Source organism: Oncorhynchus mykiss, chromosome 6 (genome assembly GCF_057628025.1).
Source record: "Oncorhynchus mykiss isolate SJ-2025 chromosome 6, ASM5762802v1, whole genome shotgun sequence".
In the NCBI taxonomy this organism is placed as follows: Eukaryota; Metazoa; Chordata; class Actinopteri; order Salmoniformes; family Salmonidae; genus Oncorhynchus; species Oncorhynchus mykiss.
This window is the reverse complement of record NC_143027.1, coordinates 41,826,301-42,114,658: the sequence shown is the minus strand read 5'-3', so window position 1 is coordinate 42,114,658 and position 288,358 is coordinate 41,826,301. Positions and strand designations below refer to the sequence as shown.

General features: G+C 42.3%; 8 protein-coding genes and 3 long non-coding RNA genes across 13 annotated transcripts in view; 6 read left to right on the top strand and 5 right to left on the bottom strand.

Moving 5' to 3' along the window:
• The window catches only part of rgs7bpa (regulator of G protein signaling 7 binding protein a), a 17,951-nt gene extending 1,002 nt beyond the window's left edge, over window positions 1-16,949 (top strand). The window contains exons 1-6 of the mRNA XM_021606533.3: window positions 1-554; window positions 3,401-3,567; window positions 13,187-13,317; window positions 14,668-14,812; window positions 14,925-14,995; window positions 15,127-16,949. The exon at window positions 1-554 is cut by the window's left edge and continues 1,002 nt beyond it. Coding sequence (XP_021462208.3) covers window positions 405-554; window positions 3,401-3,567; window positions 13,187-13,317; window positions 14,668-14,812; window positions 14,925-14,995; window positions 15,127-15,218 — 756 coding nt within the window. The 5' untranslated portion in view covers window positions 1-404 and the 3' untranslated portion in view covers window positions 15,219-16,949. The remainder of the gene's footprint in view (window positions 555-3,400; window positions 3,568-13,186; window positions 13,318-14,667; window positions 14,813-14,924; window positions 14,996-15,126) is intronic.
• Window positions 16,950-22,672: 5,723 nt separating this feature from the next.
• c7a (complement C7a) lies at window positions 22,673-28,883 on the bottom strand. Its single transcript, NM_001124407.1, is given in 17 exon segments — window positions 22,673-23,078; window positions 23,288-23,472; window positions 23,742-23,844; window positions 24,004-24,192; window positions 24,459-24,591; window positions 24,882-24,969; window positions 25,228-25,402; window positions 25,640-25,868; window positions 26,111-26,277; window positions 26,425-26,544; window positions 26,883-27,126; window positions 27,426-27,569; window positions 27,713-27,851; window positions 27,990-28,137; window positions 28,286-28,427; window positions 28,562-28,702; window positions 28,870-28,883. Coding segments are annotated over 17 exon segments (2,538 nt in total). The 5' UTR covers window positions 28,876-28,883; the 3' UTR covers window positions 22,673-22,893.
• A 22,001-nt stretch (window positions 28,884-50,884) lies between these two features.
• On the bottom strand, window positions 50,885-73,261 carry plcxd3 (phosphatidylinositol-specific phospholipase C, X domain containing 3). Its single transcript, XM_021606530.3, has 6 exons — window positions 72,734-73,261; window positions 57,778-58,034; window positions 57,396-57,569; window positions 57,072-57,247; window positions 56,597-56,698; window positions 50,885-53,783 (listed from the first exon to the last, which is right to left on the bottom strand). Exons 1-6 carry the CDS (start codon window positions 72,834-72,836, stop codon window positions 53,627-53,629), a joined length of 969 nt encoding a protein of 322 aa, XP_021462205.1. The 5' UTR covers window positions 72,837-73,261; the 3' UTR covers window positions 50,885-53,626.
• Window positions 73,262-74,340: 1,079 nt separating this feature from the next.
• On the bottom strand, window positions 74,341-177,859 carry oxct1a (3-oxoacid CoA transferase 1a). Of its 2 annotated transcripts, none has more exons than XM_021606527.3 (17): window positions 177,284-177,859; window positions 169,580-169,688; window positions 168,890-168,980; window positions 155,844-155,979; window positions 155,531-155,680; window positions 155,190-155,296; window positions 154,203-154,263; window positions 118,951-119,058; window positions 118,390-118,504; window positions 116,327-116,421; window positions 115,817-115,865; window positions 115,653-115,725; window positions 113,043-113,118; window positions 90,075-90,164; window positions 88,669-88,749; window positions 75,507-75,608; window positions 74,341-75,194 (listed from the first exon to the last, which is right to left on the bottom strand). In XM_021606527.3, the coding sequence occupies exons 1-17, from the start codon at window positions 177,386-177,388 to the stop codon at window positions 75,159-75,161; spliced, it is 1,584 nt and encodes a 527-aa protein (XP_021462202.1). In that variant the 5' UTR covers window positions 177,389-177,859; the 3' UTR covers window positions 74,341-75,158. The 2 variants fall into 2 exon arrangements, with proteins under 2 accessions (XP_021462202.1, XP_021462203.1); XM_021606528.3 differs by lacking the exon at window positions 177,284-177,859 and adding an exon at window positions 172,139-172,648.
• rimoc1 (rab7a interacting mon1-ccz1 complex subunit 1) lies at window positions 177,839-182,446 on the top strand. The gene is made up of 6 exons (XM_021606531.3): window positions 177,839-177,989; window positions 179,123-179,232; window positions 180,203-180,349; window positions 180,890-181,021; window positions 181,143-181,257; window positions 181,433-182,446. Exons 1-6 carry the CDS (start codon window positions 177,896-177,898, stop codon window positions 181,666-181,668), a joined length of 834 nt encoding a protein of 277 aa, XP_021462206.1. The 5' UTR covers window positions 177,839-177,895; the 3' UTR covers window positions 181,669-182,446.
• Window positions 182,447-182,486: 40 nt separating this feature from the next.
• On the top strand, window positions 182,487-186,142 carry LOC110525978 (F-box only protein 4). Its single transcript, XM_021606529.3, has 7 exons — window positions 182,487-182,826; window positions 183,725-183,969; window positions 184,314-184,537; window positions 184,902-184,977; window positions 185,110-185,282; window positions 185,546-185,751; window positions 185,861-186,142. The coding sequence occupies exons 1-7, from the start codon at window positions 182,668-182,670 to the stop codon at window positions 185,942-185,944; spliced, it is 1,167 nt and encodes a 388-aa protein (XP_021462204.1). The 5' UTR covers window positions 182,487-182,667; the 3' UTR covers window positions 185,945-186,142.
• Window positions 186,143-191,191: 5,049 nt separating this feature from the next.
• LOC149982858 (F-box only protein 4-like) lies at window positions 191,192-193,628 on the top strand. Its single transcript, XM_090239341.1, has 6 exons — window positions 191,192-191,455; window positions 191,800-192,023; window positions 192,388-192,463; window positions 192,596-192,768; window positions 193,032-193,237; window positions 193,347-193,628. The coding sequence occupies exons 1-6, from the start codon at window positions 191,232-191,234 to the stop codon at window positions 193,428-193,430; spliced, it is 987 nt and encodes a 328-aa protein (XP_090095467.1). The 5' UTR covers window positions 191,192-191,231; the 3' UTR covers window positions 193,431-193,628.
• Window positions 193,629-198,971: 5,343 nt separating this feature from the next.
• LOC149982857 (uncharacterized) lies at window positions 198,972-201,319 on the bottom strand. The gene is made up of 2 exons (XR_016496677.1): window positions 201,046-201,319; window positions 198,972-200,871 (listed from the first exon to the last, which is right to left on the bottom strand). It is a non-coding gene; the product is annotated as an uncharacterized LOC149982857 (long non-coding RNA).
• Window positions 201,320-215,809: 14,490 nt separating this feature from the next.
• ghra (growth hormone receptor a) lies at window positions 215,810-282,465 on the top strand. Of its 2 annotated transcripts, XM_021606524.3 has the most exons (10): window positions 215,810-216,162; window positions 234,091-234,172; window positions 258,961-259,093; window positions 259,347-259,519; window positions 274,313-274,491; window positions 274,810-274,963; window positions 275,154-275,244; window positions 275,320-275,389; window positions 276,653-276,885; window positions 279,140-282,465. In XM_021606524.3, the coding sequence occupies exons 2-10, from the start codon at window positions 234,106-234,108 to the stop codon at window positions 279,954-279,956; spliced, it is 1,917 nt and encodes a 638-aa protein (XP_021462199.2). In that variant the 5' UTR covers window positions 215,810-216,162; window positions 234,091-234,105; the 3' UTR covers window positions 279,957-282,465. The 2 variants fall into 2 exon arrangements, with proteins under 2 accessions (XP_021462199.2, XP_090094078.1); XM_090237952.1 differs by lacking the exon at window positions 234,091-234,172 and having other exon boundaries at window positions 215,843-216,162.
• LOC118964869 (uncharacterized) lies at window positions 233,362-240,490 on the bottom strand. The gene is made up of 3 exons (XR_005052108.2): window positions 240,100-240,490; window positions 236,007-236,089; window positions 233,362-234,228 (listed from the first exon to the last, which is right to left on the bottom strand). It is a non-coding gene; the product is annotated as an uncharacterized LOC118964869 (long non-coding RNA).
• LOC149982856 (uncharacterized) lies at window positions 240,592-248,083 on the top strand. Its single transcript, XR_016496676.1, has 2 exons — window positions 240,592-240,755; window positions 246,497-248,083. It is a non-coding gene; the product is annotated as an uncharacterized LOC149982856 (long non-coding RNA).
• Window positions 282,466-288,358: the final 5,893 nt, after the last annotated feature.

The following is a 288,358-nucleotide window of genomic DNA, read 5'->3' as shown; positions in this document are numbered from 1 at the left end:
ACCAACACAGCGGCGGTGCGCTAGGAAGGACACTTCAGCTAGCTGGATCCCGGGTCGGGTGTGTACATAGGCTTCCGTTACCGTATACTATCAGCTGTAGTGAAGGTGACTCGCGCCCCCTTTGCAGTCGAGGCAATGCGGAGAGGAGTCGCGAGCGCTCATCCGGTACTTCTGCGCTCTGAGGAATGCCTGCAAACATTTCTGCTTTTTCTTAGACTTTCTTAGAGAGAGAAAAATATCAGCTTTTTCTTAGACAGCAGAGAGAGAGCAAGAATAAACCACAGATAAACTGTCTCGTCACCAAAACAGCCTAGCCCACAAACGAAAGAGAGAACGGGATATTGGTGGTGGTGGTGGGGTTTAACGTTCTGTATTAGAGCTGTTTTACTACTGGATGTGTATGCATGAGTTCTGCACCGAATGGGCGCAAGAACCGCCCCAGATCCGCCGGGAACATCTTCCAGATCGGCAAGGCTTCCTACCGAGACCCGGAGAGGAGGGAGAGCACGGAGAGCACACGCAAAGCCCAGCGCGCGGTGACAGACTGTAGAATGGTAGGTATCGAGCTCGCGCCATTTACCTCACAATGTTTATTTCCTCTGCATGTTGCAGCTAAAGTCGCGTGGTCATCCACCCTTTTCTTTATTTCTTTCTTGAAAGTAATTTCATCCGTTTGCACTGATATTGGCTGTTTAAACTGCAACAAACTGCAAATGCACCCCCCCCCCCCCCCCCCTCCATTATATGTAGGCCTATTGTCTGGTGCAAATGAAATCCATTTGCGTTGCTGTTGTTGCAGAGAAGACAAATTGACCTGCTCATGTTTTTTTACACGTTTTTTTGTCATTGATTGCGATGGTGGGATTTGCATTTTGGAGCATCAAGTGTTGAATGCCCGACTGACGAGGATTTGGGGTGATCTCCAATATCGCCTACATTAGTGTTGTCTAACGGCTCTGTTTTGATGGACGCAGATGGCCACTGATTTGACAGGTGTTTGCAGAACCATCCGTATGTATTCTCTCCCCGCTCATACTGTGCACCAGTGAACGTCATTGAGTCTCAGTACCCGGAGAACAGCAGAATGCTCCTGAGTCTCGAGCGCTGGTAGAAATGAAAAGCGTTGTCCCGTCCAAAGGATTCAATGCTCTACTTCGTTCGATACACATAGCCCGAACTTAGCATAATGTGTTGTCATCTATTAATAATTAATTAATTGTACATAATGTACGTTCACTTTGTAATTTCATATCCTATATACCTAATGTTGTTAGGCATCAATATTGTTAGGCATCAATATTGATTAGCCTATCTTTTGTATTGTGGAGGTTAGAATAATACCCCTGTTCAGGGATCAGTGCTTTTTTGGAAATTGCTGTCAATTTATTCAAGATATGCTCTGGTTTAGAGAGGAACAATGGACTGAAAGGCGTGGAGCTGCTGTCCATAGGATGGTGCTGAATAGCTAAGGTAGTTATTGAACCTGCAGTGCGGAAGTCTTCATTGTGTGCCCACTGTAAAAACCTAAAGCTGCTAAATTGACAGCCCACCTGTGAAAAAAGGATGACTATTGCTATGATCTAACCTACAGGTCAATATGTTGTTCTGGCAACTGCTGTCGCAAGTAGGCCTATTGCAACTGTGTCTGCTGGTGAAATGTTTACAATTCCCCATGAGAAAGCCACATATGTTTACAGTAGCCTGCAATATCTAACCTAAAGTGCATTTGTAAAGTATTTAGACCACTTGACTTTTGTGACATTTTGATATGTTACAGCCTTATTCTAAAATGGATTTAAAAAATGTTTCCCTCATCAATCTACCCACATTACCCAATTTTTTAGAAATGTGTTATTTTTTTTTATACAAATAAATAACAGAAATACCTTATTTACATAAGTATTCAGACCCTTTGCTATGATACTCCAAATTGAGCACATGTTCATCCCGTTTCCATTGATCATCTTTGAGATGTTTCTACAACTTGATTGGTGGTAAATTCAGTTGATTGGACATGATTTGGAAAGGCAACTGTCTATATAAGGTCCCAAAGTTGACAGTGCAAAAATGTCAGAGCAAAAATCAGGTCGAAGTAATTGTCCATAGAGCTCCGAGACAGAATCGTGTGGAGGAACAGATCTGGGGAAGGGTACCAACATTTTTTTTGCAGCATTGGAGGTCCCCAAGAACACATCCTCCATTCTTAAATGGAAGAAGTTTGGAACCACCAACACTCTTCCTAGAGCTGTCCGTCCGGCCAAACTGAACAATCGGGGGAGAAGGGCCTTGGTCGGGGAGGAGACCAAGAACCCAATGGTCACTCTGACAGAACTCCAGAATTCCTCTGTGGAGATGACATAAACTTCCAGAAGGACAACCATCTCTGCAGCACTCCACCAATCCAGTCCTTTATGGTAGAGTAGCTAGACGGAAGCCACTCCTCATTAAAAGGCACATGACAGCCTGCTTGGAGTTTGCCAAAAGGCACATAGGGGACTCTCAGACCATGAAAAACAAGATTCTCTGTTCTGATATAACCAAGATTGAACTCTTTGGCCTGAATGCCAAGTGTCACATCTGGAGGAAACCTGGTACCATCCCTAAGGTGAAGTATGGTGGTGGCAGCATCATGCTGTGGGGAGGTTTTTCAGCGGCAGGTACTGGTAGACTAGTCAGGATCAAAGGAAAGATGAAAGGAGCAAAGTACAGAGAGATTCTTGATGAAAACCTGCTCCAGAGCGCTCAGTACCTCAGACTGGGCGAAGGTTAACCTTCCAACAGGACAACGACCCTAAGCACACAGCCAAGACAATGCAGGAGTGGCTTCAGGACAAATCTCTGAGTGTCCTTGAGTGGCTCAGTCAGAGCCCGGACTTGAACCTAATCGAACATCCATGGAGAGATCTGAAAATAGCTGTGCAGCAACGCTCCCCATCCAACCTGACAGAGCTTGACAGGATCTGAGAAGAATGGGAGAAATGGGAGAAACTCTACAAATACAGGTGTGCCAAGCTTATAGCATCATACCCAAGAAGACTCAAGGCTGTAATCAATGCCAAAGGCGCTTCAACAAAGTACTGAGTAAAGGGTCTGAATACTTATGTAAATGTGATATTTCAGTTTATTTTTTATAAATTGGCCCCAAAAAATCTAAAAAACAGTTGTTGCTTTGTCATTATGGGGTATTGTGGGGGGGGGGGGGGGGGGGGGGGGGGTGTTTCATCCATTTTAGCATGAGTCTGTAACGTAAAATTTGTTGGAAAAAGTCAAGATATCTAAATACTTTCCGAATGCACTTTACATGGAAGAACTTTGCAAGGTCTTGCTGTGGCTCGTGACAGAGGAACCTATATCCGAGGTCCAAATAATCTTAAATTATGTTTATTTCATTTCCCCCCAGATCGTCCAGGAGTTTAACACACTTGTGGCTCTGTATCGTGAACTGGTCATCTCCATTGGCGAGATCTCCGTCGACTGCCCCTCAATACGGGCCGAGATGCACAAGACGCGAACTAAAGGCTGTGAGATGGCAAGAGCTGCACACCAGAGCCTGTCAGTCATTTCGGGGTAAGTAGCTGTCGCTGTCCCTGGTGTTGAAAGACTACTATTGTTCTCTCTCACAGACCTGGGCCACAGCCTTCATTTAAAACCTCAGCTTGGAAATGTTATTTCGGTTTCAGACTCTGCTTTCAGTTTAGAGTGGCCTGTGTGAGCTTTGATTTTTGATCTGACTGATCTGTACATTTTTGTGATTGCAGCGTAGAACACACTATGGATATGCATGTTTTTTTAAATGTATTAAATTATTTGCCAACAGAGTTTTAAATGACCCTATCTACCACAGGAATCCAGTTGTAATTAGTTTTGTAAGGTATTCCATAACTATGGTCCATTAAAACAAAAGGTAGGATTTACCAAACTTTGTGGAGACAAGTGGGACCTCAAGAGTAAACCAACCCTGCCCAACGGATTTGGTATCTCAGATTTTTATATTTTAGCAGGGAAGTGAGGTTTAAAAAAAAAAAAAAAAATATATATATATATATATATATATATATATATATATATATATATATATATATATATATATATATATATATCACCTTTATTTAACCAGGTAGGCAAGTTGAGAACAAGTTCTCATTTACAATTGCAACCTGGCCAAGATAAAGCAAAGCAGTTCGACACAGAGTTACACATGGAGTAAAACAAACATACAGTCAATAATACAGTAGTAACAAGTCTATATACGATGTGAGCAAATGAGGTAAGATAAGGGGTACACTATACACAGGTGAAGTCGGAAGTTTACATACACTAGGGTTAGAATCATTAAAACTCATTTTTCAACCACTCCACAAATTCCTTGTTAACAAACTATAGTTTTGGCAAGTCGGTTAGGACATCTACTTTGTGCATGGCACAAGTAATTTTTTCAACAATTGTTTACAGACAGATTATTTCACTTACAATTCACTGTATCACAATTCCAGTGGGTCAGAAGTTTACATACACTAAGTTGACTGTGCATTTAAATAGCTTGGAAAATTCCAGAAAATTATGTCATGGCTTTAGAAGCTTCTGATAGGCTAATTGACATAATTTGAGTCAATTGGAGGTGTACCTGTGGATGTATATCAAGGCCTACCTTCAAACTCAGTGCCTCTTTGCTTGACATCATGGGAAAATCAAAAGAAATCAGCCAAGACCTCAGACAAAAAATTGTAGACCTCCACAAGTTTGGTTCATCCTTGGGAGCAATTTCCAAATGCCTGAAGTTAACATTTTCATCTGTACAAACACTAGTACGCAAGTATAAACACCATGGGACCACGCAGCCGTCATACCACTCAGGAAGGAGAGGCGTTCTGTCTCCTAGAGATGAACGTACTTTGGTGCAGAAAGTGCAAATCAATCCCAGAACAACATCAAAGGATCTTGTGAATATTCTGGAGGAAATGGGAACAAAAATATCTTTTTTTTTAATCTTTTCCACAGTAAAACGAGTCCTATATCGACATAACCTCAGCAAGGAAGAAGCCACTGCTCCAAAACCACCATAAAAAACTGCACATCGGGACAAAGATCATCATTTTTGGAGAAATGTCCTCTGGTCTGATGAAACAAAAATATAACTGTTTGGCCATAATGACCATCGTTATGTTTGGAGGAAAAAGGGGGAGGCTTGCAAGCCGAAGAACACCATCCCAACCGTGAAGCACGGGGGTGGCAGCATCCTGTTGTGGGGGTGCTTTGCTGCAGGAGGGACTGGTGCACTTCACAAAATAGATCATAATGAGGGAGGAAAATGATGTGGATATATTGAAGCAACATCTCAAGACATCAGTCAGGAAGTTAAAGCTTGGTCTCAAATGGGTCTTCCAAATGGACAATGACCCAAAGCAAACTTCCCAAAGATGTGGCAAAATGGATTAAGGACAACGAAGTCAAGGTATTGGAGTGGCCATCACAAAGCCCTGACCTCAATCGTATAGAAAATCTGTGGGCAGAACTGAAAAACCGTGTGCGAGCCAGGAGACCGACAAACCTGACTCAGTAAAATATATCACTAGCCACTTTAAACAATGCTACCTAATATAATGTTTACATACCCTACATTATTCATCTCATATGTATACGTATATACTGTACTCTATATCATCTACTGCATCTTTATGTAATACATGTATCACTAGCCACTTTAACTATGCCACTTTGTTTGCATACTCATCTCATATGTATATACTGCACTCAATACCATCTACTGTATCTTGCCTATGCCGCTCTGTACCATCACTCATTCATATATCTTTATGTACATATTCTTTATCCCCTTACACTTGTGTCTATAAGGTAGTAGTTTTGGAATTGTTAGCTAGATTACTTGTTGGTTATTACGGCATTGTCGGAACTAGAAGCACAAGCATTTCGCTACACTCGCATTAGCATCTGCTAACCATGTGTATGTGCAAATACATTTGATTTGATTTGATTTTGAGATACACCAGCTCTGTCAGGAGGAATGGGCCAAAATTCACCCAACTTATTATAGGAAGCTTGTGGAAGGCTACCTGAAACGTTTGACCCAAGTTAAATAATTTAAAGACAATGCTACCAAATACTAATTGAGTGTATGTAAACTTCTGACCCACTGGGAATGTGATGAAAGAAATAAAAGCTGAAATAAATGATTCTCTCTACTATTATTCTGACATTTCACAGTCTTAAAATAAAGTGGTGATCCTAACTGACCTAAAACAGGGAATTTTTACTAGGATTAAATGTCAGGAATTGTGAAATACTGAGTTTAAAATTCTTTGGCTAAGGTGTATGTAAACCTCCAACTTCAACTGTATACAAAAGTATGCGGTCACCCCTTCAAATTTGTGGATTCTGCTATTTCAACCGTTGCTGACAGGTGTATAAAATCGAACACACAGCCATGCAATCTCCGTAGACAAACATTGGCAGTAGAATGGCCTTACTGAAGAGCTCAGTGACTTTCAACGTGGCCTCATCATAAGATGCCACCTTTCCAACAAGTCAGTACGTCAAATTTCTGACCTGCTAGAGGTGCCCCGGTCAATTGTCGGTGCTGTTATTGTGAAGTGGAAACGTCTAGGAGCAGCAATGGCTCAGCCGCAATGTGATAGGCCACACAAGCTCACAGAATAGGACCGCCAAAATCAGATTGCAGCTTTAACAAAGCTTGGTCAACATTCGGTGTAAAGTTATACATAACCGTATCGTCTGCATACAGATGAATATTACAGGATTTAATAAATAGACCAATGTCATTTGTGTAAATAGTAACGAGAACAGGTAACAAAATCAACACTTCATAATATCAAGGAATCAAAGACTTTACACCATCAGAAGGCACACATTGTGTCATGTCTGTCGAATAGTTCTTAAACCATTTGCAAGACTCCTTATCCAGTTTTTGAATGAGTAGGGAAGGGTCAATGGTGTCAAATGCCTTGGAAATGTCTATAAATAAGGCAGCACAATGTTTTATGTGATCTAGGTAATCTAACACATCTTAAACAAGCATAGTGGCTGAAACAGTGATATGTCCAGATCTAAAAACAGATTAGTACATATTTAAAATAGTGAGAAGTTAAAAAGTTCTTGAAAAACGTACCCAAATGAAACTGCCTATTTCTCAGGCCCAGAATCTAGAATATGCATATAATAATGTCAGATTAGGATAGAAAACACTCTAAAGTTTCCAAAACTGTCAAAATATTGTCTGTGAGTATAACAGAACTGATATTGCAGGCGAAACCCTGAGGAAAATCCAAAGAGGAAGTGCCTTCTATTTTGAAATCTCCCTGTTCCATTGCATGCCTTCCCTCCATTTAAAGGGATATCAACCAGATTCCTTTCCCTATGGCTTCCACATGTTGTAAACAGTCTTTAGACATAGTTTCAGCCTTTTATTCTGAAAAATGAGCAAGAACGATCACATCGCATCAGTGGATGGCTGGGTGCCAGCAGAGTTTTGTATGCGCCAACAGCTTGGAGCAGACATTTTCTCTCCTATTGAAAAAGCTACTGTCCGTTTGAAATATTATCGATTATTTATTGTAAAAACGACCTGAGGATTGATTATAAAAAACGTTTGACATGTTTCTACAAACTTTACGGATACTATTTGGAAATTTCTTCTGCCCCGTCGTGACCACTCGAGCCTGTGGATTACTGAACATAACTCGCCAACCAAATGGAGGTATTTTGGATATAAAATAATCTTTATGGAACAAAAGGAACATTTATTGTGTAACTCGGAGTCTCGTGAGTGCAAACATCTGAAGATCAAAGGTAAGGTGCTTTTCTGACTTTCGTGACCAATCTACTTTGCTGCTAGCTGTTTGTAATGTTTTGTCTGCTGAGAGAGATGTCCTTACATAAACACTTGGATAGCTTTCACTGTAAAGCTTTTTTGAAATCTGACACACCAGGTGGTTTAACAACAAGCTAAGCTGTGTTTTGCTATATTTCACTTGTGATTTCATAAAAATGTCATATTTTTAGTAATTTAATTTGAATTTGGCACTGTGCAATTCAGTGGATGTTGACGAAAATGATCCCGTTAACGGGATGGGTGCATCAAGAAGTTAACTGGATACCTTGTCTAGTCAAGATAACTTGAAGATTGGGCAGTAAGGATTTTTGCCCTTACTGTATGTAGGGGGAGGACATGAATGTGCCTCTTTCCAAATCTTAGGGATAACACCAGTAGCAATTATTAAGTAAAAAATACAGGTTAAAGATTCAACAATGAGTGGGGCAGAGAGCGGTAGTAAGAAGGGGTCAGGTGAATCAACCCTGTGGATGTTTTACATCGATCTTTAGCAAGGCACTTAACATTATAGACATCAAATGGTTGAAATGAAAATAAATGATGTGAGTCTGTTAGAGCATCATTCTTTACAATCTGTTCTGAGGTGACAAAAGGACTGTCTGTTTTAGCCACCGCTCTCCAATACACAATTCAATAAATATGTTGATTTGGCTTTATTAACCAGAGATATACAGTGGGGCAAAAAAGTATTTAGTCAGCCACCAATTGTGCAAGTTCTCCCACTTAAGAGGCCTGTAATTTTCATCATAGGTACACTTCAACTATGACAGACAAAATGAGAAAACAAAATCCAGAAAATCACATTGTAGGATTTTGAATGAATTTATTTGCAAATTCTGGTGGAAAATAAGTATTTGGTCACCTACAAACAAGCAATATTTCTGGCTCTCACAGACCTGTAACTTCTTCTTTAAGAGGCTCCTCTGTCCTCCACTCGTTACCTGTATTAATGGCACCTGTTTGAAGTTATCAGTATAAAAGACACCTGTCCACAACCTCAAACAGTCACACTCCAAACTCCACTATGGCCAAGACCAAAGAGCTGTCAAAGGACACCAGAAACAAAATTGTAGACCTGCACCAGGCTGGGAAGACTGAATCTGCAATAGGTAAGCAGCTTGGTTTGAAGAAATCAACTGTGGGAGCAATTATTAGGAAATGGAAGACATACAAGACCACTGATAATCTCCCTCGATCTGGGGCTCCACGCAAGATCTCACCCCGTGGGGTCAAAATGATCACAAGAACGGTGAACAAAAATCCCAGAACCACACGGGGGGACCTAGTGAATGACCTGCAGAGAGCTGGGACCAAAGTAACAAAGCCTACCATCAGTAACACACTACGCCACCAGGGACACAAATCCTGCAGTGCCAGACGTGTCCCCCTGCTTAAGCCAGTACATGTCCAGGCCCGTCTGAAGTTTGCTAGAGAGCATTTGGATGATCCAGAAGAAGATTGGGAGAATGTCATATGGTCAGATGAAACCAAAATATAACCTTTTGGTTTAAACTCAACTCGTCGTGTTTGGAGGACAAAGAATGCTGAGTTGCATCCAAAGAACACCATACAGTGCCTTGCGAAAGTATTCGGCCCCCTTGAACTTTGCGACCTTTTGCCACATTTCAGGGCTTCAAACATAAAGATATAAAACTGTCTTTTTTTGTTAAGAATCAACAACAAGTGGGACACAATCATGAAGTGGAACGACATTTATTGGATATTTCAAACTTTTTTAACAAATCAAAAACTGAAAAATTGGGCGTGCAAAATTATTCAGCCCCTTTACTTTCAGTGCAGCAAACTCTCTCCAGAAGTTCAGTGAGGATCTCTGAATGATCCAATGTTGACCTAAATGACTAATGATGATAAATACAATCCACCTGTGTGTAATCAAGTCTCCGTATAAATGCACCTGCACTGTGATAGTCTCAGAGGTCCGTTAAAAGCGCAGAGAGCATCATGAAGAACAAGGAACACACCAGGCAGGTCCGAGATACTGTTGTGAAGAAGTTTAAAGCCGGATTTGGAAACAAAAAGATTTCCCAAGCTTTAAACATCCCAAGGAGCACTGTGCAAGCGATAATATTGAAATGGAAGGAGTATCAGACCACTGAAAATCTACCAAGACCTGGCCGTCCCTCTAAACTTTCAACTCATACAAGGAGAAGACTGATCAGAGATGCAGCCAAGAGGCCCATGATCACTCTGGATGAACTGCAGAGATCTACAGCTGAGGTGGGAGACTCTGTCCATAGGACAACAATCAGTCGTGTATTGCACAAATCTGGCCTTTATGGAAGAGTGGCAAGAAGAACGCCATTTCTTAAAGATATCCATAAAAAGTGTCGGTTAAAGTTTGCCACAAGCCACCTGGGAGACACACCAAACATGTGGAAGAAGGTGCTCTGGTCAGATGAAACAAAAATTGAACTTTTTGGCAACAATGCAAAATGTTATGTTTGGCGTAAAAGCAACACACCATCCCCACTGTCAAACATGGTGGTGGCAGCATCATGGTTTGGGCCTGCTTTTCTTCAGCAGGGACAGGGAAGATGGTTAAAATTGATGGGAAGATGGATGGAGCCAAATACAGGACCATTCTGGAAGAATGGAGTCTGCAAAAGACCTGAGACTGGGACGGAGATTTGTCTTCCAACAAGACAATGATCCAAAACATAAAGCAAAATCTACAATGGAATGGTTAAAAAATAAACATATCCAAGTGTTAGAATGGCCAAGTCAAAGTCCAGACCTGAATCCAGGACAACATAATCGAGCTGTTTTGCAAGGAGGAATGGGAAAAAATTTCAGTCTCTCGATGTGCAAAACTGATAGACATACCCCAAGCGACTTACAGCTGTAATCGCAGCAAAAGGTGGCGCTACAAAGTATTAACTTAAGGGGGCTAAATAATTTTGCACGCCCAATTTTTCAGTTTTTGAGTTGTTAAAAAGGTTTGAAATATCCAATAAATGTTGTTCCACTTCATGATTGTGTCCCACTTGTTGTTGATTCTTCACAAAAAAATACAGTTTTATATCTTTATGTTTGAAGCCTGAAATGTGGCAAAAGGTCGCAAAGTTCAAGGGGGCCGAATACTTTCGCAAGGCACTGTACCTACTGTGAAGCATGGGGGTGGAAACATCATGCTTTGGGGCTGTTTTTCTGCAAAGGGACCAGGACGACTGATCCGTGTAAAGGAAAGAATGAATGGGGCCATGTATCGTGAGATTTTGAGTGAAAACCTCCTTCCATTCAGCAAGGGCATTGAAGAAGAAACGTGGCTGGGTCTTTCAACATGACAATGATCCCAAACACATCGCCTGGGCAACGAAGGAGTGGCTTCGTAAGAAGCATTTCAAGGTCCTGGAGTGGCCTAGCCAGTCTCCAGATCTCAACCCCATAGAAAATCTTTGGAGGGAGTTGAAAGTCCGTGTTGCCCAGCAACAGCCCCAAAACATCACTGCTCTAGAGGAGATCTGCATGGAGGAATGGGCCAAAATAACAGCAACAGTGTGTGAAAACCTTGTGAAGACTTACAGAAAACGTTTGACCTCTGTCATTGCCAACAAAGGGTATATAACAAAGTATTGAGAAACTTTCATTGACTAAATACTTATTTTCCACCATAATTTGCAAATAAATTCATTAAAAATCCTACAATGGGATTTTTCTGTATTTTTTTTCTTCTAATCTTGTCTGTCATAGTTGAAGTGCTAGGTAAAGTGTTGAAGTGTAAGTCCATGCTAGGTAAAGCTCCGCCTTATCTCAGTTCACTGGTCACGATGGCAACACCCACCCGTAGCACACGCTTCAGCAGGTGTATCTCACTGACCATCCATAAAGCCAACACCTCATTTGGCCGCCTTTCCTTCCAGTTCTCTGCTGCCTGTGACTGGAACGAATTGCAAAAATCGCTGAAGTTGGAGACTTAGCTTCCTCGCCAACTTTAAACATCTGCTATCTGAGGAGCTAACCGATTGCTGCAGCTGTACATAGTCCATCGGTAAATAGCCCACCCAATTTACCTACCTCATCCCCATACTGTTTTTATTTATTTACTTTTCTGCTCTTTTGCACACCAGTATCTCTACCTGCACATGACCATTTGATAATTTATCACTCCAGTGTTAATCTGCTAAAATGTAATTATTCGCCTACCTCCTCATGCCTTTTGCACACAATGTATATAGACTCTTTTTTTTCTTTTTTCTACTTTGTTATTGACTTGTTTATTGTTTACTCCATGTGTCACTTTGTGTTGTTGTCTCTTCACACTGCTATGCTTTATCTTGGCCAGGTCGCAGTTGTAAATGAGAACTTGTTCTCAACTAGCCTACCTGGTTAAATAAAGGTGAAATAAAAAAAAGTGTACCTATGATGAAAATTACAGGCCTCATCTTTTTAAGTGGGAGAACTTGCACAAATGGTCGCTGACTAAATACTTTTTTGCCCCACTGTCTCTGATAAACAGAGTAGCAGCAGCGTAGAAAGAGGGGCTGGGGGGGCACACAATCCAAATAGTCCGGGTAGCCATTTGATTACCTGTTCAGGAGTCTTATGGCTTGGGGGTAAAAACTGTTGAGAAGCCTTTTTGTCCTAGACTTGGCACTGCGGTACCTCTTGCCATGCGGTAGTAGAGAGAACAGTCTATGACTGGTGTGGCTGGGGTCTTTGACAATTTTCAGGGCCTTCCTCTGACACCGCCTGGTGTAGAGGTCCTGCTTTTTCCTGTAGTCCACAATCATCTCCTTAGTCTTGGTTACGTTAAGGGATAGGTTGTTTTTCTGGCACCACCCGGCCAGGTCTCTGACCTCCTCCCTAAGGCTGTCTCGTCGTTGTCGGTGTTCAGGCCTACCACTGTTGTGTTGTCTGCAAACGGAATGATGGTGTTGGAGTCATACACATAACATGATGTGTAACATGATGCAGCCAACACCATGCTTAAAAATATGAAGTGTAGTACTCAATGATGTGCTGTGTTGGTGCCCTTTTTTGATAGGCATTGGAAAACCTCCCTGCTCTTTGTGGTTGAAATTCACTGCTCGGTTAAGGGACCTTTACAGATAATTGTATGTGTGGGGTACAGAGATGAGGTAGTCATTAGAAAATCATGTTAAATACTATTATTGCACACAGAGTGAATCCATGCAACTTGTTAAGCAAATTTTTACTCCTATGTAGGCTTGCCATAACAAAAGGGTTGAATACTTATTGACTTAAGCCATTTCATTTTTTCATTTTTTATTCATTTGTAAACATCTTATCTCATGGGTAATCTCGATATTGATTGCCATTTGTGTGTTGGTCCCACAGGCCTGAGGACGGAGAGATCCACCCAGAGATCTGCAGGCTCTTCATCCAGCTGCAATGCTGTCTGGAGATGTACATCACGGAGATGCTCAAGTCTGTCTGTCTGCTGGGGTCCCTGCAGCTCCACAGGAAAGGTAGGGAATGCCTCACAAAAAACAACATGAAATTATAACCTGACGTAGAGCCTTTATAGCACTATCATAGCCAGAGACGTGAAGCCTACATAGGTCTGCTTGTCTGATGGGATCCCTGAAGCTGCACAGGACAGCTAGAGAACACTTGATATCTTTACACAGATTCCAATCCAATTCACTGTTTACTAGGGCTGTAAGGCTACACATATTTGTACCGATTGATTCGGCACGAGGAATGAATACATAATTTATTTTGTTTACAAAAAAATAAAAACACTAGGCTTGTAGGCTTTGCCTATGCTGTGCTGCATGCCATTACCTCGTAAGTAAATCTGAGGCTGTAGTTTTAACGTATTCAGCTATGTGCACATAATGAAAAGGAATTAAAAGTTAAATGAGAAGTATATGCTATAACTAACAAGAGACAACAGGTAGGCTGCTATTTAATCTGAATGGAAGTGTAGTTATTTGTAACTGTAGGACAGGAAGAAGGCCCATGCAGACTCAATTAGCCTGCTCTTCCTTGCACTGTATCAGGTCTAGTTAATAAAATAGCTTACAAATGGTCTTTTCTGCTGCTTCCCTCACTCGGATCCGACAACTTCTATTTTGAAAAATGTATTTATGCATATTTGTCCGGGTGGGAAAGCTCCATTTCAGAACTAGTCCAACTTTTTAGACCTCTATTTGAGGCCCAAAATAACGGTCCCTGTCACAATAGACAATGCCAGGAACATTGTGAATGATGTCACATTTCATTTTTCCACTGTATTGCAACTGTGACCCCAAAACCGTTTTGGGGTCACAGTTGCAATACAGTGGAAAAATTAAATTCAACAGTTACTGTAGTTCATTTTTGTTTCTTTGGCATAATACGTTAAATTAAAAAGCACCCTATTTGTGTCCCAAGTCCAGTTTATGTGACATCATTCACAATGTTCCTGGCATTGTCTATTGTGACAGGGACCGTTATTTTGGGCCTCAAATAGAGGTCTAAAAAGTTGGACTAGTTCTGAAATGGAGCTTTCCCACCCATCCTGTAATAGTTCACCAAACCCAAAGTTCGGTGTGTATGTATGTATATATATATATATATATATATATATATATATATATATATATATATATATATATATATATATATATATATATATATATATATATATGTATATGTATATATATATATATATATATATATATATATATATATATATATATATATATATATATATATATACACCGAACTTTGGGTTTGGTGAACTATTACACCCCTACTGTTTACTGTGTAAAACATGTAATTACTGTTACATTGCTATTATTATTATATTTAAGTGTGTGTGTGTATTCCAGGGAAAGATTCCTGTGGGCCTTCCAGGATTGACAGTAAGGTAGATGAGAGCTCAGACATACCCATTCTAGAAGACACCTCCTCCTCCCCAATGGATTGTCATCAGCTCTGCTGGCTAGTCGCCACAGACATAGACAATACTGAGAGGTGGGCCAATTGTGTGTGTGTGTGTGTGTGTGTGCATGCGTTGGTGTTATTACCATAATTCTGAATACATCAGCAAGACACATATTAGCACTATGTAAATATGATTTCATAGGGATATGAGAGAGATGAAGAACCTTCTCAGTAAACTCAGGGAGACGATGCCTTTACCACTGAAGAACCAAGGTAGGGCCTCGACTGGAGCGCACATATGGTTTCTATATGCTTGGATCTTATGTGTGTTAAAAACACTGTTGAAATGACTTTGAGATGAGTTTGAACTTATAATTAATTGTCTTGTCTGTGTTTGTACACAGATGACAGCAGCTTGCTGAACCTGACTCCTTACCCACTGGTCGGACAGAGGAAGAGGCGGTTCTTTGGGCTCTGTTGCCTGGTAACCAGCTAAGGGCCCCGCCTTCCTGGGTTGAAGGAGCAACGGTGACGTTTTACTTCAAGTGTAGTTCATGGCACAACCATAAGTGTCCAAAGAAAATCGTAGTGTCATAAGACATGCCAAAATGTGACAACATTTTTATAAAAACTTATGTTAACTAGAATGAATTATATTTGCCTGTCATGACCAATATATTTATTTGCTTTATGACATAGTGTCATAAGATAGTCAGTCATAACAGTGCCCCATAACGGAAATAGCATAGTATGTAATGTTTTGGAATGTGTTATGACACTTTACGATGCAATTATGACACTGTTATGTATGTGTGATGAACAACACATCACGTGAAGCATTACTTTGGCAACAAAGACACCATTAACCACAATCCTTCACCACTTGTGTCTCCCACCGATCTATTACTGCCATTTCCAATATACGATTACATTTCTCTCTTTTGTTAAAAAGGCTACCTACCCCATTTTTTAATAATTTAATTTTGTAATACAAAGATGAATTGTAATTGCAATGTAATGAAACGAAGAGTCATAAACATATTTTAAATGTATTACAACTGAGTTTTTTTTTTGTTTGTCAGAGGTTTTCAGGAGAGAGGGACCATTTTAAACAGTAGGCAGGTTTCCATTGACCCAGGTTTATTCGACAAAGCCAAAGTCGCAAAATAAAAATATTGCGACGTGTGTAATGAAAATGGCTGATATTGTCCTGACTTTCAAGAATACCTGAATTGTTTCGCCTTGCTTTTCTGGTTGCCAGGAAAGTTTCACAATCCAATTATTTCAGATCTACAGGAGTGAAAGTTTCAAATATGGCTAATATTAGTCAATTTATTGCATTCTTTCCATGCTGGCTTTTGCGGGCTACCTGAGACATGAAACAAATAGCTGGCATACAGGTTGTCGCCAATTTATTCATGTGTCATTTGCCTAAATGGGTAATGGAAACGCTTCAACCACTACATTTTGTTTGACACGTTAGGTTTTAACGGAAAAAAAAATATTTTTTAGGTGTGACGTCATTATGCCCAGCTGTTTTTATCGACACAAGATAGTAAAATTGAAACCAAGTGACAAGTTAATGGAAACACAGCTACTGTCGACATTATTTTCTTCCATACAGCTGAATTGATGAATGAATGGTGTGTGTGGGACACAATATGATCTGCAAGTTGGTGTCAAAAACAATGTTACCAAGTACAACACTTGCAGTATATATGGACACACTGCTAGATAGAAGAAGCAGACCAGAGCACAGAAAGTCTTGTGTTTCGCTCTCTGTTTTCCATTTCTTACCGTCCCTGTACTTTCTGTACTGACCTTTTTATTTAGTCTTCCAGGAACAAAAAACCTGCACCCAACTTTTACTTTCCATCTTCAAGGAGGAATATACTATATACAATACTCAAAAAAGATGAACTCCTTTGCACATGCAATATCTATCTTTAAATTGAGACCTTAGAATTGTGTATATACATACTCTCTAAGCGATGCGCTCGGACTTATTTTCCAGGTTGGGATAGTGTGGTGAAGTCTTGGTTGGCATAAGCAGGTGGCGTCTCCCTCTGTAAGGCACAGTCAGTGCGGGGCAGTGGGGACTGAGCATGGGTCTTGCTTATTAATAATAGTGCTAAATGTGTAGGGCATGGAGAAGGTACTGTAGTCAAAGCTGAAATAAAAAGTTATGTTATTTTACATTGTTAATAAACTTTTTTATTTAAACTGACTGATCTGTTTTTTAGTCTCTTTTAATTCTTTATAAGGCCCTATTCAGACTTGAGATAAGTTGACCTTTACTTAAAGATGCAGTCCAGGATCTTAAGACTTTAAAACCTCTACAGGATCGGTGTAACTAACCCCTGTGGGACGGTTGAGCTAACATAGGCTAATGTGGTTAGCATGAGGTTGTAAGTAACAAAAAAAATCCTTAAGAGGTTTTAATATGACAACAATCAGAATAACATTCATTTTGTCTTCTATGTAAAGACACTATCAAAAAACTAACACTCACCACAACAAAAAATATAGTAAAATGTACCAAGTAAAATACATTATACTTATAAATATTTTTTAAAAATCAAAAATGTGACCAGACAATATTCAGAAAGTATTTCAAAACCCACACAAAGTAGGCTACGTGATTGACAATGATTCTTACTTCTGTAACAATGTAAAAATGCTAACAACTATTCAGAGACTATTTTCAATAAGATTTAGTACAGACCAGGACTGACACAAAATGTTGAAATGGTAGCCTACTTTGACAATTCAGTGAATGCCACAGGTATTAGATAAGGAGAGAAAATACCATACACAACTGTTCTAAGACCATTAAAAAAATTACACAATTTACCTATACGATATGTAGGACAAATGTCACACGGTCACTTGAGTGTTTGCATTAAGTATTAAGTATTAAATAGGGAAATATTCAGAGAAAAACAAAAAAGTATACAAAGATGGACACTGATACAAAGAGAAGATACAAAACACAATTTCCCTATAAGATTTGGAGGACAAATTCATACAGTATTTCACACTGTCACATTAGTGTTTGCATTTTGCCTACATCATGTCATGAAACTTCTGGAAGCACACGGCCCCATCCTGCAAAGTGGCACAGAACACAGAGCACCCAAAGGACGTTTATACACATCTCCCACTCTTTACCCTGCGTCCACTCCAGATGCACACCACACACCCTCTCTTGAGCCCTTCAAACTTCACCAGGGAGTGGCCTGCTTTCAAATGATGAGTTACAACTCAGTCCACACCCCCTGGTGACACACTCTTGGCTCCCCACTTCCGGACACTGTATCCATCACAAAGTGAATGCACAAGCTGCATTTTGAATGCCTTCAGGGACCAGTGCCTGCATTTCTGGGAAGGGGCATTTGCATGGTCCTCACACTGATCGTCTGACACCGTCGTTAGGGTACCATACATAACTAGCAAAATGCCACACAACTGCTTTAAGCAGCTATGTAGGTACATGCACTTTTCGGATCCAAACTCAACAAATGGGACCGACACATTGCATGAAGTAAGCTGTGTGGTACAAGGGTGAATGGTTGGACTTGGGGAAGATGCACTCCATGGACACCTAGGCTCCCATCTCTGGTGTGCTCTCCCTCTTCCTCCTCTTCCTCCTCCTCTTCTCCCTCTCCATGTTCCTCTCCTCTTCACTGTCTTCTTCACTCTCCTCTTCCTCTCACTCTACACTCTCCTCTTCACTCCTCTTCCTCTCACTCTACACTCTCCTCTTCACTCTCCTCTTCCTCTCTTCCTCCATTTGACCCTGCTGGTCATCTATGAACAGCTTGGCCATGTTCTGTTATAATTTCCACCCAGCACAGCCAGAAGAGGACTGGCCACCCCTCATAGCCTGGTTCCTCTCTAGGTTTCTTCCTAGATTCCGGCCTTTCTAGGGAGTTTTTCCTAGCCAACGTGCTTCTACACTTGCATTGCTTGCTTTTTGGTGTTTTAGGCTGGGTTTCTGTACAGCACTTTGTTACATCAGCTAATGGAAGAAGGGCTTTATAAAAACATTTGATTGATTGATTCTCCTCTTCCCTCTCCTCTTCCTCTCTCCCTCCACTATCTTTCTAGCTCCACTTCCTCCTCGCTCCACGTCTTTGTCCCTCCAATCATCTCTAAATTCTCTCCCTCCTTGCCTTCTGCTGCTGAGCCCTGACTCTCACTCTCTCTCTCTCTCTGTCTCTCTTTCACTCACACAAACAATCTCTCTTTCTCTCTCCCTTCCACTCTTTCTTTCTTTCTTTCTTTCTTTCTTTCAGCCATACACATACGCTGCATGTGCAATAGCTAATGGGGATGCTATATATCCATATATACTGCAAGTGTCGTACTAAACTAAATCATAATGCTATACAACACTTTCATTCAGCCAATGAAATCCCATGACACATAAACACACACACACACACACACACAGCTATACAGCACTTGCATTCAATCAATCAATCAAAATCATTTTTATAAAGCCCTTAGTGGTGAATATTGTTTCTCTGTTCATTGTGTGCGTATATGTTTTTTTCAGACTGATGGATAATCAGACAGGATAGAGCACACACAAATAAATAAATATGTTCATAGATGACCAGCAGGGTTAGAGTATAACCGTAAAGGCTATATCTGGTACTCACACTTCAAGACCCATGGTCAGATGACTTAGTTAGCTGGTAGTCTTTGTAGGGGGGATTGAGACGATCAAGTGAAAGCGTTTCGACTCCACTCAACTCTTGCTTTCTTGCCTGACAGACAACTACAGAGTTAGTTGAATAGTTACTTAACTGGGACAGTTTCCAATTGAATAGCACCGGGAGAAACAGGACAAAACAAACAACTTGTTAGCTGGCTATGTTTGTTAGCTGGCTATGTAAATAAATATCACTGAAAATCAATATAATTTGAGCTCCACTGTGTGGGCTTCTTCCATAACACGACAGTTAAGCAAGCTGTCAAATAATAAGAAATATGAATATCTGTAACTAGCAAACATGACAAACCATGACAATCAAGTCCAACAGATAAACACAAATGACTCTAATCTCTATTTTGTGTCTAGTTAGCTGGTTGTCTATATGGCTAATGTTAGGTAATGGAAGTGACAGCTTGACGCTTCGCGAGCAAAGCACACATTTACAGCCACACGGCTTTTCTAGCTAGCGTAGCCTGACAGACAAACCTGACAGTTAGCTAGCTAGCTAGCCAGCTATAGCAAGAAGCTTGGGTCTTTTTCCATGTGAATTACTTCGGTAGAACCAAGACCAACCGGTTAGCTGACTATACAGGGCCTACAGCTAAACACTGCTCCACCGCTGATGTGCCCGCCTGTATCAACCTGTTGACGATGACAGGATTTAATCATCTGTGAGCTATTCCCCAAATTTCACAGCATCAAACATCAACAACATCAAACGTATATCTGCTGTTTACTTACTTCACTCACCTCGACATCATCATCGCTTTCATCACCATCCAACATAGACACAGCTACATGCACAGTGAAAAGTCTTTGCCGCTTCAGTGCTGTCATTTTGAGCATACTCTGTTTCCTGTTTCTGATCGATGGCAGCATACCCTGTTTCCTGTTTCTGATCGATGGCAGCATACCCTGTTTCCTGTTTCTGATCGATGACAGCATACCCAGTTTCCTGTTTCTGATCGATGACAGCATACCCTGTTTCCTGTCTCTGATCGATGACAGCAGCCACGCGAATAAGACAACAGGTTGTTAGCAAGTGCATTTGCAAATATTGACAAAGATATTATTATTAGAAAAACAAGGCCGTTCGCTATAGTAGTTCAAAGGATGGCCGCTGACGGCCGCTATGGGTTCTGAAGGGTCTTTAAGTGTCCATGTTAAGTGACATTTCTTTCAAAGTAGCACATGTTAAGTGACACATGTTGATTTACTTATCCTACGTCTGAATCGGGCCTTATAAGAAGAAACAATGAGGCACCACACATTTCTGGAACTATATTTTCATAGACAGCATTCCTCGGGAAGTATTGGTAATATTTTCAAATGATATTACAATGATCAACTGGCTCAAATCAATTGAACGTACAACTTATTTTCTAGAAGATGTTCGGGCACGTTTGAGCCAAGTTGCAGTCTAGTTCCAGGTCTCAGTGGCATGCTTTAAGATCTTTGTGTTGTTTCCCTGTTGTCTACATCATTGTCCCAATGACAGTGTGCACTGTCCCATGCATCAATTCCCAAATGGCCCAGAAGCCCAGATTCCTGTGAAGGAGTGTTCTATCCGCTGGGTGGAGACAGCTCATCCATATTCAAAGTCATAGGCTCAGTTTAGATTTAGCCAACAGATGTAAAGATACAACGTAATGTCATGTGAACATCTATGTGAACATCAATTTGAATACAAATGTTATAAGAAATCCTCAGAATCATGTGTCAAGTTTAGATTGATACTGGGCTAATCCAAATGATCAGAACCAATGTATTTCCTTCCCTCAATGATACAGGAAGTAATGAGAAGACAATTTGTCTGGGAAAAATCCCACAAGGGCGTCTCAGGACAAGGGTTCGTGCTCTGGTACATTGCTCGCTTGAAACAACATTTTTTGGTATCACTCTCTCACATGGGTCGGACAGATGATTGCAAGCCGCACTCACGCACGCACGCACGCACGCACACACACGTACGCACCCCCCCCCCCCCCACCCTCCACACAGACACACATGTCTGCCTGAGGTCAGCACAGCCAAGCCCACTGAGAAGGTCCAGCTGGCTTGGTGAATTACAGGACAAAAATATGCAGTATTTTGGAAGAAATATTGGACATCCATTGTTCAAATTATACATTGGCTAGCCTATTGGGGGTGAGGGTGAGGTGAGGGGAGTGGCCCTCATTTAGCTACAACATAAGTAAAAACACTACTGTCATTGAGTGTTTTTTCTTCTATTATTCTGCCTCTGTTAGTCAACTCCTCTATTTGCCATGCCAGTCTTACAGTATAGAGATACATTTTTTGTTCATAAGCAAATGTCATGTTCAAGTGATGCAAGCATATGCATGCAACAAAAAGCCCTGTAGTAGCTTATAAACTGTTGACCTTGACAAACTTAGCAGTGAGTGATGACCAATGAGTGATGTAAACACACATGACTGATGGCTATAGCTATGTTTAACAAGTATATTATTCTTCTGGCTTTATTTAGCTCTATTTGTAATATTTTCCCCTGCTTGCTGGCTTGCTAGATTGGCAGCTTGCTAGGTAATCAAGCCTTCGATGACATCTGCGATGGAGTAGATGATAACCAATTGATTATGTGTTTGCTAACTTGTATGAGCTGCATCTAAAGTCGGACGTGATTGTATTTACATACATTTTGATTTGATTTGATGTAAATAAACCGCTTTCTGATTTGGAGCTGTACGTGCAACTTTTCATGACGCAGCCGGGAAAAGGGTGTATTTGAGTCTCCAGCTGCTTTCTGCACCAGTGCACAGAACTGAACATACCACTGGGAGTCACTGTGTGTCTGCATATTAGTACGAATCAGTCAGCCCCCCGCACACACACACACACACACACACATATGCTTTGCCTGCCTTTCACAGGCAGCTAGTCAAGAACAGGGATGGAGTGTCAGTCACAGTGGAATTCTTGGCAGATTAAGGGGTGTCTGGGTAATTTGGAACAGGACAACACGTACAGAACATCCAATACTAAACCAACAGCATGTAGAGAGATGTGGGCAGAATGTGGTGCTATTCTATGATGTAATGATATGTTTACCTAAGATACATTTCTGCCTGCTGTGACTTGTCAATCTTTTGAAAGGTTCAAGCTAACTGTTTATTTATTGTATGGAACTCTAAATTGGATAAGGCAAGAAATAAAAAATCTGACACATGGGTCGAGTAGAATTAGCTCTTAGCTCTTGTTGTGACTTGTTTTTGTTTATTGGCACAAAAATAAGCATTATCAATCCATTCAAAAAGCATACAAAAAGAACAAGTCTAATGGGTGGTTAATATACTTCAATGGCTTTAATGTCTTCAAAGCAATGCTTTTGAAGAGTGATATAAAAAACAGAGATAGGGTAAAACAACTGAAGGAGGGTGTTTTCTGTCATTATCACAGACATGGTGAGTTGGAGGAGAGGACACGATTCTTAGGCGCTACAAGGTAGTATGCTGACAACTGACACCTTTTCTCCTTTACACCTCCTCAGTCCTGCCTCACACTCGCTCAGTGTCTGGGTGGCACTGTTAGCATCATCCCCCATACGGACACAGACACTCAACCCTGGATCTGAGCACTCAGCCCAGTCCTTACAGCGACACTGGTTTGTTTGTCCTGTTAGAAGGAGACAAGGACAATGGCCTTGAGAACTGGTGCAGTTTGCACACATACATGGGAACACACACACACACACACACACACACACACACACACACACACACACACACAGTGCAAGAGCATAGATATTCATATTACAGCCTTTACTTGTCTGTGTAACAAAAATGTTGAATACAATTTAAATTCAAGTTAAACCAGAGTCGTACCGTCACAAGTCTCCCATAACTGGCAGTCGGTGCAGGGTGAAGTTGTGTTGGTTGGCCACTCGCAGGCGCTGTCCTCCGCCAGGTTGTAGCTCCTTCCCAGACAATTTAAGGTGTGCATCTTGCACACGCTCAGTCTATTTGTCCGACCATTCTCAAGATTGTTGGCACACACCTGTAGAGAAGACCTGAACAAAAGAGCAACATAGTTAGCTTGGGGTGAAACCCTGAAACTGCTGATGTGGGGTCAGTTTTGTGTTTCCTCTCCTAATGGTCAAGATTGTAGATCTGTGCCTATGGTGAAATTTGAGAAAGCATAGAGCATATTTAGAGTATGCAGGATATGCAGTCAAAAGGAGCCACTTCTCACATTTATTAAAGGGAGCTTACTTCCTCTATATCTGCAAGTAGTTAGACTAGTTAAAGTTGCATATAGACAAAGGTTGGTAAAACATACGTGCACTCATAAGGCATTTTGCAGATACATTTGTCTTTGGCAAGTTTCTCCCATGGTTTGCATTGCCCTGCTGGGCCGTCAAGGTGATCAAGCGTTTTCGGTGCTGGATTCATAAAGGACAACAAAGACATGTTATTTCATTTGGATTAGCCGAGGGTAGAGAATACCAACATTCAGGTAAACTGACAAATAGTAACACATTTCTACATAGGTTGATATCTGGGTAGGAGTTCAAAGTTGAAACAATTATGCATCAACCTACCCTGGCTACATGTGATGGTGTTGGGGTCCGGTGACCAGTGCAGACTGGAGTCACAGATGATCTCTTTGTCTCCCACTATGTGTCTCCCCTTAGGGCAGGACAGTGGGATACGTTCCCCTATGTCATAGGTGGGCTGCCAGGGAGAGCCTGTGACATCATTTAGAAGGGACGGGACATGGCACCTGGAGCCTGAAAGAAGGTGAGGGAAGTTATCATAATGATGTGTGTGTTTGGTTTTGTGTGTACGTGTGCGTGTGCGTGTGTTCCAGGGAAGGATTCCTGTGTGTGTGCGTGCAATAACAACAACAACACAATAACAAAAGCGCCTGGGGAAACCAGTGGCGCTTCCCCCCCCCCCCCCCCCCCCCCCCCCCAATGCGGATTCCAGCTTCAATCTCTTGACAAATCAAAATGGCGCAAATGCAGAGGGCTGTTGTCACTGAAGCACTACTTACTCTTGCACTCTTTGGAAGGTGTGCTCCATGTCAGAGCAACAGTGCACTCTGCGATCCTTATTCCAATCAGATGGTAGCCCTCTATGCAGGTGTATTCAATCTTACTGCCCACCAGATACACATCTTTTGGATCCTGAGTTTAACAGCACAGATTATGGTCAAACACAGTCCAACCTATCCAGATGACGATATCTACAAAAGGAGGAATGGCGTTATAATAAGGAGGTTGAAACGGCTACAAAACAGCAGGATGATGTTCAGGCTTTGGAGCCAGCCTTGCGCAACGACATTGGGATTAGTTGAATCCCTGAATCAGTCGTGTTAGTGCAAGGTTAGAGCAAAAGCCTGCATGCCCTGTATCTCTCCAGCAGCAGGACTGAAGGAAACAGACAGTTTAGTGGTTATCTGTCCATCAATTCCTACCAGGACATAGCCATTAGGGAGAGGAGGTGGGCTCCTGCAGGTCTCCTTAGGTGGGACGGTCAGGTCAAAGCACTGAGGCTCCATGGTCCTGGAATTAATCACAAACAAACAGGCATTCAGCAAGGTCAGTAACAGTGGGATAATATTTTTTCATTTGTACCTTTATTTAACTATGCAAGTCAGTTAAGAACACAGTGGGTTAACTGCCTTGTTCAGGAGCAGAACGACAGAGTTTTTCCTTGTCAGCTTTGTTATCGTTAAGTATGCCTTGTCATTTATTTGTTGTGCAGTGTTCATGTATAAAGTCTTATCACTAAATAAGTAGAGAAGCAGCAGTAGTTCTGACTGGAGGTATTGCAGGTCTTGGTCGTCATCGCAGCCTGTGGTCTCCCTGACCTCTCCGTTGCAGTGATGGCCGCCTCTCTGAGGGGCGGGGTTACTGCATGCACGTGTTCGTGACCTCTGACCTCCGGAGCAAGAAGTCCAGCCAGACCAGCAAGACCAGCTGCCATGTATCACCCCTTAGGGAGGGAGGGAGGGGGACAGAGAGAGTGATGGAATGTAGAGTTGGGGTGAAAGAAGGACACAGAGTGAAAGGGAAAGGAAGGGAGGAGAGAGAGGGGAATGGGTCCATATGTAATCTGGATGTGAATGTAGAGAATGCCTGCAAGCGCCCAAGCAAACTTCAAGTTTGCGAGAAATGAATACACAAATGCCATCATCTGGAGTATCCACACGACGTGTCAAATGTCACCTACCCTCCTGCCCCTCCACCTCCTTCCCCTTCTCACAGGCCAGTCCGTCTGTCCCAGGTTTACAAATGCAGCTACACTTATCCCCAGCCATCACCACTAGGCCGTTGTTCCTGCAGGGCTGGCAGCGGCATGGGTGCCTCTCATTCAGGTACTGCTCTATGGCACGCTTCAGGTGGAACCTCTTCATCCCAGCACACTGCACCTCCTTCACCAGCTCATACAGAGGCCTCATCTGGAACCATTCACACCAAACACAGGGAGGAACCAATATAGCAAGCCTTTTCCCAAGACAAAAGGATGAACTATCGTTTCAAAAGCTGTAACGTGACTCTGTAGTCCTTTTTAAATGTATAATTTCATTACTTAACCTGTTTTGCTCTACCTTGTGTAATTCATGGCTTTGCCCTCAACCAATGATGCCAGCTCAGATATCGTTTTCATCCACCAATAATCTTTCTCCTGTACCTCTCTCACCTTTCGTTTGATGACTGCAGGGAAGGTCCGCACAGACTCCGCCCAGTTCTTGTACATATCCCAGTTTCTACCTGGAGTGTTGAGGTCCAGAGCCTTGAGGGCTGCGATGTGTGCAGTGGCCCCTCCCTCCACATCCACCTTCTTTACCGTGTCAGACCTACTGATGGCTATTAAAGCAATAAAGGCATCAGTGATTAGAGTGGTCAGGATTTCATTGCAGAAGCATTACATGATTACATTGTAAAATTTCACACATCTTACATTGTACATCGTCAATTCTTTTGGTTTTTACATTGTTGCTTAAATAAACTTACATGGGGGGTTGGGTAGTGTATATTCCTTTTCATCCTTTCTACATTTCTCGGTTGTCCATGAAACAAACAGAATCCGGTGTTTGGTCTTGGTACACTCATTATACTTCCACGTGACCTTGGCTGCAGAAGCAGAAGGGAGAACGGTAACAACAACAAAATCAGCACTTGCCAAGGAAAAGTTGGAACCAAACTATACTATATAAAAGGACATTCAATTCAGCTCTGACGGCTTAATTGAACCGTTCTGATTTACTTTGTTCAAAGTCTTCTTCACCATCTGTTGCGAGCCTCATCTTCCAACCACTTGGGCCATTGGACCAAGCAGTGTAATCAACAGAGTTGATGTGTTCAAGCTATTGCACTGTTACCCCCACTACTGTTGTCACAAGAATGATATGCCTGCAGTGTCAACATTAGGGCAGCCTCAGTCTCAGCTGGAGTTGCCTCAATTGTCTCACCCATCTGTGTGGCTGTTTCCTGGTCGATGCTGAGTAAGGCTTGGAAGTATCCACCCAGGGTCCCCTCAGACAGGTAGTGGGTTCCAAACCTCTCCACCACCATCCTATAGGTAGCGTAGTCGTACACAGTGGGGAGCGTGGACAGAACCTTCCAGAACTCCTCAGACAGAGAGAGGTATCCTGGGGCCTGGTTCTGGAACTGAGCCACCTCCACGTTGTTCTTTACCACCAACAGGTGGTTGTTCTACAGAGCAAAAACAAACCAAAATAGATCATCTCACAATACCTTTATCACAGTTTTGGAAAATATTTGTTTTAAGTAGATTAAATAATGAGTCAATAATTCTAAACTCTGGAAGACAATGAATGAAAACAATGATAACAATGGATATCAGGTACATAGTGGATGTGAAATAAAATGGAGTCCTCCTCACACATGAACTGCTATTGCAAAGGTCAGGGGTCTGTTGAAAGGCATCTCTTAAGCTCAGCATATCTCCTAATTAAAACGAAGATTTATTTCATCATACAGCTCCAACAGACCCTGTTTTTTTCCTCCGTCTGATGTAAGTCATAGTTGTTGAATCCTGTGGTTGTACCCGTCGTTGTCTCTCTCTTGACTATGTCCTTGGCGTAGGACCAGGAGCTGGTGTAGAATTCATCACTGAAATCATTCTGAACTTTGACCTGTACAGATAGGAATCATATACAGATGTATGATCTTAATTTGATCACCCTGTTGCAATTTATATTCTTACATATATTCAGTCCTATGTGCTCTCTTTACAAATGTTTATTTTCACAAGTATGTTAACTGTGGGACTTTTTACCTCAAAGTTGTACCTCAGAGTGCTCTGGGGCAGCCTGTAGATGACCTTGTTGTCCCCACTGAGGACAGTCCTGCACTGGCCTCCATAGCTCTTAGTGTTGATCACACTTCCTCTCTGCTTTCCTGTCACTGCATCAAACCTGGAAATTCAAGGAGAATTTCACCACAGATGCCCAGGATTGTGTGTGTGTGTGAGAGAATGCGCAAGGGAAAGAGAGCGAGCGAGAGAGCGAGCGCGGGGGAGGGGATGAAGGAGAGAAAGATACCCCAGCTCTCACCCCAGTCCTAGTTGCTCAACATTGGGTGGTGGTTTGTCATTGTTACAAACAGGGAATGTCTTGTCTGGGCCACACTTCAGTTCATCCTGGTTGTCTTCCTCACAGTCCTGATCTCCATTACACACCATAGACTGGCTGATACACTTCCCTGTAGCACACAGGAAACACACACATGCACGCATGTTAATATTTCATGTTCTGTGCTCAACATTTTTCTTACTGACTCTATTTTACATTCTGTTGTAAAACTTACTGAGGATTTTAAATGCATTGTTAATAAAGTTTGATTTAATTACCTGAGCGGCAGCGGAACCTCCCTCCACAGCCTTCCTTCAGGGGGCAGCCTCGAGCAGTCACACAGGGCTGGGTCTGAGTGGCCCCTCCACTGCATGGGCTCCCCCCAAACTGGGCATATACCACCATGGCACGAGCCCTAGACTAAAACACATCGATATACCCCAACATTGGTCTAATTTCCATAAAGGGGAATACACTGTATGCTACTTGGTTGCCATTCATGAGTCCAGTGGAGCTCACAGGCATGACTTCGGATGATTGGTTTGATTTCTAACCTGTGTTTTAGTGCAGCCATCACACTCTGACCAGTCTCCATAGGATCCCCACTGGCAATGCACTGGCTCCACACAATTAATGGGTGAGAACATCCCAAAGAAGAGCCATGACAGACAGATCAGAGAGACTGACAGACAGTCCTAAGGAGAGGAGAGGAATGCTGCAATTCAATTCTGTTTGTATTTCACAACTTTCCAACAGGCTGAGCCTAAATTCCTAACGACTATACAGCAACATTGTTTTTACCTGCGAAATCAACTGAGTATATTAAAAGGACTAAATAGTGTATCGATGTGAATCCTCCTACCTTCATGTTGAGAGTTTGCATGAGCTTTCTGTGGCTGTGGACATTCCAGAGTATTATATTTCTCTCTCTCTCGCTCTCTCGCTCGCTCGCAAGCACGCAAACACACGCAAACACACGCAAACACACGCAAACACACACACACACACACACACACACACACACACACACACACGACCCCTTCCCCCAAAGGGGTCAGATACTTGTGGGAAGGGATTCTTGTAAGGAACTTTTTTTTCTCCTTTCCAAGGAACCAGGAGATTTATTTACAATGTGTTGGACAGAAAGAGAGAGAGAGATTCCTGTGGAGAAGGAGAACATACAGTATTGCATCACAGTTTTTCTGCCAAAACATCTCTCTTTGTGACCCTAGGATAATACAACTATAATTCTGAAACAGAAACAGTCTGAAGTGGTTTCCTCGTTTCCTCTGAAAATAGAGAATAAGGTAAAGCAATATGGAGGACGTCAAGCAGGTATTTCACCTTCCCAGTTCTCATAAAATGAAATCAAATGTTGTCAGTGCAGACAAGGGAAAGAACTCACAGAGAGAGGAAGCTGTTTTAGACTATTACTCGACAATAGTCCAATTGTATGTGCCTGCCCCAATGCATTTGCTGCCTGAGATAAGAAACACTGGAGGGCAACAGAGAGCTGTTTCCCCCTCACATGTCTGGCACTGCTGGCATCTCCACTAATTACAGTGTGCGGGGTCAAGTATGTATGTTGACAAAGTTGCCTTTTTTTTGGTTTGAATTGTGTTGTTGTTGTTGACGTCTGTCAGAAGGCAGTTGTCCTGATGTTTATGGTGATGTCATATCATTGAATATACCTTTAAATATATTGTTTCATGTGACAAGGTTTGACCACTGAGGATCTTTAACTCCAAGCTACAGACATAGACGCACACACACACACACACACACACACACACACACACACACACACACACACACACACACACACACACACACACGCACACATGCACACACACACACACACACACACACACACACACACATAACAGTGTTGCCAAGTTCTACACTCTAAACTGATAATTACTCAATGAAATAGCCTTCTCATGAAATAGCCATGAAATAGCCTTCTCATGAAATAGCCATGAAATAGCCTTCTCATGAAATAGCCTTCTAGTATAGTTTTGATAAAAGCCTCCATAAAGAAACCCAGAATGGATCCCCTACTGTGTTATGGAGGGAGCGTACCGGAATGTGCAAGTGTGTGGAAACTACATCCACTTAAAATTGTGGACATAGATCAGCTGTCAGTGTGTCCTTGAAGGAGGAGGCAGCTGGCAAGTTTGTATGCATATCTATCCCCTGCAGGCTGCCAGTATAATGGTTGCTCTGAATAAGCAGGTGGGAACTCTGCTGGAATATGCATCTCATATTTGACTAGGGATGTGAATGTATCCCCTCTCGTCTGGCAGTCTGTCTGTCTGTCCATCTGGCAGTCTGTCTGCCTTCCTGCCTGCATGTCTTTCAGTCTACACTATACACTGTAACTGGTTCAGGGTTATGGCTAGGTTTATGGCTAGGGGTTGAGTTGGGAAGTGGATGTGAAGCTAGGTTTAGGGTTGAGCTGGGGAGTGGACATGAAGTTGTTAGGGTTAGCCATAGAGATAGATAGAGGACTCATCTTCATATCTGTGCCATTATAGCATCTGCGACAGCATGAGCAGCATCATTAAGGCTACAACTCATAGGAATCTCCACCCAGTTAATTACTTTGACTGCTTTAAAATGGCAAAAGCATGTTGGAAGCCCTCAATGCCACTAGAGGCCTCTATCATTCTCTATGGTGTTAGCCTAAAAAACAAATTCTAACCCTCTGAATTCCCAATTTAACCCCTGAATGTAGCCTTATGTGTAGTGTGTGATGTGACTCAGCTACAGTGACTTCAGAAAGTATTCATGCCTCTTTACTTATTCACATTTTGTTGTGGTACACCCTGAATTCACCCACCTGCACACAGTACCCCATAATGACAAAATGAAAACATGTTTTTGGAAATGTTAGCATAAAAAAATGAAATACAGGTTACAGCTACGATGTGGAGAGGAGCAGCAGCTAACTAAAGAGGCTGTGTAGCTTCAACTATATTCAAACTAATTATTCAATGCCTCACTTCAAACATATTTTAACTAATTATTCAAAGCCTAGTTACACATTATGTTAACTAATTGTCCAATATATCAGTCACATGGAAAAACAACTTAGAATCGCAAAAAAAGCAGACACTGCAGGTAGAGACAACACGAAAATGTCTTCTCTACCTGCAGCTAGCAAGGAAAATGGCGGAGAAGAACAGCCGGATGACCCAGTTCGAAATGAGATTCGTAAAATCAACAAAAATCTTGAACGGAGAAAATTGCAAAAGTGGGTGAAGGTGTGGCTGAAATAAAACATGCAGTGGGCTCATTGTAAACAAAAGTCAATATTCTCGACAACATAGAAGAGAGGACATCAACCTTGGAGGGCAAGAACAACCGCCACAACGACACTGTTGAAAAAATGGAGACGGATCGAAAAACTCGAATGACTTTAATTCCGGGAAAATTACAGTCCGGAGAAACACACTTCGGATCAGTGGGGTTTAAAATTCACATAAATACGGTGGGTTGTGTGAAATACATTTTACTCAATCTATTTGATAACACACAGGAGGATGTGAACATGACCATCAAGAGAACCCATCGGCACTGAGCCCAGGACCAGCCCCACGCACCCCCAGCCTATCCTGGTGAAATTCTAACGATACACTGACAGGGAGAAGGTCCGGCTCAGAGCAAAATAACTTAGGACTTTTCACTGGAAAGGGACAAAAGTTTTCCCTGACTCTCCCAAGGAGGTTCAGGACAAGAGAAATGTGTCCATGGAGGTGAGGCATGTGTATGAAACGGGGGCTGAAATACTTGTTGCAATATCCTGCCGTGTTCTGGGTTACAGTGAGAGGATCATTACGTCGTTTCACAGACCCAGAGGAGGCAAAGAAGTGTGTGGCGGACGTCAATGAGACCTAACAAATTGAGTAGCGGGGTAGGCTATGGAAGATCCACATGGTGGCGGTGGTTCATCACGGACAAACTACCATTTTTCTCTAAGGTGATAGGAGAACTTCCTATGTTGTGAGTAACAGTCTCATTGAGTATTTCAAATCAAATCAAATGTATTTATGTAGCCCTTCTTACATCAGCTGATATCTCAAAGTGCTGTACAGAAACCCAGCCTAAAACCCCATACAGCAAGCAATGCAGGTATATAAGCACAGTGGCTAGGAAAAACTCCCTAGAAAGGCCAAAACCTAGGAAGAAACCTAGAGAGAAACCAGGCTATGAGGGGTGGCCAGTCCTCTTCTGGCTGTGCCGGGTGGAGATTATAACAGAACATGGCCAAGATGTTCAAATGTTCATAAATGACCAGCATGGTCAAATAATAATAATCACAGTAGTTGTCGAGGGTGCAGCAAGTCAGCACCTCAGGAGAAAATGCCAGTTGGCTTTTCATAGCGGATCATTAAGAGTATCTCTACCGCTCCTGCTGTTTCTAGAGAGTTGAAAACAGCAGGTCTGGGACAGGTAGCACGTCCAGTGAACACGTCAGGGTTCCATAGCCGCAGGCAGAACAGTTGAAACTGGAGCAGCAGCACGGCCAGGTGGACTGGGGACAGCAAGGAGTTCATCATGCTGTGAGATTGCGGCGCCGACAGAGATGGCCGCCTCGCTAAGCGTTCCTAGGAAACTATGCAGTTTTTTGTTTTTTTACGTGTTATTTCTTACATTAGTACCCCAGGTCATCTTAGGTTTCATTACATACAGTCGATTCGGTCCTTTCTGTTCACCTGATTTAGAATTCCTCACAATCAAATGTAGACCGCATTATCTACCAAGAGACTCCTCTACCAAGAGACTCCCTAAATTTTATCAGCATATCGATTGCGCAACCAGGGGTGGAAAGACCTTGGATCATTGTTACTCTAACTTCCGCAACACATATAAGGACCTGCCCCGCCCCCTTTCAGAAAAGCTGACCACGACTCCATTTTGTTGATCCCTGCCTACAGACAGAAACTAAAACAAGAGGCTCCCACGCTGAGGTCTGTCCAACGCTGGTCCGACCAAGCTGACTCCACACTCCAAGACTGCTTCCATCACGTGGACTGGGACATGTTTCGTATTGCGTCAGACAACAACATTGACGAATACGCTGATAAGGTGTGCGAGTTCATTAGAACGTGCGTTGAAGATGTCATTCCCATAGCAACGATTAAAACATTCCCTAACCAGAAACCGTGGATTGATGGCAGCATTCGCGTGAAACTGAAAGCGCGAACCACTGCTTTTAATCAGGGCAAGGTGTCTGGTAACATGACCGAATACAAACAGTGCAGCTATTCCCTCCGCAAGGCTATCAAACAAGCTAAGCGTCAGTACAGAGACAAAGTAGAATCTCAATTCAACGGCTCAGACACAAGAGGCATGTGGCAGGGTCTACAGTCAATCACGGACTACAGGAAGAAATCCAGCCCAGTCACAGACCAGGATGTCCTGCTCCCAGGCAGACTAAATAACTTTTTTGCCCGCTTTGAGGACAATACAGTGCCACTGACACGGCCTGCAACGAAAACATGCGGTCTCTCCTTCACTGCAGCCGAGGTGAGTAAGACATATAAACGTGTTAACCCTCGCAAGGCTGCAGGCCCAGACGGCATCCCCATCCCCTGTTCCCAAGAAAGCTAAGGTAACTGAGCTAAACGACTACGGGGCGTAGCACTCACTTCCGTCATCATGAAGTGCTTTGAGAGACTAGTCAAGGACCATATCACCTCCACCCTACCTGACACCCTAGACACACTCCAATTTGCTTACCGCCCAAATAGGTCCACATGCAATCTCAACCACACTGCATACTGCCCTAACCCATCTGGACAAGAGGAATACCTATGTGAGAATGCTGTTCATTGACTACAGCTCGGCATTCAACACCATAGTACCCTCCAAGCTCGTCATCAAGCTCGAGACCCTGGGTCTCGACCCCGCCCTGTGCAACTGGGTACTGGACTTCCTGACGGGCCGCCCCCAGGTGGTGAGGGTAGGCAACAACATCTCCTCCCCGCTGATCCTCAACACTGGGGCCCCATAAGGGTGCGTTCTGAGCCCTCTCCTGTACTCCCTGTTCACCCACGACTGCGTGGCCACGCACGCCTCCAACTCAATCATCAAGTTTGCGGACGACACAACAGTGGTAGGCTTGATTACCAACAATGACGAGACGGCCTACAGGGAGGAGGTGAGGGTCCTCGGAGTGTGGTGTCAGGAAAATAACCTCACACTCAACGTCAACAAAACTAAGGAGATGATTGTGGACTTCAGGAAACAGCAGAGGGAACACCCCCCTATCCACATCGATGGAACAGTAGTGGAGAGGGTAGCAAGTTTTAAGTTCCTCGGCATACACATCACAGACAAACTGAATTGGTCCACTCACACAGACAGCATTGTGAAGAAGGCGCAGCAGCGCCTCTTCAACCTCAGGAGGCTGAAGAAATTCGGCTCGTCACCAAAAGCACTCACAAACTTCTACAGATGCACAATCGAGAGCATCCTGGCGGGCTGTATCACCGCCTGGTACGGCAACTGCTCCGCCCTCAACCGTAAGGCTCTCCAGAGGGTAGTGAGGTCTGCACAACGCATCACCGGGGGCAAACTACCTGCCCTCCAGGACACCTACACCACCCGATGTCACAGGAAGGCCATAAAGATCATCAAGGATATCAACCACCCGAGCCACTGCCTGTTCACCCCGCTATCATCCAGAAGGCGAGGTCAGTACAGGTGCATCAAAGCTGGGACCGAGAGACTGAAAAACAGCTTCTATCTCAAGGCCATCAGACTGTTAAACAGCCACCACTAACATTGAGTGGCTGCTGCCAACACACTGACACTGACTCAACTCCAGCCACTTTAATAATGGGAATTGATGGGAAATGATGTAAATATATCACTAGCCACTTTAAACAATGCTACCTTATATAATGTTACTTACCCTACATTATTCATCCCATATGCATACGTATATACTGTACTCTATATCATCGACTGCATCATTATGTAATACATGTATCACTAGCCACTTTAACTATGCCACTTTGTTTACATACTCATCTCATATGTATATACTGTACTCGATACCATCTACTGTATCTTGCCTATGCTGCTCTGTACCATCACTCATTCATATATCCTTATGTACATATTCTTTATCCCCTTACACTGTGTACAAGACAGTAGTTTTGGAATTGTTAGTTAGATTACTTGTTGGTTATTACTGCATTGTCGGAACTAGAAGCACAAGCATTTCGCTACACTCGCATTAACATCTGCTAACCATGTGTATGTGACAAATAAAATTTGATTTGATTTGATTTGATGCCAGGTAGTCCTGAGGCATGGTCCTAGGGCTCAGGTCCTCAGAGAGAGAGAAAGAAAGAGAGAAAAAGATAATTAGAGAGAGCATACTTAAATTCACACAGGACACCGGATAAGACAGGAGAAGTACTCCAGATATAACAGACTGACCCTAGCCCCCCCGACACATAAACTACTGCAGCATAAATACTGGAGGCTGAGACAGGAGGGGTCAGGAGACACTGTGGCTGCCTCCGTTGATACCCCAGGGCCAAACAAGCAGGACATATACACCCCCCCCCCCCCCCACACACACACACTTTGCCCACACCACTAGAGGGATATCTTCAACCACCAACTTACCATCCTGAGACAAGGCCGAGTATAGCCCACAAAGATCTCCGCCACGGCACAACCCAAGGGGTGGCACCAACCCAGACAGGAAGATCACGTCAGTGACTCAACCCACTCAAGTGACACACCTCTCCTAGGGACGACATGGAAGAGCACCAGTAAGCCAGTGATTCAGCCCCTGTGATAGGGTTAGAGGCAGAGAATCCCAGTGGAGAGAGGGGAACCGGCCAGGCAGAGACAGCAAGGGTGGTTCGTTGCTCCAGAGCCTTTCCGTTCACCTTCACACTCCTGGGCCAGACTACACTCAATCATATGACCCACTGAAGAGATGAGTCTTCTGTAAAGACTTAAAGGTTGAGACCGAGTCTGCGTCTCGCACATGGGTAGTCAGACAATTCCAAAAAAAGGGAGCTCTATAGGAGAAAGCCCTGCCTCCAGCTGTTTGCTTAGAAATTCTAGGGACAATTAGGAGGCCTGCGTCTTGTGACCGTAGCGTACGTGTAGGTATGTACTGCAGGACCAAATCAGAAAGATAGGTAGGAGCAAGCCCATGTAATGCTTTGTAGGTTAGCAGTAAAACCTTGATCAGCCCTTGCCTTAACAGGAAGCCAGTGTAGGGAGGCTAGCACTGGAGTAATATGATACATTTTTTGGGTTCTAGTCAGGATTCTAGCAGCCGTATTTAGCACTAACTGAAGTTTATTTAGTGCTTTATCCGGGTAGCCGGAAAGTAGAGCATTGCAGTAGTCTAACCTAGAAGTGACAATTCATTTTTCTGCATCATTTTTGGACAGAAAGTTTCTGATTTTTGCAATGTTACGTAGATGGTACGAATCAGGTGAAAAAGCAGGAAAACTGTTGGCCTGTCAATTGAAATCTAGAGAAACAGATCAGCAAGTAGGTTGCATCAGAAATAAGACAGGCAAGCTGATTACCAATCGTAAAGAAATAAACAATATATTTTGAGATATCTATCAGGAACTTTATACTTCAGACGGTCCTTTAGATATGCAGAAATCAGAGATCTTCTTTCAGAATTTGAACCTTCCTCAACTAACAAAGGAAGACAGGAATTGACCGAATCTATAAGACAAGCACCCAGTCGTAAAACTCCAGGGTTGGATGGGATACCCAGTGATATCTATACATGTGCTTTTCTTATAACTCATTTATATGTTCTATTCATGTGCTGTTCTATAAACCAATTGTTGTGTTCATGCAAGTGGCTGAATGAACAAATCCTCATTATCAGTAGCTGCAATAGGACAGTACGCCCAGACCTTGTTTTGAGAACGAAAGATATATCTCATTTTCAAGGTGTTAGCTTGAAGAGAAGAAGCCTCGTGCGGTATTGGTTTGTTACATGTTATGAACCAGTATTGGTCGGCCACACGAATTAAACAAAATAATAAACAATGATTCATATTAAGATTGACTTTGAGTGTCCCTGTGTAAGAATTTCCACAACAGCAGCTTAGCCCAGAAATATTGAAAACATTGAACACATTGATTGACACAGGTGAGCTCCCACCTTCTATGGGTGATGCAGTAATAACCCTAATCCTCAAAAAGGATCCCCATGAGCGATTACCTGCATTGTACTATACATACATTTGGATTTTGTACAGGGCTTTCAGAATATTTTTTTTATTTATGTACAACGACCCCAAACGATCATCTTCATTTTCAATAGGATGAGGCCCGAAACAAGGTGACTGTCTCTCACTTCTCCTATTTATTATAGTGTTAGAACCATTAGCCCAAGCCATTAGGCTGCATCAGTCAATGAAAGGGGTTAATATGGGAGGTAGGGAGAATAAACTACTGCTTTATGCAGACGACATATTACTATTAATATCAGACCCCTAACTCTCCATATCGCCTTTACTGGACCTTGTAAATGCATTCTCAGAGATATCGGGCTATAAAGTAAAACTGGACCATGTCTGAAGTAATACCCCTATCAAAACATTATTTGAGAAATGACCTCCTCAGCTCCTCAATGAGTCCCTCAAAACTGGAGGTACCTGGGGACCGTGATCTAGAGAACATGATTTCTGAAAACCTTGGGCATGATTACTTATTGTGCAAAGGATATCAAAAACTATTATCTCATTAAAAAACGAAAATCATATTCCTATCTTAAAAAAATACCTTCATCACTTTTCATATTATATGCTCAGCACATCGGATGAAACCTCATACCTGTAATGGCCATACTTTACAAGTTACAGTATTTCCTCCATAAGATTTTTAATGACATCACAAAATAATCAACCATATGACATTGGTTTTCCATATCTCCCCACTGATCATTCCCAAATTCTTTATGTTAGAATTATTGTTCCATTATCCACTTTTTGGAAATTATAATTTTGGACAGGTAAAGGTCTCTGGAGACAAAGGGATATTCCTTTAGCCAACACTGGAGGGTATAGAGAGAGTCCTCTCCTGCTTAATTTACGACCGGATGTGGAGGTGTCAAAACTAGCCCAGTACTGGGACACATAGTGGGACAAAACATTTTCTGGAAAGATTTGGGAAAAAAGGGGATACAGATCATTGGTTGTCTATATCAAGAAAACACTTACCTCTTTTGAAGAACTAAGGTCCAAGAATAATTTACAGAAACAAGACTTTTGTAGATATTTCCAGTTTAGTGAATGTATGTTTAAGGTAGGACAGAATAACAAAAATTCCATATACATTCTGATATAAGTGTTAAGATTGAAATCCTTTGCAAATGTCCACATATAGCAGGGCTTACAGTGGAAGTCAGAAGTTTACATACACTTAGGTTGGAGTCATTAAAACTCATTTTTCAACCACTCCACAAATTTCTTGTTAACAAACTATATTTTTGGCAAGTTGGTTAGGACATCTACTTTGTGTACATCTACAATTGTTTACAGACAGATTATTTCAATTATAATTCACTGTATCACAATTCCAGTGGGTCAGAAGTTTACATACACTAAGTTGACTGTGCCTTTAAACAGCTGGGACAATTCCAGGAAATGATATCATGGATTTAGAAGCTTCTGATAGGATAGGCTTCTGATTGACATCATTTGAGTCAATTGGAGGTGTACCTGTTGATGTCTGGTTGATCCTTGGGAGCAATTTCCAAACGCCTGAAGGTACCACATTAATCTGTACAAACAATTGAACGCAAGTATTAACACCATGGGCCCACGCAGCCGTCATACCGCTCAAGAAGGAGACGCATTCTGTCTCCTAGAGATGAACGTACTTTGGTGCGAAAAGTGCAAATCAATTCCAGAACAACAGCAAATGACCTTGTGTAGATGCTGGATGAAACGGGTACAAAAGTATCTGTATCCACAGTAAAACGAGTCCCATATCGACATAACCTGAAAGGCTGCCCAGCAAAGAAGATGCCACTGCTCCAAAACTGCCATAAAAAGCCAGACTACGGTTTGCAACTGCACATAGGGACAAAGATCATACTTTTTGGAGAAATGTCCTCTGGTCTGATGAAACAAAAATAGAACTGTTTGGCCATAATGACCATTGTTATGTTTGGAGGAAAAGGGGGAGGCTTGCAAGCCAAAGAACACCATGCCAACTGTGAAGCACGGGGCTGACAGCATCCTGTTGTGGGGGTGCTTTGCTGCAGGAGGGACTGGTGCACTTCAGAAAATAGATGGCATCATGAGGGAGGAAAATGATGTGGATATATTGAAGCAACATCTCAAGACATCAGTCAGGAAGTTAAAGCTTGGTCGGAAATGGGTCCTCCAAATGGAACTGAAAAAGCGTGGACGAGCACGGAGGCCTACAAACCTGACTCAGTTACACCAGCCAGTAGGAATGGGCCAAAATTCACCCAACTTATTGTGGGACGCTTGTGGAAAGCTACCCGAAAAGTTTGACCCAAGTTAAACAATTTAAAGGCAATGCTACCAAATACTAATTGAGTGTATGTACACTTCTGACCCACTGGGAATGTGATGAAAGAAATAAAAGCTTACCGTAATTGCTGGACTATTAAGCACATCTGAATATAAACTGCACCCACTGAATTATTAAAAAAATATGTATTTTGTACATAAATAAGCCGCACATGTCTATAAGCCGCAGGTGCCTACCGGTACATTGAAACAAATGAACTTTACACAGCCTTTAAACGAAACACGGCTTGTAACAAAAATTAAACAGTAGCCTACCAAGAAAGTCATTGGTCACTATCTTCCTCCTCCTGTGCACTGAAACCACTGAAGTCATCTCCTTCGGTGTTGGAGTTGAATAGCCTCAGAATTGCTTCACTCGATGTCGGATCGGTTTCATTGTCGCTCTCATCACTTTCATCCGGAGGCAAATACCCCGCCGAGCTCATGCTGCCCCTTCAACACGCAGCAGTCCAGCCTTTCGAAACCCGTTGATGATAGTGGATTTTTTTGACAATGCTCCACGCTGTCAGGACCCACTGGCAGACTTGACCATAAGTTGCTCTTCGCATGTTTTAGTGAAGGATTTCTCCCCACTTGTCATCCAAGCCTCCCACTGAACAAGGAGCGCCACCTTAAATGCACGATTTACACTGTCGAGTGGCTGCAAATACTTTGGGCCATCTGCTTTTCTTCCCTCTGAAAGCTTTTGTTGTATTTTTGCACTGAGTCAGTTCCTCACGCTGCTTTCCAACGTCTTATCATCGACTCATTAAGGCCAAGCTCCCGTGCAGCAGCTCTATTTCCTTTTCCAACAGCCAGATCGATCGCCTTCAACTTGAAAGCTGCATCATATGCATTTCTCCGTGTCTTTGCCATGATGAGGGTGACAAAATTACTACCGTAATCAGAATGATGGGAAGTTTGAGCGCGCTCGATTTACGTCACATTATGTGACGGTGCTCAGTTTTTTGGCGGCATGAATCTTGTGAAAGCGGGAAAAATCCATAAATTAGCCGCGTCATTGTATAAACCGCAAGGTTCAAAGCGTGGGAATAAAGTAGCGGCTTATAGTCTGGAAATTACGGTAATTAAATCATTCTCTCTACTATTATTCTGACATTTCACATTCTTAAAATGAAGTGGTGATCCTAACTGACCTAAGACAGGGAATTTTTACTAGGATTAAATTGTAAAAAACTGTGTATTTGGCTAAGGTGTATGTAAACTTCCGACTTCAGCTGTAACTTCTTCCATTTAAGAATGATGGAGGTCACTGTGATCCTTCAGAAGAGGACTGGCCATCCCACATATGCTCTCTCTAATTCTCTCTTTCTTTCTCTCTCTCGGAGGACCTGAGCCCTAGGACCATGCCCCAGGAATACCTGACATGATGACTCCTTGCTGTCCCCAGTCCACCTGACTGTGCTGCTGCTCCAGTTTCAACTATTCTGCCTTATTATTATTCGACCATGCTGGTCATTTATGAACATTTGAACATCTTGACCATGTTTTGTTATAATCTCCACCCGGCACAGCCAGAAGAGGACTGGCCACCCCACATAGCCTGGTTCCTCTCTAGGTTTCTTCCTAGGTTTTGGCCTTTCTAGGGAGTTTTTCCTAGCCACCGTGCTTCTTCACCTGCATTGCTTGCTGTTTGGGGTTTTAGGCTGGGTTTCTGTACAGCACTTTGAGATATCAGCTGATGTACGAAGGGCTATATAAAATAAATTTGATTGATTGATTGATTGATATATACAGTGCATAAGCAAAGTGTTCAGGCCCCTTGATTCTTTCCACGTTTTGTTACATTACAGCCTTATTCTAAAATGGATTAAAATGGGGGTTTATGGCCTCCCGGGTGGCACAGCGGTCTAAGGCTTGAGGCGTCACTACAGTCCCCGGTTCTCAGGCTGTCACAGCCGGTTGTGACCTGGATACCCATGAGGCAATGCACAGTTGGCCCAGCATCGTCCGGGTTATGGGAGGATTTGGCCGACTGGGATTTCCTTGTCTCATCGCGCTCCCGTGACTCCTTGTGGCGGGCCAGGCGCCTGCAGGCTGACTTCGGTCGCCAGCTAGTCGGTGTTCCCTCCGATACATTGGTGCGGCTGGCTTCCGGGTAAAGCGAGGAGTGTGTCAAGAAGCAGCTTGACAGGGTCGTGTTTCGGAAGACGATTGGCTCTCAACCTTTGCCTCTCCCGAGTCGATAGGGGAGTTGCAGCAATGGGACAAGACTGTAACTACCAATTAAATATCATGAAATTGGGGAGAAAAAGGAGTAAAAGTACAAAAAATACAAACAATAGCCCATAATGACAAAGCAAAAACAGGTTTTTAGAAATTATTGAAAAAACTGAAATATCACATTATTCAGACCGTTTACTCAGTACTTTGTTGATGCACCTTTGGCAGTGATTACAGCCTCGAGTTTTCAGCCTCCAATGGGAGTTTCTCCTGTTCTTCTATGCAGATCCTCTCAAGCTTTGTCAGGTTGGATGGGGAGTAGCTGCACAGCTATTTTCAGGTCTCTCCAGATATGTTCGATCGGGTTCAAGCCTGGGATCAGGCTGGGCCACTCAAGGACATTCAGAGACATGTCTTGAAGCCACTCCTACATTGTCTTGGCTGTGTGCTTAGGGTCATTGTTCTGTTGGAAGGGGAACCTTTGCCCCAGTCTGAGGTCCTGATTGCTCTGGAGCAGATTTTCATCAAGGATCTCTCTGTACTTTTCTCCATAAATTTTTCCCTTGATCCTGACTAGTCTACCAGTCCCTGCCGCTGAAAAACATCCCCACAGCATGATGCTGCCACCACCATGCTTCACCGTAGGGATGGTGCCAAGTTTCCTCCAGACTTGACACTTGGCATTCAGGCCACTCTACCATAAAGGCCTGATTGGTGGAGTGCTGCAGAGATGGTTCTCCTTCTGGAAGATTCTCCCATCTCCACAGATGAACTCTGGAGCTCTGTCAGAGTGACCATCGGGTTCTTTGTCATCTCCCTGACTAAGGCCCTTCTCCCCGATTGCTCAGTTTGGCCTGGCGGCCCGCTCTAGGAAGAATCTGGGTGGTTCCAAACTTCTTCCATTTAAGAATGATGGAGGTCACTGTGATCCTTCAATGCTGCATACATGTTTTAGTACCCTTCCCAAATCTGTGCCTCGACACAATCCTGTCTCTGAGTAAGGTTACAAACTGTGGGAAAAAGGAAGCGGTCTGAATCATTTCCGAATGAACTGTATAGCCACCATATGTGGATTTAATGGAAGTTGTAAGGGCCTAAAGGCCGTATGGTGAAAAAAACTTGGAGGTAACATTTGGAGAGGAGGAATGGTATATAATAGTACAACAGATGCTCCTCCCTATTAGAGATGCCCGGTCCAAGCTGATTCAATTTAAAGTGTTCAATAGGATTTATTGGACACCTGAGGTTGAACAGAATAGGTTTGATAGAATCCAACCTATGCTGGAGATGTCAGTCAAGTACAGGAGGCATGATCCATATGTTCTCTAACTTTCCAAGCTTACATACCTTTAGACAGAAGGTATTGGAAAAGATTGGGGATATTCTGGGTACCACAATACTTGCAAATCCTGCTTTGCTATTACTGAATATCACTAAGGATATTGATGGACTGAGAAGCTCATGTTTAAACTGGCTAAAACTTGCTCTAACCACAGCCAAATGAGTCATATTGAGACACTGGAATTTACAGTATATACATTCATTGTCTGTCAAGATATTGTTTAGTGCCCAATGTAATTCAATTGCATTGTTGTTATATCGTGAAAGGAAACAATACAAACTATAATTACAAAAATAAAATAAAATACAGAAATACCTAATTTCCGTAAGTATTCACACCCCTTTGCTCAGAGACTCCAAATTGCGCTCAGGTGAATCCAATTTCCATTGATCATCCTTGAGATGTTATTACAACTTGAGTCCACTTGTGGCCAATTCAATTGTTTGGACATAATTTACAAAGAAACTATACCACGAAGTCCAAGGAACTGGCCGTAGATTGCAGCGATTGTGATGAGGTACATACAGTATCTAGGGAAGGGTATAAAACTATTTCTAGACTGTTGAACGTTTCCAAGAGCACAAGTGTTACGGTGAGTGAATGAGGACCCAAAAGCGAATTAACTTAAACAGAGCTTCTTTAATAACCAAACATAGGTAGGCTCAGATAGACCGGCAGATTCCGACAGGACAGGACAAGGTTACAGCAAACATGACGATAGTCTGGCTCAGGCATGAAACACAACAAACAAGAATCCGACAAGGACAGGAACAAAAACAGAGAGAGATATAGGGGACTAATCAGAGGGAAAAGGGGAACAGGTGGGAGAAGGGGTGACGAGGTAGTCAAGAGGAGACAAGGAACAGCTGGGGGAAAGCGGGGGAGAAAAGGTAACCTAATACGACCAGCAGAGGGAGACAGGGTGAAGGGAAAGGACAGAGACAAGACACAACATGACAACAAGGGTCTTCATCATATGGAACTACCCGGCCTCTGCCTAGAGCTGGCCGTCAAACCGAATTGAGCAAACGGGGCAAGAAGGACCTTGGTCAGGGAGGTGAACACGAACCCAATGACCACTCTGACAGAACTACAGAGTTCCTTGGCAGACAAAGCAACGCTGGAATGGCTTCAGAACAGGAATGTGAAAGTCCTTGAGTGGCCCAGCCATAGCCCAGACTTGAATCCCATTTGTGGAAAGTAGGGATGCACCGGTATGACATTTTTGGCCGACACCGATATCCAATATTTTCCTTGCCAAAAAATCCGATACCAATAACCAATACTTAACATTTTTGCAACCTTTGAAGCATTCTAGTACAGTTAAATAGTTGACACACACACACACACACACACACTCACACACTCACTCACTCACTCACTCACTCACTCACTCCCACACACACACAGACCAAAAAGTTATTTTGTTGGCATTTACGTACAGTGCCTTGCGAAAGTATTCGGCCCCCTTGAACTTTGCGACCTTTTGCCACATTTCAGGCTTCAAACATAAAGATATAAAACTGTATTTTTTTGTGAAGAATCAACAACAAGTGGGACACAATCATGAAGTGGAACGACATTTATTGGATATTTCAAACTTTTTTAACATATCAAAAACTGAAAAATTGGGCGTGCAAAATTATTCATTATTCATTACCAGTAAAGCATAATGAAAACCTATTTCTTTCAACAAGGAATTCATCATACCTGTCAAGCAATGAAGTTTCAGCTCTGTCTGTCTGCGGCCTCTCTTCCTTCTTGTCCAGCTGTGTCCAGCTGTAACATTTCACATAAACCCTGTTTCTTGTCTGCATCGAAGTAGCGGTCCTTGTACCTAGCATCTTTGCACAGTAATGAGGCTCAGAGAGAGTGCCACCGAATCGCTTGCTCACAGACATACCCAAGACAACTCAAAGCTGTAATAGCCGCCAAATGTGATTTTTCAAATGATTGACTTGGGGGTGTGAATACTCATGTAAATAAGATATTTCTGCACTTCAATGTCATTACATTTGCGAAAATGTCTAAACATGTTTTCACTTAGTCGTTATGTGGTATTGTGCGTAGATGGGTGAAAGAAAAAAATCTGTTTAATCCATTTTTAATTCAGGCTGTAACACAAAATGTGGATTAAGTCACTGTAAATACACCAGTCCCCATGCCTGGGCTAGGTAGAGGGTTTATTAAGCTGTCAGACAGCAGAACATGTCTTCAATTGGAACTTGTCTGAGGGTTTGATTGCCCTTTTTAACGTGTCATATGGCCTGCATAGGCTGGAGGCAATATTTTTCTGCTTTGAGTACGTTATAATTTTTGACATTTTGTTCTAATAATTTAAAAAAAGCTTTAACTAGAAAAGTCAGTTAAGAAAAAATTCTTATTTACAACGACAGCCTACCGGGGAACAGATTTTTACCTTGTTAGCTCAGAGATTTGATCCAGCAACCTTTTGGTTGCTCTGACCACTAGGCTGCCTGCCGCCCCAAATCTAAATACATATTAAAACTGCTTTTCAGGCGGAGTCTTTATTTTTTATCTTTTGCAATCTATCCATCTCTCTCTCTCTCTCTCTCTCTCTCTCTCTCTCTCTCTCTCTCTCTCTCTCTCTCCCTCCCTCCCTCCCTCCCTCCCTCCCTCCCTCTTTCTTTTCTCCTTGGGAGGTTTGTTCCCTATCAAGCCATGTGTCAATATTCTTAAGGAACTGTCATTCACTTTACATGTTAACTTTCCTCACAGCCCCTGAAGTCACACTTGTCTGGTTGGCTTCATAATTAAAACTCCAGAGCTAGTTTTCACTTGACTCTCTGGGGCTAATAGGAATGGCAAGGTTTTATTGACAACCTCGTTATGTTCAGATTAATCTATATTTTTCAACGCAATATTTGGCGGGCCCTTCACTCTTAACATGGAATGCAATATTTACTCCAGTGCTGATTCTGTTAGCACACAGATTGCCAGTCTGAGCAAAGTCAGCCAGATAATGTGACAAGCCTTCTAATCAACTAGCATGAGGAAGTGCCCGATGGAACAATTTATATTACAGACCCTCCTGTTACAAAACACAGTACTTATATCCTCTCACTCACTTCCCTCCTTCTAACCTCCCTCTCTTTCATCATCTACTATGGCCATCTTTCATTCTCTTCCTTTCACTTCCCATTCCTCCTTTTTCCTACCTTTTATGCTCTTTTTCACTTTCCTCCCATCTGTCTGTTCTTCTGTTATTTTCATTCTTAAAAGTATAAGCCATTGGAGGGGGGATCATTTAGTTATGATGTGGAATATTAGGACCCCTTTAGGTATAAAATAATACACAATTATTTGATAAAATATTGAATTTGGCCTTTACTACTATTGTCCAGAGAAACTCGATGAATAACATATTCATAAATGGCAAAAAAGACAGTCACATTTTTTATAATAAAAAACAAGGTTTTGAAGTGTTTGTCATATCTAGGAGATGAACTCAGCAAAAAAAGAAACGCCCCTTTTTCAGGACCCTGTCTTTCAAAGATAATTCATAAAAATCCAAATAACTTCACAGATCTTCATTGTAAAGGGTTTAAACACTGTTTCCCATGCTTGTTCAATGAACCCTAAACAATTCATATACCTGTGGAACTGTCGTTAAGACACTAACAGCTTACAAACAGTAGGCAATTAAGTTCACCGTTATGAAAACGTAGGACATTCAGAGGCCTTTCTACTGACTCTGAAAAACACCAAAAGAAGGATGCCCAGGGTTCCTGCTAATGCTGCAAGGAGGCATGAGGACTGCAGATGTGGCCAGGGCCATAAATTGAAATGTCCGTACTGTGAGATGCCTAAGACAGCGCTACAGACAGACAGGACGGACAGCTGATCGTCCTCGCAGTGGCAGACCACGTGTAACAACACCTGCACAGGATCGATACATCCGAACATCACACCAGTGGGACAGGAACAGGATGGCAACAACAACTGCCCGAGTTACACCAGGAACGCACAATCCCTCCATCAGTGCTCAGACGGTTCACAATAGGCTGAGAGAAGCTGGACTGTTGTAAGGCAGGTCCTCACCAGACACACCAGCAACAACTTCGCCTATGGGCACAAACACACCGTCACTGGACAAGACAGGAATGGTAAAATGTGGTCTTCACGGTTTTGTCTCACCAGAGGTGATGGTTTATCGTCGAAGGAATGAACATTACACCAAAGCCTGTACTCTGGAGCGGGATCAATTTGGAGGTAGAGGGTCCGTCATGGTCTGGGGCGGTGTGTCACAGCATCATCAAACTGAGTTTGTTGTCATTGCAGGCAATCTCGACGCTGTGCGTTACAGGGAAGACATCCTCCTCCCTCATGTGGTACCCTTCCTGCAGACTCATCCTGACATGACCCTCCAGCATGACAATGCCACCAGCCATACTGCTCATTCTGTGCGTGATTTCCTACAAGACAGGAATGTCAGTGTTCTGCCATGGCCAGCGAAGAGCCCAGATCTCAATCCCATTGAGCACGTCTGGGACCTGTTGGATCGAAGGGTGAGGCTAGGGCCATTCTCCCCAGAAAAGTCTGGGAACTTGCAGGTGCCTTGGTGGAAGAGTGGGGGTAACATCTCACAGCAAGAACTGGCAAATCTAGAGCAGTCCATGAGGAGGAGATGCACTGCAGTATGTAATGCAGCTGGTGGCCCCCCCCCCCCCCCCAGATTATTCCATTTCTGTTAGTCACATGTATGTGGAACTTGTTCAGTTTATGTCTCAGATGTTGAATCTTGTTATGTTCATAAAATATTTTCACATGTTAAGTTTGCTGAAAATAAACACAGTTGACAGTGAGAGGACGTTTCTTTTTTTTGCTGAGTTTATAAGAAAGCTCAGGAAATATATATGTGTAATATATATATATATATATATATATATATATATATATATATATATATATATATCAAATATATACAGTTGAAGTCGGAAGTTTACATACACTTAGGTTGGAGTCATTAAAGCTCATTTTTTCAACCACTCCAAACATTTCTTGTTAACAAACTAAAGTTTTGGCAAGTTGGTTAGGACATCTACTTTGTGCATGACACTAGTCATTTTTCCAAAAATTGTTTACAGGCAGATTATTTCACTCATAATTCACTGTATCACAATTCCAGTGGGTCAGAAGTTTACATACACCAAGTTGACTGTGCCTTTAAACAGCTTGAACAATTCCAGAAAATGATGTCATGGCTTTAGAAGCTTCTAATAGGCTAATTGACATCATTTGAGTCAATATGAGGTCTACCTGTGGATGTATTTTGAAGGCCTACCTTCAAACTCAGTGTCTCTTTGCTTGACATCATGGGAAAATCAATAGAAATCAGTCAAGACCTCAGAAAAACAATCGTAGACCTCCACACGCCTGGTTCATCATTGGGAGCAATTTCCAAATGCCACGTTCATCTGTACAAACAATAGTAACCAAGTATAAACACCATGGGCACACGCAGCCGTCATACCGCTCAGGAAGGAGACGCATTCTGTGTCCTAGAGATGAACGTACTTTGGTGAGAAAAGTGCAAATCATTCCCAGAACAGCAGCAAATTACCTTGTGAACAGGCTGGAGGAAACGGGTACAAAAGTATCTATATCCACAGTAAAACGAGTCCTATATCGACATAACCTGAAAGGCCGTTCAGCAAGGAAGAAGCCATTGCTCCAAAACTGCCATAAAAAAAAAAGCCAGACTACGGTTTGCAACTGCACATCGGGACAAAGATCATACTTTTTGGAGAAATGTCCTCTGGTCTGATGAAACAAAATTAGAACTGTTTGGCCATAATGACCATCGTTATGTTTGGAGGAAAAAGGGGGAGGCTTGCAAGCCGAAGAACACCATCCCAACCGTGAAGCACGGGGTGGTAGCAACATGTTGTGGGGGTGGTTTGCTGCAGAACGGACTGGTGCACTTCACAAAAGAGATGGCATCATGAGGAATGAAAATGATGTGAATATATTGAAGCAACATCTCAAGACATCAGTGAGGAAGTTAAAGCTTGGTCGCAAATGAGTCTTCCAAATGGACACTAACCCCAAGCATACTTCCAAAGTTGTGGCAAAATGTCTTAAGGGCATCAAAGTCAGGATATTGGAGTGGCCATTACAAAGCCCTGACCTCAATCCCATAGGAAATTTGTGGACAGAACTGAAAAAGCGTGTGCAAGCAAGGAGGTCTACAAAGACTCAGTTACTCCAGCTCTGTCAGGAGGATATGGGCTAAAATTCACCCAACTTATTGTGGGAAGCTTGTGGAAGGCTACCCGAAACGTTTGACCCAAGTTAAACCTTTTAAAGGCAACTCTACTAAATACTAATTGAGTGTAAGTAAACTTCTGACCCACTGGGAATGTGATGAAAGAAATAAAAGCTGAAATAAATCATTCTCTCTCTATTATTATTCTGACATTTCACATTCTTAAAGTAAAGTGGTGATCCTAACTGACCTAAGACAGGGAATTTTTACTGGGATTAAATGTCAGGAATTGTGAATAACTGAGTTTAAATATATTTGGCTAAAGTGCATGTAAACTTCTGACCTCAACAGTATATATATTTTTTCACAACTATTTAGGCCCTTTTTTGAGTGGACACAAAACTGCTTTCATACTTCCATACATTTTTTAAAACCGGCACTGGTTACCTTCAGATGAGTCCCGTGACACTTGTGGGGGTCGTAGAGCAAAACGGTAGGTCAAATCGCTACAGATTTTCATTACAAGACCAATTTTCGTTATGTCTCATGGTCTGACAAACATCGCTCTCGCTCTGCCACCTTTCACTGCAGATGCGGAAGTGCAAAATCGGACGCATCAGTAGCGTAAACTGATTGATTTTGATGGGTTGTTTTTTGTATTATGTTACTAGGAGGTTAACCTGGTTCTCTCACCCCCCCCCCCCCCCTTCTAACAAAACGCAATCACCCTCTCACTCGCTTTTCTGAAAACGTTGGCTCTTGCATCCACCCCTAAAGCAGAATCTCCTGCCTCCACTCTCACATTAGAGGAAAGAACATGGATTACCTAGAGAGGTTGGATTAATGTAGGTATCTGGCTGAAACCTAACATCCATTTTAATATCACCCCCACATCCTCCAGTGAGGGTTAGATACTGTATGTCTGCACCAAAAGTCACAGATGAACATGTGACATGTCTACCGTTTCGTTGGAATGTTACAGTGCAAGAGAGGTGAATTTACGTTGTGAACTGAAGCACCCTTGTTTCCTTTAACATTATGGTTTCAGACAAGTGAAAGGAGTCCATTGGTCCTCACTGTGTTGCATTCGGCTGTCCTGTCAGTTCCTGGTAGCCTAGCATAACCCAGCACAGCTTAATTACTGAGCACATGCTTTTTACTGAAAGGGCTATATTTAGAAACACACACGTGCATGGACAAACAAGTAGCACACACACAAACAACCAGGGCCAGCGCATCAGTAAACAGACAGGACTCTTTCTTGTCTGCTAGGAGTTAATATTCATCAGTGTTTGATAAATACACCTGGCTGCCCGTACGACCGGGGTGGAGATTAGAGGGAACACACCACAACAAGGTCACAGCATGTGCCTCTCCTGGTCACCCTGGTAACTGGCAAGGATGGTTCCCGGAGGCTCTTTTTGAGTAGGTAGAAAATCAAGGCAAATCTGGAGATATGCTTCTGATGTGAAACATTTAATTGTGAGCAGTCGAAGTCAGTCCCTCAGCTCAGAAGTCTCTTATCTTTTGTTTTTCCCCTCCCATGTGAAATAATGAAAATAGCATCATGGAGAGTCTCATCAACATACTGTACAGGCTTAGAAGCTTTATTTGATTAGTCATCTTCCCTTTAAAACAGAATCAGTTTCATTGCAATACACAAGGTTTGGTCTTTACAACAATTTCACAGCAATGGACTCATCACACCAAAAATGGACAGAAAGGTAAGGACTACAATATGGAGGGTATAATTATGTCAACATTAGATGACTTATAAATAATCATCTTTATAAGTAAATACATGTATGTAGGTGTCTTTTTACACTGTGTATTGCACTAGTTTGTTTGCTAGGTATATTACCGTCTCAGAGTTTAAGCGAAACATTGGACATTACCTATTTGGGACTGATAATAATTGTTGTTGTTGTTATTGAATATCCTAACTTATCATGTTTGCAGTGCAGTGTACACATTTTGGTGATAAATGTTAAAGGGTCTTGAGTATTTTCTTACTTGAGATGAACACAAACAACTCAAGTAGTTATAGTCAGGTTAGGATAGCATCCAAAACGTATTAATCTGCTAAGTGACAAGAAATATATTTACAAATATATTTTGATTCTTGCACATAGTTCATTAATTACAAAAAATATATTTTGGAAGTGTATTTGACTTTCAGAGATATGGACAAAACTCGTATTGGCCATATATTTGTGTGTTATTACAACTGAGATATTTCTGTAGAAGCCTTTCTTATGGATAATTCTTGGCATTCATTTTCATTTACAATTACATGGCAGTAAATCCATTGCACTTTATATACAAACTTTTCACATGATATAAAATATATTTTAAGATTAAGTGATAGGGATGAAGTCATTAACACATACAAATTGTATGAAAATGTTCATACCTCTGAACAATACACACAAAACATACAAACACTCAATTAAATCCTTATTCTCTCTCTGTCTGTCTGTCTGTCTGTCTGTCTGTCTGTCTGTCTGTCTGTCTGTGTCTGTCTGTGTCTGTCTGTGTCTGTCTGTGTCTGTCTGTGTCTGTCTGTGTCTGTCTGTGTCTGTCTGTGTCTGTCTGTCTGTGTCTGTCTGTGTCTGTCTGTGTCTGTCTGTCCCTCTCTTACATAAAAACACACACACTGAAAAAAGTTGGAAATGGCACAATTTCGTACAGGACACACATTCACATATTCAAAATATAACATTTCCTCCTTTTTTTGGTTCACAATAAACATATTAGTTTACATAACAATTTATCAGAATACATTCTCTGTAAAAGATGCACTAATAATCGTAACATTTTTTTGGGGGGGGAGAAGTGAGGCAAAGCTTTTGATATATATGCGAAGTTCTTGCATAATGTGCAAAACAAATTTTAGCAAAGGAAATGTGACACGTATTGTAGTCTTCACTACGCCGCAAGTGCCACTTCAAATAGAACTTTTCTTCCTAGTTTAGCATTTACAGTTTGTCCTGAATAGGTGCAGAGTAAAGCAAGGGAAACATATTTCTACTAGACTGAATGCAATTAAGCAGGCAAACACATGAGTAATAGAGAAGCAACAGATAGCTATTCTATTATATTCTATACAAGTAAATGAACAGAAGAAAAGTTCAATGATTAAAAAAAAAAATTCTAATATTGTGGTGAATATTTCAGTACAACAGACATGAGATTAGAATGATATCAAGCCCATTACGAGAAACATGAAATTAAACCTGTTTCATGGTCATCTACAACAGTGTTTCCCAACCCTGGTCCTCAAGTACCCCCAACAGTTCACAGTTTTGTTGTAGCCCTTGACAAACACACCTCATTCAACTCATTGAGGACTTGATGATTAGTTGACAAGTTGAATCAGGTGTGCTTGTCCAGGGTTACAATACAAATGTGTACTGTTGGGGGAGCTTGAGGACCAGGGTTGGGAAACACTGATCTACAATATGCTACAGAGGGCACTCGGGAGAGGCAATCAATCAAAAGACACACAAATATCAATCGGTCTGGCAATCTGTAACATAGAGAAAGTGCTGTTACAGGTGGTCTAGGAGCTAAATCAATGTACTGCAAGGAGAAGTTATCAATTTACGCATTGTGGTGACAGGACTGATACAGAGACAAAATAATCAATAAATGTAGAAAGAGATCGAAAAACTATAATAACTATTTGGGAAGCTCCATCCATCAATCAACCAATCCATCCATCCATCCATCATAAAGTAAATTCTACAGCCATGTGTGAGTAGTTGACATGCTAATCAGGTTGACGGCAATCAGATGTATTACTGGCACCAATGAAAATGAGTTTTGATGTAGGTTGGCCATCACTGTCACTAAAATACGAACAACATTTATGTCTGTAGAATATGCTAATAAGCTAGCCTAAGCCTCACAAGAGATGGAAATGCCAGAAACACGAGCTTGTGTGATTGGAGGATAGAAGCAGTTATCATTACAGCAGATTTGAAGCGAAGCCAAGCGAAGCGTCGTTAAAAACCAATTGCCCTTTTGACCCCCAAAACAGATAAAACCAAACATTTCCCATTCACTTTCGGCGCTCTAAACGAGCACCAAAGTCCATCCTCCCTATCTCCACCTCCACCTTCCTTTCTCCTCCTATCTTAACGTATCCTTCTCCCTCCTCTCTCTCTCTCTCTCTCGCTCTCTCTTCCTCTGTAAACTCTGATAGCCCTATACAATAAGTCAGAGGAACGCCTCTCCTGAAAATGAACACCAAAGAGAAAGTGAGACTGAGCTGAGGACTTAACTCTTTGGTACCCCCTGTCTTTGAGTCTCAGGTGGCATTTTCCTCCTCATCATCCATATGATAGTTGAGCGTGATGACAGCGCTGATGAAGTCTCCCAGCTCCACAAAGTCAGCTGTGATGATGTTGATGCCGCTCTCTCCGGGCCTCTGGGCCCGAATCCACAGCATCATACTTGGAAGAGCCCTGCAGGGGAGTCCATGTGGAAGTGAAACCATGTACACACACACACACACAGTTGCATCTCTGTATTTTTGTCTTTTGTGCACTCAAGGTGTTATGCATAGTATAGGATGGGGTTAAGGAAAAGGAAAGAGAGTGAGAGAGAGTGACAGAGCGAGATAGAGAGAGGTATGTACTGTTTGATGATTCACAGTTGGTTGGTGTAACAGTGAGCTGGCTGGTGAGCAGCTAGACCGGTTAAGGGCCAGTATGAGTCAGCATGATAAGGGCTGTCTGCGCTGTCTGACAGACTGCTGGGTGCAATCATTTGGGGGGGCGAGATATTATTATATACTCTGTACACATGTAGGATCTTAATTTGAGCCAGTTTGCTGCAGCAGGACAACTATCCTGCAGCAACAGGAAATGTGAATTGTTATGTGGATTACAATTTATGGAAATATTTGTAGGGGTTGATACATTTTTGGTAAGGGAAAAGTGAAAATGACAAACTTCACAAGCCTTTTTAAACCTCAAATACAAATCAAGTTGTACATTTCTGCCATTGCAGGAAAGTTCTCCTGCAACAGGGTGATCAGATTAAGATCATAGCTGGTGTCTGCTGTGACAAAGCTCTGTCTGACTGGTTACAATGCTACAGTCCTGGATTTGAATGCACATTGTTCAATTGACAGTAAACCCAATGTTCTTCTTGAGATCAATTGGAATTAGTCCACAATTTATGAAAATATTATATTAAACAATCAGCACAGTTATTGAATGCAATATTTAATATTTCATCTCCAAGCAATGAAATGGGAAAAATTTGAGAGAAAAAAAGGATATACAGAGAAAAAAAAAGAGACGATAGAAAAAGTCAGTATCCCTACAGTGTTGTCATCACGGAGCAAGTGAGGCCGGTGTCATATTCCTGAAGATACATATATATATATACACCTTTTGCCACAGTGACTCATAGTGTGTGTGTGTGTGTGTGTTGTTTCTCATCTCAATTTCTCTCCCACATTGAACATGAAATAACTCACAAACACACACACACACACACACACACACACACACACACACACACACACACACACACACACACACACACACACACACACACACACACACACACACACACACACACACAGTTGAAGTCGGTAGTTTACATACACCTTAGCCAAATACATTTAAACTCATTTTTTCACCATTCCTGACATTTAATCCCAATAAATATTCCCTGTTTTAGGCCAGTTAGGATCACCACTTTATTTTAAGAATGTGAAATGTCAGAATAATAGTAGAGAGAATTATTTATTTCAGCTTTTATTTCTTTCATCACATTCCCAGTGGGTCAGAAGTGTACATCCACTCAATTACGCAATTAGTATTTGGTGGCATTGCCTTGAAATTGTTTAACTTGGGTCAAACGTTTTGGGTAGCCTTCCACAAGCTTCCCACAATAAATTGGGTGAATTTTGGCCCATTTCTCCTGACAGAGCTGGTGTAACTGAGTCAGGTTTATAGGCCTCCTTGCTCACACACGCTTTTTCAGTTCTGCCTAGAAATTTCATTTGGGATTGAGGTCAGGGCTTTGTGATGGCCACTCCAATACCTTGACTTTGTTGTCCTTAAGACATTTTGCCACAACTTTGGAAGTATGCTTGGGGTCATTTTTCATTTGGAAGACCCATTTGCGACCAAACTTTAACTTCCTGACTGATGAATTGAGATGTTGCTTCAATATATTCACATAATTTTCATTCCTCATGATGCCATCTATTTTGTGAAGTGCACCAGTCCCTCCTGTAGCAAAGCACCCCCACAACCTGATGCTGCCACCCCTGTGCTTCACGGTTGGGATGGTGTTCTTCGGCTTGCAAGCCTCTCCCTTTTTCCTCCAAACATAACGATGGTCATTATGGCCAAACAGTTCTATTTTTGTTTCATCAGACCAGAGGACATTTCTCCAAAAAGTACGATCTTTGTCCCCATGTGCAGTTGCAAACCGTAGGTTGACTTTTTTATGGCGGTTTTGGAGCAGTGGCTTCTTCCTTGCTGAGCGGCCTTTCAGGTTATGTCGATATAGGACTCGTTTTACTGTGGATATAGATGCTTTTGTACCTGTTTCCTCCAGCATCTTCACAAGGTCCTTTGCTGTTGTTCTGGAATTGATCTGCACTTTTCGCACTAAAGTACATTCATCTCTAGGAGACAGAACACGTCTCCTTCCTGAGCGGTATGATGGCTGCGTGGTTCCATGGTGTTTAAACTTGCGTACTATTGTTTGTACAGATGAACGTGGTACCTTCAGGCATTTGGAAATTGCTCCCAAAGATGAACCAGACTTGTGGAGGTCTACAATTGTTTTTCTGAGGCCTTGGCTGATTTCTTTTTATTTTCCCATGATGTCAAGCAAAGAGGCACTGAGTTTGAAGGTAGGCCTTGAAATACATCCACAAGTACACCTCCAATTGACTCAAATGTTGTCAATTAGCCTATTCTAAAGTCATGACATCATTTTCTGGAATTGTCCAAGCTGTTTAAAGGCACAGTCAACTTATCGTATGTAAACTTCTGACCCACTGGAATTGTGATACAGTGAACTATAAGTGAAATAATCTGTCTGTTAACAATTTTTGGAAAAATGACTTGTGTCATGCACAAATTAGCTGTCCTAACCGACTTGCCAAAACTATAGTTTTTTAACAAGAAACGTGTGGAGTGGTTGAAAAACGATTTTTAATGACACCAACCTAAGTGTATGTAAACTTCCAACTTCAACTGTATTCATACATACATACATACATACATACAGAAACAAACCAGCTCACCTCTCTGTAATGGTCTCCCTCAGTCCGCTGGCTACTCCTTTCATGACGGTGCTGGCCTTAGGTGTGAGGACCACTTGGGAGACAAAGAATGTTCCCTTCCTCCTGCCATTACACAAATCACATCAAACTTCACTATACAGGCACAATTAAAGATGAAAGTAGGATCTTAAATGGAGCCAGCTTTCTACATCAGGAACATCATCCTGCAGCAACAGGAAATGTGAATTATAATGTGGACTATAATCATTTTTGTAGGGGTTGATACATTTTTTGTAAGGGCAAAGTCAGACATTTCAAAAGCCTTTTCAAACCTCAAACACACTACAAGTTTAAAATGTCCTGCATTGCAGGAATGTTCTCCTGCAACAGGGCGATCAAATTAAGAGCCTACATCTATCTGGAAGTGCTTTTCCCAAAGGTTTAACACACTGTCCAGGAAAAGACGGATAGGTGAAAGATAGAGGGCCATACAGACCTGCGGTCAGCCACAGAGGCCTGGAGGAACTGGATCAGCTTTTCAGGGTCAGTGGTGTTGGCCCAGGGAGCAGGCATCATCTGACCAGGCCATAGAAATGGCACTTCCAGGGCCATAGGACTGTGGTAGAACACCAATACCTGGTACTCTTTCTCCCACAGGTACTGGAGACTCACCTAGAGGGAGGGAGGAGTGTAGGGAGGGGTTTTGTCTTTAGGAACCTCCAGGGCCATAGGGCTGAGGAGCCAAGGTGATCACCATATGCTCTTGAGGGAGCACGGAGATTGAAGGTGTTTCATTTGTTTGTACAGTAGAGTATCTTACCTCCTGAGCGAAGACGACGGGGGCGAGTTTCTCCCCGAACACGTCTCTCAGCATTGAGACCAACTTCTCATGGTGCAGGTTCTGAACACCGTAGAAGTGGTTAAAGTCCAGGAACACAACCTCTCTGGCATGGGCCGACAGGAAGGAGCTGATCTGCTCCAGACCTTCTCTCACCTGAAAGCACAACAGACACCCCACAAGGGAGCAAATATGGTGTCAGACCAGTACCCACTGAATACGGTCCAGAGTTTTTCCTGACCTCTTGACCTGTATATAAAATAACTATGGTCCAGAGTTTTCTTTCTGGTCAGGTCAGGCAGTCAGGAAAAACACCTGAGGTTCTGTAGGAGGAAATAGAGTCGTAGGGAGTAATTATATTCACCGTGGCGCTGAAGAGGCCATGAGCGAAGAAGAGTTCGTTGTCTGGGTCCCGGGGCTTGGTGGAAATGCGCAGGTCAAAGAAGCGGACGCCGGCCTCCAGCTGGCTGGAGAAGTTCATAGTCTGAGTGGCCAGCCATTTACGCATCAGCTTCTTGGCCACCGTGCCAAAGACCGACACAAAGTTTTGGACAGCGTCAGTCTGCTCAGGACCCACCGGAGAGGACTCGTCTATGTAGAAACTGAAGGAGTCATGGGAACCTGGGGGGAATATAATAATAATAATAATTATTATTATATAACGCTTTTAATTACATAAAGAATCTCAAAACAAACAAGAATCAAATAAAACAGCTATATGACAGCGTAGGCCTGGGCTACGATGTTCAGCCACAGTTGGACATTTTCTTTTTTCAATCCTCCAATAGATGGAGTGGCAGTCAAGAGGGAGCCACATGACTTGAGCAGAGGGAGGAGGTGGTCAACGGGGGAGAGGAGCAGGTCCTCCGGAGGCAGGCAGGCAAGACAATATAGAGTATGGGTTATGGCTGAGCGGAGGAAAACGTGTGTTAGCATTTGTGTGTGTGTGTGTGTGTGTGTGTATAGGGACAGTTGTGACTTGACTTGACAAAGTGAAGAACAGTATCTCAGTGATAATAGAACAATGCCAGTGGGTTGAGAGGAGTGAGTAGTGCCCTCTCCCCTTGTCCTCCTGTCTAAACAGAGAAGTCAACTCTCTAATTATAGTCAGCCCTGAGACGCTCTCCTCTCTGTCTCCCCCTCTTCTCCTCTCCTCTCGCCTGCCTCTCCATCCCCTCTCCCCTCCTCTCCCTCTCCCTCCCTCCCTTTCCCTCTCCTCTCCCTCTCCTCCTCCTTTCCTCTCCCTTTCCCTGTTCTTTCCTCTCCTCTCCTCTCCCTTCCCTCTCCTCTCCTCTCCCACTACAGGGCAAACCCACACTACAGGGCTGACCACACTACACTTCTTCCATACGGTTACAAAGCCCAAAGAGTTTCCATAACCACAACTGAGACGATCACTATAGCTTGAACTTCACTGAGCTTCACTCAGGCAAACAAACTGCATGTGTTATCATCAGCAATGTTATGTAGGAAGAACAAGACATAGTTGTTTCTAAACGGCTCAGGTTTATTAGCTACAACTCTAACATCCTCGCGTTCGTGAGCTAGCATACAGGGCTAGCATGACAACAACTCTTTCGCCAAAGTACGCTGGCCCCTATAGGACATCAGCGGTGAGTCAAAAGGAACACACAACAATAACTCCCAGGGGCTACACAGCAAACATAACAGCACGGTCACGGAACACAGAGAGAAACCTTCACCCTACACCGACCGTCAGACACGGACACTCGCTTGACTGCACATCAACCATACAGTCGGCATCCTTCTAAGACTCACATAAAGCAATGTCCTCTGCTCCAACACAAGGCCTTGGAGTGTAATAGAGACAGCAGTATGCCTTTTTGGCAAAGCGTCCTTTTATGTTTCTGTACAAATACACCTGTAACATCTATAGAAATGTCCTGACAATATTCATCTGTTGGTCCAATGGAGAAATGATTCGGTACAACAATGTGAGCTCAGGTCCAAACATAAAAAGACACTTTGGAAATCATGTGTTTGATGTATTTGACATCATTCCACCCATTCCGTTCCAGCCATTACCACGAGCCGGTCCTCCCCAATTCAGGTGCCACCAACCTCCTGTGTGTCAAATACACCTAGAGCTTTTATAGAGATGTTCTGGCAACATTCCTATTGGCTTATCAAAAGGTATGTTATGGAGTGAGTCAGTGTTCACAGATGGCGCATGTAGTTTAAAAAGGTGTGCAAAACAAAATGGCACCGACACATCGCTTCTGTAACCCCAAGTTACCATTCATCACTCCGATATGAAATGTCAGCTCTACCTTGTATGACCAATGAATTCAGTAACACATCCTGGGGGAGGGAGAAGCTACGTACGAGAGACGATGGCTTTATCAAACACACTGGAAATTACAGCTGCGTTTATCTCTCAACTCTCAGGTACTGTGTGATGATAACGAGAGAGAAAAGCAATCCATCAAAATGAACCCATTAATCAATTTAAGGCTGTGGAAATCAAATGTGTAATGAACAACATGCTTTTCATTAAGCCTAGAAGGTCAGACTAGCTGTATGTCAAATTAGAATTAAATGAATCACATTAATCAAAAAATCAAATGGGGGTGACGAAGACCATTGAGCATTGGTGGAGAGGCGGGCTCTAAATATCACTGCTCTTCATCTCATGAAACAAAATGGCTTCCCTGCCTCTCCACCTGCTCACCACTCTTGTAAGCTGATGGTAAAAATGTCCAGTTCAAATATCAACACTAGTCTCATTAGTTAAACAGAAGACGGAGGTCATCATGCCCTGGCTGGGCTCATCAACTAGATCCGGCTGCGGGACGATTTTTTTTCTTGAGCGGATGGTCAGGGGCCAGAACATAATTACAATGACATTTTTAGACTGCACAGATGTAACAGATGTAATATTTGACCAAAACATAATCATTTCAAACCTTGCTTACATTTGTAAACGATCACATATCTCTCTGTTGTGCATGGGAATACTTTTGAACAGATTTCCAAAATCACTTTTCTGATTTGCTGGTGTTTTTACAGTCTTATGTCCAACAACAAAATATTATTTAAAAATATATTATTTAAAAAAGTGGGCCCACAGGCCGCCATTTGGGTAACCCTGCCCTATGGCCTCTGGTTGTGTCTTATTTAGCTAGTTCATCTGTAACACCAAAAAAAAAGTGTAACCTTGAAGATGACAATAAATGACTTTGACAGTCCTCTGTTTACAGCACTAGAGGGATGCATTAGGGATGAGGCAATTACACAAATAAACAAACAAATCCCTCGCTCTCACTACTTAATGGCTTAATGAAGGAGATTAGTAACAGAGATTTGTTGTTGTTTTTGTTGCATGTCATTGCTCTGTCTTTCCCCCTGATAGGGCCAGATCTACCAAATGTTTGCAACAAGTTTAAAGTTAGTAGTTGTACCTGTTTTAAACAGAGGGAACAATATCAAATAAAGTGCAATTCTAAAATGTAAAGTGTAATTGAAAACGTATATTTCTTATGGTTTACGTTCATGTTTTCGTTAAAGGGTGGTATGATATACTGACATCTGCATCCATCTGATACAGATGTTTACTAGCAGCCTACCTGAGCGCTCGGAGGGATCCACATGGTCCTAAAGTACACCGGTGCTTCTTTTTGTATCACATTCCAATGATAAACCTGGGGGGGGGGGCAAAAATGCCATTTCAGAATGTGGGGGGGCATGTCCCCCCCCTCCCCCATCCCCAGTGAAACTTGCGCCTCTGCGTACTACAACCATAGGAAGTCAAAGACCATTGGGAGCTGGAGGAATGAACACAGAGGACAGGATGATGTCCGTTAGAGAGTAGGGCAGGGAATTGCCAGGGACCTCACAGTATGATATTATCACAATGCTTAGGTGCCGATACGATATGTTTTGCGATTCTATATGTATCACGATTCTATACATTAGGAACACCTGCTCTTTCCATGACATAGACTGACCAGGTGAATCCAGGTGAAAGCTATGATCCCTTATTGATGTTAAATACAATTCAATCAGAGTAGCTCAGGGTTTTCAAAATTCGGTCCTCTGGACTCCAAGGCTGCACATTTTGGTTTTTGCCCTAGCACCTGATTAAAAGAGTCAACTAATCATCACGCTTTAATAATTTGAATCAGCTGTGTAGTGTTCGGGCAAAAAACTAAATGTGCACCTCTTGAGGTCCTGAGGACCGAGTATGGGAAACACCGGTGTAGATGAAGGACTGATTAAAGAAAGATTTTTAAGCCTTCAGACAACTGCGACATGGATTGTGTATATGTGCCATTCAGAGGGTGAATGGGCAAAACAACAGATTTAAGTGCCTTTGAACGGGGAATGGTAGTATGTGCCAGGCGCACCAGTTTGTGTGTCAAGAACTGCAAGGCTGCTAGGTTTTTCACACTCAACAGTTTCCAATGTGTAACAAGAATGATCCACCACTAAAAGGACATCCTGACAACTTGATACAACTGTGAAAAGCGATGGAGTCAACATCAAATCAAACCAAAGTTTATTTGTCACGTGCGCCGAATACAACAGGTGTAGGTAGACCTTACAGTGAAATGCTTACTTATAGGCTCTAACCAATAGTGCAAAAAAGGTATTAGGTGAACAACAGGTAAGTAAAGAAATAAAACAACAGTACAAAGACAGGCTATATACAGTAGGTAGGCTATAAAAGCAGCGAGGCTACATACAGACACTGGTTAGTCAGGCTGATTGAGGTAGTATGTACATGTAGATATGGTTAAAGTGACTATGCATATGTGATGAACAGAGAGAAGCAGTAGCGTAAAAGAGGGGTTGGCGGGTGGTGGGTGGCAGGACACAATGCAGATAGCCCGGTTAGCCAATGGGCGGGAGCACTGGTTGGTCAGCCCAATTGGGGTAGCATGTACATGAATGTACAGTTAAAATGACTATGCATATATGATAAACAGAGAGTAGCAGCAGCGTAGAAAGAGGGGTTGGGGAGGCACACAATGCAAATAGTCCGGGTAGCCATTTGATTACCTGTTCAGGAGTCTTGGGGTTTTTTGTCCGAGACTTGGCACTCCAGTACCGCTTGCCATGCGATAGTAGAGAGAACAGTCTATGACTGTGGTGGCTGGGGTCTTTGACAATTTTTAGGGCCTTCCTCTGACACCGCCTGGTGTAGAGGTCCTGGATGGCAGGCAGCTTAGCCCCAGTGATGTACTGGGCCGTACGCACTACCCTCTGTAGTGCCTTGCGGTCAGAGGCCGAGCAATTGCCGTATCAGGCAGTGATGCTCTCGATGTTGCAGCTGTAGAACCGTTTGAGGATCTCCGGATCCATGCCAAATCTTTTTAGTTTCCTGAGGGGGAATAGGTTTTGTTGTGCCCTCTTCACGACTGTCGTGGTGTGTTTGGACCATTGTAGTTTGTTGTTGATGTGGACACCAAGGAACTTGAAGCTCTCAACCTGCTCCACTACAGCCCCGTCGATGAGAATGGGGGCGTGCTCGGTCCTCCTTTTCCTTTAGTCTTCAATCATCTCCTTAGTCTTGGTTATGTTGAGGGATAGGTTGTTATTCTGGCACCACACGGCCAGGTCTCTGACCTCCTCCCTCTAGGCTGTCTCGTTGTTGCCGGTGATCAGGCCTACCACAGTTGTGTCATCTGCAAACTTAATGATGGTGTTGGAGTCGTGCCTGGCCATGCAGTCGTGGGTGAACAGGGAGTACAGGAGGGGACTGAGCACGCACCCCTGGGGAGTTCAAGTGCTGAGGATGGCAGATGTGGCAGATGTGCTGCAAAGGGCAGTGTGGAGTGCAATAGAGAGTGCATCATCTGTAGATCTGTTTGGGCGGTATGCAAATTGGAGTGGGTCTAGGGTTTCTGGAATAATGGTGTTGATGTGAGCCATAACCAACCTTTCAAAGCACTTCACGGATCTGTAGTCATTTAGGCAGGTTGCCTTTGTGTTCTTGGGCACAGGGACTATGGTGGTCTGCTTGAAACATGTTGGTATTACAGACTCAATCAGAAACATGTTGATAATGTCAGTGAAGACACCTACCAGATGGTCAGCACATGCCCGGAGCACACGTCCTGGTAATCGGTCTGGCCACGCAGCCTTGTATATGTTGACCTGTTTAAAGGTCTTACTCATGCCGGCTACGGAGAGCGTGATCACACAGTCGTCCAGAACAGCTGATGCTCTCATGCATGCCTCAGTGTTGCTTGCCTCGAAGCGAGCATAGAAGTGATTTCGCTCGTCTGGTAGGCTTGTGTCACTGGGCAGCTCGCGGCTGTGCTTCCCTTTGTAGTCTGTAATAGTTTGCAAGCCCTGACACATAAGACGAGTGTTGGAGCCGGTGTAGTATGATTCAAACTTAGCTCTGTATTGACGCTTTGCCAGTTTGATGGTTCGTCTCAGGGCATAGCAGGATATCTTGTAAGCTTCCAGGTTAGAGTCCCGCACCTTGAAAGCGGCAGCTCTACCCTTTTTCTCAGTGTGAATGTTGCCTGTAATCCATGGCTTCTGGTTGGGATATGTACGTACAGTCACTGTGGGGACGACGTCCTAGATGCACTTATTGATAAAGCCAGTGACTGATGTGGTGTATTCCTCAATGCCATCGGAAGAATCCCGGAACATGTTCCAGTCTGTGATAGCAAAACAGTCCTGTAGTTTAGCATCTGCTTCATCAGACCACTTTTTTTTATAGATCGAGTCACTGGTGCTACCTGCTTTAATTTCTGCTTGTAAGCAGGAATCAGGAGAATAGAGTTGGTTTACCAAATGGAGGGCGAGGGAGAGCTTTGTACGCGTCTCTGTGTGTGGAGTACAGGTGATCTAGATTTTTTTTTACCTCTGGTTGCACATTTAACATGTTGATAGAAATTTGATAGAACTGATTTAAGTTTCTCTGTATTAAAGTCTCCGGCCACTAGGAGCGCCGCCTCTGGGTGAGTGGTTTCCTGTTTGCTTATTTCCTTATACATCTGACTGAGTGTGGTCTTAGTGCCAGCATCTGTCTGTGGTGGTAAATAAACAGCCACGAAATACAGTGCCTTGCGAAAGTATTCGGCCCCCTTGAACTTTGCGACCTTTTGCCACATTTCAGGCTTCAAACATAAAGATATAAAACTGTATTTTTTTGTGAAGAATCAACAACAAGTGGGACACAATCATGAAGTGGAACGACATTTATTGGATATTTCAAACTTTTTTAACAAATCAAAAACTGAAAAATTGGGCGTGCAAAATTATTCAGCCCCTTTACTTTCAGTGCAGCAAACTCTCGCCAGAAGTTCAGTGAGGATCTCTGAATGATCCAATGTTGACCTAAATGACTAATGATGATAAATACAATCCACCTGTGTGTAATCAAGTCTCCGTATAAATGCACCTGCACTGTGATAGTCTCAGAGGTCCGTCAAAAGCGCAGAGAGCATCATGAAGAACAAGGAACACACCAGGCAGGTCCGAGATACTGTTGTGAAGAAGTTTAAAGCCGGATTTGGATACAAAAAGATTTCCTAAGCTTTAAACATCCCAAGGAGCACTGTGCAAGCGATAATATTGAAATGGAAGGAGTATCAGACCAATGCAAATCTACCAAGACCTGGCCGTCCCTCTAAACTTTCAGCTCATACAAGGAGAAGACTGATCAGAGATGCAGCCAAGAGGCCCATGATCACTCTGGATGAACTGCAGAGATCTACAGCTGAGGTGGGAGACTCTGTCCATAGGACAACAATCAGTCGTATATTGCACAAATCTGGCCTTTATGGAAGAGTGGCAAGAAGAAAGCCATTTCTTAAAGATATCCATAAAAAGTGTCGTTTAAAGTTTGCCACAAGCCACCTGGGAGACACACCAAACATGTGGAAGAAGGTGCTCTGGTCAGATGAAACCAAAATGTAACTTTTTGGCAACAATGCAAAACGTTATGTTTGGCGTAAAAGCAACACAGCTGAACACACCATCCCCACTGGCAAACATGGTGATGGCAGCATCATGGTTTGGGCCTGCTTTTCTTCAGCAGGGACAGGGAAGATGGTTAAAATTGATGGGAAGATGGATGGAGCCAAATACAGGACCATTCTGGAAGAATGGAGTCTGCAAAAGACCTGAGACTGGGACGGAGATTTGTCTTCCAACAAGACAATGATCCAAAACATAAAGCAAAATCTACAATGGAATGGTTCAAAAATAAACATATCCAGGTGTTAGAATGGCCAAGTCAAAGTCCAGACCTGAATCCAATCGAGAATCTGTGGAAAGAACTGAAAACTGCTGTTCACAAATGCTCTCCATCCAACCTCACTGAGCTCGAGCTGTTTTGCAAGGAGGAATGGGAAAAAAATTCAGTCTCTCGATGTGCAAAACTGATAGAGACATACCCCAAGCGACTTACAGCTGTAATAGCAGCAAAAGGTGGCGCTACAAAGTATTAACTTAAGGGGGCTGAATAATTTTGCACGCCCAATTTTTCAGTTTTTGATTTGTTAAAAAAGTTTGAAATATCCAATAAATGTCGTTCCACTTCATGATTGTGTCCCACTTGTTGTTGATTCTTCACAAAAAAATACAGTTTCATATCTTTATGTTTGAAGCCTGAAATGTGGCAAAAGGTCGCAAAGTTCAAGGGGGCCGAATACTTTCGCAAGGCACTGTATGTTTTAATTTTATTTTTACAAATCCATACTTTGAGTCACAGTGTTGATATAAAATCATGAAAAATAATATTGTGATACTCTACTGCAGGGTTCCCCAATAGGTGACTTGTGTTTTTGTTTTTTATACAATTTTCGTTGTTGGACATTAAAGGCTCTAAAATCACCCAAAATCGGTCCACAAAAATAAGACTACAAAGTGAGGAATTTTTGTGTGGAGGGCAATGAGTGTCGAATTTGGCATACAAAAAATGTAATTGCTAATATTCTACGTGAGGCTTATTTGATCAAATAAAAGGTTTGTATTGTTTAGGTTGTTGTGAATGGACTGATATACACGTGGACTCACGTGGCACTTCGGCAACCTTGGGGAAAAAAACTACTTTACATCAGCGTTGTGCCTGTTGTTCACTATCTGTGTCACGACTTCCTCCGAAGTCGGGCCCTCTCCTTGTTCGGGAGACGTTCGGCGGTCGACGTCACCGGTCTTCTAGCCATCGCCGATCCACCTTTCCATTTGTTTTGTCTTGTCTTCACACCTGGTTTCAATTCCATCAATTACATGTTGTATATTTAACCCTCTGTTCCCCCCCATGTCCTTGTCTGGTATTGTTTGTTGTAAGTGCTTGTGCACGTTATGTCTGGTGTGCGTCGGGTTATGTACCCATTTATTGATTGTTCTGTTTTCCGGTGGGATTTTATTATTAAGCTGTGCCGTTGGAAACAGTTTTTGCTCTCCTGCCTCTGACTTGTCTGCCGCCACCCCTTACAATCTGCCTTCTCATTGGCTGGAATGGTCCCTCCTGATCTAGCCTCCTCCCACCTGCCTTCCATCTATGAGGACATGTATTTCCATTGTTAGAGAGCTCCGTCTACTAACTTGTCAATGTAATAATACAAATATTTGCTAATACTCGTTTCATCATATACAATTACTGCTCGGGCCGCTCACTTTTTCACTAACTCCCCTCAGGGCACAGGAGAGGAGCCTGCTTCCCCTCACTTTCTCTACTCCGTTCTTCATTCTTTTCCTATTCCATCCCTTTGCTTCGGTCTGACCCTCTCTCTCTATCCATCTCTTTCCTACCTCTCCCTCCCTTTTTGCCAGTCTCTCTCAAACCCATTCTTCCTCGCTTCCCACAGTAGGTCCCTCATCAACCTCCCTCTTCTGCCCTCCTATCCATTCCCTCTATCAAATGATCTCTTTCCTCCCATGTTCTTACTCTTATCTCGTCTTTGGTACGAGAGTCATTGTGGACACAGTGTGCAGCTAAAGACTGGTGTGCACATTTTTGTTTTTGCCAACAAGATAAACTTCTTTCCTCTGTAAACTCAATTGACTGCCAGCAGAGTACTAGCACGGCTACCTGATTTGTTCTGCATTCAACAATGAGGTATCAATATAGCCTTGTTCAGTAAAACTATGTTTTGACAGACTGACATTTAACTTCAGTGCAATTTCATGTCCTCAAATCTCCTCAATACCCACTGTCTATGTTCCTCTTAGGCAGTATATCCTCCCTCCCCTGGAGCTCAAGTGGTGGATGAGAGAACGGACAAAGGGCTGGATGAATGGATAGATGGATAAAGCAATGGATGGATAGATGGATTGTCAGATTAACAGATAATCTTGTGCCAAGGCCCATTTCAGAAGCAGAGGATGCTGTTCTTCAATGGTTTTGTTTTTACTGGTCTCAGGGGGCTGGCCGGCTGGTTGCCTGCCGTGACGACTCGTGCTGAATTGAATTCTGCTGCTCCATCGATCGCTCCAAGCTAGCGGGCGTGGCGTTTGGCCGGAGCGATGTGGATGGGTGGTCAGGCTAGCCGGCTGGGGTAAATATATTGCCCATTTGAAAAAATACTTGACATGTTACAACCACCTGTGGATTGAGAATGAATTCCAGGCCTGACCTGCTCGTGTATCAGTGGGTTTCAAGAAACCCCCAGAAGATCTATGGCTTCAGTTCACCCCTGGTCTAGTAAGACTTTCATCCGGCGATACACTTCAGATTCTCCTGAAGTGTGCTACCCATTCCCTCCAAGTCTTTCCTGTTTGACATTAGTCACTGGAAAGCCGATTCACTTCTCCGAGGTGCAGTATTACTAAGTGTGGATTACACTCATTGGCAACACTCAGAAAAAGTAGCCTAGCTGTCTGTGTGGCAGAGCTAATATAATGCATCTTGCATATATGATGAACATACAGTATTGACTTTCTCATTTAGAGAGCTTGGGACTACAAGGTTCTATCTGCAAAAATATGATTCTGATATAATTGGTTTTAAAGTTCCGAGCCCTCATTGGTTTGAATGGTGTTCGCAATTTTATATTGTATGAATTGAGGTATAGTATTATAGTATTATAAAAGTAAAGAACATTGAACATAACAAGGCTATGTCAATAACAACATTTTGAGAAAAATGCAGATAGAGCCTTATAGTCCCAAGATCTCCTGCAGAAGATGTTGGTGTAGAATAATGCAAACAAGGTCATGACTTTAGATAAACTCATAAAAAGCTTGAATACACACACACACACACACACACGCTTATTTTACTATCCTTGTGGGGACAAAACAATTGATTCTCATTCAAAATCCTATTTTTCCTAACCCTAACCATAACCTTAACCCCTAACCTTAGTTCTAACCCTAAAATAGGCTTTTTCCTTTTGGGGACCAGTGAAATGTCCCCATTTGTTTGAATTTTCCTTGTTTTACTATCTATATATAGTTAAATCAAACACACACACACACACACACACTGACTCAGTAGTATACAGAAAGCCTGTTTTATGCTGACATCACAGCCCTGTGTAGTTCATCTGTCTCCTATTTTCTTCTAGAACCTCTCAACCTTGTCCTTCTCTTATCTGTTCTATTTGTTGCTCTAGTTTATGTTCATGACCTCTGTTGGTCAGGGTGGAGGCTGGCGCCGGCTCAGCTGTACGGAGCAGAGCTAGAGTCAGAGCAGGGGGAGGCCAGTGTCACCTGCAGGGCAAACACACAGACGTTCTCATTATGTCAAGCTGCATCCATTTCCTGTACCAGCTGACATGACAAAACAACCACAGTATGGCGTGTGTATCTATGGGGTTCAACCAGGGCAGGGATGATGTCTGCAGTAGCCAACGCGTTGACTCTTGGAACTCCCTAAGAATAATACTGGGCTAGCCAAATGTTGATATCGTTCATCTGGAGCGAAAATGAGTTTCACCACCTCTGGATACACAGATAAACAGTAGCATGAGTTTAGGTTATTTGAGAGCAGCTCTGTCACCTGTAAGAGCCCAATTTAATGCCTGGGTAGCCTAACCTCCTGTAGGTGAGGAGATCAGAGGGCAACACTGGGAATGAGGGATGGAAAGACTAAGGGGGAAAAGTGCACACAGCTTTGTGCATATATGGTCTACATAGGCTGTTCCCGAGAGAGAGAGAGAGAGAGAGTATGTGTGTCTGCATCTGAAGAAGGAGGATGAGGTGGCGACACTGGGAGAGTTAAGATCTGTTCCAGGGACAAATCAACTGTAGCCACAGGTAACCTTTTTCATTAGGGGGAAATACAGAAAAACTGTCCTTAGTTCAGTGTCTACTAGACTAGAGGCAACTTTATACTCCATCTGGCCTACCCAACACTATAAGTGAAAGAACTGTTCAGAATCGCCACCTCACTCTTTGCAGATTGTGTTGACAAGGGAATCAGCTAAGATTCAATGTGGTATCCATTTACAGTAACATACTGTAATACTAATACTGTAGTACCATACGGATAACACATAATACTGTAGCACCATACAGATAACACATAATACTGTAGCACCATACAGATAACACATAATACTGTAGCACCATACGGATAACACATAATACTGTAGCACCATACAGATAACACATAATACTGTAGCATCATACAGATAGCACATAATACTGTAGCACCATACAGATAACACATAATACTGTAGCACCATACAGATAACACATAATACTGTAGCACCATACGGATAACACATAATACTGTAGCACCATACAGATAACACATTATACTGTAGCACCATACAGATAACACATAATACTGTAGCACCATACAGAAATGCAATCGGGCCACTGTCTCACAGTGTTTACAAAATTTGAATTGCAAAGTCTACATCCTAGGCTGGGTGCCAGTCTGATTGTGCTCTAGGCAGTTTTGGGGTTGGGTAACAGCGTAGCGCCTCTGTTAAATGCAGAAACACTTCAATGGATCCCCATCCCCAGGCATTATAAATGTCGAATTAGAAGTATAATCCTCTGGCGAAGAGGACCGTACTTGTGGATGAAATGATCACATTCATCCTCCCATTCGTTCCTCTCAACTGGTTCAGCGCTTCACTCTCTTTCGCTGGGAAGAGAAGCCTGTGCTGTAGTGCTCTAACCCTGCAGCAGTAACACATATAGCTGTTGCCTCCACGAAACATCCTCGACCAAATCAGCAGCCGCCAGGTTTTGCACCAAAAACTGTAGGAGGAAATTGGCTTCTGGCAAGGAACACACACACGTGCACACGCACACACACACACACCAGGAGTAATCAATAAGTGAATGGCTTATGTGGCGGATTCTGGTTTCAGGGACATTGGAGGAGACAGAAGAGTTTTACAGTAGCCTGTGTCCAAATGGAGTGCATAGGCTACACACCAGTTTAAGATGCTTGGAGCAACTGGGCACATTAGGAATAATCATGGTTAATTACAGTGGGTTATAGTGAGCATGCTGCTTCTCCAGGCTGTCCTATGAGAAGGGAAAGGCAGGTGCAAATGCAGGTGTTGTGTGTGACTTAACTGGACCTCTTGGCTCCATGGCGATATCCTGTAGTTTTCATTTCCCAGTCTTTCATATCACGCAGTCGATGCTTAATCGAAAATCACATCCCAAAATACCCTGAAGATGAATGAATTGTGTGTGTTCCCCATTGAGAGCAGTGGAGTATGCCATGCCACACCTCTTGAGTTTCCAACGATAGATCTGAGAAACACAGCTTTGTGCTCCACCTGCCTGCATGTGTGTAGCCAGTGAATGAAGCTAATCACTAGAATTAGCCAGATGTTAATTGGCCATTCCACAAGAGTGAAACCAGCGACCGGGTCTTATTTCAGACTTCCAATCAGAGTTGACGTCTCAGGAGACCTGCCGCATGATTGGCCGAAACCTCCAAACAGCTGGTACCACTTTTAGACGCTGATGCCAAGACAATGGCCCGTTCCAACACTGCCAACATACAACTTTTCTAACCTTCGTTCCTAGAAGGGATCGCAGAGGATCTGATGTGAACTAGGCAGGTTGTATGCACATTTTGCTATTGAGATTTGACCCGTTCCATCATGTCATATCACTGGTTTCTTCAAGGAAGGAAATAAGGTATTTGAATGAGGAATAGATGTCGAGAGTCTGCAAACACAGACCTGAGCGGCCCGTCTAAACTTTTAAACATTTTGAATAGGGATTTAGAGATCATTGTTAAACAATAAACCCATCCAATTCACACTTGTAATACGTGACGGAGGGTTAGGCTCATTAGAGGCACATGGGCTGTCCTGGTTGCAATGCAATGAACCCTGAACTATATGCCCCGTTTAGGCTAATACGCACCGCCAACAATCACATCGATAACACATAGCCTGCCAAAAAAGTGACTAGATTCACTTATATATATATATTACAACATATTTCAAGGAGCACAATGGGCCATCTGTGTAAATGCCATTTTAGTGTATTATTTTGAATTAGCAATTTGCAAGCTTTTTGTAAGATCATTCATGCCCTTCCCTCAAGGAGATTTGAATTAAATCAAGCCGATGGAGACCTAGAGACACGTCTCTGCTTTTGGCATATAGCCTATCGAGCCCTAACCAGCTAAACTGTAGCTTATTTCTTCGATGATGGATCCTTTGTGCTACCGAATAGGGCAATGGACTAGTGTTGCACCTACACATAGGTTTCGCCTTCCCGCAACAGGTGCCATCTCGAGAGACTACTGTAGCCTATAGGCCAGAGAGAGGCAACTAGATCCAGCCAGTGGCCGATTTATGTTGGAGCGAATGGTTGGGTGACAAGAAAATAACTATAATAACGTGTACGCTGCAAATTGATAATAACGTGTACGCTGCAAATTGACCACAACTAAGCCCAAGAAGAGATGATTGTTATTTTAAAATACAATTTCACACCTTGATTACATTGAGACACGAACACATATACAAATATATATGAATACTTGAGAACAGACTTCCTAGATTAAACTACATTTTTTGCTGAATTCCTGGTGATGTTATTTTTTTTTACCCCAAACTTTAAATCCTACATTATTATTATTATTTAATAAAAACTTCAGGACAAAAACATAAATCACTTGTGGACCAGTTTAAGCCCGCGGGCCACCTGTTGATGACCCCTGGTAGGCTATAGCATAAACTTTAGCTGGAATTAACAGTCTTTGCACGGAATATGATAATTCTGTGTCGATAATTCGTCTGAAGACAGTCTGTAGGCTGGCTAGGTCACTCGCCGTCAGTTCTACAACATACACATCTGGATTTCTATCTTCTATCGAAGCAAATTATTTCACTGCATGATCAACAAAAGGTTTCCAACATTTCCACACGCAACAGTGCAAACTACGATGTGACTCTTACCTGGAATGGCCAGGTTGGTAAGCGGGATGCTGTGCATGCTCTCCGGTAAATTCGCCATCCAGTCGGCGAACCGGTGTTCGTTTTTCCCGTGAGACGAAGCCATGCCGCCGCGCACTATATCCCCACTTTCCGGTGCCTGCGCGAGCTTTGAGTGCGCTTTCTCTGTGCTGCGTTCGCTCCACTCACCACACACACACCAGCGTGACCGGGAGCGAGTGAGTTCACACCACACCCCCTGAATGGCGTGCAGACATAGATAGGGAACCCATTTTTTATAGGATATGTCGATAGAGTTGTGTTTTCGATAAAGTTGTGCTTTTAGGATGGTCTCAGAGCAGGCGAGTGATGTATTCAGCCATTAGTTCTTGAAGTCATTAAAATAAGGGTGCGCCCAGCTAGCCACAACTTAATTCAATAATCAGTCCCATGTACCATTCTACAACAATGTCTGTCTGGCTCTCCACTACTGCATCCACACGCCTTGCGTTTGCCTGTCCGTGTATAGGCTAGTGGCACTGTCCACACCTGTGGTGCTGAATTGATCAACTCCGCTTTCCCGACAATAGCGCTTCTGGAGGAGAGCATTTGGAAAGGACACGTTGTTAACCGATTGATTTTCACTTCTCGCTTGTCTGGATTAGTTATTTTAATGCATAACAGTGGACATATTTGACACTTTGCCAGGGTTGACAAATAAACTTTACTGAATATAATAGGGTTTGTCTAAATAGTCTGGCAGAAACATTTATTTATTATTTAGAAATGTCTACCCTTGATGAACAAGTCTATTTCACAACATATTCGCAAGAACAATTTGACATGTATGGGTTTCCCCATTTATGATACATCCTCTATATTCTCTTTGAACCCAAGCGTGAAGAAGCCCTCCAGTTTCTGCTACATAGAGCCCAGGGTAACCGCACCCTGCGCTCTTCTCAAGTGGACAAATCGAATCAAGAATGTCATTGCACGCCCCTCATCTGCATGGCAGCCCGAACCTGCTGTGTGTCGACTTAATTTGCTTTAGTTGCTCAGAGGTACATAATGTCAAACCTGGCTAATGGGAACGTTGGGGCAGAACATCATGAGCAATATGATGGGTTTGAGTCAGAGAAGCTTTGCGTCTCTGAGGGTAGATGGAGCCTTCATTCAGTGTGTGCCATAATACAGAGCTCAACTCGTGAAGAGATCTCCTTGTTCCAATACTCTCATAATGCTTAATTCCTTCCTTCACAGTCACACAGAAATGATGAAGAAAGATTTGAGGTGTCATAAAATCTCAGAATTCCTTAGGAAGTAGTGCAGATTATTTCTGAAGAATTTGGAAAAGTGAGCGTATTCCTAATCATACATTTGACATAATTTAGCTGAAAGCGGACCTGAATTAAACTACTGTATTGGAATGTATGGTTGAATTTTATGCATACTGTACTGGTCTCTTACAACCATATATACTACATGTTCAACCCACTGTCTCCAGACAACCTTGAAGTAACCACTGATATGTGACAAGATGGGATAGGGAAAAGCAAGAACACATTCCACATATTACTACTACTACATACTTCTGAGTGTCAATACCAGTGCAGAAAATGGACACCAATATATTTTTTCTCCTCAAGGTAACACACAGTTTAATTTAATATATAAATACATGGCACAGAAGAAGTCCAGGTAGAAAATGGAAGGCCTCATATTTTGTAGTAGCTAAAATATCTGGAACCATATATTTTTTATGAAGAGTGTGTTTCCATGAGGGTAACCTTTTAACTAAAGCACCAAACTAGGATGAAATGTAGAGGCTCAAATGCAATTCAAAACAACATCATATCAGTTTTCACAGCAGGGCTGCGTTTCATACCATCAAGTTGCCTCCACCCTTCTTCTCCTATTCACTCCCATTTCACTAAATCAGAGAAAGCAGTGTGTCTGAAAGTAGATGGAGTTATTGCTTATAAGGTATACATATCTACCAAAAAGAAACCAGCTGATCCACATCCAAGGAAGGGCTTGAACAAGTGCAGAAGGGAGGACACAACTTTCTGGGATGAAAAGCAGTCCATAATTGTTTGTGTTATAAGTCTGGGAGAAACTTTGACATAGCATTAAAACACATGATTAAAACATAACATTATTACTAAATACATGTTTAGACAGTTCCTCTTGAGTTATGCCAGGGATACCAGTCCTTCAAGTCAATTGTTACAATATGTTCAACATCATAACTCAACCCGAGTATTCGTTATGAATCTCACATGTTACATTCATTGACGTTACAGTAATGTTATGATTCAGTGTACAGACGTGGTGTTCAGTAACATTAGGATGAGTTCATAGTTTGTGTTCCTTCCAGCGTACATACGGAGAGATTAAAACAGCCTTCAAGTCATAGCTCCTCTCCTCGGACACTTCCTCCCCCCAGCTTCTAGACCTGCTGCATGGACCTCACGTTTGGAGAAACCTGTCGGACATCAGAGAGAGTTTTGAAAGGAGAGAAACCATCTGTGTTACTATTGATGGTATTCCCACCGAGCATGCTCAATAGCTTAGTCAACTGCTTTTGATAAACGCTCTTGGTTTTCTGTTTTTTACGAAGACGGTTCAAGTTAAATATGGATTTACTGAGAGTATCGTGTAATTCCATGCCTGTTTCAAGATTATATTTTTGAACGAGTAGATATGGAAAAGTTGGCTGGGGGTTGAACAACACAACCCTGAAGTGGCCAGTCAGTATATTCCCCGTGGCCAGACTGGCTGTCCCTGTATGACTCACCGCAAAGTGTGCTCCAGTGCATGCCTTAATGTCCTCTAGAGTGAGTCCCTCCCACACCTCGATCAGTGTCAGACCTTTAGTCTTGTCCACATCAAACACAGCCTGGGAGCGAGTGAGAGTGAGAGTGAGAGTGAGACAGAGACAGAGAGAGAGACAGAGAGAGAGATGGATTTAATAAAACAACATCTGAAATGTTGGGTGGAGGCCTAGAGGGTTAGACCCTGTACCTGTTGAGTTCTGACAGATGCAGTTTACTTCAAACAAAACTCAAAGTCTGGCAATGCACCCTGGAGATTCCTGCATTTCAGCTCAGAGTCTGTACTTGTTCTAATCGTCAGAAAATGATTGAAATGAAATGTTACTATTCTCACATCAACAAAAACATGGTAAGAAAGCACTAGCTGTATGAGCGACGAAACAATAGGAATACCTTCATCTCCCAGCCGGACCACAGACACTAAAATCTACACGGGTCCCACTGTCTGACTTTTCTCTGTGTTCACAAGGCCAGACTGACAGTTTGGTCTGAACCGAGACTCACCCTAGCCACATTCTGTCAGGACACCAGAGGTGTTGTGCAGGTCTCTCCTGCCCTTTTGGACTGGCCTCCACAATGACTCTGGCTGCGTCTCAAATCACACCCTATTTGTGACAGCACTTCTTTGGACCAAAAGCTCCATTTGGGATAAATCTGGTTGTTGTAAGATTTGGGCTTTGTCTCAACAACACTCTTAAAAGATTCCTATCCTCTTCTCGTTTCTTTCTTTCAACACCACTGACTGATATAATTTTACTGTATCGCTGCCACCTGGCATGTCCTACTACGTCAGCGATGGAGAAAAGGACACAGTTGGTTAAAAATGATTGAGACACTGCCGGAGACACTGCCATGGGCCCGTTAAGATATATATTTTTTAAATGATTTTTGTGCAATTTCTCTGTTGCCATAGTAATCTACAATGAGCATTTGGCTGCTCAGTGGGCAATCGGCCGGCACCCCTACCAACATGGGCCGGCCCGGCTTTCTGATTGGCTGAGCGGAGGTCGCTCAAATTCACATTGAAAGTAAAATGCTCAGAGAGACCCGCCCCGACTCTCTATCGTTAAATCAGCCAAGAGAGCACTTTCTAAATTGTCACCTCACTCAAAACATCCTATTCGTTGGATGGCTAAATTGAATTGGTCAAACAGTAAAGTGCAATGTCCTCATGATTCCTGTAATGAAAGTGTCTGTTTTGCTCCTGTATCTGTTTGGTTGGGGCCTGCTGCTGTGACGAGTGAGCCACTCTCCCCTCCCCCCCATGCGCTCCAGAGGTCAATGCAGTCTGATCACACACACCATTTCAAAATTACAATTGTAGGGGAAAACATCGTTCTGGAAGCTTCGTCCCAGTGTCTCTGTTGAAGATGAGTGTCTTAGCTTTCTGTAGGTGGCATTTATATTTCTCAACTCTCAATACTCAGCTCAACAACAACTATTTTACAACCAAGATATTTGAGATGGCTTTGAAATAGGGAGAGGCACGACCATTGCGAGGGCATAGGCCAATAGGTAGCCTACAACTGCAAAACATTTTTATGACATCACATTTACTGTTGGATGAATACATGGCTACAAGCAGTGAGCATTATATTAATAGTTAGCGATCTAGTCCATGTGTTTTGAGTTTCCACTTCCTCAGGTGTTAATCCACAAATTAATTAGCCTATGAAATTAGTGGACATAAATATATGTAATTCATCTCTATTTTTACAGTAAAAAAATAGCAATTATGGTCTTATTGTCAACCCAAACACATATGACAGGCACTGATTTGCATTATAAACTGGGTGGTTTGAGCCCTGAATTCGGATTGGCTGAAAGCCATCTTATATCAGAAAATAGTTTTACTGGTCTAATTACGTTGGTAACCAGTTTATAATAGCAATAAGGCTCCTCAGGGGTTTGTGATATATGGTCAATATACCACAGCCAAGGGCTGTGTCCAGGCACTCCGCTTTGCGTCGTGCATGGGAACAACCCTTAGCCGTGGTATACTGGCCATATACCACACCTCCTCAGGCCTTTTTGCTTAAATATAGCTTTTATAAACGTGGCTTAAAAGACGCACTCTGGGATCTTAAACACAACAAATTTGTAACATATTGCACAAATTGAATTTGTAACATCACACGAATTGTGAAATTCGTATCGTATCACAAAATGGATGACGTAGCGCACAAAAAATGTAAGAGTTGACGGTGTGCACAGTGATGTGGGCTGGTGTGAATAAAATGCCAAGGCCGAATTCTTGTCCCAGTCTGTCCCTGGTATGTAGGGCCGGCCCAGCCCCTGACATGACTCTTAAGACACTGTATGCAAGGATTATTTTGTTTTTAGGAATGCTGAATTATCTGTGTTGCTCTCAACAACCCCCCATTCTGTCCCACCTCTGCGAAGCATTGGCGCTGTTGTGATTTGATTGGAAGTTCACTTTTAGTGTCTCTGCCATTGATCAACAACTCATATTTTGAATACAAACAGGTCATAGGGTTAAAAGAGGGTCTTAGATTCATTGTTTCTTTTTGTTCCTGTCCTGCTTTGGCGAGGCACCTACATGGACTTCTTGGGGCATGGTCTTCTAGGCCACGACTTCACCCTCTCTCCCTCCCTCTCTGATCATGACTAGATTGTGAATACTGCCGTTTAGCTCATGGAGTCAGATAATATGCATTCTAATAGACTTTGTTTGGCATACTCTTATTATGTGTCGCAGGTCTAAGAATATATCACAAAAACATTACCCAGCAACACTCTCGGGAAAGCTGTCAGAACCTACAGCTCATTAGTAGGATGGGAGTGACAGGGAGATGCAGGAGGATGAGAGAGAGAGAGAGAGAGAGAGAGAGAGAGAGAGAGAGAGAGAGATAGAGAGAGAGAAATAATGTGGGAAAGGAAGAGTGTGGGAAAGGAAGGGGAAAACTTGGAAAGAAAATTAGAGTAAGGGTGGAGAGCAAAGGAAGGGAGGCAGAGACTTGTCTTGGACTGTCTGTGACGTTAGTGACTGGACCACAGCACTGGGCAACAGCATAAAGCCATCATCACACTGTACTATGGATTAGCGTCTTCTAAACTGAGGCAAGTTCTGTTATTCACTAAGCCTGTGAAATTAGCTGGTCTTCTCGTCATAATTATCCCTAGTCTGATCTTATCAGTCTGATGACTCCTTCTGTACAGACTCTCCCATTCCTCCATCTCCCTCGCTCTCCTACTCCCTCTTGCCATCCCTTCCCTCTCTCCCACAATCTTTCTTTTCACTTTTTCATTTCCTAATGTTTCCTCTTTAACCTACACTCTCTTTTCCCTCTCCGCCTTTTTCCGATAACTGCAGGCTTTTGCACCATCCCACCTATAATGCAACTGATTCAGCTCATCAAGAAAACCTTGTTGTGTTGCATAATGTGTGTTAGAGCTAGGCTTGAACAAAAGCCTTTCCACAATTGCGTTCTCCTGGAACAGGGTTAAATAACAGTTTTAACAGAAGTAGACATAGAAAGTGGGGAATAACCAGAGAACATTAAGTACAACTCTGGGAATAGACTGCCAGAGGTAGCAGTTTGCTGCTGCAATTACTCTGAACCAGGGGAATGTCTGTTTCCACTGTGAATAAATAGGTAATTATTTTGGGCTGATTTCCATTTCAGAGGGGAACGCTGTTTCATGATTTACTGTTTACCAAACCAGGCACGTTCCGCAGGGTTACTGTGCGGAGCGCTGCCATCTAGCTAACACACATTGGCAGGCTGCTGTGAAGAGTCCTCATATGAGAGGGGCACAGAGGATCATGTGGCTGGCTACCTGATCCACCCAGAGGACAGAGAGGGGGAAGGAAGGAAATAGGGAATAGTAACAGGAGAGGATACCAGGAAGAGAGGGAAAGGTAGAGAAGAGAGTGGTGGGGGTGAGGAGAGAGAGAGAGAAAAGAGAGGGAAGAGGAGCGAGGTAATGAGAAGAGACAGATGGGAGGAAAGAAAACAAGGATAAAACAGAGAAGGGCACAAAGGAACGGGAGGAAAGGATGGGGATAGAAGAGGGGGTAGAGCAGAAAAAGAGGGATAAAAAAGGGGGAGAGGGAGGTGGTGATGACAGTGGTGGGTAGGGGACGCTTTAACCTTTATAAATGTTGGGAAGCATCTTGCGCAATCACTCTAAAACGAACCCAGGCAAAAATGTACGGGTGGAAAAAAAGAGAAGCACACACTGTTTCTCCAACCCTGACTGGTCATAATTCTACAGCCGCCTTTAGAGAAAGCGAGAGAGCGAGAGAAAGAGAGCGAGCGGGAGAGGCACAGACAGACAGAAAGGAAGAGATTGAGAAAAGGAAAGACACTGGCGCGATAGGACGCCGAGAGAAACACGGCTACATGGCACACCAGGCTCCGGCATCGATCTGCCTCTCTACACCTGGCACAAACCCAAACTATCCCCTATAATACTGAATAGACACACACACACACACACACACACACACACACACACACACACACAATCAATGATCCTGTGCAGGCCTCCATTACACCTCTGTGCCCCCTGTGTAGAAGCCAGCTGAGCTGCTAATGGAGCCAGCGATGACTGCTGAAGCCTTTTGTCCTGCTGAGCACAGTAGACAGCAACAAGCATTACCCAGGGTCACAGGATGTCTGCTCTGGTGTGCTCAGATAGGTTAGAGTACAGATTATAGGGCACATTAAGCCATAGATCCCATCAGATTAAACTAAATACGGCACAAAAAGCATTGTCAATATTTTAACACTTACAGTACCTTCAGAGAGTATTCCCAACCCTTTGCTTTTTCCACATTTTGATGTGTTATGCAGTAGGATTCAAATGGATTTATTTAGCTTTTTTTTTTGTCAACGATCTACACAAAATACTCCTAATGTCAAAATGGAAAACTAACATTTGTAAAAATATATATAAAAAAAAAACGATATGAAAAATAAAACACTAATATATCTTGATTGGATGAGTAATCAACACCCTGAGTCAGAATTAGAATCACCTTTGGCAGTGATTACAGCTGAGTCTTTCTGGGTAAGTCTCTAAGAGTTTTGCACACCTGGAGTGTACAATATTTGCACATTATTCTTTTTTAAATTCTTCAAGCTCTGTCAAGTTGGTTGTTGATCATTGCTAAACAGCCATTTTTAAGTCTTGCCATAGATTTTCAAGCCAATTTAAGTCAAAACTGTAACTAGGCCACTCAGGAACATTCAATGTGGTCTTGGTAAGCATATTTGGCCTTGTGTTTTAGGTTATTGTCCTGCTGAAATGTGAATTTGTCTCCCAGTGTCTAGTGGAAAGCAGACGGAACAAGGTTTTCCTCTAGGATTTTGCCTGTGCTTAGATCTATTCCGTTTCTTTTTATCATAAAAAACTTCCTAGTCCTTGACGATGACAAGTATAATGCATAACATGATGTAGCCACCACCATGCTTAAAAATATGAAGAGTGGTACACTCAGTGATGTGTTGTGTTTGCCCCAAACATAACACTTTGTATTCAGTTAATTTCTTTGCCACATCTTTGCCATTTTACTTTAGTGCCTTATTGGAAACAGGATGCATGTTTTGGAACATTTCTATTCTGTACAGGCATCCTTCCATTCACTCTGTCATTTAGGTTAGTATTGTGGAGTCATTACAATGTTGTTGATCCATCCTCAGTCTTCTCCAAGCACAGCCAATACACTGTAACTGTTTTAAAGTCACCATTGGCCGCATGCTGAAATCCCTAAGCGGTTTCCTTCCTCTCTGGCAACTGAGTTAGGAAGGACGCCTGTATCTTTGTAGTGACTGGGTGTATTCATACACCATCCAAAGTGTAACTAATAACTTCACAATACTACCAATAGCTTCCCTTCTTTGTGAGGCATTGGAAAACCTCCCTGGTCTTTGTGGTTGAATCTGTGTTTGAAATTCACTGATCGACTGAGGGACCTTACAGGAAATTGTATGTGTGGGGTAGAAAGATGAGGTAGTCATTAAAAAAAAATCATGGTAAACACTATTATTGCACACAGAGTGAGTCCATATGACTTGTTAAGCAAATGTATACTTCTCAATGTATTTAGGCTTGCCATAACAAAGGGGTTAAATAAAATGGGACTAATACAAAAATGTGCCTGCTTGCTACAGTATGCGATATTCAGATCGAAACATCTACCAGTAAGGCTCTGGGCGAAATTCTGACTGATACGCTTACCTGCTGCTAAACTGTGAAATTGTATTATAGGAATTGTGCTATGTAACCCTGTAGGGGATGAATAGACATGCAGAACAGGCGCAGAACAGCTGGTAAACATGAGCAGGAACAGCAAATGTATTGAGCCATCTGTCAGAACACTGGAATCACAACACATGTACAGCATACAGCCCCATGCTGCACACATACAACACTACAGTAATAATGGCCCAGGCTTTGGAAAACATTGTAAGAATGTTAGGCATCCTCCATGTATCTCATTTAGAACAATCATGGTAAGATAGCCTCAGAGTTGAACATTTTATAATCCTACCATAAAAAAATAACTGTGGCTTCTCAAACAGTATATCCTTTGAGTTACTTTTTTACTAAAGTAAAATGTACAGAGAACAAAAATATAAATGCGATAGGCAACAATTTCAAAGATTTTACTGAGTTCCAGTTCATATACGGAAATCATTTTTAATTTTGTTTGTTGTTTTTTTACCCCGCTTTCTCCCGAATTTCGTGGTGTCCAATTTGTAGTTATAGTCGTCTCATCGCTGCAACTCCCATACGGACTCGGGAGAGGCGAAGGTGGAGAGCCATGTGGCCTCCGAAACACAACCCAACCAAGCCGCACTGCTTCTTGACACAATGCCCACTTAACCCGGAAGCCAGCCGCACAAATGTGTCGGAGGAAACACTGTGCAACTGGGCGACCGCGTCAGCGTGCAATGCGCCCAGCTCGCCACAGGAGTCGCTAGTGCGCGATGGGACAAGGACATCCCTGCCGGCCAAACCCTCCCCTAACCTGGACGACGGTAATTGACCATTAATTCAAATAAACACTTCTACGCATAGCCGTCAAGCCACTGATGTAGACCTTTGGAACATCTACATTTTAAAAAGTTTAATAAATCCATTTAATATAGCCTACACCATCACAGTAAATCCATTATTTATTTTAGACAGGTCTAAAGAAACATGATATGAATAAAATGTAGTCTATTTAAGAAGAACAGAATAGCATACTCTGAGTTGTCCTTATGTTAGGCCCTGATATGGCTATGCCATAGGGCTGTGGGCTACACTAGTTCATTGAGCAGACAAGATTTACTAAGAATTACGTGACATTATTTTATAGTGTGAAGAATACAATTGAATATAGCTGAATAAAATAGAAAAGGATGTTTTCTCAAAACAATTTCTGAGGTAGTGCGCACATGCGGTTATTCTGTGTTGAGCAGTTAACAAAGAAACAGGTCCTCCTATATGCTTAATTTAGAGTTATTTATGCAACTTTAGATGTGATACAAACATTGGGCTATTTGTTTTGATTCGTAATACATTCTAAGGCTGCATGATGCGTCTACGATTGATTTGAAAAGTTGCATGAAAGGCATGAGCTCGGCGTTGTTTCTTGCACAGGCTGCACACACTTCATCAATCTCTCATTCACAATTTGACAAGCACTTGATAATGCCTCAAATTTCAAGACAGCATTCCCCTAACGTGGCTGTAATGACCCCCCAAAAAAATCCCTCCTGCGTATTCTGAAGCACCTCTCACTCACATGGCTCTCTCAGATATCTCAATTCTTATTAGCAAATTTCCATCACGTGATCGTGTTCTCGTCACAGGCATCTATCTCTGCTCCAAAGTAGGCTACAAGTGAAGACCGACACATCCGAGACACAACTGCAGGGCGTCCTTCTTATCGAATTCTGAGGTGCATATTAAAGATGTTAGAAGAACTGTCGACATTTACTTTTCATCAGCCAACAAGATGAGTAGTCCTAATGAACCGCAGAAGCACTAGTCTATGTCATTCTACTCTCCCCCTTAGTACAAATGTTTACCTATTCTATTGATCAATTTGTCCTTCTGTCCGAGAAATAAATATTCCAAACATAGTCTGGGACAGTTGTGGGATGCGATAGATCCCAAACTGATACAACCACTCACATCAAAAAATATTTTAAAAGCAATGAGGATGATGCAACAGATCAAAACATTTAGCTTAAAATGTTGATAAACTATTAGGCTATATCTCACATTATAAGCCCAGCAATGCGCACACGGCAGTAGGCTATCAGCGCGAATGTTCCAAAATGCAATCAATTAGTGCGAAAACACCATTCTCAAAAGTGACCCCAAATGCGATTATGCATGTAATGCCTTATTATAAAGGTGCCTTTTTATGGTGAAAATGACCTTCCCCAAACTTGAAACTCATGTGCCTCCTATTTATACCTGTTAGGCTCTACACCGGTTGCAAAGCGGATTCATGTGCTTAATTTTAAGAAGTTATTTGGCCGCTAAGTTGTTTTCATGCAGGCCAGGTAGGCTACACTCCTGTAATGTGAAGCAATGTGCTTAATATTCGTAAAGTTGATAAATAAATATTGTAGGCCAAGCCAATATAAAGCTGACGGGATCCTCCTCTTTTTAAAAACTCCGTTCTCAGGCAATTGCATAGCCTATAGAAATGTGGCGCATCATGCGCTCATGGGCTCTCATGAAGTGTTTGATTTGAATTTTTGACTACATTTGCATAGCTTGGAGAAGCCTAGTTACCGTGACTAAACGGTCACATGGAATCTGACTGTGGTCATAACTTGTGGCTGCCGGTGTTGTGGTGATATGGTCACTGTAACAGCCCTCGGCCGGCGTGGTAATACGTGGTCTGCGGTTGTCAGGCCGGTTGGACGTACTGCCAAATTCTCTAAAACGACATTGGAGGCGGCTTATGGTAAATAAATTAACATTAAATTCTCTGGAAACAAATCAAATTTTATTTGTCACATGCGCCGAATACAACACGTGTAGACCTTACAGTGAAATGCTTACTTACGAGCCCCTAACCAACAGTGCAGTTTCCAAATATACGGATAAGAATGAGATAAAAGTAACAAGTACTTAAAGAGCAGCAGTAAAACAATAACAATCTATACAATCTATGCCGGTACAGAGTCAATGTGTGGGGGCACTGGTTAGTTGAGGTAGTATGTACATGTAGGTAGAGTTAATTAAAGTGACTATGCATAGATGACAACATAGAGTGGCAGTGATATGGAGAGGGGGCAATGCAAATAGTTTGGGTAGCCATTTGACTAGATGTTCAGAAGTCTTATGGTTTGGGGGTAGAAGCTGTTAAGAAGCCACTTGGACCTAGACTTGGCGTTCCGGTACCACTTGCTGTGTGGTAGCAGAGAGAACAGTCTATGACTAGGGTGGTTGGAGTCTTTGACAATTTGTAGGGCCTTCCTCTGACACCGCCTGGTATAGAGGTTCTGGATGGCAGGAAGCTTGGCCCCAGTGATGTACTGGGCCGTTTGCACTTCCCTCTGTCGTGCCTTGCGGTCGGAGGCTGAGCAGTTGCCATACCAGGCAGTGATGCAACCAGTCAGGATGCTCTCGATGGTGCAGCTGTAGAACCTTTTGAGGATCATGCCAAATCTTTTCAGTTTCCTGAAGGGGAATAGGTTCTGTCATGCCCTCTTCACAACTGCCATGGTGTGCTTGGACCATGGTAGTTTGTTGGTGATGTGGACACCAAGGAACTTGAAGCGCTCAACCTACTCCACTGCAGCCCCATCGAGGGGGTGTGCTTGGTCCTCTTTTTCCTGTAGTCCACAATCATCTCTTTTGTCTTGATCACGTTGAGGGAGTGGTTGTTGTCCTGGAACCACACGGCCAGGTCTCTGACCTCCTCCCTCAAGGCTGTCTCGTTGTTGTCGGTGATCAGGCCTACCACTGTTGTGTCATCTGCAAATTTAATGATGGTGTTGGAGTCATGCCTGACTGTTCAGTCATGAGTGAACAGGGAGTACAGGAGGGGGCTGAGCACGCAACCCTGAGGGGCCCCTGTGTTGAGGATCAGCGTGGTGGATGGGTTGTTACCTACCCTTACCACCTGGGGGCGGCCCGTCAGGAAGTCCAGGATCCAGTTGCAGAGGGAGGTGTTTAGTCCCTGGGTCCTTAGCTTATTGATGAGCTTTGAGGGCACTATGGTGTTGAACGCTGAGCTGTAGTCAATAAATAGCATTCTCACATAGGTGTTTATTTTGTACTTGTGGGAAAGGGTGGATTGCAATAGAGACCGCATCATCTGTGGATCTGTTTTGGTGGTATGCAAATTGGAGTGGGTATAGGGTTTCTGGGACGATGGTGTTGATGTGAGTTATGACCAGCCTTTCAAAGCACTTCATGGCTACACACATGAGTTCCGGGTTAGAGTCCCACTCCTTGAAAGTGGTAGCTCTACCCTTTAGCTCAGTGCGGATGCTGCCTGTAATCCATGGCTTCTGGTTGGATTTGGACGATGTTATCGATGCACTTATTGATGAAGTCAATGACAGATGTGGTGTACTCCTCAATGCCATTGGAGGAATCCCGGAACATATTCCAGTCTGTGCTAGCAAAACAGTCCTGTAGTTTATCATCTGCTTCATCTGACCACTTTTTTATTGATCTAGTTACTGGTGCTTCCTGCTTTAATTTTAGCTTGTAAGCAGGAATCAGTAGGTTGGAATTATGGGCAGATTTGCCAAATGGAGGGCGAGGGAGAGCTTTGTATGCATCTCTGTGTGTGGAGTATAGGTGGTCCAGAGTTATTTTCCCTCTGGTTGCACATTTAACATGCTGATAGAAATTTGGTAAAACTGATTTAAGTTTCCCTGCATTAAAGTCCCCGGCTTCTAGGAGCGCCTCCCCTGGGTGAGTGTTTTCTTGTTTGCATTGGGCGGAATACAGCTCATTCAATGCTATCTTAGTGCCAGCCTCTGACTGTGGTGGTATGTAAACTGCTAAAAAGAATACAGATGAAAACTCTTGGTAGGTAGTGTGGTGTACAGATTATCATGAGAAACTCTACCTCAGGCGAGGAATAGCTCGAGACTTCCTTAGATATCGTGCACCAGCTGTTGTTTACAAAAATACATAGACCGCCGCCCCTTGTCTTACCAGACGCTGCTTTTTTATCCTGCCGGTACATCGTATAATCAGCCAGCTGTATGTTGATATTGTCGTCATTCAGCCACTACTCCGTGAGGCATATGATTTTACCGTTTTTAATCTCCCGTTGGTAGTTTCATCTTCCCAGTAACTCGCCCATTTTATTGTCCAAAGGTAGCATGTTTGCTAGCAGAATTGAAGGTAGTGAGGGTTTATTCGATCGCCTCCGACTTCTCAGAAGGCAGCCCGCTCTCCGGCCTCTCTTCCTCCTCTTCACATAGATCACTGGGGTCGGGGCCTGTTCCCGAGGGAGCCGTAAATCCTCCACCTCGTGAAAGAAGAAAAAGGATTCTGATAGTCCGTGGTGAGTAATCGCAGTCCTGATGTCTAGAAGTTATTTCCGGTCATAAGAGACGGTAGCGGCAACATTATGTACAAAAAGAGTAAAAAAAATAAGTTACAAACAACGCAGATAAACGAACAAAAAAACACAACCAGTTTGGGGCACGTAAAACGTCTGCCTTCTGCTCCGGCGCCATCTTAAAGCTCTGGTGGACATTCCTCCAGTCAGTATGCCAATTGCACATTTGAGACATCCTAATAGTTTATAGGTCAAACCGTTCAGACGCTACAGACATTTTTGTTAGAATAATGTTTTTGGGGGATGTCTCATGGTCTGACAAACAGAAGGCAGACATTAGCGGATGCGGTGGATTGAGACGAAGCCCATGCAATATATCTCTAGCTTAAACTGATGGATTTGGATGGGGATTCTTGTTATTATGTTACTTTGAACGACGCGCATTTTTTTTATTTCAAGAAATTATCAAAAGTTTGACAACTCTGTTTGTAAGCTTTTAAATCATGTAAATCTCAACTGTTTATCTTTTCCAGTGAAGACATGGATGTCTCATGGTATGGCGAGGTATGCAAAATAGGTCAACTTTGAGCACCTTTAGCTCTTGAATAATTTGTAATTCAGGTCCAAAAAGTAACTTTCTGACCACTTCTACAATGGGCAAATATGTATGGAAGGTTTCGTTCCAATCAAAAGGAGTGTTGTCAAAGTGATTGAACAAAAACATTGTAAGAACATTAGACATCCTAGGGGTAACTTGTTTATACTGAAACAGTAATAATATATGTGCAGCTTTGCAAACGTTGTAAGAACGCTAGAGCTCATTGGGGGTTAGTGGTTTCCAGATGAAGCATTATTAGCGCTTAGGTGGGCCATGTGGTGGAGCTAGTAACATCATTAAAATACATCTCCATAAAAGACAGCCCTACGTTCTGGGATATCAAATCAATATTGAGCAATCTGCTGATTGGATTACGGTTAACCAAATAAATGTAATTTCCATCTCCCCAGGTCCCTCTGCAGCATCAAATATATATATCAGTCCCTGGTGTGTGTGTGTGTGTGTGTGTGTGTTTTTCTCACCTTTCTTTCTGTGTTCCAATGTCTATAATAAACTTACCAGGGAAATAGATTTGGTCTATTGTTCAGAATACTGAAACACAAGCCCAGTGGCTGCTAAAGCCAAGCAATTCTGTTTGTACTCTTTCAACCTTTTCCAATGCTGTAAACGTTCATGATTCTGTGAGCTGGAGAGGAGAGTGTCAGCTCTAGGCCTACAGAGGCAGTAATGTATTGTCACTGGAGCAAAGTGTTTCACATAAAGCCTGACATTATGACTCACATTCAGCTTAGGTATGATATAACCCAGGCGTCTGAATAGGCCGAGTTGGGCTCCAAAATATACAGATTCGTTTTGAAGAGTCACTTCAATCTTTCTGTGTGGGAGAGATTCAAATGAGGCATGTGTCGTGAGGAGCTTGATTTGTAAGCCAGTGAATTGAATCTAGACAACACAGATATGTGGGACACATTGGCAAACTGAAAAGAGGGAACAGAGACACACAGGGAAACACACAGAACTCAAACAGCCCTACAGTATGCACTTTCACACAAACACACACCTTTTCAGTGATGATCCGATCCACACACTGTTTTCCTGTCAGTGGCAGGTTGCACGTGTCCAGAATCTTGTGTTTTCCTCCCTGACAAAGATAAAGGGAAAGAGAAAAGTGGAGAGAGAACGAGACAGAACAGTTTATGTCAAACAACCACCCAGTTTAACTGGTCACTACGGCTACACCCCTGCGTCTGTCCAACAAGAACTGTTTCTACTGTACCATACTATTCACTATGACAGTTATCAGGGCTTTCGATATAATGTGTGGTAAGCGTCTTCACTGTCCACAGAAAAGCACCTGTGTGTGTGTGTGTGTGTGTGGAGGAAGGGCAGCTGGGCTCTCGTTATTCTCTGCCCTAGGGGTGTGTGATCCTGCTGACCCTCCCTTTCACCCCCTACACAAACATATGTTTGTTTTACTATCCTTGTGGGGACCAAACAATTGATTCCCATTCAAAATCCTTTGTAACCCTAATTGTAACCCTAACCCTTAACCTAACCGCTAAGCCTAAAATAGCCTTTTTTTTTCTTCTTGTGGGGGCCGATGTCACGTCCCCACTTTTCTGAATTTTCCTTGTTTTACTATCCTTGTGAGGAGACACACACACAGGTTGCTCATGATGAGCAGAGTGGGGGACCATGATAAATAAATAAGACCTTTGCAGCGGTCAACAGGTATCAGTAAACATCTCCATGTCCCTATTCACATCCACCTGCTCCGCCATCTGGACTGGGCTACAAGTACTCCCATTACAGTTGATAGGTCTGGAAAGCCACGGCCATAAATACTTCCATTACAGATCATCTATCAATTGTGACAGGTGGCCTAGCGGTTAAGAGAGTTGGTTCAGTAACCGAAAGGTCGTCGATTCAAATCCCGAGCCGACTAGGTGAAAAAAAATAGTGTCTGCTAAATGACTCAAATGTAAATCATAAGCCTGGACAAGTAGGGCTACAAATATTCCCATTACAGAGGCTTTTTTTTTGTGCATTTTACTGCCATGATCAGGTGGGTACTACAGTATGTATTGGTAATGGATGGGAGTATTAGTCCATATAAGCACCAAGCAGCCTATGAGGAGCTCTGGGACTATTAGAGGCATCACTGAATCATTAGTTCATCCATTACTGGAATCAGAAGCGCATCAACGGGACTGACTCATCACCCTCAGAGAGTGGAACAAGACATTAGAGATGGAAGCTGCTGGAGGAATCCCCTTCATTAAACTCTGCTCTCTAAACCACTTTAGGAGGTTACATCACAGAATATATTTAGTAAAAAGGCAGCCAAGGAGAGCAGTATATGCATTAGCACATATCTGATGTGTAAAATATAGCTGATCTGGAGTCACACAGACACATCTGGAACTGGGTGGCCTTGGATTGGCATGCACACACACACACTCTAACCTTAGCTGAGTGCTCCATGGTGACGACCACCTTGGTTCCAGCGCTGGCCACCAGATCCATGGCTCCACCCATTCCCTTCACCATCTTACCCTGAAGGAAAAAAAACAAAACAATACAGTAAACAGTACAGCTCAGGGGAACGTAAGTAGCGTATCTTCCACGCAGGCTACCAGTAACAGCCGACACAGAGTATGTTGCCAGTTGTTTGCTTTTCGCATAAGTGGGCCTAAGCATAGTACAGCAGTTCTAACTTTCCAATCCAGAGGCTAAACCAAACTGGCACCATATCTTTAGCATACAGTAATCCACTAAATAGTGTGCCCAGTGGGTAATACAACGATATAAACACTGTATTACTGCAGAGTCCAGCCCTGCCTGGGTCAGCTTATTTCTTGTTAATGGACACAGTCAACACACACATCCCTCGCAGAGTATTGAGGTCTACATTCAATAGAGAGCAGAAAAAAACAGTGAAGAATTTCTTATTAGATTAGAGAACATACATTTTTTTTTGAAAAATCATACACAGGCCTCTCGTTTCTCTGGGTCCAATTAGCTTTACTGGCATGCACACACCCAGGGGGTCAGATTGCTGAATAACATAATTAAAAATCTGTTTTGCTCATCAATCGCAATAGTGCATTCGGAAAGGATTCAGAACTCTTGACTTTTTCCACATTACAGCCTTATTCTAAAATGAATACAATTGTTTTTTCCCCTCATCAATCTACACACAACCCATAATGACAAAGCAAAAACAGAATTTTTTTAAAGAAGGGAAAAATCACATTTACATAAGTATTCAGACCCTTTACACAGTATCTTTGTTGAAGCACCTTTGGCAGCGATTACAGCCCGAGTCTTCTTGAGTATGACGCTACAAGCTTGGCACACCTGTATTTGGAGAGTTTCTCCCATTCTTCTCTGCAGACCCTCTCAAGTTCTGTCAGGTTGGATGGGGAGAGTCGCAGCACAGCTATTTTCAGGTCTCTCCAGAGATGTTTGATAGGGTTTAAGTCCTGGCTCTGGCTGGGCCACTCAAGGACATTCAGGAACTTGTCCCGAAGCCACTCTTGCATTGTCTTGGCTGTGTACTTAGGGTCGTTGTCCTGTTGGAAGGTGAACCTTCGCCTTGAGTGCTCTGGAGCAGGTTTTATTCAAGGATCTCTGTATTTTGCTCCGTTAATCTTTCCCTAAATCCTGACTAGTATCCCAGTCCCTGCTAATGAAAAAACTCCCCACAGCATGATGCTGCCACCACCATGCTTCACAGTAGGGATGGTGCCAGGTTTCCTCCAGACGTGACACTTGGCATTCAGTCTAAAGATAGTTCAATATTGGTTTCATCATACCAGATAATCTGGTTACTCATGGCCTGAGGGTCCTTGAGGTGTCTTTTGGCAAACTCAATGCGGGCTGTCGTGACTTTTACTGAGGAGTGGTTGCCGCCTGGCCACTTTACCATAAAGGCCTGATTGGTGGAGTGCTGCAAAGATGGTTGTCCTTCTGGAAGGACCGATTGCTCAGTTTGGCCAGGAAGCCAGCTCTAGCAAGAGTCTTGGTGGTTCCAAACATCTTCTATTTAAGAAAGATTGAGGCCACTGAGTTCTTCAATGCTGCAGACATTTTTTGGTATCCACAATCCTGTCTCGGAGCGCTACGGACAATTCTTTCGACGTCATGGCTTGTTTTTTTCTCTGACATGCACTGTCAACTGTGGGACTTCATATAGACAGGCGTGTGCCTTTCCAAATCATGTCCAATCAATTGAATTTACCACACGTGGACTCCAATCAAGTTGTAGAAACATCTCAGGGATGATCAATGGAAACAGGATGCACTGGAGCTCAATTTCGAGTCTCATAGCAAAGGGTCTGAATACTTATGTAAATAAGGTATCTGTTTTTTATTTTCAATAAATGTGCAAACATTTCTAAAAACCTGTTTTCGCTTTGTCATTATGGGTATTGTGTGTAGGTTGATGATATTTTTATTTATTTAATCCATTTTAGAATAAGGCTGTCATTTAACAAAATGTGGACAAAGCGAAGGGGTCTGTATACTTTCTGAATGCACTGTAGTCTATACGTTACAGTATATAAATAGAGTATGCTTTAGCGTTTGGCATCTCTGGCTGAGGTGGACATGGGGAGAGGAAGAAAGAGGGAGGGAGGGAAAGAGACACCCAATAAAGTTATTTCCTCTCTCTCCACCTTTGTTCATTCCTGTTCATTCCAATTCATTCTGAATCAGGGTCCGGTTTCCCGATAGTGACGGAATTTAGGCTTACGAGTGTTTTAACGATGCATATATCCTACAAGAAACAAAGATGTAACAAAATACCACACAGAGAGAATGGATTATGTGTCGATGCTGACAGAATCGAAAGAAAGGGAGTGCTGCTCTCAGATCAGCTTTCTCCAATTCAAATATTTCCTTAACATTAGAAATATTCCATAATACTGATGAGGGATCAGTTCCTAGTGCGATATTGCCACCTACGGCTACAAATATTGACGTGGTTTATTCTTACATGCTGACCAGAATGTACACGTCGCGTGCGCGAGCGACGCAAAATACATTTAGAAATCGATGTTATTCAATTATTGCACCCACACTGCTTGCACGGGTCAACGAGCGTCTGCTTTGCCAAGGGCTAAAATAGAGGTCATTCCTATTTCTGACGCAGATCGCGCTGCAAGTCCTGCCTCTCCCATCTCCTCATTAGTTTATAGAAGCAGGTACCCACGTGCCATCTTCTCATTGGTTATACCCACGTGGGTGATTGAAAGACTAAATGTTTTGCAGGTTGTCGTGGTAATACTATGAAAGTGTAGATGCCAATTACCATATAAGTTCAAAGATGAAAAGGCCTTGAAGGAGGAGAGATGACTAGAAACGATTCGGTTGGCCGTTTTATGTGTGGATTAATTGTCGGAGTAGAGGACCTTGTGCATTTCAGGTAAAAAAACAACTCAATGTTTATATCCCAGGTCAAATTAGCTAGCAAGTGCAAGCTAACTAGCTAAATTGCCATACATGTTTAATGCTTTTCGACCTGTCCCCAAATGAATGTCATTGGTTCAGAGTTTGTTTTGATATTTTAACCTGCGTGTCGTGATCCCGTTTGGCGTAGGGGGACAAAAGAAATGTATGTACGGTAGCGCTCGATGGTGCACTCGCGCAGCCGGTTTGGGTTCCGTGTTACCCAATAAAAATGCCCTACAACACCAATTTGGCACATCATTGCGCACATGTTAGGCTACATACACATAATTCAAAAATATATTAAGCCAAATTACAGACAGCAGCAAATTATAACTCAATTGATTGAATAGGAAATGTATTTCAACATGATTGAAATAGGCCTATAGCATACTGTTTACATTTTACTGCAGTCATCTCAATTTGAATTTGAAGCATATTTTTATACATCACTTATTTGTATTCAACTGCAAAGACATTGGTAACTTTGTATTTGTAGTCAACTTTATTCTGGAGTTATCGGCGGTCAAAAAGAGGAATAAACCATGTGATTCTATATTTAGCGGAGATCTGTGTATAAAATGACACGGGAGGGCAAAAAATAATTTGCTGTTCTACAAGGGGTCTGATGCAGGCGTTAGATTACATGCGTTTTCAAGTGCAACGTTAACAAATATGGTTTTGGGAAACCGCTCGGAGTTCTGACAATGCTCCTCACGAAGGTTCTAACAATGAATTTAGCCTAACAAACACTGCAGTCTTTCAGGACTACCGCTATGGTAGAACACCTCTTTAATGGCCATACTCCCGTTTCTCCCAACCTTCTCTCTTTCTCTCTCACTGGTACAAAGCACCAGGATAAAACAGAGGAGACAGAGAATAAATCTCAGAGGGCAAAAAGATAAGTCGGCAAATGCACAAAATGGGATCGTCAGTTTTGTGAGGTTGGCACTGGGAAGTCACTCTGAAAGGACACCGTGCACTTTCTCCTATCGCCACAAGTGATTAATTATCTGCCCCTCAAAGAGCCTAGATCGCGCGCTCGCGCGCGTGTGTGTGGGGGTACGTATCACCAGCCCTGGGAGATAACGGGCTGTGACCTGAGAGAGGCAGGGACAGATTTACAGCAGAGTTAGCTGGAGTAGACACCTGATAATGGACCATCTCCCCCTTCGGTCTGCAGTTAGTGAAAGGGAGGGGTCCTAGTGGCACGACGATTGGCCACGTTGTTCCTTTACTAGGCTGCCTCATAAAGTGCCTGAGTGCAAAGGCGAAACATACTGAAAGTAAAAATGACAGCCTGATTTTCAGCAACATGTAATACTACATGAGACTAGAAGACAGCTGAGTTATTGATGGTAGCACATGGCCCAAAATATTAATTTACAAGTTTTAATATTAACATGGGCGACAACAGCACCATAACAACACAAGAACGGTTGATTGAGGAGAATAGGCCGCTTTGCCCTATATCTACACTATGGGATAGACTGCAGTTTCTCTACCTCAGAACATGTGTTAAACGCTCTACAACAAAGCTTTGAGTGTCCAACAAGCTTTCTCTGCCCTTAACCTTGTTCTGAACACCTCCAAAAACAAAGTTCATATGGTTTGGTAAGAAGAATGGCCCTCTCCCCACCAGTGTGATTACTACCTCTGAGGGTTTAGAGCTTGAGGTAGTCACTTAATACAAGTACTTCGGAGTATGAATAGATGGCACACTGTCCTTCTCTCAGCACATATCAAAGCTGCGGGCTAAGGTTAAATCTAGACTTGGTTTCCTCTATTATAGTCGCTCCTCTTTCACCCCAGCTGCCAAACTAACCCTGATTCTGATGACCATCCTACCCGTGCTAGATTACGGAGACATAATGTATAGATCGGCAGGTAAGGGAGCTCTCGAGTGGCATGTTGTTCTTTACCATTCGGCCATCAGATTTGCCACCAATGCTCCTTATAGGACACATTACTGCACTCCTCTGTAAACTGGTCATCTCTGTACACCGTGCAATACCCACTGGTTGATGCTTATTTATCAAATCCAATCCAATCAAATGTATTTATATAGCCCTTCTTACATCAGCTGATATCTCAAAGTGCTGTACAGAAACCCAGCCTAAAACCCCAAACAGCAAGCAATGCAGGTGTAGAAGCACAGTGGCTAGGAAGAACTCCCTAGGAAGAAACCTAGAGAGGAACCAGGCTATGAGAGGTGGCCAGTCCTCTTCTGGCTGTGCCGGGTGGAGATTGTAACAGAACATGGCCAAGATGTTCACATTTATAAAACCCTCTTAGGCCTCACTCCCTCCTATCTGAGATACCTACTGCAGCCCTCATCCTCCACATACAAGACCAGTTCTGCCAGTCACATTCTGTTAAAGGTTCCCAAAGAACATACATCCCTGGGTCGCTCCTTTTTTCAGTTCGCTGCAGCTAGCGACTGGAACGAGCGCAAAAAAAACTCAAACTGGACAGTTTTATCTCCATCTCTTCATTCAAAAACTCCATCATGGACACTCTTACTGACAGCTGTGGTGGTTTCGCATGATGTGTTGTTGTCTCTACTTTCTTGCCCTTTGTGATGTCTGTGCCCAATAATGTTTGTACCATGTTTTGTGCTGCTACCATGTTGTGCTGCTGCCATGTTGTGTTGCTACCGTGTTGTTGTCATGTTGTGTTGCTACCATGCTATATTGTCTTCTTAGGTCTCTCTTTATGTAATTTTGTGGTGTCTCTTGTCGTGATGTGTGTTTTGTCCTATATTTACATTTTTATTTTTAATCCCAGCCCCCGTCCCCGCAGGCCTTTTTCTAGGCCGTCATTGTAAATAAGAATTTGTTCTTAACTGACTTGCCTAGTTAAATAAAGGTTCAATAAAACATTTTTAAAAAATAGATCAATGAACTTTGGATTTGATTGTCTGAAAACACTTTGATCCCTGTGCAGGTCAATCCGAAGGTAAAAACAGAACCTTATCTAATGTGTGTGTCTCCTGTTTGGCCCTGTCCGGGGGTGTCCTCGGATGGGGCCACAGTGTCTCCTGACCCCTCCTGTCTCAGCCTCCAGTATTTATGCTGCAGTAGTTTATGTGACGGGGGGCTAGGGTCAGTTTGTTATATCTGGAGTACTTCTCGTCTTATCCGGTGTCCTGTGTGAATTTAAGTATGCTCTCTCTAAATCTCTCTTTCTTTCTCTCTCTCGGAGGACCTGAGCCCTAGGACCATGCCTCAGGACTACCTGGCATGATGACTCCTTGCTGTCCCCGTCCACCTGGCCATGCTGCTGCTCCAGTTTCAACTGTTCTGCCTGCGGCTATGGAATCCTGACCTGTTCACCGGAGGTGCTACCTGTTCCAGACCTATTATTTGACCATGCTGGTAATTTATGAACATTTGAACATCTTGGCCCTGTTCTGTTATAATCTCCACCCGGCACAGCCAGAAGAGGAATAGCCACCCCTCATAGCCTGGTTCCTCTCTAGGTTTCTTCCTAGGTTTTGGCCTTTCTATTGAGTTTTCCCTAGCCACCGTGCTTCTACACCTCATTGCTTGCTGTTTGGGGTTTTAGGCTGGGTTTCTGTACAGCACTTTGAGATATCAGCTGATGTTCGAAGAGCTATATAAATACATTTGATTTGATTTGAAAGAACGAGAGAGGGGGAGAGAGAGAAAAAGATAAAAAGAGTAACAGATAGCTTTCAACCTTAATTGTAATGTAATATCACATATTTAATAACAATTTGGACGCCCACCAATTAGGTTGATTTGGTTTTGTTTCTAGCCCGAGAGAGTGCCATTGCTAGGCAACAGTAAACCTGACCACCTCAGGCCGATCGAGGTAAGTAGTCCAGTCTTCTCACGTGAATTACTCCATTGTTGTTCTATCGACATTTATTCAACAACAATTGGAAACAGCACGTAGAGCTTTTCTTCACCCCTCTCCACCAGAATGGTGTTATTTCACCCAAACAGTTGCTAAATACAATACAGCTGTCTTAAACAATGTGACTTACTGCAGACTATTTGAGGTAAGAGGGGAACATTAAATGAATCGATATCATCACTAATTTCCTTGTGTTTATGGTAATATTTGGTGTAATTGTTTATCTTCAGCACAGTAAGCGGTTTAGATTTTGTTCTAGTTCAAAAGTCGAGCTTGCGTATTAATGTGGCTGGTACACAAACTCAAACTGTGACTGGATAACTTGTAAGTGTAATGGGAAAGGGGATATCGGTTGAATGCATATACTGAAATTTGTCTTCCGCATTTAACCCCTCAATTAGAGAGGTGCGGGAGGGGGGGTGGGGGGGGGGCTGCCTTAATCGACGTCCACGTCATCAGCACCGGGGAGAAGTTGTTGTGAAGGTTAACTGCATTGCTCAAAGGCAGTACGGGCAGATTTCTCCACCTTGTCGGCTCAGTGATTCAACAAGCAACTTTTCGGTTACTGTCCCAACACTAACCGCTAGGCTACCTGCCGCCCAAGCCTCTGGTGTTTTCATCATGTCTGCTTGTCTAATCAGCCAATGTTATTGTGCAACATTAACAAAATATAATTAATCCACTGCCAAACATCGCCCAAGAGCAGGAGTAATTTAATTAACACGGCTTAGAGGACATTAACCCTGCGGCTCAGACCCAACTCTCAGGTTATTAATTTCCTCCTTGCTCTGATTGGTTCCTTTCACGTGCTGGAAGCCTGACTTACTGAACCCGCAATATAGGTGCTTGGTTATGGGAAAGTGTACATGTACATTTAACCCCCATGGTGCTTCTACAGTCAGGGCTGCAACATGGCCCTCAGAGTGCCACACTATCAGAACCTACAGACTAACTTTTTGACAGGAATTAGCATTCGCCCAGTTCGTTATTTTATTCGTTCGTTCAGGTATTAGAGGCAAATCTACATGAAGATGTAAGGGAATGCATAATTCTATAGAGATTGTAATCTAGGACTAATATGACAGTTGCACCGTAAACCAACGTTTGAAGTCATTATAATCACACTCTTTTAATATCACATATTTTAATGAGAAAATGATCTTTATCCTTTTCTGACAGAAACATCCGTTTTGGGCCCTGCCTTCCTCATTCTACACTTTCATATGAAGCCTTGCTGGAGGCAGATCATACACTTTTTGGCTAACAAATAAATCAAATAAGCATAGTCCATCAAATTGCCTGAAAGATGTGTTTGATGTTATTTCCACCTGTCATACAAATAGGGATACTCTTCAATGGGGAGAGGCAGCCTTAAAGTTCCATTGGTTCAGTCTTGTGTGGCCAGGTCAGGGCTATTTTACTTCTGGTTTAACAGAGTAAGCCTTGTCCAGACAATGCTTACTTGTCCAATGTTTACTTAAGTGAGGTAGTAGTAAAGGACAAAATACATATCGGAAGCCATTTACTGTTAATTCCCCGACAATTCTACGTTGTACCGCCATCCTTCGTCAATGCCCAGCAGGTGACCTCTAACACACCGCGGCAACGTCCTGCTTTTAGCTGTTCATGAACAGATTGTACATGACATTAAGGAAAATTCCACCCAAAAATCTTTTGGTATTTGTTTTATTATTTAAAAAAATATTTTGCATGTCAGCAATCACGTTTTCAAGATATATAACTTTCCCAAAAAACGTTTAGCCGGAACTCTAAAATTTCTAACACGTATTAACACAGAAATTAATCAGGCAGCTGACCAAATTATGCAAGATTTTGCCTCTGGGTTAACAGAGATTAATTTGAGTGCAATACAGTTTTGCAGATTTATGACAATTATTGTTAACCTCTTAAAACTCTGACACCCTCTGGTGGCATTATCTAAACAAGGCATAATATTGTATACTACCCTCAAAGTACATTTCGCCTGCAGACTGACATTGGTCGTCAGTTGAATGGTGTTTCCTCTGACACATTGGTCCAACTGGCTTCCGGGTTAAGCGAGCGGGTGTTAAGAAGTGCGGCTTGGAGGGTCATGTTTCGGAGGACGCATGACTCGACCTTTGCCTGTCCCGAGCCCGTTGGGGAATTGCAGCAATGAGACAAGATCGTAATCACGAAATTGGGGAGGAAAAGGGGGTAAGAATGACAAAAAAAAAAAAAAAAAGGTAAGAACTGTGGAATTCTGATAAAGGTGTCGGAAACATCTACAGAGCCCGGGATACATCAGGCCAAAAATGTTCTGTTTGTTTCCTCTTTGTGGGGTGGGGGGGGTGGGGGGGGGATTAGAGATTTGAAAGTCTAGGTTTGAAATAGAATGTCACCAATTAATGTTCCAAAAGCATTGTACATTTTTCCCCCAGATCTCTTACCTAAAGGTGGCGCTCTAAACATGCACAAATTCCCGTAGGAGATCACATGGCGTCTCTTGGCCACTTGCATCTGGTTTGGGTAGTGAGTCACTGTGCCAAAATGGCTGAATGGATTTTCAAGCCTGACATCTTAAAATTAACTTAGCAATCAGGACATTCAAGTATATATATATATATATATATATATATATATATATAAAAACAGTGGTGAGGGAACTTCAAACATCTTTTCCCATTCACGTTTCCTATTGTAAACGATGAGCTAGATCAACAGCTCATGTGGAGGATGCATACAAGGAGTACCCCCCCAAACTCAACAGACCCAGTCCAAAACAACCACTCAGAGTTTCGTCTTGGTAGCTACATGCTCCAGTTTAAACTGTTGCATTTATCAGGACTAGACTGTAAGAGGGCGCTTGTAAGTGTACGGGTCTCCATAACATCAAGTTGAAGTGGAGCAAAGGCAATGCTATTGTCTCTACTTACTCAGACACTTACAGTAGACAATGCCCCTTCTGGTTGAATGAAAACAGTTCTAAATGGTCTACTTCAGCTGTAGTGTGGCCAATGAATGGAGGAATGTACAACGCCCCACCCAGCAGAATGTTAACCAATCACATTCACGTTGTCATGCTGCGTCACACGGTTGCTAAGCTAATAGTCACACAATCCTTTCTAAAAGGCAGAGTATGAGTCAAGAAACCTGCCTATTTCCCTCAAAAGTACGTAATGTCACGATTCCAAAGCTATACGATATCACAGCTAACACCCAATTGACTCTCATATACTTCTTGAAGGAGTCTCCTTGTCCGGGGGAAGCTCTCAATTGCATACTCCTCACGCACTCTCTCCTCACCTCCTTCTCAAAACCCATTGGATGAGAAAGCCAGAGGTCCCTATGACCTTCTCCTCCAATGGGTTTTGAGAAGGAGGCGAGGAGAGAGAGGATGCAAGCAGTATGCAATTGAGATTCTCCTATAGTCTCCTTGTCTCAGAATCGCCCAGAATGCACTGTAAAATACATTGACTACGCATGGGCAACGTACACAATGGGTGTTAAAGAGCGACTGCCACTAAATAGCAACTAATCCCTTTGAAAACGTGGCATCGATATGAGTCAGAAACATGTATTCTAGTGTCAACATTGACTGCAAAGTGTAAATAGGATAATTTTGGTCATCAAGTCAGTTTTGTCTAAAATAGAGTTTGGAACCTCAGTGCGTCACAACGAGTAAATTAAGGTTGGGTTTGGATTACAACTATGTCAACAAATCACACCCCCTTTTGCCAAGCTCCATTTTCTGACATGTTTGCCAATAGTAGCCCGATTACCACCAGATAAAATGCGGATTGGCACAGTATCTATATCAGCTGGCAATGACAATGAAAGGTAAATTGTACACATTGTTATATTAGCAGAGCACTGATTTTATGGTATCATATAAAAGGTTGTTTATTCTACACAGACCTGTTATTACATTTGAAAGTTATTAAAACAATTTGTTTAGAATATCTACATAAATTCAGCAATTGCATTATTCTCATATTACTCTGTAGGCTACTGACATATTCAAAGCTTCCACCTGTAGTTATTGAACTCAACCTGCAGGAGGTTTGTTTGTTGTGATTGAGCGGCGGAAAACAGCTGTGGGCAAGGTTCTGACAGATGGGTGTCCTGTTGGTGGCAAGGCCACTCCCAAGAAACACCAACATCAACCCACACCCCCAACCCAACTCGCGTTGGGCTTCTGTCATGGACGTCAGCATTTTTTGAGGAGCAAGACAAAAAAAACGAGGCCAAATCAGCAGGTGCAGTTCCCCTTTAATACGATTCCAATGGAGTTTCCAATCTCCTCAAAAGTATCTCTGGTGTAGCTCAACCTGTGGCGTCACCATGACAACCCGTCAAATATGTTTCCCCTTGTTCGGTTTATTGTGTTGCACTCACTTTTCCTGCCAGCCACCAAACACTAAAGGAATTACGCCTTCACTTCCACCGGTTTCTACTTAACAATTGTCTCGCTTTCTTGCTCCCATTCTCCCTTCTTTCCATGCTCTCTACTTCGTTCACACGGCGCCAATATTTTTTAGTCTACTCGAAATGCCACTCTCTGTTTAATAACATAGCGACAGAAAGGCGAAGGCCTCGGTTTCCTAGACAACCAATGACAAGCATACAGAGTATTGGACAGGTAGACATGAAGACAAAGCCTTGTGTGTCCCAAAAGCCAGCCTTGTGCAACTGGATTGGACAATAAGCTCGTTTAGAGTGTTCTGTGAAACACCGCAAACACATACTGACTGAAAAAAAAGCAGTGATTGCTTTGACATTGATTGACTGATGATTGCTCATAGCAGTCCTGCAACTCCTCCTACATTTGAGTTTATGTTCAACTCTTTGAAAAGTCAATGTGCAGAGAAAAATACTATACAGTACAAATCACTGCCATTGTAAAGTGTTTTTCATGAGATTGCAAAATGGTAAATTAGGGCGTAAATGCCCTGAGATTGGAAGATTAGAGTACCGAAGTTTTTAAAAAAATGGGACATGCCTCGCTGCTTGGCACGCAGCATTAAGGAGATGAATTAGAGGTCTGGCCCTGCGACAGGGGGGCTGTACTAGTAAATCAAGGACATCACGCTACAGAAGCTGGAAATAGACTTCTGCCCATATGAACCATTTGGTCCAGACAAGGCTTACTTGTCCAATGTTTACTTAAGTGAAATACACGTTGACGACAAACGGCTAAAAAAACAGCAGGTGGCTGCCCTATCGCCTCCGACCAGAACATCAGAAGCCATTTTCTGTTCATTTCCCGTCGATTCTACATGTTGTAATCGCCACCCGTCGTCAAGCCCCAGCAGGTGACCTCTAACACATCGCGGCCACCTTCTGTGCGTACCGATAGGACGCATGGGGGAGTAGCTCCGTTTTGTACCATCAAAACTGGGATTATATGTAGAAGCCAAACAACATAGTTTAAAATAAGCCTTTAAAATCGATAGTCCAATATATCTCCAAGGAACAGGGAGAGAGTGAGAGGTCAGTTATACAGTACCTTCAGAAAGTGTTTAGACCCTTCGACTTTTACCACATTTTGATACAGCCTTATTCTAAAATGGTTTAAATAAATAAAAATGCTCAGCAATCTACACACAATATCCCATAAATAACAAAGCGAAAACTGGTTTTGAGAAAATGTTGCAAATGTATAAAATAAAAATAAAAAAAACAGAAATACCTTATTTACATAAGAATTCAGACCCTTCGCTATGAGACTCAAAATTGAGCTCAGGTGCATCCTGTTTCCATTGATCATCCTTGAGATGTTTCTACAACTTGATTGGAGTCCACCTGTGGTAAATTCAATTGACATAACATGATTTGGAAAGGCACACACCTGTCTATATAAAGTCCCACAGTTGACAGTGCATGTCAGAGCAAAAACCAAGCCATGACGTCGAAGGAATTGTCCGTGGATCTCCGAGATAGGATTGTGTCGAGGCACAGTTCTAGAGAAGGGTACCAACAAATGTCTGCAGCATTGAAGGTCCCCAATAACACAGTGGCCTCCATCATTCTTAAATGGAAGAAGTTTGGAATTACCAAGACTCATGCTAGAGCTGGCCGCCCGGCCAATCTGTGCAATCGGGGGGGGGGGAAGGGCCTTGGTCAGGGCGGTGACCAGGAACCCGATGGTCACTCTGACAGTGCTCTAGAGTTCCTCTGTGGAGATGGGAGAATCTTGCAGAAGGACAACCATCGCTGCAGCACTCCACCAATTAGGCCTTTATGGTAGAATAGCCAGGCAGAAGCCACTCCTCAGTAAAAGGCACGTGACAGCCCGCTTGGAGTTTGCCAAAAGGCACCTAAAGACCCTCAGACCATGAGAAACACAATTGTTTGGTCTGATGAAACCAAGACTGAACTCTTTAGCCTGGATGCCAAGTGTCACGTCTGGAAGAAACCAGAAACCAAACCTTCCCTATGGTGAAGAATGGTGGTGGCAGCATCATGATGTGGGGATGTTTTTCAGAGGCAGGGACTGGGAGACTAGTCAGGATCGAGGGAAAGATGAACAGAGCAAAGTACAGAGAGATTATTGATGAAAACCTACTCCAGAGTGCTCAGGTCCTCAGACTGGGGTGAACGTTCACCTTCCAACAGGACAACAACCCTAAACACACAGCCAAGATAACACAGGAGTGGCTTCGGGACAAGTCTCTGAATGTCCTTAAGTGGCTCAGTAAGAGCCTGTAAATGAACCCGAACGAACATCTCTGGAGAAAACTGAAAATACCTGTGAAGCGACGCTCCCCATTCAACCTGATAGAGCTTGAGAGGATCTGCAGAGAAGAATGGGAGAAACTCTCCAAATACATGTGTGCCAAGCTTGTAGCGTCATACCCAAGAAGACCTAAGGCTGTAATCGCTGCCAAAGGTCCTTCAACAAAGTACTGCGTAAAGGGTCTGAATATTTATGTAAAAATAATATTTTTGGAAGAAATTTTTTATTTACAAACATTTCTAAAAAACTGCTTTTGCTTCGTCATTATGGGTTATTGTGTGTAGATTGATGAGGGAAAAAAACTATTGAATCGATTTTAGAATAAGGCTGTAACATAATAAAATGTGGAAAAAGTAAAGTGGTCTGAATACTTCCCGAATGCACTGTATAAAGGGGTGTTAATGTGTCTATTAAGAAGGGAGGGGGGAAAGACAGAAGTTGGGATAAACTTGGCAAGGGTGGGTAAGAGAGGGTAAGGATGGGAGGTAGTGATAAGCTTGGCTTAGGGGGACAAGGGTGAGTAAAGATGGGAAGGTGAGAACTGGGAGGGGTTGGTGGAGATGGATATATTTGGTTCAAGAGAGAGAAGGTAGGAGGACTTAATTATACTACAACGTAATTATTTATATTTTTTTGCGATTTGTAAACCCGTTGTAAAATGAATAAGAGTTCTGGACAGATTAGGAAAGGTTGTCGAGGGCCTCCCGAGTAGTGTAGCGGTATAAGGCACTGCATATCAGTGCTTGAGGCGTCACTACAGACCTGGGTTCGATCCCAGGCTGTGTCGCATGCCGGCCGTGACCTGGAGACGCATGAAGCGGCGCATAATTGGCCCAGCGTCGTCCGGGTTAGGGGAGGGTTTGGCCGGCCGGGATGTCCTTGTCCCATTGCACTTTAGCGACTCCTTGCGACGGGCTGGGCGCCTGCACGCTGACTTCGGTCGCCAGTTGTACGGTGTTTCCTCCGACACGTTGGTGTGGCTGGCATCCGGGTTAAGCGAGGAGTGTGTCAAGAAGCAGTGCGGCTTGGCAGGGTTGTGTTTCGGAGGACGCATGGCTCTTGACCTTCGCCTCTCCCGAGTCTATACGGGAGTTGCAGTGATGGGACAAGACTAACTACCAATTAAATGTCACAAAACTGTGGGGGGGGGGGGGGGATATATAAATAAGGAAAGGATGTCAAATCATTATTATTCCTTGTTTGTCATTGCAACTAAGATGTAGTGGTGGTTATTGGTGAGAATGGAAAGGTGCTATATCTCGGGGATTAGGTCACTGGAAGGGCATTAGACACATCTCTGACATGTACGTGGTGCCTCCACTCATCCCATTTCAGTCTCTCGGAGGACCCATTCACCCCCAAGTAGACCCCCACTTTCAAAATACCGAAATACAGCTGGTATCACGCATGTCAGTATGTTAAAAGTTATATATTGCATCTTAAACCCTTTTTGAGGACCATATCAACAATGCACTAATGAAACAAATACCAAAATATAGTTTTTGGGTGAAGTTTTCTTTTAAGCTTTCCATAAAAAGTACACTGAAGAAGTTCTCTTCAGAGGTAGGCAGACGAGACATTTGAAGAGGTTTGTGATTGGATAGCAACTTGTTGAAGTGGTCCGTGATTGGAGGTCTGTTAAAGCCAAAAGGCTACTGGGATAACTGGGAGTTGAATGGTGAGGGTCAACAACCCTATGTGCAGAGTGGAGTGTCAGACAATTGACTATATTTACCCCATCGTTTCAAGAGGCAAGGGTGTGTGTGCGAATAACAAGTAGCGCTCATCGCTCCCAATCGGAGTCACCCCTGAAGAATAGCATCAGAAGTGCACAGCACACACCACCTGTAGTTCCCTGTAGGCTACCTGCTTTAGTATTTGTCAGGAATCAAAGTGAAAGAGTAAAGAGTCAACCAAAAATAATGGAGGAAAACATAACTACCCTTCAGAGTTATGTCTGACACAGCTATAAAGCATCAAATGTATTTCCTGTTGTGAGACAATAGCTCTGTTATGAACGAGGCACATAAAAGATTGAATGTGTTGTCATCTTTTTCATAGTGAGAGCTGGGAGAGGAGGGTTTCCGTTGATCAAAAAGCACAAAAGTGACTGCACTTTAGTCCTCGCCTAACTCTTCTCCTCTCCATCCCCCGCCATCAGATAACGCTCTCCCCATGCATTCTGTACCTACATAATGACAAAAAAACAGCAGCCTTTGAAACTGAAACGCTGTCATCTGACATCTCTCCCCACTGTGCTTTTTGAGCTTTGTATTTTTTAGAGGTATTTTGAATGTTAAAATACTAATGCATATATGCATATGCACCCATTTCAGATTGGTTCTCTCTCACAGCTCTCTCAACAACTGCATGGAACAAACGGAAGATTACTGACTAGAACCTCTTTTGGTGTGTGTGTGTGTGTGTGGTCTACTCTATACAAAGACCCTCTTTCTCTGCACATCCTGATGCTCTTGCTCCTACAGTCAAATATGAAAAACTTGAAAGAGCAAAACATGACAATTGAGACCTACGGTGTAGGTACACACAGAGACACACACACACACACCATGTTTTAGAGGAATAACCTTGAGCTGACTGAGGGAGCAGAAGACAGAAGGCACACACTTGCAGGCAAGAGGCAGCAGGAGGCACACAGAGACACACACACACACACACACAACACTGAGCTTGAAAAAGGGGAGTAACCTTGAGCAGCATGATTGATCACCAGGCAGAGTAGACGAACACACACACACACACACGCGCGCACAGCATGAGTGAGCGTGAGGCGGATGGTAGGAGGCACAGAGGCGTCTGTCAGCACCACAGGGACCCTGGAGGACAAGAAATATCCCAGAATGCCGTCTGTCTGAGCCACAGTGGCCACAGGCTCAGCGTCTCAAAGGCTGACTTCCAGTCAGAATACTCCTGTCCTTACAGATCTCAAATGATGGATTCGTGAAGGGTAATAAGGCATATGGTGTTAACTACTTGTACACAGGGCACCAGTTCAGGTCCTGGAAAGATACGTTGTGTGAAGGCTTTTGTTACTATCCCAGAACCAATAACCTACACCTGATTGTACTACACGAATGAGCAACACCGGTCTTTGCCTTATATTTTGGAGCTGACAGTGCAGGGTGAGCTATATCCAGGCCTCTCAGATCTGAGGGAGTCAGTAAGTGACTAGGAAAGGGTTTCAAAGTGACCTGATTGCCAATTTCTGATCTACATGAAGTGCCCTCGTGTAGGGTCTAGAGGTGGATTTGGAGCGCAGCCTTAGAGATGGATGTCCCTGGGAGTTGACAGAGGGAGCAGGCTAGGAGCAGCCTTGGCGCCACAGGGAGTTAAACAGTACCTTGGGACTGACTCGCAATCAGTAGAGCAGAGCCTGGCTGTAGACACACACGTGCACTACTCCCCCAGCCTCATTCCACACATTAAGGCCCATCAGATGAACACTTACAGAGAGAGAGGGACAACAGATTCATCATAAACTACATACACACAATATTGTCCAACTTCACATTGTTTTTTTTCACTTGGTATCCCAATGTACTATTGATTTCTCAGCTCAGATAGGCAAATGCATGATGCAACATTCAAGCATCTCCCAATCCCAATCTAATAGTCAAGCGAGGAACACACGAGTCTAATCAAAATATGCGCAAAAACATGTCTAGCTACAAACTGAAAAACAATAAGGTTCAGAATGTGATGATCTGTTGTCGCTCTGCATGGGTTGCTGTTCCGCCAGCCTCTGACTGAGCAGGAGATTGACAGTCATCACTTGTAAGAGCATTTGAAAGCCCTGGACCGTAAAATGTTCATCTACATTTCGCTTATTAAAAGCATCCATAATCGACATAATCGCTGCAGAGGCGCGCTGCATTTGCGACTCCTACGTAAATCGTTTCCAATTTCACGCTTTACACCCATCTTTAGATATTGAATAATTTTCAGAATCGCAGCGGGGACATTTAATTCTCCTCTCCTTCCTCTCATAGTTCCACATAATGAAGATTGAAACGAGATGGGGGTGAGGTAGATGGATGTATGTAGCTCCTTTGTGTAACTGTCAGACAGACAGAAAGACAGACGAATGAACGGTCACTGCCCTTACAGAAGAAGCTCATCCAGTGCCTTGTGTGTCCTCAGAATTAAGACATTAGTTGAATAACACAGTGAATCAAGTAGGCCGCCAGCTAATTATCAATTACCAAAGACAAAAAGGGCTAATGGAAAGCTAAGAGATCAATGGGCTTCATAAGCAGCTCTATGGTGATAAACATCTCGTTTCCCAAGGCAAAAACCCTGTGCTACCCAGGAGCACGAGTACAGGTCATCACAAGGCTGCTTCTGACTGTTTTATGACAGATGCCGGGAGCTGACACTGTCGTAGTCCATGTTGGGTCAAATGGCATCAGGAGGGCTAGCTCTGAACATCTGAAAATGTATTTTAAAAGAACTGATTTTAGCATTAAAAGACTACAAAAAAACTGCCAATCATTTCAGGTCCAGTACCATCGTTGGGCAGCGAGTGTGAAAGATTCAGCAGGCTGCTGGTATTACACATCTGGCTAAAAGATTACTGTAGCTCTGCTGGAGTCACTTTTATAGCTAACTTTGACACCTTCTGGAAACAGAAGATACTCTACAGGAATGAGTCCATCCAAATCATCTTGACTCTTGGACTCTGTCCACGCATTTCAAGTCTACGTTGAAACAATGACTTATCAATGACCCAACACCAGCTCAGTTGATACCTACCATTGTGACAATGAGTTGTCATAATGCTGCATCAAATGTACATAATCCTAGGGGCGTTGGCAAACACAATGTAAGTAACTTAATTTATTGCCCTGAATACCTGTTGATCCTACAGCTATTGTATGCAGTAATCAGTTAGCACTGAGGCGGTGTGTCCTAGTAGGAAGACCCCTTTGTACAGCTCACCCTGCACTGTCAGCTCCAATATAAATAACACAAGCAAGTCTAGCATTAAAAACAATCAAGAAACCCAGAAAAGTGCTAAAAATATCCCATATTAATATTTCCAGCCTGAGAAGCAAGGTCCATGAAGTCAATAACTTGCTTGTAACAGATGACATTCATATTCTGTCAAATCTCCTTGGATTGATGAGGTATTGAAAAATGGTATGGTTGAGCGGGACTAGGCAAAAGGTATGGCAAATAAGTCTGGCAGCCCAACTGATTGGCAAACGTATTGCAAATTAAGAAACCATGTGAGTAAATAAATAAAAATAAACTATACTATGAAACAAAGATAAATGATATAAAGATATGACATAAAATGATGTAAAATTCCGTAAAGTCAGTGTGAAAGAGGTGAAAAAATTAATGTTGTCAATCAACAATGACAAGCCACCGGGGTCTGACAATATGGATGGAAAAACGGAAAATGACTGAGGATAATAGAGGATGATATTGACACATCTTCAATTTAAGCCTGCTAGAAAGTGTGTTCCCTTAGGCCTGGAGGGAAGCTAAAGTCAATTCAATACCCAAGAATAGTAAAGCCCCCTTTACTGGCTCAAATAGCCTGTTACCAACCCTTAGTAAACTTCTGGAAAAAATGGTGTTTTACCAGACACAATGTTATTTCACAATAAACAAATTGACAACATACTTTCAGCACGCTTATAGGGAAGGACACTCAACAAGCACAGTACTTACACAAGTGACTGATGATTGGCTGAGAGAGATGTATGATAAAATGATTGTTGGGGCTGTCTTGCTAAACTTCAGTGCAGCTTTTGACATTATCGATCATAGTCTGCTGCTGGAAAAACGTATATGTTATGGCTTTACACCCCCTGGAATAATGTGGATAAAGAGTTACCTGTCTAACAGAACACAGAGGATGTTCTTTAATGGAAGCCTTTCAAACATAATCCCGGTAGAATCAGGAATTACCCAGGGTAGCTGTTAAGGCCTTTTGCTTTTTTCAAATTTTTACTAATGACATGCCACTGGCTTATGTAAGGCCAGTGTGTCTATGTATGCGGATGACTCAACACTATACACATCAGCTACTACAGCAACTGAAATTACTGCTACACTTAACAAAGAGCTGCAGTTTTAGAATGGGTAGCAAGGAATAAGCTAGTCCTAAATATTTCCAAAACTAAAAGCATTGTATTTGGGACAAATCATTCACTAAACCCTAAACCCCAACTACGTCTCGTAATGAATAATGTGGAAATTGAGCAATTTGAGGTGACTAAACTGCTTGGAGTAACCCTGGATTGTAAACTGTCATGGTCAAAACATATTGATACAACAGTAGCTAAGAAGGGGAGAAGTCTGTCCATAATAAAGCGCTGCTCTGCCTTCTTAACAACACTATCAACAAGGCAGGTCCTACAGACCCTAGTTTTGTCACACCTAGACTACTGTTCAGTAGTGTGGTCAGGTACCACAAAGAGGGACTTGGGAAAATTGCAGTTGGCTCAGAACAGGGCAGCACGGCTGGCCCTTAAAGTACACGGAGAGCTAATATTAATGACATGCATTTCAATCTCTCATGGCTCAAAGTGGAAGAGAGATTGACTTCATCATTACTTTACGTTTTTGTAAGAGGTGTTGACAAGCTGAATGTACCGAGCTGTCTGTTTAAAATACCAGCACACAGCTCGGACACTCATGCATACACCACAAGACTTGCCACCAGAGGTCTCTTCACAGTCCCCAAGTCCAGAACAGACTATGAGAGGCACACAGTACTACATAGAGACATGACTACATGGAACTCTATTCCACATCAGGTATCTGATGCAAGCAGTAAAATCAGATTTAAAAAGCTGGGAAAATACACCTTATGGAACAACGGGGATTGTGAAGAGGCCCACACAAAAAGCTCCAGACACATGCATACGCACACATTGTGATATTGTTGTATGGTAGTAGTGAACATTTTGTGTTGTGGATATGTGGTGGTGTAAAGATGTTATATGATCTACTGTTTTATCTTTAGCTCATTCAGTACAAACATAGTTCACTGTTTTATATTTTGTTTCACTGTAGACGTTGGATTTTCACATACACCTTAGACAAATACATTTAAACTCAGTTTTTCACAATTCCTGACATTTAATCCTAGTGAAAATTCCCTGTCTTAGGTCAGTTAGGGTCACCACCTTATTTTAAGAATGTGAAATGTCAGAATAATAGTAGAAAGAATGATTTTCATCATCTTTTATTTCTTTCATCACATTCCCAGTGGGTCAGAAGTTTACATACACTCAATTAGTATTTGGTAGCATTGCCTTTAAATTGGTTAATTTGGGTCAAACGTTTTAGGTAGCCTTCCACAAGCTTCCCACAATAAATTGGGTGAATTTTGGCCCATTCCTCATGACAGAGCTGGTGTAACTGAGTCATGTTTGTAGGCCTCTTTGCTCGCACATGCTTTTTCAGTTCTGTCCACAAATGTTCTTTAGGATTGAGGTCAGGGCTTTGTGATGGCCACTCCAATACCTTGACTTTGTTGTACTTAAGCCATTTGCCACAACTTTAGAATAATGCTTGGGGTCATTGTCCATTTGGAAGACCCATTTGCAACCAAGCTTTAACTTCCTGACTTATGTCTTGAGATGTTGCTTCAATATATGCACGTAATTTTCCTCCCTCATGATGCCATCTATTTTGTGAAGTGCACCAGTCCCTCCTGCAGCAAAACACCCCCACAACATGATGCTGCCACCCCCCGTGCTTCCCGGTTGGGATGGTGTTCTTCGGCTTGCAAGCCTCCCCCTTTTTCCTCCAAACATAACGATGGTCATTATGGCCAAACAGTTCTATTTTTGTTTCATCAGACCAGAGGACATTTCTCCAAAAGGTACGATCTTTGTCCCCATGTGCAATTGCAAACCGTAGTCTGGCTTTTTTTATGGCGGTTTTGGAGCAGTGGCTTCTTCCTTGCTGAGCGGCCTTTCAGGTTATGTCAATATAGGACTTGTTTTACTGTGGATATAGATACTTTTGTACCTGTTTCCTCCAGCATCTTCACAAGGTCCTTTGCTGTTGTTCTGGGATTGATTTGCACTTTTCGCAACAAAGTACGTTCATCTCTATGAGACAGAACGTGTCTCCTTCCTGAGCGGTATGACGGCTGCGTGGTCCCATGGTGTTTATACTTCCGTACTATTGTTTGTACAGATGAACGTGGTACCTTCAGGCGTTCGCAAATTGCTCCCAAGGATGAACCAGACTTGTGGGCGTCTACAATTGTTTTTCTGAGGTCTTGGCTGATTTCTTTTGATTTTCCCATGATGTTAAGCAAGGAGCCACTGAGTTTGAATGTAGGCCTTGAAATAGATGTATTTTTTTTATTTCACCTTTATTTAACCAGGTAGGCCAGTTGAGAACAAGTTCTCATTTACAACTGCGACCTGGCCAAGATAATCCACAGGTACACCTCCAATTTACTCAAATGATGTCAATAAGCCAAATAACAAATAAATATACAATATACAATATACAAATAAATACTAGACGTACAGTATTTGCGTTGAGCGTAATACAAATAAATACTAGACGTACAGTATTTGCGTTGAGCGTAATACAAATAAATACTAGACGTACAGTATTTGCGTTGAGCGTAATACAAATAAATACTAGATGTACAGTATTTGCGTTGAGCATGTTCCTGCTGTCAGCCTCTCCAGCTTTCAGTAGCTCTGTGGGTGGTGTTGCTAGGCTGCCCTGTATTAGGAGCAGTGATTCTAGTGGCTAACCTCCATTAAGCCTCTGTAGTCTCTGCCCTCACGCCGCTGCTTGATCTGGTTGGCTGAGGGGCTGGAAGTGGCTACAGCCTCAGGTAATAACTGACCTACCACACATTCACTCCATTACCGCTCCCCATAGGTCAGAAATTATAATACAGGTCATAATGGCAGACCAATGAGCAGGGGCAGAGCCAGAGGCACGCTGGTTTGGTAAACTGTACATGTTTGTCTACAACGTAACGACACACAGAGGGGTGCAGTGGAGAGAGGGAGTGTGCAGTCCATGTCAGAAAGACAAAAAAAACGAAAATGCAGTGAAGAAATACAATCTTTTGTTGTGTTGTGTTAGTCAAGTCTCTCCCTGTGCTGTAGCTCTGTGCAGCAATAGAAGATGAACCATGACCGTGTACCACACAGTAAAGTATGCCAGCTTCTTCTTAAGTGGGGTGGATATGCCTCTGGAGCCACATTCAGGGTAGTAAACAACCATAAGTTCAATAATAATAATAATAATTGACAAGGATAGAGAATAACCATTTGTAGACAGGATAACAGAGAGAGGCAGGGGGGCCCATCCTGCTAAAGCCATGCTAGGGGAAACACTGATTGTAACTATGGTGATGTTCTTACCGGGATCATCCAGTTGGCCAGGTCTCCCATCTTAGAAACCTGCATGGCTCCCAGCATCGTCAAGTTGATGTGACCACTGCAGAGTAGACAAACAATCACCGTATCAATCAATCTATACATCAATTAACTAACCCAATCAGTCCATCAATCACCAACAAGGTAAACGTGGCAAATAGAGACAGAAGGAGGGTTTGATACCTCGTCGAAGGCATAAGAAACATCAACTGTGTTCTGAGTTATAGAGAGAATGATGTTGGGTTGTTCCACATGATTAAACATGTGCTATTAAACTATGAAGACATTCTAATTAACTCTGTGTGGGAGGGTGAGGAGGAGGATGGTTTCAATTTGTAACTCTGGTAATAGGACAGCTGGTGTAATCAGACAGGTGGCAGCCAATTAGAATAGCCATGTTCCCTCGCCTTCACCTCACCTCTGAGACAAGACAAGGATACATTGTGCCACAGGGAGAGAGAGACCTGAGCTACACACACAACGACAGGCCAATGTCATGCGTTTCAGAAATCTCTGCCGAAACCCACCCAAAACTGTTTACGTCACCTTCACCGGATCAACTTTTGACACCAGTGGCACCATGCTCAGATCTAAGAGGGACAGTGCGTATGCGTCTCTCTCTCTCTGTTTGTGTGTGTGCGTTAGTGAGTCAGTGGGAGGGAAGGGCACACACAGCCAGATACCCTGTAAAATCAGAGCATAGACACTGCAGTGATATGACTCACTATAACCAGCATGTGTGTGTCTGTGTGTGTGTATGAGCCATGTCTTTGTGCGGTCTCTGGCACATTGGCCATTAGCCCTCTGTATTTATGAGTCTTATTGGATTTCCACGGGTGGACAAACAGATCTACTTCTATAGGGTGGGTGGGCCGAGTCTCAGCTGATCCAGAAATCAATATCAACCCGGGAATTATCGCCATCGCTTTTGCCGAGGTGCATGGTCAACAATAGCTAACAGCTAATATACAAGGCTTACAAATCAGGGCTTGGCCATGGTGGTTAAGCAGCATTTCATGGTTTCATGGCAGTTTTGTTGAGCTCAGCCGACATCTATTTATCTAATATACACTATATGACCAAAGGTATGTGGACACCTGCTCGTCGAACATCTCATTCCAAAATCATGGGCATTAATATGGAGTTGGTCCCCCTTTGCTGCTAGAACAGCCTCCACTCATCTGGCAAGGCCTTCCACTAGATGTTGGAACATTGCTGTGGGGACTTGCTTCCATTCAGCCATTCAGAGCATTAGTGAGGTTGGGCACTGATGTTGGGCGATTAGGCCTGGCTCGCAGTCAGCTTTCCAATTCATCCCAAAGGTGTTTGATGGGGTTAAGGTCAGGGATCTGTGCAGGCCAGTCAAGTTCTTCCACACCGATCTCGACAAACCATTTCTGTATGGATCTCACTTCGTGCACGGGGGCGTTGTCATGCTGAAACAGGAAAGGGCCTTCTTATCTAGAATGGCATTGTATTAAGACTTCCCTTCACTGGAACAAGGGGCCTAGCTCGAACCACAAAAAACAGTCCCGGACCATTATTTCTCCTCCACCAAACTTTACAATTGGCACTATGCATTGGGGCAGGTAACATTCTCCCGCCAAACCCAGATTTGTCTGTTGGAATGGAAGATGGTGAAGCGTGATTCATTACTCCAGAGAACACATTTCCACTCCTCCACTCCAGCCAACGCTTGGCATTGCGCATGATGATCTTAGGCTTGTGTGTGGCTGCTCAGCCATCAGAAACCCCTTTCATGAAGCTCCCGACGTCAGCTCCAACTGTTCGTTGCTGACGTTGCTTCCAAAGGCAGGTTGGAACTCGGTAGTGAGTGTTGCTACCGAAGAAAGATGTTTACGCACTACACGCTTCAGCACGCGGTCCCGTTCTGTGAGCTTGTGTGGCCTACCACTTTGCGGCTGAGCCGTTGTTGCTCCTAGACATTTCTACTTCACAATAACAGCACTTACAGTTGACCGGGGCAACTCTAGCAGGGCATACATTTGTAAAGGTGGCATCCTATGACGGTGCCAGCGTTTGTCTATGGAGATTGCATGGCTGTGTGGTCAATTTTATATACCTGTCAACAATGGGTGTGGCTGAAATAGCCAAATCCACTAATTTGAAGGCGTGTCCACCTACTTTTGGCCATGTTGTGTATATCATCCCAAGGTCTCGACAAAAAACAGGATGTTTTTGAAGCTGCACTGTCCAAGCTAATCCTAGTGTCTTTCTCAGTGTCAATATCCTGATCAGTGAGTCTCCGATTCCATATTCAATAGGACTTCATGTGTCTCACAAAGGGTCATTATGCTTCATGGCATCCACATCTTGTCAATAATGGTCAGACAACCACTACTTTTAGAGACAACCCCAACATGCGCCCGCTCACCCACCCACCCACACAACACAAACTTCCTGCCCCCTCATCCCTACACTTTCCCTCTCCTGATCACCCTTAGCCTAAACAGTTACCCGATCATTCAGCCCTAACCTAGCCCCCTAGAGTTTGACTACAACGCACAAACAAAAACACAGAGCCCTCTGTCTCGATGACTTCAAACAGCAATAAATCAGTTATACTGCCATTACCCTCTGATCATGGCAAACGATTCGTCACTGGAGAAGTAGGAAGCTCCTGGAAGCACAGTCACCGTTTCTTTACCTGCACAAACACAGGGGGAAATGTCAACATCTCTCATAAACGAGATAGTTTGTTTCGGTTCGTGTGTGTGTGTGAGGCAAAAATCACTTACCAGCGTTAATGAGGTCAGCATCCACTTCGTCTTCTGTGGGGTAGGGGCCCTACACAGAACACACACATTCATCACACAATGACACACATCCGGTCTCTAAGCACCATAACCACACACACATATTTTCTCTCCCTTCAACAAAGGAACAGTCCTTGTTTCTTTACAGCACTATAAAAGGAGGAGGAGGAAGAGAGCTTCTGACATCATATCTCTTTACCTGACATTCATAATTGGGGAAACATTCTCACAAATGAGGCCTTGGCATATTTCTGCGGAAATTTCTCTGACAACAGAATTGATGTGAAAGGCTTGGTGGAGCTACAGTCTTTGTTAACACAGCCCACAGCTGTGTGTACAAATAATGGATGGAGGAAAAAGAAGGCAGATGGTCGCAATCACCACAATGTTGGGTTAAGAATCCGGCACGTTTCAGAACGTCAGTCCCAACACCTGTTGTCAAACCATGTTAGTATGGTTTTACAGTGAGGGGGGTTTATATGAGCGTTTTACCAATCCCAGGATGCCGTTCTCGCTTTGCAGGTGGACAGTTATGTCAGGTTGGATGAAGTTGCTGGCCAGCATGGGGATGCCAATGCCCAGGTTAGCTGACAGGGGTTAACGTTAAAGAACACACACTGAATAAATGAAAGACATACTAGTACCCTGATCTCATCTGATTCTGCACTACCGATGCCAAAAACTGATGGGATAGGTTTGTCAAGGATAATGAACTTTCCCAATTTCAAATCAAATTGTATTGGTCACATACACATATTTAGCAGATGTTATTGCGGGTGTAGCGAAATGCTTGTGTTCCTAGCTCCAACAGTTGAGTAGTGTTTAACAATTCACACAAATCTAAAAGATAAAGAATGGAATTAAGAAATATATAAATATTAGGATGAGCAATGTAGGAGTGGCATTGACTAAAATACAGTAGAATACATATGAAATGAGTAAAGCAGCATTTAAACACTATTAAAGTGACTAGTGTTCCATTATTAAAATGATCAGTGATTCCATGTCTATGCACAGTTGAAGTCGGAAGTTTACATACACTTAGGTTGGAGTCATTAAAACTTGTTTTTCAACCACTCCACAAATTTCTTGTTAAAACTATAGTTTGGCAAGTCGGTTAGGACATCTACTTTGTGCATGACACAAGTCATTTTCCCAACAATTGTTTACAGAGATTATTTCACTTATAATTCACTGTATCACAATTCCAGTGGGTCAGAAGTTTACATACACTAAGTTGACTGTGCCTTTAAACAGCTTGGAAATTCCAGAAAATGATGTCATGGCTTTAGAAGCTTCTGATAGGCTTAATTGACATACTTTGAGTCAATTGGAGGTGTACCTGTGGATGTATTTCAAGGCCTACATTCAAACTCAGTGCCTCTTTGCTTGATATCAAGGGAAAATCTAAAGAAATCTGCCAAGACTTCAGAAAAAAATTGTAGACATCCACACATCTGGTTCATCATTGGGAGCAATTTCCAAACGCCTGAAGGTACCACGATCATCTGTACAAACAATAGTACGCAAGTATAAACACCATGGGACCACGCAGCCGTCAAACCGCTCAGGAAGGAGACACATTCTGTCTCCTAGAGATGAACATACTTTGGTGCGGTAAGTACAAATCAATCCCAAAACAACAGCAAAGGACCTTGTGAAGATGCTGGAGGAAACAGGTACAAAAGTATCTATATCCACAGTAAAACGAGTCCTATATCTTCAAAACCTGAAAGGCCGCTCAGCAAGGAAGAAGCCACTGCTCCAAAACCGCCATAAAAAAAGCCAGACTACGGTTTGCAATTGCACATGGGGAAAAAGATCATACTTTTTGGAGAAATGTCCTCTGGTCTGATGAAACAAAAATAGAACTGTTTGGCCATAATGACCATCGTTATGTTTGGAGGGAAAATGGGGGAGGCTTGCAAGCCGAAAAACACCATCCCAACTATGAAGCACGGGGGTGGCAGCATCATGTTGTGGGGGTGCTTTGCTGCGGGAGGGACTGGTGCACTTCACAAAATAGATGGCATCAAGCCCTGACCTCAATCCTATAGAAAATTTGTGGGCAGAACTGAAAAATCATGTGCGAGCAAAGAGGCCTTACAAACCTGACTCAGTTATACAGCTCTGTCAGGAGGAATGGGTCAAAATTCACCCAACTTATAGTGGGAAGCTTGTGGAAGGCTACCCAAAACGTTTGACCCAAGTTAAACAATTTAAAGGCAATACACTCAATTAGTATTTGGTAGCATGTAAACTCCTGACACACTGGGAATGTGATGAAAAAAATAAAAGCTGAAGAAAATCATTCTGTCTACTAATATTCTGACATTTCACATTCTTAAAATAAAGTGGTGATCCTAACTGACCTAAGATAGGGAATTTTTACTAGGATTAAATGTCAGTAATTTGTCAGTAACTTCCGACTTCAACTGTACATTGAGCAGCACCAATATAGTAGTACATTTAAACACTTTTACTATTAATCCACCTTTTGGTGAGAGGTCAATGATGATTTGTTCAGTCAACTCCCATTTCATGTTCAAGGATACCATACATCCCATCCTCAAACTCCAGAGCTGCCCGGCGAATGATCCTCTCTCGTACGATGTCAGAGTCCTTCTTTGGTTTTGGCTTCTCTGCTTGGGCCTTCTGCACTGTACGCCTCTGAAGAGTGGAGAGAGAGACAATTCAGTCATTTCGGCTTAGTACCAATTGATTACCCACACTTCCATATTGGACTATGAAAGGTTTAGGAGTGATGAATTATAGATCACTGTGGGTGGAAACAAATTTTCCCCCAAATTCCCAGGTTTTCCAGAAATCCTGGTTGGAGGTTTTCAGATTTCCTGCTTATTCCCTCCTAGTTTCGGGAATCTTCCAACAGAGATTTCTGGAAAACCTGGGAATTTTGGGAAAGTTACTGGAACTTTTGCAACTCTTTTTAAACAGTAATACTGCCACTCATTTGATTCCTCATGGTACTAGAACAGGGTAGAGGACTTGATTGCACATCAACTTAGTCCAAAAGATAACAGGAAGTCTGTAATTCATAGAAAATAATGAGAATTTTGCAACCCCGTATGAATCCACTGAGATGTCTGGAGGCCCACCTCTATCCTCTTCTCGTAGCTGCCTCCCTTGATGATCCTGTGGATGTAGATGCTAGGGATGTGGATGTCCTCTTCAGCAAACGTCCCCACATCCACCACCTCCTCTACCTACACACAGATAGAGTTGGATGAAGCATTTTATATAACCTTTATTTAACCAGGTAGGCTAGTTGAGACCAAGTTCTCATTTACAACTGCGACATGGCCAAGATGAAGCAAAGCAGTGTGATCAAGCATGAATCAACAGAGTGTCGTTGGTCACTCCAAACACTGATCCTAGGGGGTTAACTAAAGCCACACTCCTCGATCTCTGTTTCCAACCGCTGTGATGGATTCACATTTGTAAAATACAACGTTCAATGTTTTCATTCTGGTCTTTGTTTACGGCTGATAGAGGGTGGAAACAGTTTTAGAGAAGTGTGTTTTTAAACCTCTCTTTTTCTATCTGCTAACAGGGAGCAGGAACCACACTGTATTCATTTCTCCAGCTTTGACAACCACCAAGCCTGGAGTAAGCTGCTTTCATGCGACAGCTTGGCAGTGGGGCCTTTAGAGGTCGAGCCCAGGGGAAAGGGCCTGATCCTGGGATCAGAGGTGATGGAAGGTGGGTGCAGGTTCTGTCCATCACAAGAAGAAACCCGGTGTTACATTACAAGCTCTGTCCCAATGTTATTAGATTTAGAAGGACTTGGAATGGTCCAAGTATGGCCTGAAGAAGGGGTGTTGGCAAGGGTTTCAAGAAGCTTCACAATCATCATCTCAATTGCCTTCATCGCTATCATGATCATGATCATCAGTAATCCATTAGTGTCAACCATAAGGGAATTACACAATGTGGAGGTGAAGACACCATTACTGACTGTGTCACTTAGCAAGGAATCTAAACCCCAATCATACCAGCCACATAACAGAAGCTATGACGACTAGCAAAGATGATAGCTAACGTTCATTAAAAAGCTTTAAAATGAACCAGTCTCAGTTGGCTGGTTACTAAGCAACATTTTCAGAAAGCTTCCTGCTAAATGAATTACTTCCAGAGTGTGTCCTGGGTTCTGCCTGAGATATGTTCCCCGTGTTATTTAATGAGACATTCATTGTAATAGGTATTGATCCCAGGAAGAAAGAGGTCAACGTGACTCGGTAAAAAAGGGCAGAAGGTAAACACTATCTTCCTTTATAGAACCCGGTGACTAGAGATATTTTGGACGGCACACTTCTATTTACCAGAAGTACGTTCAGCAAGGGAAATGGCTAGTTTGTGAACGTTAACACAAGCTGACACATTCCGCTTGTTTTGTGTTAAATCGCAAACGTTAGCTAGCTGTCGTAGAAGGTTGTGTGCTGCAAAAGTAAGTGTCTGTTTTGGGTCTAAACCCCTTTGCAAGAATATCAACGTCTTTGGAGTGAGCCCATTGTTTTCCGACCCCTTCATCCCATCGTCGTGTGCTGTTTGTTATGGTACCCCAGTAGCCTATGAAGAGCAGCATGAGATAACAACAACACTTTCTGCTGAAGTAGACCCTCGCTAAGCTTTAGAGATACAGAGAGAGGGGGTGAGAGAGTGAGAGGAAGAGAGAGTGAGAGGAAGAGAGAGTGAGAGGAAGAGAGAGTGAGAGGAAGAGAGAGTAAGAGGAAGAGAGAGTGAGAGGAAGAGCGAGAGAGAGAGAGAGAGGGGGAGGGAGAGGGGGAAGAGACAGAGAGAGAGGGGGGAGAGAGAGACGGGGGGAGACAGAGAGCGAGAGAGAGAGAGAGAGAGCAGGGGAAGAAAGGAGACAGAAAATGCTAGAGAGAGGAAGAGGGGCTCAGGGACTCTTTCAGGAGCAATAATCTTATAATACGATGCTGAAATCATCCCTCTTCATAAAGACTCAGAGGGGAGACACTTCAGAGAGGGAGAGGTAGGCCAAATCGACTTGCAGAAACGAGGAAAAAAAGAGATCTCTACAGAAAGGGGGACAACATAAATTGCAGCCCTCTACTTTCCCCCTACATTCTCCACTCCAATGTAACAGAGGATATTATATATTTATTGCATTCACACATGGGGGCAGCAGGTAGCCTAGTGGTTAGAGCGTTGGGCCAGTAACCGAAAGGTTGCTGGCTCGAATCCCCGAGCTGACAAGGTAAAAATCTGTCGTTCTGCCCCTGAACAAGGGCAGTCAACCCACTGTTCCCAGGTAGGCCGTCATTGTAAATAAGAATTTGTTCCTAACTGACTTCCCTAGTTAAATTTTTTTTTTTTAAAGGGAGACGACAGGTGGGCATTTACAGACACATATAATTGAGTCCTTCCTTATCTCAGCTTCCTCTCCCTCCACACTCTACAATGACTGACTGAGACAAGCCAATGAGTAAAAGCCAAAAGGATTCCATCTAAGCGTTGTCATGGCTACAGGGGCTTTGGTGGTTAGCCGGGCGGTTCAGGGCAGTAAAGTGATTGAGGCGAGTTCTCTCTCTGGGTTAAATCTCTGATAGTGCGAAAGAGGAGCCAAGGGCGGGGATGAGAGACTGGACACTTTGCTAGGGGCTGATGCAGCATCTGACACAAGCAGATGCACACACACGGAATGCAAGCACAGACACACACACACCAAAGTTTCCCTTAGCAGGTAATTGCAGGCTTTTGGACGATAAAATGAATTAGAAGCCGATAAAATTGCAAGTGGGCAAATTGTCTGGGGTAATTCTACATTTGTTGTAAGCCCAGCTAGTATGGACACTGACAGTTGTGAATCTGATGCATCCGAAGAGCTACTGCCCCCTTACCCGGGAAAGCACCGAACAGACAGGGACGTTGAACCATCGAAAAGATGCGCAAATATGATGAGAACTACATTGATTTGGGGTTCACTTATATTGGGAGTAGTGCCTTTCCTCAGCCACAGTGTGTTATATGTACAAAAGTACTATCTCACAACTCGATGAAAACGTCACTCCTGGGCAGACATTTAGAAACAAAACATGACAATTTGAAAAATAAGCCACGGGAGTTTTTTGAGCGAGAATAAAGACGACTTTCGAGTAGTAAGACAAGTATAAAAGCAACAGATAACATTAATAAGAAGGGGCTAGAAGCGTCTTATATGGTGAGCTACCGAGTGGCTAGGACAGGCAAGCCCCATACTATTGTGGAGGGCTTAATACTTCCTGCTGCGGCGGATATGGCTGGGACAATGCTGGGGGAAAAGGCCCCAAAAAACTATACAGACAATGACCTCATCAAACAACGCTGTTTCACAACGCATCAGTGACATGGCAGGAGATGTTTTGAAGCAATTACTGCTTCGCATACAAGCCAGTGAATTCTATGCGTTACAGCTGGAGGAGTCAACAGACGTGGCGGGCCTGGCACAGCTCCTGGTATATGTCCGATACGTTTTTGGGGGATCAATTAAGGAAGACATCCTCTTCTGCAAACCACTGGAAACCAGGACAACAGGAGAGGATATTTTTAAAGTTCTGGGCAGCTTCGTGACATCAAATGGACTTTGTTGGTCAAGATGTGTTGGTATCTGTACTGATGGCGCAAAAGCCATGTCAGGAAGACATAGTGGAGTAGTAACGCGAGTGCAAGCAGTTGCTCCCGACGTCACTTGGGTACACTGCAGCATCCACCGAGAGGCTCTTGCTGCCAAGGGAATGCATGACAGCTTGAAATATGTTTTGGACACCACAGTGAAAATGGTTAACTTTGTTAAAGGAAGGCTCCTGAACTCCCGTGTATTTTCTGAACTATGCAATGATATGGGCAGCAACCATGTAACGCTTTTACAACATACAGAAGTGCGCTGGTTGTCAAGGGGCAAAGTATTGATGCGTGCGTAAAGTTTTCTTTACTGACCATAATTTTCACTTGTCTGACCGCTTGCATGATAAAGAGTTTCTCACACGACTGGCCTATCAGGGTGATGTTTTTTCTCGCCTGAATGTCTGAACCCAGGATTACAGGGTCTCTCCGCAACTATATTCAATGTGCGGGACAGAATTGAGGCTATGATTACGAAATTGGAGCTCTTCTCTGTCTACATTAACAAGGACAACACAGGTCTTTCCATCATTGTATGATTTTGTGTGTGCAAATGAACTCAATGTCAAATGTGATATAGCGAAGCACCTGAGTGAGTCGGGTGCGCAATTACGCAGGTACTTTCCCAAAACGGATGACACAAACAACTGGATTCGTTATCCCTTTCATGCCCTGCCTCCAGTCCACTTACCAATATCTGAACAGGAGAGCCTCATTGAAATTGCAACAAGCGATTCTGTGAAAATATAATTTAATCAAACACGTACCTTGCAACCACGTACCTATGTGAGAGTGGATTATCAGCCCTCACTAGCATGAAAACTAAATACAGGCACAGACTGTGTGTGGAAAATTATTTAAGACTGAGACTCTCTCCAATACAACCCAACATTGCAGAGTTATGTGCATCTGTTCAAGCACATCCTTCTCATTAACCTGTGGTGAGTTATTCACAATTTTTGATGAACAAATAAGGTATTATATTTAAGATGGTTAAATAGCAAAGTTATTGATTATTATTATATTATTATTTGTGCCCTGGTCCTATAAGAGCTCTGTCACTTCCCACGAGCCGGGTTGTGACAAAAACTCACACTCATTCTTTGTTTAATAAATGTATTCTATAGTGTGTGTGTGTGGCAGGCTTACAATGATGGGAAAAAAACAACATTTGAGAGAGTGCGCTGGCCCTGGTGCTAGAGGGGGTATGCAGCTGGAGGTTGAATGTTTGAAGGAGTACGGAACTATAAAAAGTTTGGGACCACTAGTTTAGAGCAATCAGGCAAGGTTTTCCAGATTAGTGGAGAACTAGGCTTTTTTTTAAATAAACTGCTTCAGACAGGTTGCAGCTGTGCCAGTGAGTGATTGACAAGGCATGCTAGAGGTTCATATTCCCTTTCTCTAGTTGTCAATAGCGCTCCGGTGTGACCTTAGTGGTTGAACGTATGGAGGGGGGATGATTGTAGACTAGTTTCTATAAGTCTTCTGTATGTGCTTCAATAGCCTACATTCTAGATACCCGATTCAATCACCAGCCCTGCTGCCTTAGAGGATGATGGTGATGATGAAGACGACATTGTAAGGGGGGGGTGTGTGTTACACCACCCACCCATGTCGCTCTACCCTGCCTCACTCGAAACACAGTCTGTCCTCAGCTCAGTGAGCTGTTGCCTAAGCTAAGCCAAGCCCAGCCAGCACAATAAACAAGCTCGGCCAATTTAAATATTATATGTGTATAAAGGGCCCAGTGTGGCTTTGATCTGCGCAGTGGGGGTGTGAGTGGGGCTGCAGCAGGGCTCAGCAGGACAGAACAGAACTGGAATGAATCAAAAGACAATGAAACGCACAGGAACGCAAACGCACACACAAACCACCTAGCGACACACGTACATATGTTAATTGATATTCCTGTGTCTGTAGTAGCATTTTCACATCAATGAGAGCGGGGAGAGGCTTGAAGTGACCTGGGAGGGAGACACAGGGAATGAAAGGTCCACTGGGAAACACACACACACCTTTTTTTGGTCCGTGTGTTCTTTTTGAGAACTCTGAGCGCTGTCAGGGCATATTAATCTCAAACTGATGGGCATACAGTGTGTATATGTGTGTGTGCCTTTGTCCTAGTGTGTTGTGGTTAGCTGTGCCCAGCATATTCACCTCCTTCAGCCCCAGTCATATTATTAGATCAAAACGTCAAGTCAAGGCACAGCTCGCTGATGCGATCAATGGTAATGAATAAGACAGGAGTTACACACACACACACACACACAAGGCTGTTGATAATACCTTTTTACAAATCCACGGATGTGAATGAACTGCTGTGACCCAGCCCTCAGCTGTGTGTGTGTGTGTTTGTGTGTTGACATTAAGGGACGTTCAGACAAACTGCTCTGATCAGTACACGTATGAAGGGCATCCATTTCTCTTTGAGTGGAGGCTCAGCCTTTTCTAAACCTTCATTGTATACCAAGGAGCCAATCAAAAGCGATGAGTACTTCGCTACTTCAGTCATCTCTCTCCGCACTCTCTCTCTCTCACTCACTCTCCCTATCTCCCCCCATGCCGCTTTCCACACAGACCTAGCCACACCCTCTGTCACTCAAGGAGCACATTTGTTGTTCCTCCTCGACAAGGACTGCGGTTCAAACTCATAAAAGACACACCCTCGTCCACTTACCCTCATCTTATGCCCTTGGGGGAATCCCCATCACCATTTTTGAGGGAGGTCCAAATGATTAGCCAAGCAAGGGTAGTTTGCAACGTAAGCCCCTCAGCCCTCGTTTTTAGTCGAGTTGGCGAGTGTACAATTATGTTCACTCCGGGGCCTGAAACTCCCCATAATGCAATTCGTGATGATTGTACATCCGCTAAGAAAAGTCAGCCAAAAATTATAACCTCAACGTCAATATGGAGTGAACATACAAGTGTAAGTAAAAATAAATGTAAATAAGTTAGAAATTGTGCTACTAATACACGACGGCACAAACACATCTCGTAAAAGTAATGACATTTTTGTTTGGTTAGCTTTTGGAAATTGTAGAAATAAAACATTTTCGCAGGATTTTGAATGTTATTTAGCTCATTGATTTGCTAGCTATCGTACAGTAGGCATATATTAATAATTATATATTTAATGTAAGTAGACATGCAATCATAATTGACTGTAGCGCATATAAACCACCCACAAGCTACCGGCAGCTGAAAACACAATCATCTTGGGATGAAATAGTGACAAATTTCCGGTCATGGGCGATCCATTTAAAAATCGTTCCTTCCTCCCTCCCTCGACCCTTGCCATGCAAGTGTATTTTTTATTTATTTATTTTTATTAACAACAAATCAATACAGGAAGTACATGTGGGAACACAAGTATATAGAAATAATATACAAAAGGACAATTGGGCAAGGGGGTACAATATCACAATACACAAGGACCATACACTTATTAATCTAACAGCTTTTTTGTTAGTAGAGTATTTAGTTGTCTTAAAATACAGTTCAATTTATTTTTGTAAGATAAGAAAATGTGGTGTTTTGTTTGTAAATTTACATTTGTGAATATGAAATTTGGCCAAAAGAATAATGAAATGAATTACATAAAAATGTTTCAGCTTATTTCTATCGTAGGTAAAGAATCCAAGCAGCACATCTCTCCACAATAGTGTAAGATCTTCATAAATGTGTTCAATTATAAATCTACTTGTCTTGCAACAGTTTTCTTACATGAATACAATGCCAAACAAGATGCAACACTGTTTCTTAGTGGTCATTAGAAAAGGAACAATTTTAGTTAATGTTTTCCTTAAACTTCTTCATATAATGGTTGGCAGGATAATATTTATGAATACTTTTAAAGGAAACTTCCTTAATTTTGTTAACAAGTAGGTACAGTGGGACAAAAAATTATTTAGTCAGCCACCAATTGTGCAAGTTCTCCCACTTAAAAAGATGAGAGAGGCCTGTAATTTTCATCATAGGTACACTTCAACTATGACAGACAAAATGAGAATAAAATCCAGAAAATCACATTGTAGGATTTTTAATGAATTTATTTGCAAATTAAGTATTTGGTCAATAACAAAAGTTTATCTCAATACTTTGTTATTTACCCTTTGTTGGCAATGACAGAGGTCAAACGTTTTCTGTAAGTCTTCACAAGGTTTTCACACACTGTTGCTGGTATTTTGGCCCATTCCTCCATGCAGATCTCCTCTAGAGCAGTGATGTTTTGGCTCTGTTGCTGGGCAACACGGACTTTCAACTCCCTCCAAAGATTTTCTATGGGGTTGAGATCTGGAGACTGGCTAGGCCACTCCAGGACCTTGAAATGCTTCTTACGAAGCCACTCCTTCGTTGCCCGGGCGGTGTGTTTGGGATCATTGTCATGCTGAAAGACTCAGCCGCATTTCATCTTCAATGCCCTTGCTGATGGAAGGAGGTTTTCACTCAAAATCTCACGATACATGGTCCCATTCATTCTTTACTTTACACGGATCAGTCGTCTTGGTCCTTTTGCAAAAAAACAGCCCCAAAGCATGATGTTTCCACCCCCATGCTTCACAGTAGGTATGGTGTTCTTTGGATGCAACTCAGCATTCTTTGTCCTCCAAACACGACGAGTTGAGTTTTTACCAAAAAGTAATATTTTGGTTTCATCTGACCATATGACATTCTCCCAATCTTCTTCTGGATCATCCAAATGCTCTCTAGCAAACTTCAGACGGGCCTGGACATGTACTGGCTTAAGCAGGGGGACACGTCTGGCACTGCAGGATTTGAGTCCCTGGCGGCGTAGTGTGTTACTGATGGTAGGCTTTGTTACTTTGGTCCCAGCTCTCTGCAGGTCATTCACTATGACCTCACTAGGATTTTTGCTCACCGTTCTTGTGATGATTTTGACCCCACGGGGTGAGATCTTGCGTGGAGCCCCAGATCGAGGGAGATTATCAGTGGTCTTGTATGTCTTCCATTTCCTAATAATTGCTCCCACAGTTGATTTCTTCAAACCAAGCTGCATACCTATTGCAGATTCAGTCTTCCCAGCCTGGTGCAGGTCTACAATTGTGTTTCTGGTGTCCTTTGACAGCTCTTTGGTCTTGGCCATAGTGGAGTTTGGAGTGTGACTGTTTGAGGTTGTGGACAGGTGTCTTTATACTGATAACAAGTTCAAACAGGTGCCATTAATACAGGTAACGAGTGGAGGACAGAGGAGCCTCTTAAAGAAGAAGTTACAGCTCTGTGAGAGCCAGAAATCTTGCATGTTTGTAGGTGACTAAATACTTATTTTCCACCATAATTTGCAAATAAATTCATTAAAAATCCTACAATATGATTTTCTGGATTTGTTTCCCTCATTTTGTCTGTCATAGTTGAAGTGTACATATGATGAAAATTACAGGCCTCTCTCATCTTTTTAAGTGGGAGAACTTGCACAATTGGTGACTGACTAAATACTTTTTTTGCCCCACTGTATGTGTGTGGCAACATCCAAACTTTTTCCCAACAGATATTATCAATAAATTCATTCCAATAAGGCATAAGGTACAACATCCTGCTGGTATAGATACAACATCCTGCTGAAACAAGGTTCGTATCGCTCTGTTATTGAATGGACCAAAAGAGAAACAAATCTTTCCTACTGATGAGTCAACAGGGTTAATGGAAGGTAGGCTCTGAGGGTCAAGTCTTGACACGTTCCTGAATAATAAAGCAACACCTGAGGGAATGGCATCTAAAACAATTGCAAAATCTTTAGGTGTTACAGGGACCTTGTAAAGTGATAAGAATTCCTTATAACTAAGTAAAAGACACTCTTGCATTTACCAGTTGGCTCACCAATAGGATATTATTTCCAAACCAATATTCTAAAAACAAATACGTTTTTTTATACAATATATCCTGCTTATTCCATATATAATATCTGTGTGGAGAAAAATAATGCTTATAAATTAAGGACCATGACAAGAAAACCTGCCTATGAAAAGCAGATAGTTTCACTGGAACTTTGTCAATATTATAATTGCAAACCAACATGAAGTTAACGTCACCAAAAGTTGAGAAGACAAGATGAGGAATAAAATTCCACATAGAAGTGGGTCTTCTTAGGAATTGTTTTATCCAATTGATCTTAAAAGTATTATTTAAGGTAGTAAAGTCCAGAAAATTCAGCCCACCATTCTCATAAGTGTTCATTACAACAGTTTTCCTAATGTAACGGGTACGGTTTCTCCACAGAAAGTTGAAAAGCATCTGGTCTATCTCCTTGCTTATTTTACCGTCAAGATATAAAGATAGAGCACCATATGTTAGTCTAGAGATATCTGCAGCCTTGGTTATTAGGACTCTTCCTTTTAAAGATAAGTCCCTCTGTAGCCATTGATTTAGCTTCTTCTGGGTTTTTTTAATAAGAGGGTTAAAATTTAGTAAGCCTCTCGACTTCTGATCCTTTGTAATGGTTATGCCTAAAAATGTAAGTTCTTCTTTTACTGGAATACCATAATATGAAGGTGTCACACAATCTTTGACAGCCATGAGTTCAGATTTATTAATGTTAAGATATAGACCAGACGTTTGGAAAAAGATTGTATCACATTGATCGATATGGGAATTTGGTTAGTGTCTTTCAGAGAAAGTGTAGTATCGTCAACCAGCTGGCTTATAATAATTTCTTTACCAGCTATGGAAATACCTTGTACAGGACTATTATTTAAAGAATTTGTAAGAAGTTCGTTGATTAATAAAAACAGGTATGCAGAGATAGGACAACCTTGCCTAATTCCCCTCTTTAACTCAAATCTAGGTGAGGTGCCGCATTTCAATTTGATAGAGCTGTTACCATTTGTATAGAGAGTCTTAATAGACTTACAGAAAAAAATCCCCAAAGCCAAGTCTCTCAAGGGACTGGAAGAGGAACTGATGTTCTACTGTGTCAAATGCATTATAAAAATCAAACAAATAATATCAATCAATCAATCAAATGTATTTATATAGCCCTTCGTACATCAGCTGATATCTCAAAGTGCTGTACAGAAACCCAGCCTAAAACCCCAAACAGCAAGCAATGCAGGTGTAGAAGCACGGTGGCTAGGAAAAACTCCATAGAAAGGCCAAAACCTAGGAAGAAACCTAGAGAGGAACCAGGCTATGTGGGGTGGCCAGTCCTCTTCTGGCTGTGCCGGAAGCTATCCTCGGTTGTTATGCCTGAGCAGTCAAGTATGTCTAATACTAGTCTGATATTATTAGAAATATGTCTGTTCCTCATAAATCCAGACTGTGTTTCCATCAATGATTGCATCCAGGACTTCTTTAATTATTTTTGCACCTCTGAGACTATCACAGTGCAGGTGCATTTATACGGAGACTTGATTACACACAGGTGGATTGTATTTATCATCATTAGTCATTTAGGTCAACATTGGATCATTCAGAGATCCTCACTGAACTTCTGGAGAGAGTTTGCTGCACTGAAAGTAAAGGGGCTGAATAATTTTGCACGCCCAATTTTTCAGTTTTTGATTTGTTAAAAAGGTTTGAAATATCCAATAAATGTCGTTCCACTTCATGATTGTGTCCCACTTGTTGTTGATTCTTCACAAAAAAATACAGTTTTATATCTTTATGTTTGAAGCCTGAAATGTGGCAAAAGGTCGCAAAGTTCAAGGGGGCCGAATACTTTCGCAGGGCACTGTATATCTGTGGATTCCTGACAGTACGTAGAGCTATACAATTTTCTGTAAACATTTCTACAGTATTTAGCAAATAATTTTTGGTCATCTGTAATAACACCATCAATGTTTAACTTATGGATAGTGTTATTTGTAGAGTTATTTGTAAATTTCTCAAGTCTAAAGAAATAGGATGAATTCTGTTCTCCCTCCTCAATCCATTTTTTCCTAGATCTAATAAAGGCTCCTTCTGCTTTTAATCTATATATATATTATCCAGTTTATTTTGTAACTCAATCAGTTCCATCTTCTCCTCCCCCGAGAGGGCGGCTGGGGACCTCTGAGAAAGGGAAGTTATCTTAATGATCACCTTTTCCTCCTCAGCAAGATTACTACCATATTTTCCAAGGTATTTGGACACCTCAAATTTAAAGAGCTCCCAGTTCTTGCAATAAGATTTTTCTTCACAAGCCCTTTCCCAAAAGTGTGAAAGCAGATCTTTAACCTCAAATGTAACGATATAATGATTTAATACCAAGCTATTTAGCTTCCAGTAGGATGCTCTACCAAGGTTAGTATCAGGGGTAAATATTTTGATATCAATGTAAATGGCCCTGTGGTCTGTGAGGGGAGTAGTACAAATATTTGTAGTAACACACTCTCTATCAATACATTTGGATATAAGCCAAAAATCTATTCTGGATTGTCTGGAACCTGTTTTGTTACTCCAAGTGAATGATCTGTCGGCCGGAAACGTCTCTCTCCATATATCAGTAAGATCAAACTTTTCCATAAAAAGTATTAAACCCAAATTCTGATTGGTTGGGCCTATCTGGGGGCCATCTATCAGTTGAATTATCTATAGTAATGTTAAAGTCCCCTCCTATCAATAATAACACATTTGGAAATTTAGATAACCAATGATGTATATGTTTCTCTATAGATTCAAGAAACTCATCATTCTCATGTTTGGTGTTGTACCCATATAAGTTTACAGTAATGAGTGTAATGTCATTGTAACTGATCACAAGACAAATAAAGGTACCAAAGGGGTCACATTACGAGTGTAGAATATTACCACCAAAGGTATTTTTCATTGTAGTGACACCAGTGGAGCGTTCAGATCCATGGGAGAGCCAAATATCGTTGCCCCACTGTGACCTCCAGAAGTTGGCATCAGCCGAAACTGAGTGAGACTCTTGAAAAAAGCAGAAATCTGTTTGAAATTGTTTAGCAAATAAACATAAGGCCTTGTTCTTCACATTGTTTCGTAACCCCCTAGCATTAAGAGAAACTATAGACAAAGACAAAACAACAAAGATTATATAAAAGTATAACCTCTAGTAGGATGAGTCAAACGTAGGAGCGAGCAGTGAACGTAAGCGATAATGAACCGAGATCTGCACCATTTAAGTCAATTTAAAGTGAAAATAGCTTATTCCATAAACTCTGAGCTAGATGTTATCCAGCTTATGAAATTCACCTCAACAGAAAATGATGTTCAAGAGAGACTAAAAACCCTCTTTAGTGTAATCAGGAACTATTCTGAGAAATAAAATACAAAATAATATGTTAAGGGCATATGAAAACTGATCATAAAAAAATAGAATATATATATATTTTTTACATATACAGTGGGGAGAACAAGTATTTGATACACTGCCAATTTTGCAGGTTTTCCTACTTACAAAGCATGTAGAGGTCTGTAATTTTCATCATAGGTACACTTCAACTGTGAGAGACAAAAATCCAGAAAATCACATTGTATGATTTTTAAGTAATTCATTTGCATTTTATTGCATGACATAAGTATTTGATACATCAGAAAAGCAGAACTTAATATTTGGTTGCTGTCGCTGGGCAATATGGACTTTCAGCTCCCTCCAAAGATTTTCTATTGGGTTCAGGTCTGGAGACTGGCTAGGCCACTCCAAGACCTTGAGATGCTTCTTACGGAGCCACTCCTTAGTTGCCCAGGCTGTGTGTTTCGGGTCATGGTCATGCTGGAAGACCCAGCCACGACCCATCTTCAATGCTCTTACTGAGGGACGGGGTTGTTGGCCAAGATCTCGCGATACATGGCACCTTTACAGAAAAGTATCCCAAAGAATGATGTTTCCACCTCCATGATTCACGGTTGGGATGGTGTTCTTGGGGTTGTACTCATCCTTCTTCTTCCTCCAAACACGGCGAGTGGAGTTTAGACCAAAAAGCTCTATTTTTGTCTCATCAGACCACATGACCTTCTCCCATTCCTCCTCTGGATCATCCAGATGGTCACTGGCAAACTTCAGACAGGCCTGGACATGCGCTGGCTTGAGCAGGGGGACCTTGCGTGCGCTGCAGGATTTTAATCCATGACAGAGTAGTGTGTTACTAATGGTTTTCTTTGAGACTGTGGTCCCAGCTCTCTTCAGGTCATTGACCAGGTCCTGCTGTGTAGTTCTGGGCTGATCCCTCACCTTCCTCATGATCATTGATGCCCCACGAGGTGAGATCTTGCATGGAGCCCCAGACCGAGGGTGATTGACCGTCATCTTGAACTTCTTCCATTTTCAAATAATTGCGCCAACAGTTGTTGCCTTCTCACCAAGCTGCTTGCCTATTGTCCTGTAGCCCATCCCAGCCTTGTGCAGGTCTACAATTTTAACCCTGATGTCCTTACACAGCTCTCTGGTCTTGGCCATTGTGGAGAGGTTGGAGTCTGTTTGATTGAATGTGTGGACAGGTGTCTTTTATACAGGTAACGAGTTCAAACAGGTGCAGTTAATACAGCTAATGAATGGAGAACAGGAGGGCTTATTAAAGAAAAAATAACAGGTCTGTGAGAGCCGGAATTCTTACTGGTCGGTAGGTGATCAAATACTTATGTCATGCAATAAAATGCAAATTAATTACTTAAAAATCATACAATGTGATTTTCTGGATTTTTGTTTTATATTCCGTCTCTCACAGTTGAAGTGTACCTATGATAAAAATGACAGACCTCTACATGCGTAGAGTTCCTCCTTCCTCTCACTGTTCCAGATCAGTGAGACGTCTATGGTAGACATTGTTATTCTTTTCCACACTTTTTTCAACTTTTGCCACTCTCGTTTTCACATCTTTGATTTCACCATATGCAAACTCCACAGTCTTTTTCAAGCCTTCGATAACCATGGTGTTCACGCCTACCATTTTCTCAATGGCGTCATACCTGGAGTTGATGAGTAAATAGAGGGTAGCCACAATGTCAGAGTTCATGTTGGGTTTTTTGGAGGGTGGAGGTTTGCACGGAGTAACCGGTAAAGAGGGGAATTCGTCATCTTTAACAGCATTCGAAAGCATGATATTATCTATAGGGCAAGCGTAGTTATGGCAGTTGTCTATAAGCACGATTCTCTCTTGTTGATTAGCAATAGAACAGCTAGCTTCTTCCTTTCTATTTTTGTCACGACTTCGCATGGACATGCAGAAATAAATTATCCAATTCTTATTCCAGTCACAGGAATGTTTTTATATCTTGAACAAATAAAAACAGTAATAGTAATGACCGTAAACTTGTTTTTTTTCACAATATTTCTGAAGTTTGGTGCGGAGCTCTGTAAAAAAAGTGTCTGTTCAAGCTGCCATCTTGGCCTTCCCTTGCCATACAAGTGTATACTCGTCAGATGTCATGATACGTCATCAGAAGTGTCCACTTAATTATGCGGGCTGATGGGATAGGCTGTCTTTTAAATGTTTGGACTGTAGCCCAGAATAAACGGATGTTCAGTCTCTGCATAGTCAATACAGCATTTGCAACAATGTTGATGACAATGATGCTGTTTTCACATTTTTCTTGATATAAATCCACTAGCGTTCTATAATTACACTATTTGTTTTCGTTTTGCTTACATCTGCAAACATCTAACCACTAATGCTAATTGCTAGCTAGCTTATAAATGTACTGAGTCAGAGAACGTAACTAGCTTTCCAGCCTGATAATACCAGTGATGGTATGTAGACCTAAATCTGCATGATTTTTGCAGCGGTATCTTCTAAATCGAAGATTTATGCGTCATGAATGTAGCCAAAGATTATAGGGTCCTATAGGAAACACTTGGGTTCCTATGTGTCACAATAACTTCTCCTTGGCATTTTCATTTGTTGTCATGTCAAACACTGTATGCCCACTACTATATTCTAACTATAGAATTAGAATAATCATTCTATTTCCATGATTCCAACAGTTCACCAAAGTGTTTTGCTCTAAATCACAAGTCAAATTGCAATTGCAACATTTTGGTTTTGGGGCGGCAGGTAGAGGGTTGGGCCAGTAACCCAACGGTTGCTGGATCAAATCCCAGAGCTGACAAGGTAAAAATCTGTCGTTCTGCCCCTGGACAAGGCAGTTAACCCACTGTTCCCAGGTAGGCCATCATTGTCAATAGGAATAGGAATTTGTTCTTAATAACTGGCTTGCCTAGTTAAATAAAGGTTCAATAAAAAAATAAGGCCTAGATTGTTGTGCAGCCCTACATGGCAGCGTGGAAATAACCTCAAATCAGGGAAGGAAATGCAGAAACATAAAATAGTGTCATACCATCAGAAAATTATAATAATACTGTGATATTATGTTTTTGCTATATCGCCCAGCCCTAGACAAAACACATCATGACAAAAGAGACACCACAACATTACATAGACTAAGACAACAACACAACAACTACACAACATGGCAGCAGCACAACATGGAAGCACACACATTTTTAGGCAAAGACAACAGCACAAAGGACAAAATTGTACAAAAAACACATCACATGAAGCAGTCACAAGTGTCAGTAAGAGTGTGTATGATTGAGTCTTTGAATTTAGAGATAAAACTGTCCAGTTTTAGTGTTTTCTGCAGCTCGTTCTAGCCGCTAGCTGCAGCGAACTGAAAAGAGGAGTGACCCAGGGATGTGTGTGCTTTGGGGACCTTTAACAAAATATGACTGGCAGAACGGGTGTTGTATGTGGAGGATGAGGGTTGCAGTAGATATCTCAGATAGGGGGGAGTGAGGCCTAAGAGGGTTTTTATAAATAATCATCAACCAGTCTTGCGACGGGTATACAGAGATGACCAGTTTACAGAGGAGTAAAGAGTGAAGTGGTGCATCTTATAAGGAGCTTTGGTGGCAAATCTGATGGCCGAATGGTAAAGAACCTCTAGCTGCTCAAGAGCCCCTTTACCTGCCTATCTATAAATTACGTCGCCGTAATCTAGCATGGGTAGGATGGTCATTTGAATCAGGGTTAGTTTGGCAGCTGTGGTGAAAGAGGAGCGATTACGATAGAGGAAACCAAGTCTAGATTTAACCTTTGCCTGCAGCTTGGATATGTGTTGAGAGAAGGACAGAGAGAGAGAGAGAGAGAGTGAGTGAGTGAGAATATGTGTGAGTGAGTGTGTTGAGGCGTGTCGGCGAGGGGAAGTAGGGGTCAGTCTGGCGGCGATGGAGCATGAGGATGACAGCGACCCTTAGCATCCAACTTATTCATAGCCACTCCATCTCCCTCTGTGTCTGTGTGTATGCATGCATGTGTAGACTCTTTGCCACAGTCAGGTCTCAGGCTTAATTCCACTAACCTGGGAAACAGACGAATATTGACATCACAAGCAATCTGTTTCCAACAAGCTCTCTTAGTTGAAGGCCTGTTACTTCAGAATGTGTGTGTGTACTTTGTTTGAGAACAATATGACACAGTTTCCTGGTGTGTTATGTTCTGTATATTACCAGTAGATTTGAACATGCAAGCAGGGAGTCCCACCTGCCTGTCTGAGATCACTAGCTCCATTAGGACGATATGCTATAGCTATGCTATAGCCATTACTGTGTGTAGGCAAGCAGGTGAGCTGTGCCACGGATTCTGGTGAGTAGTAGTTCAGAGGTGAGCACGTTCACACAGAGAGAGACAAAAAAAAAACAATAGTCTCCCACAGTGAATATCGGAAAGCTTTTATGCAAATGTGACCACTGTTATTACCTGCAATTTTCTGTGATTCCTGCAATTACCTCAGATTGCTCCGGAGAAAATGTACCACGGGAGGTTTTGGCTAACTTTGCTACAAGGAGTAGGATTGAACGAGCAGTGCACTGGTGTTCAATATGTACGCTAGCTCAGCTACCTGTGGTCAACGGGAACTTTGCATGGTCCAGACAATGTCAATGATACACGATTGGTAGCACTGAACATTTTGTTAACCTTTATTTTAGCAGGGAAACCCCATTGAGACCAAGTCCTCTTTTCCAAGGGAGCCCTGCGTGAACACAAATCATACAAATGTACAACATTTACAAATACAACACAATAAAAAACAATATTTGCAGACAATTTAAAGGGATACTTTGGCACTTTATATACTTCCCCAGAGTCAGATGAACTCGGGAAATATCCTATTTATACCTCTGTTATAACCTATACTGTATATAGTTCCTCCAATAGGGCATTAAAGAGGACTGATGTTATAAAGTGCTGAATATGTTCTTGAAGTGGAACAGCTCTCCATCATGCACACTACCCACAACATTCAATGAAGGCACTGAAGTCTTACAATCACAGACACACTATTCACCCATACACAGAATTTTACTTCTTTCTCCTGCAGTTTTAGAGGAGTCACCAACTATTTTCTCTGAAAGCATACATTTCCTGCACATACAGTGCCTTCAGAAAGTATTTATGCCCCCTGACTTATTGTTGTTGTGTTACAGACTGAATTAAAAAAGGATTTAAAAAAGACATCTCAACCATCTACACACAATATCACCATAATAATAAAGTGAAATACATAAATATCGAATTTACATAGTATTGACTCAGGGGTGTGAATACTTATGTAGAAACATCTTTGGCAACGATTACAGCTGTGGGTATGTATGGGTAAGTCTGTAAGAGCTTTGCACACCTGGATTGTACAATATTTGCACATTATTCCTTTTATAATTCTTCAAGCTCTGTCGAGTTGGTTGTTGATCATTGGTAGACAGCCATTTTCAAGTGTTGCCATAGATTTTCAAGCCAATTTAAGTCAAAACCTTAACTAGGCCACTAACTATGTTGTCTTGGTAGGCAACTCCAGTGTATATTTGGACTTGTGTTTTAGGTTATTGTCCTGCTGAAAGGTGAATTTGTCTACATGTGTCTGTTGGAAAGGAGACTGAACCAGGTTTTCTAGGAATTTGCCTGTGCTTAGCTTAATTCCATTTCTTGTTATCCTAAAAAAAAACTCCCTTGTCCTTGCCGATGACAAGCATACCCATAACATGATGCAGTCACCACCATGCTATAAAATATGAAGAGTGGTACTCAGTGATTTTTTTGTGTTGGATTTGCCCCAAGCATAACAATTTGTATTCAGGACATAATGTTAATTTCTTTAACACATTTTCTTCAGTTTTACTTTAGTGTCCTACCGCAAACAGGATGCATGAGCTCGAAGGAATTGCCCGTAGAGCACCGAGACCGGATTGTGTCGAGGCACAGATCTGGGGAAGGGTACAAAAACATTTCTGCAGCATTGAAGGTCCCCAAGAACACAGTGGCCTCCATCATTCTTAAATGGAAGAAGTTTGGAACCACCAAGACTCTTCCTAGAACTGGCTGCACGACCAAACTGAGAAATCGGGGGGGGGTAGGGCCTAGGTTAGGGGGGTGACCAAGAACCCGATGGTCACTCTGACAGAGCTCCAGAGTTCCTCTGTGGAGATGGGAGAAACTTTCAGAAGGACAACCATCTCTGCAGCACTCCACCAATCAGGTCTTTATGGTAGAGTGGCCAGACAGAAGCCACTCCTCAGTAAAAGGCACATGACAGCCCGCTTGGAGTTTGCCAAAAGGCATCTAAAGGACTCTCAGACAATGAGGAACAAGATTCTCTGGTCTGATGAAACCAAGACTGAAGTCTTTGGCCTGAATGCCAAGCGTCACGTCTGGAGGAACCTGGCTCCATCCCTACGGTGAAGCAAGGTGGTGGCAGCATCATGCTGTGGGGATGTTTTCAGCGGCAGGAACTTGGAGACTAGTCAGGATCGAGGGAAAGATGACTGGAGCAAAGTACAGAGAGATCCTTGATGAAAACCTGCTCCAGTGCTCAGGACCTCAGACTGGGGCGAAGGTTCACCTTTCAACAGGACAACAACCATAAGCACACAGCCAAGACAATGCTCTGAATGTCCTTGAGTGGCCCAGCCAGAACCCAGACTTGAACCTGATCTATCATCTCTGAAGAGACCTAAAAATAGCTGCTCCCCATCCAACCTGACAGAGCTTGAGAGGATCTGCAGAGAAGAATGGGAGAAACTCCCCAACATCATACCCGAGAAGACCCGAGGCTGTAATCACTGCCTGAATACTAATGTAAAAGTGACATTTCAGTTGTTTTTTAAATTTATAAATGTGCAAAAATGTCTAAAAACCATTTTATTCATTGTCATTATGGCGTATTGTGTGTAGATTGATGGGGGGGGGGGGGGGGGGGGGGACTATTTAATCCATTTTAGAATAAGGCTGTAACATAACACAATGTGGGAAATGTCAAGGGGTCTGAATACTTTCCAAATCATTGTATATAAGAAAGCTCAGGAAATATGTGTATATACATGCATATTTTCTTTACACATATTTAAACCTATTTTTTGGTAGGCACAAAACTACCTCCATACAAATTTTTATACCGTTTCCTTCAGACAAGTTCAGTGACACTTGTGGGTGTTGTAGAGCAAAACGGAGAATCTCCCCTTTCCACAGTGGAGTCACATTAGTTTGTAGCCCAAACAGTTTGGACGCTACAGACATTTTTGTGAGAAGAAGACCAGTCTCATCGTCTGACAAACACAACTGCAACTCGGCCACCTTCCACCTTGGTTGATTGAGACGCAGCCCACGCAACAACAACAAAAAATATATCTCTAGCTTAAACAGACAGATTTTGATGGGGATTTTTTCAATTATGTTACTTAGATTGACGCAGCGGTGCGTCAATTGACTCTAGGTTAATTGAACAACCTTTGCATTACAGCCCACAATCCATTGGACATGGTGATTGTACCTGTGATAAGGGGACAAGAGACAGAGAGATGTGTGCTGCGGAACGTTCCACAATGGAGCCCAGCATAGACTCGTTGCCTAGCAACCAGGGTGGCCTGCAATTATTCCGTCATTTTCAAAGCATTCTATCCATCTCCTAAGAGAATGAGAAAGTTGCCTACTTTTTAAATTATTTTACCAGTAAAACCTTTAGCTAGTTCCACCACCTTTGGAAGACTGAGGGATAAGTCAAGCTAATGTGTAGTGTCGTAGCCTATATCTGAGGTTGAGTTGAGGATGAGTGTCATTCAATACTGTTTTCATTGAAGTGTGACATAAGTCGGGAGCACAGTGATAAGATCCATCTTCAACAACACGGTCACAAATAGATTAGCCATGTAGGAAAATGACTCATTTTATTTTCTGCACACCACAACCACCAGTATGCCACTTTATGCTAGTATGCCACCTTTCCTACAAGTCAGTTAGTCAAATTTCTGCCCTGCTAGAGATGCCCCGGTCAACTGCAAGATCTGTTATTGTGAAGTGGAAACGTCTTTTTGAGCAGCAACGGCTCAGCGGCGAAGTGGTAGGCCACACAAGCTCACAGAACGGGACTGCCAAGTGCTGAAGCACGTAGCGCGTAAAAATAGTCTGCCCTCCGTTGCCACACTCCCTACCGAATTCCAAACTTCCTCTGGAAGCAACGTCAGCACAATAACTGTTCGTCGGGAGCTTAATGAAATGGACTTTCCATGGCCGAGCAGCTGCACACAAGCCTAAGATCACCATAAGTAATACCAAGTGTCGGCTGGAATGGTGTAAAGCTCTGCCATTGGACTCTGGAACAGTGGAAACGTATTCTCTGAAGTGATAAATCATGCTCAGTCCAACAGACGAATCTAGGCTTGGCGGATGCCAGACGAACGCCACCTGCCCCAATGCATAGGGCCAACTATAAAGTCTGGTGGAGGAAAAATGGTCTGGCACTGTTTTTCATGGTTCAGGCCTCTTCGTTCCAGTGAAGGGAAATCTTAACGCTACAGCATACAATGCAATTCTATATGATTCTGTGCTTCCAACTTTGTGGCAACAGTTTTGGGAAGGCCCTTTCCTGTTTCAGCATGACAATGCCCCCGTGCACAAAGTGAGGTCCATACAGAAATGGTTTGTCGAGATTGGTGTGGAAGAACTTGACTGGTCTGCACAGATCCCTGACCTCAACCCCATCAAACTCCTTTGGGATGAATTGAAAAGCCGACTGCGAGCCAGGTCCTCCACTGAGGCCCACTGGTCGGTCTGTCTATCTGCCTGCTGTACGCTCTGTCCCTGGGGGTCAGAGCCATACATACATTATTACCGGGGCCACTCCAACACATTACCTATTCCAACACACTGCTCAACCCAGGAAGCATTTAGTAGAATGCCACCAGATCAATACCCACAACACCCCAGACTGAAGGCAGAACATGTTCCGAATTTCAAAGATGAACTTATCTTCAGTGAGGCCATAATTATTTCCCTAACAGAGATAAAAGGGTTCTTAGTGGCTATGGCAATATAAGGCGATTGCTATATTGCCTCAATTTCATAGATAATTGTCATGTGCATTGGCACCATGAAAAGTCGCCATAAAAAGTGGTTAATGAGGACATGGTCATTTTCCGGTCACAAAGTTAACACAGGTGGAAAGCGTTAAGACTTGTGCCTCATATTGAACGTGTTGCTTTATGCAAACAAATTGACAGAGTAGAAGTGTTATATTCTAAATAGACAAGAGAGGCTAAATTCCAGACATATTCTCATTACCATTTTTATCCTAAATCATTATTGGGTGCACCTATGGCAGCACTTGCTTTGAATGTTCTGCTCATGCACGCGAAAGTATTTTAGTGTGTTTAAGAACTCTGGTGGTACATTTACATGAGTCATCAGTAGTAAGAGCATAGATTTTTGTACTGGTCCCCCCCATTTCTTTAGTCTAACTAAGATATCATATCCCCTTTTCAAAATAATTTAACTCCTTTCTCACCTTGCTTTAAATGCAATTCCCTTCCCTCTTTTTCCTCTCTAGGGTGTTCCTCCCTGCCACAGTCATTCTGTGTCAAATTAGTTCGTAAAAAGCATGACATAAATACCATTTAGGTGTCATGAATTTAGAGCATTTGACCTGCACTCCATAAAATGTGGCATGTGCAATAACGTTTTACAACCAAGCTTGATGACCAAGTCCCCTGAACAACAGTTGCCGTCAAGCTTGATTCATTAGACTGAGAAAAAAATATTGCACAAGCCACACTTTACTATCGGTTTGCATTCCAGATCAACCATTCATCCCTCAACCTGTAGGCCCAGTGTTTCAGTTGCCCGCCGCTGCTAATTGAATATAGGGGAAACACTGAGGCCTATTTGTTTAGCACTTTCTAAGTGAGTGAGTGAGTGAGTGAGTGAGTGAGTGAGTGAGTGAGTGAGTGAGTGAGTAAATTGGTACTACAAACATTGTCATCCTGCAAGAAACCTGGTATAGAGGAGATGGACCCACTGGTTGCCGTCTAGGTTACAGAGAGCTGGTAGTCCCATCCACCAAACTACCAGGTATGAAACAGGGAAGGGACTCAGGGGGTATGCTAATTTGGTATAGAGCAGACCTAACTCACTCAAAACAAGAACATTTTACATTTGGCTAGAAATTCAAAAGGAAATTATCTTAACAGAGAAAAATGTCTTCCTGTGTGCTACCTATATCCCCCATACTTTAATGAAGACAGCTTCTCCATCCTGGGGGGGGGGGGGGGGGATCAATCATTTCCAGGCCCAGGGACATGTACTAGTCTGTGGCGACCTAAATGCCAGAACCGGACAAGAACCTGACACCCTCAGAACACAGGGGGACAAACACCTGCCTGCAGGTGACAGCATTCCCTCCCCCATATGCCCCCCTAGGCAAAACTATGACAACATAACCAACAAAAACGGGACACAACTCCTGCAGCTCTGTCGCACGCTGGGTATGTACATAGTCAATGGTAGGCTTCGAGGGAACTCCTATGGTAGGTACACCTATACCTCATCTCTTGGCAGTAGTACTATAGACTACTTTATCACTGACCTCAACCCAGAGTCTCTCAGAGCGTTCACAGTCAGCCAACTGACACCCCTATCAGACCACAGCAAAATCACAGTCTACTTGAACAGAGCAATACTCAATCATGAGGCATCAAAGCGAAAGGAACTGAGTAACATTAAGAAATGCTATAAATGGAAGGAATGCAGTTTGGAAACCTACCAAAAAACAATTAGGCAACAACATATTCAATCCCTTTTAGACAACTTCCTGGGTAAAACGTTCTACTGTAATAGTGAAGGTGTAAACTAGGCAGTAGAAAATCTTAACAGGATATTTGACCTCTCAGCTTCCCTATCAAATCTAAAAAATCTCAAATAGAAAACTGAAGAAAATTAACAACAATGACAAATGATTTGATGAAGAATGCAAAGATTTAAGAAAGAAATTGAGAAACCTATACAACCAAAAACATAGAGACCCGGAAAACCTGAGTCTACGCCTTTACTATGGTGAATCACTAAAACAATACAGAAATACAAAACGGAAAAGAAGGAACAGCACGTCAAAAATCAGCTCAATGTGATTGAAGAATCCATAGACTCTAACCACTTCTGGGAAAATTGGGAAAAAACACAAACAACAACACGAAGAATTATCTATCAAAAATGGAGATGTACGGGTAAACCACTTCTCCAATATTTTTGGCTCTATAACAAAGAACAAACAGCAAAAACATATGCATGATCAAATACAAATCTTAGAATGAACTATTAAAGACTACCAGAACCCACTGGATTCTTCAAATACCTTGAATGAGCTACAGGACAAAATAAAAACCCTCCAACCCAAAAAGGCATGTGGTGTTGATGGTATCCTTAATGAAATTATCAAATATACAGACAACAAATTCCAATTGGCTATACTAAAACTCTTTAACATCATTCTTAGCTCTGGCATCTTATCCAATATTTGGAAAAAAGGACTGATCACTCCAATCCCCAAAATTGGAGACAAATTTGACCCCAATAACTACAGAGGGATATGCGTCAACAGCAACCTTGGGAGAATCCTCTGCATTATCATTAACAGCAGAATCGTACATTTCCTCAGTGAAAACAATGTACTGAGCAAATGTCAAATTGGCTTTTTACCAAATTACTGTACAACAGACCACGTATTCACCCTGCACAGCCTAATTGACAAACAAAAAAACAAAGGCAAAGTCTTCTCATGCTTTGTTGGTTTCAAAAAAGCCTTCGACTAAATTTGGCATGAGGGTCTGCTCTACAAATTGATGGAAAGTGGTGTTGGGGGAAAACCATACAACATTATAAAATCTACATACACAAACAACAAGTGTACGGTTAAAATAGGCAAAAACCACACAAATTTCTTCCCACAGAGCCGTGGTGTGAGACAGGGATGCAGCTTAAGCCCACCCTCTTCAACATATACACTGCTCAAAAAATAAAGGGAACACTAAAATAATACATCCTAGATCTGAATGAAAGAAATAATGTTATTAAATACTTTTTTCTTTACATAGTTGAATGTGCTGACAAAAAAATCACACAATTATCAATGGAAATCAAATTTATCAACCCATGGAGGGGCAAACCACACTACAGGCTGATCCAACTTTGATGTAATGTCCTTAAAACAAGTCAAAATGAGGCTCAGTAGTGTGTGTGGCCTCCACGTGCCTGTATGACCTCCCTACAATGCCTGGGCATGCTCCTGATGAGGTGGCGGATGGTCTCCTGAGGGAGCTCCTCCCAGACCTGGACTAAAACATCCGCCAACTCCTGGACAGTCTGTGGTGCAACGAGGCGTTGGTGGATGGAGCGAGACATGATGTCCCAGATGTGCTCAATTGGATTCAGGTCTGGGGAACGGGCGGGCCAGTCCATAGCATCAATGCCTTCCTCTTGCAGGAACTGCTGACACACTCCAGCCACATGAGGTCTAGCATGGTCTTGCATTAGGAGGAACCCAGGGCCAACCGTACCAGCATATGCTCTCACAAGGGGTCTGAGGATCTCATCTCGGTACCTAATGGCAGTCAGGCTACCTCTGGCGAGCACATGGAGGGCTGTGCGGCCCCCCAAAGAAATGCCACCCCACACCATGACTGACCCACCGCCAAACCGGTCATGCTGGAGGATGTTGCTGGAGAACGTTCTCCACGGCGTCTCCAGGCTGTCACATGTGCTCAGTGTGAACCTGCTTTCATCTGTGAAGAGCACAGGGCGCCAGGGGCGAATTTGCCAATGTTGGTGTTCTCTGGCAAATGCCAAACGTCCTGCACGGTGTTGGGCTGTAAGCACAACCCCCACCTGTGGACATCGGGCCCTCATACCACCCTCATGGAGTCTGTTTCTGACCGTTTGAGCAGACACATGCACACTTGTGGCCTGCTGGAGGTCATTTTGCAGGGCTCTGGCAGTGCTCCTCCTGCTCCTCCTTGCACAAAGGCGGAGGTAGCGGTCCTGCTGCTGGGTTGTTGCCCTCATCCGGCCTCCTCCACGTCTCCTGATGTACTGGCCTGTCTCCTGGTAGCGCTTCCATGCTCTGGACACTACGCTGAAAGACACAGCAAACCTTCTTGCCACAGCTCGCATTGATGTGCCATCCTGGATGAGCTGCACTACCTGAGCCACTTGTGTGGGTTGTAGACTCCGTCTCATGCTACCACTAGAGTGAAAGCACCGCCAGCATTCAAAAGTGACCAAAACATCAGCCAGGAAGCATAGGAACTGAGAAGTGGTCTGTAGTCACCACCTGCAGAATCACTCCTTTATTGGGGTGTCTTGCTAATTGCCTATAATTTCCACCTGTTGTCTATTCCATTTGCACAACAGCATGTGAAATTTATTGTCAATCAGTGTTGCTTCCTAAGTGGACAGTTTGATTTCACAGAAGTGTGATTAACTTGGAGTTACATTGTGTTGTTTAAGTGTTCCCTTTATTTTTTTTTTGAGCAGTGTATATCAACGAATTGGCGCGGGCACTAGAAAATTCTGCAGCACCCGGCCTCACCCTACTAGAATCTGAAGTCAAATGTCTACTGTTTGCTGATGATCTGGTGCTTCTGTCACCAACCAAGGAGGGCCTACAGCAGCACCTAGATATTCTGCACAGATTCTGCCAGATCTGGGCACTGACAGTAAATCTCAGTAACACCAAAATAATGGTGTTCCAAAAAAGGTCCAGTCGCCAGGACCACAAATACAAATTCTATCTAGACATCGTTGCCCTAGAGCACACAAAAAACAACACATTCCTTTGCCTAAACATCAGCGCCATAGGTAACTTCCACAAAACTGTGAACGATCTGAGAGATAAGGCAAGAAGGGTAAGGCATAACATTCAACATACCAATTAGGATCTGGCTAAAATTACTTGAATCAGTTATAGAACCCATTGCCCTTTATGGTTGTGAGGTCTGGGGTCCGCTCACCAACCAAGAATTCACAAAATGGGACAAACACCAAATTGAGACTCTGCATTCAGAATTCTGCAAAAATATCCTCAGTGTACAACGTAGAACACCAAATAATGCATACAGAGCAGAATTAGGCCGATACCCGCTAATTATCAAAATCCAGAAAAGAGCCGTTAAATTCTACAACCACCTAAAAGGAAGCGATTCCCAAACCTTCCATAACAAAGCCATCACCTACAGAGAGATGAACCTGGAGAAGAGTCCCCTAAGCAAGCTGGTCCTGGGGCTCTGTTCACAAACACACCCCACAGAGCCCCAGGACAGCAACACAATTAGACCCAACCAAATCATGAGAAAACAAAAAGATAATTCTTTCCAATGTGTTAAGTAATTAACAAAAAAACAGAGCAAACTAGAATGCTATTTGGCCCTAAACAGAGAGTACATCGTGTCATAATGCCTGACCACTGTGACTGACCCAAACTTAAGGAATGCTTTGACTATGTACAGACTCAGTGAGCATATCCTTGCTATCGCGAAAGGCTGCCGCAGGCAGACCTGGTTCTCAAGAAAAGACAGGCTGTGCACACTGCCCACAAAATGAGGTGGAAACTGAGCTGCACTTCCTAACCTCCTGCCCAATGTAAGACCATATTAAAGACACATATTTCCCTCAGATTACACAGATCCACAAAGAATTCGAAAACAAACCCGATTTTGATAAACTCCCATATCTACTGGGTGAAATACCACAGTGAGCCATCACTGCAGCAAGATTTGTGACCTGTTGCCACAAGAAAAGGTCAACCAGTGAAGAACAAACACCATTGTAATACAACCCATAGTTATGCTTATTTATTTTCCCTTTTGTACTTTAACCATTTGTACATCGTTACAACACTGTATATATACATAATATGACATTTGTAATGTCTTTATTTTTTGAAGCTTCTGTGAGTGTAATGTTTACTGTAAACTTGTATTGTTTATTTCACTTCTGTATATTATCTACCTCACTTGCTTTGGCAATGTTAACATATGTTACCCATGCCAATAAAGCCCATTGAATAGAATTGAGAGAGAGATGTGTGTGTGTGTGAGAGAGAGAGAGAGAGAGAGAGAGAGAGAGAGAGAGAGAGAGAGAGAGAAATAATGTGTGAGAGAGACATTTCCTACACCAATTCGATAAAAAGTCCATAATAATAAAATCATAATAATCTGACTGAGTGTGCCACATCAGCCACAGCATGGGGGTCAATAATGGTATGGTATGGTATGGTAGATAGTAGTAAAGGTAGTGCTGGATCAGATGTTGTCCAGGTCCGTCAGCTCAGACAGACACTTTGGACAGATGGTTGAGATGCCTAAAGGTTGAAGCTGACAGTGTTTAAACATGCAATTACGTCCCCAGCAGCCTGAATCTCTCCTCTTCTCCCGCTCACCTCAACGGGTGTATTATTCAGGGGACTCAGGAGAACACACATGCACGTGCGTGCGCACACCCACATAACAAACACACATCGACAAAGCATCAACATGCATCAACATCAACATACACACATATACATATATATATACATATACATATATATATACATATACATATATATACATACATATATACATATACACACACATATATATATATGTGTATATGTATATATATATATATATAAGCCAGGTGAGTGCTATACTTGTGTAGTGAATGAAGAGAGTTTCCCTCCATTACAATGTAGCCTAAAGCACTGAGTACCTTGTGGAATAAACCATTGTAAAATGTACTTGTATACAGACAGTAGTTTCAGCATTTCACTGGACTGGCCTCAATGACCTTGCTAATACCTCTTTTACCTCCTTAACTTAGAAAATATGCTTCTTGCATTGAATAGAGACACCTCTCCAGCTCACTACACTCTATAGGATGATAAATCTCCTTTATGTCTGCCTTGGCTTAATTGAAAAAGAGAAGTACATTAAAAGTGTCTAATGGAATATAGGAAAGCGCTTCTCTCTCCCAGCTCATAAATCCAGCCCAGAGCACCCAGCTATTCCGGCAGACTTTCTTCTCAATTTTATGACTAAGAAGGTTTATTTCACCAGAGAGCCCAAGGTGGGGGGCAGGGGATTCATGTCAGCCATCGTAAGTTTGGAGACAGGGGTGACAGCGAGTTTATAGCCCGTCTGGGGCTGGGGGTTGATCAATGTTGGGGCGGCAGGGTAGCCTAGAGTGTTGGACTAGTAACCGGAAGGTTGCAAGTTCAAACCCCCGAGCTGACAAGGTACAAATCTGTCGTTCTGCCCCTGAACAGGCAGTTAACCCACTGTTCCCAGGCCGTCATTGAAAATAAGAATTTGTTCTTAACTGACTTGTCTCGTTAAATAAAAAATGTATCAGAGCTTACTGCTTACTGCTTACTGCATGACCCAGAGACAGGACCGGCGTTATGGGCGGGCATATTGGCGGGCATATTGAGGCCTGCCCCACCGTACTGCACATCCCCAAAAAATATTGATAATTTATTTGACCGGGACACACACCAACAGAAAGACCCATCAATCTCAGATGAAGCATCAGAGTGAGCGAAACAGTGCCCCTCTGTCTCACTATATGTAGCCCATGAATCTGATGCTGTCTGGACAAAAATAGTATAGCATGTCATACTTTTCTTAGCCAGACAGCATTTGATACATGGGCTACATATAGTGAGACAGAGGGGCACATCACTCGGATGCTTCCTACAGTGAGATTGTTTCAGCAGAGAGGAAGAGGCGACACGAGAGGGCTCACTCTCACCTAAATCTGTCCAGAATAAGCCCAATGCGTTTTTATGGGCTTAACTTCTTTGGGATAGCATTTTCACTTTTGGATGAATAGCGTGCCCAGAGTGAATTGCCTCCTACTCAGTCCCAGATGCTAATATATGCATACTATTATTAGTATTGGATAGAAAACACTCTGAAATTTCTAAAACTGTTTGAATGATGTCTGTGAGTATAACAGAACTCATATGGCAGGCAAAACCCTGAGAAGAAATCCAAACAGGAAGTGAGAAATCTGAGGTTGGTCAATTTTCAACTCAGGCCCTATTTAATTCACATTGGGATATGAATGAAGTTGCACTTCCTAGGCCTTCCACCGGATGTCAACTGTCTTTAGAAACTTGAATGAGGCTTCTACTGTGTTGTGGGACTGAATAAGAGCTGAATGAGTCAGGTTACTGGCAGAGAGCCATTTCCTGGTCACGCACATTCCACATGATATCGCCCTGCGTTCCGTTGCTCCTGTAGACACAAAGGATTTCTCCGGTTGGAACTTTATTGAAGATTTAAGATAAAAACATCCTAATGATTGATTCTATACTTAGTTTGAAATGTTTCTTCGACCTGTAATATAACTTTTTGAAGTTTTTGTCCGAAGTAATGCATGAGTGTTTGGATATGTGTACCTAACGCTAAAAAAGAAGCTACTTGGACATAAATAACAGACATTATCAAACAAATCAAGCATTTATTGTGGAACTGAGATTCATGGGAGTGCATTCTGATGAAGATCATCAAAGGTAATGGAATATTTATAATGTGATTTCTGGTTTCTGTTGACTCCAACATGGCGGTTAATTTGATACATTTTCTGAGCGCCGTCTCAGATTATTGCATGGTTTGCTTTTTCCGTAAAGTTTTTTAAAAATCTGACACAGCGGTTGCATTAAGGAGAGGTATATCTATAATTCCACGTGTATAACTTGTATTATCATCTCCATTTATGATGAGTATTTCTGTTGAATCGATGTGGCTATGCAAAATCACTGGATGTTTTTGGAACTAGTGAACGTAACACGCCAATGTAAACTCAGATTTTTTTATATACATATGAACTTTATCAAACAAAACATACATGTATTGTGTAACATGAAGTCCTATGAGTGTCATCTGATGAAGATCATCAAAGGTTAGTGATTCATTTTATCTCTATTTGTGCTTTTTGTGACTCCTGTCTTTGGCTGGAAAATGTTTTTCTGTGACTTGGTGGTGACCTAACATAATCGTTTGTGGTGCCTTTGCTGTAAAGCCTATTTGAAATCGGACACTGTGGTGGGATTAACAACAAGATTCCCTTTAAAACGGTATGTTTGAGGAATTTTAATGATGAGATTTCTGTTGTTTTGAATTTGGTGCCCTGCACCTTCACTGGCTGTTGTCATATCATCCTGTTAACGAAGGAAATAAATTCCACAAATGAACTTTTAACAAGGCCCACCTGTTAATTGAAATGCATTCCAGGTGACTACCTCATGAAGCTGGTTGAGAGAATGTGTGCAAAGCTGTCATCAAGGCAAAGGGAGGCTACTTTGAAGAATCTGAAATATATAAAATATTTGTTGTTTTAACACTTTTTTGGTTACTACATGATTCCATATGTGTTATTTCATAGTTTTGATGTCTTCACTATTACTCTACAATGTAGATAATAGTAAAAATAAAGAAAAACCTTGGAATGAGTAGGTGTGTCCAAACTTTTGACCGGTAATGTATATAGATCTCTGGTTTTAGGCAGTCATTTGCAAATTGGAAAGTAAAGTTGGTGGGTGCACAGTGCACTGTTCAGCTGCTGGCTTCCACAAAAGTAAGTTGAGGTTTTTCCTAAAATTATATAATTATACCTGTCGAAATAAAATAATAAAAAATACTTCACTAGAGAGCATGACTTAGGCCTAATAAACACGTAGGCCTATGCCTATTTGGGAAGCCCATTTGGCAACTGGCCTAGCTCATAAATGAGTTGCGGCCGTCAGTGAAAAGCATCTAAAAGATGTGTAAAGATAATGTGCCTTGAGTATATTTTCAAATGTTGAGACAAGAAGAAGGGGAGGGGGGTGTAGCTAAGATATGGCTCGTCTCTCTACAGAACGCATGCACTCAGCTCTCCAGAATGCACTCAGCTGTCTCCAGCCAATTCTTGCAAATTCATTGTTTCATTATGAGAATTGTTTTGCCTTTGGACTGTTTATTTTTATCAATTCCCCATTATATATGTCACCAGTAGGCCTAGTAGATGTACCGTTAAACCCCGTCATTTGGTTACATTCATTTTTGTTAATGCATGTATTAATTAGGCTATAGTAATTTACTGTCCTCAATCTCGGAGAGGAACATTTTTAGTTCACAACCTGCTACACTTGTGAGAAACAAGACTTGGTTTATTTCATAACCATCATTTCCGAGTAGAGGTCGACCGATTAATCGGAATGGCCGATGAATTAGGGCCGATTTCAAGTTTTCATAACAATCGGAAATCGGTAATTTTGGACGCCGAGTAGACGCCGATTTTTATTTAGTCTTTATTTAATTAGGCATGTCAGTTAAGAACACAGAGCACAGTTAAGAACACATTCTTATTTTCAATGACGGCCTAGGAACGGTGGGTTAACTGCCTTGTTCAGGGGCAGAACGACAGATTTTTACCTTGTCAGCTCAGGGATTCAATCTTGCAACCTTACGGTTAACTAGTCCAACGCTCTAACCACCTGCCTCACAAGGAGCCCGCCTGTTACGCGAATGCAGTAAGAAGCCAAGGTAAGTTGCTAGCTAGCATTAAACTTAATCAATAATAATCACTAGTTATAACTACACATGGTTGATGATATTACTAGTTTATCTAGCGTGTCCTGCATTGCATATAATCGATGCAGTGCGCATTCGCGAAAAAGGACTGTCGTTGCTCCAACGTGTACCTAACCATAAACACCAATGCCTTTCTTAAAATCAGTACACAGAAGTATATATTTTTAAACCTGCATATTTAGCTAAAAGAAATCCAGGTTAGCAGGCAATATTAACCAGGTGAAATTGTGTTACTTCTCTTGCGTTCATTGCACGCAGAGTCAGGGTATATGCAACAGTTTGGGCCGCCTGGCTCATTGTGAACTAATTTGCCAGAATTTTACGGAATTATGACATAACATTGAAGGTTGTGCAATTTAACAGCAATATTTAGACTGATGGATGCCACCCGCTAGATAAAATACGGAGAGGTTCCGTATTTCACTGAAAGAATAAACGTCTTGTTTTCGAGATGATAGTTTCCGGATTTGACCATATTAATGACCTAAGGCTCGCATTTCTGTGTGTTATTAAGTTATAATTAAGTCTATGATTTGATAGAGCAGTCTGACTGAGCGATGGTAGGCAACAGCAGGCTCATAAGCATTCATTCAAACAGCACTTTTGTGCGTTTTGCCAGCAGCTCTGCTGTTTATGACTTCAAGCCTATCAACTCCCGAGATTAGGCTGGTGTAACGATGTGAAATGGCTAGTTAGTTAGCGGGGTGCGTGCTAATAGCGTTTCAAACATCACTCGCTTTGAGATTTGGAGTAGTTGTTCCCCTTGTTCTGCATGGGTAACGTTGCTTCGAGGGTGGCTGTTGTCGTTGTGTTCCTGGTTCGAGGCCAGGTAGGAGCGAGAAGAGGTACGGAAGGTATACTGTTACACTGGCAATACTAAAGTGCCTATAAGAACATCCAATAGTCAAAGGTATATGAAATACAAATGGTATAGAGAGAAATAGTCCTATAATTCCTATAATAACTACAACCTAAAACTTCTTACCTGGGAATATTGAAGACTCGTGTTAAAAGGAACCACCAGCTTTGATATGTTCTCATGTTCTGAGCAAAGAACTTAAACGTTAGCTTTCTTACATGGCACATATTGCACTTTTACTTTCTTCTCCAACACTTTGTTTTTGCATTATTTAAACCAAATTGAATGAAACAAATGTTTCATTATTTATTTGAGGCTAAATAGATTTTATTGATGTATTATATGAAGTTAAAATAAGTGTTCATTCAGTATTGTTGTAATTGTCATTATTACAAATACATTTTAAAAAATCGTCCGATTAATCGTTATCGGCTTTTTTTTGTCCTCCAATAATCAGTATCGGTATCGGCGTTGAAAAATCAGAATCGTTCGACCTCTATTTCCGAGTTGTCAATTATTTGATTGTCTTTTGTTTGGAGGGTTCCACGTGAGCAATAAGCATGTGTCTGGTTTCTCTGTGCTAATAATGTTGAGAGAGCATGCATATAAGTACCTGACCTGCTGAACTGTCTTAACTCATGGTGAGTTAGACCTCCAACACACATTGTTTCTTCACCTCAGACAGTAAGTCAACAAAGTCTGTTTTTAACATCCATTTCAATGATAATAGTTCCTCACATAGAAAAATCTTTCCAACACTATCCAGGCCTCAATAATCCCCAAGCCTCAGCGTGAAATAGCAAAATATCATGATCTGATGATCCCATATATCCAGTGGAAATGTCATAAAATACCTGAACATTTTCCCCTTAGGCATAAACAGCTGTCTGTCCCTGAGCTCACTGTTGCTGGAAACTCTGAGGTTCCAATGTTGCAAGTTGATTCAATGTTGCAAGTTAACTAGGAACAGCTTCAGGCCAGATCCAGTTGATTGATTTAATACAATGTTGCACTTCGCTAGCGATGGTTCAAGTCAAGACAGATAGAAAGGGAGGCAGACAGGTGGAGTAGAGAGGTGAATGACATTGAAAGAACCTGATTTTTCATCCGGATATTTTCTACTGTTTTTAATTTTGTTGGCTTTTGGCCTATTCATTTTACTTCGTTGATGATGGACGTTATAGGCCTACTGCTATATTGGCCTATGCTATCCCTGAGTTCCATGCACTCATTTCTTTAGCCTCCAATGGATCACAGTGTATCAATGTGTCCATATGGCAGAGGCTGGTGCTTTGGCATTAGTGGAATTTAAACTTTCAGATTTGTATCATTTTAATACAAATTTTTAGGATTAACCATGTGACATTGATTTTGAGAAACGAAAGAGCAGTAACATCACCACACAAAGCCCCAGCCCAGTCTGTATGACACTAATGGAGAGAGAGGCCAGACTACTAGAGGAGTATTACTAAACGCTTTTGCACTGTGCCCCACCTAAAGGTTTTTGACCAACAAAATGTTTCTCAGGACAACCCAGTTTTTACCCGTGACCGCAGAAGGACTGGCTGAAAGAAGAACTGGCTGAAAGCCACCATGTGGGAATCACTGGACCACACGATATTCTGTGACCCCCAACTCATGTACTCAGACTCTTTATGTCGAGTACCTTGCTGTTGACATAATACCAGAAGACTGAGCCAACTAGTAGAATCTAGACTTTCAATCAGGCCATCCTACTGAAAGGGACAGATATATTTTTTATTTATTTAACCTTTATATAACTAGGCAAGTCAGTTAAGAACAAATTATTATTTGATATAAAACAGGAATTACATTAATAAAACACAGCTATTAAACAACCATTACTCATGCTCTAGGCAGACACAGCTGAAATCATATGACTGATTTCTTCATGTCTGTGTCACAAATCCAAAAATGTTGAGGTGAAGGTGATGTTGAGGTGAACAGGTGAAGACAGCAGAACAGTGCTATAGACATGTAAGGGGGTACATGGGGCTGGGGTGCAGGGACATGGCTCATACCTCTACAATGGTGACTTTGGCTGCCTTGCACATGGGCTGGTTGAAGTTCCTGGCTGTTTTCCTACATGGAGAGAGAACGAAAGAGAGAGAGAGAGAAAGAGATGGCATTAGCTAACAAGCATTCACGAGGGAGGCAACAAGGGAGCAATACAAGAAAGCAGGCACAGAGAAGTAATGGAATGGAAGTACAATAAGTCAATTAAGCATAAAGGCATAACAGGCAGTGCAGTATCATGAACACAGTCACAGGTAAATGGCGTTGTTCGGCCCGGTGCGATAGGGAAGGTTTTATAACATGAGTTACATAAAAACATGATTTTTTATTGCAAAGTAGATACTGCACTCTTGTGGTGACCAATTTAATTGTATTTACTATCACTTATTTTCAGTGTACAGGAGAGTAAATATTCAGGGGCAAAAAAACAATACGGGCCCTGTTTTTATGTGGACCGAGAGAATGTTCTTCTCACATACTGACAGACAAGGGAACTAAGAAGAAAAGTCAGATGTAATTTCAATTTTCTACAGCTTTTCTGGAGAACGTTCAGTCTCGTTAAGCTGTCTAGTGTCAACATCTTAATTCAGTCAGAGCCTAAAAGTGAATATCCTACCAGTAATCCATATGGCACAGAGCGACCTGCAGGCCCGCATTTTTGCTTATTTTGGAAACATTACTAGGTGATTAGAAAGGGTGTAACCTGTCCTGGGACAAGCAGTGGCCTAAATCACAGTGCCTTGGGTAAATATTTATTGTCAAATGGATATGTATTACATAATGTAATGTGATGGCTTTTTTGAAATAATGATGCACCTCGTCTCTTCAACAGCATTACAGGTCTTGGTGACAGCAGGGGTAAATATGCACCTATGCTTTGTGCAAGGATTCAAGGGTAGGAGGAAGTAGCTTGCCCTGATATCAGGTAACCTTTATCCCCAGAATAAGTGATTGACAGACAGGTTAGAGTGAGTGAATGTATTGGTAGCTACCTGAAGATTACGTTCCCGGCCTTGTCGGCCTTCCAGGCCTTGACCAGAGCAAAGTCTCCGGTGATGGCCTTCTCCATGATGTAGTGCCTTCCATTAAACTCCCGCACCTGCCAAACAACAACACAGCGAGTGGCTCAAGAGACAGACTAGAAGACTGCTGGAGATGACAGCATTTTGAGTGTTGTTACAGAGGCTCGTGCTCCATGTCAGTATAGGCAGATTGTGTGATGAAAACAGACAGTGGTGAGAAAAACAATTTGATAAAATAACATTAGGTGATGTGTCACGATGTGGTGAATGTGGTGCTAGAAACCACATGTTGGTAGAGGCTGGGGTCTGACCTCTCTCTGTTCACTGGCGATGGCGATAGTTCCGTCCTTGTTGTATTTGATGGGGGAGCCGCCCTCCTGGACGAGGGTACCATAGCCTGTAGCCGTGAAGAAGGCAGGAACACCCGCACCGCCAGCTCTGATCCTCTCTGCTAGGGTACCCTGGGGGAGAGAGGTCATGGTCATCAATTGGATCATTACTCAAAATCACTGAACCTGGACATTCCAAACCTCCACAACAAATGTATAGGACCTCGAATAACTCAAATGGATAACCTAGTAAAGCAAGGTGGTATGTGTGTGTGTGTGCGTGCGTGCGTGTCACCTGTGGCGTTAGCTCCACCTCCAGCTCCCCAGACAGGTATTGTCTCTCAAACTCGATGTTCTCTCCCACATAGGAGGAGATCATCCTCTTGATCTGTTTGGTCTGTAGGAGCAGACCCAACCCAAAGTTATCCACCCTGCAGGGAGAGAAGACACACAGGTTACCACACACACACACACACACACACACACACACACACACATACACTTCAGCCTACAGAGAAAGCAAACAGATCATCAGCTCCTCAGAGTATGCTGCCTCATGATGCACCACATACTCACACCCTACCCAGGTAGGTTCATGTTATTCTCAAACTTGTACAAAAAATGCTTGTTGGATTTTATTTCTAATACTCATTTCGATGTGTCACTTACGGGATACACCTTAGGGTGGGTCAAAAGCTTGAAGTACGCAATCACACAGTGTCTGTTGGAGACATAGGTCGAGTGGCAAATGAGGTGAGCACTTGCCCACCAACTGGTCATTCTGGCCTCTCTTCCTTGCAGAAGTGACTGTGTTCACAAGAAGCTCTCCTCAGCACGACTAGATTCCTCTTCCTATTGGACTTTTCTCAGGAGAGTCGTGAGGTTAACGCTGACGAATGTAGGACCTCAGCTCCTGTCAATAGTGTTGAGTACTGATTGAAAGGAAAATTTTGCTTTGAGTAGAATAAATGTTCTACTCGTCAGTCCCTGTTGTAGATAACGTCACATGGCTAGCTATCGAGACTGGGTTAGCCCTCACTGCAATGCTTTAGCTTACCTGGCTAGCTAGCTGCAAGGCCAGCTAACCACGCTAACAAAGGACTAGCTTTCACCGCAGGGCTTAAGCTAACCTGGCTAGCTCACTGTAAGGCAAGCTAACCACACCAGCATTACTAGCTGCAACATGGTAATATTGCTAGCTCCCATCTCGCATCTAGCTAACTGGAAAACTAGCTAACGACACTACAAAGGGCTAGCTCTCGCCGTAAGGCTTAGCTACCCCGGATAGGTTTCAGCAAGACTAGCTTTTCCACCTGCAAGGGTAGAATTGATAGCTATACTCTCGCATTTAGCTCAACCCACATTCACCCGTGCCGTGTTAACTAGACTGACAGCCCTTACTTCACAGCCCGACGGGAGCTTGAACTTTGCTCAAGGATTAAGATTTATCTGAGCCATGGAGCCTGCTACCCCCTCAAAGGGCGCCTGCCACTGCCCCATTACCGGTGCACCCTTGTCCGTGTGGAGCTAAACAATCGGGCAAGGACACACACTGTTTGTGTACCGTCTGCCTGGGGGCATAGCAGGCTAAAGCAGCACTCACTAACCCGGAGTTCAACGGGAGGACACTCCCCTCTCGCACCATCCCGGGAAAGCAACTTTTCCCAGCGGCCCCAGCATGCGTGCCAGAGGGAAAACACAACTGGGACAAGCCTTTGTCCAGCAATGGCCAAACCAGGCACTTTCTTGGCATGGACATTCAGGGCATAGAGGAGAAAGGCTTCGACAAGCCTTGGGGTGGTTATCCACCCCAACCCCAGTGCCGTCTATGACCGGCATTGCCCTCCCTGGAAAGGCGGAGCGCTTCACTGCCTCCATATTCCATAAGGTCTATATGTCTGCGGCACATTCAGTACAACTGAATGTCCCTATTGTTGGCTTACCAGGCCGATTTGCTACTAGAGATGGGCATTGTCTCAGGCAAAGGTCAACCAGTACCTATGGAACGAGATGTGCGTCGCTGCAGATCTCAACCGACGGGCCTCTAGAGGCGCCATCCAAGAGCCTTGAGCATTGCGGTGGTGGGGGAGAGAGCCTTGTGGCTTGACTTGAGAGCCTTGTGTCTAGCCTCTCAGAAAAGGAAAAGGCAGATTTCCTCGACGCTCCTACCACGCCAAAGGAACTGTTTGGGCCTTCTGTCGCCGACATGCGACCGAAGTGCGAACTTCGTAAGAAGGAAGGCGAAGCCATTAACTTCTGCTTGCCCCGCAGATCTGGGGAACGTGGAAACCCGGTCTCACCTTCCACAAGCAAAGCCTCGGCAGGAGGGAGTGGGTAAAAAGCTGGTACCAGGTTTTTCGGTAATGCAAAACCCCAATCGATGTAGCAGGCTGTGAATCCACAATTCAGCTCTCCTATCAGAGGCCGACAGAGGGGGAAGCTCTCTGCTGCTTCCACAGATGTCCCACCCATCTACTTCTCCCACGGGGAAAGATGGGATGTCCGCACTAGGAGTACGTCCCCAGCGGCAGAGAGGGTCAATCAGTGTCCTGAACTGCCTCCTCTCAGGTGGAACCGACCACCCCCCCCCCCCCCCCATTCCCACAATGTGGGAGGCACATCTGTGCTCCTTAAACCCTCCCCCTCATGCAGCAGCTCATCTTTATGCATCTGCTTACAGGACAGACTGGGGGGGGGGGGGGGGGGGGGGGGGGTCTCACGGTACCTCTCCCTGCCCAACAGGGGGCATTCTGTCATGCTCCGTACATGTTTCCGAGTGCTGGGGTTGATGGCCTTTACCATCTCAGTTGTACCGCAAGGATCAATGAGAATGAGAGACTTTCGGCGTTGGGTTTAAACCCATCGCTTATATCCACTATGGAACTTCAATCAATAGATAAGTGTCCACAGACTCCGGGTTAAGTGAGAATTGTGTCAAGAAGCAGTGCGGCTTGGCGGGGGTCGTGTTTTAGAGGACGCATGGCTCTCGACCTTCGCCTCTCCCGAGTCCATACGAGAGTTGCAGCGATGGGACAAGACTGTAACTACCATTTGGACATCAAGAAATTGAGGGTGAAAAAGTGGTAAAAAAAACATTTTAAAAAGTGTCCACAGACTGTCTCTCGGCTCTCTGTCACTAGAAGAGCCTCTCGATAACAGACACCTCAAACTGATGATAGTGTTTCATGCATTGACACACTTTCCACCCTGCCGTCGAAATGGTCACATCCTGGTCAAGGCAGACAATATGACTGTGCTGGACAGTGGAGCGGTTGGCACTTGCTCTTTGCATCTACACAGACTAACTGTCAAGAATATTCTGTGGAGCAGGGCACAACTATATTCAATATGCGCGACTCATGTCCCAGGCGTATTGAATGTGGGAGCAGACTTGTTGTCCAGAGGGAATCCCCTATACAAGGATTGGAGACTGCACCCCCAGATGGTGAACCAGATCTTATATCTATTCGCATTGCACAAAGACACACACTGCGCATTGTTCTTTGCTATAACATGATACACACCACTGGGACTTGGATGTGCGGGCGCACCCTTGAAGGGTGGTGCTTTACACTTTTCCTCCTCTATGCTTCATTTCCCCTACTCTGGACAGAGTATGTGAACAAGGATTATACCTCCTTGATAGCCCCTCGATGACCATGAAAGCTCTGGCTAGTGGACATTCTTCTTTCACTTTACGCCGAGCCCTGGAAACTGCCGTTACTACCTTTTAACCCACGTGAACAAGGAGATTTTCCACCTTCACCCGGAATCCATTGCCCTCTGGACCTGGCCTGTGAGGAGGTAAATCTGAATTCGATAGGCTTGCCCTTCTACGTGCTCACTATATACAGTTGAAGTCGGAAGTTTACATACACTTAGGTTGGAGTCATTAAAACTCGTTTTACAAACCACTCCACAAGTTTCTTGTTAACAAACTATAGTTTTAGCTAGTCGGTTAGGACATCTACTTTACAGGCAGAATATTTCACAAGTTTACATACACTAAGTTGAATGTGCCTTTAAACAGCTTGTAAAATTCCAGAAAATTATGCCATGGCGTTAGAAGCTTCTGATAGGCTAATTGACATCATTTGAGTCACTTGGAGGTGTACCTGTGGATGTATTTCAAGGCCTACCTTCAAACTCAGACCTCAGAAAACAAATTGTAGGCCTCCATACGTCTGGTTCATCCTTGGGAGCAATTTCCAAATGCCTGAAGGTACCACGTTCATCTGTACAAACAATAGTATGCAAGTATAAACACCATTGGACCACGCAGCCATCATACCACTCAGGAAGGAGACACGTTCTGTCTCCTAGAGACTTTGGTGGGAAAAGTGCAAATTAATCCCAGAACAGCAGCAAAGGAACTTGTGAAGATGCTGGAGGAAACAGGTACAAAAGTATCTATATCCCAAGTAAAACGAGTCCTATATCGACATAACCTTAAAGGCCGCTCAGCAAGGAAGAAGCCACTGCTCCAAAACCGCCATAAAAAAAACAGACTACGGTTTGCAACTGCACATGTGGACAAAGATTGAACTTTTTGGAAAAATGTCCTCTGATCTTATGGAACAAAAATAGAACTGTTTGGCCATAATGGCCATCATTATGTTTGGAGGGAAAAAGTGGGTGGCTTTCAAGCCGAAGAACACCATCCCAACCGTGAAGCACGGGGGTGGCAGCATCATGTTGTGGGGGTGCTTTGCTGCAGGAGGGTCTGGTGCACTTCACAAAATAGATGGCATCATAAGAAGGACATTTATGTGGATATATTGAAACAACATCTCAAGACATCAGTCAGGAAGTTAAAGCTTGGTCGCAAATGGGTCTTCCAAATGGACAATGACCCCAAGCATACTTCCAAAGTTGTGGCAAACTGGCTTAAGGACAACAAAGTCAAGGTATTGGAGTGACCATCACAAAGCCCTGACCTCAATCCCATAGAACATTTGTGGGCAGAACTGAAAAAGCGTGTGTGAGCAAGGAGGCCTACAAAACTGACTCAGTTACACCAGCTCTGTCAGGAGGAATGGGCCAAAATTCACCCAACTTATTGTGGGAAGCTTGTGGAAGGCTACCTGACACATTTGACCCAAGTTAAACAATTTAAAGGCAATGCTACCGAATCCTAAATGAGTGTATTTAAACTTCTGACCCACTGGGAATGTGATGAAAGAAATAAAAGCTGAAATAAATCATTCTGACAGGTGATCCTACCTGACCTAAAATAGGATATTTTACTAGGATTAAAATGTCAGGAATTGTGAAAAAAAATTTGTTTAAATGTATTTGATGTATGTAAACTTGTATGTAGATGTATGTAAACTTCCGACTTCAACTGTAGATGCATGTTGTGCGTTTGTGAGATGTGGTGTGACCAGAAACAACGAACTGTCAAGGTTTTTTCAACCACAATCTCAGCCTGTCATATAGGCTTCGACAATACACAGGAGCGAAACAATCTCTGGTATGTCGTTTCATGAAGGGATCGCGTCGCTTACGCCCAGTCTTCAAGCCTCCAAGCCTTTATCCCCATCCTGGGACCTGTCTATTGTGCTTGAGGTGATTTCACAGCAACCTTTTGAGCTGCTGGAAAGCGCCAAGTTGAATATAAATCCTTCAAGACGGCTTTGATCATTGCCATTACATCTGCAAAATGACTGAGCTGCATGCACTGTCCACCATTCGTGCCTAGAGTTTGCCCTGGGTTTCGTGGTTACGTAACTCCGCCTTTATGCCTAAGATCAGCGGCAATTACGATTGTCTCGCTTTCGAGCTTGTGGCTTTCCAAACGCCACCCTTCACTTCTACGGAAGGGCACCTCCACCGTTTATGTCCAGTATGTGCTTTGCCAATCTACTTGGGTAGAACGAGAGCATGGCGTAAGAGTACGAACCCTTTGTGTTCGTACCCCCTGCAAGGATGGGCCCCTCTCTCGTAAACGGCTATCCCATGAGATAGTGGAGGCTATTATATTGGCTTATAATAGCAAGGGTTTAAAGCCCCCGGAGGGCCTGAAGGTTCACTCCACCAATGGCTAACCTTTTGGTCAATGTTCAAAGACATCTCTTTGTGAGGCGACATGTTGGGCCACCCCTTTTACCAACTGGACGTCACTGCACCTTCATTGGCGTATACTGTCTTTAGTTTGGGAGCCTCTGAATGGTGATGCTGTTGGAACAACCCTGGCTTCGGAGAGCATGTCTGCGTTACGGGAGTTGGCAATATGCCATAAGTGACACATCGAAACAAGTATTAGAAGCAGAACTTAGGTTTCTATTAGTGAGATGTGTCACTGCTTTTCCCTGATAACAAAAGCACAAGGAAGTGATGCATGCTTGAGAATGACCAGTTGGCGGGCAAGTGGCTCCCTTTATTGAGGAGAGGGGCTCAAATCATTCGCCACTCAACACGTGTCCAACAGATGCTGTGTGATTGGACACTTCGAGCTCGTGACCCGCCCAAAGGCGTATCCCATAAGTGACACATATTCCCTCATATTCTCATAGAACCGGGGTTACGCAAGTAATCCTAAATTAATCAAGGTCAAACTACCGTAGTGTGTGTTAACAGCTCTGACAGTCAGGTCCTGTAAAAGTTAACAAAGTGCAACAATCTACTATAACAGCATGAAATTATATTTGTTATAAATGTTTATTGTGTATGAAAGGGCAATTCCAGTGTTATGTACAGTGCCTTGCTAAAGTATTCGGCTCCCTTGAACTTTGCGACCTTTTGCCACATTTCAGGCTTCAAACATAAAGATATAAAACTGTATTTTTTTGTGAAGAATCAACAACAAGTGGGACACAATCATGAAGTGGAACGACATTTATTCGATATTTCAAACTTTTTTAACAAATCAAAAACTGAAAAATTGGGCGTGCAAAATTATTCAGCCCCCTTAAGTTAATACTTTGTAGCGCCACCTTTTGCTGCGATTACAGCTGTAAGTCGCTTGGGGTATGTCTCTATCAGTTTTGCACATCGAGAGACTGACATTTTTTCCTGTATGTGCCTTTTGCACACAAAATGGGAAACAAATTCCTCACAGAATTGACTTATCAAGCGTAAATTAAAATGTTATTGTATATTTGTAGAACCCAAAAGGGAAAGAGTTACAAAATTCTAAGTAATACCACTTTGAAGTAACGGAACAGCAAAACTTACTTAGGGATGTGACTGAAATTGACAGGCATTTTTGGGAGAATGGACACATCAGCAAAGGTCTGTGAATCTCAAAGTCTTAGGGTAAAATATGAATAGCCACTGTGAAAGTATGGCTTGGCTACACAGAAAAACAATAATGATGAAAATATATAAGTATCATATACAGTGCATTCGGAAAGTATTCATACCCCTCGACTTTTTCCACATTTTATGGTTACAGCCTTATTCTAAAATGGATTAAATAGTCCCCCCTGCATCAATCCACACACATGCACACACACACACACACACACACATACAACCCCATAATGACAAAGCAAAAACAGGTTTTTAGACATTTTTGCAAATGTATAAAAAACATTTTTTAAACTTAAACATCACATTTACATAAGTGTTCAGACCCTTTACTCAGAACTTTCTTGAAGCACCTTTGGCAGTGATTCTTCTTGGGTATGACACTACAAGCTTGGCGCACCTGTATTTGGGGAGTTTCTCTCATTCTTCTCTGCAGATCCTCTCAAGCTCTGTCAGGTTGGATGGGGAGCGTCGCATGAAATTACAGCCATTTTCTGGAATCTCCAGAGATGATCAATCTCGGGTTCAAGTCTGGGCTCTGACTTAGCCACTCAAGAACATTGAGACTTGTCCAGAAGCCACTCCTGCGTTGTCTTGGCTGTGTGCTTAGGGTCTTTGTCCTGTTGGAAGGTGAACCTTCGCCCCAGTCTGAGGTCCTAAGCAGGTTTTCATCAAGGATCCCTCTCCGTTCATCTTTCCCTTGATCCTGACTAGTCTCCCAGTCTCTGCCTCTGAAAAACATCCCCACAGCATGATGCTGCCACCACCATGTTTCACCTTAGGGATGGTGTCAGGTTTCCTCCAGATGTGACGCTTGGTATTCAGGTGAGAGTCCTTTGGGTGCCTTTTGGCAAACTCCAAGCAGGCTGTCATGCCTTTTTACTGAGGATTTGCTTCCGTCTGGCCACTCTACCATAAAGGCCTGATTGGTGGAGTGCTGCAGAAATGGTTGTTCTTCTGGAAGGTTCTCCGATCTCTACAGAGGAGCTCTGTCAGAGTGACCATCGAGTTCTTGGTCACCTCCCTGGCTAAGGTCCTTCTCCCTTGATTGCTCAGTTTGGCTGGGCGCTCAGCTCTAGAATGAGTCTTGGTGGTTCCAAACTTCTTCCATTTAAAAATGATAGAGGCCACTTGTGTTCTTGGGGGCCTTCAATGCTGCATACATTTCTTGGTACCCTTACCTAGATCTGTGCCTCGACACAATCCTGTCTCGGAGCTCTACAGACAATTGCTTCGACCTTATGGCTTGGTTTTTGCTCTGACACGCACCGTCACCTGTGGGACCTTTATATAGACAGGTGTGTGCCTTTCCAAATCATGTCCAATCGTTTGAATTTCCCACAAGGTGGACTCCAATCAAGTTGTAGAAACATTTCAAGGATGATCAATGGAAACAGGATGCACCTGAGCTCAATTTCGAGTCTCATAGCAAGGCATCTTTTATTTTTTTATTGCAAAAATTTCTAAAAACCTGTTTTCGCTTTGTCATTATGGGGTATTGTGTGCCGATTGCTGAGGATTCGTTAGTCATTTAAATACATTTTAGAATAAGGCTGTAACATAACAAAATGTGGAAAAAGTCAAGAGGCATAAATACTTTCCAAAGGCACTGTATACTTTAGACAAGAAAATGTACCGTTCTGCATGTGACGCTATGCAAAATGTATTCATATATTATTAAAAGATTTCTTCAACAAACTTCACAATAATACTTTTGTTGTCATCTGAAAATGCAGTGTACCTCAAAGAACCAACAAATCACCAGTATCTTGAATAGTTATTACATAGGCTATCAAAGTGCACTCGTGGGTCCTGTCTTAACCAACCATAAATGCACAAATGTGCTAAAAAAAATGCATTTACAATTCTTTATTTGAGTGCTGCATACCTCAAATATAGACATATATGCACTTTCATAACACTACAAGTGTCTAAGGCATCCCTGCGCCACACAAAAAAAGTTATGAGAGTTTATGCCAGGGTTCCTTCTTCCATTCTATGATATATTGAATCCTGACATATCGTAAGTAGTGTAGGCATATTTGTTGCCCACTTCATTGGTTCTTGGGAGTTGAAAGACTGGCCTGGTGGGCTGCTGGGCTGAGAGCAGTCACAACGGTTTATACAGTTGCCTCAAGAGGGCATAAAAAAACTAATGTGCCCATTTGCCCTGACAAAGAAAAGGCTGGGAAGTGCGCCAGGTCAGCAGTCACAATAGTCTCTCAGTGACAGTTATTAACCAATATTAGTGATATGCAGTAAATAAAACAATTATTTTTAATTCCAGGTAGCAATGTGTCACCGGTCTTTCTTGTGACCGACCCATATAAGCAGTTCACTAAAGACATATACTGAGTGCAAGATAAAAGTGCATATCTTGGCTTCATGGACCTCAGGTTATTATAGTAAACCAAAACTGAAACCAAAACGAATAATGAAAAAACTATTTTGTAAACTGAAACAAAATAATTAAGAAATCTGTTTGAAAAACTAAAACTATACTGAAAATATTATATAAACAGAGAGAAAGAAAGAGAAACAGACAGAGACAGAAAGAGTTTGAAGGACAAGAACTCCACAGGGTTCAGAGAACAGTAGACTACAAGTTCTTAATTTATGTTTGCTATCATTTTCTTTTCTATTTTGCCTTTTAAAAAACATTCCTTCTCAGATTCCTGACAGTTGTCTGACTAGTAGACATATCAAATTGTCTAATCTGGGTCGGGTATAGGCCTGTACCCAGACATTTAATATCATTCAAATTCCCAAAGGCTTTTCACTCTAAAACAGGGATCATCAAGTAGATTCAGCCATGTTGTAGACCGCAAATTGAGCGCAAGACTCCTAAACAGATACAATATTTGACTAAAACATAATCCTTTCAAACCTTGCTTACATTTGTATATGATCACGATGTGTCTCTCTATTATGTGTGGGAATATTTGGGAACGGATTTCCAAAATGTAAATCTTGTATCTGATCTACTGGTGTTTTTACCGTCTTTTATGCCAAACAATGAAAATGTTAAAAACAATGAAATGTTTTTTTGCTCAGAAAACTATAGGGCCAAATATAAACCACCCGGGGGCCACCAGTTGGGGAAACCTGGTCTAAAATGACTGGTTCTTCAGGTTTCTGTCAAAGAGATTAGGTGCAGTATAGAGGGAGGCACATAGAACAAGCAGCAGGGGAAATGTTTTTTCGGTGGATGTCCTCGTCATAGCTCAGCATGGCCAGAATTATTTTATCCAGCTCCTGTGGCATGTCTGGGATGGTCCAAAAGTAATCTCTTTATAAACTAACACACTGAAATGGAGTATGCGAAGAGACAAGAATATAACCCTGGCACCAAGTCCACAACTACTTTTAGATTCAGTCTGCCCCACTGCTTCACATTAAGCCTACACACGAGCAGTTAAGTCGTAGGCCAACATGAATTAAGTATGAAGCATTTCTCTGCTTTCTGAAGACAAACAGACACTTTGTTCCAGTCGGTGCTTCATCCTTAGAGAGTTGGTGCTGCAGTTCACCACACGTCTAGCCGGATTAGTTCATCCTCACTGATAGCTTGGGTTGAAACTAGCCAACCACTCAGCACAGTGGTCAGTCCCTCCCTCCGGTCACTGGTGCAAAAACAGCTCCCCTGACCCTAAAAGGCCGGACAACACTACATCGATAGAAAATCAAGACAGTTTAGGAGTGGGTGCAAAACTGTCATTCAAGGTCAGGACCCCTTGTGAAAAGGTGCTTTGACCCCAGCTCTGTGTGGAAGTTGTGTAGATTGTAAAACTGACCTTAGATTAGCATCTTGGGGCAACTTTATCGTACCCCCCTGGCCCCACACACGGAAGCTTTGTTATGAGAAACTCTTGTTTAAAATGTTTGGCCCTGACAGGGTCTCTGTTGGAGTTCAGTCATTATAAACATATTCTAAATGGCATTATAAAACACTGGTCATGATCGCAGCAAAGAGGAGAATGCACACATTCTCCTGAAGTTGGGTTCTCCACTAGCTCTGCATCAGTGGAAACAAACATTTCCGAACAGCAGTAACAAATCAAGGTTGAGATAATTCAAGTGAATGAAAAATCAATTCTACTAGTCAGACACAGGTGAAAAGTAATTTGGTGCAAGAATCTACAGTTGAAGTCAGGGAGTTTACATACACTTAGGTTGGAGTCATTAAAACTTGTTTTACAACCACTCCAAAACATTTTTTGTTAAACTATAGGTTTGGCAAGTCGGTTAGGACATCTACTTTGTTGGAAAAATTACTTGTGTCATGCACAATTGTTAACAGACAGAGATTATTTAACTTTTAACTCACTGTATCACAATTCCAGTGGGTCAGAAGTTTACATACACTAAGTTGACTGTGTCTTTAAACATCTTGGAAAATTCCAGATAAGTATGTCATGTTTTTAGAAGCTTCTGATAGGCTAATTGACATAATTTGAGTCAATTGGAAGTGTACCTGTGGATGTATTTCAAGGCCTACCTTCAAACTCAGTGCCTAATTGCTTGACATCACGGGAAAATCAAAAGAAATGAGCCAAGACCTCAGAAAAGAAAATTGTAGACCTCCACAAGTCTGGTTCATCCTTGGGAGCAATTTCCAAATGCCTGAAGGTACCACGTTCATCTGTACAAACAATAGTGTGCAAGTATAAACACCATGGGACCACGCAGCCGTTATACCGCTCAGGAAAGACACGCGTTCTGTCTCCTAGAGATGAACGTACTTTGGTGCGAAAAGTGCAAATCAATCCCAGAACAACAGCAAAGGACCTTGTGAACATGCTGGAGGAAACAGGTACAAAATTATCTATATCCACAGTAAAACAAGTCCTATATCAACATACCCTGAAAGGCTGCTCAGCAAGGAAGAAGCCATTGTTCCAAAATCGCCATAAAAAAGCCAGCCTACGGTTTGCAACTGCACATGGGGACGAAGATAGTACCTTTTGGAGAAATGTCCTCTGGTCTGATGAAACAAAAATAGAAATGTTTGGCCATAATGACCATTGTTACATTTGGAGGACAAAGGGGGAGGCTTGCAAGCCGAAGAACACCATCCCAACCGTGAAGCATGGGGATGTCAGCATCATGTTGTGGGGGTGCTTTGCTGCAGTTGGGTCTGGTGCACTTCACAAAATAGATGGCCCCATGAAGAATGAAAATGTGGATATATTGAAGCAACATCTCAAGACATCGGTCAGGAAGTTAAAGCTTGGTCACAAATGGGTATTCCAAATGGACAATGACCCCAAGCATACTTACAAAGTTGTGGCAAACTGTGGCAAAAGGACAACAAAGTGAAGGTATGGGAGTGGCCATCACAAAGCCCTGATACTCAATCCTATAGAACATTTGTGAGCAGAACTGAAAAGGCGTGTGCGAACAAGGAGGCCTACAAACCTGACTCAGTTACACCAGCTCTGTCAGGAGGAATGGGCCAAAAGTCACCCAACTTATTGTGGGAAGCTTGTGGAAGGCTACCCGAAACGTTTGACCCAAGTTAAACAATTTAAAGGCAATGCTACCAAATACTAATCGACTGTATGTAAACTGACCCACTGGGAATGTGATGAAATAAATCAAAGCTGAAATAAATCACTCTCTACTATTATTCTGACATTTCACATTCTTAAAATGAAGTGGTGATCCTAACTGACCAAAGACAGGGAATTTATGAGGATTAAATGTCAGGAATTGTGAAAAACTTGGTTTAAATGTATTTGGCTAAGGTGTATGTAAACCTCCGACTTCAACTGAATAAACAATACTGAAATGAGAGGAGAATTTCACCACACTTAAACTAAAATGTAAACAAACTAATTATGTGATGTGAAAATCAATCCAGCCATGGCAGAAATGTACAAAAACAAATTGATCCTGTCCTTTCTCAACTTGGCCATTTATTATTGAAACAAAGAGAGTGGGATTTGAGTGTGCTGAGGATGTCGTGACAACTTTCAAAAGCATGGCCACCACAATGGAATGCACCCACGGTTTTGGGTTGCATGCAGGAACCTGCACATGTGAGCAAACTCACATGAAGACACCCACCCCCACTCACTCACTACTTACCCAGCATTGTTGCTGACGGCTGTGAGGCTCTTTACACCAGTCTTTAATAAACTGTTGATAAGGTTCTCTGGGATGCCACACAAACCAAAACCTAGTGAGAGAGAAAGAGAATCAATCAATGTTTACAGTCATTTCTATTAAAAAGGAGAGCATGGCCCATTACTATGAAGTGGACACAGGGCAATGTGTGAGTGAGAATTTCCCCTGCTGAAAAAGATAAGCAGCATGCCATGAACTGGTTCATATAACACATTTGCCCATATCCAAGTTTATCTATACCCTTCTCTTACAGCTGTCACTGTAGACTGTTTACCCCTTAACACTTCATAGATTTGAAAGAATTTGATAGGAGTGTAAGCAAAAAACATTCCAAGCCTATCAGAGGGCAAGGTGGGGCTATTATAATATTGTTAATACCCTTCTCTTACAGGTAACACTATGAAGTGTTAAGGGGTAAACAGTCTACAGTGACACCTGTAAGAGAAGGGTATTAACAATATTATAATAGCCCCACCTTGCCCTCTGATAGGCTAGGTGGAATGTTTTTTGCTTACACTCCTATCAAATTCTTTCAAATCTATGAAGTGTTAAGGGGTAAACAGTCTACAGTGACATCTGCATTTGTAATGCATCACAGGAAAAAGCCCTTTCAAACCCCACAGTGAAGTCCTGATGGTCTCCTGATATTACCTCCCACTAGGATAGTGGCTCCACTGGGGATGTCCTTCACAGCGTCTGTGGGGTCTGTGTAGAACTGGGAGTTTCTCTGGCTGGAGGTGGAATAGGAGCAGCCACACATCTGGGGATGTGAGATAAAACAACAAACTATACTGAAACCTCTTGAATTACTCTTAAACTAACAATAAATAATAATACAGAGGGCAAAAAACCTAATGAGGTTTTCAAGCTACTGAATCTGGTGGTCACATTGAGATTGACTTTAAAGTGTAAAAAGGTAGACTCAGCTAAATGACGTTGCTATGAGCAGCTATTGGACGCGTTTGAGTGGTAAGGCTAAAGCAACCGACTGTAAAAAAAAAGTTGAGGAGTGAAGACGGGGGAGGTGCATCTGTGACAGCCAGGCCAACAAAAAAAAAAAAATGATTGGTTGACAATAGAGCCTCCCACAATGCAGGCGATGGCTCCAGGAGGAAGTTGGTGAAGAGCAACTGCTGAAACTTGCAGTTGACTGCAGTCAAAACTTCATGACCATTGATCACATCAAGTTCACGAAGTTGGCATGGTGGCGCAAGTCTGACCATTTTTATCCGCTGAACGCAACACACTTTGAAAGGCCAACGATAGTCACCGACTTCACAAAAGTGATCCGCTCTAAGGTAGCCATTGACATGAGCACGATGCAAGACTTTGCTCTCACACAGAGTATCAGTGCATGTGCATGCTTCGCGCTGCTACAACGTGGTAGCTACAAGACCAGCTACAAAACAGCTGAGCACTTTAGCCTCACGGGGGGGGGGGGGGGGGGCACGAACTCAATATAATGTCAAATGACTGAAACCAAATCAACCAGTGTAGTAATTATAAATGGACCTACATTCATATAGTTTCTTGACTATATGAAGCGAGCATCAAAAATTCCAAGAACGATGGATTTTTGGGGACAATTTTGGCAGGGAGGAAATCAATTCCACCGGGGGCCGCATTCGTACCTCGTTGAAGAAGACCGAATGCTGCCCCTGGTGCAAAATGAGTTTGACCCCCCTAAACAAGGCAATCAGCCCTATAAAATCAGCACTTCACATTGACCGCAGTGAGATAAAAACCCAGGCCTATAGTAAAGAATGTATTCAACTACAGCACAGGAAAGATTAACAAGAAAGGCACTGGCACAACAAACAAAGTGGACATGTGGCAAGGAAACAACAAGCTTGAACTGGTGGGATCTTGGAACTCTGCAATGAAGCAAATTTCTACCGCTGAGACGTGGAGAGCAGACGGAAGCCATTTAACCTCATCAAGCTTTTTATTTTCAGCCATTATCCCACCACTCGCTCATCCATTAACTCCTCCACTGTAACTAATTATGTCCACCGTAACGGACTACTGTAGATGGAAGGCTCACTGGAGGAAATCGGAAGCCTGGTGGATCTGAGACGGTCTCTGACAATACAGAAGTTATTTTTCTTAGCTCTGACATTAACCTCAAGTCCCTGAAGTACAAAATAAAATATTATTCAAGTGTCTGCAATCACCCCCTGAATGTAATTAATTTAGTGGTCCGTAATAACCAGCTTAAGTTGACATCCATTATCCCACCTTCCACGCTACTATGATCCATTGAACTATCGGGCAGGAGTATGATGGATTTCTGTCATTTGACATACATGGCTCGACTTTGCCCTCAGCTCATGTAAAAAGGAATTAGATATTATGGCCAATCAAGTGGAAGGAATATGATCCCAGAAGGAAAAAAAACTTTCTAAAATAGGTTTGACTGTAAACCTTGGACCAGCATCTTGTGTTAAAAGGCCCAGTGAAGTCAAAAACGTGAGTGTTCTGTGGTTTCTAGGTCCACACTATGGAATAATACTGTGAAATTGCATACACCAGGAGGTAAATTAGTTGATAGACCAACAAGAAATATAGTTCCAAGCCTCCCTGTCAATAACGGCTAGATTTTGTTTTTCCAACCCCTATCAGACCACTCCCAGTCGTAATAAAATTACTGCTTGAGAAATATATATATTTTTTTTTTTGAACCTTTAAAATTGAAAACAAACACATTAAGGTACTTGACTGTTACCGAGAAACTATTTGTTATCATGGTAACAAAAAAAAACAGTGGCATTGGGCCTTTAAGGGTATATACCCAGGCTGACCTAGATGGAACCTTTCAGGAAGATAAACGACCATTAGCTTTATTTACTGTTATAACCTACAACACCTTATATTAGGGTCAGTCTACACACACTGTACTGTGGCACAAATAACACACAGCAGCAACTGCATTACATGTGACTAAAGGAGGTCAAAACACAAACAATACAACATGTTATAGGATTACTGAGAGGCTAACTTCTATTGGTAATGGGATGCACAATAAAATGCATAGAACAATAATGGCATTGTGTCAATGACTGTAATTCCCTAATCATTGTAGTGTATAGCAAAGCACCTCAACTCCTCCACAGAGTTGAGAGCAGACTAGAGTTTTTGAAATGAACCTCCCGACTCCTTCGAGTCGCTATGCAGTCGATTCTTCAAAAACATACTTTCTTAAACCCTTACCGTGTTCTTATGTTTGTCCTCGGTTGTTGTGTGCCTTTCTTTGTTTGCTGAAATCCATACTTTTTAATAAAACCTTAATCAAATACAACCCCCGACTGATACTGGTATCGTCTGACAGCGACTTGATGTAGTCGGAGGTACACTCCGCCCACTCATGTCTCCACACAACTCCGTTGATGTGAAGTGCATCGTTGAGTTTTACTTGGCTATGTAATGTGCTGTACACACTCAAAAATTAACTTATTATATAACAGAAATGCAAACATAGACAAGATTAACAATACCTTTATTGGAGAACTGTAGGCATTGCTTTATTTTCTACTACCGGTAGACTACACCTCAGTTTACAGACTGTTCTGCACTACAGTTTTACATGCCTCTAATTTTGGCTGTCCTTTTAGTGCACATTGCTTGCAAAGGGTCTGGGGGCACTGGGTTGCAACACAATGGAAACATTCTTGGGCTTCTGAGTTATACTACATCGGTAGAGGTCAATTCTTTATACAGTCTAGCTGGGGGAGTGTCTTCAATAGGAACTAGCTACTGTACACAATGAACACAGTGGCACTGGCAAAACAAACAATTGGTCACATTGAATTGGAATCCTAAGTCCTTTCTCAACCAAGGTCATGTGAGTGTGTAAGGGTGACAGACTCGTTATAGTAGCTACAACAGTAGCCAGCTAACATGCTGGGAAACATGTATGTGTCCAGTTGCAGGTGGTGCATTTTAATTTAGAAAATGCTATGTTATAAAATATATATATACAGTACCATTCAAGGGTTTTTGTTTATTCATACTATTTTCTACATTGTAGAATAATACTGAAGACATCAAAAGTATGACATAACATATGGAATCATGTAGTAACCCAAAAAGTGTTAAACAAATCCAAATATATTTGAGATTTGAGATTCTTCAAAGAATCTCAGCTGAAACCAGAATTCATCCGTGAAGCGCACACTTCTTTAGCATGCCAGTGGCAATCGAAGGTGAACATTTTCCCACTGAAGTCGGTCACGATGCCGAACTGCAGTCAGGTCAAGACCCTGGTGAGGACGATAAGCACGCAGATGAGATTCCCTGAGATGGTTTCTGACCGTTGGTGCAGAAATTCTTTGGTTGTGCAAACCCAGTTTCATCAGCTGTCCGGGTGGCTGGTCTCGAATGTGGAGGTCCTGGGCTGGGGTGGTTACACATGGTCTTTGATTGTGAGGCCAGTTGGATGTATTGCCAAATTCTCCAAAAACGATGTTGGTAGAGAAATTAACATGGAGTGCTGCACCAGATGACCTGGCCTCCACCATCACCTGACCTCAAACCAATTGAGATGGTTTGGACCGCAGAGTGACGGAAAAGCAGCCAACAACGCTCAGCATATGTGGGAACTCCTTCAAGACTGTTGGAAAAGCATTCCAGGTGAAGCTGGTTGAGAGAATGCCAAGAGTGTGCAAATCTGTCATCAAGGCAAAGGGTGGCTACTTTGAAGTATTTAAAATACTACAAGATTCCATATGTGTTATTTCAAAGTTTTGATGTCTCGTCTTTGGCCACATTCACGTGCCAAACAAAAACAACTTAATGATTAGTTGACAATAGAGCCTCCTACAATGCAGGCGATGGCTGCTGGATGAAGTAGGTGAAGATCAAATACAGAAACTTGTAGTCAACTGCAGTCAAAACTTTGACCTTTGATCACATGATTTTTGTCAAGTTCGTGCAATGTAGTCTGACCATTTTTATCCCCATAATGCAACACACTTTGAAAGACAGTGACTAACGATGGTCACTGACTTAACAAAAGTGATCCGCTCGAAAGCACACAGTTTTCAAAAATAGAAGGCAATCGGAAGGAGGCAAGATCAAGTGGAACAACTGAACAACAGGCACAACGATTTCTACTAGTTACCACAATCACAGAGTAAAAATTGTCTGTATCGTAAAAATGTTGCTTTTATGGTAGGTTATTCATAAGGTTAGCAGTGTGGTCAAGGTTAGGTTCAAAATCACATTTTAAGATAAGCAACTGTAGAAATAAGCAGGGTTTATGACTTTGTGCCTGTGCTAACTAGTGACGACCAGGCACAACTCCGATATAAAGTGTTTGTCCTCAAAGTTGCCGGGATTTCACGAGTCCTACTTATATCAGTACACTTGTAACAACCTAATTTTTGTTAACCAAAATCGACACTCATTGACCTCCATACAAAAACTCCTTGCTTGGTGTGCGAAACCCCTCTGAAATAACACCAAAATCATGGGCATTCATATGGAGTTGGTGACCCCCTTGCTGCTATAACAGCCTCCACTCTTTTGGGAAGGTCTTCCACTAAATGTTGAAACATTGCTGCGAGGACTTGTTTCCATTCAGCAACAAGAGCATTAGTGAGGTCGTGCACTGATGTTGGGAGATCAGTGGCGTTCCAATTCATCCCAAAGGTGTTCAATGAGGTTGAGGCCAGGGCCCATGTGCAGACAATGTGCAGACAAGTCAAGTTCTTGACAAACCGTTTCTGTATTGACCTCGCTTTGTGCACAGGGGTATTGTCATGCTGAAACAGAAAAGGGCCTTCCCCAAACTGTTGCCACAAAGTTGGAAGCACAGAATCGTCTAAAATGACATTGTATGTTGTAGCATTAAGATTTCCCTGGAACTAAGGGGACTAGGGACTAGGGCTTTCTCCTATAGAGCTCCATTTTTATGGAACGGTCTGCCTACCCATGTCAGAGACGCAAACTCGGTCTCAACCTTTAAGTCTTTACTGAAGACTCATCTCTTCAGTGGGTCATATGATTGAGTGTAGTCTGGCCCAGGAGTGGGAGGGTGAACGGAAAGGCTCTGGAGCAACGAACCGCCCTTGCTGTCTCTGCCTGGCCGGTTCCTCTCTTTCCACTGGGATTCTATGCCTCTAACCCTATTACAGGGGCTGAGTCACTGGCTTACTGGGGCTCTCTCATGCCGTCCCTGGAGTGGGTGCGTCACCTGAGTGGGTTGATTCACTGATGTGGTCATCCTGTCTGGGTTGGCGCCCCCCCCCCCCCCTTGGGTTGTGCCATGGCGGAGGTCTTTGTGGGCTATACTCAGCCTTGTCTCAGGATGGTAAGTTGGTGGTTGAAGATATCCCTCTAGTGGTGTGGGGGCTGTGCTTTGGCAAAGTGGGTGGGGTTATATCCTTCCTGTTTGGCCCTGTCCGGGGGTGTCCTCGGATGGGGCCACAGTGTCTCCTGACCCCTCCTGTCTCAGCCTCCAGTATTTATGCCGCAGTAGTTTATGTGTCGGGGGGCTAGGGTCAGTTTGTTATATCTGGAGTACTTCTCCTGTCCTATTCGGTGTCCTGTGTGAATCTAAGTGTGCGTTCTCTAATTCTCTCCTTCTCTCTTTCTCTCTCTCGGAGGACCTGAGCACTAGGACCATGCCCCAGGACTACCTGACATGACTCCTTGCTGTCCCCAGTCCACCTGACCGTGCTGCTGCTCCAGTTTAAACTGTTCTGCCTTATTATTATTCGACCATGCTGGTCATTTATGAACATTTGAACATCTTGGCCATGTTCTGTTATAATCTCCACCCGGCACAGCCAGAAGAGGACTGGCCATCCCACATATGCTCTCTCTAATTCTCTCTTTCTTTCTCTCTCTCGGAGGACCTGAGCCCTAGGACCATGCCCCAGGACTACCTGACATGACTCCTTGCTGTCCCCAGTCCACCTGACTGTGCTGCTGCTCCAGTTTCAACTGTTCTGCCTTATTATTATTTGACCATGCTGGTCATTTATGAACATTTGAACATCTTGACCATGTTCTGTTATAATCTCCACCCGGCACAGCCAGAAGAGGACTGGCCACCCCACATAGCCTGGTTCCTCTCTAGGTTTCTTCCTAGGTTTTGGCCTTTCTAGGGAGTTTTTCCTAGCCACCGTGCTTCTACACCTGCATTGCTTGCTGTTTGGGGTTTTAGGCTGGGTTTCTGTACAGCACTTTGAGATATCAGCTGATGTACGAAGGGCTATATAAATACATTTGATTTGATTTGATTTAGCCCAAACCATGAAAAACAGCCCCAGACCGTTATTCCTCCTCCACCAAATATTACAGTTGGCACTATGCATAGCGAAAGGTAGCGTTCTCCTGGCATTTGCCAAACCCAGATTTGTCTGTCAGACTGCCAGATGGTGAAGTGTGATTATCACTCCAGAAAACGCAGTGTCCAGTTGCAGGTGGTAAGTTTTAATTTAGAAAATGTTTGCTCCATGAAGTAATCCAATAATGTGTATGCCACCATCTTGTCTATTTCAAATCTTCTCCTGAAAGGAAGAGGTGAAGCGAGAGGGACAATTGGGCCAAAAATCTGTCTTATTTATTTTCTTTTTTTTTTCGCTCACCAAGTGAGGAGTTTTTGTATGGTCAATGAGTGTCGAATTTGGTTATTAACAAAAAATGTAATGGCTTATTTGTCTAATGTGGCTTATTTGATGAATGAAAGTTTCGTAATAATTAGGTTGTTACAAGTGTACTGATATAAGTAGGACATGTGACATCCCGGCAACTTTGAGAAAAAACACTTTATATCGGAGTTGTGCCTGGTCGTCACTAGTTACCACAGGCACAAAGTCACAAACCCCGCTTATTTCTACAGTTGCTCTTGTTCTACGAACATGTGTCCACATACTTTTGGTCATGTAGTGAACATGTTTGGCCGAATCGAGAACAAAGAAAGAATTGCCAATACCAGCTTAGAAGAAAAATAAGGAGACGTTTTGCATAGGCAAACCTGTAACATCCAGTTATGGATAAAAACATATTTTGTTACATCACATTGTCGTCTGGTGTACAATCTGTAGCTAGGAAATACCTATGATGAATAGCATGGAATGGAAGCATCAAAAATCACCCGCATTTATAAAAGGTATCATCATTACTGGTAGCCTAACATTAGCAACTTCATCCAATATTTTATGGGGCAAGCCTATATTGTAAATGAAAATAATGAATTTGGATTTCAATTTAGGGGTTAAAATTGAAGGTGCCCTATGTGTCCCAAGCACTAAAGGCAGTCTCCCAATCGCTGTAGCTAGTTAGCTAGCTATATAGTGGTCTATTCGTATTTAGTCTAACGTTATTTCATTGACGCATTTTGATACTGACCTTGAACATGGAATGGGTGATGGAGTTCAAATTGGGTCTGCAGGTGGCAGATATATTTTTCAATAATAAATTCTCCGCTCTTGACAATACTTTGAGGGCCGCCATGTTTTTGGAGCTAACCACCAGTCTTCAAAATGATGAGCAACGTGGGCTACCGGGCGGTTGTGTTGTGTTGTGTGTGTGTGATCCCAGCTGGTTAAATGACACTGAAACTATAAGGGTGTACGGGGCGGGGCTAGCGGAGGAGAGACAGAGGCTCGGCGAAGCGCATTACAATTTAACCGTTTCGCTGCTAGCCACCATGAGTCCAAGTGCTGCGGGCTTTTGTTCTAGCCTAGCCCATATGCTATCAACCGATTTAAAAATAACTATTCATTTTGTTATACATGTTCTTGGCTGGAACAAGCCGTCACTGTGGGTTCCCTAAACCAGCATTGACTGCAGTATATAAATGCAATCGCCAATAACATAATTACATGCAATTGACAGAGTGGACAAATCCATGGATATATTTGGAGCAAACATGTCGTGGATCAAAGTGCCGCAGAAAAATCAAATAAAGACCTTTCATCACGTGAATAATCATAGCGTCACGTGACAGTGTATTTAGTCATGGCGGACGACTGCAGACGACAGGGGTTTGAGCTGGAGAGAAGGATTTTTGAGTTGGACAATAAGTGCGCCAGTCTCAGAACTGAGAAACAAGGTATGTGTACACAAAGTTACAGTGATCAAGAAAGGTAATGTCGCGTTGATGCACCTCGTGTTCAGTTGAAAGCTATTTTCCGCTAGCTAGCTAAATTCGCTAGTGCTACCTAATTAATACCATGTACACTTGTCCAATGTCGTAGCTAGCTACTATACTAATTGAACGTAGCAGGCGTAAAAAGACCGCGTTACTTCGTTGGTCACCTTGGTATTGCAACAACCCTAAACCATAGTTATGACAAAGCATACGTTTGCTAGATAACTAGCTATCTTGGTTTGCTGGGCTACGTAGCTAACGTGATTTAGCGAGCAAGCTTGGTGGCTAATTCTGTACTAGGTAACGTTTAGTTAGGTATCGTATAGCTAACAGCGTTAACTTAATGTCGACAAAGATACTGTCGAGCTATGCTCCATTTATAATGTACTTTTCGACACATTCAATGCCTATACAAGTATTGTAGCTAGATTGCACAATGCCCTTTAACGTTAGTTTAACTAACAACTTCAACATAACCCATCGACTTGCCACAAACAGCGATGTTCTCCTGTACAGATCCGCTGAATCAGGAGAGAAACCGTTAGCTAACGTTAACTATTTGGCCGCAGAAACCGTGCACACCACCCCGGGCCCTACCCAACGTTAGTGGTTCAAGCTGTTTTCTAACTAGTCTATTCTTAAATGCTGCATGGATTAACTAGCCTAACACGGTTCACGTATTCCACGTTGTGTAGTTCGTGTTCACGGCCAATTATCCAATTTAAATTACTACCATCTCTCTGATTTCGACATTAGGCACTGCATACTACTGATTCTGGTGAAATAAAATAGGTGTCGCTAAACGAATGTTTAATATGTGATACGAGTAATACTTAGTCTCTAGGCTATGACAGTGTAGCTATGACAGTGTAGACTATGTCCACCGTTGTACACACGGTTTTTTACAGACTAACTCAAGGGGGAATTTCCTTACATTCTATGCCACTCTCTGAGAAACGACTTTGTAAAGTCATAGATATGATCTGTCTTTATGATGACTAACATTTTAATTGATACATTGAACTCTGTAAACATGAGGCACTGTTTACATATAGGCCTGTAATATGTCCTTAACATACTTTATTTTCTCCTAGATGATGACTATTTACAGAATGCTTCTGCTATACTAGAAAAGTTGAAAAGCTTTTACAGACAAGGGGGAGAGAGTAGCAGTCTGCCTAAACTGCTTCAGGATTACACTCAGGTATTGCAGTTCATTAAATATAATTGTTCTAGATAGATTCTAGACAAAATGTTTTAGGCTAGGTGTAGATTCCAATGTTATTATTCAATTCCCTACATATCTGATAAAGGAAATTGTTACCATTCTGTTTTGGTGAGATATATGGCATGCTCAGGCTGGATCACAAGACTAGCAAATTCCCCCAAATGTTCCACCTGCTGTTTGAAATCGGATGATAGTACTCAATTGTATTAAGTTGTTGTCATCCAATGACATGAGCTTAAATTAGCCTGAAGGTGTGAGAGCGCATACACACTTCTCTGTCCTTGATGCTGGAAGTTTCAACTGACCTGTGTCCTCTGACTATGTTCACACATTTTTAAATGTATTCTTCCTCACTGCCTAGAAGCAACTCAATCACTGATCTGTTAGTGAATGCAATATTTTCATCCCTTCACCTGTCAGACCATAGAAGATCAGTGACTACTTTCAAAGATGAAAGGACAGAATGATGGCCTTCAAAAAAGTAGTGGGGCTAGGCCACAAATATGGAAATCAGAAGAGTTCAAAAGATTTGAATGTTAATTTCAAAGTACAGCGATAAACCGTGACTTGACACATTTGCTACGGACATTGACAACTTCCAACCCACAGTCTGAGTTATCCACATCATCCCCACCCACCATAATCAACATAGGTTGGTGACAAGAGCCAGGTGGAGATAGAGAATTTCTTGCACCCTTCGCCTAATTGATGGAAGAATTGGCCAACAGCTTGTGGGCAAATCTAGGCTCTACAAAAAGTCTGCAGTTCACCTGCATTAGAGTTGAAGGTGGCATGTGATACCTGTCATGTTAACCAAAAATCGATAAATTAATACAGTGAATAAGCACACCAGATCTCAATAGATGAATTGCACAACTATAATTGTCAAATCATATTTGTGTTAAAGTGAAGAATGAGATGAGTGTGTATTGTTCTGTGTGTGTAGGTGATCCTGGACATCACGTTCTATGAGGAGAACAAGCTGGTGGACCAGGAGTTCCCAGAGGACTGCTCACCATTTAAGATCCAACAGCTGCTGCAGGACCTCACAGAGCCAGAGGTGTTGGCAGGGAGGCTGGCACCGGCCCAAGAGGTGTGTGCAAGAGATTCAGCCCATCATGAAGGGCAATGCAAGTGCCAAGGTCCTCATATGCACAGAGTATTTTGTTCACTAGTTAGCAATTTGTTATTCTTCAATAACACAAACTCCAAAGCATATCGGGGGGAGGAAAATGGGTTTATTCAAAGAGGTCAAATCATACAGGGCGGTAGATGGTCATTCTCCCCTGTCCTCAGTGATGCTCTGTAAGTGGTTCTCTCCAGTGACTATCTCGCAACAGAACAGAGGAACAGCATGTAGTTAGTTATAAGACCCATCCCTAGCCTGTGGTTGACCAATTAGAATTCCTTGCAATAATACTAGCCAATGGCCAAATAACAAGTATCCTATTTCAGAAGACATAGTCCTCACATGTCTCTGAACCATTGATCAATAATTCCTTATTACAGAACAAACACTTTGATGATACATTGATCATTAGTTCTATTCTTGTACTCTGTCTCTGCGTTGTGTATTTATCGTCCAAATATTATTACACACACTATTGTTAACTGACAGCTCTCCCTGTTCCAGGTGCAGTCAGTCTTGGGGCTAGAGGTGTTGGAGTGCCTCTACTGGAGACGTGGAGCACTGCTCTACATGTACTGCCACACCCTCCACCAACGCAAGCAGTGGATCAAGAAGAACAAGGCCACTTTCCTCAAGGTAGGGGCACCTCTACTCATTTGGCCAACTTCTAACTTGATATAGCAAGCATGACTTGAATATCAGTGCTCCTACCACTAGCAGAGTGCCGGTTACTCATTCTTAGTTTGTCTTTTTTCAGTGTCTTCAGGAGGGTGTACGCTACCTGATGAGGATGCTGCAGGTGAGGAACTCTGTGAAGCTCAACGACGGGGTGGTGTTTCATGACTCTGCTACCGCCAACTTCCTGGCTGAAGGTAAGCATCATTGGATTGTTATGGCTTGTTTTAATATTGTGCCAATGTTACACATTTGTTTAGTTGACATTATCAAGACAACCTTTTTCTTTACTTGATTTATATTACATCCTTGTTTTGTTGACTATTCTTTTGTCAAGGGATGAGAAAATGTCTGATTTTGTTTTTCCAACAGGCATCTTTTCAGACACCCACCTGTTGACGATGATGTACATCGGGGAGATGTGTTTCTGGGCAGTGAAGTACGAGGACTGCAGCGTTGATTCCACAGAACGCAAAGAGGACCGGCTCCACTTCCGGGACATTGGGACACAGATCCTGCACAAATACGTGCTGGCCTGTGAGGGCCCTCTTCAGGGCCAGGGCTGGAACACTGAGAATGCCAAGGAGATCCTTAGTATCTTACAGTGAACTGGGGAGGGCTCTGTGTACAAGTTGCCCATAGGGACTGATATTGGATCAGATGCTCAAACCCCAAATTGTAATGCTAAGCATTAAGAGAGGGGGAGGGGGAATCTGACCTTAGATCAGTTTCTATGAGGAACTTTTTCCCGTTCTGAAAGGCTCCGGCTGAAATAGGTGGGCAAGGTTGGGGAAGAATGAAGGGGCAAGGGTATGGAGGGATGTTAACAATTTTATTCTCCGTGTCTCCTGAAAGAAGCACTTATCTTCCAGATTCTGGACTGTTGGACAGGCATGTGTTATGCTCTGAGAATGTGGTAGAATAATATTAAAAGATTAAGAAAATAACACATTGTTACAAAAAATAAAACAAAGATTGTTTGAAGATTAATGATAATCCACCTGGTAATGAGACATCGCACAGCAACTGTTTTTATTTATTTGTTTTTATTTTTTTTAAATTAATTGCATTTATATAAATATATATTAAAAAAGTTAAGGTGGGGAATACACGGAGTTGGAGACTGATGGATTCATGAACATTTTCGAGTATGTACAGTTTTGTTTAAGATATCAGCTTTGTAATATGCGACTTCTTTTTCTCACTTATAAAACACATTTTTTTTGCCCACACTTTGACAAGGAGTAATGTCCCAGTGATGGAAACTTTGATATTTTGATAGTATGCATTTAAATGGAGAATCTCTGGTGTTCATTTTGAAGGAAAAAGTTTTTCATTTAATTTTATGTCGTCATTGAAAATAAATACTGTATGTTGGTTTCAAAATGAGTTGTAAAACGTATTGCACTGTATAACTACAATAACCACAATGCACCTCTTTCACGCCAACAACAAGGAAGTGGGCGAACTACCAACTACAAGAAACGTCAGCTTCGTTGTCAACTTCACTTTTCGCAGTAGTTAGCACCCTATTTGAGCTTTTATAAATGTTTAGCACATAGAGGACAGCGCAGACGCATTATCATTCTTACCAAATCAAAAGCAAGATGTCAGGGAGAAGTCAGAGCGACGAATCTGTAGTTATACGAAGTCTCAGACATTTCCGAGAGAAGTACTTCAATGCAAGGAAAAACGTCAGTGATCAGGTGCATGCAGCAGAAGTCCCCAGTGAAGATGCACCGCCGGGCTTTTTGGACTGTTTACCCGTAAGAGACAGGCCTTTATAAACGCCAGTTGGCTACTTCACAAGATTAGATTTTTTGTTGTTGTGGGGATCAAATGAGAAATGCCATAACATGCTGTGAGTATAAGGCAAGTAACATGGAATATTTTAATTTATCGGACATTTGATAAATGTACTGGTCATCCTTATGCATTGGGTGGGTAACCTATTAATCAAATGTATTTATATATCACAGTGCTGTACAGAAACCCAGCCTAAAACCCCAAACAGCAAGCAATGCAGGTGCAGAAGCACGGTAGCTAGGAAAAACTCCCTAGAAAGGCCAAAACTTAGGAAGAAACCTAGAGAGGAACTAGGCTATGAGGGGTGGCCAGTCCTCTTCTGGCTGTGCCGGGTGGAGATTATAACAGAACATGGCCAAGATGTTCAAATGTTCATAAATGACCAGCATGGTCAAATAATAGTAATCACAGTGAACAGGTCAGTGTTCCATAGCCGCAGGCAGAACAGTTGAAACTGGAGCAGCAGCACGGCCAGGTGGACTGGGGACAACAAGGAGTCATCGTGCCAGGTAGTCCTGAGGCATGGCCCTAGGGCTCAGGTCCTCCGCGAGAGAAAGAAAGAATTAGAGAGAGCATACTTAAATTCACACAGGACACCGGATAACACAGGATAAATACTCCAGCTATACCTGACACATAAACTACTGCAGGATAAATACTGTTTGGCCAGAGCCTTTCTTATTGGACCAGTTCAGGTAGTCCAAGTCCATTTTCTTTCGTTTGGTGGTGCCTATGAATGTTTGGTGAATATGACCCTGATGTGTAGACTCATCAAAACAGTCGTATGCACCATCATCAACCAGCAGATTCAATACTTTCAATACTCTCCTCCTTCTCTCCCCATCTCTCTCACTACAGGTGGACCTACAGTTCCTGATCATGACCCTGCTGTCTCCTGTGGACCTCTGTCGTCTGGGGGCCACTAGTAGCTACTGGAGGGCTATGGTCAGAGACCCCTTACTATGGAGATACTTTCTGGTCAGGGACATGCCTAAATGGCCCTCCATCAACCATGTGACCATGCCCCGGTTAGAGGCCTTACACACCCCTCTGTGTGTGGGGGAGAAGGAGATGGAGGAGCCAGGTCATGACTTCATGACAGAGTAGGTACTGGTCTGAAACTCTGGTATTGGAATGCATGAGGAAGACAAGGATTTACTGTGATATTTGGTAATCTTGCATAAGTTGAATGCACTGACTGATGCTCTGGACAAGAGTGTCTGCTAAATGACAAAAATGTAAGTAATGAAGCCTTGTCGAATACATATATAGTTTAGTACTCAGGCTATGGAAAGATTGTGAATGCATTTGGTTGGTAGATTGATTTTCAGACTTGTCAATACTTTTTGCTTGAGTCATTGGTCGTCCAAATGTATTAGTCACTCACTTCAGCAATGGAACTGTCCCTCCCTGCCTACCTAAGTAGTAATTACCTTTCTCTTCTTAGTTATCTAAAGGGCTACCCAGCCTGCAGACAGCAATGGTTTCCCCAGAGGCCGCCATACAGCGTTGTGACTTCCTTCCTCCAGTCGCTGGTGCCCACCGCCACTGAGCCGCGCTACGCCATGTTTGGCCCCGGCATGGAACAGCTGGATGTCTCCATGGTGACCAAGCTCATGCACACCCCAGATGTGCTCCCTGTAGCAGGGATACCCCAGAGACAGATCAATGGTGGGTTACCTACTGTCCTCTCTGATCCATCCTTTTACAGGGTGAACCTCCTCGAGACTTTCTGTTGCAGGCGAAAGCAAAATCAGAGTTACAATAAACATGTTTATTGTAATCCATAGTTACAATAAACATCCACCATATTGGTGTTACCTGAATTGTATTTGCTTACAATAATCTCAACAGTTGAATGCTGAATAGGTAAGTTAGGTACAGTACATGGCGAACCGTAGTAAAACCATCCGGCACTAGTACTGACCAACCAGAAGCAGTTGCCAAGTTCTGTGCTGTGGTGGGCGGCCCACCTAAAGCCTTTGTTTTTGGGGGGGGCTCACCAACTAAACAAAACCAATGTTGTTTTTTCCAGGTATTGGATCTGGGATTAGTTACGTGTACAAAAACCAGCACAAATTCAACATTCTGACTCTCTACTCAACCAACAGGTTAGTGTTATCACTATTGTCCTCCTATGACTGATAAGGGATGTAGAGTTACCATTCAAGGTATTGCAATGGCGCTCATGTGCATGCGTGTGTGTATATGTCTACCATTACCCGTTGTGGTTGTGTGTACAGGGCAGAGAGGGAGAGAGCCCGCATGGAACAGCAGAGTGTCAGCAACAAACTCTTCATCCAGGAGGGAAGGGACCAATCAGGACACCCACATTTTAGCCCCACCCCTCAGGTCCAGGAAGTGTGTCAGGCGGTGGATGGGTTCATCTATGTGGCCAATGCAGAGCCAGGAAGAGGTAATAGCAAGATTCCATTACATTCCTCATACTTGCTCCTATTCCTAGGGCCTTGTTGTCTCCTTGCAGGCTTTTTGGTCATTTAGCAGATGCTTACTCTTTATTCGTGACACAATGTAATCGCGATTTTCTGTATTCCAATCTCATTTTGTATGACTGTATGTGGCATGCCGTGTATTTAGAAATGACGCAGCTGTTTATGGCAATATCTCTACAACTGCCCTGTGAAAATGTCACCATATGATGTGTCTGTCTCCTATTAGGTGATGATGGGGAGGTGGAGTGGGCTCAGATCCAGGCGTTGGTGGACCCTGCCTTAGGCTCATCCTCCAGACCCCTCCTGGTCCTGTCCTGTGTGTCCAGAGAGGAACCAGACCAGATCAGAACCACCAGCTCCAATAGTACCAGAACCCCCTGTGTGGATATGGCTCAGAGACTCTGCCTGCCCATGCTGCCCAACCCCTGGATGGTGAGTCAGTGTCTGTCTCTGTCTGTCTGTCTGGTCTGGTCTTGTCTCTGTAGTGTGTCTGTCTTGTCTTTGTGAAATACCCTTTATATTTGGCCATGTCTCTTTCCAGGTTCAGGACACAGTAGCAGAGTCTCTGTCTGGTGTCTTAGATGGGATCTCCTGGCTGCTGGGGTGTTCTGGTCTCAGGCTGTAACTACCTGTCCAAGGAAAAACCTTCAGGACCGAAACAACACACTAAAGAACTGGCACAAATGATTCTGAAGGAATGTTTTCCCTCTGATGTGCCTTGTTTCAATGAATCACATAAAAAAAGTTATTATTGGGTAAATACAGTGTATTGTTTTTTGCCAATAGTGGGTTGTACACAAATAAAACATACGTTTTAACTGTAGCTATGGTACTGTAATTAATATTACAAAGATTAATGAATGGTTTTGATATTACTACTACTGTGTACTTTAGAATCATATTGAATTATATTTTTTGGTACCTTTTATTCAGGGAAATCATGCAGTTATTCATCTGTTTCTTTCATATAATTTATGCAATTTTATACTACGAAATGTGCATTGTTTTATTTTCTTTAATTATTCATGTGGTTATTTACCCCTCTATAAGTTGTTATAAAGGAACTGAAAATACATGCATGAGTATGTACCTCAGTGAAGTGTTGTTTCTTTCAGGACTGTGAGTTTGGAGTACATGTGGAATAGTCCACTGTTTACCAAATGGTTGAACATTGAGCTGAGTGTGTGTGGAACAGACAGGCATTTGCTCTGTAGTTCATCTTATTTGTCTAAAGTTGCTTCCAACCCTTTTCATTTCTTCCTTTATCTGCACCAATGTAAAATATATATGTATATATACAGTGCCTTGCGAAAGTATTCGGCCCCCTTGAACTTTGCGACCTTTTGCCACATTTCAGGCTTCAAACATAAAGATATAAAACTGTATTTTTTTTGTGAAGAATCAACAACAAGTGGGACACAATCATGAAGTGGAACGACATTTATTGGATATTTCAAACTTTTTTAACAAATCAAAAACTGAAAAATTGGGCGTGCAAAATTATTCAGCCCCCTTTAAGTTAATACTTTGTAGCGCCACCTTTTGCTGCGATTACAGCTGTAAGTCGCTTGGGGTACGTCTCTATCAGTTTTGCACATCGAGAGACTGACATTTTTTCCCATTCCTCCTTGCAAAACAGCTCGAGCTCAGTGAGGTTGGATGGAGAGCATTTGTGAACAGCAGTTTTCAGTTCTTTCCACAGATTCTCGACTGGATTCAGGTCTGGACTTTGACTTGGCCATTCTAACACCTGGATATGTTTTTTTTTAACCATTCCATTGTAGATTTTGCTTTATGTTTTGGATCATTGTCTTGTTGGAAGACAAATCTCCGTCCCAGTCTCAGGTCTTTTGAAGACTCCATCAGGTTTTCTTCCAGAATGGTCCTGTATTTGGCTCCATCCATCTTCCCATCAATTTTAACCATCTTCCCTGTCCCTGCTGAAGAAAAGCAGGCCCAAACCATGATGCTGCCACCACCATGTTTGACAGTGGGGATGGTGTGTTCAGCTGTGTTGCTTTTACGCCAAACATAACGTTTTGCATTGTTGCCAAAAAGTTCAATTTTGGTTTCATCTGACCAGAGCACCTTCTTCCACATGTTTGGTGTGTCTCCCAGGTGGCTTGTGGCAAACTTTAAACAACACTTTTTATGGATATCTTTAAGAAATGGCTTTCTTCTTGCCACTCTTCCATAAAGGCCAGATTTGTGCAATATACGAATGATTGTTGTCCTATGGACAGAGTCTCCCACCTCCGCTGTAGATCTCTGCAGTTCATCCAGAGTGATCATGGGCCTCTTGGCTGCATCTCTGATCAGTCTTCTCCTTGTATGAGCTGAAAGTTTAGATGGACGGCCAGGTCTTGGTAGATTTGCAGTGGTCTGATACTCCTTCCATTTCAATATTATCGCTTGCACAGTGCTCCTTGGGATGTTTAAAGCTTGGGAAATCTTTTTGTATCCAAATCCAGCTTTAAACTTCTTCACAACAGTATCTCGGACCTGCCTGGTGTGTTCCTTGTTCTTCATGATGCTCTCTGCGCTTTTAACGGACCTCTGAGACTATCACAGTGCAGGTGCATTTATACAGAGACTTGATTACACACAGGTGGATTGTATTTATCATCATTAGTCATTTAGGTCAACATTGGATCATTCAGAGATCCTCACTGAACTTCTGGAGAGAGTTTGCTGCACTGAAAGTAAAGGGGCTGAATAATTTTGCACGCCCAATTTTTCAGTTTTTGATTTGTTAAAAAAGTTTGAAATATCCAATAAATGTCGTTCCACTTCATGATTGTGTCCCACTTGTTGTTGATTCTTCACAAAAAAATACAGTTTTATATCTTTATGTTTGAAGCCTGAAATGTGGCAAAAGGTCGCAAAGTTCAAGGGGGCCGAATACTTTCGCAAGGCACTGTATATAGTATATAATTCAAAAGTTTGGGGTCACTTAGAAATGTCCTTGTTTTTGAAAGAAAAGCAAATTTTTTGTCCATTAAAATAATATCAAATTGATCAGAAATACAGTGTATACATTGTTAATGTTGTAAATGACTATTGTAGCTGGAAATGGCTGATTTTTTCTACATAGGCATACATAGGCCCAATATCAGCAACCATCACTCCTGTGTTCCAATGGCACGTTGTGTTAGCTAATCAAAGTTGATCATTTTTAAAGGCTAATTGATCATTAGAAAACCCTTTTGCAATTATGTTAGCACAGCTGAAAACGGTTGTTTTGATTAAAGAAGGAATAAAACTGGCCTTTAGACTAGTTGAGAATCTGGAGCATCAGCATTTCTGGGTTCGATTACATGCTCAAAATGGCCAGAAACAAATAACTTTATTTTGAAACTTGTTTACATACACTTAGGTTGGAGTCATTAAAACTTATTTTTCAACCACTCCACAAATTTCTTGTTAAAACAAACTATAGTTTTGGCAAGTCGGTAAGGGCATCTACTTTGTGCATGACACAAGTAATTTTTCCAACAATTGTTAACAGACAGAGATTATTTCACTTATAACTCACTGTATCACAATTCCAGTGGGTCAGAAGTTTGCATACACTAAGTTGACTGTGTCTTTAAACATCTTGGAAAATTCCAGAAAATGATGTCATGGCGTTAGGAGATTCTGATAGGCTAACTGAAATCATTTGAGTCACTTGGAGGTGTACCTGTGGATGTATTTCAAGACCTACCTTCAAACTCATTGCCTCTTTATTTGACATGGGAAAATCAAAAGAAATCAGTCAAGACCTCAGAAAAATGAAGTCTGGTTCATCCTTGGGAGCAATTTCCAAACGCCTGAATATGCCACGTTCATCTGTACACACAATAGTGTGCAAGTATAAACACCATGGGACCACGCAGCCATCATACCGCTCAGGAAGGACAGGCGTACTGTCTCCTAGAGATGAACGTACTTTGGTGGGAAAAGTGCAAATAAATCCCAGAACAACAGCAAAGGACCTTGTGAAGATGCTGGAGGATACAGGTACAAAAGTATCTATATCCACAGTAAAACGAGTCCTATATTGACATAACCTGAAAGGCTGCTCAGCAAGGAAGAAACCACTGCTCTAAAACCACCATAAAAAAGCCAGACTATGGTTTGCAACTGCACATGGGGACAAAGATCGTTCTTTTTGAGGAAATGTCCTCTGGTCTGATTAAACAAAAATAGAACTGTTTGACCATAATGACCATCGTTATGTTTGGAGAAAAAAGGGGGCTTGCAAGCTGAAAAACACCAACCTTGAAGCACGGGGGTGGCGGCATCATGTTGTGGGTGTGCTTTGCTGCAGGAGGCATCATGAGGGAGGAAAATGATGTGGATATATTGAAGCAACATCTCAAGACATCAGTCTTCCTGAAGTTAAAGCTTGGTCGCAAATGGGTCTTCCAAATGGACAATGACCCCAAGCATTCTTCCAAAGTTGTGGCAAAATGGCTTAAGGACAACAAAGTCAAGGTATTGGAGTGGCCATTACAAAGCCCTGACCTCAATCCTATAGAAACTTTGTGGGCAGAACTGAAAAAGCGTGTGCGAGCAAGGAGGCCTACAAACCTGACTCAGTTACACCAGCTCTGTCAGGAGGAATGGGCCAATATTCACCCAACTTATTGTGGGAAGTTTGTGGAAGGCTACCCGAAATGTTTTACCTAAGTTAAACAATTTCACTCAATTAGATTGTTTATGTAAACTTCTAACCCACTGGGAATGTGATGAAATAAATAAAAGCTGAAATAAATCATTCTCTCTACTATTATTCTGATATTTAAAATAAAGTGGTGATCCTAACTAACACAAGACAGGGAATTTCTACGACGATTAAATGTCAGGAATTGTGAAAAACTAAGTTTCAATGTTTCGGGCTGAGGTGTATGTAATCTTCCGATTTCAACTATATTTAGATATGAAGAAGAAAGGGACACCTTTCACCTCTTCCATGGTTTCAGATGAGTGTAGACTGGAAGGAGAGGAGACAAAGAGAGGAAGCCATTTTAAAGTTTTGAGATGCACCCCCTGCCTCAGGTTGCTATACCAGTTCTGGGTGGTTATTTTTCTCTGAGGTCAGCATTGGCACGCTGAAATGAATTCACATCTGTCTGACAGGGGGAGGCGAATGTTCCTGTTTCTATCACCAGGGAGCAGGCCTGCTCCTGCTTCTCAGGGCCAGGGGAAGCCGTGTAGAATGTAGACTAGTTGGAGCATTTCGTGTGAAAAACAAAACCTAAAATGTCTAAACACAATCAAGAATGAACTGTTTGCTGAAAGATAAAGCATGGATGTTATTGTCTGATACAGTACATTAAGAGCCTGAGCCCCATGAAACCCCTGGCTGGCATAGATTGAAAGAGGTGTATAAGAGAGTTGACTAAATTACCTCTTTCATAAACCCTGTTCAAATACAGTTCTTTGAAAATGCACCAGATTTGTCTATTTCCTCTAACGTCTCTCTGACGGACCATGCTTTGGTAGGTGACCATGATACTAGAGTAGCACCTTTGCTCTGACCTATCCATTCATGTCAGATATGGGCGGACAGGAAACCGAGTGCCTTTTATCATTTTGTTTTATTCATGTCCCTTGTGGACGTAAGCAACTGATTTTCATCCCTCCTTTGCACACATTGTCAACTATAATAGGATAATGTGCCAAATTCAATGAAGCACTAATGTACTTTAACACCTGTCTTTTGTTCTAGTTCCCTTGGCAACAAAGTGGAGAATCGTCTCCCTAACCTACTCTTTTCTGCACCGCCGTCTCAAATATGACCCTGATGTGTAGACTCATCAAAACAGTCGTATGCACCATCATCAACCAGCAGATTCAATACTTTCAATACTCTCCTCCTTCTCTCCCCATCTCTCTCACTACAGGTGGACCTACAGTTCCTGATCATGACCCTGCTGTCTCCTGTGGACCTCTGTCGTCTGGGGGCCACTAGTAGCTACTGGAGGGCTATGGTCAGAGACCCCTTACTATGGAGATACTTTCTGGTCAGGGACATGCCTAAATGGCCCTCCATCAACCATGTGACCATGCCCCGGTTAGAGGCCTTACACACCCCTCTGTGTGTGGGGGAGAAGGAGATGGAGGAGCCAGGTCATGACTTCATGACAGAGTAGGTACTGGTCTGAAACTCTGGTATTGGAATGCATGAGGAAGACAAGGATTTACTGTGATATTTGGTAATCTTGCATAAGTTGAATGCACTGACTGATGCTCTGGACAAGAGTGTCTGCTAAATGACAAAAATGTAAGTAATGAAGCCTTGTCGAATACATATATAGTTTAGTACTCAGGCTATGGAAAGATTGTGAATGCATTTGGTTGGTAGATTGATTTTCAGACTTGTCAATACTTTTTGCTTGAGTCATTGGTCGTCCAAATGTATTAGTCACTCACTTCAGCAATGGAACTGTCCCTCCCTGCCTACCTAAGTAGTAATTACCTTTCTCTTCTTAGTTATCTAAAGGGCTACCCAGCCTGCAGACAGCAATGGTTTCCCCAGAGGCCGCCATACAGCGTTGTGACTTCCTTCCTCCAGTCGCTGGTGCCCACCGCCACTGAGCCGCGCTACGCCATGTTTGGCCCCGGCATGGAACAGCTGGATGTCTCCATGGTGACCAAGCTCATGCACACCCCAGATGTGCTCCCTGTAGCAGGGATACCCCAGAGACAGATCAATGGTGGGTTACCTACTGTCCTCTCTGATCCATCCTTTTACAGGGTGAACCTCCTCGAGACTTTCTGTTGCAGGCGAAAGCAAAATCAGAGTTACAATAAACATGTTTATTGTAATCCATAGTTACAATAAACATCCACCATATTGGTGTTACCTGAATTGTATTTGCTTACAATAATCTCAACAGTTGAATGCTGAATAGGTAAGTTAGGTACAGTACATGGCGAACCGTAGTAAAACCATCCGGCACTAGTACTGACCAACCAGAAGCAGTTGCCAAGTTCTGTGCTGTGGTGGGCGGCCCACCTAAAGCCTTTGTTTTTGGGGGGGGCTCACCAACTAAACAAAACCAATGTTGTTTTTTCCAGGTATTGGATCTGGGATTAGTTACGTGTACAAAAACCAGCACAAATTCAACATTCTGACTCTCTACTCAACCAACAGGTTAGTGTTATCACTATTGTCCTCCTATGACTGATAAGGGATGTAGAGTTACCATTCAAGGTATTGCAATGGCGCTCATGTGCATGCGTGTGTGTATATGTCTACCATTACCCGTTGTGGTTGTGTGTACAGGGCAGAGAGGGAGAGAGCCCGCATGGAACAGCAGAGTGTCAGCAACAAACTCTTCATCCAGGAGGGAAGGGACCAATCAGGACACCCACATTTTAGCCCCACCCCTCAGGTCCAGGAAGTGTGTCAGGCGGTGGATGGGTTCATCTATGTGGCCAATGCAGAGCCAGGAAGAGGTAATAGCAAGATTCCATTACATTCCTCATACTTGCTCCTATTCCTAGGGCCTTGTTGTCTCCTTGCAGGCTTTTTGGTCATTTAGCAGATGCTTACTCTTTATTCGTGACACAATGTAATCGCGATTTTCTGTATTCCAATCTCATTTTGTATGACTGTATGTGGCATGCCGTGTATTTAGAAATGACGCAGCTGTTTATGGCAATATCTCTACAACTGCCCTGTGAAAATGTCACCATATGATGTGTCTGTCTCCTATTAGGTGATGATGGGGAGGTGGAGTGGGCTCAGATCCAGGCGTTGGTGGACCCTGCCTTAGGCTCATCCTCCAGACCCCTCCTGGTCCTGTCCTGTGTGTCCAGAGAGGAACCAGACCAGATCAGAACCACCAGCTCCAATAGTACCAGAACCCCCTGTGTGGATATGGCTCAGAGACTCTGCCTGCCCATGCTGCCCAACCCCTGGATGGTGAGTCAGTGTCTGTCTCTGTCTGTCTGTCTGGTCTGGTCTTGTCTCTGTAGTGTGTCTGTCTTGTCTTTGTGAAATACCCTTTATATTTGGCCATGTCTCTTTCCAGGTTCAGGACACAGTAGCAGAGTCTCTGTCTGGTGTCTTAGATGGGATCTCCTGGCTGCTGGGGTGTTCTGGTCTCAGGCTGTAACTACCTGTCCAAGGAAAAACCTTCAGGACCGAAACAACACACTAAAGAACTGGCACAAATGATTCTGAAGGAATGTTTTCCCTCTGATGTGCCTTGTTTCAATGAATCACATAAAAAAAGTTATTATTGGGTAAATACAGTGTATTGTTTTTTGCCAATAGTGGGTTGTACACAAATAAAACATACGTTTTAACTGTAGCTATGGTACTGTAATTAATATTACAAAGATTAATGAATGGTTTTGATATTACTACTACTGTGTACTTTAGAATCATATTGAATTATATTTTTTGGTACCTTTTATTCAGGGAAATCATGCAGTTATTCATCTGTTTCTTTCATATAATTTATGCAATTTTATACTACGAAATGTGCATTGTTTTATTTTCTTTAATTATTCATGTGGTTATTTACCCCTCTATAAGTTGTTATAAAGGAACTGAAAATACATGCATGAGTATGTACCTCAGTGAAGTGTTGTTTCTTTCAGGACTGTGAGTTTGGAGTACATGTGGAATAGTCCACTGTTTACCAAATGGTTGAACATTGAGCTGAGTGTGTGTGGAACAGACAGGCATTTGCTCTGTAGTTCATCTTATTTGTCTAAAGTTGCTTCCAACCCTTTTCATTTCTTCCTTTATCTGCACCAATGTAAAATATATATGTATATATACAGTGCCTTGCGAAAGTATTCGGCCCCCTTGAACTTTGCGACCTTTTGCCACATTTCAGGCTTCAAACATAAAGATATAAAACTGTATTTTTTTTGTGAAGAATCAACAACAAGTGGGACACAATCATGAAGTGGAACGACATTTATTGGATATTTCAAACTTTTTTAACAAATCAAAAACTGAAAAATTGGGCGTGCAAAATTATTCAGCCCCCTTTAAGTTAATACTTTGTAGCGCCACCTTTTGCTGCGATTACAGCTGTAAGTCGCTTGGGGTACGTCTCTATCAGTTTTGCACATCGAGAGACTGACATTTTTTCCCATTCCTCCTTGCAAAACAGCTCGAGCTCAGTGAGGTTGGATGGAGAGCATTTGTGAACAGCAGTTTTCAGTTCTTTCCACAGATTCTCGACTGGATTCAGGTCTGGACTTTGACTTGGCCATTCTAACACCTGGATATGTTTTTTTTTAACCATTCCATTGTAGATTTTGCTTTATGTTTTGGATCATTGTCTTGTTGGAAGACAAATCTCCGTCCCAGTCTCAGGTCTTTTGAAGACTCCATCAGGTTTTCTTCCAGAATGGTCCTGTATTTGGCTCCATCCATCTTCCCATCAATTTTAACCATCTTCCCTGTCCCTGCTGAAGAAAAGCAGGCCCAAACCATGATGCTGCCACCACCATGTTTGACAGTGGGGATGGTGTGTTCAGCTGTGTTGCTTTTACGCCAAACATAACGTTTTGCATTGTTGCCAAAAAGTTCAATTTTGGTTTCATCTGACCAGAGCACCTTCTTCCACATGTTTGGTGTGTCTCCCAGGTGGCTTGTGGCAAACTTTAAACAACACTTTTTATGGATATCTTTAAGAAATGGCTTTCTTCTTGCCACTCTTCCATAAAGGCCAGATTTGTGCAATATACGAATGATTGTTGTCCTATGGACAGAGTCTCCCACCTCCGCTGTAGATCTCTGCAGTTCATCCAGAGTGATCATGGGCCTCTTGGCTGCATCTCTGATCAGTCTTCTCCTTGTATGAGCTGAAAGTTTAGATGGACGGCCAGGTCTTGGTAGATTTGCAGTGGTCTGATACTCCTTCCATTTCAATATTATCGCTTGCACAGTGCTCCTTGGGATGTTTAAAGCTTGGGAAATCTTTTTGTATCCAAATCCAGCTTTAAACTTCTTCACAACAGTATCTCGGACCTGCCTGGTGTGTTCCTTGTTCTTCATGATGCTCTCTGCGCTTTTAACGGACCTCTGAGACTATCACAGTGCAGGTGCATTTATACAGAGACTTGATTACACACAGGTGGATTGTATTTATCATCATTAGTCATTTAGGTCAACATTGGATCATTCAGAGATCCTCACTGAACTTCTGGAGAGAGTTTGCTGCACTGAAAGTAAAGGGGCTGAATAATTTTGCACGCCCAATTTTTCAGTTTTTGATTTGTTAAAAAAGTTTGAAATATCCAATAAATGTCGTTCCACTTCATGATTGTGTCCCACTTGTTGTTGATTCTTCACAAAAAAATACAGTTTTATATCTTTATGTTTGAAGCCTGAAATGTGGCAAAAGGTCGCAAAGTTCAAGGGGGCCGAATACTTTCGCAAGGCACTGTATATAGTATATAATTCAAAAGTTTGGGGTCACTTAGAAATGTCCTTGTTTTTGAAAGAAAAGCAAATTTTTTGTCCATTAAAATAATATCAAATTGATCAGAAATACAGTGTATACATTGTTAATGTTGTAAATGACTATTGTAGCTGGAAATGGCTGATTTTTTCTACATAGGCATACATAGGCCCAATATCAGCAACCATCACTCCTGTGTTCCAATGGCACGTTGTGTTAGCTAATCAAAGTTGATCATTTTTAAAGGCTAATTGATCATTAGAAAACCCTTTTGCAATTATGTTAGCACAGCTGAAAACGGTTGTTTTGATTAAAGAAGGAATAAAACTGGCCTTTAGACTAGTTGAGAATCTGGAGCATCAGCATTTCTGGGTTCGATTACATGCTCAAAATGGCCAGAAACAAATAACTTTATTTTGAAACTTGTTTACATACACTTAGGTTGGAGTCATTAAAACTTATTTTTCAACCACTCCACAAATTTCTTGTTAAAACAAACTATAGTTTTGGCAAGTCGGTAAGGGCATCTACTTTGTGCATGACACAAGTAATTTTTCCAACAATTGTTAACAGACAGAGATTATTTCACTTATAACTCACTGTATCACAATTCCAGTGGGTCAGAAGTTTGCATACACTAAGTTGACTGTGTCTTTAAACATCTTGGAAAATTCCAGAAAATGATGTCATGGCGTTAGGAGATTCTGATAGGCTAACTGAAATCATTTGAGTCACTTGGAGGTGTACCTGTGGATGTATTTCAAGACCTACCTTCAAACTCATTGCCTCTTTATTTGACATGGGAAAATCAAAAGAAATCAGTCAAGACCTCAGAAAAATGAAGTCTGGTTCATCCTTGGGAGCAATTTCCAAACGCCTGAATATGCCACGTTCATCTGTACACACAATAGTGTGCAAGTATAAACACCATGGGACCACGCAGCCATCATACCGCTCAGGAAGGACAGGCGTACTGTCTCCTAGAGATGAACGTACTTTGGTGGGAAAAGTGCAAATAAATCCCAGAACAACAGCAAAGGACCTTGTGAAGATGCTGGAGGATACAGGTACAAAAGTATCTATATCCACAGTAAAACGAGTCCTATATTGACATAACCTGAAAGGCTGCTCAGCAAGGAAGAAACCACTGCTCTAAAACCACCATAAAAAAGCCAGACTATGGTTTGCAACTGCACATGGGGACAAAGATCGTTCTTTTTGAGGAAATGTCCTCTGGTCTGATTAAACAAAAATAGAACTGTTTGACCATAATGACCATCGTTATGTTTGGAGAAAAAAGGGGGCTTGCAAGCTGAAAAACACCAACCTTGAAGCACGGGGGTGGCGGCATCATGTTGTGGGTGTGCTTTGCTGCAGGAGGCATCATGAGGGAGGAAAATGATGTGGATATATTGAAGCAACATCTCAAGACATCAGTCTTCCTGAAGTTAAAGCTTGGTCGCAAATGGGTCTTCCAAATGGACAATGACCCCAAGCATTCTTCCAAAGTTGTGGCAAAATGGCTTAAGGACAACAAAGTCAAGGTATTGGAGTGGCCATTACAAAGCCCTGACCTCAATCCTATAGAAACTTTGTGGGCAGAACTGAAAAAGCGTGTGCGAGCAAGGAGGCCTACAAACCTGACTCAGTTACACCAGCTCTGTCAGGAGGAATGGGCCAATATTCACCCAACTTATTGTGGGAAGTTTGTGGAAGGCTACCCGAAATGTTTTACCTAAGTTAAACAATTTCACTCAATTAGATTGTTTATGTAAACTTCTAACCCACTGGGAATGTGATGAAATAAATAAAAGCTGAAATAAATCATTCTCTCTACTATTATTCTGATATTTAAAATAAAGTGGTGATCCTAACTAACACAAGACAGGGAATTTCTACGACGATTAAATGTCAGGAATTGTGAAAAACTAAGTTTCAATGTTTCGGGCTGAGGTGTATGTAATCTTCCGATTTCAACTATATTTAGATATGAAGAAGAAAGGGACACCTTTCACCTCTTCCATGGTTTCAGATGAGTGTAGACTGGAAGGAGAGGAGACAAAGAGAGGAAGCCATTTTAAAGTTTTGAGATGCACCCCCTGCCTCAGGTTGCTATACCAGTTCTGGGTGGTTATTTTTCTCTGAGGTCAGCATTGGCACGCTGAAATGAATTCACATCTGTCTGACAGGGGGAGGCGAATGTTCCTGTTTCTATCACCAGGGAGCAGGCCTGCTCCTGCTTCTCAGGGCCAGGGGAAGCCGTGTAGAATGTAGACTAGTTGGAGCATTTCGTGTGAAAAACAAAACCTAAAATGTCTAAACACAATCAAGAATGAACTGTTTGCTGAAAGATAAAGCATGGATGTTATTGTCTGATACAGTACATTAAGAGCCTGAGCCCCATGAAACCCCTGGCTGGCATAGATTGAAAGAGGTGTATAAGAGAGTTGACTAAATTACCTCTTTCATAAACCCTGTTCAAATACAGTTCTTTGAAAATGCACCAGATTTGTCTATTTCCTCTAACGTCTCTCTGACGGACCATGCTTTGGTAGGTGACCATGATACTAGAGTAGCACCTTTGCTCTGACCTATCCATTCATGTCAGATATGGGCGGACAGGAAACCGAGTGCCTTTTATCATTTTGTTTTATTCATGTCCCTTGTGGACGTAAGCAACTGATTTTCATCCCTCCTTTGCACACATTGTCAACTATAATAGGATAATGTGCCAAATTCAATGAAGCACTAATGTACTTTAACACCTGTCTTTTGTTCTAGTTCCCTTGGCAACAAAGTGGAGAATCGTCTCCCTAACCTACTCTTTTCTGCACCGCCGTCTCAAAAGGTCACAAAATTGTAGTAATCATCGTCACGGAAATACAGATTTAGAATGCAGTCATAATTGGTGCAATTTGGGTGCATTAAATCCAGTGTGAATAGAGAAGGGAGATGGCAGCAGCGCTCTCTAGATGGTGAAATCAGACTGGGCGTAATAGAGGAAGAGTGAGGGCTTTAATGTGACAACTGCCCCTTTTATACAGCAGGCTACTCTAAACAGGATGTACAGTTGAAGTCGGAGGTTTACATACACCTTAGCCAAATACATTTAAACTCAGTTTCTCAAATTTCCTGACATTTACTCCAGGGAGTAAACACTCCCTGTCTTAGGTCAGTTAGGAACACCATTTTATTTAAAAAATTTGAAATGTCAGAATAATAATAGAGAGCATTATTTATTTCATCTTTAATTTATTTAATCACATTCCCATTGGGTCAGAAGTTTACATACACTCAATTAGTATTTGGTAGCATTGCCTTTAAATTGTTTTACTTAGGTCAAATATTTTGGGTAGCCTTCCATAAGCTTCCCACAATAAGTTGGGTGAATTTTGGCCCATTCCTCATGACAGAGCTGGTATAACTGAGTCAGGTTTGTAGGCCTCCTTGCTCGCACACACTTTTTCAGTTCTGCCCACAAACTTTCTATAGGATTGAGGTCAGGGCTTTGTGATGGCCACTCCAATACCTTGACTTTGTTGTCTTTAAGCTATTTTGCCACAACTTTGGAAGTATAGTTGGGGTCATTGTCCATTTGGAAGACCCATTTGTGACCAAGCTTTAACTTCCTGACTGATGACTTGAGATGTTGCTTCAATATATCCACATAATTTTCATACCTCATGATGCCATCTATTTTGTGAAGTGCACCAGTCCCTCATGCAGCAACGCACCCCCACAACATGATGCTGCCACCCCCGTGCTTCATGGTTGGGATAGTGTTCTTCGGCTTGCAAGCCTCCCCCTTTTCCGATCTTTGTCCCCATGTGCAGTTGCAAACCGTAGTCTGGCTTTTTTATGGCGGTTTTGGAGCAGTGGCTTCTTCCTTGCTTAGCGGCCTTTCAGGTTATGTCGACATAGGACTCATTTTACTGTGGATATAGATATGTTTGTACCTGTTTCCTCCAGCATCTTCACAAGGTCCTTTGCTGTTGTTCTGGGATTGATTTGCACTTTTCGCACCAAAGTACGTTCCTCTCTAGGAGACAGAACATGTCTCCTCCCTGAGCGGTATGACGGCTGCGTGGTCCCATGGTGTTTATATTTGCGTACTATTGTTTGTACAGATGAACGTGGTACCTTCAGGCATTTGGAAATTGCTCCCAAGGATGAACCAGACTTGTGGAGGTCTACACATTTTTTTCTGAGGTCTTGGCTGATTTATTTTTCCATGATGTCAAGCAAAGAGGCACTGAGTTTGAAGGTAGACCTTGAAATACATCCACAGGTACACCTCCAATTGACTCAGATTATGTCAGTTAGCCTATCAGAAGCTTCTAAAGCCATGACTTCATTTTTTGGAATTTTCCAACCTGTTTAAAGGCACAGTCAACTTATTATATGTTCAGATCCACTGGAATTGTGATACAGTGAATTATAAGTGAAATAATCTGTCTGTAAACAATTGTTGGAAAAATAACTTGTGTCATGCACAAAGTAGATGTCCTAACTGACTTACCAAAACTATAGTTTGTTAACAAGACATTTGTGGAGTGGTTGAAAAACGAGTTTTAATGACTCCAACCTAAGTGTATGTAAACTTCCCGACTTCAACTGTATCTCCCTGCTTCTCCCTCTAATCAGTCACTTAAACAGACATGGACACAGTCAGCTGGATGTTTTAGGGGTGTAAATGTAATATTGAATAATATAGGCCTCCCGGGTGGCGCAGTGGTTAAGGGCGCTGTACTGCAGCGCCAGCTGTGCCATCAGAGTCCTGGGTTCGTGCCCAGGCTCTGTCGTAACCGGCCGCGACCGGGAGGTCCGTGGGGCGACGCACAATTGGCCTAGCGTCGCCCGGGTTAGGGAGGGCTTGGTCGGTAGGGGTGTCCTTGTCTCATCGCGCACCAGCGACTCCTGTGGCGGGCTGGGCGCAGTGTACGCTAACCAAGGTGGCCAGGTGCACGGTGTTTCCTCCGGCGCATTGGTGCGGCTGGCTTCCGGGTTGGATGTGCGCTGTGTTAAAGAAGCAGCGGCTTGGTTGGTTGTGTATCGGAGGACGCATGACTTTCAACCTTCGTCTCTCCCGAGCCCGTACGGGAGTTGTAGCGATGAGACAAGATAGTAGCTACTACACAATTGGGGAGAAAAAGGGGTAAAATTCAAAAAAAATATATATATATTGAAAATGAAACTGTTATCTGCCTTTTCTTCAGTTTCAGTAATATTCAATTATATATTGACTGTAGATTTTACACATTTACAAACTCATGAGTGATCCCTAATTTGAAAGTGTGTGTTCCACCTAGTGTTTGGCGGTCTGCTGGAACCCAGTAGGGGCAGGGAAGTCTTTTTTGCCTCTACCCACAGAGGGAAATGGAGATGGCTTGGATTTGTATAGAATAGAGGTTTAGGGACTGGAGGTTGGACCCAAGGCAGGGACTGAGACTGGAACTAGAGCTAGAGCTAAATCTATACACTTGGAGGGTGGGGCTGGTTCAAGGGTCATGTTCTGGAAGGGGGATGGGTTCCAGATCGACGGCTGCTTCTGGTTTCCTTCCCTCCAGGATATGTGACGCCTTGTGGAAGAGGAGAGAAGAGAAAGAGAGTATTTGTGTGTGTGAGTGGATAAGTGATTGATTGTCTTTCTCTCTTTCCGGGCTTGGTTTGTGTGGCATCCCAGAGAACCATTTAATAAAGACTGGTGTGAAGAGCCTCACAGCCATCAGCAACAATGCTGGATAAGTGTGTGTGTGTGCGTCAGTGGGAACAGTGAACAGAACACTACGCACAAACCAATTTACTTCTTCATGCAGTCAATAGTCAGCTGTTACATGTATACAGAACCTGATGTAATTACACAACTGTTATCAAAAACATTACAATTCAATGCAACCATGTGCTATTGGAGAAACTTGAAGTCCCATGGTAGGCTGGAATCCCCTGGTGGGATATATTTGTGCTGTATTAGGAGGTGACACACTGTGAACAGTGTTGCACAGCTTAACCAAACACAACCATAGGTTTCTAGGTCAGCTCCTGGAGAGGGTGATTAGTAAAATATAGACAAATAAAGGGCGCACATGAAAGGGAGGGAACAAGGACAGCGAAAGAGCAAAGGTCAATGAGGGAGAGCAGAGAAAGACAGAAAGATGTCATCGCCATGATTGCAAAATATTGAAATGTTCAGTACACGGCATAAGCGACAAGCTGCTCTTAGCTCGTCTCTTTGTCCCTCTTCTCTGAGTAAATAAGATCAGACCAGGCTTACCTCAATTTTTATGTAATGTAGGAAATGTATTTGACAGAGAAGTGTCTCCTGTATAGTCTTAATAGTCATATTTGACCCCTTGCCTAGTCTAGCTAGATTTCTGTATGAGTATGTTTTCTCAGTATATAATGTAGATACTGTAGTGATGTCAATAACGGTTTGATTAAAGTTTGTTAAAAAAAATGTTAAATCAATTTAAAACAGTTACAAGTCAAACATTGGTGGTTTAAACCCCAAAATTGGCAAAACCCTAAATTCAAAGCTTATGGTTGATTTTGGCATGAGCTGCTTTTAAAAAAAGAGTCTCTTTTACCTTGTCTACCACTCATACATGCACATTGAAACGCACACACACACACACTTCCCAAAGGCACATTTTCTGAGCGTCTCGGGTAAGGTTCCCTTTCCAATCAAAACTGCGAACTGACAAGCAGAATAAATCACTCTTACCCTGGGAGAGAGCATGTTTGAATATGCTGTTTGTTGTTGCGTGACTATTTATCCCGCACAGACAGCAAACATGGTTTCATTGATTTAATGGAATCCAAAGTGCAAAAAAAAACACATTTACCTCACAAATATGCGCATTGAGCATAGGAAATACAGTCTACAATTATATGTTTTTTTAATGATTATTAAATGTGCTGTGCACATTCTCCAGTTTTTACTTATATAACATAACTCAAGTCACTTTTATACGTATTGCATCTATGCATCTGATTTTACAGATCTAAATCCACCATATGTGGAAAACATAAACAGGTAAAAGTCATCAACCCTTCTAAACAGGTAAAATTCATCCCTTTCTCTCATTTGTTATCCCAATCTTTCACTCCTGCACCCGAAGTTTTAGCTTGTGGATTTTTTCCTTCTTTTAAATGTTCTATCTTTCAATATTTTTTTTCCTCCCTGGGTGGCTTCCATAATGAATCACTCTTGCTCTGGGAGAGAGGATGTTTGAATATGCTGTTTGTTATTGCCTGACTATTTATCTCACACAGACTACAAACATGGTTTCATTGATTTTATCGAATCCAATGTGCAAAAAGTCACATTTACCTTACAAATATGCAGTGCACATTGTCCAGTTTTTATTTAATAGGATTCAAGTTCTCTTTATAAATGTAGCATCTACATTTTATTTTACAGATCTAAATTCACTAAAAGTGAAATACATTATTTTTTTAATGACAATAAAGAGAACCCCCCAGTCACCACCCCTTCATTAATCCCTTTCTCTCATTTGACGTTGGATGGTGTATACCATGTGTATCCCGTACATATGACAAATACATCTTGAAACTTGATTACGTTAAGCTCCTTTCAAGATAATAATAAAAGTTAGCCATGTAGTAATAACAAAGTAAAAGTCATAGGAAAGTAAATGCAATTCTATTTTGTTTGCACAATGTTACAGTCTTGCACCATGTTGTTTTAGCTTGGGGGATTTTCTCCTTTTAAATGATACATATTTTTCTTTCTCTCTTCCTCCTCCCTGGGTTCCTTCATGTACTCACTTTCCACCCCCACCTTCCGTCTTTTCATCAGTGTTAAATCCTTGATTTATATTCTGTGATAACAGCCAACATTAAAACACAAACAGACTCTTATAAATTAACATTTGCATGATGCATTCAGTGATTAGAGTGGGCGTCTGTTTTAATTGTCTTGTTTTGCCACTGACTGGGGCTCTAACGCTGCTTCTCTGTAGATCCTCCACATCCAAACAAAAGCTACACCAATTCACTTCAATTTTCCCATCTCAGTCCATCCCTCCATCCGTCCCATGTGGGTTTTCTTTATGCGTCTGACTGGGTAAGGAGTCAAGATGCATTGCGCAAATGGCGGGTGAAACCCATTGTCAGACCCGATGTGAGGCTATTAGTCTTCATCAGATATAGACATGTGTTCTCACATCTTCTCGGTCCCTGTTGAGTAAATGAGATGAAGTGGACTTGTGTATAGGGTTCACTTCTTTATGACTTACGTCAGTTCTAAGTATGTAAAACCCGGTATATGACTTTTTATGCTTTGATTATTGTCATTTCCAAACACACACACACACACACACACACACACACACACACACACACACACAAACACACACACACACACACAGACACACACACACACACACACACACGAACACACACACACACACACGAACACACACACACACACACACACACACACACACACACACACACACACACACACATACACACACTCCTGTCCTTCCCAATGAAAGCATGAATGCCATTAGGTTGTGCATACATGCATGCGTGTGTGGAGTGTGAGTGAAGCATGCGGCGCTCTCAGCTCCTGCCATCATAATTCAATAGAGAGCAAGCTGCTGACAGTGGTGGTGAACGGCTACTCACTCGGTGTGAACCCTTACTAAATGCATTATAGGGGACATTAAGTGAAGAATAGGAGGATACATTTTTGAATTTGAATTAAATGAACTAAATTAAACATAGCCTTTGTGGTACAGTTGAAGTCGGAAGTTTACATACGCTTAGGTTGGAGTCATTAAAACTCATTTTTCATCCACTCCACAAATTTCTTGTTAACAAACTATAGTTTTGGCAAGTCGGTTAGGACATCTACTTTGACCATGACACAAGTCATTTTTCCAACAATTGTTTACAGACAGATTTCACTTATAATTCACTGTGTCACAATTCCAGTGGATCTGAACATATAATAAGTTGACTGTGCCTTTAAACAGCTTGGACAATTCCAGAAAATTATGTCATGGCTTTAGAAGTTTCTGATATGCTAACTGACATAATTTGAGCCAATTGGAGGTGTACCTGTGGATGTATTTCAAGAGCTACCTTCAAACTCAGTATCTCTTTGCTGACGTCATGGGAAAATCAAAATAAATCAGCCAAGACTTCAGAAAAAAAATTGTAGACCTCCACAAGTCTGGTTCATCCTTGGGAACAATTTCCAAATGCCTGAAGGTAACACGTTCATCTGGACAAACAATAGTACGCAAGTATAAACACCATGGGACCATGCGGCCGTTATACTGCTCAGGAAGGAGACGCGTTCTGTCTCCTAGAAATGACCGTAGTTTGGTGCGAAAAGTGCAAATCAATCCCAGAACAACAGCAAAGGACCTTGAGAAGATGCTGGAGGAAACAGGTACAAAAGTATCTATATCCACATAAAAACGAGTCCTATGTCGGCATAACCTGAAAGGCCGCTCAGCAAGGAAGAAGCAACTGCTCCAAAAACATCCATAAAAAAGCCAGACTACGGTTTGCAACTGCACATGGGGACAAATATCGTACTTTTTGGACCCATGTCCTCTGGTCTGATGAAACAAATATAGAACTGATTGGCCATAATGACCATTGTTATGTTTGGAGGAAAAAGGGGGAGGCTTGCAAGCGCCAGAACACCATCCCAACCATGAAGCACGGGGGTGGCAGCATCATGTTGTGGGGGTGCTTTGCTGCAGGAGGGACTGGTGCACTTAGTATAATTGATGACATCATGAGGCATGAAAATGATGTGGATATATTGAAGCAACATCGCAAGACATCAGTCAGGAAGTTAAAACTTTGTTGCAAATGGGTCTTCAATATGGACAATGACCCCAAGCATACTTCCAAAGTTGTGGCAAGATGGCTTAAGGACAACAAAGTCAAGGTATTGGAGTGGCCATCACAAAGCCCTGACTTCAATCCTATAGAAAATGTGTGGGCAGAACTGAAAAAGCGTTAGCGAGCAAGGAGGCCTACAAACCTGACTCAGTTATACCAGCTCTGTCATGAGGAATGGGCCAAAATTCACCCAACTTATTGTGGGAAGCTTATGGAAGGCTACCCAAAATATTTGACCTAAGTAAAACAATTTAAAGGCAATGCTACCAAATACTAATTGAGTGTATGTAAACTTCTGACCCAATGGGAATGTGATTAAATAAATTAAAGATGAAATAAATAATGCTCTCTATTATTATTCTGACATTTCAATTTTTTAAAATAAAGTGGTGTTCCTAACTGACCTAAGACAGGGAGTGTTTACTCCCTGGAGTAAATGTCAGGAAATTTGAGAAACTGAGTTTAAATGTATTTGGCTAAGGTGTATGTAAACCTCCGACTTCAACTGTACATCCTGTTTAGAGTAGCCTGCTGTATAAAAGGGGCAGTTGTCACAGTAAAGCCCTCACTCTTCCTCTATTACGCCCAGTCTGATTTCACCATCTAGAGAGCGCTGCTGCCATCTCCCTTCTCTATTCACACTGGATGTGAATACACAAATGTGTGGGCAGAACTGAAAAAGCGTGTGCGAGCAAGGAGGCCTACAAACCTGACTCAGTTACACCAGCTCTGTCAGGAGGAATGGGCCAAAATTCACCCAACTTACTGTGGGAAGCTTGTGGAAGGCTACCCAAAACGTTTGACCCAAGTCAAAACAATTTAAAGGCAATGCTAACAAATACTAATTGAGTGGATGTAAACTTCTGACCCAATGGGAATGTGATGAAAAAAATAAAGGCTGAAAGAAATAATTATCTTTACTATTATTCGGACATTTCACATTCTTAAAATAAAGTGGTGATCCTAACTGACCTAAGACAGGGAATCTTCACTACCATTAAATGTCAGGAATTGTTAAAAACTGAGTTTAAATGTATTTGGTGTATGTAAACTTCAACTGTACATACCAATTCAGTAGGAGAAGATAATGGCAGAAAACATCCCATTTGACATGTGTATTCACCACAAAGTATTATTCTATCATTTTCTTAGCCATCATGCAATGCTGTGGGACATCAATCAAATGTAATTATTAGCACAGACATATCACCGAGAGAAGACACAGGAAAGATTGACAGCATCTATGAATCCTAGGCATTCCCAACCTCCAGGCTGTGAATGTGATCAATTTGATCATGTGATGGTAAAGAAATGCTGATTGGTTCAAAATCTCCACATCTGCATTAATGTGGTCTAAAGGTGACACTCAGAGCCATGGTGATGCTTAGTAAATGTTTTTCTGAATCTCCGGTGTCCAAGCCCTATTTAGATACAGTATGTTTACCCAGAGAAATCACAGGCTACATGATCAACAGTCCCTGTCTGCTCTGAAAGGACAGCAATAGCAACAGCACCTCAACACTCAAGCTTTAGGACATGCAACTTCAGGACCGCTTATTGCTATAGCAAGGTTGACAGGAATGTTTTATTTGTCTTCATTTTCTTCAACTGACCACAATAACAGTGATTGAGGAATTAACATTGTATAAAATGTTCTAAGTATTGTAGATTTTTCTCTTTTATTTACAGTAATCCTCAGATCTGATCAGCTACAGACATTGTAGTGATACATGGCCACAGAGAAAGGGTTGTGGTTCATCATCGCATGAAGTAGGCCTATGCAACAACACATCTGCCACGCTGATCCTCAACACTGGGGTCCCTCAGGGGTGCGTGCATAGCCAGGACAACAACCTCTCCCTCAATGTGAGCAAGACAAAGGAACTGAACGTGGACTACAGGAAAAAGCGGGCCGAACAGGCCCCCATTAACATTGACGGGGCTGTAGTGGAGTGGGTCGAGAGTTTCAAGTTCTTTGGTGTCCACATCACCAACAAACTATCATGGCCCAAACACACCAAGATAGTAGTGAAGAGGGCACGACAACACCTTTTCCCCCTCAGAAGACTGAAAAGATTTGGCATGAGACCCAGATCCTCAAAATGTTCTACAGCTGCGCCATCGAGAGCATCCTGACCGTTTGCATCACCACCTAGTATGGCAACTGCTCGGCATCTGACCGTAAGGCACTACAGAGGGTAGTGCGTACGTCCCAGTACATCACTGGGGCCAAGCTTCCTGCCATCCAGGACCTACAGTGGGGAGTACAAGTATTTGATACACTGCCGATTTTGCAGGTTTTCCTACTTACAAAGCATGTAGAGGTCTGTAATTTTTTATCATTGGTACTCTTCAACTGTGAGAGATGGAATCTAAAACAAAAATCCAGGACATCACATTGTATGATTTTTAAGTAATTAATTTGCATTTTATTGCATGACGTAAGTATTTGATACATCAGAAAAGCAGAACTTAATATTTGGTACAGAAACCTTTGTTTCCAATTACAGAGATCATACGTTTCCTGTAGTTCTTGACCAGGTTTGCACACACTGCAACAGGGATTTTGGCCCACTCCTCCATACAGACCTTCTCCAGATCCTTCAGGTTTCGGGGCTGTCGCTGGGCAATACGGACTTTCAGCTCCCTCCAAAGATTTTCTATTGGGTTCAGGTCTGGAGACTGGCTGGGCCACTCCAGGACCTTGAGATGCTCCTTACGGAGCCACTCCTTAGTTGCCCTGGCTGTGTGTTTCGGGTCATTGTCATGCTGGAAGACCCAGCAAGATCTCGCGATACATGGCCCCATCCATCCTCCCTTCAATACGGTGCAGTCGTCCTGTCCCCTTTGCAGAAAATCATCCTCAAAGAATGATGTTTTCACCTCCATACTGGTTGGTAGGTGATCAAATACTTATGTCATGCAATAAAATGCAAATTAGTTACTTAAAAATAATTTTAAGTAATGTGATGTTCTGTGATTTTCTGGATTTTTGTTTTAGATTCCGTCTCTCACAGTTGAAGTGTACCTATGATAAAAATTACAGACCTCTACATGCTTTGTAAGTAGGAAAACCTGCAAAATCGACAGTGTATCAAATACTTGTTCTCCCCACTGTATATACTAGGCGTTGTCAGAGGAAAGGCCAAAAAATTGTCCGACTCCAGTCACCCAAGTCATAGAGTGTTCTATCTGCTGCCGCATGGCAAGGGGTAACGGAGCGCCAAATCTAGGACCAAAAGGCTCCTAAACAGCTTATACCCCCAAGCCATAAGAATGCTGAACAACTCATCCAATGGCCACCCGGACTATTTACATTGACCCCCCCATTTGTTTTTACACTGCTGCTACTTGCTGTTTATTATCTATGCATAGTCACTTTACCCTACCTAAATGTACGAATGACTTAGACTGACCTGTACCCCCGCACATTGACTCGATACCGGTACCCCCTGTATATTGCCTCGTTATTGCTATTTTATTTCGTTACTTTTTATAATTTTTCATTTTTACTTTCGTTTATTTCGTAAATATTTTCTCTTTCTTGAACTGCATTGTTGGTTAAGTGCTTATAAGTAAGCATTTCACGTTAGGTAACTTGTTCTGACAAAGCCTGATTAAAAGTATTTTTTTAATGTCTTGTTCAGCCTTAGTGCTATATTTAGTTGTGTGCAATTACTCTTCTTTCATCGCCCACTGTAGCCTATTGACCCTATTCAGCAAGGTCAACAACACTCATTTTACACTATCTGTTGTTGTGTTGTGGAGCATGATGCAGTTTTTCACAGTCACGTTAAGTACCATCTAAAATAAAACAAAACATCAAAATAATATATTTTTTTAATGGCCCTCCATCCAGTCAAAGCTCTGGTATACTGTGCTTTTAAATAACACAACTGAAAAGAGGGTTGTTCCACACACCTTATACCCCAAGTGTTTAGAGGAAAAAACGTGTTGGTTTAAATGACCCATTAAATACATTGTGATGGATCATACCAGTGTAGGATTGCAAAAATCCGGTAATTTTCCCACAGTCCCAGGTTTTCCAGAAGTCCTGGTAGGAGGGTTCCGGATTTCCTGCTTATTCCCTCCGTTCAGGGAGTCTTCCAACCAGGTTTTCTGGAAAACCAGGGAATTTTGGGACAGTTGCCAGATCTTTGCAACCCTATATAAGGGTAATTAATTTATTTGCCAAATATCACACTTGAACTTGAACTCAAAGCAATAGTGTCACGTGTAGCCCCAATCTCTGACCTCACAGAAAAATTCAGTGAATACTCCCAGTTTGAATTGCAAACAGAGAGATGCATTTCTCTAAAACACATTAACAGATGCACTGGGGTCGGGGAGTCCTTCCCCTTTTACACTCATCCCTCCATATTTTGCTACATCGGATCCATCCCGCTCACCTGCACAGCGTTTTATGCACAGAACAGAAGAAAGAAAAACAGGGGAAGCCGTAACTTCTGAGCCCTATAGATCTATCCTTCTGCAGCACAATTTATATCAGCAGAGCAATCTGGAGGCAAACATAGAAATGGCACATGGCCAGAAAAACCGGGTTGCTGCCCTCGGCTGCTGAGCACTTTGGATATTACAGGCATTTTCTACCAGCCATAGTTATGCAGGCCGAGGCATGCATGCAAAATGCAGCATGGCAAATTCCACACCAGCAAGCAAATGCCTAGATTGTCAAATTAATAGAGAAAATGTCTATGCATGCATTGATAAATGAGATTCGTATTTTATGTGGGTATTTGGAAGAGAGAGAAAGAAAGATAGTGTTCCAAAAAGGGCTGCAGTATAGTTTGTAGTTTTCACAGTGTAACTATCCCAGCTAGCACATAGTGTTCCCGAGAACCATATGTTTCTTAGAATGTGGTTGTCCTATGGTTATTTTGCATAAAACATTCCCACAACGTTCTGGGAGGGAAAGGTGCAGCAAAGTTGCTTGGCTTTTTAACATTCTCAGCACATTTAAGGAACTTGACAAAATGATGTTATTTTCTTGGTATTTCATTACTTTAACAGAACGTTTCCTGAAAGTTTAACATTGTTACATTTAATAGAAATGTTGGTAATGTTTTAGGAATGTTATCCAACTGGTTTGACATTGGGAATGTTCTCAAATAGTTCAGAGAACGTTAAGAAACAACGTTCTCCTGTGGGAATTGAAATACTTCAGCATAACATTTCGACCAGGTTTCCTCGTTGTTCTATTTAAAGTAATGTTCTCAAATTGTTCAGAGAACGTTAAGAAACAAAGTTCTTCTGGGGGAATTTCAATACTTCAGCATAATGTTTCCTACAGCCTTTCCTCATGGTTCTATTTAAAATCATGTTCTCAGAATGTTCAGCGAACGTTAGGAAGCAACATTCTTCTTTGGGAATTTCAGTACTTCAGAATAACGTTTTCTGCAGGTTTGTTCGTGGTTCTATTTAAAGTCATGTTCTCAGAACATTATGAAAACTTTCCATAAGAAAACACAAGAAAACATTAGTAATGTTAAAAAACATTCTAAGAATGTTATAAAAATGTTGTTAAGTGTGTTCAGGAGTGTTGGCCACACCCACTAATTGGCCACATCTGATCTTAATGAGTGCTTGTATGGGGTCCATACAAGCACTCACTTGAAATGGGGTCCATTTAAAATGACTAAAATTAACAGCTTTGTATGAGTTAAAAAACATGACATGCTAACTCTATCCTGGTGGTGCAGTGGACTAATTCCATGGATAGGAAACAGAAGATCATAGGTTCAAATCTCACTGATTGATGCTTTTGCTACATTAATAAATAAATGTGTTTGCATGATTATTTTTTCAGCAAATTAATTTCCATGTGTCACTATCTGTGCTTCGAGTATGAAACATTTAACCTAAGCTAGTGGTATTATTAAGTCTGATTGAAACATTCAGTGAAAGTTCAAAAAAACCTCAAAATAACCTATTATTTCTGTTTTCAGAACAAAAATAAAACCTCCCAGGAAGATGTTCAGGGGTAAAATGTTTTCAGAACCTCCCTCCAACCCAAAAATATACGTTCTCAGAACAGGCTAAATGTTTACAAATATGTGCCTTGCCGGTAGGCCTATGCCAATGGGCACTGTTACAAAACATCCCCTCTTCAATGTGGTATGTGTGCAAAGAAGTGCTGAGTTTTTCCCTCTCACGAGCAGAGGCAGGGCTTGCAGACTTGAGGCAGTGCAGCCCTGCCCCTACTTGATGGCTGTTGGGGTCAGAGGTCACATTCATTGACGGCTGAAATTCAGGGACCACAAACAGCCATCCAGTAGGACCTCCAAGTGAACCCGAACAACCGTTTTGTCAACTTTTATTAAATACTGTCATCTCACATATCAGACAACATTTTCTCTTTCAACCACACCGGAAACAAAATCAGTTTCATTGCATTTGGCAGTGCTTACTCAGAAATTTGGTCACACAGATATTCATCATAGACTGTCTCACCATCTGCAATTTCCAGATGATCCATGATTTTTTTACTGTCAGCCCTTTCTTCTGAAGGATAACATCAAAGCATGCGGCTACATTCCAAGCTACATTCTTGTTTTTTCTTTTACCTTCATTTATTAATTCAACTTCTGACTTTCAATAGCTCCTTGACCATGTGACCTAGTGACCTTAAACCAACTTTGTATTGTTCACAGGGTAGGGACACACATTGCACAGCCTTTGGTTTTCCCCATAGAGAAAAACATTATCAAATCAAATCAAAGTTTATTTGTCACGTGTGTTTCACCTTACAGTAAAATGCTTACTTACAGGCTCTAACCAATGGTGCGGGGGAAAAAAGGTATATGTGTGTGTGTGTGTGTAGGTAAGTAAAGAAATAAAACAACAGTAAAAAGACATTTGAAAAAAGAGTAGCAAGGCTTTATACAGACATCTGTTAGTCAGGCTTATTGAGGTAGTATGTACATGTAGGTATCGTTAAAGTGACTATGCATGTATGATGAACAGAGATTGGCGGGTGGTCGGACACATTGCAGATAGCCAATGTCCAGGAGCACTGGTTGGTCGGGCCAATTTAGGTAGTATGTATATGAATGTATAGTTAAACTGACCATGCATATAAGATAAACAGAGAGTAGCAGCAGCGTAAAAGAGGGGTTGGGGGGGGGCACACAATGCAAATAGTCTGGGTAACCTTTTGGTTACCTGTTCAGGAGTCTTATGGCTTGGGGGTCAAAACTGTTGAGAAGCCTTTATGTCCTAGACTTGGCACTCCGGTACCGCTTGCCATGAGGTAGTAGAGAGAACAGTCTATGACTGGGGTCTTTGAACATTTTCAGGGCCTTCCTCTGACACCGCCTGGTGTAGAGGTCGTGGATGGCAGGCAGCTTTGCCCCAGTGATGTACTGGGCCATATGCACTATCCTCTGAAGTGCCTTGCGGTCGGAGGCCGAGAAATTGCCGTACCAGGCAGTGATGCAACCGGTCAGGATGCTCTCGATGTTGCAGCTGTAGAACCTTTTGAGGATCTCAGGACTCATGCCGAATCATTTTAGTTTCCTGAGGGGGAATAGGCTTTGTCGTGCCCTCTTCACGACTGTCTTGGTGTGTTTGTACCAATCTAGTTTGTTGATGACCAAGGAATTTGAAGCTCTCAACCTGCTCCACTACAGCCCCGTCGATGAGAATGGGGACGTGCTCGGTGCTCCTTTTCCTGCAGTCCACAATCATCTCCTTAGTCTTGGTTACGTTGAGGGATAGGTTGTTATTCTGGCACCACCCGGCCAGGTCTCTGACCTCCTCCCTATAGGCTGTCTCGTCGTTGCCGGTGACCAGGCCTACCACTGTTGTGGCGTCAGCAAACTTCTATGGGATCCAAGGATAAAGCGAACAACGATGGTCTTTTAAAGGTTTAATAAGAGGAATTCCTATGTAAGAATGCTGTTCATTGACTACAGCTCAGCATTCAAAACCATAGTACCATCCAAGCTCATCATTAAGCTTGAGGCCCTGGGTCCTGGACTTTCTGATGGGCCACCCCCAGGTGGTGAAGGTAGGAAACAACACCTCCACTTCACTGATCCTCAACACTGGGGCACCACAAGGGTGCGTTCTCAGCCCCCTCCTGTGCTCCCTGTTCACCCATGACGGCGTGGCCAAGCACGCCTCCAACTCAATCATCAAGTTTGCAGACGACACAACAGTAGTAAGCTTGATTACCAGCAATGAAGAGACAGCCTAAATGGAGGAGGTGAAGGCTCTGGGAGGGTGGTGCCAGGAAAATAACCTCTCACTCAACGTCAACAAAGCAAAGATGATGATCGTGGACTTCAGGAAACAGCAGAGGGAGCACCCCCCTATCCACATCGACAGGATCGCAGTGGAGTAGATGGAAAGCTTCAAGTTCCTCAGCGTACATATTACTGACAAACTTAAATGTTCCACCCACACAGACAGTGTGGTGTGTGGCGCAACAGTGCCTCTTCAACCTCAGGGGACTGAAGAAATGTGTCTTTGCACCTAAAACACTCACAAACTTTTACAGGTGCACAATTGAGAGCATCCTATCGGGCTGTATCACTGCTTGGTACGGCAACTGCACCGCCCGCAACCACAGGGCTCTCCCGAGGGTGGTGTGTTCTGCCCAACGCATCACCGGGGGCAAACTACCTACAGCACCCGATATCACAGGAAGGCCAAAAAGATTGTCAAGGACAACAACCACCCGAGCCACTGCCTGTTCACCCCTCTATCATCCAGAAGGCGAGGTCAGTACACGTCCATCAAATCTGGGATAGAGAGACTGAAAAACAGCTTCTATCTCAACGCCATCAGACTGTTAAATAGCCATCACTAGCACATAGAGGCTGCTGCCTATATACATAGACTTGAAATCACTGGCCACTTTAATAAATGGAACATTAGTCACTTTGATAATGTTTACATATCTTGCATTACTCATCTCATATCTATATACTGTATTCTATACTATTCTACTGTATCTTAGTCTATACTACTCTGACATTGCTCATCCATATATTTATATGTTCTTAATTACAGTCCTTTACTTAGATTTGTGTGTATGGGGTACATGCTGTGAAATTGTTAGATATCACTTGTTAGATATGCACTGTCGGAGCTAGAAACACAAGAATTTCGCTACACCTGCAATAACATCTGCTAAACACGTGTATGTGACCAATACAATTTGATTTGACACACACACAAACACACAGACACACACAAACACAGTGATTGACTGATCTTATAGTTGTATATTGTAGGTAGAACCATCTGCAAAGGTTTCTACCTAGCACCAAATGTGGTTCCCCTATGTGGACAAGCAGAAGTATGTTCTACTTAGCACCTTTTTCCCTAAGAGTGTACAACCATAATCCACTCTCATTAGCCATTCAGTTCCTGTGACGTGTAGTGATGTGTTCATTGTGTTGCTGTAATTATGTTATTTGTCATAGTTTATTTTGTTAAATAAATTGAATATGTAAATGTATTTGGTATATTTAGTGGTATATTTATCTTTCAAGTCCTTCTGTAGTTTGAATATAAAAGATGTTGTTCATCTCTTCTAGTAGTCTGACTCCATAGACTCCAGTAGTTTGTAATGTTGTGATGTCCCATGAATTCCCCTACGGGAATATATCCATCTCTTTTCTTTCTAGTGATCCAAAAACATTGTGTTTGATGCCAGTGAACATCCTGATTTATTCAAACAGTTATTGAAGGATGATAGAAATAGGTAATAGTGCTGTCAAGCTACAGACTTAAGGTATAATTTCAGACAGAATCAAGTCTCAGTGTTAGTTCATAAGGCATGTTGTGAATGAAATCTGAATCTGTGTAAGGCCTGCAGCTATACTCAGAGCATTTCGTATTATTCTGTATTAATTTGTAGATGTCCATCACCCATGTCGTATGATATGTTAAAAATTACAATTCGTAGTATATTTACGAATTTGCTAAATGTACAATTTGATACGAATTTGCAAAACTTTCTTTATGTTTAGTAATTCTAGCTAGGTGGCTAACATTAGCTAGGATAAGGGTTAGGGTTAAGTTTAGGAGTTAGGTTAAAGGGTTAGCTTATCTCTAGAAATTCTGACGATTTAAAATGTATTTCACCCTCTTGATTTCGCGGAGAAATTTCGTGAACATTTTCCGGACGGGGGCGCTTATTCTCACGCTTTACTGTTGAGAGAGCCCGGAGCTGTAAAAGGAGCACTCACTGTACCTCTATGAATCCCTGTCGTACTTGTCTTCATCCCAGACGAAATCATATAGCGATAGTGTCAATTTGGTCGTATAGAGGAATCAATCAAAAAATAATAGCTGTTAGTAGTGATCACTCATAGCTTGAAGTATGGTAATGTTAACATTAGATTGGTTTCTTTATTAAGGCTACATTGTCCGTTGAGGGGGTTAGGCTACATCGTGGAGTTAAAAGGCGTACCAGTTGTGTCTGTCCTGGTTCTGTCAGATGAACAAATCGTAAGAAGTCGACACCACTCACGCATTTTTCCAGCTGACAACATAGTATTAGGTGAGTGTGTGTATATAATACAATTATGCTAGCAATTGTCTGCCTATTATAAAAATGAATTTAATTTGAGATGTTTTCTCAATGCTTTTCGCGGGATGAATCTCGCAGACTGGGACTAGCAAAAAGTTTTGATGAGTCGCTGTTCAACATCAACCATCGTGTTGCTACATGTATTGTAAGGGTGTACAATTCCATTTTATTGTTCCATATTATTGATTAAAGCTGTTTTTCTTTTTTGCGGAAAATATAAAGGAAACGAGTTATTTTCATTATTTTGACTGATCTGCCCTAAGCGATTATGAGGCACATGTGTGTGGTGCACGTTTCTGCGATGTTAGCGTTTGGTATTTATTTGCATGGAAGATGCAGATGAAGGTGGTTAGAGTGTTTCGGTTTCCATAAGAAGTTCAGTAGTTTTAACAAGAAGGTCACGCCTCTGGAATTCACTATTTAAACACGCTTTAATCCATCATTATGCTGTACCATTCTTGCTTCAATAGTTAAAGATTCTCCATTCCCTAATGATTTCACAGGGCTCCGAGACCGACCCCTGTTGACAGTTTGTAGATGATAGCCTAGTCTAAAATGGCAACGACACAAAATCCAAATATGAAGAATGGCACTGACCTATTGCATTACAATTCCAAATGCATGGAGTGACCTATTGCACGCAGGGCGTAAACAAACCATGTCATATTTTTTGTTGTTGTAAAACCATAATTATTTTTTGGTCACTCAAAGGCTAGGTTTTTGCATGGGAAATATGATGAATGTCCAGGAATAAAAAATAATAATATAAAAAATAGTATCATATCACAAAAAAAAAGACAATGCATGCCATAGGATACTTCATGCATTTAACACATGTTTTTATTAGGGGTTTACATTAAACAGGCTACAAGCTATGCAATGGCAGTTATGAAAGTATACAATATTCTATGTTCTTTATTGATCAAACTTGAGGTGCAATGTTGTGGGTGCATCTACCGTAGGAATGTGATCCATGGTCTATTTTATCTATTCCTCAATAGTTGAGAATGGAATGTTGGCGTAACATCATGTCTAAATCATTTTGATTCCCGTCTTGTTGGGCAGATGTACCTGATGAACCAACTATATTAAATAGGGGAGAGTTTGAAACACATTGGACACATTCATGGACATTTAGCAATCTTGCTGTTACTAGCTAATTTGTCCTGGGAGATAAACATTGGGTTGCTAATTTACCTGAAATGCATATGGTAATTTTCTTTGCTGGATCTTTTTTCAAATTTTTACCCATTTATGAGTCATAGTTAGTTTTGAGTTAGTTGTCTATGATTAATCTCTCCTCAATTCTTCTTCTTCTGATTTTATATGGAGGTTGGCAACCAACTTTAAGATGCATTACCGCCACCAACTGGAGTGTGGAGCTCGTTCATCTTTCAACCCCCTACATGTGTATCTGTTCGTAAAAACCAATGAGTAGATGGTAGAGGTGGGACTTGCAACACGTCAAGTGTCAAATAGAACTAAGTTCTATTTTATGGCCTGGCTACGCAGGCTCCCGTTGATGTGTGTTCAAGCAGTTTGGATGAAATGATTGAATAATAACATGTATGTGTACATTTATTTTGCACCGCTTGCATATGCAACGCGGGTGGTCTGGGCAGCATGTTAGGCCTAGCATGTTAGGCTGCGCGATATGGCCAAAATATCATATCTCAATATGTTTTCACATTTTGGACGGTATAGCGGTATTTCATGGTATTTCATGTTTCAGAATGATAAAAGTTAGAAACTGTTTTTAGGAGTACTAGTGCATGAGCAGCAAAAAAAATCAAAATGGTTTTAATGGTCTTTCTTCATTCTGATTGCTCAACCAAACTAGGACAAAACTGACTGTGAAGTAGTCCAATTTGTACCACTTTTCATTTACTTAGCACTATATCAAAATATTGTTATAGATCTTCATGTAAAAATCCATACCAGTATGTGGATCCATAAATCTTCAAATACGATATATATCGCCCAGCCCTATTCCTAGCCTACACGCAGATGCCACTACACATACACCCCTGCCTCAGCCATGGGGGTAATATCCATTGGGGAGACTCTTGCAATGGAAACCAATACCACATCTCACATCATTTCCAGGTGGTCATGATAAGGTGAAGGAATTGTGTGTGGTGTGCGTACGTGTGTACATTGTTGCATGACCAAGAAAAGTGAGACCACTGGCTGAGTGATACTGTAAATTGTTAACCATATTTATTTTTAATTAGCCTCTCTTTATCAGGAAAAAAATAACACAATATTGGAGTGAAAAAAATGCATCTGTTTTAAAAATAGTTGTTTGGAGAGCTGATAAGAGAGGGCTTCCATTATCTCTCTGTTGTTAATCTATGGAGTGGAGGTCTAGTGCCCCCATACTCAACAGGCGGACCACGTCCTGGATCCGGACCCAGAACGGGGTCAATACGGGCCACGTTTTTTTTTTTTTGGGGGGGGGGGGGGGGGGCTGAGTTGGGCTTCGACCCCTGGTATCATATGAACACACATAATGCATGGCAAAATGTGTAGAATTGCAGGAAAGGAGCTTTAAAACTGAAAATATTTCTCTCCGCCATCAAGAAGGGTGTGAACTGTTTGAACAGTTTGGTATCGCATGGGTTGCGAGATGGGGGTTGGTTACTGTTTGAACAGTTTGGGATCGCATGGGTTGCGAGATGGGGTTTGGTTACCACGCCGATAAATGACAGTATCTATTCAGGCCTTTGCCACCTAGGGAGTTTCTGGGACCGTACCTTCTCAAATAGTTCTTGACTACCCCCGGTCTAGTACATGGTCATTCACCATTCAGAATCGGGTACGGGTTGAGCAGAAATGAGCTGAATAGAATTATAGCATAGGCTTTACAGACCTCAAACTTTGTTTCCCCATTTTGTAACTACGTCTGAGTGCTCAGTGCAGAGGACAGCAATAGGGACCTTTTTAGAAATTAGTATAGTGAATAGCATTGGACTTCAGAGGCCACTTCCACTGTCTGTCTCTGTAATGGATGGGCGTGCAGGTTATCTGCCATACGTAATGTACTGCATGTGGCTAAAAACAGAGTTTTATAAATGAGGACAGACGGCTTTTTAAAAGAGACCAGTTCCATCAGCTCTATTTGTAGTGTACGTCCACCCACATAGACCATTAAATCTACCTTCTACAAGTCCAGCTCTCTAAAAACCCTTAAATGAACACACAAACACATACACACACACTCCAATCTCAGGCTGCAATGATGGGCCTGTCAATCCCAGTGTTTGTGGGAACAGCAGTAAAGATTGAGAGGAGGGTTCTCTGTTTTATGTTACATTAACACGAGTCCCCCTGTCTGTCAGTCTGAGTGGTCCTCTGGGTACAGAGTGGGGTGACAAGGGCTTTTAATTTATGTCACTACATTTATAAATACTTGAAATGCGGATTGGTTAGATCTCTACCCAAACAACGCCTTTTACAGATGTTTAAAGAAAGGTGAGAAAAAAGCAGAAAATCTAATTTTATGTATGGCTGGCACAGTTAGTGTAAAATAACCATGGTAACCACTTTATGAGGGGAGGGGGGGGGACAAACACCTGACTGAAACCGGCCATTCTTGCGGTTTAGTCCTTTTCTGCAGTGACATTGACTCTTAACAACATGATGAAACTTTGTTGCCTTCTTGCTGAAACAAGCAAGGTGCAGCAGCAGCACACATAGACATGGAATGAAATGGGCTTGGAACCACTAACCCTAGCAATTCAACTGGTAAACTCACAAGTACACTCTTAATGGCTGCCTTAATGGCTGCGTTGCAATCATTTCCATGGTAATGTAGAATGTTCAATCAAATGATGTTAACTGATGTGACTCATGTATTGGAAAGTATTTTTTTGTAATGTCAGTTGTGTCGAATCAACAAATCACAGCACATATTGATGGGTACACTTCCTGCTTTGCGCCTATGGGTACACAACAATGGCCACCAGTCCACCCATTATGCCATCATTGACTTGAATAGGGATGCCTGTTCTATTCATTCTATATCTATGGCAGCACATGCAGTCAGGAGAGGAGAAAGTGTGGCAAAAAAAGTATGTATTTATATTATTATTATTATTACAGAGACTGTAATACTCATTTGGCTGGCCAATTACTGTCAACCTAGGTAAATAAAAGGTTCAATATTTTATGTGGGTGTTACATTAAATGTATAGCACTCTGATTTTATTGCATTGTATTACATACTGCTGTCTTGCTGGGCCTTGTCTTGCTCCAATACAAATGAGTTAGGCCTAACCAGCCTACAATATTAATGTAAAAGCGACATCTAATGTTCTTTCAGTAATACAATGCTAAGAGCAGTGAGAAGTTATAGTGATGTGTTTTAGATGCGAGTATGAACGTAAAAAAAAAACAAAGGATCGAATTCTGGATTGCAGACATTTGGGTCAATGACGTAAGTATGTATGGTAAGACAGGTTAGGCAGAATGGTTTTTAACTACTTTAAATAGCCATCATAACTATCGTTCAGTGCGACCGGCAAAGTCACAATTTTGGATCAAATCACATTATGGTACTCACGTGACAGGATGTGACATCATTAAGATGCCTGTGAGAAACCCTTTGGCTAAGAATAAAGGTAAGCAAGTCTCTCGTAAATGTTTGATAAGTTTACATTTTCACTCCCTGTCAAGTTTTACCCCAAAAATCTGATAATTCGGTGCGACCACTACAAACCAATACAAATGATGAATTATCTGAAAAGCTTATTTAATTTAGATACATACGTGATGCCAAAGTCAAGTGTTCACGTGGGTGCATAAGCAGTTGCCTCTAAAACATGTTTAGGTGAGGAAAGTCATATGGTGTAACCAAAATGATCATTCGGAGTCACCAGAAATTCACCATATGACTAAACTGTTGTACTGAATGATGTCAATATGATCAAATCAAATTTTAATTGTCACATGCTCTGAATACACAGGTGTAGAACTTACAGTGAAATGCTTACTTACAAGCTCTTTACCAACAATGCAGTTTTACGAAAAATAAGTGTTAAGTGATAAATAAAAAATAAAAGTAACAAATAATTAAAGAGCAGCAGTAAAATAACAGTAACGTGGCTATATACAGGGGGTACCTATACAGAGTCAATGTTTGGGGGCACCGGTTAGTCAAGGTAATTGAGGTATAATGTAGAGTTGGTGACTATGTATAGATAATAAACAGGGAGTAGCAGCAGCGTAAAATGGGGGGGGGGGGGGGGGGGTGTCAATGCAAATAGTCTGGGTAACCTTTTGGTTACCTGTTCAGGAGTCTTATGGCTTGTGGGTAGAAGCTGTTAAGAAGCCTTTTGGACTTAGACCTGGTGCTCCGGTACCGCTTGCCATACAGTAGCAGAGAGAACCATCTATGACTAGGGTGGTTGGAGTCTTTGACAATTTTTAGGGCCTTCCTCTGACACCGCCTGGTGTATAGGACCTGGATAGCAGGAAGCTTGGCCCCAGGCCATACGCACTACCCTCTGTAGTTCCTTGCGGTCAGAGGCCGAGCATTTGCCATACCAGGCAGTGATGCAACCAGTCAGGATGCTCTCGATGGTGCAGCTGTAGAACTTTATGAGGATCTAACGACCGTGCAAAATATTTTCAGTCTCCTGAGAGGGAATAGGCTTTGTCGTGCCCTCTTCACGATTGTCTTGGTCTGTTTGGACCATGATAGTTTGTTGGCTCTCAACCTGCTCCACTACAGCCCCGTCGATGAGAATGGAAGTGTGCTCGGCCCTCCTTTTCCTGTAGTCCACAATCATCTCTTTGTCTTTGTCACGTTGAGGTAGAGGTTGTTATCCTGACACCACACAGCCAGGTCTCTGACCTCCTCCCTATAAGCTGTCTCATCATGGTCAGTGATCAGGCCTTCCACTGTTGTCATCTGCAAAGTTAATGATGGTGTTGGAGTCGTGCCTGGCCATGCAGTCATGAGTGAAAAAGGAGTACAGGAGGGAACTGAGCAAACACCCCTGAGGGGCCCCCGTGTTGAGGATCAGTGTGGCGGATGTGATGTTACCCACCCTTACTACCTGGGGCCCGACAGGAAGTCCAGGATCCAGTTGCAGAGGGAGGTGTTTAGTCACCAGGGTCCTTAGCTTAGTGATGAGCTTTGAGGGCATTATAGTGTTTAATGCTGAGCTGTAGTCAATTAATAGCATTCTCACATAGGTGTTCCTTTTGTCCAGGTGGGAAAGGGAAGTGTGGAGTGCAATAGAGATTGCATCATCTGCGGATTTGTTGGGGATGTATGCAAATTGGAGTTGGTCTAGTGTTTCTGGGATAATGGTGTTGATGTGAGCCTTGACCAGCCTTTCAAAGCACTTCATGGCTACAGACACGAGTGCTACGGGTCGGTAGTCATTTAGGTAGGTTACCTTAGTGTTCTTGGGCACAGGGACTATGGTGGTCTGCTTGAAACATGTTGATATTACAGACTCAGTTAGGGACAGGTTGAAAATATCACTGAAGACAATTGCCAGTTGGTCAGCACATGATCGGAGTACACATCCTGGTAATCCGTATGGCCCTATGGCCTTTTGAATGTTGACCCGTTTAAAGGTCTTACTCACATCGGCTACGGAGAGTGTGATCACACAGTCGTCCGGAACAGCTGATGCTCTTATGCATGTTTCAGTGTTGCTTGCCTCGAAGTGAGCATAGAAGTAATTTAGCTCGTCTGGTAAGTTCGTGTCACTGGGCAGCTTGCGGCTTTGCTTCCCTCTGTAGTCTGTAATAGTTTGCAAGCCCTGCGACATCCGACAAGCGTTGGAGCCGGTGTAGTACGATTCAATCTTTGTCCTATATTGGCGCTTTGCCTGTTTGATGGTTCGTCACAGGGCATACCGGGATTTCTAATAAGCTTCCGGGTTAGAGCCCGCTCCTTGAAATGGCAGCTCTACCCTTTAGGTCAGTGCGGATGTTGACTGTAATCCCCATGGCTTCTGGTTAGGGTATGTACGTAAGTTTCCCTGCATTTAAGTCCCCGGCCTCTGGCTGAGCGTTTTCCTGTTTGCTTATGGTCGTATACAGTTCATTGAGTGTGGTCTTAGTGCCAGCATTGGTTTGTGGTGGTAAATAGACAGCTTCGAAGAATATAGATGAAAACTCTCTTGGTAAATAGTGTGGTCTACAGCTTATCAGTTGATTCTCTACCTCAGGTGATCAAAACTTAGTGACTTCTTACAATTAGATTTCGTGCACCAGCTGTTGTTTACAAATATACATAGACCGTCACCCCTTGTCTTACCAGAGGTGGCTGTTCTATCCTGCCGATACAGCGTAAAACCCGCCAGCTGTATGTTATTCATACAGCCATGACTCTGTGAAACATAAGATATTACAGTTAATGTCCCGCTGGTAGGATATACGTGATCGTAGTCTATTTTATTATCCAATGATTGTACGTTGGCTAATAGGACCGATGGTAAAGGCAGATTACTCACTCGCCGTCGGATCTTTACAAGGCACCCCGACCTATGACAGCGATATCTGTCTCTTTCTCCTGCGAATGATGGGGTCCTTGTCGGATGTCTGAAGTAAATCTGACTTGTTAAAGAAAAAATCTTCTTCCAGTGCGAGGTGAGTAATCGCTGTCCTGTTATCTAGAAGCTCTTTTTGGTAATCAGAGACGGTGGCAGAAACATTATGTACAAATTTAAGTTACAAATAATATTTATTATTATTATTTTTACACACAAATACATCATATTATCGCCTTGTAAGTAAAAAACACACGTTTTTGTAGGATACGGGTGTTTTATGTCAGTTTTGTACTGAAAATATAAATAACATTTTGTTTCTGTTTCTTAATTGAGGGTCAATTTGTAGATGCCTCTATCATTAAATGCCTGTATCGTCAGGACACTGCTGACTCAGTTGCTAATTGGCCACAGAAATCCAGGTGTTCCACTTTGGGGGGAGTAGACAGCAGGCTACAATCCATGCAAGTGTTGCATAAACATCAGAGGGAAGCCAGTCCTATGCCACCATATCTGACTCCCTTAGACATTATGAGATAGCAGTCTGGGCTCACCTGGAGCCAGTCCTAAGAGATGTCAAGAACAAGAATCCACAAATCATGACACTCCACATAATGAGCGATGGTCACCCGTCAATACAGAAACAAGAAGAACGTGTACCTACTCAGCACACTGCCATATATTTTTGGATTCAAACAAATCACCTGGAACTTTTCTGAAAAGGCCAATGGGAAGGGGGCAACAGATGGTGTGGGTGGGGCTGTGAAACATTGTGCAGACAAACCAGGGAGACTCCCAGGGAGCTCTTCGAAATACTTGAAGAGTGGATCGATTATCAAGTTCTTTTCGTTTGCAGATGTCACTAAGTACGAGGAAGCTGTGCAAAACAAACTCGCTGGAGTCAAAGGAACCATGAAATTGCACCAGGTCAACAGACAAATTGGTCACACAAACAGACACCCCTAGTCCGCTCAATGTACATGTGTAACGCTCCTACTGCACACCGGACATGTAACCACCACAGCTCCTCAGAAGCCATTGGTGGAGGACGAAAAGCTCAAAAGCTGGAGACCTGTAGGACATAGTCACAACCTTTAGGGTTGAAGGACGCATTAGGATGCAACGTCACTTTAGAGTCGCCAAGTGCAAACGTCATACAGGAGGGATGAACGAATAACGCGTGGAGATCTCCAACGCGTTTAGCCGAGGCCAAAGCCATGAGCATGGTGGTCTTGTAGGAGGGGATCTTCAGATGCACAGGCTCCATCGGTTCAAAGGAGCCCTCACACAGCACATCCAAATCCAAATCCCAAGTGGGCGCAAAAGGCTTAAAAACCGGTCTTAGACACCTTTTTAAAAACCGCACAGCCATGGGATGAGCCACTGGAGTGGAACCATAAATTCCTATATGACACGCTAAAATAGCTGCCATATACATCTTCGGTGTGGAGAATTATTGGCCCTGCTCGAAAAAGACCCTGTTATAATACACTGCTCCAAAAAATAAAGGAACACTTAAACAACACAATGTAACTCCAAGTCAATCACACTTCTGTGAAATCAAACTGTCCACTTAGGAAGCAACACTGATTGACAATACATTTCACATGCTGTTGTGCAAATGGAATAGACAACAGGTGGAAATTATAGGCAATTAGCAAGACACCCCCAATAAAGGAGTGGTTCTGCAGGTGGTAACCACAGACCACTTCTCAGTTCCTATGCTTCCTGGCTGATGTTTTGGTCACTTTTGAATGCTGGCGGTGCTTTCACTCTATTGGTAGCATGAGACGGAGTCTACAACCCACACAAGTGGCTCAGGTAGTGCAGCTCATCCAGGATGGCACATCAATGCGAGCTGTGGCAAGAAGGTTTGCTGTGTCTTTCAGCGTAGTGTCCAGAGCATGGAGGCTCTACCAGGAGACAGGCCAGTACCTCAGGAGACGTGGAGGAGGCCATAGGAGGGCAACAACCCAGCAGCAGGACCGCTACCTCCTCCTTTGTGCAAGGAGGAGCAGGAGGGGCACTGCCAGAGCCCTGCAAAATGACCTCCAGCAGGCCACAAATGTGCATGTGTCTGCTCAAACGGTCAGAAAGAGACTCCATGAGGGTGGTAGAGGGCCCGACGTCCACAGGTGGGGGTTGTACTTACAGCCCAACACCGTGCAGGACGTTTGGCTATGCCAGAGAACACCAAGATCGGAAAATTCGCCACTGGCACCCTGTGCTCTTCACAGATGAAAGCAGGTTCACACTGAGCACATGTGACAGACGTGACAGAGTCTGGAGACGCCGTGGAGAATGTTCTGCTGCCTGCAACATCCTCCAGCATGACCGGTTTGGCGGTGGGTCAGTCATGGTGTGGGGTGGCATTTCTTTGGGGGGCCAGAGGTAGCTTGACTGCCATTAGGTACCGAGATGAGATCCTCAGACCCCTTGTGAGACCATATGCTGGTGCGGTTGGCCCTGGGTTCCTCCTAATGCAAGACAATGCTAGACCTAATGTGGCTGGAGTGTGTCAATAGTTCCTGCAAGAGGAAGGCATTGATGTTATGGACTGGCACGCCCGTTCCCCAGACCTTAATCCAATTGAGCACATCTGGGACATCATGTCTTGCACCACAGACTGTCCAGGAGTTGGCGGATGCTTTAGTCCAGGTCTGGGAGGAGATCCCTCAGGAGACCATCCGCCACCTCATCAGGAGCATGCCCAGGCGTTGTAGGGAGGTCATACAGGCACGTGGAGGCCACACACTACTGAGCCTAATTTTGACTTGTTTTAAGGACATTACATCAAAGTTGGATCAGCCTGTAGTGTGGTTTTCCACTTTAATTTTGAATGGGAAACCTTGCTTCTAAAATATAAAAAAATCACAAATAATATTTCATATTATTAATTTCAAACAAGGGCTATAGCATGAGAAGAATTTACCAGTCCAAAACGATCTCCTCTCCGTTCAAAAAATATTCCTCCACTTGGGAATCGCTAAATTAATCGTCCTACAACAATCTCTGCCTCACTTTTCCGATCAATTTCTTCTAAAATTGTGTGTACATCTGTATATCTAGACTTAGATTTAGCTTTCCCTGACTTAGTCGCCATACTGATTGATATATAAACAGCTGAATCTGCACATTTACCAAAACAATGCTGTGCGTAATATGCGTAGCTCCTTCCGGTATAAAACTTCAATAGCAAATGACTCTCTTTACTCCGGAGTTTACTATATGGGTTGGGTCTTCCAACACATAACCATTGCATATTGCCGTTTACCTCAGCTCATTGGCTATCTACCCAGCTAGATTTCAAGACGATCAGTGGTCATTGGGTTAAAATACAGTCAATCAACGAAACAGTGATCATATCGTTGGTGCACAGTGATGTCATTACTTGTTGTCTTCAAATCGGTTTCTTTCAGTCAATTCGTCCCGCGAAATGGCCCATCAGGTTTGGTTGTGTTACAAACAAACCAGTTGATTGCAATGAAACCAAACATGACTGGAAAAGTCATGTTTTGTGTTGGTATTTACCTGGAATGTGTCATCGAAAATGGAATGAGACGGAATTCACAACACAAGCGGTTCACAAAATGTTGTGTTAGGTTATAAAAACTGATTTTATCAAACAAAAGATCATTCATTGTGTAACAATGAGCATTGGGATTGCAAACAGATGAAGATCGTCAAAGGTAAACAATTTATTTTAATGCAGTTTGTGATTTTGTTACGCCTGTGCTGGTTGAAATAGTTGTTTTTTTATGGGGCTCTATCCTCAGATAATCGCATCGTATTCATTCGCAGTAAATCCTTTTTTAAATCTGACAACGCAGTTGGATTAGCAAGATTCTAGGCTTTCGATACATGTGAGACACTTGGATTTCCATGAATGTTTAATATGATTATTTATGTAGCGATCACCATATGTTGTGGAATTTCAGCCCGCTACCGGGTTCCGTGCTCAGAGAGGTTAAAGGACTTATATATGGGACTATTACTAGGTCAGTGTTCTGATTAGCGACCAAGTAGACAGTTTATTTTAGGAAGATTGTGCGCACATCCAAGAAGACTGAGGCTCAACAGGAGGATGAGTTGACATTATCGGCTAGCCAATCAGTTAGCTAACTAGTTTTGAAGTGGAGCCCATTTTGTCTGGAGAAGTGAAGGAATGGATCCAGCACTGTAGGAGCTGTATCTACTACGCTTTGTTTTGGGGCAAGCTGGATCATTTGGAGTTCCAATGTGGCAATTGTTTGCTTCCAGAGGATTATACGATTGAAGTGGCTCCCTTGATCAAGCAGGTCACCAGTCTACGTAAGAAACTGGGGAAAATGCAGAGTGGAATGTTTACCTTTTTTCTACGCTGGTGGCTGGAAGGTGTTTGGGCTTGTTGGATGCATCTCCGCCTTCCTTTTGTCGTTGTCTGACTGGCCGGTGTTTGCATGTCATGAGCCGTGGAAGCCGAATACCCTACAAAATCAACCTTGATCAACCTTATACAGTGCCTTGCGAAAGTATTCGGCCCCCTTGAACTTTGCGACCTTTTGCCACATTTCAGGCTTCAAACATAAAGATATAAAACTGTATTTTTTTGTGAAGAATCAACAACAAGTGGGACGTGGAACGACATTTATTGGATATTTCAAACTTTTTTAACAAATCAAAAACTTAAAAATTGGGCGTGCAAAATTATTCAGCCCCCTTAAGTTAATACTTTGTAGCGCCACCTTTTGCTGTAAGTCGCTTGGGGTATGTCTCTATCAGTTTTGCACATCGAGAGACTGACATTTTTTCCCATTCCTCCTTGCAAAACAGCTCGAGCTCAGTTGGATGGAGAGCATTTGTGAACAGCAGTTTTCAGTTCTTTCCACAGATTCTCGATTGGATTCAGGTCTGGACTTTGACTTGGCCATTCTAACACATATGTTTATTTTTGAACCATTCCATTGTAGATTTTGCTTTATGTTTTGGATCATTGTCTTGTTGGAAGACAAATCTCCGTCCTAGTCTTTTGCAGACTCCATCAGGTTTTCTTCGCATGCTACGTTAAACAAAGTGAAAGTTTGCTTGATGTTAGGGTTTCTGTAAAGAACTGCAATTGTTTTTTTTATTTATTTTAATTTTACCCCTTTTTCTCCCCAATTTCGTGGTATCCAATTGTTGTAGTAGCTACTATCTTGTCTCATCGCTACAACTCCCATACGGGCTCGGGAGAGACAAAGGTTGAAAGTCATGCGTCCTCCGATACACAACCCAACCAAGCCGCACTGCTTCTTAACACAGCGCACATCCAACCCGGAAGCCAATGCGCCGGAGGAAACACCGTGCACCTTGGTTAGCGTACACTGCGCCCAGTCTGCCACAGGAGTCGCTGGTGCGCGATGAGACAAGGACACCCCTACCGACCAAGCCCTCCCTAACCCGGGCGACGCTAGGCCAATTGTGCGTCGCCCCACGGACCTCCCGGTCGCGGCCGGTTACGACAGAGCCTGGGCGCGAACCCAGGGACTCTAATGGCACAGCTGGCGCTGCAGTACAGCGCCCTTAACCACTGCGCCACCCAGGAGGCCCAAGAACTGCAATTGTGCCAATCCCTCACCTCCTACCAATAAGTAATTTGAAGTCAATGGCCATTGAACTTCCTCATCTTTCTCCTGCAGCCCTCATCCTCAACTCATACAGCCAGCATCCTTTGTGAAACATGCTATACCGATAGACTGCTCGGTAAGGAATATTTGGCCTGGAACTAGCTAATGATAAGAAAGATGCGCCAGTCTAAATGGTTGACTAAGGCCAAATATGAATTTCAAAAACATATTACTTACATGAATGCAAAGACTACCTCTGCTAGTGTCAGCATAAAGGCGAATGCGAGGAAGGAGATAGTTTTGGCCATGTAGTGTATGTGGACACCCCTTCAAATGAGTGGATTTGGCTATTTTAGCCACACCCGTTGCTGACAGCACACCGCCATGCAATCTCCATAGCCAAACATTGGCAGTAGAATGGCCCATACTGAAGAGCTCAGTGACTTTCAACGTGGCTCCGTCAAATCTCTGCCCTGCTAGAGCGGCCCCTGTCAACTGTAAGTGCTGTTATTGTGAAGTGGAAACTTCTAGGAGCAACAACGGTTCAGCTGCGAAGTGGTAGGCCACACAAGCTCACAGACCGAGACCGCCGAGTGCTGAAGCACGTAGTGTGTAAAAAAACGTCTCTACTCGGTTGCGACACTCACTACTGAGTTCCAAACTGCCTCAGGAAGCAACGTCAGCACAATAACTGTTCGGCGGGAGCTTCATGAAAAAAAAAACATTCCATTGCTGCTCCTCGCAGAGTCGAATAACGCATATGTGACGATCATTATAACAATGCAGCTAAAGTGTGATTCTTTCGCGCGAAGTCAATAATTACATTTGTGTATTTAATAACATCACTAACCACTTTCCCCCCCTTATTTAGCGTTGCTTGTAGGTGGTGGAAGCTGCCTGTCACGCCCTGACCTTAGAGATCCTTTTAATTCTCTGTTTGGTTAGGTCAGGGTGTGACTCGGGTGGGAAAGTCTGTTTTCTATTTCTTTGTTTTTGGCCGTGTGTGGTTCCCAATCAGAGGCAGCTGTCGATCGTTGTCTCTGATTGGGGATCACATATAAGTTGTCATTTTCCTTTTGGGTGTTGTGGGATCTTGTTTTCTGTTTAGTGTCCGTACCTGACAGAACTGTGTGCTTTCGTTTTCACTTTTGTTGTTATTATTATTATTTTTAAATAAAAGTATCATGAACACTTTACACGCTGCGCTTTGGTCCACTCTTCCTTCTACCAACGAGAGCCGTTACACTGCCAGTGTGCTAGGCTTCTAATCTTTTAGATTTGGCGAATGTGTGAGTTCGATTCCCCCCTACAGACAAACGTTTTTTTTTTTCCTCTCTGAAAATACTATCCACTGCTACTCCCCAACAGCATCTGGAGAGCCATGCTTAGGCCTACAAAATGTGCAATAGGGTCAGGGTCACGGAGTCCTGTGCATCTTTGCTGCAACTTCCACTTGGAGTAGTACATGTGCGGCCATAAGCCAGGGAAAATGCAGAGCGCCAAATTCAAATAAATTACTATAAAAATCTAACTTTCATTAAATCACACATGCAAGATAGCAAATTAAAGCTACACTTGTTGTGAATCCAGCCAACATGTCAGATTTCAAAAAGGCTTTTCGGCGAAAGCAAACGATGCTATTATCTGAGGATAGCACCTCCGTTGACAGAGAGAAACCATATTTCAACCCTGCAGGCGCGACACAAAACACAGAAATAAAAATATAATTCATGCCTTTGACGAGCTTCTTTTGTTGGCACTCCAATATGTCCCATAAACATCACAAATGGTCCTTTTGTTTGATTAATTTCGTCGATATATATCCAAAATGTCCATTTATTTGGCGCGTTTGATCTAGATAAACACCGGTTCCAACTTGCGCAACATGACTACAAAATATCTCAAAAATTACCTGTAAACTTTGCAAAACATTTCAAACTACTTTTGTAATACAACTTTAGGTATTTTTTATACGTAAATAACTGATAAAATTGAAGACGGGATGATCTGTGCTCAATACAGGAAGAAAACAAACTGTAGCTAGCTTTCTGGTCACACGCCTCTATCTAACAGTACACTTTTTTATATGTATTATATTATATTTCTATATATATACACACTAAAGTTTGGGGTCACTTTTTTTGTCCATTAAAATAACATTAAATTGATCAGAAATGCAGTGTAGACATTGTTAATGTTGTAATTTACTATTGTAGCTGGAAACGATTAATTCGTTTTTATTGGAATATCTACATAGGCGTACAGAGGCTCATTATCAGCAACCATCACTCCTGTGTTCCAATGGCACATTGTGCTAGCTAATCCAAGTTTTTAATTTGAAAAGGTTAATTGATCATTAGAAAACCCTTTTGCAATTGTTAGCACAGCTGAAAACTGTTGTCATGATTAAAGAAGAAATAAAACTGGCCTTCTTTAGACTAGTTGAGTATCTGGAGCATCTGCATTTGTGGGTTCCATTATAGGCTCAAAATGTCCAGAAACAAAGACCTGAAACTCGTCAGTCTATTCTTGTTCTGAGAAATGCGAGAAATTGCCAAGAAACTGAAGATCTCATACAACGCTGTATACAAATCCCTTCACAGAACAGCGCAAACTGTCTCTAACCAGAATAGAAAGTGCCTGCCAGCATGTTTCCTAGGCTAGTTTTAGGATGCTATAGTTATGTTTAACAGGTAGGCCAGTTGAGAACAAGTTCACATTTACAACTGCGACCTGGTCAAGATAAAGCAAAGCAGTGTGACAAAAACAACACTGTGTTACACATGGGATAAACAATAGTACAGTCAATAACACAATAGAAAAATCTGTATACTGTGTGTGCAAATAAAGTAAGGAGGTAAGGCAATGAATAGACCAATAGTGGCGAAGCAATTTAGCAATTGACACTGGAGTGATATATGTGCAGACGAGGATGTGCAAGTAGAAATACTGGTGTGCAAAAGAGCAGAAAAACAAATATGTGGATGAGGTAGGTGGTTGGTTGGATGGGCTATTTACAGATGTGCTGTGTACAGCTGCAGCGATCTGTAAGCTGCTCTGACAGCTGACGCTTAAAGTTAGTGAGGGAGCTATAAGTCTCCAACTTCAGTGATTTTTGCAATTCGTTTCAGTCATTGGAAGCAGAGAACTGTAAGGAAAGGCGGCCAAAGGAGGTGTTTGCTTTGGGGATGACCAATGAAATATACCTGCTGGAGCGCGTGCTACAGGTGGGTGTTGCAATGGTGACCAGTGAGCTGAGATAAGGCAGAGCTTTACCTAGCAAAGACTTATAGATGACCTCGAGCCAGTGGGTTTGGCGACGAATATGTAGCGAGGACCTCTGTTGCAAAATAGGAAGCCAATTTTCGATTTAACTTTGGATTGGAGATGCTTAAAGTGAGTCTGAAAGGAGAGTTTACAGTCTAGCCAGAAACCTAGGTATTTGTAGTTGTCCACATATTCTAAGTCAGAACCGGGCACGATCGGTTGAAGAGCATACATTTTGTTTTACTAGCATTTTAAAAGCAGTTGGAGGCCACAGATGTATGGCGTTGAATCTCGTTTGGAGGTTTGTTAACACAGTGTCCAAAGAGGGGCCAGATGTATTTATTATCTACCAAAAGGTTAGACTTGTTTTGAATTCTGGTACCGATGCCCCACACACAAGCTTGTTAGCTTGCTCTTGTCCAGGGCGTTGAGGCAACTCATGTTCAAAGTTCCTCCATATTAACAGCTCCTCAGTAGGTATCTTAGCTGCTAGTTATAATTAGCTATGCAATTCAGTGAAGTAATGATAGGCCTACTCCTAATATCCTAAATGCATTATAATGCTCGCCATATCATGATGCCCAGCACTTCAAGGCAACCCTCCTCCATGTCCACCCCTCTCTTTCTCTCTCTCCCCACCCGCAACATTTCTGTCGCAGCTTGCGCCCTATAGTACACTTGTAAACAAGCTTACCCGGTCCGTAGCAAGCTGCTCTATCCCCACTGATTGGTTGAGTAATTTAATGATCTAAATGTAAAAACGATGTCGATTTCACAGGTCAAAAAAAGGAACAGAAAGTCAACGATGTAAACTGGTACTTTTGTTTTGGTTCTAAGCGGTTCAGAACTTTATTATGCTGGTCGGAACAGTGAAACGTAATGAAAACAATAGTGGTTCTGTTCAGAAGGCTCTAAATATGATCATTCTTTTATGGCTGAGAATTTTCCTCAACAGCAGGAAATGCCAACTTGTCGTATATTCAAGGTTTAAAAAGGCTTCTAATGTTTGTAATTTCCACTTTAAAATGTCAGACTTAATTTTCCCTAATGAAAAATGTATCAACCCCATACATTTCCATGAATTATAATCCACATAATTCACATTTCCTGTTGCTACAGGATTATTTTCCTGCTGTAGCAGACTGTCTCAAATGAAGATCTTGCGTCTGTACAATCAATGCATATAGCCTGAGAGAGAACCATTCCATATGCACGCAAGTTATACCTCTGATATTAAGGACACACACACTACACAAACACATGGTCTGACATATCTTATGCACAGTAGTGTGAAGCGTCTCAGTAGCTTATTGTAGGTTAATTATGTGTTGTCTGGGGATAGGTTTCACATTGGCCAGCTGAAAATACATGGCAGTCACAGTTTGTGCTAACAGGGCAGAGAAGGGGGAGAGAGAGAGATGGGGAGGGAAAGTGAGAGAGAGAGCACTGGGTAGAGTTTGGCTTAATATTTTACAAGGATATGTCATCGATGACGATTATCCTTCTCTCCCCCCCCCCCTCTCTCTCCACTAAAGTGAAGCCCCACCGTCATGGCATCTCCATCTTTTCTCCTCCTCTTCCCCTCCCTGGGTTGGCTGTCTGCTGTGACATCATCAGGTAGGCTGCTACTACTCGCCTCACACACTCATGTTTGTCTCATGTCATTGTTACCACTGTAGAGAGAGAGAGAGAGAGAGAGAGAGAGAGTGATGTGATAAAACATATGACACTCATATTGTATCTCACTGTTACTGACATTCAGCTCTCACAGTCATCTCATACACAGTATAACACAATACCAATGTTTCTCAATTAGATCTGTTGCTCTCTTTTTGTTTGAAATCTGCAACACGTGAATCAATGTCCTTTCTTGTTTCATTCAATATTGCATAGTACATGGCATTGACACTTGTTATCAAATGTTATGTCAGACATCAGTTGCAGAGCCCTGCATTTGCAAACATTGGAAAAGGTGGGTGGTTGAGCAAACAGCAGCCTTTTCTTTTCTAGCCAGTCAAACCGCATCGGATCAGTAGTGAAGGTGGACTGGGCTGTGACAGGGACAGACAGACACACAGACGGACGGACGGACAGAGGGACATGATGGGCTACATGTTGACCCCCCCCCCCCATACAGCCCGGGAAGACATGCATTAAATATATGTTTAATAACCACTGCTACTCTAGGACAAAAAATATGTAAAACCAATTTAAACAAAATAAATAATGTGTGAAAAGAGGGGAACCGCAATTGTTTTGGTATAATAAATGTAAATGCCGTGTGTGTCTCCTGAATGGTGCAATCTCAGGGACCATATTTCAGGAATGTCCAATTGGCCATATTTTGTTACCACATTGTTTGTTAAACTATGCTCCCAGTCTCTGAGTTCAGCTTATGGAGTAACCGAGAGAGCTGGACCCGCAGTAGTGCGACGCACTGGCTTCTGCTCAAATGGACTCTGTCCATTGGAAGTGGGTTAAAGTGAACAGCTCTTGGCCAGTTTGTAGAAACTGTTCCCTCGCACAATGGTGGGGTCAATCTGAGTGATCTAGAATGTCTCTCTCTGTGCCTGTCTGGTAGTGGTTTAACAGGACTCACTTCCATAGGGAGTCCTCAATTCTCTCCTCTGCCTTTTCTCCTATTCTCCTCCTTTTCTCCTCCTCTACCCAGAGCCCAAGTTATGAGTCTCTGTTGGCCACCTGTCTTTGGAAGGAGAGAGGAGAGGGATCTCACACAGGAATCTCTCTCCTCTCACACTAGTACATGGGTGTAGACTATGGGATGAAACTAAGCCTCACTTGGTTTCTGGACTTTTAGAAAGTTAGATGCGGGTATGGATACGCTTCAGGCAGGTGACAAAACATGTAGAACATTTGAAAAGTTAGCTTATTGGCTACGCAACGAGAATCATAACAAGTCTGGTGCTTACTACTGTTCTTTCCTAATTTTCAAATGGTCACTACTGAGCTTTCTCTGGTTTTGAGTTCTTGACATGCATTACTGAAGTGTTAGGAATATGCACCACCTTGCAACTGGGGGCACCTAAAATGATGCACAAATAGTTGAATGCTAGTGTCTGTCGTTAACCTGCCCCCCCGTAACTGCTTTTATCGCTTCCAGTTTACAAAAACTACTGATACTATCTAGATAACGACGGGTCCTCAAACAGAGGCTGTGTACCAAATGGCAACTTATACCCTATACTGTAGTGCAATACTTTTGACCAGAGCCCTATGGGGAATAGGGTGTCATTTGGGACGCTGTCATGGGCTGAGTATTCTCCGGGAACCACAGAGTTCTGTATTCGTTTGATTGGTTGCCAACGACGGCTGTGCTATGGCAAACTGGCCAGTGTTCCTCAACAACCGTGAAACATCTGTACACAAAGAACAGCTGCTGATAGTGGGAGCAAACACACACACACACACACACACACACACACACACTTACAGACCCCAGTCTTTCCTTTCAGCAGCCTTCTGAAGTCATGATGATGATGATGATGATGTGCGCGTGCACGTGTGCTTCCAAGTCTAGGACAAAAATACATTTCATCAGTTTTTACCCCCAAGCCATAAGATTCCTGAACAGATAATCAAATGGCTACCCAGACTATTTGCACTGTGTGCCCCCCCCCCCCCCCCCCCCTCTTTTACGCTGCTGCTAATCTCTGTTCATCATATATGCATAGTCACTTTAACCATATCTACATGTACATACTACCTCAATCAGCCCGACTAACCGATGTCTGTATGTAGCCTCGCTACTTTTATATTCTCACTTCTGTATATAGCCTCGCTACTGTTATTTTTCTGTTATTGGGGAGTTTCTCAGGATCAAAAAGAAACAGAATGGAGCTAAGCACAGGCAAAGTCCTAGAGGAAAACCTGGTTCAGTCTGCTTTCCAACAGACACTGGGAGACAAAATACTTAAGTAAATTATATATTTTGGTATTTCATTTTCAAGAAATTTGCTAACATTTCTCAAAACAAGTTTTCACTTTGTCATTATGGGGTATTGTAGAATAGAATATGGAATAAGTCAAGTGGTATGAATACTTTCTGGCACTGTAATTCCATCTAGTTGGCTCGCGGTTTGCTAGGGAGTTGTGGATGGGGATAGGAAGGGCTTAAACTGCTCGCTTCACCTCTGAGGATCGCAGGTTCAATCGCAGTGCTGGGCACTCGTTAAAATTGTTTCTGTTTTGAACCTTAGCCTTACCTTAACTAGTGGGAATTAATGCCTAAACTTAAGCTTCAAGTTCTTTCTGTTTAATCGGCAAGTTTTTTTTCCCCAGTTTGAACAACCTTAACCCTTAACTAATTTCACTTCATCCATAGACTGTTGTGAAAATATTTTATGTTGGCTCATGACCAAAACCCCACACAAAAACGAGTTACCTCTGACATTTAGGGTAGAACCACCTCAGTCAGTCAATAATATTGGTTGAGTACATGTATGTACTGTATGCCTGTCAGAGCACTGTGCACATTTATGTGTGTGTTTCTGTGTGTCTGTGTGTGTGGTTGTGTTGAGAGGGGTAACTGTAACCCAACCAACGTATCTATATTTACTCTCAGCAAGTGCTGTGGTTGTGAGGGTATTCCTGTTCAATTTGGCTAATCTGGCTGGGACGGTGAGTCGACCCCGGGTAGACTACGGCTATCATATTTCAAATGAGAATGGGGATAATGGTCCTATGGCTCAATTGAATCAAACTTGCATAGAAGTATTAGCTATGTACAGTTGAAGTCAGAAGTTTACATACACTTAGGATGGAGTCTGTTTTCAACCACTCCACAAATTTCTTGTTAACAAACTTTAGTTTTGGCAATTCGGCTAGGACATCTACTTTGTGCATGACACAAGTCATTTTTCCAACAATTGTTTACAGACAGATTATTTCATTTGTGATTAACTGTATCACAATTCCAGTGGGTCAGAAGTTTACCTACACTAAATTGACTGTGCCTTTAAACAGCTTGGAAAATTCCAGAAAATGATGTCATGGCTTTAGAAGCTTCTGATAGGCTAATTGACATAATTTGTGTCAATTGGAGGTGTACCTGTGGATGTATTTCAAGGCCTACCTTCAAACTCAGTGACATGGGAAAATCAAAAGAAATCAGCCAAGACCTGGTTGTCCTCCACAAGTCTGGTTCATCCTTGGGAGCATTTTCCAAACACCTAAAGGTACCACATTCGTCTGTACAAACCATAGTACACAAGTATAAACACCATGGGACCACGCAGCCGTCATAGAGATGAACGTACAGTGCCTTGCGAAAGTATTCGGCCCCCTTGAACTTTGCAACCTTTTGCCACATTTCAGGCTTCAAACATAAAGATATAAAACTGTATTTTTTTGTGAAGAATCAACAACAAGTGGGACACAATCATGAAGTGGAACAACATTTATTGGATATTTCAAACTTTTTTAACAAATCAAAAACTGAAAAATTGGGCGTGCAAAATTATTTAGCCCCTTTACTTTCAGTGCAGCAAACTCTCTCCAGAAGTTCAGTGAGGATCTCTGAATGATCCAATGTTGACCTAAATGACTAATGATGATAAATACAATCCACCTGTGTGTAATCAAGTCTCCGTATAAATGCACCTGCACTGTGATAGTCTCAGAGGTCCGTTAAAAGCGCAGAGAGCATCATGAAGAACAAGGAACACACCAGGCAGGTCCGAGATACTGTTGTGAAGAAGTTTAAAGCCGGATTTGGATACAAAAAGATTTCCCAAGCTTTAAACATCCCAAGGAGCACTGTGCAAGCGATAATATTGAAATGGAAGGAGTATCAGACCACTGCAAATCTACTAAGACCTGTCCGTCCCTCTAAACTTTCAGCTCATACAAGGAGAAGACTGATCAGAGATGCAGCCAAGAGGTCCATGATCACTCTGGATGAACTGCAGAGATCTACAGCTGAGGTGGGAGACTCTGTCCATAGAACAACAATCAGTCGTATATTGCACAAATCTGGCCTTAATGGAAGAGTGGCAAGAAGAAAGCCATTTCTTAAAGATATCCATAAAAACTGTCATTTAAAGTTTGCCACAAGCCACCTGGGAGACACACCAAACATGTGGAAGAAGGTGCTCTGGTCAGATGAAACCAAAATTGAACTTTTTGGCAACAATGCAAAACGTTATGTTTGGCGTAAAAGCAACACAGCTCATCACCCTGAACACACCATCCCCACTGTCAAACATGGTGGTGGCAGCATCATGGTTTGGGCCTGCTTTTCTTCAGCAGGGTCAGGGAAGATGGTTAAAATTGATGGGAAGATGGATGGAGCCAAATACAGGACCATTCTGGAAGAATGGAGTCTGCAAAAGACCTGAGACTGGGACGGAGATTTGTCTTCCAACAAGACAATGATCCAAAACATAAAGCAAAATCTACAATGGAATGGTTCAAAAATAAACATATCCAGGTGTTAGAATGGCCAAGTCAAAGTCCAGACCTGAATCCAATCGAGAATATGTGGAAAGAACTGAAAACTGCTGTTCACAAATGCTCTCCATCCAACCTCACTGAGCTCGAGCTGTTTTGCAAGGAGGAATGGGAAAAAATAGAGACATACCCCAAGCGACTTACAGCTGTAATCGCAGCAAAAGGTGGCGCTACAAAGTATTAACTTAAGGGGGCTGAATAATTTTGCACGCCCAATTTTTCAGTTTTTGATTTGTTAAAAAAGTTTGAAATATCCAATAAATGTCGTTCCACTTCATGATTGTGTCCCACTTGTTGTTGATTCTTCACAAAAAAATACAGTTTTATATCTTTATGTTTGAAGCCTGAAATGTGGCAAAAGGTCGCAAAGTTCAAGGGGCCCGAATACTTTCGCAAGGCACTGTAGTAGTTTGTGAACATAGTGACACGGTGTAAACATTGACAAGTTTGATTGATTTTCAACCTTCGATGGATGCCCAGAGAACCAATGGAGGACTCTATTTTTCTTCTTAGAGGTTTGTTGGTTGTTTTTGTAGAGCTTTTCTTTGTGCACACAGGTTTTTTTTTTTTTTATGGACATACTGGGAACAAGAGAGATTCATTGTGTGTGTGAGCTGTTTAAAGTGGCAATCAGCAGTTGACACAATACAAATCATTCTCCCTGACACTGTTTCTGTAAAGGGATGGTGCGGGAGAAATATAACCACTCAAATTCATAGGCATATCTATGAATGCAGGGACTGACCATCCATGACATCAACATTATAGTTTTAATCATGTTTTGAGGCTGTACACTGTGTGATTTACATTTACTTTGTTTACAAACTTATTTTGGGTTCTGATAGGGTGCAACTGCCACAGTTTAACTAAACTCACGAGGCATAAGTTATATTCTTCAAGAATCAATAGGTACATATCATTAATTTACAAGTCCAAAAATCAATATAGCAACTAAGTATTGTCCCTTTAAGAGTGGTTGGTAACAAACGTCTTGTATCGAGTTCCAACATTTCCAATGTCCCGAAGCAAGCCGTGTGAATTTATGTGTTGGAGTGTGCGTGTGTGTTGGCACTTACTTTTAACACCTGTTTTACTCTCCTCCTTCTGTGTATCTGGTGTTCAGTGGGTCTCATCTCTCTCGCTCTCTCTATTTCTCTGCCTGCTTCGTTCCTGTCCAGAAAACAGGCTGTCGTCTAACACTGCCCCCTCACCCTGTCCAACTTATGGACATAGACCTATGGCATATATTATTATTCAACTTCAACTTGCTGATGTATGTACATCACAGAGACATATTTCAGGTTTCCTTTACAAACATGTAAATATTACGTACACAACCCATACCTCATCCTCAGCTTTTCACTTTAAAACAAAGATGAAGCCTCAGTTCCAAATACCTTTAATGGAACCCCCAGTGTGTTTTTTTTTCTTCTTTTTGTGTGTCACTGTTCCAAAATTGGATTGTTACTCAATAGGACAGTTAACCCGCCCTGCCCTCAAACCAAGTCACGCTGCTTGCCAATTATCTACAGAGTGGTTGCAGTTGCGTAAAAAATCACCTAGCAACCACACCAGTCGCCATGTTGGGAGACCAGAGTCAGTATGGTGGAAGTCCTCCAATTGTCCATATAGCTGGCTGGGTTTTGCTACCAATGGAAACTTCGGAAAGATTGCCCATTATTTTGTTTTTCTAAGGACCCAGAAAATGGAGGAAGTGGGAGAACCTATTAAAGTAAGTAAATATATTTTGAAAATTATCGACGTGTTATCAAATCAAATGTTATTTGTCACAAGCGCCGAATAGATGTGTAGACCTTACCATAAAATGCTTACTTACAAGCCCTTAAACAACAATAAAATAAAAATAAGAGTTAGGAAAATATTTACTAAATAAACAAATGTAAAAAGAAATTAAGACAATAAAATAACAATAATGAGCCTATATACAGAGGGCACCGGTACTGAGTCAATGTGCAGGGGTGCAGGTTAGTTGAGGTAATTGAGGTAATATGTACACGTAGGTAGGGGTAAAGTGACTATATGCATAGATAATAAACAGCGAGTAGTAGCAGCATAAAAAAACAGGGTGGTCAATGCAAATAGTTTGGATAGCCATTTGATGAACTGTTCAGCAGTCTTATGGCTTGGGGGTAGAAGCTGTTAAGGAGCCTTTTGAACTTAGATGTGACACTATGGTACCACTTGCAGCTGTAGAACCTTTTGAGGATCTGAGGACCCATGCCAAATATTTTCAGTCTCCTGAGGGGGAATAGGCGTTGTCGTGCTCTCTTCATGACTTTCTTGGTGTGTTTGTACCATGATAGGTTGTTGGTTATATGGACTCTCGACCTGCTCCACTACAGGCCTGTTGATGAGAATGGGGGCGTGCTCGGGCCATCCTTTTTCTGTTGTCCACGATCATCTTCTTTGTTTTTATCACGTTGAGGGAAAGGTTGTTGTCCTGGCACCACACTGCTAAGTCTCTGACCTCCTTCCCATAGGCTCTGTCATCGTGGTCGGTGATCAGGCCCACAACCGTTATCATCGGCAAACTTAATGATGGTGTTGGAGTCGTGCTTGACCACCCAGTTGTTGGTGAACAGGGAGTACAGGAGGGGACTAAACACGTACCCCTGAAGGGCCCCTGTGTTGAGGATCACTGTGGCAAATGTGTTGTTGCCTACCCTTACCACCTGGGGAGCGGCCCAACAGGAAGTCCAGGATCCAGTTGCAGGGAGGTATTTAGTCCCAGGGTCCTTAGCTTAGTGGTGAGCTTTGAGGGCACTATGATGTTGAATGCTGAGCTGTAGTCAATGAACAGCATTCACACGTTGGTGTTCCTTTTGTCCAGGTGGGAAAGGGCAGTGTGGAGTGCAATAGAGATTGCATCACCTGTAGATCTGTTGGGGCGGTATGCGAATTGGAGTGGGTCTTGGGCAGTGGTTCCCAAACGTTTTATAGTCCCGTAGCCCTTGAAACAGTCAACCTCCAGCTGTGTACCCCCTCTAGCACCAGGGTCAGGGCACTCTCAAATGTTGTTTTTTTGCCATCATTGTAAGCCTGCCACACACACACTAATACATTTATTAAACATAAGAATGAATGTGAGTTTTTGTCACAACCTGGCTCGTGGGAAGTGACAGAGGTCAAAAGTAACAGTCAGTATCTGGTGTGGCCACCAGCTGCATTAAGTACTGCAGTACATCATCTCCTTATGGACTGCACCAGATTTTCCAATTCTTGCTGTGAGATGTTACCCCACTCTTCCACCAAGGCACCTGCAAGTTCCCGGACATTTCTGGGGGGAATGAGATTGCCTGCAATGACAACAAGCTCAGTCCGATGATGCTGCGACACACCGCCCCAGACCATGACAGACCCTCCACCTCCAAATCGATCCCGCTCCAGAGTACAGGCCTCGGTGTAACGCTCATTCCTTAATAAACGGAAATCCGACCATAACCCCTAGTGAGATAAAACCGCGACTCATCAGTGAAGAGCACTCCTTCCTGAGAGGTATGACGACTGTGTTGTCCCGAGGTGTTTATACTTGCGTACTATTGTTTGTACAGATGAACGTGGTACCTTCAGGCATTTGGAAATTGCTCTCTAGGTTGAACCAGACTTGTAGAGGTCTACAATTGTTTTTCTAGGTCGGATTTCTGATTTCCTTTTGATTTTCCCATTATATCAAGCAAAGAGGCACTGAATTTGAAGGTAGGCCTTGAAATACATCCACAGGTACACCTCCAATTGACTCAAATAATATCAATTAACCAGAAGCTTGTAAAGCCATGACATAATTTTCTGGAATTTTCCAAGCTATACAGTTGAAGTCAGAAGTGTACATACACTTAGGTTGAAGTCATTAAAACTCATTTTTCATCCACTCCACAAATTTCTTGTTAACAAACTATAGTTTTGGCAAGTCGGTTAGGAAATCTACTTTGTGTACGACACAAGTAATTTTTCCAACAATTGTTTACAGACAGGTTATTTCACTTATAATTCACTGCATCACAATTCCAGTGTGTCAGAAGTTTACATACACTAAGTAGACTGTGCCTTTTAAACAGCTTGGAAAATTCCAGAAAATTAGCTTGGTTGCAAATGGGTCTTCCAAATGGACAATGACCCCAAGCACACTTTCAAAGTTGTGGCAAATGGCTTAAGGACAACAAAGTCAAAGTATTGGAGTGGCCATCACAAAGCCCTGACCTTAATCCCATACAAAACTTGTGGACAGAACTGAAAAAGCGTGTGTGAGCAAGGAGGCCTACTTACCTGACTCAGTTACACCAGCTCTGTCAGGAGGAATGGGCCAAAATTCACCCAACTTGTTGTAGGTAGCTTGTGGAAAGCTACCCGAAAGTTACAATTTACAGGCAATGCAACCAAATACTAATTGAGTGTATGTAAACTTCTGACCCACTGGGGATGTGTACTACGATTAAATGTCAGGGATTGTGAAAAACTGAGTTTAAATGTATTTGGCTAACACGGAACCAAAACAGGCTGCGCGAGTGCACCATCGTGCGCCATCGTGCATACATTTATTTTGTCCCCCTACACCAAACGCGATCATGACACACAGGTTAAAATATCATAACAAACTCTGAACCAATTACATTAATTTTTAGAACAGGTCAAAAAGCATTAAACATTTATGGCAATTTAGCTAGTTAGCTTGCACTTGCTAGCTAATTTGTCCTATTTAGCTAGATTGCTAGCTAGCTAATTTATAAACATTAAGTTGTTATTTTACCTGACATGCACAAGGTTCTGTACTCCGACAGTTAATCCACACATGAAACGATTCGGTTGACCGTTTTTAGTAATCTATTCTCCTTCAAGGCTTTTTACATCTTTAAATGTATATGGTAATTAGCATCTAAACTTTCATAGTATTACTACACCGACCAGCAACACAGTTCGTCTTTCAGTCACCCACGTGGGTATAACCAATGAGGAGATGGCACGTGGGTACCTGCTTCTATAAACCAATGTGGAGATGGGAGAGGCAGGACTTGCAGCGCGAACTGCGTCAGAAATAGAAAGGAGTTTTATTTTAGCCCTTGGCAACGCAGACGCTCGTTGACGCGCGTGAGCAGTGTGGGTGCAATAATTGAATAACATAGAGTTCTACATTTATTTTGCGACGCGAGCGGTGTGGTCAGCCTATAAGGTGTATATAAACTTCCGACTTCAACTATATATATAACATGTCTTACTGAGCCTTTCCATAAGTCAATGCAAGATTCTTAAACTGTCTTCTGACTTTGATTAGAGCAATGTGATGTTGATGTGCCAGCAGATTACAGATGGCCTTTGCCGATCGTTCATCATCTTCATTCATCAGCGAGTCGATGGCTTGAATAGCCTCGCTGGAAATGTAAACATTGTCATGTTTACTACGGCAGACCCATATGTAATTATTGGCAATATGAGTCTCACTAGTATTGAGTAATGTGCTTAGGTCTTATAGGTCTTATTTATTTAAAGAGCATATTGAAGTTAGAATTAATAGGATTTGAAGCAATAGCCTACCCCTGTGGTCAACTATTTTAGCACTGTTTCGTGCTGCTCTGAGACAAGCAAGGAGACTGGTCTTGATTTTTATTTTCACTGAATCTCCGTTTGGGTATTGGTTAGACTACAATTAGGGTGTAGAAATGTTATGCTCTTAGTACTGTAGCCTACTCCGTACCGTCACGTTGTACAGCGCCATATTTTCCGTTCCATCCTAACAGAAACCCTGAGGGTTTTTGATTTTTCTCGGAATAGAAACACCATAATATTAATCTAATTAATGATGCAACATTTCTTAAAATCATTCCCATATACTAATGTTCTTACAAAAAAGGTTTTAAATTCTCTAGTGCGGCCACTATTGAAGGCTATCAAATGCTTCTCAAAGATGCCCTCTGGTGGTCAAACTAGCACTAACTAGCATTAATGGTAACAGCGGCTGACACTTAAATAACGTGCTATAGAATTCTGCGTCACCATGCAAGCTGTGCTGCAGTACGCTGCAACTTTTAAAGGACGAACCACTGTAGCGAACAGTACACTTTAGCTTGAAATGAAACCACTTCCTGTCAAAATTAGAAATGTGTAATATCTGAAAATATAGCTAGCTAGCTATCTTAACCTGTATACATCAACATGCGTCATGGACGCATCTCCCTGTCAGGAATGCCATACCACGGTTGCCCTTAGTTTGAAGATGTAAACCGGAGACAGGTGTTTACTTCATCTCTTTAGCTATCATACCCTAATTCCACTGATTTCGAAACTTGATCCTCCAGAAAATGGAGAGCAACACTTTATGGAGCTCCACTACACAATATATTTTTGAAAAATCTGCATTCGACAGGATTACCAACACAGACTCACGAGCTCAAATAGACAGACGCCTTCAATATGGCAGACCAATCCTCTCTCTGCATGTCCAGCCCACCTATTATCTCAGCCAATCATGGCTAGTGGTTGCTGTCTTTTTATGTGGCTTGACCAACAAGGCTCGTAATTTAACAATTGTATTCGTATTTACAGATGGCATACAAGTTTGTTATTAAGGCACATTAAAGTTCACATGTTCGAAAAGGCATTTCTGCCCCCAAAAAAACATTTTGATAAAATAAAAAAATGATTGCGTTCAAACGGCTCTTCTATGAAGTTGTGACTCATACACCTAGTTTGCTGAATTGTGTCACATATTTGACTAAAACATCATTTCAAACCTTGCTTGCATTTGTATCACGTGTCTCTATAATAGGTGGGAATATTTGGGAACAGATTTACAAAATCACTTGGAGCTGATTTTTTGGTGGTTTTACTGTCTTATTTTCAACAATGAAAATTCTAAATAAATAAAATGTTTTAATATTTTTTTCCTCAAAAAATTTGGGGCCAAATTAAGCCACACGCAGCCCGCTAGTTGGGGAGCCCTGTTCTATGTCATGGAAAGAGCTGGTGTTCCTAATGTTTTGTACACTCAGTATATGTATGGAGAATAATGTATTCTGTGTGTATGCCTTTATAAACGCGGACATGCGAGATACTAATTTCATAACCTTTATGGTGTTGTACTCATTTGTGCTTATTTAGCTAGCTATTAGCTCCGTCAGAGAAGTATTAGCTTGTGTTGTTTCCTTTGAAGCTGCCCTGGCCTTATCATGACCGGGGCCTATGTATTCATTTGGCCTGTTTAGCATAACTCTGTTCTGTCCTACCCTGCCCCCTTGTGGAGCTGTTCCGTTACTGTTTCTTACGGTTATATTATTCACAATGATTATTTTTAAAGCAGTGTTATGTGGCCATTGAGAACAGCAATGTTGATCAGACGGACAAATATCTTCTTTTCCGAGCGCATGCCACAAAGCTGTTCATCATGTCCGACTTATCCACTACCCCCATTTTGCGATTTTAGACAAGCACTCAGTCTGGTTTGATCTTTCACTCTCCCATCAGGTGATCCACCTTCCCTGTGGCTATCTCTTCTCCTGTAGCTCCAAGGCATAGTGATTGTTCTCCTCCACTATATTTCTGTCAGAAACAACTTGACGCACTCTGCCTCAGAGGGAGATGGCAAGTGGCTTTGCGCTCTTAGCTGGGACTCATCAAAGTGAACAGCAGGTTCAGGATGGGTGAAATGGCTGGCAGCGTTCCAGCTACTGCAGACCTGCTGTACTTCACCCACTGTTGGCCTGCCTCCATCACCACCACCATCATCAGACGGACCTGGGACTTCATTGGTGGGCAAGGGGTCCTGAGATTCAGCGTTCTTGAAGGTCACAAGTTTGGAGAGCAGCTCCTCACTGTCACTGTCATAATCTGATTCCTCACTGTCATACTCAGAATCATTGTCCGAATTTACAAAAATCTCCTGAATTTCCACATTTGTGAGTTGTCTCCTTTTGAAATAGAGTTATAATTCTACAGCTTACCACACTAGCTACATAAACAACAATACAATGGCTCCAAGTGAGTGTCAGGGGTGACGTGATTGGCTGCCAGTGTGGTGATAATGATGATTTGTTTCCCAGATGGTTTGTTTACATAGCAGGTTAAGATAATTAACATGGCAGGTTAGGACAATTAACGCAGCAGGTTAGGTGAATTAATGTGGGATGTTAACCTCCATTATCTTAAGGTTAGGAAAAGGGTTAGGGTTAGGCTTAGCTAAAATGCTACAGTTGTCAACAACTGCCCCTGACGCGACCACTAGACAGAGCTGTTGTAGGCCTAGCTACTCCATCTAACCACCACGGTAAAAATGTAAACAAACTGTTTGTGGCGACAAATCATCAGTACCATAACACCGACATTGGCCACTTTTATCAATAAATCCGTTTCAGGAAATGGTTTTATTTACATGTTTTCAAGTACTGGTCACATCATGCATTCCAATTTTTGCATAGATTGTAATGGACACATAAGATGTGTGTAAAATACTTTCTTGAAGGTTGTACTGATTATGATCAGCTATTGCTAAGCTATTTGCCGGCTATGTGTGGAGCCATGTTTGTTGATGTCATTCAATGCATTCTGGGTGTCTGTCAGACCAAAGATGTTATACCAAAACAAGGTGAAGGGATGGTTCTCATCTTTAAACTTCCAGAAGTGAATGGCTGGGAAGTGAATGATGCTAGATGAAACACCCCCTTCGCCTTATAAATGCATACTCAGACCCAACTCAGCTTGTCACCTCTTCTGATCTTTGGTTGATGCCCGAAAAACGAACATGGCGGTGTGCACAAACTACTCACCGTGGGATTACTTTAGACTTTTAGAAAGTGTTTTACTCAATTATTTTGAAATGTGATGAACTGTAAATAGTCATTTATATTATCTAATTCATATTATGGTTTCTATCAGCTGAGAGTTGACCTAATATGACTGCTTGTGTTAGCTCAATCTTTCCTCAGTTAGCGCTAGAACTGATGTACTGTATCCAATATTTTCCAACTTGGATGAGAATTGTGTTATGTCGTTTCTACTTCTGCGAATGTCTGAAAATTGCATCCAAAAATAAACTGCTCACATTGAGGACATAACGTTGTACAGACTGTTTATGCAAGAGTGAGCAGCTCAAACGCCGACTGTTGCGTCAATCGTAGCTATACGTTGAAATGAATTGTTCTAATCACACTGGTTTGAGTGTATGCTGCAGGGACCACTGTAGAATGATCACACCCAGGTGTTTGTACACGTCAAAGGGTTAAGAAGGTAAGGCTGTTCAGCCTACACCTTACATTAAGTTGCACAGATACCATGTGACAAATAGACATTATTCATGTGAACATCTCTTTGACATACAAACCTATTTTTATTATTCTGAAAAATATCTGTTTTAGAATTTAGGAACATTTACGCAAACCTTTTCATTGGCGCACTTCCTGTATAACTAATTTGGGATCTCAAGCACCTCCTGATTTGACTAAATGCAATTGACCCCAACCCTGGTGATTAGGTTGTGCAAAGCTGTCATCAAGGCAAAAGGTGGCTACGTTGAAGAATCTCAAATATAAAATTATATTTTGATTTTGTTTAATGCTTTTTTGGTTACTGCACGATTCCATATGTGTTATCTAATATATTTGATGTCTTCGCTATTATTCTACAATGTAGTAAAAAATAAAGAACAACCCTTGAATGAGTAGGTGTGTCCAAACTTTTGACTAATACTGTATGTGATGTAGTATGGAATTTTCAGGGACCTTTTGGCTCATGAGTGAAACTTTCAGAACTACTGGCTATAAAGTATACAAAAGTACAGGGGAATTTAGTTTTTGTAGTAAGTGCCTCTCTTCAGCTTAATTAAATAATGAAAAAATCAAGTGCCCGAGATTCGGCATTAGGCTGTTTAAAAATAAATAAATAAATCAAAAATAGTGTTTTTATCAGTTTAAACCAAACAATAGGTCGTACAATGATCCACAATATGTCAAAGGGTTGGTCTAGGTCCCCAGTCCTCCTGTAAGCAAACATTTTCATTTCAATAAATATGCATGCATTTGAAAGATTTCAACGAAGATCCCGGTCGTCCTGAATCAATTACTGTTATTGTTTGGCCCCCACTGTTAGAGACAGACAACACCACAGTGAATATGATGTGAACATTATTATTATTTATTTATTTATTTCCAATTACTCATAACTTCATAATACATTTGAACAATACGTCAGTGTTGGTCTAGGTCTTGTGGTATTATACGGCTCTACAGTGGATGGTTAGTGGTGTTATACCCAGGATTGTGTAGGCGGATTTATGCCTTCTCATGGTCACTTTTCATTGGCTCATTAGATGTCAATCTCAGAAAGTCGGACCTCCACGTTAGTGAGAACGTAATAGAAGATATCTTTATCTTCATCTTTATTGAAAGGATGAAAAGCCTTATTCATTTACATTAATACTTGATATACGTTTTTATTTGATACTCAAGATATTTATAGAATCTTTTTTTTTTGATCACATTTACATAAGTATTCAGACCCTTTGCTTAGTACTTTGTTGAAGCACATGTGGCAGTGATTACAGCCTCGAGTCTTTTTGAGTATGACGCTACAAGCTTGGCAGACCTGTAATTAGGGAGTTTGTCCCATTCTTCTCTTCAGATCCTCTCAAGCTCTGTCAGGTTGGACGGGGAATGTCGCTGCACAGACATTTTCAGGTCTTTCCAGAGATGTTAGATCGGGTTCAAGTCAGAGGTTTTTAGACATTTTTACAAAAGTATTAAAAATAAAAACAGATACCTTATTTGCATAAGTATTCAGACCCTTTGCTATGAGACTCGAAATTGAGCTCATGTGCATCCTGTTTCCTTTGATCATCCTTGATGTTTCTACAACTTCATTGGAGTCCACCTGTGGTTAATTCAATTGATTGGGCATGATTTGGAAAGGCACACAACTGTGTATATAACGTCCCACAGTTGACAGTGCATGTCAGAGCAAAAACCAAGCCATGAAGTTGAATCAATTATCTGTAGAGCTCCGAGACGACAGGATTGTGTCGAGGGACAGATCTAGGGAAAGGTACCAAAAAATGTCTCAGCATTGAAGGTCCCCAAGAACACAATTTCTGCAACACTCCACCAATCAGGCCTTTATGGTAGAGCGGTCAGACGGAAGCCACTCCTCTGTAAAAGGCACATGACAGCCCGCTTGGAGTTTGCCAAAAGGCACCTAAAGGACTCTCAGACCATGAGAAACAAGATTCTCTGGTCTGATGAAACCAAGAATGAACTCTTTGGCCTGAATGCCAAGCGTCACGTCTGGAGGAAACCTGTTTTTCAGCAACAGGGAATGGGACACTCGTTAGGTTCGGGAGAAAGATGAATGGAGCCAAGTACTGAAAGATTCTTGATGAAAACCTGCTCCAGAGCGCTCAGAACCTCAGACTGGGGTGAAGGTTCACCTTCAAACAGGACAATGACCCTAAGCACACAGCCAAGACAACGCAGGAGTGGCTTTGGGACAAGACTCAATGTCCTTGAGTGGCCCAGCTAGAACCCGGACTTGAACCTGATCAAACATCTCTCACGAGACTTGAAAATAGCTGTGCAGCAACGTTCCCCATCCAACTTGACAGAGCTTGAGAAGATCTGCAGAGAAGAATGGAGGAAACTCCCTAAATACGTTGCAGTTCTTGAAAGAAACCGGTGCCCCTGACACCTACTACCATACAGTGGTGGGAAAAGTACCCAATTGTCATACTTGAGTAAAAGTAAAGATACCTTAATGGAAAATAACTCAAAGGTTAGTCACCCAGTAAAATACTACTTGAGTAAAAGTCTAAAAGTATTTGGTTTAAATATACTGAAGTATCAAAAGTGAATGTACTTGCTAAAATAAACTTTCAGTATCAAAAGTACAAGTGTAAATCCTTTTCATTTATTTTTACATTTTTACGGATAGCCAGTGGCACACTCCAACACTCAGACATATTTTACAGAAGAAACGTGTGTGTAAGAAACGCGTGTGTGTAGTGAGTCCGCCAGATCAGAGGCAGTAGGGAAGACCAGCGATGTTCTCTTGATGAGTGTGTGAATTGGACCATTTTCCTGTCCTGCTGTTAAAAAGAAAAATGCTTTTGCAACCTCTTTTCCACAAGGTATTGAGGCCAAAAGCTCAAGAGAAGTTTCAAGTGTTTATTACCAAGGATACAGTCAGCTAAGTGCATGCAATTAGAAAGCTCACAACACATTTTATACTCTTCCCTTGAAGGCGTCACCTCCCCAGCTATACATTTTATGACCCAAATGAGATTCCCTCCTTTCCCCTGTGAAATGTCCACGGTCCTCTCTTTGTTTAGCCAGATGTCAGAATCACACCCCGTCCATCTTCTGTTCTGCGCCTGACCCTGCTCTCTGATCCTAGGCAATTTCCTCTGATTAGGTCAACATTTCTAAATTGGCATACACACATTTTCATGGCCTAAACTCCGTTAATACTCACAGTAATCATTCACTAAACAGGATACAAACAAACTACATGTTACATTTTAATAGGATTTATCACTGCCAAGCATTCAACATGTAATGAGTACTTTTGGGTGTCAGGGAAAATGTATGGAGTAGAAAGTACATTAGTTTCTTTAGAAATGTAGTGAAGTAAAAGTTAATTACAGATAACTAAAAATACTTTAAGTAGTTTTTGGGGTAAGTACTTTACACCACTACTACCATACCCCATTTAAAGGCACTTAAATATTTTGTCTTGCCCATTCACCCTCTGAATGGGACACATACTAAATAATCCATATCTCAAGGTTTAAAAATCCTTCTTTAAACTGTCTCCTCCCCTACATCTACACTAATTGAAGTGGATTTAACAAGTGACATCAATAAGGGATCATAGCTTTCACCTGGATTCACCTGGTCAGTCCGTGTCATGGAAAGAGTAGGTGTTCTTCAGGCTTTGTATACTCAGTGTACATTTTTTGGGACAATTTTAAATATTTGACATATCCTAAAAACTGTATCTAAAAATATATTTTTTAGTTTTTTTCCATATGGGTGTAATGTGATTTGTGGATTCAAATAAAGTATTTCAAGTGTGTGTGTGTGTGTGTGTGTGTGCGTGAGTGATGACACACCAGGATGTAACTCAATTTGCACGGAAATCACATTAAATCGCACTGATTTAGACACTTAAGTGGGAAGAGCAACAAGGTTTGTGAATGGACGTGTTTAAATGGACAGAATGTCCAATACAGCAGAGGGATATTACAGTGGGCTCATTAGAATGGATACAGGGCACTTACTAGCTAAACATTTAAGGCAAAAGAACAGACTGAATGTCCTTTGAAAACAACAGCACAAAATATCAACACTAGCATGGGGTTCTGATGAACCTGTGAATTGAATGACAGTAGAAGGATTTTTCGTTCTTGTAAACGTCCTTTGTATGCATATAGAAATGCACACACGCATGCAGACACACACACACACACACACACACACACACACATGCACACTGTGCCTAATTGGCTTATCTGCAAGAAAGCAACAGGATGCAGAATGAAAAATGTAGCTGTGTTCTTTGCCCAGGTAACAAACGGTAGCTGAGATGGATCAGAAGGTCATTGCTTTATAGTGAGCTAGATAATATTCTAATCTCTTGCTGCTTCTCCTTGGTAATGGCCTTTTATAGCATTAGGAGAATGTGCCTGCAATGCCACATCATGATGGATGTACATCTTACCATGCCTGATTTGGGAACTAGTGAAATTGAAACCACTAGCTAATTATCTGAGAGTAATGTCAATGTGATGATTATGACTTTGACATTTGATGACACACGAGTTGCTAAAGATTCTGAAAGTTGAAAGAATGTTTTGTTGTTGATATGCTCACTCGCTTGCTCGCTCACACTCACACACACAAACCTCCACCTGTCTCCATCTCTCTGAAGAAATCACTCTGTGTGTTGTTAGCCCAGTGTTAGCTAACTCTCTCACATTACCAAATGAGCTGGAAAGGTGGTGATTCTCAGCATTAGCCCCATATCCCCCAGGCTCTTCAGGGCAATTAGCTAACCGTTTTGCAATATACCCGCTGATATATCCCTAACGCGCCTTTGCTCTTTTCACACCGCAATTTATTGTGGCTTTGGTGCTCACAGAAAGGGTTTTATCTAGACTTTAGAGGGTTTGTTTTCAGCCTAATGATTGTCGTCTTGTCAGTGAGTCAGGCTCTGTTTCCTAGCTACGCTGTGTGGACTGGTACAGGGAGGAAGACTGTTTTTCAGCCTGATAGAGAGAGAGAGGAGTGGGGGCACAAATGCACACAGTCTGTAGCATACACAGGCATGCACAACATGTTTGTGTTTCCATTGCTTTAGGAGCATGCTGGTTATATAAGAGTCGTGCCATTCTCCTGCTGAAAGAAGACAAAATTGACGTTCTCATCAGAAAAAAAACCTTGTTCTCCATCCAGTCCTTCATGTTCTTCTCCGTTTGTCATACCCAGATGCCCTTCTCTCACAGATGACCTTCTGTCAATGATCAGTTATGAAAAGCCTCTGAAATACATCCCCAAACAGGCATAATAAAAAGGGCCCTGAGTCACAAAAGGCCAGACAGACATTTTATATTTTCCCTTTTAAAATCGATCATTTAGGCCTCTGTCAAAAACTCACAGACCAAAGGTTGGAAAAGTCCTCTCAGCAGATGAGCAGGAGACTGTTTATCAGGTGTTGTTCATAACCTTTCACCTCCGATAGACTTTTGGCTTGGAGGCCGGGCAGATGTGTCCAGTTGGTGATAGAATAGTAGAGAACTCCCAGTTAACCTTGACCTCCTGCACATTAAGATAATTTGGCCGACACTTTGATCCAAAACCACTTACAATGACGTCAAAGATATTTACAACTTCAGCACTAATTTGTCACAATCATTTCACTTAGCCTAGTACTAGGGCTGGGAATTGCCAGGGACCTCACGATACTATATTATCACGATGCATAGGTGCCGATACGATATGTATTTCGATTCTCACGATTTTACATGTATTGCGATTCAATACTGTGATTTTATTGCGATCCCATGGTCAAAAACGTATTGCTGACCAAACGTCTGCTGCAAAGGGACAAGAGAGAGGGAAAATGGGAAAATTGGTTTCGATCAGTCATGGAAGTAAATGTGTAAGTAAACAGGCTCCCTAAAAGAAGATGGAGAACAAGCTATGAAGGAAATATACTGTAGGTTTGGTTGCAGCCGACTGGCGCAAAAATAATATTGCGATACTGTCAAAACAACATGATATATTGGCAAAAAGAATATCCTGATATGTAACTGTATCCATTTTGTTTTACCCCCATCACTACCTAGTACACAAGCTCGATACAGTGGAGTACACCTCCTTTTGATGGGAAATGATTGTTTGGCTCAGAGATGTCTTTCATCTTCTATTCGATTTAAAATAAATTAAGTATGCGAAATGCATGGAACTGTAATGTATAGACAAAGCGGTGATTTGACATTTATAAACAATGTACTGTGTAGGCTACCTGTAAAAATGAAAAAATGTTGAGAGTTATCAATTATACAGTGTTCTTTAATGCACTATTTCCATTCATGCTTAGATTAATTATTTAGCTTTGCAGTGATTTCCAAGGCAGGGCAAGGGAAGGCTAATCATTATTCTGTTGTTTTTTGTGTTGTCTTTGATTGATGGGAGAAGTTTAAATGCACATCTTTTTTAGTTGGCAGGGTTCTAGGCAGGAGTTATAGTTGAACTCCTAGTATCTTTAAGCACCATTCCCATAATCAGGCCTTTTCTATGTTTTTAAAGTAAAGCAGTAAGTATATCTAGGCAGGGGTAGGCCATTCTCCCTGCTGTATGTTTTGGCATCATAGCGTTCAAGGTCTGCAGCAACTCTTTGATTGGGGCAGCTGGAATTCGAGGGGTGAGAGTTAGGGAGGGTTGAATTAACAGAGGGCAGGGAGCCACACATCGTCCTTGTTGTGAGGGAGAGCGTGGGAGAGAGGAATGCACTGAAATATGAGATATAGGCTTATATTCACATACAGTGGGGCAAAAAAGTATTTAGTCAGCCACCAATTGTGCATGTTCTCCCACTTACAAAGATGAGAGGCCTGTCATTTTCATCATAGGTACACTTCAACTATGACAGACAAAATGAGAAAAAAAATCCAGAAAATCACATTGTAGGATTTTTAATGAATGTATTTGCAAATTATGGTGGAAAATAAGTATTTAGTCACCTACAAACAAGCAAGATTTCTGGCTCTCACAGACCTGTAACTTCTTCTTTAAGAGGCTCCTCCGTCCTCCACTCGTTACCTGTATTAATGGCACCTGTTTGAACTTATCAGTATAAAAGACACCTGTCCACAACCTCAAACAGTCACACTCCAAACTCCACTATGGCCAAGACCAAAGAGCTGTCAAAGGACACCAGAAACAAAATTGTAGACTTGCACCAGGCTGGGAAGACTGAATCTGCAATAGGTAAGCAGCTTGGTTTGAAGAAATCGACTGTGGTAGCAATTATTAGGAAATGGAAGACATACAAGACCACTGATAATCTCCCTTGATCTGGAGCTCCATGCAAGATCTCACCCCGTGGGGTCAAAATGATCACAAGAACGGTGAGCAAAAATCCCAGAACCACACGGGGGGACCTAGTGAATGACCTGCAGAGAGCTGGGACCAAAGTAACAAAGCCTACCATCAGTAACACACTACGCCGCCAGGGACTCAAATCCTGCAGTGCCAGATTTGTCCTCCTGCTTAAGCCAGTACATGTCCAGGCTCGTCTGAAGTTTGCTAGAGAGCATTTGGATGACCCAGAAGAAGATTGGGAGAATGTCATATGGTCAGATGAAACCAAAATATAACTTTTTGGTAAAAACTCAACTCGTCATGTGTGGAGGACAAATAATGCTGAGTTGCATCCAAAGAACACCATACCTACTGTGAAGCATGGGGGTGGAAACATCATGCTTTGGGGCTGTTTTTCTGCAAAGGGACCAGGACGACTGATCCGTGTAAAGGAATGAATGAATGGGGCCATGTATCGTGAGATTTTGAGTGAAAACCTCCTTCCATCAGTAAGGGCATTGAAGATGAAACGTGGCTGGGTCTTTCAGCATGACAATGATCCCAAACACACCGCCCGGGCAACGAAGGAGTGGCTTCGTAAGAAGCATTTCAAGGTCCTGGAGTGGCCTAGCCAGTCTCCTGATCTCAACCCCATAGAAAATCTTTGGAGGGAGTTGAAAGTCCGTGTTGCCCAGCAACAGCCCCAAAACATCACTGCTCTAGAGGAGATCTGCATGGAGGAATGGGCCAAAATACCAGCAACAGTGTGTGAAAACCTTGTGAAGACTTACAGAAAACGTTTGACCTCTGTCATTGCCAACAAAGGGTATATAACAAAGTATTGAGATAAATTTTTGTTATTGACCAAATACTTATTTTCCACCATAATTTGCAAATAAATTCATAAAAAATCCTACAATGTGATTTTCTGGATTTTTTTTCTCTCATTTTGTCTGTCATAGTTGAAGTGTACCTATGATGACAATTACAGGCCTCTCATCTTTTTAAGTGGGAGAACTTGCACAATTGGTGGCTGACTAAATACTTTTTTGCCCCACTGTAGACCTATGTTTAACAACCAAATAAACTGAGAAGTATGTTCCATGTTGGTGATGATAATGGTATAAGATGATAGATGACATTACCACGTATCAAAGGCAAAGCAGCTCCACAAATTAGAATTGTGTGTGTGTGTGTGTGTGTGTGCGCGCACGCATGTAAACCAATATGTGTATTCTATAGAGTTCAGCTGCAAAGGAGAGGAGGAGGAAAGAGGGATGGAGAGGGAGGTAGGAATCCATCTTCTGGCCAGGAGCGATTGTTTAGCTCCCTGTCAACCTGCAGCCAGCAGTCAGTCAGACTTTGAAACAAGATTTGAGACTATGACAGAGACATTATGAAATAGGTTTTAGGTGTGTCATATGCTTTCATGATTTAATGTGTTATTCTCTATAACACTCAAAGTCCTTACGTCTAGGCTACATTTAACAAACCGCCTCAGCCTCCAAGTCTTTACTAAATCCCTTTTTATAAGCCATTCAAACACTACAGACCCATTAGGTAGTGTCGAGAGCCCACTGTAGCTAATACAATGTGTTTGTGTGTATGTATGTGTGTGCGCCTGTGTGTGTGCACGGAGGTGCGGCGAGAGCTCTGAGCAGAAATCAATGGCACCTTCAGTCACTTATTTATGGTAACGCCAAACCCAAAGCCTCACAAATGGATGACAAACTGACTCAGAGGGAGGATGAGCCGGTGGGTCTGTGGAGGGGGTAGAGGCAGAGAAAATGGGTCTAATGGGGGGAGAAGGATGGAAGAGAAGTGGCAGTGGCAGTGGAACCACATGGTAAGAAACTATTAAGGTTACACTCAGGTGCCCTACCAAGCTTTGAAGATGTTCTTAGACCTTTACGATTGCGGCAATTGGCTTCTATGGATAGGGCTCAATTGAAATGTTTCTTACAGAGTAATTATGAAAAGCACATGCATAACCATGGTAGCAGCTGAAAGGAAACAGTTTGTAGATAATGGGAAAATGATTAGACTGAAGTTGAGAACACAACAGTTCACCTGACACAAGACTGAATCAAAACATTACGCTGTTGATTTTATTTGTATTTTCCATTGACTGTACTTTTCACCGCATTTGATGATAACGAAATCAGAAAATACTCTGGATACATTCAGTAACATGATAAGAAATGTGGGGTAGGTGCAACAAAAGACCAACAAATGACAAGGGTTTGAGGGAGAGGACCAACTGGTGTCTGCAAGTGGACACACACCTCTCTAAAGTGTGCCCAGTACCTAAGCAATTTCCAGTCTCAAAGAAGAGTCTTCAACTATAAGGTACTTTTTTTTTAGCTCTCCTAGCTGTGCCGTTGAGGAACTAGAGCAAGCACACTTGTAGCTTTTTCGCTTGGAACACAGCCCTGCACCCCCCCCCCCCCCCCCATCACACAATTACTGCAATTAAAAACGGTCCATTAGAAATCTCAATCTGGGTCAGGTAGGCATGCTTGTTAGGCTTTCACAAGGCAATTCAGAGAAATTAATCTTAATTTGGGTGAGCATAGTCATGAGTGCATTCAGGTGCGTGTGCTGCAGTGAATTTTCTTCACAATAAATAAATAATCTCATTCTTTTCAGAACGTATGACGCCATGTCATCTTGTAACTGTACATCAGACATAGTGATCATAAACGACACTGTATATGAATTGAGTTTTATGATTCGGAAATGTGAATTGCACGTTTGGACTCACAGGTGTTGTGCACGCTTGTATGACATCTAAGCGGTATCTATTATAATCTTCAACATCTCATCTTTCAAAATACATTGAGTGATCTTAATTTACAGAATTTCCATCACTCCAAAAATATGAGGATTGGGGACTTCCTGTCGCGCTCGGTGCTCAAGCCCAGAACGGCTGTCAGTCATAACCTGTACAGCGCAGAGCCAGAGCTCTGACATCATATATAGCATGTTACTGTACAGCCACTACATTCCAATGTAGATTCTTATTCGTACCCAAATCAGCCATTTGTAACCCATATACTGTACGGGTATGACTGTAAAGGGCTATATTGCTAGTGTTTTTTACAGTAGCAATGCTCTGCCTGATTGAAATGCACAGAGCACAGCTAGCCCGGGTTTGGACATAGTTCAACCCTATATCAAAGTTTGTTCAACTTCCACACCTCAGAAACCAGAGGCAGATTTATCCTAATGAAAGATTTGATCCACACAACAGATGAATAATTCTTCACATACGGTATCTTTTCTTGTACAGTAGTCTGTGTCATTTTCTTAAAGTATGCTTCTCTGTGATAATTAAAGTGGATCTCTCTTTCTCTCTCTCAGATCCCTTTGTCCATGCTCCTCATTTCACTGGGTGTAAATCCAGGGAGCTTGTGACGTTTAGCTGTTGGTGGAGCGCCGGAAGCTTCCAGAATCTCACGGAACCCGGAGCACTGCAAATGTTCTACTGGAAGAAGTGAGTGAGTGAGTGAGTGAGTGAGTGAGTGAGTGAGTGAGTGAGTGAGTGAGTGAGTGAGTGAGTGAGTGAGTGAGTGTGTGGAAAGTAGTGAAAAACGTGTAAAGAGTGTGTGTGCTTTATATACCCCGGAAGTATTGTAAAAAATGATTTAAGTTTTATATTATCTTTTTATCAATGACTCATGTGGACTCGAGAGTCCAAAGACCTCTAAAATGTGTTAGTCCTATCTCTCTCTCTCTCGCTCCCTCAGAAATGATTTGACGAAAGAATGGAGGGAGTGCCCTGACTACTCCTCCTCTGTGAAGAATGAATGTTTCTTCAATAAGAACAACACAGTTATATGGACGACCTACTGTGTGCGGCTCAGCTCCAAAAGCCAGAACATCACCTACGATGAATTGTGTTTCGAATTGCAGGACATCGGTGAGGGCACAAAAGACATGCTAATATGGACTATTATAGTTAACGACACTTAGTTAGCCCTAGACACTGCTTTATGCCAAGTTGCAGAACTTAAGGAACTGAACGGGTCTGATAAACACATTACAAATATAGAGGACTGTTGGACCGGCTCACCTACTTGGGTCAGCAAAGAAATCCCCATTCATTTTCTGGAGGGCACTGAAAAAAAAAAACACAAATTTGACTGTTTGAAATACACATTTGTCATAAAGTCTTGAGGACTCACTCTTGACGTCAGCAGTGGCAGTTAACTTTGACATGTTTTTGGTTAAATCTACCTGATTGGTTGAGGGGCCTCCCAAACAAATTTAGTTTAGAGTTTAGGAAAATGTATTTAAGTGTCGCTCCCCAATGATACAATATGCGACAGACAGTAGGTCGTTTTAAATACATTGTGGACCATTCAAATTGATTTTTGAGACACTAAAAACAATCATAGTCAAACATGGTAGAAGTGTCATCTATAATGCATAACATAACCTATACACATGTATGCATGAACCAAAAACTAAGTGCAGTAAATAAAAGGACAATTAGGCACATATAAAGGAACGTCTCCATTGGAGAATATTTTTATATTATTTATATATTATATATTATTGTTACCTGATAAAATTATACATGTATTATTTTCAGCAAGACCGTTACAATTATAATTTTGTCTCGACAGCTGATGAATTAACAATCATCCCTCGTGTCGTTGTTTAACCCACAGTAAAAGCAAGGCACGAGCTTCTGTTTCAGTGGAGCAAACTGTTTTTTTCCAAAAGTACATACCCATTTATCTAAGAGAGTGTTTGTGTATCGACCAGTCAATAGTGAGAGGGGCCACTCCACGTCAAAGTTTTGCTTGGATAAAAACTGTACGTACATCGGGTTCTGTCCCAAACGTCAGTTTAAAAAGGCAGTAAGTGCACAGTTTGTTCATTTCAGGCTTGTTTATCAGTTGGTAACACTTTAGTTCATCAAATCAAAGTTTATTGGTTGCGTACACAGATTTGCAGATGTTATTGCAGGTGCAGCGAAATGCTTGTGTTTCTCGCTCCAACAGTGCAGTCATACCTAGCAATAAAAGCAATAACCAAAGAGCTTGTGTAACAGATGTCCTGCGAAGATGAGAAGACTGGTCTCGGCACCAGTGTAGCAGATGTGATCATAGTTCGTAACAATCTTGCGTTGTGTTTTCAAAGAAGGGCCTGTCCAGCCAGCGGTCCCAGTTGATTGGTGTTTATTCTGACTGACTGACGAGAGACACAAGGAAGTGCAGATGTGCAGGACAACAGCGAGTTGATGGCTGTACAGTAGATTCGTGATTCGTCTGTTAGCATGGAAATAACTGAATTAGTAGGGCCTAATGCAGTTCAAGAGGTGTCACTGCAGTCCCTGGTTCGAATCCAGGCTGCATCACATCCGGCCTTGATTGGGAGTCCCATAGGTGGCGCACAATTGGCCCAGCTTCATCTGGGTTTGGCCGGGGTAGGCCGTCATTGTAAATAAGAATTTGTCCTTAACGGACTTGCCTAGTTAAATAAAGGTTTGAATTTAAAATAAAATAAATTATGCAACCATTACAATTAAAGCATGCTAGCTAACTTACTCTTACAGCCATATACTGTATATATACGGTACATTCAAAAAGTATTCAGACCCCCTCGACTTTTTCCACATTTTGTTACATTACAGCCTTATTCTAAAATGGATCAAATATTTTTTTCTCCTAATTAATCTAGACACACTACCCCATAATGACGACGTGAAAACGTTTTTTAGAAATGTTAGCAAATGTATTACAAATAAAAAGTGAAATACCTTATTTACATAACTATTCAGACCCTTTGCTATGAAATTAGGTGCATCCTGTTTTCATTGATCATCCTAGAGATGTTTCTGCAACTTGATTGGAGTCCACCTGTGGTAAATGCAAATGATTGGACATGATTTGGAAAGGCACACACCTGTCTATTTAAGGTCCCACAGTTGACAGTGCCAGAGCAAAAACCAAGCCATGAGATCGAAGGAATTGTCCGTAGAGTTCCGAGACTGGATTGGGTTGAGGCTCAAATCTGGGGAAGGGTACCAAAAGATATATGCAGCATTTAAGGTCCCCCAGAACACAGTGCCCTCCATCATTCTTAAATGGAAGTTTGGAACCACCAAGACTCTTCCTAGAGTTGGGCAAACTGAGCGTGGGAGAAGAGCTTTAGTCAGGGAGGTGACCAAGAACCCGATGGTCACTCTGACAGCGCTCCAGAGTTCCTTACAGAAGGACAACCATCTCAGCAGCACTCCACCAATCAGGCCTTTAGGGTAGAGTGGCAAGATGGACGCCACTCTTCAGTAAAGACCCATAAAGGTGCCAAAAGGCACCTAAAGGACTCTGACCATGAGAAACATGATTCTCTGGTCTGATAAAACCAAGATTTAACTCTTTGGCCTGAATGCCAAGTGTCACGTCTGGAGGAAACCTGGCACCATCCCTACAGGGAAGCATGGTGGTGGCAGCATCATGATGTGGGGATGTTTTATAGCGGCATGGACTGGGAGACTAGTCAGGATCGAGGGAAAGATGAACGGAGCAAAGTACAGAGAGCTCCTTGATGAAACCTGGTCCAGAGCGCTCAACACCTCAGACTGGGGCGAAGGTTCACTTTCCAATAGGGCAACGACCCTAAGAACACAGCCAAGACAACTCAGGAGGGGCTTCAGGACAAGTCTCTGAATGTCCTTGAGTGGCCCAGCCAGAGCCCATACTGGAGCCCGATCAAGCATCTCTGGAGAGAAAATAGCTGTGCAGCGGCGCTCCCCATCCAACCTGACAGAGCTTGAGAAGATCCGCAGAGAAGAATGGGAGAAATTCCCCAAATACAGGTGTGCCAAGCTTGTAGCGTCATACCCAATAAGACTCAAGGCTGTAATTGCTACCAAAGGTGCTTCATCAAAGTAAATAGCAAAGTGTCTTGTAAGTAAGCATTTCACTGTAAAGTATACACCTGTTGTATTCGGCACGTGACAAATAAAATTAGATTTTATTTTATTTTATTTAACCAGGTAGGCTAGTTGAGAACAAGTTCACATTTGTAACTGCGACCTGGCCAAGATGAAGCACAGCAGTTCGGCACATACAACAACACAGAGTTACACATGGAATAAACAAACATACAGTCAATAATACAGTAGAAAAAATACAAATCTATATACAGTGAGTGCAAATGAGATAAGATAAGGGAGGTAAGGCAATAAATAGGCCATGGTGGCGAAGTAATTACAATATAGCAATTAGACACTGGAATGGTAGATGTGCAGAAGATGAATGTGCAAGTAGAGATACTGGGGTGCAAAGGAGCAAGATAAATAAATAAATACAGTATGGGGATGAAGTAGTTGGATGGGCTGTTTACAGATGGGCTATGTACAGGTGCAGTGATCTGTGAGCTGCTCTGACAGCAGGTGCTTAAAGCTAGTGAGGGAGATTTTTTCAGTTCCTTCCAGTCAATGGCAGCAATAGAACTGGAAGGAGAGGCGGCCAAAGGAGGAATTGGCTTTGGGGGTGACCAGTGAGATATACCTGCTGGAGCACGTACTACGGGTGTGTGCTGCTATGGTGACCAGTGAGCTGAGATAAGGCTGGGCTTTACCTAGCAGAAACTTGTAGATGACCTGGAGTCAGTGGGTTTGGCGAAGAGTATGAAGCGATGGCCAGCCAACGAGTGTACAGGTCGCAATGGTGGGTAATATATGGGGCTTTGGTGACAAAACGGATGGCACTGTGATAGACTGCATCCAATTTGTTGAGTAGAGTGTTGGAGGCTATTTTATAGATGACATCGTCGAGGATCGGTAGGATGGTCAGTTTTACGAGGGTATGTTTGGCAGCCTGAGTGAAGGATGCTTTGTTGTGAAATAGGAAGCCGATTCTAGATTTAATTTTGGATTGGAGATGCTTAATGTGACTCTCGAAGTAGAGTTTACAGTTTAGACAGACACCTAGGTATTTGTAGTTGTCCACATTAGAGGTCGACCGATTATGATTTTTCAACGCCGATACCAATACAGATTATTGGAGGACCAAAAACCCGATACCGATTAATCGGTCGATGTAAAAAAAAATAAAAAAAAATATATATATATATATATATATACAGTGCCTTGCGAAAGTATTCGGCCCCCTTGAACTTTGCGACCTTTTGCCACATTTCAGGCTTCAAACATAAAGATATAAAACTATTTTTTTGTGAAGAATCAACAACAAGTGGGACACAATCATGAAGTGAAACGACATTTATTGGATATTTCAAACTTTTTTAACAAATCAAAAACTGAAAAATTGGGCGTGCAAAATTATTCAGCCCCCTTAAGTTAATACTTTGTAGCGCCACCTTTTGCTGCGATTACAGCTGTAAGTCGCTTGGGGTATGTCTCTATCAGTTTTGCACATCGAGAGACTGACATTTTTTCCCATTCCTCCTTGCAAAACAACTCGAGCTCAGTGAGGTTGGATGGAGAGCATTTGTGAACAGCAGTTTTCAGTTCTTTCCACAGATTCTCGATTGGATTCAGGTCTGGACTTTGAGTTGGCCATTCTAACACCTGGATAAGTTTATTTTTGAACCACTCCATTGTAGATTTTGCTTTATGTTTTGGATCATTGTCTTGTTGGAAGACAAATCTCCGTTCCAGTTTCAGGTCTTTTGCAGACTCCATCAGGTTTTCTTCCAGAATGGTCCTGTATTTGGCTCCATTCATCTTCCCATCAATTTTAACCATCTTCCCTGTCCCTGCTGAAGAAAAGCAGGCCCAAACCATGATGCTGCCACCACCATGTTTGACAGTGGGGATGGTGTGTTCAGCTGTGTTGCTTTTACGCCAAACATAACGTTTTGCATTGTTGCCAAAAAGTTCAATTTTGGTTTCATCTGACCAGAGCACCTTCTTCCACATGTTTGGTGTGTCTCCCAGGTGGCTTGTGGCAAACTTTAAACAACACTTTTTATGGATATCTTTAAGAAATGGCTTTCTTCTTGCCACTCTTCCATTAAGGCCAGATTTGTGCAATATACGACTGATTGTTGTCCTATGGACAGAGTCTCCCACCTCAGCTGTAGATCTCTGCAGTTCATCCAGAGTGATCATGGGCCTCTTGGCTGCATCTCTGATCAGTCTTCTCCTTGTATGAGCTGAAAGTTTAGAAGGATGGCCAGGTCTTGGTAGATTTGCAGTGGTCTGATACTCCATCCATTTCAATATTATCGCTTGCACAGTGCTCCTTGGGATGTTTAAAGCTTGGGAAATCTTTTTGTATCCAAATCCGGCTTTAAACTTCTTCACAACAGTATCTCGGACCTGCCTGGTGTGTTCCTTGTTCTTCATGATGCTCTCTGCGCTTTTAACGGACCTCTGAGACTATCACAGTGCAGGTGCATTTATACGGAGACTTGATTACACACAGGTGGATTGTATTTATCATCATTAGTCATTTAGGCCAACATTGGATCATTCAGAGATCCTCACTGAACTTCTGGAGAGAGTTTGCTGCACTGAAAGTAAAGGGGCTGAATAATTTTGCACGCCCAATTTTTCAGTTTTTGATTTGTTAAAAAAGTTTGAAATATCCAATAAATGTCGTTCCACTTCATGATTGTGTCCCACTTGTTGTTGATTCTTCACAAAAAAATACAGTTTTATATCTTTATGTTTGAAGCCTGAAATGTGGCAAAAGGTCGCAAAGTTCAAGGGGGCCGAATACTTTCGCAAGGCACTGTATATATATATATTTTTTTAAAACATGTATTTGTCATAAATAAAATTACAACTACTGAATTAACACTTTTTAACACAATTTTAACTTAATATCATCAATAAAATCAATTTAGCCTCAAGTAGATAATGAAACATGTTCAATTTGGTTTAAATAATGCAAAAACAAAGTGTTGGAGAAGAACGTAAAAGTGCAATATGTGCCATGTAAGAAAGCTAACGTTCAAGTTCCTTGCTCAGAACATGAGAACATATAAAAGCTTGTGGTTCCTTTTAACATGAGTCTTCAATATTCCCAGGTAAGAAGTTTTAGGTTGTAGTTATTATAGGACCATTTCCCTCTATACCATTTGCATTTCATTAACCTTTGACTATTGGATGTTCTTATAGGCACTTTAGTATTGCCAGTGTAACAGTATAGCTTCCATCCCTCTCCTTGCTCCTCCCTGGACTCGAACCAGCAACACTACGACAACAGCCACCTCAAAGCGAGTGAAGTTTGAAACGCTATTAGCGTGCGCTAACTGGCCAGTCATTTCACTTCGGTCACACCAGCCTCATCTCAGGAGTTGATAGGTTTGAAGTCATAAACAGCGCAATGCTTGACTCACAACGAAGAGCTGCTGGCAAAACGCACAAAAGTGCAGTTTGAATTAATGTTTACGCGCCTGCTTTTGCCTTCCACCGCTCAGTCAGATACTTAGATACTTGTATGCTTGTATGCTCAGTCAGATTATATGCAACACAGGACACGCTAGATAATATCTAGTAATATAATCAACCATGTGTAGTTAACTAGTGATTATGATTGATTGTGTTTTATAAGATATGTTTAATGCTAGCTAGCAACTTACCTTGGCTTACTGCATTTGCGTAAGCCAAGGTAGTCTCCTTGTGGAGTGCAACGAGAGAGAGGCAGGTCGTTATTGCGTTGGACTAGTTCACTGTAAGGGTGCAAGATTGGATCCCCCGAGCTGACAAGGTGAAAATCTGTCTTTCTGACCCTGAACGAGGCAGTTAACCCACCGTTCCTAGGCCGTCATTGAAAATAAGATTGTGTTCTTAACTGACTTGCCTAGTTAAATAAAGATTCAATAAAGGTGTAAATAAATAAATAATTAAATTGGCGCCCAAAAATACCGATTTCCGACTGTTATGAAAACTTGAAATCTGCACTAATTAATCGGCCATGCCGATTAATCGGTCAACCTCTAGTCCACATATTCTAAGTCAGAACCGTCCTTGAGCGTGGCTGAGGTGCACCCATGACCAGCTCAGAAACCAGATTGCATAGCGGAGAGAGTACAGTGGGTTTTGAAATGGTCGGTGATCTGTTTGTTAACTCGGCATTCGAAGACTTTAGAAAGGCAGGGTAGGATAGATATAGCTCTGTAGCAATTTGGGTCTGGAGTGTCTCCCCCTTTGAAGAGGGGGATGACCGCGGCAGCTTTCCAATCTTTAGGGATCTCAGATGATACGAAAGAGAGGTTGAACAGGCTAGTAATAGGGGTTGCAACAATTTTGGCGGATCATTTTAGAAAGAGAGGGTCCAGATTGTCTAGCCCAGCTGATTTGTAGGGGTCCAGATTTTGCAGCCCTTTCAGAACATCAGCTATCTGGATTCGAGTGAAGGAGAAATGGAGAGGCTTGGGCAAGTTGCTGTGGGGGGTGCATAGCTGTTGACCGGCATAGGGGTATTCAGGTGGAAAACATGGCCAGCAGTAGAAAAATGCATATTGAAATTCTCAATTATCGTAGATTTATCAGTGGTGACAGTGTGTCCCAGCATTAGTGCAGGTGGCAGCTGGGAGGAGGTGCTCTTATTCTCCATGGACTTTACATTGTCCCAGAACGAGTTTGTGCTACAGGATGCAAATTTCTGTTTGAAAAAGCTAGCCTTTGCTTTCCTAACTGCCTGTGTATATTGGTTCCTAACTCCTCTGAAAAGTAGCATATCGCAGGGGCTATTCGATGCTAATCCAGTACGCCACAGGATGTTTTTGTGCTGGTCAAGGGCAATGAAGTCTGGAGTGTACCAGGGGCTATATCTGTTCTTAGTTCTAAGTTGACATGAATACTTAAGTAAATGTGATATACATATATATTTTTTTATAAATGACCAAAAATTCCTAAAAGCTGTTTTGCTTCGTCATTGTGGGGTAAAGTGTGTAGATTAAGGGGGGGGGGACTATTTAATTAATTTTATAATAAGGCTGTAACGTAACAAAATGTGGATAACGTCAAGGGGTCTGAATACTTTTCCAATGTACTATAAATGAGCTTCTGCCACTCCAACTACATCCAGCCCAAGGTGCTGTAAACAATGAGAACGGGCCTTGTGACATGTCAATATTCCAGCGCTGTACATTCTAGAACCCACATGTGACCTAACATCGGGGAGCGGCGTGTAGACTTCACAACCTGCCCTCCCCTGGCAGCGAGCTTCTCTGTGCCCATTTCCTTTATGATGTCTTGGAAACTCGACTCAATAGCTCGCTGCTGGTGGCATGATTAATGTACACCCTCTTGTACATCTTTGTTTTTGGGAGCGTAGCGTTTTTGTCCGTTACAGCTTTCTTGTGTTCATTTTTTTTTGTGTTGGTCGATTTTATTTGAATGGTATTACACTTTACTTGACACCCAGCGTCATAACACGTAACGACACGGTCAAAACCATGTCAGAATATGTTATAACAGGAAACATAACTTTTCATAATCTGTTGTTATATGATCATAACACTGTCGTAACGTATATTTAGACCTGGTGTGACATGTATTGTTTTATTTTATGGCTGGTTATGGCACCTACACAAGAGTGCCAAAACCCACTACCTACCACACATGGCAAAACATTCCATCACACCATAGCCTAGGTGTCAACAGTATGTTTATGTTATATAAAAAAAAAATGTTTTAATTGACTGTGTTAAATGATCATTGTAATTGTGCACACAGTGATGTATAACATGCACCTACCACAATGCTCTATTGCTGATGACTGGGATGAATGCAGGAGCAGATTTCAGGAGCGGGACAAGACCGTCTCTTTTTGACTCATGACTGATATAAGGGCATTTATACAATGGGTGGGTCTAATCCTGAATGCTGATTTTGTTAAAAGCGCATTCCAGCCGGTGTTGATCATAATGCTTCTTGACAGTGTCATAAAGTGTTTTGTTAGTCCAAGTAAAGTGACATAGGATGGTCATAATGCTTCTTGACAATGTCATAAAGTGTTTTGTTAGTCCAAGTAAAGTGACACAGGATGGTCATAATGCTTCTTGACAATGTCATAAAGTGTTTTGTTAGTCCAAGTAAAGTGACACAGGATGGTCATAATGCTTCTTGACAATGTCATAAAGTGTTTTGTTAGTCCAAGTAAAGTGACACAGGATGGTCATAATGCTTCTTGACAATGTCATAAAGTGTTTTGTTAGTCCAAGTAAAGTGACACAGGATGGTCATAATGCTTCTTGACAATGACATAAAGTGTATTTTCTACAAGTTATTTAAAATATGATGGGAAAAACATGACTGTAAAGTATGCAATACAACAAGAACAAAGGATAGAGACAAACTCTCAAGTTAAAGTAAAGTTCTTGGCAGGGAAAAACTGTCACTGTGCATTCGGCAGGTAGCATTCCCCTGGCATCCGCCGCCAAACGCAGATTCGTCCATCGGAATGCCAGATGGTGAAGCGTGATTCATCACTCCAGAGAACGCGTTTCCACTGCTCCATAGTCCAATGGCGGCGAGCTTTACACCGCTCCAGTCGATGCTTGGCATTGTGCATGGTGATCTTAGGCTTGTGTGCGGCTGCTCGGCCATGGAAACCCTTTTCATTAAGCTCCCGACAAACAGTTATTTTGCTGACGTTGCTTCGGGGCAGTTTGGAACTCATTAGTGAGTGTTGCAACCCGAGGACAGACAATTTTTACACGCTATACCCTTCAGCACTCGGCCGTCCTGTTCTGTGAGCTTGTGTGGCCTACCACTTCACAGCTGAACCGTTTTTGCTCCTAGACGTTTCCACTTCACAATAACAGCACTTACAGTTCACCGGGACAGCTCTAGCAGGGCAGAAATTTGACTAAGTGGCGTGTTGGAAAGGTGGCATCTTATGACAGTACTACGTTGAAAGTCACTGAAATTTCCAGTACGGGCCATTCTACTGCCAATGTTTGTCTTTGGTGATTTCATGGCTGTGTGCTCGATTTGATACACCTGTCACCAATGGGTGTGGCTAAAATAGCCCGAATCCACTAATTTGAAGGGGTGTCCACATACTTTTGTATCTCTAGCTTAAACGGACAGATTTTTATGGGAGTTGTTTTATTATGCTAATTAAGATGATTTGTGCATATTTTTGTTTTAAGACATTTATAATAGCTTCCTTGTGTTTAGGATAGATTAATTTGTCAATAATAACTCCTGGTCTGTCGTTGTGTGATTGTTTTCTTTCTGAAGTCACACACATTATGACCTTCATTTTCAGCTCATGTTTTAATAATACATTTCGGTGTTCAGGTTGACTTTGTTTTCTTTGTATGTGTCAGCGCACGCATGGGGAGTACATTCTAGAACTTTCAGTCGGGTACCTAGATCACTAACCTCGGAGTCTGATAGAAACACTGAGGGAAGAGGGTTGTTTTTTCAAGTCCGCTTCTAGGTTAGTGACTTGGTCGAGCAACTCCTCAAAGTGTTTTTTTAAGCTCCTCTCGAATAAACTCCATTTTCTCTCTGATGTCAGCGGCCACTTTTGTCAGTGATGGTATCCTCCGAACTTTGAATGCTTGTGGAGAGTCTACATTCATCATTCTCAATTTCTTGTCATTTGTGGTTGTTGAGTCATCGCACAGCTTGTTTGCATTCGAACAGAGGGACTTTGCTAACCCATTAATAGTAGTTAACAGTGTCTATTGATGATATTGCCTTCTGGCCTGGGGGAGTTTTAAGATCCCTTTCGTATCAGTGATAAATAATAATTTCAAAAAAGGTTAAATTACTACACACCTTATCTCCATATTACACTGCTTGTTTACAGAAGACATAGGCTAATTAGCTATCATGCGTGCTCCGAAACACCTGTAAGTGTAACTGGGGTGGAAGTGTAGTTTGTCAACTTGAGGCACACACAGCTTATGGATCTGTGCAAAACTGTTACAGTTACCTGTAAGTGATTTTTTTTTTTTTTTTAAAGATTCTTTCTCGCTGATATGAAAGGTAAGGGGCATATCAGCATATGTTTTAGAAAACTGTTTCGTAAGCGATGATTACTGACGTTTCTAAACGTTAAAACCCAGCGTCGGAATTGTAGTTCACATGCAGCCAGCCGTGGGCGACGCTAAGCGCTGAAAACCCTACGGATAATAAGGGTTTTCGAGAGCTAGGACTTCGCTTGCGGTTTGCTGGCTTAGTAGCTTACTTGTTTAAAAACAATGAAAACTGACTCCATGCAAAAAAGCTTAGACTTTATGTAAAAGCTTTGGAGATTTTGGCTAATTATGTCATTTAAATGTGAAAACTGTTAAAATATTTGTCATGGGGCGAGGGGTTAATTACTGATGATGGGAGTACAAGGGGCAGGTTTCTAGGAAGGCCTATCTGGCCAATCATCAATTTCAGCCAGAAACAGCAGAAGAACAGCAATGTCCTGTTACATGTTGGTAATATATCAGACCATACCAACACACTGTTAGACGGTCCCACAGTTTGGAAAAGTATTCAAGCCCCTTGGGTCTGAATACTTTTGTAAATAAGGTATTTTAGTTTAAAAAAAAAAATGTTAGAACAAGGCTGTAACTTAACGACATGTGGAAAAGGCAAGTGGTCTGAATACTTTCCGAATGCACTGTAATTTGGACCTCTGTGGGTCTGTGCTATCCCTAACAATGGGAATATGTATCCATATTAGAGACACAGTAGGAAAAATAATTCAATGTTACAAATGCACGGCAACATCTGCCTCCATCCCTTCCCCCTCCAAGGGCAGAAGACGACTATCAGCATGCGAGACCGACAATAGCCGGGGGATGTAGGACATTTTTACCAGACACCAGTTGTTCCAAGAAGAATAAAAGCAGGGATGGACAGAAGGAGAAGGGGGGATAATGATCCGTCAGAACAGAAATTCTGAAAATGTTTGACCACAGCAGGTGTTGTTATTAAGGGAGGTTTTACGCCAAGTGACTAGTGGACACTGGTACACTGGCAGGGACACAAGTTTCAGACATGCTCTTCTGATGTAAGGTGGACGGTGTGATAGACATGGTCTATAGCAGGGTTCCCCAACTGTCGGCCTGCGGGCCAAATTCGTCGATCATGATGCAGCCACCACAATGCTTGAAAATGTGAAGAGTGGTATTCAGTAATGTGTTCTATTGGATTTGCAACAAACATAAAACTTTGTATTCAGGAAAATAGAATGAATTTGAATGTATTACTTTAGTGCCTTGTTGCAAACAGGATGCATGTTTTGGAATATTTTATTCTGTACAGGCTTCCATCATTTCACTCTTATCAATTAGGTTAGTATTGTGGAGTAACTACAATGTTGTTGATCCATCCTCAGTTTTCTCCTATCACAACCATTGGCCTCATGTTGAAATCCCTGAGTGGTTTCCTCCCTCTCCAGCAACCGAGTTAGGGAGGACGCCTGTATCTCTGTAGTGACTGGGTGCATTGATACACCATCCAAAGTGAAATTAATAACTTCACCATGCTCAAAGGGATATTCAAGGACTGCTTTTGTAAAGTTATACACATTTACCTTCTTTGCGAGACATTGGAAAACTTCCTTGGTTGTTGTGGTTGGATCTATGTTTTAAATTATAATTGTGTCATGTTAAACACTATTATTGCACACAGTGAGCCGAGAGGGGGGCGACCTCGGGGCTTTAAAAAAAAATAATAATAATAATGCATTGCAGGCATCATCATCGCTTCTGCATGCTGGCATAGAGAGGTAGAGCAGAGGCACTTGCACACATTTTTTGCCTTTTTTATAAATGCATTTCATGCAATTCTACATCTTTTTAGATGTATGGAGACTTTAGAAGAATCTCTTTTATTACTCACAAAAGATCAAAATGATAACACTGACAATGATAACACTGACAAACTGAGAATCTGAGATCAATAGAAACGACTGTGTCATGAATAAATCAATAGCCTATGCTTAAGTGTGTGGAGACACACATGTAGTATAATATGAGGAGGAAATTATAGTCCTGAGAAAGCTTTCTCACCCAATGATGTGCAGCTCACTCACCAGCGATTGCTGATGCGCTCGTGCCAAAAGCCTATCTCTCTCGTTTTACTGTTCGCTCAATAGGCCTATTTTGAAGTTGAGAACATATTTGGTAGTCTACAGACAGATTAGTCTTCTCTTTTCAGCATAATCTATTTTGCGTCCCAACAATTTGTTTTCCCACAATTGTATTTGAAATATTTGCGAAAGGCCTGTTTTGGCCACATGCTGTTCACTGACAGATTTGCCACGTGTTCCAGACTGTAGTCATGCCTTGTGATTGGGCTACACACAATCCACAGCTACTGTAGGCTATATATATTTTTAAAAAGCTATTGATCCTCTGTAACTAAATTATAGGCCGACTCCTGGTCTTTCTTTCTGAACAGACAACAGGAGTTCTGTATCTTTGGCAAATGTATTTAAATTTATCAAGGCACCTCCAGCACCCTTCTCGTGGCTGTGATTCTATAAGGAAATAAATTAAGTGCAACGCTGGAGAAATGAGAGTTGGCTCATGTCTATCAGAGCAGAAAGAAGGAGAAAGTAAATGTCATTCTAGTTCTGTGAGAGATACAGGATCTTCTCTCTCTCTCACCACAGCAATGGCCATGTGTTGGTCTATAGTCAACATTGTGTGCAAACCGTAAACCCGGGCCGGCCCAACAATCAATATCAGGCACGTTTTCACTTTACATTTTTTACGGGGCAGGAAGATACAGAGGAGACAAATTGAATTAACTCTGATTTTATTAAAATGTTTACATTGCAAACAGTGAAAATAATGTTTCATGCCATAAGAGGTATAGGATCCTAGCAAATGGGTCCCGGGATGAAACAGCCCAATATTGAGAGGTGCCGGATCCTGTTCCGGCAGGATCTGGCACAAATTAAGCGCTGGCGTAGGCCATGCAGTGACAAAAAAATCTAAATTGAATCCATTTTAAATTCAGGCTGTAACACAACAACAACAAAAAGGTCAAGGGGTGTGAATACCTTCAAAAGGCACGGTATGTTATCGTATGCCAATGTAATAAATGATTATGTTTTGTGAACTACTATATCTGTTTGGGCTTCTTTCCAAAATGATTTGTTATTATCTTGACCATCCTCTCAAGAAAAAAAATGACCAATGGCTGAATGCAGTTTGGAACCTCTAGTCTATCGACTGAAACTCTGGTCCTGGGAGTCCCAGGGAGTACACACTTTTACTCCAGCCCAACTCGAAAACACATGATGAAACTAATTGAGGTCTATAGTGAAAACCATGATATATTGGTTCACTGGTCCACTTCGTTCTAGTCAGTGGATAATGCATAAGGAGCAAGAAGCCATTTTGGACTAAGATACACCCAAAGTCCTGTCACTAGTAACTAGTCATTCATATAGGGGAGAGTAGGGTAAACAAAGACATTTATTGCCTTCAGCATCTTGTTGTTTAGGGAAATATAGTATTCTTTCTAACAAAGATATCTACATTTATTTCAGGATTTTGTGTATCCCTGGAAATAATCCGAATTCATGTCAACATTACAGTTTTGAAAACATAGCTTGGAGTATGGGTTAGTTGAGCCGCGGGACAGGCTAAGTTAAGCCGCTTACAGATTTCTGTATTTAATTAAATATTAATGCTACCTTTTTTACAACCATGTCTATTTTTATTTCCCAAAGACAATACATCACAATCACAATAGTTTTTTTGCGTTTTAATCATTTTAAGCACTCCCTTACTGACCTTTGGCTTCTGACAGTGCACCCTGATCCCCCGGTGGCCCTGAACTGGACGCTGTTGAACGTCAGCCGGTCGGGCCTGAACTATGACATCATGGCGAGCTGGGAACCTCCGCCCTCGGCAGACGTATCCGTTGGATGGTTGACACTGGTGTACGAACTCCAGTTCAGGAGGAGGAACAGCTCACACTGGAAAGTGGTGAGTCACACATAGGCACACTCACACCCATACCCTGACTGCACTTCCGGGCTATTACCCAGCGGCCTCTGCAGTTTTGAGTGCTAGACCACACTGAAACTCTGTCGACACCATAACAAGAAGAGAGATCCTGTTGTTGACTGCCTCAATCAACGACAGAGCCAAGTTTGTGTTTGTGGCATAGAAGAGTGTTTATGAAATAAAACGTCATTTAATGTATAAGAGGGAGACATAAACCTTTTATTTTAACATTTTGTAGCTTTCGATCGTATTCCTCTCTTACAAAAGTGTTTTCCTCTGTCTCCCGCTCTCTCTCAGTTGGAGCATGAGTTTGGCACTCAGAAGTCAATCTACGGCCTTAGTACAGGAGAGGAGTATGAGGTGCGCGTGCACTGCTCAATGAGGGCCTTCAATAACTTTGGGGAGTTCAGTGATGCCATCTTTGTCCATGTGTCAGAGATTCCCAGTAAAGGTGAGAGGTCAGGGCAGCACGGGTTGGGGTAGAGAGGAGGGACAGTGTTGTTTACACAAAGAACAAATATGGCTGCCATCTTGCGCAAGGAAGACACTTATCCGGGATAGGGTAGGATTACCACATAATGCTAATAGTTAAATCATTGTTATTTATTGATTTGGTGATGATGATGATGATCCTGTTCTAGAGTCCACGTTCACTGTGACTCTGGTCCTGATCTTCGGGGCTGTGGGAGTGGCCATTTTCCTCATGCTCATCATCTTCTCTCAGCAGCAGAGGTGAGGACAAACAAACAAACACAAATGCACACACACTTCTGTCATCTTCATCTCCTCTCTCCCTCTTCTTCTCAGACTTATGGTGATTCTTCTGCCTCCTGTTCCTGCACCCAAAATCAAAGGGATTGACACAGAACTGCTTAAGGTAAGACTAAAAACACTGTGTGCATGCATGTGTGTGTGCGCGTGCATTTTGTCTTGTGAGTAGGTTTGATCAAGTACACTATATATACAAAGCATGTGGACACCCCTTCAAATGAGTGGATTCAGCTATTTCAGCCACACCTGTTGCTGACAGGTGTATAAAATTGAGCACACAATCTCCATAGACAAACATTGGCAGTAGAATGGCCTTACTGAAGAGCTCAGTGACTTTCAACGTGGCACCGTCATATGTCATATATGAATTCGAAGGACGAATCTGGGTTTGGCGGATGCCAGGAGAACGCTACCTGCCCCAATGCACAGTGCCAACTGTAAAGTTTGGTGGAGGAGGAATAATGGTCTGGGGCTGTTTTTCATGGTCCGGGCTACGCCCCTTAGTTCCAGTTAAAGGAAATCTTAACGCTACAGCATACAATTACATTGTAGACGATTCTGTGTTTTCAACTTTGTGGCAACAGTTTGGGAAGGCCCTTTCCTGTTTCAGCATGACAATGCCCCCGGGCACAAAGCCAGGTCCATACTGAAATGGTTTGTCGATTGGTGTGGAAGAACTTGATTGGCCTGCATAGAACCCTGACCTCAACCCCATCGAATACCTTTAGGATGAATTGGAACGCCGACTGCAAGCCAGGCCTAATCACCCAACATCAGTGCCCGACCTCACTAATGCTCTTGATGCTGAATGGAAGCAAGTTCCAACATCTAGTGGAAAGCCTTCCCAGAAGAGTGGAGGCTGTTATAGCATCAAAGGTGGAGACCAACCTCATATTAATGCCCATGATTTTGGAATGAGGTGTTCAACAAGCAGATGTCCACACACTTTTGGTCATGTAGTGTATTTAGTATGTGAAAACAAGTTTGTTATGGCTCAGACAGAGCGCAATACAGATGATTATTAATTTAAATCTCAGGCTCTTGTCTAAGTGTCCCTATGAACAGTAAATAACACATTGTAATATGCTGGGAATTGACATGATCAGGGCACGCTCAAAGAAATAGAATCTAGTCAAAGAAATAGAATCTAGATTATATTTCTATGGGCAAGCTATACTGATACAATAGGCTTTGTTTGAACAAAAAAAATTAGGGCTTGGCAGTGAAATATGGTACAAGATGATTGAAGCGCTTGCAGTACTTGAATTCAGAGCTTAGACATGTAAGTACCTCTGTCTCAATCCCATACCCTCCTCACAAACACTCTCTGCCTCTATCTCTCCCTCTGTCTCATCCACGCCCTATCCAGAAGCGAAAGCTGAATGAGCTGAACTTCCTCCTGAGTGTTGGTGGCATGGGGGGTCTCCACCCCTACCCCCCTGACCTGTACCAGGACGAGCCCTGGATGGAGTTCACCGAGCTGGACGCAGACGAATCTGAGCCTGGGGAGAAGGAGGACAACCAGAGCTCGGACACACAGAGACTGCTGAGCCTGGGTCACAACAACCACTGCACAAACCATGGCTGCTCTCACACCCTCAGGTATGGATAGGTTTGCAAAGCTACTGGTCATTTACCAAAGTTACCGGAATAATCAATGGTAATTTTGGTAATTTTATACTTTTTTTTGGTATTCATACAGTATATACAGTAGTATTCATTTTGTATGTCTGTGTCATATTGTCCATGAGTTTCCAGTATATAGACCATATGGTTCAAGAGAAAATAGCCTAATTAATGATCTAATCAACAATGGCATTGTTTTCAATTAACTCTGCAACTCTATCAACCATTAACTCTTTTGACAACTGCCAACAGTCTGGCGCCAAAACATTTTCAAAAAATATGACATATTGACATAGTAAAATAAATGAAAGTGTGTCAAAATAAAAAATTATATTTAATGCTGAAACCAGATTGCGAATTAAACTGTGACATTCGGGGGGGGGGGGGGGGGGGGGCGTCTCTTTTGAGTGCGCGTGCATAGATTTATTTTTTGGGGATCTAATACTAAAGACGTATTTTAAAGGTAAAAATGTATTACCTTTTAATGTGGCATAAACCAGTCATAATGTTTTCATCTGATTGTCAAACAAATCACTTCAAAAAGTAGGCTATCTGTGCATGTTTGTCCATTCCAAAATAATTACCGTATCCATACAATGCATATAATAGGCCTACATAAGTTGAATCAAAACAAGTTTAGACCCTATTCATGAGTTGTCCATAATTCATCAGTTCATAATCAATGGCAATTGCCGAATGTCATTAGGTACACTTTTTGGTGTTTTGTAAACCGATGTCTATTTTTGATCATCAAATGGGGCGAGTGTACATACAGTTTGGATGCTGGAATTATTTTGGACTGGACAAACATGCACAGGTAGTCTATTTTCTGTAGTGATTTGGTAGACAATCAGATGACAACATCATGACTGGTTGTGTTCATTCAACATTGAAAGGTCATTCATTTTTAGGCTTACATTAAAGCTCCAATATGTAACTTTTGGGGATGACCCTCCGAATTCACATAGAAATGTGTGTTATAGGTCTGTCTTTCTCATTGAAAGCCAGTCTAAGAAGCTGTAGATGGTATTCTATGTGCGCTATTCTATGCTTCCCATTCTTAAGTTTCATTTTTGCATTTTTTACTTTCAGTTTTGTACATCAGCTTCAAACATCTGAAAATATAATATTGTTGGTTATGGAAAATATATTTCACAGCGGTTTACATGGTGCAATGTTTCTTTACACTATTCTTGCTTGTTTTGTCAGAAAAACTGAAATTTAGGCGAACTATTAGAATTTTTGCAACCAGGAAAGTTCTGCATAGTGCATCTTTAATTGATGCATCTTGCTTACAAATTGACCTATTTTGTAGCCTGAAAAGCCGGGACAGCTGAAATGTGGCTGAAACTGTACCAGGAAAAACTGGATGGTCAATTTACATGACTAGGCTTCAATGTGTATTACCATGAATTTCAAACAGGCCTACCGGCAGCCAGTGATGTAGTGGTAAAAAGAAATTGGTGGGTAATCTCTGATTGCCGGTGGAGGTGAAAAAAGTAACACTCCCTATACTTTCACTGCATTTTTCTGGAAAAAAAGTGAGCAAATTGCATTTACTTGCGTTTACTCATCACTAGGCCTACACCACTGCTGGTAGCCCACCCTCTTAGCCGAGGCAATTTGACACACATGAACACATACAGAACAGGTAGCCGACATTCAATATAATAATTGAATGAAAACATGTTTACACACTATTTCATGAGTTGTTCATAATTCATGAGTTGATTGCTTGGAGTCTTCACCGATCGTGTGACACAAAACACGTCTTTCTTTCCTGACATGAATGACATTTATTGGTGTTATTTGTCATTATTAAGCATTTAACAATTGACTTCGAACATTGAACATTAAACCCTGTACGAATCCTGGATCTTGGAGATCTCGGAAAATGCACTAAGTGTAACTATGCCTACGTAACATTGAATTATGTTTTGCCGTTAAAACATGTGCACACAAATCCAAAATAATGTATGCTTCTAACCGAAAGAGTCAACTGTAGGCCTACTGTCATTAACGTATACTTGTTGGATGGATTGGATGCTCATTCGTGTCTAGCTGTAGGCTGCTGTACATTAGGAAAGTGTAGACTGGAGCCTCTTATGGAGGCATGAAGCAGCTCTTACAGTAGCGATGACAACTGGAATGGTAACTCTCTTTTCTCCTTTCTCTCTCTCTCTCTCTCTCTCTCTCTCTCTCTCTCTCTCTCGCTCTCTCTCTCTCTCAGCATCCCTGATAATGACTATGATCCAGAGCTGCCTGACCAGGAGACCCTAATGTTGATGACTGCCCTCCTGTCCAGCCAACCTGAAAAAGTTGAACCCTGCCTGGGGAACCTGCGAAGCCACTCCAACCCCCCGGCTCTAGAGGTGCTGGATGTCCCATGCCCAGGGCTCCAAGCTCCAGAGGGAGGGGAGAGGCCCCTGGTCCAGACCCAGCTGGGAGGCCCTTATAGCTGGGTCAACATAAACTTCTATGCCCAGGTCAGCGATGTAATGCCCGCTGGAGGGGTGGTGCTCTCACCAGGCCAGCAGGTCAGAGCCCCAGAGAATGCTATAACAACAGAGGAGGATAAGAAGAAGATTGGGAAGATGGAAGGAGGAGAGGAGGAGAGTGAAGGGGAGGAGGAGGAGGAGGAGGAGGAGAGAATAAATAAGAAATTGCAGTCTCAGCTGCTGGTGGTGGATCCTGAGGCTGGGGGCTACACGACAGAGAGTAGTGGCCGGCAAATCAGTACCCCTGACCCCTCCTCACCTGGGGAGGTTTACCACGCCTTCCCCCCACCTCCCCCCTATCTCCTGCATACCACCCCCCTAGGGGACTACCAGTCCCTGTACATCCTTCCCAACTCCCCTGCTCAGTTCCTGCCCCCTGTTTTGGACTACACTGTGGTTCAAGATGTTGACTCCCAGCATAGCCTTCTCCTCAACCCTCCTTCCCCCCAGGGGTCCCCCTCCTGCCCCCCACAACCATCCTCCAAGCCCCTGCCCACAATGCCCATAGGGTACCTCACCCCGGACCTGTTAGGCAACCTCTTGCCTTAAAGAAAAAAACACATCCCAGGAGGCCTTGGGGCATAGAGGTCAGAGTTCACAGGCCAGGAAGTCAGTAATCATCCCAGAAAGACGGTCTTGTTCTACCTGAAACCAAATATGTTACGGGACAGACAGGCACGGTGTTTGTTTGAGAGGGTGATGGAAGGGAAGCTGGGAAAGAGAAACGTTTAGATGTTGTGTTTGGGTTTTATATAAGTGATACTGGAACTTGAGGAAAGAGTAAATTGGCCTTTCTGGTTTGACAGAGCTTAAAGGAAGACTTGTGTTGAACAAATCTTACAGTGCTCTGTCTGACTAAGACCGAGACACCCAAAAACCCACAGTCTGAAACCTTTAAATGCACAGATTTCTAATATAAGGTTACACACAGATACACTTATGCACCACAAATAAATAGACAGACAAGCTCAGACATGATTCTAGTTGTATGTTATCTGATACTTAAAGGTATCTATCATTTGACTGATTAAGTGCTATGTAAACATGTTCCTTGCAGACACACCCAGTCCCACCTTAATGTTTCCTACTATGATCTATTATAGAAATGTCAGAGAGAAGTGAGTAAAGAAACAAGCTCACATATGTCATATAACATATAGATATTTAATACTGTAGCATATTGGCTTAAGTCTTAACTATACTGTAGATGGATCAAGTAACAGAATATAATGGAGAGTAACAAGCACATTTATACAATCACACACACGCACACACAGTTACATCATCGTTATCGCCTCATTAATTGACAGAACACTTAAGTGTGCTGTTTTGTCAAACTTACCACTACAATGAGCGCAAAGTGACTATTGGTGACTATTGTCGTTCATTTAGCCCTCGTTATTTTGCTTAGTAGCACATTCTCATGCTTATATTTAGCTTTGAATTCTTGCAGCAGAATCATCGAATCGTTACCAGACTGAGGTCACAGTATTGAACACAGCCATTAGACAACCTGTCTGTACTCAATGTGAAAACTCACTCTGATTACCATAATAAATAGGCAGCTCATAACAGCGAACATGTTTCACTTGTGTAATGAGACATTAACAAGCACAGACTGGAGTCTCACAATACAGGAAAGACTGCTTTTGTATGTTCTACTTACTTTGCCTTCATTTTAATTGCAGGGACAATAACTGAAAATGTGTAAAGGGGTACTTAGGATATGTCTTTCTCTCTGTGTTTCTACGGTTCTCAATGCAGCTGCAATGCCAATGTTAATGTGCTGTCGCTTGAGCTTTATGATAGTGGAATGAGCCTCTTTTGATGTAGTGAAACGTACTTAGACACTCAGGGTTTTCTATATGCACCCAACTTTGCAAACATGCCCAAGCAAGCAAGCACACACACACACGCACACACACACACACACACACACACACACGCAAGCACATACATGCACACCATTTCAAAACGTGGAAAAGACCGTATCCACTTTTCTTTTGAGCTGACATATACACACGCACACACATTGTTGTAAAAAAAAAAAAAACTGGTGGTGAATTGGAAAGGTACTAGTTTGTGTATCTGATCTGCATTAGTAATTGACAAGACGCTCCGTAGACACAGCAGATTATACATGTATCATCAGGAGAAAGATCATCTTCATCCCGAAAGGAAACCATCAGATCCAGTGGTTGGGTGAGCAGCTGTATGTATGAGTATGTGTTTGGTGTTGGACATTGTACAGTGTAGTCATACTTGTTCATAGGCAATGGAGCGCTTTAAAGGTGAATGTGAACCTTTCAGGGCCATCATTATTGGAGAGTCTTGTCTCTGTGTATGACTGTGACATTCTGTCAGATCCATTCAGCGTATACACTCTTAGGGGGAAAAAAAGGGTTCTTCGGCTGTCCCCATAGGAAAACCCTTTGGTTCCAGGTAGAACCCTTTTGGGTTCAATGTAGAACCCTCTGTGGAAAGGGTTCTACTTGTTTTTTTTTTTACTTTTATTTAACTAGGCAAGTCAGTTAAGAACAAATTTATTTTTTACAATGACGGCCTACTCCAGCTGGACTACGCTGGGCCAATTGTGCACCGCCCTACGGGACTCCCAATCTCGGCCGGATTCAGGGACTGCAGTGACGCCTCTTGCACTGAGATGCAATGCCTTAGACCGCTGCGCCACCCGGGAGCCGCTGCGCCACCTTGAAACCGAAAGGTTTCTACCTAGAACCAAAAATGGTTCTCCAAAGGGTTCTTCTATGGGGACAGCAGAAGAACCCTTGTAGGTTCTAGATAACACCTTTTTTTCTAAGACTGTACAAACTGCATCACAAGGACTGAAAGCCTATCTGTAAGTGCAGAATATCTGTGACTATTTTGTGGTGTTCCCTACAGGAGCTCTTGACCGTTACGATTCGTAAATATGAAACATATATTATGCCGGCACGTTAAGAATGTTCAGTTCAGAGTTCAACGTGGACAATATCACTTTTCAGTTGTCTATTCAACAATTCATGATAAGTGTTTTTAAACAGATAATATCACAACACAACCTGTTCAAGTGTGCCATTCTCTGGCAAGGCTATTCTCTCTCGCTCTCTCTGCTTCGTTGAGAAATGATTAAGTGAACTGCTGCTGCCGCCATTGCTGATGAGACCAGCATGCAAACATTGAAACAGAAATCTACAAGTGCCGTAACAACTATGTGTGTTGTATTTTGTTTTGTTACTAATCAGAAATGTTGCTGTTAGGTACATTTCCCCGCCTGCATGCAGCCTTACCGCGGGCTTATACATTAGGGTGCAACTTCACAGAAGGTTGAGATCGAAATGCGTTGTCTTCAACAGACATCATTCTATGTTGTGTAGTAGAATATGAAAAAGTGTCAGCTCTATCTATACATTGCATTTCTATCTGCAGCATTCTAAAACTTTGCAACAAAACTGAATAAGCCAGAGGTGCCTTTGTGTATATACAGTATAAGGAAAGAGATATCAGATTATTTAAATATTTAAGTACTCGTATAACATTTGTGACAGGCCGGCTCAAACCAGTCTTATTTAGCAAAATTTGAAATTGTCTTAGCTAACATTCGGCTATAACTAGCCAAGAAAATGGCTCTGAGATACGAAATATTAAGATCATCCACATAACGTGAGCTAGCGAGCCAGCCAGCTAACGTTAGCTAGATAACAGCACACTTTAACTTGAAATAAAACCACTTTCTGTCAAAATAGAAACGTGTAATATCTGATAAAGGAAGCTAGCTAGACTATCTTATAATGTAGCTAGCTAGACCGTATACATCATGATTCATGGATGGACCCATCTCCTGTCGGATGCCACGGTTGCCCTTAGTTTGAAGATGTAATCCGGAGACAGGTGGTTTCTCCAGCTCCTTAGCTATCATACTCGAATTCCACTAATTTCAAAACTCGGTCCTCCAGAAAGTGGAGCGCAACAGTTATGCAGTTATACTACTTGATACATTAAAACAAAAGCCGTGTTAGACAGGATTACCTAGACATACTGACCAGCTCAAATAGACAGAAGCGTGCTATATGGCAGACCAATCCAAACTCATCTCTCGTCATGTCCACTCATTATCTCAGCCAATCATGGCCAGCGAGAAGGTTGCTCACGTTTTCTGTGGCTAAACCAACTAGGCTCGTAATTTAACAATTTATTTGTATTTGTATTTGAAACAAGTCACATTTATGGATGTTTGAAAAGTTACAGATATAGGAAGAGAGAACGGAGAACAACTCTATTCAAGCTTACGAGACATCTGTTTACCATTTGTGCAGTGGTGGAAAAAGTACATGATCATACTTGAGTAAAAGTAAAGATACCTTAAAAGAAAATGACTAAAGTGAAAGTCACCCACTAAAATATTACTTGAGTAGAAGTCTAAAGGTATCTAGTTTAAATGTACTTATGTACAGTGGTGGAAAAAGTTCTCAATTGTCATACTTGAGTAAAAGTACAAAGTAAAAGTAAATGCTATACATGAAATTCCTTATATTAATCAAACCAGATGGCACAATTTTCTTATTTTTAAAATGTATTTACGGACAGCCAGGGGCACACTCCAACACTCACATAATTTACAAATGCAGTATTGGTGTCTAATTATTCTACCAGATCAGAGGCAGTAGGGATGACAACGTGTTATATTGATAGGTGCGTAAATTGGACCATATTGCTCTCCTGCTAAGCATTCGACATGAAACGAGTACTTTTGCATATCAGGGAAAATGTGTGGGAGTAAAAAGTAAATAGACTATATGACCAAAGGTAGGTGGACACCCGTTATATATCCATATTTAGTTTTTCCCTGTCCATATTTTGAATTTCAGACTAAATCAAGTATCTGTGAATTATCTATCATGAATGCATAGCAGAATCTGTTTTTACATTGTAAACTCAGCAAAAAAAGAAACGCCTTCTCACTGTCAACTGCGTTTATTTTCAGCAAACTTTAACATGTGTAATATTTGTATGAACATAACAAGATTCAACAACTGAGACATAAACTGAACAAGTTCCACAGACATGTGACTAACAGATTTGGAATAATGTGTTCCTGAACAGGGGGGGGGGGGGGGGGGGGGGGGGGGCGTCAAAATCAAAAGTAACAGTCTGTATCTGGTGTGGCCACCAGCTGCGTTAAGTACTGCAATGCATCTCCTTCTCTTTGACTGCACCATCTGTGGCAGTTCTTACTGTGAGATATTACCCCACTCTTCAACCAAGGCACCTGCAAGTTCCCAGACATTGGGGGAAATGGCCCTATCCTTCACCCTCCGATCCAACAGGTCCCAGAAGTGCGCAATGGGATTGAGAACCAGGCTCTTCGCTGGCCATGGCAGAACACGTAACATTCCTGTCTTGCAGGAAATCACACACAGGACGAGCAGTATGGCTGGTGGCATTGTCATGCTGGAGGGTCATGTCAGGAAGGCTACCACATGAGGGAGGAGGATGTCTTCCCTGTAATGCACAGCATTGAGATTGCCTGCAATGACAACAAGCTTAGTCCGATGATGCTGTGACACACCGCCCCAGACCATGACACACCCTCCACCTCCAAATCGATCCCGCTCCAGAGTACAGGCCTCGGTGTAACGCTCATTCCTTGGACGATAAATGCGAATCCGACCATCACCTCTGGTGAGACAAAACCACGACTCGTCAGTGAAGAGCACTTTTTGCCAGTCCTGTCTGGTCCAGCGACGGTGGGTTTGTGCCCATAGGTGACGTTGTTGCCGGTGATGTCTGGTGAGGACCTGCCTTACAACAGGCCTACAAGCCCTCAGTCCAGCCTCTCTCAGCATATTGTAGACAATCTAAGCACTGATGGAGGGATTGTGCATTTCTGGTGTAACTCGGGCAGTTGTTGTTGCCATCCTGTACCTGTCCCGCAGGTGTGATGTTTGGATGTACCGATCCTGTGCAGGTGTTGTTACACGTGGTCTGCCACTGCGAGAACGATCAGCTGTCCGTCCTGTCTCCCTGTAGCGCTGTCTTCTCACAGTACGAACATTGCAATTTATTGTCCTGGCCACATCTGCAGTCTTCATGCCTCCTTGCAGCATGCCTAAGGCACGTTCACACAGATGAGCAGGGACCCTGGCCATATTTCTTTTGGTGTTTTTCAGAGTCAGTAGAAAGGCCTCTTTTAGTGTCCTAAGATTTTCATAACTGGGACTTTAATTGCCTACCGTCCAAGTGTTAGTGTCTTAACGACCGTTCCACAGGTTCATGTTTATTAATTGTTTATGGTTCATTGAACAAGCATGGGAAACAGTGTTTAAACCCTTTACAATGAAGATCTGTGAAGTTATTTGGATTTTTACGAATTATCTTTAAAAGACAGGATCCTGAAAAAGGGATGTTTCTTTTTTTGCTGAGTTTATAAGAATTGGACAGGGAGAAACCTATCAATAAGCTTCAATGACATTCTTTACAATATTGCCTTGATATTCACCAGAAAGATAAGATAATGTGTGTGTTGATCAGCCTATAAGAAACATTCCTACAGAGTATTTTGTATATGGTCATACAGTATAGATACAGTAGTACAAGTATTATTTCAAGACATAAGCCAATATCTTGCTGTAACTAAACCCTATATTGTCTTTTGCTTTTCTACAATCCCATGTCATTTGTGTCAAAGACATCTTAACATTTTCATATGTTGACATTAAAAGAGAGACGAGGAAGGGGGCTATAGTGACTTTTAAATCATTACGCTGTTTCTGTTGCGAAAAGTTTCTTAAACGGTTTCTTAAAATGGTAGCAAACGGGGAGGGATTTACCTCAGTTTGTCCATTATAAACTCTAGTTTTAGTTGCAAAATGTTCCACTGGCTCAGGTTTTGTTTGTTTGCTTGACGTTGATTGGCTAGTGATGATATTGGCTATACAGCATGCTTGACATCATTTGACAGGATCTGGTTCAAGGGGCTTGATGTTCGACGGGTTTCTCATGCTTAAGTTGGCGTGTTCTGAATTGTTTTCCTCTTTTGTTTAATGTTCAATATCTTTCAAAAAGGTACACAATAAATATATATTATCTTTGTCAGTTACGTATTTGTACATTGTCATTTCTCACAATACCTACAATATGTGAACAACATGGACAAGTGCCTGTTTAGATACAAAGTATGTATGGCCTGAATGTATGGACCAATAAACCTTCTGATGCAGAATGAAGTAGGAGCATAATTTAACTTCGCTAAGGCCTGAATGTATTGACTAATAAACCTTCTGATGCAGAATGAAATAATATATTTCACACTTTAGGTTGAGTTCTCAATGTACTGTGACGGTGCAAGGAGTAAAGAAAGAGAGAGAGAGAGTGTGTGTGTGTACTTATGAGAGTGTGTGCATTTGTCCATGCATCTGTGTGTGTCTCTCTCCGTGACTAAGTGGACCAGGAAGCGTCCTGGAAGCAGCCCTGTGTCGTGGGGAAAGCAGATCGGCCAATTAGACAAAGCCTGTGTACTCTGCTGCACAGTGTGGGGCTGATTCGATCAGAGAGCCAGCCTCTCACAGCTCTGCGTCTTTGGACATTGCAGGTAATTACCCATAAGTCACTACTCCCCCCTGTATTGGATCTTCAGGCCAATTACGCCCACGCTAGCTGCCCACCCTGCCCTCGTTTATTGCTTCTGCTTGCTTGTTCCACTTTTTCAGAGGAGCATTCTCAATGGTCATTCAGCTCCATTACAGGGATGAGTTGCTGTAGCGATGGTTCTGGAGGCTGGAAGATGGAAGGTGCTTTTTATAGGTGGAAGAGGATGCCTTGACCCCATTACGTAACTCATTAAGTATATGTGCTGTGAACAGGCCAAACTTAGGCCTCAGAGGTAAGGCACTGGTTGTTTGTGATACATGCTACAGTGTTAACATGAGGAAAGAAAGAGAATAAACACTGGTCACATTTATTGGTTTATTCGTTCCCCATGAGCTTTCTCCAAACTATTCTTTCTGGGGTCCACACAAAAACACAAAACACTATAAGTAACAAAACACTGATACACTGATAGACAAGTACAGTCACGCACATTTTAAATACGATATACAAACAATACAACTAAAGAATAATGTGTGTTAGTGTCTGTGTGTGTTTGTTTGTGTGTGTGTTATTTCACAGTCTCTATTGTGCCATGTTGTTTTGTAAAAAAAATGTAATTTTGCTGTTTGTTTCTGAAAACTTGTTGCAAATGAGTCACCCATGATTCACCAAATTATATTTTGAAAGGGGAAGCAAAGTACTTTAAGCATATGTTTAGTTTCAGTCATCTCCATCTCGTCTAACCGAAGCTAATTGTCTGGATTTTTTTTTCTATTAATAATGTCAAATTAACAGCCGTACAGAAAGACTCATGTGAAGGCGAAATTACAGAGGAGGTACTTCTTGACGCAATTAAAGCCTTTAAATCCGGGAAAACTCCAAGGCTGGATGGCGTACGAGTTGAGATATAGCAAACCTTTTTTTGAAATACTCAGAGGGACGTTATTAGCATGTTTTAACCACTCCTATGTACATGGTAGATTATCAGACACTCAACAAGAAGGTCTGATTTTCATTATTACTGAAACAGGTGTTGTTACACTTCAGTATTGTGATGCAAAAAATTCGAGCAAAATGTATAGGGTGTAGAATTAAAAAGGTTTTGTCGGACATTATTCATTCTAATCAGACAGATACATTGGAGATAATGTAAGGCAAGTACTGGAAACAATATAACACTATGACAAAACTGGGAAACAAGGTCTGCTATTGATAACTGACTTAGAAAAGGCTTTTGATAAAGTACGCCTGGAGTTTATATATAAATGCCTGGAACATTTCAATTTTGGAGAATCTATTATAAAATGGGTTAAAATCATGTATTGTAACCCTAGGTGTAAAATAATAAATAATGGATACTTCTC

Bases quoted from the DNA above. Each gene is read 5' to 3' on its own strand.
- plcxd3 (XM_021606530.3), bottom strand. From the start codon at position 72,836: ATGGCTTCGTCTCACGGGAAAAACGAACACCGGTTCGCCGACTGGATG. The intron at 58,035-72,733 runs GTAAGAGTCACA...TATTCCCCCCAG, and splicing joins TACCAACCTGGCCATTCCAG to GTTCCCATGACTCCTTCAGT. The intron at 56,699-57,071 runs GTCTGTATGGCC...GTGTAATGGCAG, and splicing joins GCCTCTGTGGCTGACCGCAG to GAGGAAGGGAACATTCTTTG.
- oxct1a (XM_021606527.3), bottom strand. From the start codon at position 177,388: ATGGCGGCCCTCAAAGTATTGTCAAGAGCGGAGAATTTATTATTGAAA. The intron at 116,422-118,389 runs GTATCCTTGAAC...AACCCCTGTCAG, and splicing joins GTTTGAGGATGGGATGTATG to CTAACCTGGGCATTGGCATC. The intron at 75,609-88,668 runs GTGTGTGTTTGT...ACTCGCTCCCAG, and splicing joins ATCGGATCATCACTGAAAAG to GCTGTGTTTGATGTGGACAA.
- rimoc1 (XM_021606531.3), top strand. From the start codon at position 177,896: ATGGCGGACGACTGCAGACGACAGGGGTTTGAGCTGGAGAGAAGGATT. The intron at 179,233-180,202 runs GTATTGCAGTTC...CTGTGTGTGTAG, and splicing joins TGCTTCAGGATTACACTCAG to GTGATCCTGGACATCACGTT. The intron at 181,258-181,432 runs GTAAGCATCATT...TTTTTCCAACAG, and splicing joins CGCCAACTTCCTGGCTGAAG to GCATCTTTTCAGACACCCAC.
- LOC110525978 (XM_021606529.3), top strand. From the start codon at position 182,668: ATGTCAGGGAGAAGTCAGAGCGACGAATCTGTAGTTATACGAAGTCTC. The intron at 183,970-184,313 runs GTAGGTACTGGT...TTCTCTTCTTAG, and splicing joins GGTCATGACTTCATGACAGA to TTATCTAAAGGGCTACCCAG. The intron at 184,538-184,901 runs GTGGGTTACCTA...TGTTTTTTCCAG, and splicing joins ACCCCAGAGACAGATCAATG to GTATTGGATCTGGGATTAGT.
- LOC149982858 (XM_090239341.1), top strand. From the start codon at position 191,232: ATGACCCTGCTGTCTCCTGTGGACCTCTGTCGTCTGGGGGCCACTAGT. The intron at 192,464-192,595 runs GTTAGTGTTATC...TTGTGTGTACAG, and splicing joins ACTCTCTACTCAACCAACAG to GGCAGAGAGGGAGAGAGCCC. The intron at 192,769-193,031 runs GTAATAGCAAGA...GTCTCCTATTAG, and splicing joins CAATGCAGAGCCAGGAAGAG to GTGATGATGGGGAGGTGGAG.
- ghra (XM_021606524.3), top strand. From the start codon at position 234,106: ATGGCATCTCCATCTTTTCTCCTCCTCTTCCCCTCCCTGGGTTGGCTG. The intron at 259,520-274,312 runs GTGAGGGCACAA...GGCTTCTGACAG, and splicing joins TTTCGAATTGCAGGACATCG to TGCACCCTGATCCCCCGGTG. The intron at 275,245-275,319 runs GTGAGGACAAAC...TCTTCTTCTCAG, and splicing joins ATCTTCTCTCAGCAGCAGAG to ACTTATGGTGATTCTTCTGC.